The following is a 228,387-nucleotide window of genomic DNA, read 5'->3' as shown; positions in this document are numbered from 1 at the left end:
CAGGTCTCTAGGAAGAAGTCCCTGGATCAGGGCAAGAACCCAGAAGGGCTGCAAGAGATGAGGGGAAAGTCTCTGGGGACAGAAGCCCATGCTGGGCAGAGGAACTACTTTATTTTGAGATTATGCCTAAATTCTGTTTAACCAATACAGTGTGACCTGAGGCAAAGACCTGGAACAGAATCTGGCACGGCATCTTTTCCTTCTGGGCAGGGAGAGAGCCCACCAGCACACACTCAGCAAGATCCACTAAGGAACGGTTGTTGCTTCATATGTTGCTACTCTAATGAGAGCCCAACGTCTGCCCTGCAGGTGAGGCAGCATGTCTTTTTTTCTTCCTAGGATGCAGAAATGCTTTCTCCTCCTGACACCAGAAAAACCTGGATCCTTTCCCACTAGCGTGTCAGAGTCTGAAACCTGGCCACACTATTTACTGCATATTCTTGCTTGGGGGATGCGAACTTCATGATTTTTCTCCCCTATGCAAACAGCAGAAACTGTCGTATGTGCTAGCACTACCTTATGGGGAGCCTGTGAGTGCCTACTAGAGGCCAGGCTGGGTGTTACAATCATGGTGTTAATAATGAAATATTTCCCATGCGATGCCACTTCTGATGTTTGTGCTAGCCCGGTGGGGGTCCTAAGCAAGAATATTTTGGGCCCACCCAACACAACACATATTAGAAAAAGCAAATGAGGGCCTCAAACAATTGCTTAGTCTACTTATGCCTCGTGCTGGCTCTGCTGGTCTTGTATGTCATGAAGATTGTTCTTGGTGCATTGGTGCTATGCTCCTTAGTGAGAAAAAAACTGAAGACATTTTATAAAGGGTAGGAATCTGGGTGAGGACAAGGTAGGGCAAGAAGCGAAGACTATCATACCAAATTAAAGTTCAAGTTGAAATTGTGGGGAAGCAGATTGAAGACACGCAATTTGGCGTTTGGGCAGAATACCGAAGTGCCTTGGAATTGATAATGGCAAAAAATCAATATCAAGATTGACTAAAGCATATCTTCCAGAAAGGCATTCAAACACAGGTTATTGGGTTCAATACAATGGCAACTGGGTGAAATTCTCTGGCTTATGTTATACAGGAGTTGAGACTACATGATCCAATTGTCCCTTCTGGCTTTGAATATCTTTCATCTAATACATGGGGCCAGACCCTGAACTGGTGTAGCTTATTATATTTATACCAGCTAAAGATCTGGGCCCTGGTATAAATATCAGCACAGTATCTGCTAGCCATATGCAGCAGTACTGGTTCCGTATGAACTCAGTAGGAAGTATTTCACCTATCAAGTCACCAAGCCAAGTCCCTATATCACCCTAGAGGTTCTCAACCATAACTTATGAGACCTGATTATCACTGCCCATATGCTTTGTTTAAATCACATGAAGTGTGCACAAACAAGAGAAAAAAAAATACTTTGAGTTAACTTAGAGCCTATTAGTTTGCATAATCCCCAAAATGCATCAGATATGAATCTGGATTCATGAAAGGTAAACAGCAGATAAACTCCAAGGAAAGTCTATTGCAGCTTCTTTAAATATAGGATTTGTTATGATGGGGTGGCAGCATGTGGCCTAGCAGATAGTGCATTGGACTGTGACTCTGGAGAGCTGGTTCTATTTCTGGTTTTAAGGGTGACCTTAAGCATGTCACTTTTCTTCTCATTGCCTCTGTTTTCCCATATATAACATGGGGATAATGATATTGACCTCCTTCGCAAAGTGCTTTGGGATTTACTGATGAAAAGTGCTATATAAGAGCCATGTATTAGTAGTATATGGGTTTTGATATAATGAATTTGACTGAGCATTGCCAAGGCAATATACATCAATCAAAAAAGCTCCGGTCACAGACAGCAAATTGTAGGTGATTCAAATTTAACTTTTTAAAGCAGGATTTACAGCAAGAACAGAGATTAAATTACATATGAAAAGGGAAAATTGGCAAACAAAATATTCTCTGGCACCATTCTGCATTTGTCTTTGCAATTGTGGATGTACTGGCTGAATCAGGACTTCCTGCAATACGGGGTACATCTACACAGCCATAAAAGAACTGCGGCTGACCTCATGGGGCCTCAGAGCCTGGGTTTCTGCTTGAGTCCAAATGTTTATGCTTCAAGTTTATAGTTCTAAGCCCAAGTCAGCTGATCCGGGCCAACTGTGGCTGTGCTGTGTGTAGATGTACTGCAGACCATATTTTAAAGTACAACATGGGTGTATGTTTTTAAAAACCCTTAAAGAACAGATCTCCAGTTGATGAGACTATTCATTGTTAAGTGTGATGCCACCACACACAAGGATTAGCCAAAATTACAGGACCAGATACTCCGTTAGTGTAAAATTAAAATCAAAGGGACTACCTCATTTTGCACCAGCTGAGGATCTGACCTCTCATGTTCACCTTGTATTTCACAAGCATTTATAGTGTGGTTTATCAGTGATTTTTCTGTACTGTTATTGTATTTACTGTAATAGAGAAAGAGACAGACATGTTTCCAACTGCAGCCTATTACTCCTTCCCAGCAGGCGAAGTAAAGCTGAATGAAGGAGGAGGGGTGACAAAGCGATAGCAAATGTGTTCTCTTCCAGGGAGTATTTTGTAGAGGGGCATTTAGCAGAGCACTGAGTATGCAGTGCTCCTCCCAGGAGTAAGTTGTGTCCCAGAGGGGAAGGGGGTGTACATTCAGCAAAATGGTGGTACAATATAGTTCTCCTGAGTGTTACTGGAGAGACTCCAGAAGGGAAGAACAACGAATGCCAAGCCTCAGCAAAATTTGGTCCCAATGAAAGGACTTCACCAGGCAGAAGCAGGAGTCCCAGATCAGAGGAATTATATGCTGTTCTATTGTCACGTTTGGACCTCTTTGGGACTTTGACCCAAGAAGAGAGACCCTTCCCCAGCTGATGACAATAGGCCCTGACTCCAGAAGAGGATTCCTGGTCAATAGGACCTCACTGGTAAGGGACCTGTACATAACCTTAGTCCATCAACCCCACTTAACTCAGCCCCTTCCCCCTCCAGCGAGGAGGCTGGGGTAGAGGCCTATTTGTATAACCTTCTACCATTGGGTTAAATAAACTAGACCCCTGAAGGGGCACTGTTCAATATACATAGGCCTCTCTGGACTTATTGAATGCCACTCGGGGGAACCGATGCAGAGAATTAATTGCAGTGTTGCACTGGGCTGCCAGGAGGTGGGGGACCCCCATTACAGAATGCTGTGCCATAAATGTCCATTATGTGGGATTTGTGCACCTTCCTTACAAGCTTCTCTTACTGGCTACTTTTTTAGATTAAGATACCAGACTAAATGGCCCATGGGACTGAAATGGTCTGGGAATTTTATGTTTTTATGATGTATATTTCCTAAAAGCAGCCACAAAACAGTAACAAATCGATTACGGTATAGGTAACACCCATCCACCTGGGAAGCTGTCTACGTGAAATGCACAAATCGTCTCTAGCCTTAAGCTAAAGCAGAACTCCTCCAGGTGGTGATGGTACCATGTCCCACATCAGGGCAAAAAGTCAACGTCCTCCCCCCCTCCACAATTCAGACACACACAACCAGAACCAGCACATTAAAAACCAAGGAACAATATCCCTTTTCCCAGTCATCTCTCAGCACAAAGACGGTGCAGTCTGCCTTAAATTCCAGCTCCAGGTGCTTTTCACAGGACACGCATCATCCTAATGAAACAAATGGATCCATTTCATTTTTTTCCCCCCTTAAGTCGCTAGTGAGTTCAACTTTGGCACTTCAAACAGGAAAAAAAAAAACTGCACCAAAAAACGCTGCCAGCATTTACAGTACATTGGAAAGTGGGAAAATGGAAAGACATTTGTAAAGCAAATTTCACAGCGGTGACAAAATTATTAGGCTTTAACCCTGGATTGCATATTACATTTCAGATATATGTAGTTTAACACTATTTAATTCATCACATTCTGGGGGAAGAAGCCGGGAAAAGGCACAATAGATCAACTGTCCAAACTCTACATTCCCTGATTTTATTGCAATGATATTGCAATGTTAAAGTGTTTCAATATACATCTATCTATACATATATATATATATGCATGCACATACACACCCCTTTTTAACCAGACTTGTCTAAATTTTTCCAATACTTAATAAAAAGATTGGTTACTCAAGATGTTACTACTACCTTTCCCCTTCCACCCTAGGAACACTGAGTACTTCACAAATATGAAGAGCCATATGAAAGACAGTGGTTAGTAAGGGGTGTCATGTTCTGGTCCTAACTGGTTTAGCCTTACACTCCCCCTTCCCCGTGAGCTTAGTATTTACAAATGGAGCAACCAAGGCACAGAGAAATTACAGCCGAAGTTTTCAAAAGCAGACCCTTGATTTTGGGAGCCTCAGTACATTTCATAGCATTTCACAGTATTTGTTATTATGGGTAAGTCTATACTGCGTTTGTAAGGTGTGACTTCAGCAGGTGTAGGCAAACCGAAGTTAGTTTTGATCAAAGTAGCTCAGTAAAAACAGCAGTGAAGTCCTAGCAGCATGGCTGGCAGAATGCGCTAGCCACCTGAGTGCGTAACAAGGGCCCCAGGTAGGCTGGCGCTCAGACAGCTAGTTCGTGCTACTGCAGCTTTGCTGCTCTTTTTAGCATGCTAGCGAGGGCATGCCTACTTGTGCGGCAAACACACCTCCTAATTACAGGATCGGCATACCTTGAAAGAGAGGTGGCCAAGGACAGCTAAACAGCTGGCATATTGCATTAGAATTACACATTTAAAGGTGTATTGCATTCTGAACATTTAAAAATTGCTTCCTGCTCCCTCTGTTTGTGTTGCAGTAGCTTCTTTTCTGTCCCTCCCAGCTGTTGGTGAGAGAGCCTCCCCCTCTGCAGCTCCTGCCATCTGGAAGACCGTGCTAGTATAACCACCACATCTGTTCTCCATGTTGGTCTTTCCAGAGCTCCTCCATAAATCTTATCCCTTTCACCTGCCTCTTCATCCCTCTCTCTCTCTCTGCAGCTCGGGTTGCTTTTATTTTTTATTTTAAATTTCACCTGAATAATCTCCCATTCTTTATCCATCAAATACTTTTCTGTTCCCCTTCAAATCTGACTTCTTCCAGGAATATTTTTCCTTCCTCCTTCTCATCAATAATTCCCCACACCCTCTCTTTTCTGCTCAGCAACTGTCTTTGTTCGCCTCATCCATTTGAATTACAAGCTCCAAAGTATGCGTCTTGCTGTATGTGAAGTACCCTGTGAATTTAAAATTGACACATAAGAGCCCAGCCCTGCAAACACCTCTCTCTCTCTCTCTCTATTTACATGACCATAGTATCTGTGTGCCTTACTACTGAGTACAATGCTTGCTACTGTGACTAGTCCAGCTGATGATTTTTTAAACACATCTGTGTAGTTTCATACACCGCCTCATTCTGTTTTAGAACTAAAAGTAGACACCTGACTATTAATGGCTACAAAACAGGGGATAGAATGGTGGCCCTTCATTTGCTAGAAATGTAAATGCAGTGGAATAAATTCATATCTCAGTTACACAATGTAACCCCAATAAAGTTGCCCCAATGCAGAAGCAGTTTTGAAAATATGCTGTTTTTAGAAGTACATCATTTTTAAAAAGCCAGTGAGATTAACTCTGAATCTGGACTCTCCGTTGTTTAAACAACAATTAATTATTGCATTAACACAGTAAAAGCATCATTTATGGATACAATTCACAATACTAAATCTGTTCTTCTGCATCGTATTACTGAAAGGGAACTCTCTGATTGATGGAAAAATGCTCCACACTTGACTTATGAAAGACCTTGATGTGCTGTAAACAGACCTTTCACTAACAGCAGAAGAGAAATCACTATAGAAAACTTCAGATAGCTTGTAGCTGTTAGAATAGCATCTGTTCTTTTACCAATATGCAGGAGATTTATACAAGTAGCCTATTATCACTAATGGACTTACCCACTTAAATAACCTATGCATCAAAAAAGGAAAAGCCTACTATGCAAATTACTTTTTAAATATCAAAGACAAGGGCAATACATGTTGCACTAGAACTCTCTTTCAAGGATTCAGGAAGGTCTGATACTGTACACTTTAAGCCACCTTACTTGTATTACTGAACCACCAAAATGATGAAGGCTCAGTTGATCCATGGACATTCCTGGAAGACAGGACTGCTTCATAAATTATTTACTATTGTGCAGCAGTGTTTACACATCTAGAGAGGGCTTAAAGTGGGCTTCTAGCATCATGAACTCCAATGAAAGTTCACCCAGCAGGCGATAAAGGTAAAAGTAACTTTCAGAGAGAAAAAGTCTTTTTTCAAATATAGTTAATAAAAGCAGTCAGCCAGACTCTCAGCTGGTGTCAGAGGAGCTAAGCTGATTTACTGCAGCTGAGGATCTGTCCCAGCATTTTTAAAAACTATTTCCAAGTACTGTACATAGAGGGCCATGTTCTGCCCTCACTGACACTGATGACATCTCCTGTCCCTATCCTGAAAACATACGTGAGTAATCCCTTTGAGTTCAATGCGCTTGCACACATGTGGAAAGTGCATGCAGCTTTGCAAGATGCAGACCTTATTGGTGTTGCATCAATGTGACCGACATGCGAGTTCCACTACATCTACATTCCTATTCCCTGAAGGGCCACCCTTCTACTCCTTACTTTGAAGAGGTTCATAGGAACTTAAAACAGTATTTATTTTAGTCACTCATTCACTGAGATTTGCACTAATTATGTAAACAAGTGACCATGGCCAGTGCCCATAACAAGCTCTTAAAGATACAATTCACACATAACAGACAACAATTGACAGCCAAAAAATATTTTATACACACCAACAAACCAACACCAAAGTCCCACCTTCAACCTTCACTAGTAAGTGGGGATATATGAATCCACACAGAGTGCTTCAAAACCGCACACCCACAGTTGTATTTGTTGTTGTGAACTTAATATTCACGAAAGATCTGGGATTGACAGCCCTGTAGACTCTAGTCCTCTCTTTATCCAGGAAACAGCTACAGTATGCGGAAAGCAGCAATGCAAGATTCAAACACTTGGCAAAGATGCCTCCAGACTGGCTTTAAGGGACTGAGAGTACAGATCAGTCTTTGGGGTGATTTTATTATTATTTTTTGGTCTCCCTGTTGAGACTACCAACAAAGGTATCACTTGCAACGGTGCTTAAGAGCAATTATAACAACAATACTTGGCTCTTATATAGTGCTTTTCATCAGTAGATCTCAAAGGCCTTTATCAAGGAGGTCTGTATCATTTATGCCCATTGTGGATACTGCCCAATGGAAAGTGGACTGAGACACCAAACTCATTTCACATAGGCCACTGAAAGACAATCAGAAATAAGGACTTGGACCATACTTTGCCTTAGTAATAACTAGAGCTGGTTGGGAAAAAAAACCAGTGAAAAAATGGCTTTAAAGAATATAAAAATGTTCATGTTTGAAAATTTTTAGTTTTATGATGAAACAAGTGGAAATAAAAAAAAAATTCTTCTAGAATCAATTAATCAAAATGAAATTTTTTCAGTTTTGGACATGGGGTTTTCCTTTCTTTTTCTCACGGTTAAAAAGGAGGTGACGGGGGGCGACCAAAGGGAAAGAAAGAGTCAGAAAGAAAACAAAACAAGGAAAACTGAAATGTTTTCATTTTGATTCCATTCAGTTCCAAAAGAAAACACTGTGCATGTTTTGAATTGATTAAAAACAAGATGCTATATTATAGATCATTTCACGGGGGAAAGAAAATCTGAAAAATCCCTGAAAATTTTTGATTTTTAAAAATACAATTCTCATTTTTTGATCAGCTCTCTAAAGAACTTCTTAGATCCAAATCCCCCAGTCCACTTTGCAAGATTAATGCCCAGACGTGCCTGAGTAAGAATGGCATGATCTGAGTTTCTGACTGATTACAATATATTTTGCAGTTATGTCACACCTTCCATTTGAAGATCTCTGACTGCTCCACAAGCATTAGTTAACAAGGAGTGAAACCCTCATTATCTGTTTTACAAATTGGTAAAGTGAGGCCCAGAAGGACTGAGTGACTTGCCCAAGATCATGCAGTGAAATAAGTAGCAGAGCTGAGAACAGAACCCAGGTGTTCTGACACCCAATTCCCCACTCCAAACAAAACTTTGTCAGTTAGAAACAGACTCCAAGTTTTATCACTCTAAGTGGTCCAGTACATTAGGGTTAAGCACATCCACATAAAGAAGGGATATGATGGGGATGATCAGGAAGGCTTCCTCCTTACTGTTTCATTTTCTTTCTTTCTCGTTATGAAAAACAGAGGAACAGTTGCAGAACTCAGCTAAGCAGACCCAACTCTTGTTGTTTGATCAGCACTGTTCACTTACTAGTTGGAAGGAGACCCAAGTTTCAAGGGTCAGAACTCTTAAGTAATGCTGGCATTTCTAGCTCACTGTCTCATGAGATACACAAACACAATCCAGCAGGCTGAGGACATAATTTCCTTTGACTGTTTCTCCATTTCCAAATTACGAAGCAATACAAATGCCTCTAACAGCCATCTCCACGTGCTCCATGACTCTAAAAAGAATTCATAATAGTAACCCAAGCTCCTCTTAGCAATTTTCCCCCCAAACATTTGCAAGTTAAGAGATTAAGTATTTGATTATGGAGGACTAGATGCCTTGGCATCGGTAACGGCCTATAGTGCCTTTCACCTCTGAGTCAATGGTTCAAATCCAGCCTGAATCTGAAGTGGTTGCCATGGAAAACCATTAGCAGCAGGTGGCTGTTTGGTGTCTTAGGGAATGTTTACACTGAACACTACGCTAAGGCTCTGACTCAGGTTTGAGCTCAACCCCCTGCTTCTGACCACACACAAATCAGCCTGACTCAGGTCGGTAAGCACTCAGGATCTGGGCCCTAAGACCCTGCTAGGAGGGTGGATCAGAACGCAAGCACTGCTCTCCAAGCACTGTGAGTACCGCTTGAGCCACAGACCCCAGTCAGAAGGTCTGTGTCGTGCAGCATGGAGTCGTTAGCATGGCTGTGAGAGCCAGGGCCAGCAAAGGCAAGCCGAGGTTTACAATCCAGTGTGGATACTCAAGCGTGGGCTTGGACCCACCGAATCCACAAACCAGATCCCACAGACCCAGGTTTATAATGCAGTGTAGACATACCCGTAGCGGGTCTCAGTCCAGTTTCAAGTGAACAGATTGCCACTTGCCATGGCTTTTGTGTAGGACTTGGTGGCAATCCCCGCATAGAGGCCAAGGCTTGGAGAGTCATAGAGAGTGGATGACCCTTTCATCCACAGAATTCCCTCTTGGCTGCCAACGTGCTGGGGCTGTGTGCAAGGGGAAGTATGCTCTGCCTCCGGTATCTCTGCTCCTGGGATAAACAGAGGATGCTCACGCTGCCTATTATGTTTCCATATATAAAGAGTTAAATGATGAAAAGATGTCGCAATAGATGTTACCGAGCTCAGCAACATGCTAATCTTGATTATTTATTTTTTGTATTGAAATAACACTTAGGAGCCCCCGTCATGGCTCAGGGCTCCATTGTTCTAGGTGCTGTACGAACACACGACACAAAGATGGCCCCTGCCCCAAAGAGTTTAAAGTCTAAATACTCACTTCTGTAACATGCGCCTAACAGCTATTCATCATTAACTCTTTATAAGCCAATTTTAAATGGAAGCCGAATATAACATGTGATCCAGAGCACTTCATTCCTGGGGTGCCCATCCATCGCCTTTCACCAACACTAAATTCACATGGAAAATATAAAATAAAATAGGAGGGCTGGTTTTTAAAATATATCTAGTTGGACAATATTTTGGGATAGATTATTGTGCAGCCTAATATTCCAAATGGAAAAAAACACTAAAAAGTCCCCCTTCCTGATTTCTTCCAGGGTACAAATGTAAAAACAGCCTCTTGTTATATTTTAGTATTTCCATTTAAGGACAATATTAGAGAGCGGCTCGAACGAATACCCTGGATTTGAGACCCTCAAATGCTACAGTTCCCAACTTTTAGAAAAATTTCAGTCTAAGTGATTCCAAGTTGTTTTAATGTACAAATTCTTCTGACTCCCTCAAAGCGCAAGTTATATCACCATGTATGTGCTCTAAACTGCTTCAAACTTGGGCTTAGACTCACTTCCAGTTACCAATGGCTGATTTACAACCTTCAGTTATACATCACCTCTGAATCAGACCACTGAGTCTGCACTGGTATAACTAATAAGCCCATAAGCCAGAGGAAAGGAGTACATCAGGAAAAACTAAAGAAGGGTGCAAGAAAGTGCCAAGAGGACATATGTGGGTTCTAAGGAAGAGTACACATCAGGTCTGAATCTGAGCAATAAAATTGGATCTTCAGACACTTCCTGCTCCCCCAAATTTTGAAGAAGTTTGGGTATGGATCTGCACTTTGTTGTTCAGACCTATAGCCAGACAAGCCAAGGAGCACAGAAGTGCTTACAAAATGATTTACCCCTGTATCATCAGCAGGGTTTGAGCTTGGGACCTTCAACACCAAACCGGCCAGCTAAGGGAGTACCTCCATCAACTGGTGAACAATTGTAGGCTATTATCTTCTGTGTAGACCAGCCTGTAAGAGATCTGACACTTATTTTCAAGTGGGTAACACTTGCTTATTTAAAAAGAAATAAAAGTTAACCAAACTTTTTAAAATCTAAGAAAAGTTGCAGGTTCAAGGGTAATTTGAATTTTAGAGGAAAGTTCAATTCTGATTTTCTCCTAACAGATCTGAACCTAAAAGAGACCAGCAGTCATTTACAATAGCACTGCAGCAGACATTTAGACAGCTGACAATTTAACATGCTTAGGAATATGCAATCATCGCTTCAGCTTTTCAGGCAATAAACCATGATTTGCCTTGTCCTTCATCTGCAATAGCAATTTTAATCCACTTGACTCAGTTTAGTAAGTGTCCTTTAAAGAAGAGATCTGCAAACCCAGGTAATTAAGAAGAGTAGGGCTTGAACTTTCATTTCCGAGAGAAAGTAATTCATAAGTATTAAGACAATGTTATTCAAATATTAAACGTTTTCAAAGTACATATATTACAACACTGGAGAAAAGTAATATTATACCGATGTTCTAGGAACATTTCTACTCTCTCTCCACACACACACACACACACCTACACAGCAGCTGGCAGGTGTAATTCCCAGGTCAGGTAGAAGTACACACGCTAGCTCCACTCCAGCTAGCATGCTAAAAATAGCTGCCTGGCTGCTGTGGCCTGGCTGGGGGCTCAGGCTAGCTGCCTGAGTATATACCTAGGATCTCACTCAGGGCTGTACTTGTGCGGCTAGCCCGAGTTGCTGGTGCTGCGGCAGCCATGCTAGTATTTTTAGTGCCCTAGTTTGAACAGAGCTAGTGCACATATGTCTGGCTGAGCTGGGAATCACACCTCCCAGCTGTCGGGTCAATGTGCGCGCACACGCACACGTACCTATGTAACAAGATGATGAGATCAAGCCCTCAGAAAATCGAGGGATTCACAAAGTGAGAGTGGTTCCCACACTGCTAACTCAGCCATGTTGCTAATCCTTCCTAGTTTATATTATACACTAATGACAGGTGAATACGTTGAGGTTTGTGTGTCACAAAGGCAAGAGGAATGGAAAACACTATACATGTTCCACCTGGTTGACTTAATGCAGCAAGAATAACTTTACATTTAAATGAAATCCCCCCCCCCTTTTTTTGGGGGGGGGGGAGGGGAAGGCGAGTCAAAATTTGAGATTTCTATGAAATTTTTCAGAGAAATTCAAAACATTTTGACCAGCTCTAACAACTGTAGTGTGGAAGCCATGTGGAATTTGGGAGAGCCTGCCTAGTCTCTCCCCATAAACTAAATCAACTTTGGAGGATTTCACTGAGTTTCACATTGAGTTTTGAGGCTCATCCAACCCTGACATTTGAAGTCTCAAATACAAGCCACTCAGAACAAAAACAAACCTTTGCAGCCGGAAGAGCTGAGATTTCTGGAAAGACACCTTGATCCAGTCTCTCTCTGCTCTTCCTTAGCAATCTCCCCATATCTATTCTACCATCCCCGCCCCAATAATAGCAATAAACTCTGAATTCAAAGTAAGAGTTAAGAAAACCTGACTTCACTTGCAAAGGAGTCTTCAAAAGTAAATGCATTAGCTTCTGGTTAGAGCAGGCAATGAGGGGTGAAATCAACTCTAGGCTTCTGTTCTTAGCTCTGCCGCTGACCTGCTATGTAACCGTGAGCTCGGTGCCTCACTTTTCCCCATCTGAAAAATGAGGCTAAAATGAACATTGGTTAACTAACCTGACTGGTTTTAAATGGAAATAACACCACAGTATGTTGTGAGATCTAAGTAAAGTCTTTCAATCCATCTGAGACTCTCCGATGTAAATCCAAAGGATTATAATAACTCTGCTTTCTAAAGGGCATTTATTCTATATGTAGAATATGTCCTGATACGGTTAGGACTTGTCTGCATGGGATGTCACTGCACGGCAACTGACGGTATAAATCTACAGCACACTAGTTTGCTACACAGAAATGTCCTGTGTGGACATTGCTCCTGTGCGCTAAAATTTCCACAGTGCACTTTGATGTTCTCCTGTTTCCAAGAGAAGTATGTGAGAGCACTTTATGGAACATTTAGTGCACTGTAGCAGTGTCCATGTGGACGTTACTGCCTGGCAAGCTAGTGATCTGTCAATTCACACCCTAGGTTGCCGTTCAGTAATGTCCGATGTTGACAAGCTCTGAGTCTGTTGCAGGGACCACTGGTAAGGCATTATTTTAATTCCAAGTTTTTTGGAGCAGGGACCATATTTATATCTTGTGTTTGTACAACATCTAGGGGTCTTGGTCCATGGCAGAGTCTCCTAGGGCTACCACAGTACAAATAAATATTTATGGAAAATATATGTTGACAGTTTGGCATGTGCATATGTGTTGTTACCGTTTCTTGGTATTTGAGCTCTTCTACCTTCCCTTTCTCTTCAAAGAAGAGATGGAGCAAAGCTGCAAAACTCAGATCAATGGCCCTGATCCTCCAATCAAATCTCTATAGGCCACCATGTGGAGCCCCACTATTGCCATGGGCCTGTGCAGAGGGTCCACCCACATGGATCTGATTGTACGATCAGGACCTAGCTTTGGGTTTTGAACATCTCCCCAAGTCTGGTGATGTTTGGATCCAGAATTTTAGTCCAGGTCCAGCTCTAATAGTCAGGCATACGAACAGGACAGACAAACTAGACAAATGGACTGGCAGCCAGGAAAGGGAGAGTGGAATGTATAGTTCCAAAGTTCTAGAACGCTGCAGAAAAATAAATGCAGCTTATTGTAGCACCATCTTCTGCCATTCAAAACTTTCTAATAAAGCCCCCAAAGTTCACATGATGTCTTGCCATTGTTTCTTTAAAGAGGAATTCTCTCTCTTTCTCTTTCTTTGGGGCAGCACATGGCGCAATAAGAGCCCTTTCATGTTCAAGACTCAGAGTCGTTGCTGTGGTAACTCTCCCAACCTCACCGGGTATTCAAATAGTTAAAAATTTTAAAAAATAAAAATAAAAAAAATAAAAAAATCAGTGGACTTGGCTATAGCCAGATCTGTAATATGAAGGGTTAGAGATCCACACAGAATTGATGTTCAACAGGACAACGAAGAAATAAACATCTGCAAAGATTAGGCATCTTAAAGTGTTGATTATTTAAAACTAAGGAAATTTGTGCCACTTCAAGAAGTATTTGGCTGAAACAAGATGCACAAAGACATAGGAGACGCAATGCAGAATGCTAGTAGCTGGTGGCATAAAAATTCTGGTGACGGCATTTTAACCATTCACAGACAGATTTATCCACCCCCCACTCCTGCAGACCTCCTCCCTCAAATATAATAGAGCTTTGGGATAGACGAAGTATAAGAGGAGCTTTTGAAGGATTTTATGCAACAGTCAGTAAGTAGCATAATGTGTCATTAATTGCTACCTTGCAGGAAATGCTGCTACAAAGAGAAACTAATGCTTTCCTTTAAAAAGGGTCTTTTTCTTTTCTTTTCTCCCTCTACGTGATCAGACAATCCACTGCTTGAGGCCCCCAAGTATCTGCTATTATCAGTTGAGTCACGTCTAGTGCCAGGCAAAAGGTCATTTCAGGTCATTCTGGAGATGAAAGGAAGGGGTAATGTATGTGAGAATGCCTGCATTGGCAAGCAAAGAGAAAAAAAGAGAGAGACAGAGAGAAAGGGAAAGGATGAGAAGAGAGGGTTAGAAAGAGGGAGGGAGAGAAGATGAGGGGATGATATCACACTCTAATATGAATGTTATTATTGCCAAGAAACAAGTATAAGAGACCGAGATCACAGCAGCCCCGGCAACACATGATTTGAACTTGATTCCTTGTCCAATAGAAAGGCAGCCACATTTTCCAAGGTCATCAGTTTAATTCATTCCTTCACTGAATTTTTTTTAAAACCTGAAACAAACTGCTGAGAAAGGCAACTGCTTGAGGGGAAGGAGCTACTCATTGTCTGTGGTGTTTGCCTCAGATCCCTTTGTTTGCGAGCTTTAAAAGAAAGGTGCACGCGCCATATTTCTTGCCGTGTATCTCTTTAAAATCAATTTTGCATTTGGTGGTGGAAAATAAAATATAATGACACTGCAGCAGACATCCAACCTCTTTGCCCTCCTCTCCCGCCCCCCCTGGAAGGTTTCAGATGGGTAAAATTCTCAGTCAAGCCCATCAGTCATTCCTGAATCCACTCCAAGGTCTTCTGTACTCCTCCTCCTCCCCCCCCCCCACCCCCACCGCCTGCTCTCAACTCTTGCTATACTTGTCTAACAAATCATTTTTGTAGGACAAGCCACTAGCTCTTTCGGAGACAGGCACACTGACAAACTGTCAAGAGAGTGGGAGGTTCGGTGGCTACAGATTTTGCTCCTCAACTTGTAAGGACATTTGCACTGGAATGTTCTCCCTTCTCCCCCACCAGCCTTCTCCCCTCCACTACCCGAATCTCAAGCCCACTGCGCTGCATTGCGGAAAGTGAAAGCAGGATGCAGCGCGGTTTGCAACCCAACAGGTTAGACAACGTTAGGAACCTGTGCATAATATTATCGTCTTATAATGTATGGTGACATAGCGCGATCCCACCAGCGAGTGACAACCCTTCCCAGCCTGGGCCTGCTATATAGTTTATTCCCAACAACGGGCATCACTTGGTCCTGGCTATGTGTGCAAGAAGTCCAGCCATTCACCAGCTTCTCACCCCACTGTGAATACACAAAGTTTTAGCATTGCCATTCCCACTGGTTTCTTAAGGCTATGGGTGAGTTTCTCTGGAGAATGGCTAGAACTTCCTTTGTTAGCAGCAGGCTGCTCCGTTGATTGGATTGGGGATGGTGATGGTTAAGCTACCTGCCGCTTTTGTGGCTTGCTTAGAGTCTGCATTGAACACAGCCTACTCAGTGCTTGAGATGGGGCGCTTTCCAGCCTGCAATTGGACAATGAATTCACCAATCAGCTGTCTGAGACCCTCCTGCACCGGTTGTCAGTGCGAGGTCTCAGAACAATGGTGAGCTCTCATTGGTAGCAGGAATGATGATGAAAGACTTAGGAAAAATGCTGATTGGGCAAGCTGCTGGCAGCAGCCTGCCATGTACAGGAGAGAGCACAGCTATTCCAAACACCACTAAATTATTTAAAACCACAGGGCTGTATAGACTTACTAAATCGGAGCAATAACTAGCTGGACCCATTGGACAATGCTGACATGCAACAGAATGAGGAAGCAAACAAACATAATAAAAACATATAATCCAAGATGCCACAGAATAATGTGGGCTGGGGTTTTTCCACCCCCAACAGATTTGTTTAATTAATATAGTAAGTCATTACAACTAGAGATGAACCTGGGACACTAAGTTTAGATCCCGATTGGGATCCAGATCTGAATGCTGGAGGGGATTCACCCCTGGTGTTCTAGTTCAGACCCGCTCTATAATAATTAAATCATAATATTTGCGGGGTCTTTTGCATCTTCCATCTGAGCATCTCAAAGTGCTTTATACATTTGAATTAATCATGACATCCATTGAGTCCTAGGAGTTCTCGCACTGCAGCTTACAGTTTAACTCCCGATGGAAGTAGATTGAATCCTGAAACAGAAGAATAAGGCCCTCTGTGAAGTAGGTCAGTGTTGTTATCCCCATTTGAAGGATGGGAACACTGAGGAAGAGAGAAGTCAAGGTTTTTGTTTGTTTTTTTGCGAGCAGTATTGAGTTTACCGATTAGCCAAGGGGTAAACGGATAAGGTTATTGTAAACAACAACCACCAATTATTAAATTCTTAATTCCACCTTAACATTTAAAGGGCCCTGTCAGAATCATCTGCCTCATGAGCACCCCTTTCTTGGCCAGAGGTTGCTCTGCACGTGCCCTGCCTCAATTCCCCCACTTTTCAGGGATCTCTCAGTCAAACTACCAAAATCAAACTCTTCTCTGGGTTAACGTCACCCCCCCCCCCTTGGGGCTGGATTTATTAAAACAACAAAATCATTCCAAAAATAAAGTCCTCAAATCTCCATCAAGTGCAAACTCTCAGTCTTCCGCACACTGGGAGTCTCCCAGGCCTTCCCTTCCTGGAGCTTTCTTCCCCCTGAAGACTCAGGATTCCCTGCTGGAGCCTGCTTGCTACCAGCAGTCTGTGTAGTCGCTCTCAATTCCCCCCTGATAGCTCAGGGTTCCCTGCCTGAGTCTATGCGCTCCCAGGCATTCCCTACGTTGGCAGGCGTCTGCTGAAATCTCTCACACTAACTTTACACTGGTTGTCTCTCTCTCCCTCTCTCCACCTTTTGCTGCTCTTTACGGGGGAATTATCTCCTTTTTACCCAGCTGTTTCTGCTAAGGAACCTCCTAGCCCACCCCAGGTGTGGTGGGCAAGGCTATTGGACCAGGGCTGGCTGGCTCCGGGTCTCTGGCTCTTAAAGGAGCAGGCCACCCATTACAGGCCCTCTTCTCCTCTTCAATAACTAGGGTCAGCGTTAAAGTTTGGCGAACCGACCAGCTGTTTGAGTGGGAAAATTGCAAGACTTGACCAAGAGCAGCGATGCATAGCCTCACAGCGAAGCTGCTTATTTCTAAGTGGATTTGCTGCAGGTGGAAGTGGACAGCTGACAGCCTGTTCATCCATGGAATAGACCTCAGGATGGGCAGTAGCACCAACTTCCCCCAACAGTGCCTCCTTATTCTCGACTTCGAAGGGCCAATTCCAGGGGTGAATGGGAGATCTCCATGTCCCATTCAATCCTTGGTATTTATACAGAGATGTCAACAAGGGGCCAATAAATACCAGTTGTTGGTACTTTTATGATTAAATATTTGGGAGGAATCCACATGGTCCAGTGTCTGGAGCCATGTAAGGAGGGGGAGAGAGAGAGAGAGATTATGTCCACTAAGAACTTAAATGAGACCCAACGCCAGCTCGTTCCACATAGACACAAACTTCCACAGTGGCAGCTTTAGATCACTCATGACCTGTGCTGGCTTTGAACCAGCTGCCTTGAGATGAAAGTTTATGTCCCCTGAATTATACCAGCTCCTCAAAGTTATTAGTACAGAAGTGCATTCAGGTCCCACATGAATTTGTGCTAGGGATATATACATGGTAAGAGACAGCCCCTGTCACAAACAAATTGCTATCTAAACCAACAAGACAGACCAAAGGAGGAATATAGAAAGTATTATTATCCCCGTTTTATAGATAGGGAAAAGAGGACAGAAAGATCAAGTGATTTAGTCACGGTCACACAGAGAGTCTGTGCCAGAGACAGCAAACAAATCCAGTTTTCATGAGTCCCACTTCAGTGCCTTTACCAAAAGACCATACTTCCTCTCAAACCCAAACTCCATCATATTTAAATCCTGTAATGACAAGAGCTAAGTCACAGGAAAATTGGATAGTTGTAGATTATATATAATTTGTGGTCTATAGTTTTGTTGCTCTAGGGGTGATGGATGGATGGTCTGGGAAGCAGCACCTGTATAACACACTGGATGCAAACTAAATGGCCTAATTTCATTGCACTGCCCGGAGGGTGCAATGTATTTGGCAATGAAATAAAGTTCCTTTCATCTGCGACGATGATATTCCGCAGTCTTAGACATCCTCCTTGGGGAGCCCTCCAAAATATATTTTCTTTTAAATCACATGCTGCCCCATTTTCACATTTGCATAGCATTCTGATTCCTGTGCATTCTCTCTATCTTAACCATTGGAACAACTTACCAAGGTTGTGGTAGATTCTCCATCACTGACAAATTTCAATCAAGATTGGATATTTTTCTAAAAGATCTGTTCTAGGAATTATGTTGGGGAAGTTCTAAGTTGTCAGCCTAGATGATCACAAAAGTCCTTTCTGGCCTTTGAAACTATGAATCTAGCTGTGCTAATCAATCACTTCTGTTAACAGGAACAAAATCAAGTTCCATCAGCCCACTGTGCCAGAAATAAACATTGTGCTGGAATGTCAGAGTTTACAGTACACCCAGCCACCACTGGTTAGCTGGTCTGTGAATTAATATGCAATGACAAACAATCATCTCACCCTGCACACTCAGTTCCTGGAAGGCCTCATCTTCATCTGATAGCTATTCTCTCTGATATTGCATCTTTTACGTCAGGTGCAGGTTGGAGAATTAGAACACAATCTCTGAAGAATAGATAATCAACAATGATCCATGTCAGGTAATTCCAAAGCATGGCTAGGATACAATAACTGATCCACGGTTCTTTTTACTGTGTCCTCTAGTTCAAATCATAGATATATGCTTGGAAACTGTGCCCACTGTTTCCTCTGATGGCTCTCCACCAACAATAAATTATCTCTTGCTATTTCTCTGCCTTCTGCTTCCCTGCAGTTTAAATGGGACACAGTATTCTTTTCCATTCATTACTTTTATTACAGTAGCACCTAGAAGTTCCAGTCAAGGACCAAGGATCCATTGTGTTAAGCTGTTGTGTAAAGTTGCTGTGCATGGGTAAACAGCTGCTGTGTGTCACCTCGGAAGCAGCTGCAATTCTGAGGTGAATTCCTGCACATAGTTTGTGCATTCTGGGGTCCTTATTACAGCACTTTGGGACCCACAGAGCTATACTACAGATAAGATATTCTTCTCTGTCATCTCTGGTTTAGGGCTCTGCACGCTGAAGACTTCTGCTTGTACTGCCCCCACCATAAATAACTCTTTGCCAGTCAGACAGTGGAGTCACACCATATTTTGTGTAAGCATCAACCTATGAATTCTAGGGTTAGGACAAGAAGCTTCTAGGGAAGATGCAAGAATCCTATTTATAGCACAGCCTTCTGTAATGGCCGCCCACTGGCAGATTCAAATGCCTGTTTTTTCTTTTTAAAACAGGTTCTCAAAGACCTGTAGTCTATTTTGCATATATTTGTGATGGAATTTAAAGAAGACGTTTTGCAAATGCTGGGAGGCGCATTTTTCGTTTTCAACTGTTGCACAGTAGGTTGTGGTCCGTGTATTATAATGTACAAACAAAGGGTTAAAAGCAACAGCACACTTGTCGAAGAGTGAGAATGCTGCAGGTGTGGATGGTTAACAAGGTACTAATTGGGTAACTGAATGATAATGGAAGCAGGCAAAGAGGATCCTGGAGAGAGGCAGTGGAGCAGACAGAACAATTGCAAGTGCTGGGGCTCTGTGAATGAAAATAAAGACAAGATGAACTGTAAGGGCCTAATATTGCCCTCCATGCAGCATGTGGAACTCCCATCAACATCAGTGAGAGTTCTGCTGCAAATTGACATCCATTTTATAGAGCCTTAATTTGTTTGCCACCCAGTTCTTCTCAGACTTCACACAAGGTTTGCAAATCTTCCAATCCAGATGAGGTTACATGCTGCAAGATTAATACCGGAGATAAACCCGAACCAAATGTGAGCAAAAGGAAACTTTGTGGAGCAGGAGGGAGTTCATCTGACCTTTGCAGTCAAAGCCCAGGAAAAAATGCTGGCATGCAGGTCTGCTTCAAGGATCACAGCACAGCAACACAAAGTCTTTCCCCCAAGGAAGGGAAGATATGTATCATCACCCTGTACAAGTAGGTTGGCAGGGATGCCGACTGGGAAGAAACAAAAATAAAGCCGCAAGCTTTAGTTCCACTCAAGTTTCTGTCCTGAGGGCTGGTTTTATTAACACAGGGATCAAAAACACGAGCAGGGGAACTCAGAACATTTGATTAGAACCACTGGAGGCTTTTCCATCGTCCAGCAAGTTTGGGAGAGAAGAGGACACTTTACCAATCCCATTATCCACCACTACAACAACTTTCTCTTTGCTTTTTTAGCTCCAGCGGAGAACACCTATGTGATAGACAGGAAACCTGGGGATTTAAGGAGCTTTGGCAGTTTTCTAAGTTCTAGGATGAAAAGCCAATGAATTTTGAAGAGCATTTACCAAGGAACACCAACCACTACCCAACTGGCAACCACATGGGTGCCAATGCCTTTGGTGTTGCAATAAGCCAGTGATGGATGAAGACAGAACATGCAGCCAGACCTTCTGGAGGACCTAGCTAGAGATTGATACGTCCCTCTGGGATTTTCCATGATAATGATGGTCACACATCCCCATTTTACAGAAGAAGGAAAATTAGACACAGAAAGTTGAAGTCACTTGCATACAACCATGTAGTTAGCCAGTGATAGGAACAGAACCCAGTTCTCCTGATACCCCATCCCAGTACAAAATCATTGTTTATTTTCTTAGATCATTTTAACTTGAATGCATATTAGAGTTAAAGGAGCTACACTGATTTACAACCAGCAGTGGATCTAGCTTAGTTTTATTAGTTAATTATAAGTAATGCTGGGTGGAGTTTGTTTCAAGTAATAACAGCAGAGGATTTTTAATACAATTAGAAATGTAAATATATGTTTATGTTTAAACAATATTCAGATTTCCCCCAAACATTAGCGCGAAAGCCCCTGCAGCAAGGTTTCCAGTGTGTACACGCTCTGCTTCCTGCAACGTGACTGGAGATGTAACCCCTTAGCACCTGAATATTGCTTTGTTTTAGGGACCGGCCATATGTTTCCTATTTCAAAAATTACTTAATATCACAGGAAGCCACTTTTTATAGCAACAATAGTGGATATTCTAGTAACAGCATCGCCAATAGAAGAATGAAAAACAAAGACGAAATTGAAAGCGCTCAGTGACGCACCTCTGACAAAAAACCCAAGGGTAACTGATTATTTGATTCTTCATGTTCAATATATTTTACGCTATGGCTAACTTATTTGTCTAAAAGGTGTCACATTGGCAGCCTCTGAAGACTGAAAGACTTCAGAATAGGTATCTAGAGACATTGTCAGCTTCCTGTCAATGTGCCTCATACCTCAGCCTGAAAGAACAAGCTCTGAAGGAGAGAGGGGAGTTGTATTCTTTGGTCTGATACAACCTTGGCTGTTTCTGCAAAGATGCATGCCTCTCTATGGAGACAGCTAGAGATTAGCAACTCATTTGATACAGGACATGTGAAGACAGATGGCAGTATTCCAGATTACCCTCATTCTGGGTCATACGAACAAGTAACCTAAAGTATGTTGAATGTAGGGCTGGTTGAAATTTTTCTGTCAAGACTGTTTTTCAGTGAAAAATTGGGTTTTTGACTAAATGGAAAAAAAGTATTTTTTCTTTGTTCAAAGAGTTTGCATATTGTGGAAAATGTCAGTATTTTGTAAAAAAATGTGAATGTCCCAAACCTGCAATATTTCAGTTCAGATATGCTACTGCAGTGCCGCCTAGGTGTTCAGTCTCCTCATGGCCCCATTTTCCTCTGTGGCTCCCCACCTAGACTACATCTCCTATGTGATGCACCGCAGCCATGTGACTCCCATGATGCGCCATCTGCCCTAACCAAGAGGGAAGACCACGGCGCATCATGAAGGATGTATTCTGATCAGGGAACACTGTCTAAGGAGGAGAATGGGAGCATGAAGCACCTAAATTACAACTCCCATGAAGCACCACAGCAGCATTTTGGAAACTAAGTATTTTGGAGTCTAAATTTTCCCTGGGGGATAATTCTGACCATCCTGTTCCTCTTGCGCCACCTGGTCAGTCTATGAAAAAATATGGTATCACTATGCAGCAGTTGCTTGTGGATATTTATCCCCGCCCCCTACATACTAAGATTGATTTTCTCTTGACAAAAAAAAGTTTCCCAGGTAAAAACTATTCTTCATTTTTATAGAACATGAGCAAAGTTATGCCAAAGATGAAAGGATATATATTTTGAAATGTTCAACGTAATCTATGGGATTTAGATACATATCTTCTATTAAAACTGATGGAAGATGTATCTAAATCCCGTACATGGCTCTGAAAGTCTCAACCTTATTTCATTCAGCAAAACCATCCAATTTTGAATTTACTTAGTCACAGAATTTCCAGTCTCCCGCACAGAAGTACTAAAAGGCATCAGGGGTTCTTATCATAGAATTTAGCTCCCAGGTTGCCACAACATATGCTGGGTTTTGACTTTATCTCTCTCATTATACTTCTAAAAATGTGCAACAAACACTGCATCACTATGGTCATCAAGAGTTTCAGCTTTCACTCCACAGTTTTAAATTTCCTCCTCATGGAGTAAGGTACTACTCAAGGCAAGTATAAAAATCTGGCCCGAAATGTCCATTCAAAATGTATACAACTGTAATCAAAATGTGTTACTCTGGAAATCCTGCAACATCAGGCTCCCTTACAAGATTACCTATCTCTCCAGTGTTTGGCTGAGTCACAAGAGTCTCCTTCATGGTATTTTGGTAGTCCTGGACTAAACAATAAATCTCAAAGACCTGTGAAAATCTGCAATATTAGCAAATAAATGTTCATTTTAACCCCAAATTATATTCTGCTGAGAATAGGTTTTGGGCAAAAATTCAGGTCAGCTCCAGGCTTATCTGAAGTGGTTCAAGCAGCCATCTGCAACAGAGGCACGAACGAAACACGATAGCAGCACAGAGACAAGATTGCAAAGACAGCACTTTCCATTGTTTTTCAAGCTCCGTCTGCATCTGGCAGAAAGTTTGATCAACTTGGGGTAGCTAATCAGGCTGCTCCATGCCGCCAGCTGCAATTTCCGTCCTTTTCTTTCCCAGATTCCTCAGATCAAAGATTCAAGTCCTAGAATTATTATTCTCCAAACGCTGCTCCCTGATCTTAATGACCTCCAACCGAGGGACACCAAAGGCAAGACTAAACCGGTGATGATGCACTTCATTGAGTTTGGCCAATATGGCTAAAAACAAGAGGGTGGGATCCATAGTATGTAAAATCCCACTACAGAGATTTATATTTTAATCCAATTACAGCTCCTCTGTGTAGGCCTGAATGGCAAGGTGCCTCAGTTACTTTGCAATGGGAAGTCTTCTTCACTTGTTGCTTTCCCATATTAAAATGTTATGAAGGTAGAATTGGTCTTGTAGTCAATCATTTCTGAAGAACTTTCGCTTTTGGGAGAACAACAGTGGCTGTGAACACAAAAGCTTCCTTGAAGGGTACAGTTCAGGATTTTGAAATGCAAGTCAGCTTTTGCTAGGAGGCATAATTTCTGAAGCCAAATGATTCCATCTAAGATTAAGTTACAGGAGATCTTTTGCATGCAGAAACATTTCTTTGTTCTGTCACACACTGTCCACACCTTCTAGTCACAAACTGGGCCCTGTCAGAAAGGCAGCCAAGATTCTTGTGCATTATCAGGTCAGAATGTTCAGAGTCTAATTATATTAATAGTCATAAAAAAGTAGTAACAATGGTTCAGCGCACCAATGAGAACAGCATTCAGGGACTTAACAAGTCACTCACTCTAACATCTGGCATGCTCTTTGGAGAAGACTAAACACATGGCAATTCTTGCTGTAGAAGTCAATGGAATGGAATGATAATTGCTCATTAAAGTGCCTCCTCCACAGGTTATTTTTAACTCTCATGCTCTTTCTAATCATGGTGCATGCATCAGATGATACTGAAAGGGGTCAGTGCATAGATTTCTTCCCTCCAAAACCGCACTTATAACAAAGCCTTTTGATCAAGCCAGGGGCTTTGCAAAGCGCACGGATGGCACCTGCTCTTGGTTTTAAGTACCGACAGGGGCCTGAACCAAAACCCCTGATCCAAACATGCAACAAACTTTAGGAAGCTTTAGAGCCAGATGGAAACTTCAGTAGCAGATCTGTAAATAAAACCCAAAAGTTCAGACCCCCAGTGTCCTGCTTTAATCTCTGATGAAAACATCCCCCTTCCCCCCCTCCTTCAGGAATCAGAAAGCCATGTACTGCAAGCATCTAAGGTGTCTTATTGCAAATGCTGGAGGCGTTAGAAGACAGAGAAATTAAAACTACGTGCACCAGCATGGGTGGGGCTCAAACATTAAGACCTTCACTTCAGCAAAGTCATTAAGTGCCAAATGTGAGGCGTAGACAGGTATTAATCTACTTCTGAAGAGGCTATTTAGGGTCAGATTTTCACGGGCGCTTACCACCTTGCTTTCATTTGGGAGTTGTGCGTGCTCAGCATTTCTGGGATCAGTGGGTTACCACAAAGTTCACAACTCGTGGCAGTGTAGAGACAGTTCCCAAGGAGCTTGGTCACTGCATGACTCTTGAAGGAAGAACTGAGCGTACTCCCACCCTGCCTGGGCTGAGCTCTGCTAGCTAGTATGGAGTATGGGCCCGGGATCTGTACTGGAGTGGCTATCTTTACATGTGCTGTAGTCACAGCTCTGATTGCAGAGTAGACATGCCTAAGGGGTCTCAACACTGCCCTGGAAGAATCCCCTTTTGGGCTGAGTGGAGGGCTCAGTCACAGGGGCTGATTCAGTGCCTGGCCTCTCTAGTGAGACTGCCACTAAGTGGGCCACCTGTTCTGCGACAATGCATTTGGGGATGTAGACACCTGTCCACTAGAACTGAATGGAGTCTGCCAAACCATTTCACCTCTGAAACCAAACAGCTGTCAGATGCTATAAGTGAGAACTTGGGCCAACTACAAACCAGTGATCTAGAGGCAAAAGGCTTCAGATCCCATTACCAATTCACATCTGAGCCAGTCAGTGTCCCCGGAAAAAACAGCATATTAATGAAATCCAGACTGCACGGATTTGCCAGTATTTACTGCACTCCTGCTAGAATCAGAGTTGCCTCCAGGACTTCATTCCTCCTCATGAGCTCTGGGTTCCATTGGGCAAATATGTTTCATCTGTAGCATGTTTAGCAAGCCATGTCCTTCAGGCAAATGGTGTGGCAAACTGTCCTAGCGGGATTAACCTTCTTTTCAGAACTAAGTTGTATTACAAGGCCAACATGTTTTTGCAGCCATATATGTGGTGCAATAGTGACCTCCTGTGGCTGCTGTTCCATAGACATGATCTACAAGAGAAAATATGAGTCTTGTTTCTTATTTCCAAAGTAGATCACTGTTTAAGTGATATGGCAAAAGGTGATGCAGAAATATCTAGAGATAGATCCTCTCCGCCTTGTCTCCCACGTATATTTCATCACAGTGAAACCAAAGACAAACCTTTCTTTCTCCTGACTCCCCACCCACATTATTCATAAAAAGAAACCAACTCCTAGGAGATTAAATTCACCCCTGCGCAGCGTGACTGCACCATTCATATCTACAAAATAGGGTTTAAGTGGTATGTGGGTCTTATGCCGATCACCAGCAAAGGAGTCACTTTCACTTGATGGAGTATTTTGGAGGTTCCACTCTAAGGGATTTAGATCACTGTGGTTTCTTCCCAGCCACCCAAGATTAAATCTACATACAGAAATGGCATCATTTTCCAGAGATGCCCTCTTCAGAAGAAGGTACATTGAAATAAGCTGGGGCTAGACAGTCATTCCCATGGATGCTGCCTTCTGGAGATAATCCTTCCAGGTCCGTTGTTCTGAGTAGGAGAGTGGAAAGTCAGATTGCTGGGTATTTCTGCGGTAGTCATAGGTATCAGATATTAAAACAGTTAAACATCTTCAGCACCTTTGTTTCTCCTCTTCCTGTAGGCAACTCCCTCCACTGGAGGCGCACCAAGAAGGGAAATTCCTTTCAGAGAGATATTTTAAAATTCTCCATCAAGCCAACCTGTTCTGTAACTTATCATTCCTTGCAGCAAGGAATCCCCAGGCAAATGCAAGGACTTTTAGTCACTCACCTCAGCAGTGGTTTCCAAAATGCCAGCTATCCTTAGCAACCCTTGGGACACATTCTATATAACATTGTCTGGCTTTTTTCTGTGTGTAGATTTTATTCTGGTGAGGCTTGTTTGTGGTTGGTTGGAGCTCCAGTGCATCACACAATTATCCAATGCACCGAAGGTGTTTTTTTGTTATTGTTGTTCTTGCTTTGTCTCAAATAGTTGGGGATTTGTGGAGACTGCATGAGAACAGTAGGTGTAACCCCAGATAAACCCTACTGAAGGGATCCAGATTTCTGTGCACATACAGCAATTCACAAGGTGAAACTCACTCCTGTGGAGAGGGCTATGTATCATTTAAGGCCTCTAAACAGGGCTTAAGTGAGATGTAAGTGATGCACGAGCTTTGTGTTGGCCATCTGCCTGGGTTGAATTTCACCCATATGCATTAGGGGGAATTAAGAAATATATTCATTTAAACAACCATATCACTCCACTACGTCTCTTTTAGCAGATGCCAGACTTCTCAGTCACTTTTCAGAACAGTCTTTTGACAACCTATTCTGTGATGGCTGGAGGTGTCAGAACAACTATGACTCACAGTGGTGATGTGCTTTTGTTAGTTTGTCTGGACAACAGCTTTTGTCCGGTTAACACTCTTGCTCTCATTGCTGTACGCCATTCCTAGATTTGTAGGAACAAAGCACCACAGGTCAGATCAGATATTAAACTGGCACTACACCTGATCTTGAGCAAGCAGCCGCCATCTTCAAATTGCTTGCTTCCTAACATTTCGCAGTTCGGTCATCGCTAATAGTGGAAGACCCCAGTGTCAACAGACAGATTTAGATCCAAACTCTCCCACAGTACAGGAGCTGTGGTTACCACTTCGGCACCTTCTCTGCTAACTCCAAACTTAAAAAAAAAAAAAAAAAAGCAGATAAAATTGACTATGCCTTTTTAAAAGAAAAAATGTTTTTAATCTCCTGTATACCTACGTCATCATCAATATATGATTAATTACATGTGTGCTGTGAAACAGACACTGGCAATGGGAACGTGTGTCTAAAGACACATAAAAGTGAAGAGACATGCAGTGACATGCTATCATTAAAGAATCATAATTTCCTTCCTATATTCTACAACAGCTGTCACTAATGTCTTGAAGACAGACCATGTTCTAAAACACCATGTCAAACACCTTTTCAGACAAAAGAAAAGGAGGGCATGTTAAATGGGTGAACAGAAGGAAGAGTATTTTGACGGCTTGACTGTATTCAACCGCCCCATACAACACCCACATCCTTTGATATAACTTCACTTAGTAAAGATCTTCAGAGCTGCATGATTCTGACAAATGGGGAAAAGTAATAATTGCTACTATTAGGTAGCTACTAGAGGCTCCTACTGAGATCAGGGCCCCTTTGTACTTGGTGCTGTACATACACACACACCAATAATAAGACCAGGTCTACGCCTAAAACTTAGGTTGACCAAGCTACATTGATTAGGGCTGTGAAAAAACTTCATACCCTGTACTTCATAATTAGGTCAACCTAATCCCCACTATGGATACAGCCACTGCCTCTCAGAGAGGTGAATTAACTACATTGATAGGAAAACCTCTTCTGTCAATGTCACCGTAATGCAGACACCGCTGCTACAGCAGCACATCTTGTAGTACAGACATACTTTAAGACAGAGTCCATGTTTGAGAAGCTTAGAATCTAAGTAGGGAATAGAAGAAGGAATTATTATTGTCCCCATTTTACAGACGGGAAAGAGTGACTAAGGCTGGAATTTTCAAAAAGACCCTAAGGAAGTTAAACACCCAACTCTCATTGAAGTTCCCCTTTTAGGTCCCTTTGAAAATCCCAGTCTAAATGACTTGCACAAGGTGATACAGGAAATATGTGGCAGAGCCAGCTTTTTAACCTTATACAGAGTCTCACTGCCTTAGTCACGAGATTATCTATCCTCTCTCCTCATCTACCAATTCAGCTACTTCTCAGCCTACCCACCGTTGTTTGGTTGATATTGTACATGTAGTCAGTGGAAAGTGGGCCTGGAGGATGCATTTGAAGGAGGAGAGAATAGTTGGCTCATGGACGGCATTTCAAATATTGGGATTAGTTTTAACTCTAAATTTGCACACGTTTCCCATTGGGAAAATGGGACAGAGAGAGATGATGTGATTTGCTCAAGGTCAACAAGAAATCTGGGGCAGAACTAGGAACTGAACATAGATCTCCTGTCTCCTAGTTCAGTGTCTCAGTTACAAGACCATTCTTCCTCACCCAACTCCGAAGTTATATTTGCTATACAGAAGGTCAGACTAGATGATCATAATGGTTTCTTCTGGCCTTAGAATCTGTGTGCACAGAGAAAGGAAATCTAAGCCTTCAGAATGTCCTTTTGTTACAGTCGCTGGGTAATTAAGAGCCTGATCCTGAGAAGTGCTGAGCACCCACAAACCCCACTGAAGTCTTCAGGTCTGAGGTTTGGTTCAGTCTATTATAGAAAGAGGGAGCAGAGGCTCTGATCCAGACCCAAACATCTCCACAGTCCAGTGGTAACTGGGTCGAGTGTTTGGGTTCAGAGTCCTCTTTACTTTAAACTAGAGCTGGTTGAAACTTTTCAAGTCCCAACAAAAATTTTCATCACAAATTTGCTTTTGGCTATAAAATGTATGTGTGGGGGGGACATCATCAGAGCTTTCACTCATTTTATTTTCCAGCCTGCTTTTTTACCCACTATAGAGGAGGTTCATTATTTTCAAAGTTTTGACAAAAGGTAAAAGGCTCCTCTCTTAAAAATCTGGAAATGAATTCAATTGTACAAACATTAACGAGTCCACAAGTAGATTGAGTTTAGGTTCAATTGGAATTTTGAGGGAGGTTCATAGTGGCCAGACAGAGGGACGAAGGATAGGCTTGCTAATGCACTGAACTCAGGAGATCTGGTTCAATGCCAAGCTCTGCCACAGATTCTCTGTATGACCTCAGGCAAGTCACATCCCCTTTTCCGTGCTTCGGTTCTCCATCTACAAAATGGGGATAACAACAGAACCCATCATCATGCAACTTCAAGTTTAACTTGAGCTACTAAGCTAGAGTTGCCATGTCTTCACTGTTTATTTTAACCATCACTTTTATTTTACAGCGAATATATATGAGAAACCAGGATGATGGGGCTACGTAAGTACCTAGAAACATAAGCAGTATAGTCATCCTAACTTTCAATGCATTTTTTCAAATAATTTGTAGTGCTCATTGCTAAGCAGGTTACAATAATTCATCAGTTTAAAAAAAAAAAAAGACAATTAATCAGCACCAAAAGCCACTGAGCACAAAGCCTCGTTGAAACAAACCAAAAACAAAACAAAATCAGTGTAGAGCTGTTGGTACTTGTGAACTCCTCTTGATTAAACTTATTTTCACCTCCAGGTGCACATACAGGACGAGTTTTGTTAATTAAACCTGCCACTCGCCTTATTATGCATTCAATTAAAAAATGTGATGCCTTGATTTTATGCAGCTTGTGGGATGCGATGGTGACAGACTCACAGGCTTGTGTTGTTACAGTGCATAAGTTCTGATGGAACTGGGAGGAAGGGAAGCTTTAAAATATGGCTAAGTGAGATATATGCTAATTGGACACCCTCTTTGTATTTTTTTTAATTTAGAACTGATGGACATGTTTATCAGACACTTGGCATGTGCGATGCAAAGAGAAGGTGTATGTAAATGCGGGGGAGTGCATTTGTCTCATCTGGAAACCATATAGATCTTTGGAATATTCAGGGTCAACTCTGGCCCGGCTAAGGGATGGGGAGAATGGCCTCTAGATGCCATGGTGACGGATGCCATACCGATAGATTAAGCAGAGAGACAGAGGCACCAAGAACTATATAGACTCCAATTTTAATTTCATTGAAGAATAGTCTTGTTGTTAAGGCATCAAAGTGGAACTCAGCAGATCTGGGTTCAGTTCTTGGCTCTGCTAACAGATTCTTTCTTGTATGACCTTGGGAAAGTCGCTTAACGTCTCTATTCCTCTGTTGCCCATTTATACAATGGAGATTATACTTCCTTTCTCCCAGAGTTTTTGTTGACTATTTTGATTGCAAGCTCATTGGGGCTGAGGCTGTTTCTTCCTATGTATTTGTATAACACTTAACACAATGGGCTCCTATCTGAGTTGGGGTGCAAGAAATTATTATTTTTCTAATGTATGAAATTATTAACTGTTATTACTTCTACATGCACTGCACCTTTACATTTCTAAGTTGGCATGGCTGCAGAAGGCACTGGCATTTTGTGACGTAGTATGTTACAGGGGATGGACACACATTCTCTGCTCTCATATGGAGACTTTACTTCTGTTCTTTGTTGTTTTTGTCATTTCCCTTAATATAAAAGGCATTTGGTCTTAAAAATAAATAAATAAATCTACAGTAGCGCTTTGTATATGGAAAAAATAGTATTATTAAGTACCATTTTAAATCACATCCTACACTATTTCTCAGCATATGAAACAACTAAAGGATTTTTTGTTTCATTGTACGCTCTTTGGTACGTGAGCCACATCTGCTGCATGTGCTGTATAGCACTGAGCATGCTCCTTGGGCCAGATTTGCAAAGGTGCCTGAATATGCAAATAGTGCGATTTACAAAGTGCCTCTCGAAAGCAAATGAGAGTTAAATAATAATTGGTCCAAACCCACAAGACTCCAGCCAGATCGAGATCAGCTCTCAGTAAAATCTCTCCATTTCCCCACAAAGACTGAGGCACAACTGGTCATGTCCAGTGGATGATTAATCATGGACCTTCTGCAAATAAGGATCTGGGCCCATATGCAAGGAAGCTCTTTGTTTCCACTAATGAACACGGGCATTGTTGCCAGCCCACAGACCAGCTAACTGTGGCCCAGCTCTGTAACTGCTCTAATGGGCAGATCTTCAGCCTTGGAGGGGGTTAAGGTACTGTGTGATAATCTGGGGCCACACACGTTACAACTACAGCACTCTGCATTTGCATATAGCCCCTTTCATACAAGGATCTCAAAGCTCTTGTCAGTGTGAATTAATTTAGCTTCTCTGTGAAGTATCATTTCCCAGTTTTTCAGATGGGAAACCCAAGGCACAAACAGGGGATGTGATTTACCCAAGTTCACAGACTGAGTCAGTGGCAGAGAAGGGAATAGAATCCAGATGTCCTACATCTTATCCCATGAGACCATCTTTCCTCCACACCTGGGATGGCTTTTTGCACCACTCCTACCTATTGTACAAGGTACATGACTCCAGCCAGTGCTATCAGTTCTCCACTTTTATGCATCCTAAATTTACCCAGACAAATTAAAACAAGCAAACAATCGAGCTTTTACAAAACCAGTAATATATCAGTTCAGAACATGCACATGGAAATTAACTGTAGCAGATAGCAAGATTTTCTGGCATAATGCATAGAGACAACACCTTTTCACCACCCCTCTGGCAGCTAACTGTATGGACATCACTCTATCACGCCATCACACTACTCAGGGGGTGTCAGAAACATCTTGTTTCTTTTCATTGGGGCAGAAGGGCTCAGGGTTCACAATGGGTCCTTTATCAGACTGGCCTTATGTTTTCTGTGTCAAGCTCAGGCTGGGCTCCTAGGATTGAGAGAGCACTATGGATACATGTAATTAATGCAGGCACAGGCAGCCGGGGTGGGCAGATCACTGCTTGCTCGATTGAGACTTCCTGGTCTGAAGACAGTTAGCTAGAGTCCATTCGCCTCCCTAACATCCCCATGTTTCTGTTTATTCTGATAAAATGGCCATTCTGCAGTAAACTGGCTGCCAGGAGCTTTGTCGCATATTATTCTCTGACTCTGGAGAATATATACATAGGCTTGGAAGGATTAGATTTGTGCCAGGTAATGTCACAAAAAATATTTCCATCGATAATATTCATAATTTACAGACAGGCAAAATAAGAGAGATGCTGCCTGAGAATGTATTTGCGTTGGATTTCACACTCAAGTTTTGACATAGAATGTTGACAGTTTGTGTCTTAATGGCTGTGTCTTAAAGCTTTAACTTTTTTAATCTCAATGCTTACTGTCATTGCAATAATTTTGTATGACCCCCCACTACTGTCTGACCTTCCCCCTAATTTCCCACAATTGTGAAACATTTAAATCCATAGGAAAAAAATCTGGGTTTTAAGCAATTTTGTTTTTTGGCAATTGTGGACATTTAAATGGATACAAATTGAGAAAATGCTTACAAATGAACAACGATATTATCCATCGAAATTATAAAAATATAAAAATCAAATTCTGCCAAGCCTATATAATTGCTAAAACACCAATACCAATCAGTGTAGGCAGACTTGTGTGGTTCACAGTAGAAACAGATCAGACTGCAGGATTCTCAATCAATTATATATGAGAAAACAAGGAAACCATCTTTATGGAACAAGTCCTATAAGGTTTAGTAGGGATGAAACCAATAGGGGCTTCTACAGAAATTCAGGAATCACTGGGTCAGGATCTTTAACCTGTGTTATGCAAGAGGTCAGATTAGGTGATCACAGTGGTTCCATCTGGCCTTAATCTGTGAATCTATGAAAATGTAATAGGGTTCTATAGAAATTACTGTAGAATTTGAGAGAGACTTGTATTCTTTTTATAGTTTTTTAGAACCTCCCTACAGGAAGGATGGAATTTTCCATTAAAATCTATAAGGGGTTTTCCATAAGGGTGTGGTTGTTTCTTAAGCAATGAGAGCATTCTCCATGGACAGGCTATCTGCTGCTAATAGCCATAACTCCATTACCAAAATCCCCATTGCAATTGGTCGGTATGGTAGTTGGCTGTGGTTACTTGTTGGCTTTCTAAATATGAAACAATTTGAGACTCTAGGCACACGTGCAAACAATTTATAAACAAGGCACGCTAATGAACAAGGCCCACCATCCAGTTTTAAACTATCTTGATTCACCGACAGAAAATTCTCTTTCCTACCTCTACTCATTTCTAGAACAAGAGTAAGCCGGGAGAAATAGATGTGGCTTACATACATGCATTTGGGCTCTCCTACTGAAGAATGAAGTAAATTCCAGAGTTGAGGACATTTCATTGCAAACGCCATGGGCCGGATTCCACGCTGACTCTTGCAAGGTGCAACAAAGAAGGTGAAGGTAACTTTAAGCCACCTTTTTGCCTTCCAGATTCTGGGATTCTCCTGGGGTTGATATGCCCTCCACATAAACTAGCACAGACTAAGTTGCACAGTTTTGCAGGGTTGCCTATTGGTTGCTGTGCAGTCCAGAATAACCAGAGCACAAATACTCAGGCCATTCCCCTCCCTAGCACCAACAAATCTGCCTCCAGCCCAGTCGGTGCACACTGCAGCCCTGCGCTGCTCCTGCACTGAGGGAATTGCCAGGGGCTTTTACAGCCCTTTAACAGTACAAGAAGCTGCAGCTGTTTGACTTGGTGAGTTTACAAGTTCTGCAGTCTTCAGCCTGGGTCTATTCTGGGTAGCCTTTTAGCAGTGAGTGCACGGAGAGGATGGGAAAAAATTGCTTGGGATTTACAGGGACTTTGCAATGCAAACATTCCACTAGATAACAACAGCTCCTTTCCACAGCATCACAGCCTGGACATATTCAGCTCTCCTTGATAAAGAAGCAGGGGGTTCTTTTCTTTTGGGGCAGGATTCTAAGCGTTTGCCAGGAGGTTCTACAATGATGAACTTTTGCATTCATAGGAAGTTAGGATGTAAAAAAAACCATTAGGCCATCTACTCCATCCCTGTCTTTTGTTCACGCTTATGTTATTACCAGAGTGATTTGCTTGCCCGGATCAAAAGGCTAAACATCCATGCTAGCTCAAAGGGCATTTAAAGTTGAAATTTAAAAAAAAATGAAAATTTAAAAAAAACAGAGGAGGAGAAGAAGTTTGAAGGCCTTTGTTAATCCCTTTAGTGTAATTGCTAGTGTCCTCTATTCCCGTTTATTTGCAAGGATGAAATGAAAAGATAGAGAAAATTACTGGTCTATTGTAAGTAATTGCTTTCTTCCCCTGACCTAGAAAATAATAACAGTTTGCATTTCTATAGCTTCTTTCACCCAAGGATCTCAAAGCACTTTAATTATTGCTCTCAGCCCCATGTGAGGTTGCTACCTGAGGTGCAAAGTAAGTGATATGGCCAAAGTCATACAGAAGATTACTGTCACAGCCACAAATAAGTATGCAAGAGTCCTGGCTTACAGTTCCTTGCTCTAAAAACTAAACCTCCCTCTCTATCAGATGGAAGGGGCCTGATTCTCAGTTACTCCATTCTTCTGCTTGGGGCAGGAATGAGGGAACTTTGCACTTCTTGTAATCTGGAATTGTTCAGAGCTCTGTCCAGCCCCTGGTATAAGTTAGAGCAGCCTCAGGGTTGCTCTAATTTATGTTCTTCTTCTCAGGGCCCTAGAAAATGGAATAGTCATAGTGCAGTGCACTCCAGCTATACTCTCTCTGTGCCACGATGTCCCAGTTTCATCCCTATCTTGCCCTCCGACACTGGAAGCTGAGAAGCAGACTGCTCTAAAGCCCTTATGTCATTTGTACATGGGCTGGGGAGGCCCTTACCACCATCTTTACACTGCAACAGCTATTTAAATTGCCTTAGTGTAACTGAGAATCAAACCTAAGAACTTCTGTGGGAAGGGAACCCCTGGAAGTTTCTGAGTATGCTATTATGAATTACTCACGAGTCTTTGCATTTCCCCAAGATTCATCATTGTCATTTCATTCCCAATTACTTTAGGTAACACATTTTTAAAAAAATATATGCCCTTAGTGTCCTTATTTGATGCTGAATTAATCTTTCCAAAGGCAGAGAGGCAATCACTTAATTAGCAAGGAAAAATTACCATAATCAGAACAAATTCACAGTTACTGAACTTAACAGTAACAAGTCACTTAAAACTTCCTAACATCATTTCCTAGCCATTTCCTCCTTGATATACCTACTTCATTTACCCTTGTGATGCATCATGTTAAATACCAAAGCGGAGTAAGATCATGATTGGCACAGTTCTACCTCCTTTTAGCTTTCTTGTTACAGTAAAAGAAAAATTATACTAAGTCTTCACCCTCTGCTTTTTTCATCCAAGGATCCCAAAGCACTTTACATACATTAATTAAGCCTCAACATCCCTGCAAGATAAGAAAATATGATTATTCTTCCCACTTTACATGTGGGGAAACTGAGGCACAGAACAATTAAGTGACTTTCTCAAGGTCCCGCATGGAATCATTGGAGGAGCTGAGACTGGGGGGTAATTTTCAAAAGCATTTAAGTCCTATTTTTAATGGACTTAGGAGCTTAAATTTAATTTTTAATGAGACTTTTACTATTAACTCACAACTGAAAATGGAACTTAAATGATTTTGAAAATTTTACCCTGAACTCCAATGTCCTATCCCCTGTTTTAACCATTAGATCACACTCATATATAGCTTCATGCATTTTTTCTACAGGGAAAATAACGTGGCACACTGAAGTCCTTCAATCCAGCGAAACTCACACTGAAGCTGAAGGGCTTTTGTGTTTGAGTAAAACTTTAAGGATACAGACCATAAGAAGAAGTGAAACAAGCTTTGTTCCTGTAGCTCCTAGTATCAACAGAAGTTCTTGCAAGAAAAACTCCTCTTCTATTCTTTCTTGGATGCTATTGTTTGGGTATGCTGCCTTCTCTCCCTCTCCACCAGATGGCAAAGCTGTTCTATAATTGACATCCTGAAATACTGGTTGTATCCGTCATTTGCAGTCTTTAAATGAAGATACACTTTAGCCCAAATAGAAATTATGGTCTTGATGCAGAAGTTACTCAGTGAGGTTTTTTGGCCTGTGTTTTGTAGGAGGTCAGACTAGATGATCATAATGGTATCTTGTGATGGTACAATACAATCTGGCAGTAGATGGTACAGAGATGGGATCCATCTAAGTACCTATATACGATAGAACCTCAGAGTTACGGATACCTCAGGAACACAGGCTGTTCATAACTCTGAACAAAATGTTATGGTTGTTCTTTCAAAAGTTTACAACTGAACACTGACTTAATACAATTTTGAAACTTTACTATAGAAAAGAAGAATGATGCTTTTAACCATCTTAATTTAACTGAAATAAGCACAGGGACAGTTTCCTTACCCTGTTAAAAAAAATGTAAGCTTTCCCTTCTTTTTTTTTTGTAGTAGTTTATATTTAATCACAGTACTATGCTGTATTTGCTTATTTGTTTGTTTTTTTGGTCTCTGCTGCTGGTCCCAAATGAGTAGAGTGGTTGACCAGTCACTTCATAACTCAGGTGTTCATAGAATCATAGAATATTAGAGTTGGAAGGGACTTCAGGAGGTCATCTAGTCCAACCCCCTGCTCAAAGCAGGACTAACCTCAGCTAAATCATCCCAGCCAGGGCTTTGTCAAGCCGCATAACTCTGAGGTTCTACAGTACATTAGATAGGATAGGACAGGACGGACAGTCAGTATTAGCTCCAGCAAATGCCTTAAGTATTGTGTCACATTTCTCCAGGAAAGCCAGGTTCATTTTGTGCTGATGTTTTAGTATTTTGATGTTTGTCTAAGATGGTCTGGTTTCTTGTTCTTTTATTATACACTGTAAGAATTTGGGGGTGGGGGAGGGAGCATATTTGAATTTATGCAAATGACAAAAAGAGGGATCCTAATCAAATGCTTGAGTCACCCTTAAGATCATTTTAAATACACATCCTAAAAAATCCTTTGACATTAGATTGTAAACTCTCTGGGGCAGGGAATTATTTTTGTTCTGTGTTTGTACAGCACCTAGCACAGTGGCATCCTAGTCCATAATTCTCAGGCACTACAGTAATACAAATAATAAATAACAACAACAGAAATTTAGTGTAGCCCTCTGTGAGAGAGTGCTAGCTGCAGCACCCTGGTCATTTAGGCAATTCTGTAACAGAGAAGACTAAAGGCTTAATTGGAGGCCATTAACCTATTATGGCAGAGACTGTTGACACTTGGGGACAATGACTGAGCTAATAAGGTAATCAGTTCAATAAGGAAAGATATACAATTGGCAGGAACAGGAAGAGAGTGTGGGTGGAAGAGAGCAGCGAGAAGCTGTGTGGAAGTCTCCTCTGTCTGTATACTCGTGGTATGGTTTGTTCTGTGTTGAAACTGAAGGTTAAATACAGATGTGGTGAAAGGGAACCAGCCTGGGTGTTTTTGTGACTGAGAGACCACAAAAACAGGCTAGGCAGCACTGCTCGCTGAGGAGCTGAAGAAGCGCCCTGTGACACCCACTCACAGCAGACCAGGTGATTGAAGGGCTCAAGAAGTAGCAGATGTCTTTTTTAAAAGCAAACGATTACAAATAAAATATTGGAAGCGAAGAAGGCGGCTTTGAAATGCTGAGCAAAAGCCATTTTAAACTGATTTCTTGAGCGGATCAATTGATTTCAGGGCAGCAATATCGGATTGAAAGTTGTGGCCCAGGCTGCAGCCCCTCATTCTCATCTGTGAGCCATCAGTCACAGGAGCGGCTGCATTGACTCCTCAACAGTAAGATTTACTCTTGGGCTACGTGGCTCAAGGAGAGACTCTACCAGGTAAGATCAAATCCCAAATAGTCAAAATGACCCGTTAGAGGCCAATGCTCTTACCAGAGAGAATAGGCTCCAAGGCAATGTAAACATGATCCGTGGGTCCCCTCCAAAATGGCTTGGTAATAAAGTGAATGGCTCTTTTTCCTTTATTGATTGACAGGCATCACTAGTGACCCATCAGCTGCTGAGACAGGTCCATTGGCAACGCTCCTTTTGGACCACAATAGATTTGCTTCCCACTCATTAGCTAATAAAAGCAGACAGGGAAGCTCTAACTCTTCAGATTTTTCCCCTGACAAAACTCATTTATTGCCAAGAGAGAGATTGCCCTCTCCTCCTTTCTGACAGGCCAATTGCCTCCTGAAATATAATAAATGTTCCTTCAAGGGCTGACAGCTTTTTCTTATGGCAGTAAGTAAACAACATTATCATAACAGGCAGGACCTCGACAAACAGTAGGAGGATATATATACATTGGAGCATTACCCTGTTAGAAGAGGGCTAGATTGTACCCTTGTCTTAATCAGGCAGGGGATTTGAGTGGAAAAAGGCCCACCAACTCCCTGCTCAACTAAGTAAAACCTATATGGATCTGAGTCTGGTCTGGAACAAAGGTCTTTCTTCCCTGGATAGGAGCAAGGAGGGAATGGGGATTTGACTCTCTCTTTTGTATGCAATAGTCTATAATAATACCAAGGTCTTAAATGATGCTTTTTACCCATTGATCTCAGAGCACTTTACAACCAAAGTCAGTATCAATATCTCCACTTTACAGATGGAGAAACGGAGGCACAAGGAGATGAAGTGACTTGCCCAAGGTCACCCAACAGGCCAGTAGCAGAAATGGGTATAAAATCCAGGAATCCTGAATCCCAATCTAGTGCTCTACCAATAGGCCGCACTGCCTCAGCTGCCCCCTTTTCAGAGCTGCAATATTAGGGGCAAAACTGAGGTGCTTGTGAGGCATGACGACTCTGGCGCTACACAACATGTAGAATACATATAAACATGCAAGGCATGGTACAAAGTAAAATGCGGTCTCTGTCCTGGCAACTTTAAAATCTGAAAAATCTTATCAACAAAATAGTAAGTTAATATATTTTAAAAAATAATCAACTTTTCTCAAAACCAATACTTCTGTGGAAAATTTGTTTCTTTTGTAATTTTCTGGTTTTCACAGTAAAACCTTTTTATATATATAAATTCAGTTTTACATTTAAAAAAAGAAAATTTCTATTTAAAAAATTGCACAAAATGAATCTATATTTCTTTCAAAAATTTTCAACAGAAAGTATTTGACAGTTGCCAGCCAGCTATTTACAATCTAGGTAAATCAAGAAAAAGAGGGTAAAACACACCAGCAGTCATCACTTCCTCTACAATAACTAATGCTTGAAATATTTATTTCTCTGTGAGAACTAATTCTTTCTGTGTGCTTTTAGTGTGCACAAGTATTAGTCATAAATAACCTATGTGAAAAATGAACTTCCTAAGTGAATGGCTTGCATTTAAATGTGCTGAATGCTTAATTCCTCACAGAGACAAGGTAGATGAGGTAATAGCTTTTATTAGATCAACTTCTGTGGGAGAAAGAGACACGACCTGAAGAAGAGCTCTGTGGAATTCAAAAGCCTGTCTCTTTCTCCCACAGAAGTTGGTCCAATAAAAGATATTACCTCACCCACCTTGTGTCTCTCATATCCTAGGACCAACACAGCTGCTACAACCCTGCAGATTACTCACCGTTGCATTGTGATCATTGTAACAGAAATAGCTGTGCATGCGCTTTCTTAAAGAGCAAAATTAGATGCTGGTGAGGTTCTCTAGTTATATCTGCCCCAGCAGTTCCAGAGCCATGTTAGCTTCTGCAGCTCCAGGTGCTTCTAGAAAAACTGAGGGGATAGGGACTTCCTGTGGAATGGATGGAAAATAAAGCTGAGTGACTCCAAAAATGCAGATTCGGGTTAACTGAAATGGTAGGCAATTTTGTATTGACTGTGTGAAATAATTTCAGTTGGAAGAAAAAAAAAATTAAAAATTCCCCAAAAGTCAAAAGGTTTCATTTTGCCATTTTAAAAATGAAACACTTCGACTTTTCAATTTCAAAACAACTTTTCCTTTCAAATTGTTCTTCAGAGTTCTTCAAATTAGTTTAAAAAGGTTTAAAAAAAAACCCTCAAAAATGAAATTTTATTTTGGGTCAAATGACACTTTTCATTTGACCCGAAACAATTTGGAGGGGGGTCAGTTTGGCCACTGAACGGAAAAATCGGTTATTCGCACAACCCTACTTGGAAGTCAATGGGACTGAGGCTTCTAAATCACTTTAGCACTTTTGGAAATTTCACCTTACATGCCCAACCTAAGCCCCTCCCTCAGGGGCCAGGTATATGACTCCACTCCCCTACCCAGCTGCTACTGCTGGCGGTGTTGTTCGCTGTGGTGTTGTAGTGGAGTTGGTCCCAGGATGTGAGAGAGACGAGGTGGTATCTTTTACTGGACCAGCCTCCGTTGGTGAAAGGGACAAGCTTTTGAGCTTCATGGAGCTCTCCTATGAAGCTTGAATGCTTGTCCCTTCCACCGGCAGAAGTTGGTCCAATGCAAGATACTACCTCACCCACCTTGCCTGCTGGCAGCGGGCACCCTAAGGCGGAAGGCCGGGGAAGGCGGCCCTCTCAGATAGCCCATCAGGAACAGGGGATGGGTTCTTTCCTCATTGACTGGCAGCCAGTGATTCTGAATGACACAGAACCACCCCCTGGTTGTTTTTTGCCTCCTTTCTGTCAAACAGATTCCCCTATGCGTAGCCGTCTCATCACACACCTCTCTGGTCAGCATCTCCCATGGGCTCACTTAAACAGCTCCCCGCCGAGCGTGCTGGATTTGGTGAGTTGCCGTCTAAGATGCTCATAGCTCCCTTTTCATTGTACAGGAGCTTAGGTGCTTAACTCAGGCTTTGTAAATCACAGTGATTTTTTCCAGGTGCCTGAAAGTTAGGCGCCATAATGCTCAGTGTCACAGCACCCAACTCCTTTTGTTCATTCAGGCCCTGGTGCTTGAGCCTATCACTTCAGAGACAGTTGCAAACTCATAAATCTAAATTCATGGTTTAGCCTCCAGAGGAGCAAACAGTTATATTCTGTTAGTGTGGGCTCCTTCCTGTGTATCATATTTCACTACCTTCAATACAACGTTTCACAAGTCATGTATTGGCTATTTGGTAGTAAGATTTTCCAGCAATTGCCAGGGCCTGATCCTGCAGTCCTTTCTTCAGTAAACCATGTCCCCATTGTCAGTGGGAGCTGTGCCTATAGACTGCAGCGTGGGGCTCTATTGCTGATGGAATAAAGAGACGGGTATAGTCAGATTGTCTCCTGCATGCTCTGATGCCGGCTACCAGAGGATCACCAAAGCATAGCAGCATGAAAGAGAGCTGACATAACAGCTTCTGTGCCCTCTCTCTCCCTGCAACCCCAGGATCAGGGAGCGCAAATGCAGCTTAAAAACACCTTTGCAACCTCCGTCCTGAGAGCACAGGGTGCTTCTTTGCCAGAGCTAAGGATCAAGGCAAATCAAGTGGTTTTCTATCAGAAGCTTTCTCCTCACGTTGAATAGCCCTGTGCTGACCTACCATAACAAAGAAAATACCTAGCGTTCTGCTTCCCTCTCCTATTTGCACTGGATTTCCCTGAAGAGCAGACAGCAGCGTTCTTGGCTGTAGAATCTCAGTATTCATTTGGCACAGGCAGTCCTGGGAGTGATCCAAGTAATGGCCTAGTCAATTACTGCAGCAAGTGAAAAATCAGTCTGTGGGCGCCTTCAATCATGCAACAAGGTCTGGAGGGGGAATCATTTGCCAATGTGTCTCTCTCCACTCTTGATTTTTCCCAGCAAGCACAGACTAGAGAAGGAATCACAGAACAGCCTAAACCTCTGGCCACACACAGTCACACAGGGCAAATGGTTTGATTCTTTGCAATCAATTTAGTGCCAAGGGAAAAGTGCCAACATGCCAGCAGTGGAGACTGAAGGCCATGTTAATGCAGAAAACAGGTACAATGCAGGCAGCACAAGCTGCACCTCCTTCTCTTTGTTTGCCCAGACAACCTCATTAGGAGTGAGAGGGGAGTTTAGTGGTATAAAACTTGTCACCTCTACAGGCCAGGTCCTCAACTAGTATAAGTCAACATAGATCCATTGCCTTCAAACTGAGATGAAGATCCGTCTCAAAAGGTTTCTAATGGAAATCCAGCCCAGCCAACTGTTACAAGGCTAGTGGATGGTCGGTGGTTTCAGTGCAGTTTTCTGTGTACTGAGGTCCATGTTATGAAATAAAGCCTGATCCCTACTACCTACCCTCATTGATGGCTGTCTCAGCAAAGAGGCCCAGGATAGAATGGGTTATGAAGGCAGAATAACTTTCTCATCCTTAGAAGTCATCAGAGCGGAGGTAAATTGTTGGGAGAATGACTTGCATTGCCACGTTCCCCACTGTGCCTACTCTATGGATAAGAAGAGGACCAGAGTGTCCCGCTAGCACCTTGGAATACCAATGCCCACTGCAAGTTATGACTAACCCCCACTGAAGCCAATGGGTGATGCTTGTATGGAAGTTAATACAGATCTCACAGCAGGAGTATTAGCCCCTGGATGTTGCTTCTCTAAGGAAAGGCGTTTGCACAGAACACAAGTTGAAAAGGCCCCTAGAAAGCACAATGCTGCATTAGAATTAGTGCTCGCAATGAGATTAACGGCTGCAATCAAGAGTTAAAAAAACAAACAAACCTAAACTAGACTATTACTCAACGCCATTCCTTAGGCAAAGCTCAGCTATCGAGGGGGATGAGCGGGCATCTCCTGCTCTGTAGCCCCCACCATGAAAGAGAATGGAAGGGAAACTTGGTTGAACAAACATACTGATGACGCAGGGCTCACCTGATTGACAGCTCAGTGTGGTGTTAAACACCATGTGAACTCCAGGCAGATGCCGTGAACAGTCAGCTATGCAGATGCTGGGCATAAGGAGAGCTGGGACTTTTAACCCTTTGTCTGCCCACGCTCTCCCTTAGGCACGAACATTTGGCAGAAGAGCCTCTCTCAAAACATATGCTAGGGTTGGACAGTTGCCCCTGGTTTTAAACTCCTTTTCCTTTGGTCACGTGAGATCCATTTGTCCAGACAAGTGTTGATAGTAGGCTGTGTTCTCCACTCTGTTATACTGATGTAAGTCCATTCACTTCCACAGAATTACACCACCTGGAAACCGATGTAATGAAGTGCGGGGAATCAGGCCCTTTGTTGCATAAACAGTTATTTTGAAAAGAGTGGGGAGGGAGATACACCTGTAGCCTACATACAATAGGACTCTCACGTCAGGCAAATGGCAAAAGTCTTTTCTGAGAGCTGTGGGGGACAACACACATCCCTGGGTAATACAATGCCCCTGGCAGCAGTTTGAATTAAACCTGGATCCAAAAAACATTAGCCTCTATAGTCTGAGCTACCTCCCCCTCCCACAGCTTCCTTAGCTCATAAGCTGTAGCATATTCATAGACTACTATATATGGACTAGCCACTAGAGAGTCAGAGAGACACGCCACGTAAGTGTATGTTAGACCTGCATTGACACTAGTGCAGGGGAAGACAGGATGTGTTTTCACCTCCTTGCATTCAAGGGTTGCAGGAGCCAGTGCAATTTCCCACTATGGGCTAGGACATCTCTCTGGTAGCTACCCTAATTTTCTCCCCTGCTACAGTGTCCCCTGTAGAGTTCTGCAGGGGTGTGAAAGTGCTGGGGGGTAGGTCCAGCCTGGCCACATGCCTATCCAATCATGCCTCTCCTTCCACTTTGCCCTAGAAAGCCTCTTGCACACAGTGCTACTGCAGAACTGGTGCAGAGCTGACCCCACACCTGGGCACAGAAGCCCCCCGCACTGAAGCTATTTCACAGCAGGGTCTTACAGCTGATCTATCATGCAAAGGGGCACAGAGCAATAATGTGACAGGCCCTGGACGTCTACTGCTCCCTCTCAGACAGCATAAATAGCAGATGCATGCATCTAAGCCTGTACCTCAAGGTTATGGCACTATGGTAAAGCACATCCACAAGCACAGCTCCATTTCATAGTAGTCTACTAGCCTGACTTTTTGTGCAGAGACACTAACCCACTTCAGACATCACAGATGCACTGCCCGACACTAATACTCTCCATTCAGCCAAGATCAGGTTCACTGCTTTGAAAGATTGATCCAAGGCAAAAGTAATATTGGCAGCATACACGTGTTTACAACTAGACGGGGTGTTTTAATGATGTCAGGCTGAGAAGTAAAAGAACCAGCTCTGAGAATTACTTGTATCCAATATTATTTTGTTAATACTCTGCCTGAGTAGACAGGACTTCTTGGCCTATTATGCTTGGATTGTACTGAGATGGAGCAGCAAATGGTGATGGTGACAAACTAGGCATTTTCAAACCATGGCCATGAGTACATATGGTTTCATTACAGACCTGATCCAAAGCCCAGCTGAAGAGAATGAGAATTTTTCCACCGACTACATTGGGGTCTGGATCAGGCCCCATGTGGCTATCACCTGTGAACACACTGGGACAGCCACTTACTAGGAAGGCTACTATGAGCCAAATTGTAAAAATGCATGGAAAAGGAATTTTAAATGGAAGCTAGGCAGAAGTTTAGGATAATCAAATGAAATGGTCTGTTACAATGAAATTCCAAATTCTACAGGCCTGGGATACTAGTTCAGTTTGGTGTCAAAAGATCAATGCCCCTCCTCCGTGCAGATACACTCACCCCCTCTGTTTCCGCCTAGAAATTCCTGCCACAACAGGCAATTCCCTTTTCCTCTGTTGCACAAGAGGAAATTGACTCTCAGATCATATTCAACAATCTTGTTGCTTGCTAATGCTCCCACTATTCTGTCAGTCCCCTTCTGCTTTTATATGGTCCTCACCGGAGCTGGTCAAACATTTTCCAATGGAAAAATATTCTGTTGGAAAATGCAGTTTTGTCAAAATCAAAACTTTCTGTAGGAGCGTGTCGATTTTAACAAAGTTTCATTTTGACAAAAAAATGAAAGCAGCATTTCAGTAAGTTCAAAACATTCCATTATGACCTTGTCAGAACAAAATGTTTTGATTTTTTGTTTCTAAACAAATTTTTATTTCAACATTGTATTTGATATTATATGATAAATTATCAAACAATTTTAGGACAATTAAAAATCACACCAAAATGTGCCAACAGACAAAACAAGACATTTTTGAAAATTTTGTTTCATAGCAAACATCAAGTTTGGGGGATTTTGTTCCAATTCAAAAGAAACAAAAATCTGGAAACTGGAATTTCCTGTGGAACAGAAATTCTGAATTTTGAGCAATTAATATCACCATTCAATGCTCAGCAGTTCCATTTCACTGAGGGAAATCTGCCCTAACCCCAAAGCCTTTTTCTTCAGCCTTAATGAGATCCAGTTACAAAGAAACAAATAATTGCTACTTAAAAATAGCAGCAAACAAAAACCCTACCTTAGGTTAGAATCTATCCTAGTCTTCAAATGTGCAGCTCTGCTTCAGTCAAACCCTTTTAGCTCCCATTACAGAATTTCTTTGATTGCCTCTGTGCACCTTATTGGACCTTTCTCGTTACACTGCCTAAACACCTGTGAGGGATCTGATCAGGAAGTTAATACTTTGTTTACTGGAATCAGATCATGCACCCTATTGCAATCATGCATTGCTTCCCAGAGATTATTTGGAAATGACCACTTTACAGATAAGATCCTGATTCTAGGTACAGGAGTTTAAGCTTATGAGTAGACCCACTGAAATCACACTTGCACATCTCACTTTGTCACCCCTAAAATGCAGCCAGCCCTGGGCAGCAATGTGGTAGCTGTTTAACAGAGGTTAGGTTTGGGGATGGGAATTAAAGAATGATTATGCTTGAATTCAATGGGGCTAACTCATAGGCTGAAAGTTAAACCCCATGCTGAACTGGATGGGAATTTAGATGAATAAATAAAACTAATTCATTTGGCTTGTTTTGTCTGTGGATCAGATTGGCTTGGGGGTTATTTTTTCTATTCTGAAAATTGTATTTAATCTCAAGAGATTGAAATTGATTGCTAATAAACAGTGATCCATTATCCACCAGTAACAAAGCACCTTATAGTATTCAGAGATCAGGCTTTTGCCTCAAACTCCTATTCCAGCTAAATGGACTAATGCAGTCTCATTAATAGGTCCCACATCATGGCTGAAAACCCCATCTTCAGTCTCACACTTGGCCTGAGAGTACTGTATCTTGCTTCATCTTTTCTTCTCTGGTTTGTAATAAATAATTGGCAGGTTTCCAACTAGGAGAAAGTCAATGAAAACAAGCCATTTCAGTCCTCCATTCAAATCAAGTATCCTCTTCTCTCTTCACCTGACCTATTGTAAACATTTCCTTCAGCCCTTGTCAAAATCAATAGCCAAGAGTGCTAAAGTACTGGATAAATGGCACCAACTATTCCTGGTATGCTATAGGCAGAACGTCAGGTAAGGAAGAATCTAGAGAAAGCCCATTTTTAAAGCCACATGGTTAACCTTTGTTAAACAGCTACTATATTTCACCCCAGAGGAGGCTGCATTTCAGTAATGGTGATGAAGTGAGACGCAAGCTGACAGCCAGAGTGTATCTTAGTCTTTTCTGTCCCGTGGTACAGAAGAAAAAAAGAGTTGGGAATGCTCTCCCATAAAGCCATAAAAAAAGGAAAGCAATATGTACAGGGGCGGGATCTAAATCCCTGAATCCAAAAATCCAACACAACTTCAGGTTAATTGAAATTCAGACCCAGGTTTTTTTACTAGACCCCTCATCTTTAATATTATGTGCACAACTGGTTTATTTTTGCTATAAAAATATTTTCACTGAGAAGGCAAATTCACAAAATTACCTTTAGCATCTTTTTGTTTACTTTTAGTTTTTAATTCCAGTGATCATTAATAGCGCTAATACTAGTTTCTAATTCTAGTAATAGTCAAAAAGAGTGAATCATTCTAATTGTTTTAAGGATATCTGGTTGTGCGATACCTGCATTCTGAGCAATTTTGTGATATTAAAAAATGTTTTCTAAAAAGCTTTCAAATAATTTGCAAAAATGTACTGAAATCTTTGAATCCCCAAATCGTCCATGTTCTCTCACCCCTAGATCGTACCTTCAAAATCCCACTGCACAGGAGCCAGTGGATACAATTCTTCAACCTTTGGCAGAGAGCTTAGAAGCAGTAAAATGCAGTGCAATAAAGAGACTGGGATTTATTGAGGCGCAGTTGGTGTCAATTACATTTGAGGTTTGGATAACTGATAAAGCCCTGTTTGAAATACAGCATCCAGTTTTGTCACTGTCATAATAAAGATATGACAATTAAAGATGGTAGAGCTGGGAGCAAATAGAAGGATGGAGTGACTCCAGCATCGTAGTTACTGAAAGAAGCTGGAAAAATTAACTCTGTGTTCTCTGAACAAGAGAAGACTAAGGCTATGTCTACACTACAAGCATTACAGCAACACAACTCTTCTGTTGACTTAGCTGTGTCTACACTGGTGGTTAGGTCAAGCTAACTACAGCACTCAGGCCATGAAATTTTTCACAGCCCTGAGTGATATCGCTAGGTCATTCTAATATTTAAGTGTAGGTCAGGCCTGAGAGGGGACAGTTTTAGAGGCATACAAAATCCTGAAGGGAACAGGTAAGCTGGAGGAGCCTATTTCAAGTCCAGTCGAACAGGAGAACAAGGGAACACAAACTTGACCCAAGCAAGATACAGTCACTACAGGAACTCGGGATGGGTTTATTTTAATTTGTAGAGTGAACTCACAAGTTATGCAATAGGAGCAACTATAATAATTAGGGAATGGTGCCTTCCTTCCTTACCCTGGTGAGAAGTTATTCACACAAATAACTCCATTGCCTTCACAGTGGGGCTCACAGTCATAAGACCCTAAATTAGAGTTTTGAAAAATATATTCTGAAGTCCGACTCCTATTGGAAAAACCCAGTCCTTTTTTTTTTTATTTTTTACCCTCCTCAAATAGTTCAGGATTTTTTCAGAAACAAAAGAATTGGGATCAAAGACATCATCTTCGCTCATGTCATACTTTAATCGATCTGGAAATTGACTGATGGGCACTTGCTGCTTGAGGCTTATCCATACGCAGTGAATGCATAATTCCAATCACAAAGATGAAATATAATATTAACATCAAACACAAGAGGGAACTAGAGCACCAGAATATGGCATCGGTGGGAAAGCACACCAGACCATTAAAGCCTTGTTGAAAACCATCTGATCAATAACCAGACTTTTCAAATAATTTGATAGAATGGTATAAAATAAACTATGCCTTTCATTGTAGTCCTTTTGCCTCAGCTCCTTAGCACAGACCCCTGCATCCATAAGAAGTTCCACTAACTTCAATGTAACTCCACCTGGATACAGGGGTCCACCCTAACAGATTATATGTCAGAATCAGCCTGTGTGTGCAATATCCTGCTAGATATAGACCCGATTCAGGAAAGTACTTAAGCACATGCTTAACATTAAGCATGTATTTAAGTCCCATGGGACCAGAATCAGGAATCTATATGAAACATTTAGAAATGATCCAAATGTTTTTTTGTTTAAATGAAAATATTATTTATCGTATTTATTGACAAACTAGCTTTAAAGAGACAGTGTTAACACACCAGTGTAACTGGAATCAGAATCTGTCCTCTTATTTTGATGTCCTTAGTGCTCTCTGGATCGGTCCTGTAGGCATTTTTGTGGGTTATTTGGGAAAGCTCTGTTGGATTTTATGGGACTGCCCTCTAAATTTAATTAGAAGTTTTATCACTCCTATGAAATGCTATAGGATGATTCAAAAACCTTATTGCAAGTTTATCCTTCTCTATTAAATACTTTAAGGTTTAATGTAATTTCTATGGAATCCCATTACATTTCTGTAGAACCCTCTTGGTTGCCTCTCTCTTCCAAGTACAAAGGATTTTTCCATAAAAACCTGGACTGAAGGGCATTTAAGCAACTCTCCTCATGAGAAGTTCCTTATTGCTTTTCTCTGAGGCTCAGGGTCTCTCATGTTTCATTCCCATTGCTACTACCTTTATATGCAGTAGTAGCCAGAGGCTTCAGCTAGGGCCAGGCCCCATTCTGGAAGGCACTATACAAATGTATAATAATTGACAGGTCCCTGCTCCAAAGATCATCTTCATTATTAAACAGATGTTTGGGGCCTCATTTTAATTTCCCTGCCACTGCTATGAAACCAGCATAACTCTGTTGACTTTAGTGGGGCTAATGTTAATTTACAAAGGAGTAAGTGAGATCAGATCCCAGTTCAAAGGGAACAAAATGAAAGCATTAATCTCAGAGCTATGCTCTGTATTCTTCTCTAAATTGAGGAGTGAACAGAGCAGAAAACTTCTCTGGAGTCCAACAGAATGAGAAACAGATGGGAAATGGTTTGCAAACAGGAAATCAGGTTTGTTTTGTTTTGCTTATCACTCAAAATCCTAATCAGAAAATTAAAGAGAATAGCATAACTGCAAGTCACTTTGTAGGAAGAGCACTGTGCACATGAAGATACAAAGCGCTGACCAAGGAACACGTTTATTTCTCTGTTATGTGTTGAACCTGGCATTAAGTCTTACTTTAAGCCTAGATCTGACACACACATAGTCATGTGCTTAACTTTACTGCTTGCAACAATACGATTCCAAATAGTGAAGGTAAGCACATGCATCAGTTTTTGTAGAATCAGTGCCTTAGTTTGTGAATCTTAATAAAGCTTTTATGCAGCTGAAAAGTTTGTGCTGACTACTATTATTAAAGATTATTGCCCTGACCAGAGAGACAGAATGCGTTTTATTCAGTGTATTCCTTGGTCAGATTAAAGCAGTAGCAATTGAAATGGGCACATTTTACAGATTTAGGTTCTATGCGTTGTGAACACAAAATTTCATTAGAAGTAGGACTAAAATGCTGTGTGGGCCTGCTGCTGCCTGTCTGCACATGGGGGAATGTCATTCCCTGAGAGGAAAACAGACCAGTAAATCATTTTTAGCCTATAATACAATGTAGATTTAGATGATCCATTTAAATATTATCCGAACCTCAGTCACTGGTGGCTCAAGTAGAACTATTCTTTATATCACGTAATTCAGATCATATTTAAAAGGATTTAAAGCCGTATCTATATTTTCTTCCCCAATAATCCTAATTATAATTTTATGTCTGTGTACTTAAAGGGAAAGTCCTCTCTGTATACATAAATATACATACACATGCACAACATACCTACGCATTTTTAAGTAACCCTTCTTCTGTGCTACAAACATATGTCTTATTAATGCGTAGCTATCAAGCTAAAAATCACACTGTATCTTTAAAAACTGCTCACCTGTGTTACTAACCACTTCTGATGACTAAAACTGAAACATTTAAAAAATAAGAATTTGCATGGACCTTTCCCCATTATTGCTGTTTTGTTTTGCTTTTTTTTTTTTTTTTTCATTTAACTTAGGTTGCCCAGTGAAATTAGATTAGTCATTTTTGCTATTGTTTATAGTCACACTTTCACTTTCTGCTTCTCCTACATTCAGACAATGTTGTTATTGTATCCAAAACTGAAGAGGAAAATTTAAAGAAACTCTGAAAATAGGCCAACATTATCCCTGGTGTCACTCCACTAACTTCAGTTTATTACTAATCTCACTGAGGCTAGTACAACCCTACTGATTTCAATGGCGTCAACACCAGGCATATGTAATGTCCAATAATTCTAGTCCTGTAAGAGTTTGTTGTTGTTGTTTGTTGTTGTTTTTTTGTTTATCTTCCCTACTTTTGTTATTTTAAAATCAGCAAAACCTATTTTTCCTTTAAACAGTTCCTTCAAGCATTTATAAATGTGGCCAAACACATCAAAACAAAAATAATAAAATAGAAAGCTACGGTAAAAATAAAAGCCTTTGCAGAAATTCTGCAGACTTTGTATAATCTCCTGCTGATCAGCATATTGCTGTGTGTGTGGGAGGGGGGAAATCCCAGCAGCTTTGTATTGTATCTAGTTATTTCTTGGCTCACACCCAAGCCAATAAGACAGTAATAATTATAATAAAAAACTAGATTCATACACCTAATAACAGACATAAAAATATATGTATACAAAATGTTTTAGAATTCTGGTGCAAATTGTTTAACTGATTGCTGGACTGTCATTCTGCTAAAAGGAATGAAGATTTCAGAGCAAAGCATGATGGGACGTAGTTAGCCATGTGTCTCAACCCAGTGTAAGTGGATTTGATCCTGACATCCTAATTGTACAGGTGGCTTCAAGGAAAAGAGTTAGAGGGCCTGATCCTCTTTCAGTGGAAGTTTTGCCATAAGATTTCAGTGGGAGTAATATCAGGCCCACAAAAGCTAAAGAGTACACCTCCTAGCAAAGATATTATGCTCTGCAGAGGGTGGATGAAGAACATTCAGTTCCATGAGAATGCTACAGATACAAATGGCCAGAAATAGAGCAAACTCAGCACTATTTTAGCATGCTATTTCTATAGTTTGTCTTTAGGGCTTCCTTGGAGTAAGTTACAGTAATGAAGATCAAAATCATTTGGATTGGGACTTTTGCAGGAGGCACCCAACTCCTATGTGTCAATGATATTTGGGCACAGATCTCCTTTATTCCCCTTTGAAAATCACAGCTGTGTTTATTTACTCAACAGATACAGCATGGGCTTCCCGTCCACACTACCCAACCTCTCACCCTGACCAAGAGGGACCACCCCTTCAAGTCAGAAGTTCTTTCATTCTTTAGGACCCATTCAATCCTAGGTCTGTCTGCTATACCTGCCAAATACAGTTGCAAGCTGTTACCAAATGCACTAATTCTGCTCTCAGATATGCTGGTACAATTCCACTAACTCCAATGGAGCTATAGTCATGTAAATGAGAGGAGAAGTCAGCCCAAGAGGAACTAGACTCAAATCAGCAAATCATTTGATACAAACACACCAGAAAGGAAAGACTCCAGCTGTCCTGACTCAAACAGAAGTCTCCTTTGCCTTCAAGCCAAAAATAGCTCAACCTGTCTGCCTAAACATTTCATTAATTATTATAATTATTTATTAACCAGGAAGGGGGTGGAGTAGAAAGTTATGCAAGCTCAGAGCTGCATTAGATGGCAGGGAAGTTCAAAATGATCCTGTTCATCTCCTACCCTAAATATTCTGCACACGCCTCTTCACTGATCTTTCTTACTCTCATGTCAGTGTGTCTGAAGGGAATATTAGCTGTTTGACTCATAACTGACTTCCATGGTTAAATCTATGATTTTCTTCTTGACTGGCCTGCCCAGTCCTAGCCAGGATCTGTCTGTCTGTCTCTCTTGGGGGGCAAATGGAGGAATTTGGGATTTTATTTTTAATCAGGAAAATTTCTCCCCAACTTGTAGTATAGTCAGGCAAATATAATCAAGCTCTTTCTTATTTGTGGACTCTCTGGGCCAGATCCTCTGCTGATGTCAATTGAAGCCAATAGAACTATGACATCTGACACTAACAGAGAACCCCATGTATTCCTGTTGCAGTGTTTGGGGACATGGGGTCAGTGGCGCCAAATGATATGATTTGATCTTTAAAGACGAGTCCTGAGGACCTAATGAAACCTGAGTCTCAGGGCAAAAGCCTGTGGTTAGGCAGGTACAATCCTTCCAATACCTTCTGGAAAAAATATGGATTCCTGTTCTCCTATAGCAAATTAGAAGTTATTTTTATTTTTAAATACCATAGAGGGACTCAAATATTATGGTGATTGGGAAGAAGGGCATATAAATAGTTAGAGAGATGGATGTCAGGAAAAGGAAGAAAAATCTTGCAACTATGCAGAATTACCTATTCAACTACCATTCCAGCCCAGTTATAGGAACATAGAGAGGTATAAGATCTGGACAAAGATGTCTTAGGCTTTATGGCTAATGGGCTTCAGGAATGTCGTTCAGCTGCGTTCCCCAAACATCAATACTCGCTCTGACCTTGTCCAAGTGAGTGCGTAAACTGCTAGCAATGTGAGCCAGACAATGGCGCCCACAAAATAAAAGTCTGAGTTATGGAGGGACCTGGTTGAAATTGGTCAAATTTCTAATTTTTTGGCCAAAAAAACAATTAAAAAAAAAAGGTCAATTTTGACGAATTTTGTCACAATTTCTTTGATGCTTTTCAACTAGCTGATCCATTTTTTTTAATGTTGACAATTTTCCATTGAAATGTAATTTTGGTGGTAAAAACGCAAAAGAAGCTTTCGAGGACTTTTTTTGTTTGCATTTTTCAACCAGTTCCAGTTATTATGGGTGTGTATTTGTGTGCGCGTGCAATAGCTTGATCCTGCAAACATTTTAACAAATTGGTAACATAACATACACAAACACACAGAATCCACTGGAATATCTGTGTCAGTAACATTACTCCAGTGTGCAAGTGGTCGCAAGATCAGGCCTCCTACGAGGCTCCTACAAACTACGTGTCTTATTAAAATTGTTTAATTTACTATTTTTGGATCAGGTTTAGACTGCAGGCGTTGTGGACATCTTTTTGTTCTGTTTGTACAGTGCTTAGCACAGCAGGGTTCTGGTCCATGACTGGAGCTCTGAGGCACTGGAACAATGCAACTTAATAATAATAATTATTGGCTGCAGTCGCTTTACAGACTTACTGGCCCCAGGATATTAGAAAGGTGGGCGAGGTAATATCTTTTATTGGACCTACTTCTGTTGGTGAGAGAGACAAGCTCGAAAGTTGATCCAATATGTATGAGTTTTTTCTGAAAGTAAGGGGGCCTTTTTATGGAGGAGGAAGTTGTGAAGGAGGAAGACATCCCCCACCCTCCCCACTCCTGTCGCCTTTATGTCTCCTGCTCCTGCGGTGTTTATTTCACAATATACCTATTGTTAGTCAGTAAACCACTCTACTGGAGCAGGTAGCATCTAGCCAGAAAGAGGGGTAGTTTTGACCTAAATTCTTTAAACACATGACCTTGCTCCTATTGACATTTATAGCACAACTCTCATTGACTTCATGTGGTTAGTTCGGAGGACCTCCACCCAAAATAAATAAATATAAATGGTTTGGTAGCGTTTCTTTCACTATTGAAGGAAGTGATATAAATAGTTCCCCTTTAATGTGCTTTTCCTGGAGGGGGTAAATGGATATTATTTGTGATTCACCGAGGACCACTGCTGAAATATGGCACTAGAATAGCATTTTAGCCTGGGATATGCATATGCCGCTATTCTGCACAGGCATACATACATGCATTGTGAGTGGTAAATCAATAGCATTACTCTCAGTGTATAAGGTTAAGCAAGTGCATAAATCTTAGCAGAATTTGGGGTGACAGGTTTGTTTGAAGTGGGAGGAACAGGGAAGTTTGAGGGAATGTGGGGGGGGGGGGAATAAGGAGAAACTAGAGAGAAGGGAGACAAAGGAGAAGTGAGGGGAAGGAGGATTTGCATAGATAGTGGATCTCGAGAATAATCTCACTGGTTTCCCTCCCACACACCCTAAAGTGTGATATCCTGAACTGAAACACAATAGCACACAAACTTCAAAAATACTTGTCCCACCTCGTTAAAGACAAGAAAGGGTAGAGGGGGTTGGTAGAGGAGGAAAGAGTCCTACACAGGATCAGGCACTGAAGGAAAGAAGCAAACCCCCTCTGAACAGAGATGCCAACAGGCAATATTTGGCAAGTGAGGAACAGTGGGCTTGGCAGGATGATCCAAGGTCTACAAACAGGAGTTAAAGTAAGGGGATGGATCACCACACAATTGCCCTGTCCTGTTCGTTCCCCCTGAAGCATCTGGCCTTGGCTACTATCAGAAGACAAGATACTAGGCTAGATGGACGATTGGCCATGCTGGGTCAGACCATTCTTGTTTCTTATGTAAGGGGGACGCTTAGAAGGGTAAAGCTTCCCCATTCCCATTCTAAAGCCAAGGGGGTGCTCCCCTGCTGTCTCTGGCTTGGGTTAGCATCCTACTCCCTCCGCTCACTGGCTGGTGTGATGAGCTCCCCACTCTTGTTTCAATCTGCTTTCACCAGTGCCTACAAGTTGCCTACCATCCTGGCTACCACAGCAAAACCTCGCTCATCTGATAGCCTTAGGCGGAGCCCCAAAGGAGGCCGATAGTGACAAAACATGCATTCCTGTCCAACCTTATCCATTCTATGTATTTATGTGGAAGGTGATGGGCATTTCTGCCTCATTCATGTTCACACCATGCAGAATGTAGTAACTGTCCATGCATCTTACAATAAAATTATTATTAAAATCATCATTTTGATCAGGACCAGCGATCACTGGGTTTAATATGGTGATGAACTGCCTAGTTTGTATCTGGACCACTGCCCTCTCTCTGTTGGAATCAGAACTGCACAACTGTGTGTCATAGACTCTATTGTGTTGGGAGCACACAGACATTCAAACTGGAGCCAGAGGAGCTGAGGTCTGTCCACTGATGCTGGGAATTTCCTAATATGCAGCCTTAAAATGACAACAGCAAGCCAGAAAATGGCCACGGGTTTGCTACAGAAACAAGAAGTTAGTGCTGTAATTTAAATGTTCAGTTTTTCCAAACAAATATCCTACAACAAAACTTTATTTTTGCAATTTCGTGTTTAGATCTAACAGCACAAACAAGTACTGGGAGGTGACATGTTTGAATGTAGCTGTCCAATGCAAACAACGAACTATGTAGGGATATTTTGAGGAACTGGCTTTTTAGGTTCAGAGAAGCAGCCCCAATTATTGGGATCCTGGTTTTGGTTCAAAACAGCAGCTTGTTCACCAACCCACGCCGGTTACATGTCTACTGCTTGGTATAAAATCCACTGCAGCTTTAAGAGAGGGGAGGGTTTCCAGCAGAGGAAAAGGCAAAGCCTGCCCACAAAGGCTTCTATTGCCTTTCTGATCCATTCAGAAATTACTCATTGCAAATTCCCGACTTTTCAAGCAGAGGAAGTGCGATTGCATGGATTTCATTTACTGCACATGTGTGGCACAGAGTGGAAAAGGGACTTCTAAACTGGGGAGCTGGTCCAGCAAAACAGCAGCAGCGATGACTTTGTGAAAGCTGGGGAGGTTGCTTTACACCAGGAAGCTGTCTGTTTCCATGCTCAGCTGCTGAGACAGAGAGAGAGACACACACAGAGATCCAGCGGCAGCTTCTTGTCTTTCTCACTTGTGTGGATCAGCTCGCTCTCTCATTTTTCGGTGGGGTTGTTTTGTGTGTGTTGCGATGGCTGAATGATGGCCCAGTACAGTAACTCCACACAACACACCATGGCTGCCAAAGACGATCTCTACAGCAAAGTCACCCCCAGAAGAAACAGACAACACCGAACGGGGACAATCAAACACGGGTCGTCTCTGGATATCCTTTTATCAATGGGATTTCCCAAAGCCAGGGCGTAAGTTGGGACATGTTTACTTTCCCCTTCCCCTCCTCCTTTTTCTTTTTAAAAAGGCTCGCTGGTTAAAGGGGGGGGGGGGGGCATTTCTGGTTTGCATTTCGATCCGGGTTGAGAAGGCGCATGTATATCTGAACGGCGTGTGCAGTTGCATTGGGCACGAAGGATAAAGTGATGCACAGCTGGGGGGCGTGCATGTGGCTAGGGCAGGCCGGTGCGCCTGGGTCCCGGGCAGGCTGGAGCTCACCCCCTGGGCCGGTTTTATTTTTCGGGGGGGGGGGGGGGGGGTTTGGTTTCGGAATCGGTGGTTGCTTTCCAGGGCAGAGGCTCCGCTCCGAGCTGCAGGGGCACGGCAGCAACCATCCACTGCAGTGGTTTGCAGGCGGGGGTGTCAGTGGTGCGCGTGTGTGTGTCTCGCATATTCATTGACAGGGAAGTGAAGCGGGGCTGGAAGGATGTGATGTTCCAAGGGCTTTAAAGGCAGGTTAAGAAAACCAGCATGAATTACAGCAGCCGGGGCTGGTGCGTTGTTTCTTGCCGGCGAGGCGACTTCATTCATCCCGGCTCGTGATTTGGATGCCAGGAGCAGCAAACAAATCCCGGGGCTTGTTTGCTCCGCAATGTAAAATTCAGCTTATTCACAGGACCGGGCAAATATTGCAAGGCCTCACTGCTGAAGGAATCAGCCCAGATACACTGGCCTGGATCCCTGCCCTGGGGAGAAATGGCCTCAAAGGTGTGGATTTCCAGGTTGATCTGGCTAGGAGGGAAATTGAACTTCAGCTACATGCAATTCGAAGGCACATCCCCCATCCCTTAGTTTACAGTCGTTATTCCCCCACCGTTATTTTAGCTAAATTCACTAACCTGAGGTCATGGCTGTAACCTACACGCAGGTGAACTAAATGGAAGCGGTGCTCAAAAAACGCTGGTCATCCAAGACCCTGTGCTCTTCTTGCGTAATTTAGCAATAGCCTGGTGTAATTTTTCTCGGCTATTCTTAGAAGTTATTGGGCAGCAACCTAATTGTAATGCACTGCTGATTCTCTCCAACTCCCTTGTCAAAATCATGGCTACTGAGTGGGACACTTTAGCTTGTAAAATAAACCAGGGAAATCTAGATGATTGCTTGATCTGCTAAGGTTTTCCTTTTGTAGTTGATGAAATATCAGAATTCAGCTGGTTTTTTTCTGTCCAGTTTTTAAAGGTAGACAGATATACATGATTTTAAGGACAGACGTCATCTATGGATTCATATGACCACTATGGCTTTCACTAGCACATACACACACAATATCCAACGTGCGTTTCCCGTTGTCCTACTTATGCTCTATATGTGTGTCAATGATCTATAGCCATATATAGAAACTGGGATGTAGCATTTAAACTGGATGCTTGCAGATTGGCATACTGAGGAAGCAATGACTTAATGCACCCATATTGGATTGAAATGCACTAGCATATTACTCAGCCTAGATGGGGGAAAGAAATCCTTGATATAAAAGATAAAAACAATTATTACCTGTGTGATGCTGTATTCACAACTTGTATGTCAGTGATGTCTAGTTTGACAGCCAGTTATGGTCCTATTTCATCTTCGGCTGAGTAACTGGTTACCATGCAGTTCACATTCTTGCTTAACGAAAGCTTGCTTCATAGTTGCAGTACATAAAAAGGAAACCAAAGCCTAGATATACCAGCTGGGAGAGGTTAAATACAAGGAATGGGTGGCAAAAATACCCCCAAACTGAAAGGCTAATTATCATGAAGTATTTGGACTCTGGGGCAAGACCAGCTACATCTTTACATACAATAGGATCCCATAATAATATATTTAACAGATAAACTTTGTGCTGGGATTGGATGACTCCGTGCATAGCACAGCTCTTGGCACTGTATTCCAGTCTGCTGAAAATGCTGCAAATAAATGGTTATTAAAATATAAGTAAGAATCGAAACAAAAATAAAAGCAGACTGGTAAGTGCTGCTGCCAGTCCCGTGCTATTCTAGAATATAAGTGGTCAGGATCCCAAAAGTGCAGGGTGTATAGCCGCACAGAGCATGTTGTAAGGATGACTCCCACAAGATTGCTGCTTCCCAAGAGAAGCCTGTTATCCAAATGCCCATTTCTGTGCAAGTGTAAAGGGAGGAGACAGAGGCTGAGATTTCATATTCAAGTTTCTAGGGACTACCCGATTATAAATGACAAACAACACAACAAAAAGATGAAAGGCTGAATATAATTGCCATGCCTCTGGGTAGGTCTGTTGGATGAACCTGGGACCGCTGGCTCTAAAAGCACGAGCCAAAAAAAGCTGCCAAAGCCCAGGTCAGTTAGCCAAGGCTGTAGCAGGCTTATCAACCTCTATAGGTATGTCTGCACATCAAGATGGGCCTGCAGTTCCCAGCTCAATGAGACATAGCCACACTCGCTAGCTCTGATTGCGCTAACACCCTACTGAGTGTTGCTGTGGTGGTGCATGCGGCAGGTGGGATTAACCACCTTGAGTATGTGCCCATCTGAGATCATAGGCACATGCTCGGGGTGGCTGGCCCCTCTCACCCCACTGAGGCTTTTTAGGCTATTTTTAGGGCTCTAGTTTGATCAGAGCTAGCACAGGTATGTGCTCTTGAGCTGGGAATTACATCCCCCAGCTCTAAGCGTTGACAGATCCTGTATGGGGCTCAGCCACCATGGGAGAACACAGCAGGACGCTGAGTGGGGAGTGAGTTCTACAGGCGGCTGGGGTAGTCATGTAGTTCACAATGGACCCAGAGGCTTCCATCCCACTAGATCAACTCTGCCGCTTTCCCTACCCTACACGACCTCACGTTCCCATGGAGAACACCAGTTGAGCTCAGCACTGAACTACTCGGGGGCCAAGGAGGAGTCAACCTATGAAGCTAGACCACTTCCTGTCCCCCACCTCAGCAGAACCCAGATGGTTTTGCTTTGTTTTGGTCCTTGGTGGCTATGGATTACCAGCAGGAGTTAGAATATGGGTATTTACTACTCCACGGTGATGATCCTCCAAGTAGAGGGACTCAGTCCAATTTATACATAATGAAATCCTCTCCTGTGTTCCAAATGTGTTTTCTGTGCTGTTAAAACATGTTTGCCTAGTAACAGACATAGCAACACAGCACATTTCAGTACAGAAAGAGGCTGTGAAACATTCCTATCCCTCTAGGGTTTGCACTAGCACTAGGAGAATACTAAGAAAAGAATCACTGGAGTCTGAAAAAAATGCACTTCTCCCATGTCTGTGCCCCCATCGCGCTAGCTTTCTGCAAATAGTCTAGACTGAAATTCATCCTTGTCCACAGAAACGACACGTCAGTGCATCACTTAAGCTCTTTGGGCTTTAGTGGGATTTAAGGAAGACTTAAGTGGTGCTTTGAGCTTTATGTTGGGGCCTTCTGTGCAGGGATGAATTCCACCTCTAATGAACGTGTTTGTTGATGGGAAGTGAATTTCAAGCGTGTCAATCACGCTGGAGCCAATCACGTCCAGCCATAGAATAGAACAGACTGGTACCAGGCCTGTAAGCTATTTGGGGCAGGGACTTTGTTCGTTCAGCACCCAAGACGATGGCATCTCAATCCTAAATGTTGCCTCTGTGTGCTGTTGTAATACAAATATCCGTAGTACCACATGTCTAATCAAAACCACTTCCATTTCAAATACTGAATACTCAGAAACAAGCTGCAAACCAAGGATTATTTGGTCAACAATTTTAAATAGCAAATTTGTTGAAGATCACAATCTGTTCACTTGGTGAACAGTATTTAAAAAAAGAAAAAAGAGGCAGAATTAATTGAATAAGCAATCCCTTACAAATTATTCATCCAGATCCTCTTTTCTCTCTGCAATGCTTATTTTTTTCCCCTTTGAGTACTTATTTAACTCCTTTTTGGAAGTAATGAGACATACGGCTTTTTGCCTACTCTGGCTCTTAAGTGATAAAATTCTGCATCCTGGCTTGAGCAATAGCTTGAATAATGAAATGGTCTAGTTCATGTACTGCAGTTCCCAGGTTCAGCCCTGGGGCCTCTGAACGATTGTGTACATCTGTGTGGGAATGGATCCAAGAAGGAAGCATGGTGCGGTGCTCTGCTGTGCAATGGAACAGATACTGCAATTGAGTTAGCAGCTGTAAGGAACACTGGAGAAAGGTTTCAGCAAATATACACTTGGGGCCACATCCCACTGTCATTCCACATATGGAATCTTCATTGACTTCACTGCAAATTCTGCTCCAAGACTGAGGGGTTATTATTGTTTTATTCCTATTACAGTAGTTCCTAAAAGCCCCATTTTGTTAGGCATGGAATATACACATATTCAAAGACAGCCCCTACCTCAGAGATCTTTACCATCTGAATAGACTACAAACATTATCCCTATTTTATAGATGGGCAACTGAAGCTCAGAGAAATTAAGTTACTTGCCAAAGGTGTGTGATAGAGCTGGGAACTGAGCCCACATCACCTGAGGCTCAGTCCGGTATCTTAATCACAAGACCATTCTTCTTCTCTAAGAAAGAGAACATGTCTCTTTAGGAAATGAACCATGTCTTTGAATGCATTTCTTACTGTTTGCATCAGTGTTATAGCTGTGCTGGTCACAGGATATGAGAGAGACAAGGCAGGTGGAGTAATATCTTTTAGTGGACCAACTTCTGTTGGTCAGAGAGACAAGCTTTCGAGATCCACAAAGCTTCACCCACCTTGTCTCTCACATTTCTGACTTTTTTTTTTTAAATACCATTTGAAGGTAATGAAAAAAGGAGGAGAATGAAAAGGGAAATGGAGTAGTCTAGAGTGGGTGTAATACCCCATCTTTATATTTTTATATTGCTTCTAAAGCAAACTGTATTATGAAATGCATTACAGGTTTAATTAATGTGGTTACAATAATAATGAAATAATAAACAGAAGGAAATAAACAATCAGAGAAGGGAGGAAAGAAAATGTTCATGGTGAGCTGGAAATCTGGATGGTTGTCTGGGCAGAGAGTTACAGTCTTAGAGAAGGCACTTGCACCAAGCATGACAAGGGTGTATGATGGGACAAAGTCGATGTCAATGGATAGAAGAAATATTAAAAGACAAAAGAGTAAACATTTTCAAAAGTGCCTAAGTGACGTTGGAACCTACGTCCCATTTTCAAACATGATTGAGGAATTTAAGCTCATGAGGGCCAGATTTTCAAAAGAATTTAGGTGCCTAAAGATGCAGATGGGCACCTAGTGGGATTTTCAAAAGTGCTAAAGCAGGTTAGGTGCCTCACTCCCATTGATTTTAGTACCTGGAAAATCTGGCCCTAAGTGATTTTTGAAAATGGGACTTAGGATCTTACTCACTAAGCACTTTAGAAAATTTTGCCCAGGGTCTGTGAGCTCAAATTCAGAGAGGGTTTTAGAAAGCAAGGAGGAGAGTTTGTCCTGAAATGAATAGGGAGGCAAGGAAGTTGTTTGAAGATAGGGGATGATGACGTAGTCTTATTTCAACAGTCAAGGGATATTGGGGGAGGCTAAGAAAATGTTTGCTATAAGGATGGACAAGCAAAGAAAAACTTGTTTTCCAGAACTTACTTGACATAGTCTGCATTCAAGCCCAACACCAACACTTCTGAAGCGCTGCATAGCTGTTAGTGGGTTCACTGCTTACTCTTGGACAATGAAAGAAGGAAGCTGCACAGTACAGAAAACCCCAAATGATACCGCTATTAGTGCAGAAAGTCACTAAATATTACAGAGGAGTTTGAAAAAAAAAAAAAAAAAGATTTTACCCTCTATAGCCCTTTTTAGCCCATTCCAACTACCCGTGAAAGGCACCCACCTCTGGGGTAAAATGTGGCAGCTGTTTAACAGTGCACCCTAACGTTACACCAGCTTTTAGGAAAAGAAATGCAGGATACGATAGGAAGTTGAAATGGCAAAGAAATGTAGGAAGACAGATTACTGCAATCATCTGAGTTGCATTCTGGCTGGGACATTAGATAGTGACATCCCTATTCGTTTCTGAAGAGCGACAGTACCTTTATTAATTACAACTGTTCACCCTTTTCACATCTCATTCAAAAGGCAGTGACCCACCCCTCCCGCCCCCCCATGCTACCAGACACCATGCTGGGACACTATTTCAATACTGTGTTAGGTCTCAGTCCAGCAGCGAACTCCCTGAAGGCGTCCCGCCCCTGTACTCTGGGGCCCTGGATGCGTGGGCACAGGCATCTGTGGTGCAGAGCTCATTGCCATATCGAGGCCTTAGAGAGAAGAGTAACACCTCTTGAATTGCCATCACCAGTTCTTACAGTGCTTGCAAAAGAGACCATCTGATTCAAGTGCTGACCAAGCCTGTCCCCGTGATAAGATCACAACCTAAAGTGCTGTGGCTGCAACAAGATTGCATCGTTGCTTGGAGGTATTTTATACAGAAACCACAACTTGGCCTGTCTTCACAGTAATCCAGTTTCTTTGGGCGGTGGGAGGGGAGCCGAGAGAGGTGAAACAAAAAGAGATTTTGCGATATTGACAACCAGGACACTGGTGCCTTAGAGAGTGGGGAAATTGTTTAAGAACGGTGGATCCTTATGCAAAGATTGCTTATAACAACCATGCCAAGGTCAATGAGTCAATGAGTCACCTTGTTTGGCAGGTTTGGGGAGGGGGCATGGAGAAAGAGATATATTGCATCTTTGTGCAGTTTGCTCCCATTCCTAGGATTTAAATATACAAATTAAATATACAAATTACAAATATACAAAATATACAAAATATACAAAATATACAAAATACAAATATACAAATTTTTAATATACAAATTAAAAATACAAATTCCTGCATTTAAATATACAAATAGCATTATGTGATGAATTCCTGGTCTAGAGACAAGTCAGCAGGAGTACAATGATTCCTGTGGTCCTGCGTCTCAGAACGCTATATTGCAGGGCTGTCCAACCTTTACAGTATCGCAGGAGGCATTAGCAACTTGTCAGGGCTCTGTGAACCTTAGCCCGTTTTGATATCAAAAATAAATGCAGGCAACATAACATTTGCTTGTAATTGTCCCTCCCACTGTTGATTTTTCTTGGGGGCAAAGAACCCGATCTTGTTTCCATTGATTTCACCAGAAACTGGAGTAGCTTCAAAAGGTAAGTGGGGGCAGGGGGAGTGCCACGGCTCTATCTCAAACACACCAGCCACTAGGGTAAAAATCTAAAAAGGGAGCAATTGTAAACTGGATCCTGGAATGGGAGGGTGGAGAAGATGGTCAAATAGATTTTTTGTTATTTGTTTCCTCCCTGACTTTGTCAAATGTCTCTGGGACTGAGGAGTCTAGTGTGTTGAGATTCATGCCAAAATGAATATTGTGCAAGTCAATCCTTGTCAATGGGGGATCGTTACAGAAATACTGACAAAAGGTTAACTCTGTCGCTGAGCAAACCTATAGGCCTGGAGACAAGGTTGAAGATATGTAACTCTGATAAACAGCAAGACCTTTAGTAGCTTGACACTGAAAGAGGTTTTAACCATATTTCACTTACACTCTTCCTGTCACCATTACTACAAGCAATTTAAAGCAAATGTCATCTCTTCCTTTTACATATTATGAAGTAGGCACTTGCAGTTCATGATAGTTCAAAATTAATCATTTACTGATAGCGACTGCTAAATAACATCTGCCGGAAAGGGGGGAGTGCATTAGACATATTTTTCCTCTCTCGATTCTTCAAAGCACAAAACTTATTTTCTTCTCCACCCCCTCCCCAACAAAATGTAAAGAATTCTTTCTCCGCTAGGATCTGATCCAATTCCCATTAACACCCTGATTCAGCAAAGCACTTAAGCCCATCCTTAACTTTGAACATGAATAGTTGTTCAGAGCAAAGTGCTCTGTATTTTTCTCAATTATGGAATGATGTTTTCAGTGACATTTTTGGGGACATCTGTGACGCATAAAGCAGCACATTTATTTTCCTAAACTATACCTTGTTTTGCGGGGTGGGTGGGACTATTGCTCCCACATTCGATTTCTCCTGTTTTGCACTAATATAGAACATTATTATTTTATTTATTATTTATATTGCAGTAGCACTTAGGAGCCATAATCATGGACCAGGACCCCATTGTGCCAGGCGCTGTACAGACACCGAACAAAAAGAGGGTGCCTGCCTCAAAGAGTTTGCCATCTAAACAGTCAACAAGAGACAACAGGTAGATATAGACAGTCAGACACAGGGAGAGCCCAGGAAACAATGAGACCATGTTGATCAGCACAATAGGCATTAATCTCAGCATTGTCTCAAATAAGAGCTTTTATTCCCTATTCTTCTCATTAATAATATTTTGGTGAAATTTACCACCGTGTAAAGGGCTGGTGCAAAGGTCTAGGTACCACTATTTTGAGGAGTAAAGTGGAACTGAAGTGGCAGATACAGCCCTTTCCATCCTATATAAGTGTAATACTAGCTAATAGTTGGTGCTTTGCATCTTCATACGAAGTTAAAAAAAAATTAAGTGAGCTTCCCAGAGCCCACGTGAGGTAGGTGAGTGTTCTCCCCATTTTACAAATGGGGAAATTAAAGCCGAGAGGTGCATTGACTTGTTCGAAGCCCCAGAGGTAGACTTAATTAATGTTTGAATGAAGGCCACTGTAGGATTACACAGTATTATTTTGATTTCCCTAGCAAGAACCACGTTCCTCTCCATGTATGATTTTATTAGCTTATTCTCCACAAACAATATTTCCCTTCATTGCATCCTTGAAATGAGAGTGGTTGGTAATTAATAGTAAGCGTCAGGTCACAGTATATTATCAGTGGATAAACTGCAATCATTTCTCTGAGTGAGAATTCTGACAATTCTCAAACATGTGGGGGGTCCGATTCTCTTTATTCTATTTATACTGGCAGTGTACACGGAGCCTTAAAATGGGCCTAACTGTAAATTACATATACAACCAGTAGGTTACCTTCACACTCTCTGTAAGACTCCGTTATGGGGCTGGAATGGTGTGAAGTGGCGTTACTGTATATGAGTATCTGTCCAAAGGGCTAAATCCTTAGATGGATGGATTAGATAGATAATCAGGTGAGGAGTTTCCTCAGAAATAACGTGGTTCTCATTTACACCAAGACCCCTTTATGCCACTCTGCCAGTGGCTTCTTCTGCACCAATCCAGCAGTGCAAGATGGTTTTAGAGTCCGTAAGAAGCGGTTCCAAGTCTTTGGGAGAAAAGCTTCTGTATTCACCCCCCAATACATTTTTACACCAGTTATACCGTATCTTTGTAAACGGTGCCTCACCAGTTGGGTGCCTCACAGGCCCTTATCTACACACCTACAAGATGCTCATTACTGCCTTCAGTAAGAGCACCTGGGGCCTTAGGCACACTCCAAAGACTCACAACACGTAACAAAGACTGCAAGGCTGTTTCCCAGACAGTGGCTGTGCAGCTGGGCTCCCGCGTGCTCTGATCAATCTGCTCTGAAATGTCTCCGGGTAAGTTCAGCCAAATGCAGAGGGCTGTGAGCAGAGAGTGACTCAGGATGGCTCCCCAGACCTGAACCCTATGTCCTGAAGTAGGCCTGGAGCACAGAGCTCCTGTTCTGATGTCACAGTGCAGTGATATGGTGTTCCACTGCAGCAGAGCCAACTGGTGCCCTAATGTCACACGAATCCATGTCCGCACACCTTCCATCCTGTTTACCGATGCTTCCTTCTCATTGGTGGCACCTACAGGCCTATGCAACCTATAGCCACGATGTTGCAACTGTATCATCTGCAATGGCAGACTCCCATGCCAGTGTGAACCCCCCATGGAAGGCATTGGGGCTCCATACAGGCCCAAGATTCTTTTCATCTGTCGCCAGCTGCAGGTTTTACACTACAATGGGACCTGCCCTTCCAGGGTTTTTTGTGCTTCATTTTGATTTTTACAGAATTGGTCCAATTTTGCAAAACAAGCCCCAAAACACCTGAAGGATTTCCTGTTTTCTCCCAATGTCCTGCTCTCAAGAACACAACATTTAGGAATTTTCCATTTCAAAGCCAACCTTTGCTGCACTGATCCTTTGCAATGAGGCATGTTAGATATCTTCTCCAAGAGAAAAATGGAATTAGCTTCATGAAAGCCCTTGGCTTGTGGGGTCAATGCTCTTGGTTGATTTCAGGGGAGATTGCTGCTCAAAAGTTGATGATGCTAACCTGGATCAATGTATTTGAAATCCTTCCCACCATCCTGAAACGGACAATGATGTCTCAGAGCACTGCAAGTTGTTTTCATGTAACCAACATGTGAAAGTTGCCATACAGGGACACGGCTTTTAACTTGATTTGAAAGATTGTCAGTCAACCTTAACGGGGTCATGGGGGTTTCTTTGTCAGTTAGCATTGGACTCCTGCTGTTGTTGTTTTGTTCTCTCAGGAAACTCCTGTGACTGGCTGTTGATTTTTCTGCCTTGTGTTTGGTTTTTGGATGGGCCCTTCTGGTGCAAAGTGAGTTTTAAAAGAAGCAAGTCAGGGGGGCCAAAATAAGTGGGAAAATAGACTGGACAAACAAACTGGTCTTGAAGAGGTGTGTGGGGGAACTGGCTGATGAAATTAGCTTCACTGAACTGTGCTTTCCCAGTCTGCTTTTCCTGTTGTAGCTTTCCCTGTCTGTATGCACATAGTAGAAGCTGGTGTTGAAGCTCTCTTAGCACAAAGAGCGTGTGGCTGTTTTTACACTAGATGATTTGTCTTTAAATATTTCCCACCTCCAACAGGAGCACTAGCGCAGACCCCTCATTGCTGTTTTAACTATTTTGTGGTCTAACTCTGTATTAATAGAAGGCCTAGAGAACATCGTGGTTAAACGTTCCCACCACTGCTACTGCTCCACTGGTGATAACAACAGTGGGAACAAAAGTGTAAATGAGTTACTAGGGTTTTTAAATGATAAAAATGTCTCATGGAGGCCCAGCTTGTGATTCTACCACCACTGGTGGCACTAGGCTGTCCAATGGGCCTAAGATGATGGTAGGGCCAGAGCCTCACCCCTTTCCATGGACCTCAGCCAACATGGCCATTTGCCACACAGCCCCCTTCGTTAATTACATGAGGCCCATAGGGAGTGGAGAAGATGCAGTCATAGCAGGGGTTTCTGTTTTTAATTCTTTCTGACATTTAGAAGGTCAGTGGAAAAGCTTGTCAAATAAAACAGGAAGTTAGTCTGACATGTAAGCATTTGAGCACTGGATGAAAATCAGCCAAGACAGCCACAAGCCTTGGTCTCCGAGCATCAAGCTTTCACACACTAAGACCATATAGCACCTGAAGCGGCAAATCACCATTTGAAATATCTCCCGCAGATGATCATTTACTGTTTTTCATGGTTATGACTAACTTTTACTTCATTGACTAAAGGAAATTATCATCCCTGTGGACTTGAGACTTCTGAGCAGGTTTAGGGGGAAAACGGTCCCATGGCTAGACCTGGATACAATTCCCTGCTCCACCACAGACTTCTTTTCTGACCTTGGGCAAGTCACTTAATCTCTCTGTGCTTCAGTTGATCATCTGTAAAATGGGGGTAACAGCACTTCCCCACCTCACTGGGATGTGATGAAGATCAATATGCTAAAGATTGTGATGTGCTCAGATACTGTGGTGATGGGCAGTCATATAAGTATCATATATGAGGCACTAGCCTACACTTAAAATTTAGCTCAACCTATCTGTGTCACTCAGGGATGTGAAAAATGTACACATCCTGAGCACCGTAATTAAGTCAAACCTAATCCCTGGGATAGACACAGCCAGGTCAATGGAAGAACTGTTCTGTTGACCTAGCAATTGCCACTTGGGGAAGTGATTTACAAACATGGATGGGAAAATCCCATCTGTCAATATAGAAGGCATCTACTCTATGATGCTGCTGCTTTGCTACTGTAGCACCCATAATGTGGGCATGCCAAAGGTCAAATTCACAGTGGACCAGGTAAGGCCCATGCGTTCTTTGAGTGGGTCCCAGCACAGGGGTGAATTTCACCCTTGGTGAGAGGTTTGTTTCTTGTTGTTTTTTTTGAGAGTCAGAATTCATTAAATCCAGGACAAGATTTTCAGATGCTATTATCAGTGACTTGGGATGACCAGTCTGAGGTTCCGTACAAGGGCTTGGTTTCCAGAAATCGGCTGCTCAGCACTTTCTGAAAACCAGGCCCCTTCCTGAAAGTGAAAAGATTTTGCCCTCAGTGAGTTGCCCAATGCCATGCAGCAGGTCAGCTGCAGAGCGGGGTCTACACCTCAGCAGTCTGAAATCACAGCTAGGCTGAAAACAACACAAAAATGGCCTTTCAGGTGGCACTTCCCATACTAATCCAACCTTTGAACTCAGATGTGCAGAGGCAGTAGCAAAAATCAAAAGAAGTTTTGTTAACTGAACATTTCACAACTTTAAAATACGTTTGGTTTGAGTTTCCTTTTAGGAACGGACAAAGGATTTTTATGGTTTCGCAGGTTGGGTGTAACTGTGGTGAGGAAAGAATCTCATTTTTTCCAAGCCCATACTCTTGCCCTGGTATGTTACGAGTTAGTTTTGAATTTGTGTTGCATGCAGCTGGCTCTTCTACTGAACATCCTTCCAATATGTGAATATTTGAAACAACTGAACGATTAATCTGAGATCATGAAAGCGGGATTGAATGTTGTGACTAGATAATGATCCCCTTTGCTGCGAAGTAAATGTCAAAGCAGGAGACAATTTTTCAATCACAATATAAAATTCACAGGAAATTATTACTACTGTACCCTATTTTTCTTCTGTTGAAGAGACGAACATCAAGACTATGCTGTCCTCTGAAAAAATCCAGCAAACCCTGGCCAGGCCCATTCCAAAATCTACAAGGTCTGCATGAAGGTCATCTGTGTTCAGAGGGCTGGTGAATGGCAAATGCACCACATAAATTTCACTTAAGCTTTGAAGGTTTAAGAGGGACTAGAGTGGAGTGTTTAGAGCCTGGTGTGGATTTTCAGTAGAGGGTGAATTTCATCATACAAGCAAAGTGTTCTCCACAACTGCACAGCATTCCACAGCGATCCAACCCAGAGAAGGAAATTGCTATGAATTTAGGTGCCAGTCTGGCAAAAGCACCTAAGCACATGGCTTAACTTTAAACGTGTGAGTAGTCCCGTTGGCTTCAATTGGGACTATCATACGCTTAGATGCTTTGCTGGATCCGGGCCTTTCAAATACCTTTACTTTTAAATTCCATGGCTCAGTACAGAGTTTCTGCTGATTCTACATCACTGACATTGTTCCCATTAGCCAGCTCAGATCCAGTATTAGAATAGCTACATTCAGTTGTCTGGATTAGCATCTCTAATTCTATTTCCTCTTGGTTTTTTGTCAGCTAGATTTCTTTTTAATGTGTACTATGCATCCTGTTTGTTGTGACATTTTGCACAATTCGGTTATTTGGTTGTATTTGTAACTATCACTGTACGCAGGGACCATTCTGTTGCCTAAGCCTCTGACTCAATAGACATATAGATGCAAAGATTCACTCTTCTCTTTTAATTTCAAACATACATATTATGCGATAATAATTGCATGCACCTCTATAGTCAGTTGTAATTTGAGTTTTCCAAATGTCAGTCCTCACACTGCCATGAGGCACGGAACTATTAGCAGCCCCATTTCACAGATGAGGAAACTGCAGTACAGAAAGAAACCCTACATTTTCAAAAGTGACTGGGGCAGGGGGAGCCCCATTTTTAACATGTAGGACCTAATTTCTAGAGGTGCTGAGCCCCTAGAATTTCTATTCAGGCATTGGGAAGGGTGGGTGCTCAGCACCTGTGAAAATCAGGCCCCTTAGGTATCTAAAATTAAGGCACCCAAAGTTTGAGGCTGCTTTTGAAAAGCTGATCCTAACTTGTCCAGGGCCATGCAGCAGGTTAGTGTCAGAGATGGGTATAAAGCCCAGGGGTAAAGTTTTCAAAAATGCCTAAGGGTGGACTCTCCAAAGGGACTCACGTATTACAATGCCGAGTGACATGATGCCTAACTATTAGGTGCTGGGAAAATCACAAGAGCAGCAGCACTGTGATCCACAAAGCCAAATTAGGCACCTAGGCTCCGTACACAACGAATGGGGAGAGATTGGCCCCGAAGAACGTGATCCACAAACAAAAGCAGGTTGAGGAGGAGAGACACGATGAAAGCACACACTCCCCCCGCACTTGGAGATAGGCGCCTCGCTCTGCTCAGTGATCCACGAACGGGAACCTGCCACCTGGAGTCAGGTAGGCTTTGGTGCCTAAGTAAGGCTGCTAACAACCTTGCTCTAAGTGGCTTGCACAAGACCACACAGTGAGTCCACACTAGAGCCGAGACCCCTTAAACTCCTGGCTTCTTCAGGACCAGGCCGCCTGTCAACAGAAGGACAGCAAACACCACCCTGCACCAGCTCGAGAAGGGTTTAGAGACAAATGCACTGTGTTTTCTGGTTTTTAACAATTGCGTTGAATTTGGTCTCAGTAATTCTCCCAAGACCATGTCAATTTCCATCACACAACTGTAGATTATCATGGGGCAGATTCTGGAGTCACTCTACTGAAAGCCAGGGAGTTCCTCCAAATTCACATTGCTTTAACCAAGAGTAGAATTTAGTGTAGTATTTTATGTAATACAAAATGACCACAACAAGACTTGCTTTTGTAATATTAGGGCCTACAATCTTCTAACCATATTTCATGGAGGGGAGGGGCTGTAATAAGAAAATCTTTTTTAAACAGTAGATTGTATTGCAGAAAATGAGAAGCGATAGCCAGAGGAAGCTGTTCGTTCTTGTTATCAGTTCTAACTGCCCTCTCTTGCAATATGGCCCTTTCTAAATCCATCATTGTAACTCTCAGACTATGTTAGAAAAGGTCTGGTGGTTTTCTCCGTCTCCTCAGTGTAAGCCTCCCCAGCCCATAATTTCCTGCAGCAACACAAATTTGCAACAGATTTTGTCTTAGCCAAATCTTTCTCTCATTTGTAGGAAAGTATGAAATACCCCAAAGTGATGGCTCTGGCTGTTGATGTTAGTGTAACTGCATCGTTATTGCTTCTCATTTAAGGGTCTGATTCAATTCAAATGGGGACCTAAGCACAGACCTTTCTTCCCTACTTGCATGCTAATAATATCCATGTCATCTGTAAATTAGCTTCAGCTAGTGCAGTAAAGCTCAATAGCCCAATTGGCGTAACTGGCATCTGTGCTGAGCCCTAGCAATAGACAAGGACATGCAGGCGTTCACACCAATTCCTTAGAGGTGGGCACTGAAGCATCTGGATCAGTTGGAGTTATTCCTGGGTGTAGACGAGAGCATTTGGGGATGACTGCAGCACGTGTAGACAAGGCTGAGCTTGCTTTGGTCTTACTAAAAGTAGCAGCATAGCCATGGTGCCTGAGTATGTACCCCAGGTCACAACCAGGATCAGACTCAGGTAGCTAGTCCATGCCCTTACATTATTTTTAGCTGGGGTGCCTACAGGTGCTACCATTGCACCTCCTGATTGCAGTGTAGACATACCCACAGATTCTCATTCAGCAAAGCCCTGGCTACAGGCATGTCTGGCTACAGGCATGTGTGTAGGTCCCACTGACTGCAGTGAATAGGGATAGGACGTAAGCCCTTTGCTTTCCCTTACGAAGTCAGAATAGCAATGTTTTCCTCCCACTCTGCACAGCTGGAAGTGATTAAGCAAGATTCAAGGCAGTGGGGAAGCCGGCACAGTGTGTTTCATGAACTATGTGCCTTAAAATCTTATAAAGATGCTAGGTAACATTTTCAGAAGCACCTAAATGGCTTAGGCACCTAAATCCCATTGACTTCCAGTGATGCCTAAGTTACTGAAGCATTTTTGAAAATTTCACCTCTATGCTATTTTCACTTGGAACTTCGCCCTGCTTCACTGTGTGTGCCGGGCAGCAATTTTTATATATGGATTTGTCTTTAAAAGCAACCATTTGGGAAATCAGAATGGTGGAAATTTGGAAATGTCAGTGACCATTCTGACCCCAGCTGCATCAGTGCCCTTCCTCTCATTTGGACTAATTCTCGCCCCTCTGCCCCTGTTAGACCATTCAGTATCAATGTAATAGTACTGGGGAGACTTCTTAGGCTGTAGATTTACCTGTATTGCTGTGTATTTTTTCCCCTCCCTCCTCTCGATGAACCCTGTATTCCTAAAGTAGCTGAAGACAATGAAACAGTTGAATCCTATCCAGAAATGCAGTCCCTTATTTCCTTTTCCTCCCGTCCCTCTCCCAGACGTGTGTATCTGATCACAAGAGGCTGATAGACAGCAACGCTACTGACCTTGAGCTCAGAATATGTCTGTTCAGCGCAGGAAATGTGTAATAGAGCAGTGGCTAAGAAATGAACAAAGATCACAAACCCTCAGATGAATGGCTGTAAATCTACATAACTGATTAGCTGTATTTTTAAGCCTCTAACTATAGAATTAGGGCTTGACAATGGACATTGACACATCGAGGGTGTTTTCAGTGTAATTACATACCCATCATAGTGAAAGATGACTGCATAAGAAGTGCTAAAATATCAGCTTCTCGGTCTTTTCCCCTTCTTCATGATGTATTCACCCTCCTCTTCCCCTCTCCCCCCCACACCCACTGTGGTTTTTTTAAAAAGTTATTTTCTGATTATTTGGTTCAGCCCCCAAGACAAACCTAGACCAGCCCTGGAAGAAGCCATAACCTTGCACCTCTGCTTCAATAACCATTGCAGGGGGCACAAAGTACATAGGGCATAAGAAACACCCCATCCATATCTTCAACCCCTGATCCACCCCCTCCTCTGGGCTGCCAGCTGTGTTGAGATACTCCAGTAACCCCCTCTGCCGGGACTACTCCTGAAGGAAGGAGGCTTATGTCTAGTCTCCAGCCCCTTTGCATCGTCTAGCTGGCACAAAGGGACTATAGTCAGGCCCCTCAAGAGAAATTTGAGGGCTCAATACATCATGTTTGCTGCCCCCCCTCCCATTTCACCCCAGTTACAGACATATTGGAGGCCCCCCCAACCCGTGAGCTCCAGTACAATTGTCCTCCTGTTATGAGCCCAGACCGTAGGGCAACTATGTATCTACTAAACGCTAAATGATCTCAAGGATCCTGGGCATTATGTATATATATAGTTGCAATTAGACAGCAATCTGTGGTCTGTGTGTGGTTTTCTTTTCTTTTAAAAGCCTGCCTTGGTACAATATGGAATAAACCATCAGTGCTAGCAGTAGAAGCCAGAGAAGCTTATTAGCTCAGAGAGATGCTAGGAGAGACCCTTTATGAAAACTGAAATAGGGATTGTAACCAGATGGCTGAATTTCATGACAGACCTGTGGGGCGGAGTAACTGGTTCAGACCACAGGGTGAATATGCGGGAGAGCTATAATTGTACAAACACAACCTGATTTACAACATAGTAGGCCTGGTTAAGCTTTAATGCATCTTCCTGACCACAGATTATGAGGTACAGGTTGGTGGCCAATAATATCTTAGATTTATATAGTGCCTTTGGCCTAAAGAATTTTGCAAATTATAGACTGTGCGTGCAACAGCCACTTCTGGGGAGAAGCAATCAGTGCAAAGGACACAGTGCGGGGCAGGGGATAGGGGGAATGGTTTGGCTATGGACACCAGAACACCCGCATGCTTCTAATCTTACGTAAAGTTCTTTAAACTTAGTATCTGTGTATTGTCCACAGGACCTTTGATACTGTGGTTTCCTCTGAAAGAGTTGCACTTCTGCATGGTTGCACATAATTGGAAGGGCAAAGGGCTGAGCTGACCCTGGCAGGATATGAACAAGTGGTTTCAGGAAAAAGCTCGATTCTGATCACACTCGTACACCAGTGTGACTCAGAAGTGACTCCACTGCACTGCCTGGAATTCAGTGACATCTCTCCTGATCTACGCCAATGCGAGAGAAGTCAGTGAGTCCTTATATGTTTCAAACCCTGTGTTACTAAGCTATCCCGCCAGCACACACCCCAAATGAGCTCCAAGTGCTGTTGTGGGCCCGTTCCCGAATGTCTGCAACGCCTGCAGTCTAAAAACCTCTCTGTCTTGTGTGTTATTAGTGTACAATAGTTATTTCCTTCTACAGTCCCCTGGGGGTAAAGAAAATACACTGAGTGGCCCTGAAATAGAAAGGTTAACATGCTCCTTCCCCCCCGCCCCAAATCTACTCAAGTCCTTTCCTTCTGAGCCATTACTATGTGTGCTGCTGATGTATATTACAAATCAATGGATATTAGGAAAAGCTGCTGTGCATGGCATATGCTTGATTCTTTTAGATGTGGTTAGCAAATGTTATATATTATTTTAAGTATGTGATTTGACAGCACAAAATACATTGACCATTGTGTTCAACCCATTACAATCCGAGCCTTCAATAGATATTAACAGTTCAATTGTACATAGGGGGCCACATGCAGCCCTGATGTAATTCCATTAAAAGTGCTACACCAAGGATGGATCTGGCCCATGGCATTTCACAGACGTGACAAAGACAATACGGAAAGCCACATCAAAAATCAATGCAGTTATGGACTGTAATCACATCATAACCAACATAATTTAGAGGCGTCAGATCTTATTGATCTGAAAAGGAAATGGAGTGAATTTAAGGATGTAAGTTACTGTAGGAGTCCAGATTAATATAGATTTGTGTGAACAACAAAACAAGTAGAAGAAAATTATCTGTATGTTTTAGAACGCTATCTGCACGTGTGTGATAAACAACTGAAATGCTCAGCATCAGATTTTGACACGTAGAGAGTATGTTGCCAAATAGCTGCTGGTCGGGGGATCTATCCTCACTGGTCAATCTGTATCCAGAGGTGCCCTAATGTTCTGAAGCATGTCACTTAGGCCCAGTCTACATGACAGCCAGCCAGGGTTAGCAAGAATTGTCTAAACACGGTCCGTTACCAGCAAAGGGCTAATGCAGTTTCCTGTGGCCAATATCAACAGGGAAGGACTGGATTATAAATCAGTTTACAAAATTATTCAGTAGTTTGGGCAGTTGAAGGTACTAAGCCTCAGGCATCTAACTCCCTTGGGCTTATTTGAAAATACCAAACCTAATCTCTAGCTCAGCTCATTAGAACCTAGTCTGCAGTATTATGCTATAAAGTCCCTGATCCAAGATTTTTACAATCGGGGCAATATCCAGAAGGTTTTTTTATTCTACTCCCAGTTAGAACAGTGTAAATGCAGAATGAGGTCACTGGAGTTACTTTGGATTCATACATATGTAGATAAGTGCAGAAACTGGCTCGGAGTTTTATACACTGCTTAGTCAGGAAAAGCACCAGTGCAAGTGCTCAGGATTTGTCCTGGAGTTAATCTGTTCTAATCTACAGTTTAAGAGCCAGATCTTGAAATCAGTGAGTTTGGCCATTCAATTTTCCTTTGGACTATGATTCAGTCTCAAATGGAAAAACCATGATCTCTACAAAAATGAAATCGATTCATGCCAAATACACGAATGTGCAGGCCTTTGAAAGCACAAGACGGTATCATATTTGCAGTGTTGGTGGCAAAACGTCTCAATTCCACTGGATGGTTCTCTTACCTGGTTGTACTGCTCACCAGATGGCACTTGGAAGTGCCTCTCACATTTTATAATAGTTTCTGTTCTAAAAGCTGCAACTTGTCTTCTGAACAGATCCTCGGCTGGTGCAGAAATGCAATGCACCATTGAAGTCAATGGAACCACAACCATGATTTCAGCTGAAATACATCTATTTATATCAGCTGAGGATCTGGTCCTTTATGTCATAATGAAGATTTTTAATCATACCAGGGGTGTGAAAATGCTGTTTTTATATACTGTGCAAATGACTCCTAAGTACCGGTGTGACTTCTCACTCCTAAGTGACTTAGGAATGTAAGTACCACTAAAAAGTCAATGGGATGCTGCAGAGTGCCTAAGACACTTTTGAAAATTGGATTTAGGCTTCTAAATCACTTGGGGTACATTTTCAAAAGCACTTACATCTTTGAGTCCCAGTCCTACCTTTTGCGTTCATATATTGCATGACTACTGCACACAGCTTGAGTGAAACATAATTTGCCTGATAAACTAATACAGTGGTTATAGTGCATGCAGTTTTTACAGACAATTGGATTAACTATACAGTCTCCTGCAGATTTGATAATGGATTAATGCATGATTTTTTTTTCCTAGTACAAAACTGTTTCCAAGATTTTTTTGAAGGTTAGTCTCAGCTAAAGATGGGCCAAAAGCAGATCTTGAATCCCTTTTGAATTAGTGGAGGAAGATTCAGATTTGAATTCCCCAGAAGCAATTCTGCCCCTCTAGTTTTGATTCCAAACTTACAAAGCTGATAGTTTCCAGATCCAGGCAAAATTCCGGTGATCTCACGATATTTCTACCATTTGGTATGGTAGAAACCATCAGAAATGCAAGATTTCAATGATGTCTTAATCCATAAATGAATAGAAATCCTAAACATGATTCAACCTGGAACCTGATTCTTTTTCTGGATCCAGACACCATCTGTTTGACCTGCCCCTGGACAAAAGGAGGCATTGGTTTAAACTTAAGGTCCCGTGTGCGTATGTGTGTGGCAGGGGGAATTTCAGGGCAAGTGTGGAGAAAACACCGCCCTTGAGAGTTTTGGCACATGCCCCGTAACAGTGCAGAGGCAAATCTGTGTACATAGCATGAATGAACCTTTATTCTACCAACAAATGTGCACCAGATGCTGGGATTAAAACTAAAACCTCCCAGTGTCCTAGGAAGGCTGAATGGAATCTAAACATGGGCCACTTCAAAGCTCTTCAGTGCCTGAAGGCTACTTTTAAGTGATCTCGGGTGAATCTTCTCTTAGCAGGTGCAGCTGTTACATTCTACAGGAGACAAGTTCTGACAGCACGTGAACAGCCTCGCATAAATGGGTCACTTTTCAGTTTTGGGGCTAAGCTGGAAGTCATATGAACGACTAAGTATAATAAGGGCAATTTACAACCTCCCCTTCCACCTCCTGCAATCACACATCCTGTGCATACATCTTGCAATGTGTTTTGTTTTGTTTGTTTGTTTTAAAGATTACAGGAATAGAACCTGAGTAAATACTGTTAGCTTCTGGTGCACTGAATCACTAGAATTATAGATCAAAGACAAATATTCCATCCTGTTGAATGTTCATGTTGAGAGATAATAAATCTCTATACCCTCCATAAGAAAGACATCTGTGTATTGTGAATAGGAATGTTTTGCATTAATATAGCATCCTTTATTAAGGAGCTCAGAGCATTTTGTACTAAGAGGAATTAAGAAAAAACACTGACATTTGTGAGGAAAGTAACTAGTATTATCCTCATTTATCAATGAGGCAGCTTGTGCTGACAGGTGAAAAAAATGCAGCTTGCCAGAACTCACCCTTTCCCATGTCCAAATGGAAGCTGGGTTTCCAGAATTCCAAGTCCTTAGTCCTGCTCTAAACATGGAACCCACTGCTTCTAATTCTGAGAAAAACCCATTTTTAGTGTGCGCCCTTTCCCACAGGATGCTTCTCACTCCATACAATACAGGGAGTGACTGTAAAAATGCAAAGCAGCAGGGGAGACTTTAGGGTTTTCATATGTCTGTGCACCAGAGGCATGCTGGGAGTGAGATAGGAGTAGCACTTTGGAAGGCAATAAAGAAGGTTCTGTTCTACACCTCAAGCTCAGTTGATGGAGAACAGGATAATGGGTGACGGTGGTTTTAAGCCAGCTTTATGCCACCCAGATTCTGACGTGCGTGGGGGTACAGACACACAGTCAGCTCTGTATGATTTCATCTAGACAGGACTTCCTTCATTCTTAGCAAGATTGGACCTTTACTAAAACTTCCCTCTACTCCAGAGGGGTGAGAGTTCCTTCAATTGCAGCTGAACCCCAGATAACTGAGCAAGCAGAAATACTGCAAGACAGCAGAACAGCTCTGCTATCACAGTCCTTCTGTGGCACTTAATCCCCTGACTTAATATTTGCCTGATGCTTTGAAATCCTTGGTTGAAAGATGCTGGACAAGAGAGTTACCTTATCTAGATCAAAAACTTCACCACCCTAATACTCAGGGCCCTATCAGTCAGTGCCTGGAACTCCTTTTTCAGCCTGGTTGTCGGAATATTTGCAGCAATCAGTTACAGACTCTGCATCGCCCGTGTAAATGATGACAAATCATTATTTAAATACTGGATGACTTGGCAGGCAAGTGAAAACTCCAGTAGGTGGCCAAGGTCTGTGCAAGCAGTGCACGTGGGAAAGGAGACAAAGGAAGAAGTTGTATCTTAAGCTCAGTGCAGAAACAACACTGATTCATGGAAAAAAAAATCCTTTCAGAAAAATGTGGGCCTCAATCCTGACCTAAAAGTCACCTGTGCAACCCCTCGGACTCCTGAGCCAGGAGTCCCTGGGTGACCATGCGTTCCTGAAAATCAGGAATGTCCCCAGTTTTAAGGGCTTGTCCTGATCTCCGCGTCAGTTTGAAAGTGTTTTGTCTTGTTTTTTATGAACTATGCCGATTGGCTCTTGAAAGGAGCCGTAAGGCAGCTGGGGAACATGACAGCCACTTGTGCACCTCAACGACCAAGCCCTACGAGGCTCATCACAAGTTGACACCCCACCCCACCCACACTCCTTCCAAGGAGTCTGCCCCAGCTGCACAAGTTCTCTAGCCAACCCCACACCCCCATACACATATACAAACATGCAGAGCAGGGAGGTAGTGAGAGGAGCAAGTCCCCTTTCTCTTTCTTTCTTCCATGCACTCAGACCCATGCCTCACCACTCCCCTCTTTCCCCCTTGATAATTGGCTTTTCACTTGGAAAATCTGGTCAGCCCATCTTAGCCACATGGGACAATCTACTGGAACGGGTTTCCTCTCCAGCTGAGATAGGTCCAACCTGACACCGCAGATCTGCACTTTGAGGGTGTTCAGAAACCTGGACTTGCATCTGGATCCTAATTTTGCTACAGCCCACTACTGTTATAATGGGCTGAACCAGAAATCTCAGACCCAAATACCCCCCAAACTTTTTGGTGTTCAGAAGTCACACAGAAATTTTACATCTTGAGCCCTATCGTCAGCTCTAGAGGGGAAAGTTGGCCAATCTTGTGGTTAATACACTGGATTGGACCTCAGGAGATCTGGATTCAGTTTCTGGTTCCACCACATGGTCATTCTATGACCTTGGGCAAGTCACTATCTCTCTATGCCTCAGTTCCCCATCTGTAAATTGGAGATGATAATACTCCCATTCTGTCTCAAGTGTAAGCTTTTCAGGGCAGGGACTCTCTCTTACTGTAAGAACGTGAAGCGTGTAGCACATTGGGGCTCTGATATCAGTTGGTTGCTACCGTAATACAAATATATACAAATAAACACAAATATACTAATAATGCTGTTGGTCATATGTTTTATGAGCTGCAGATGGCATGATCCTTATTTCTATATAATAGTTAATCAAATTATGGTTTCTTGACTACTGGATTGTACTGCATTAAGCATTAGTGAGAATTTATGGTTTGTTCTATAAAAATAGACAAGCGTTCTAAGCAAAAACAAATTCACATCCTATTAGATATGATCAGATTAAAAAGCCATACTAAGCTACCATTTGGCACTTAAGACTGGAAATTCAAGCAACAGGCTTGAGGTCCAGAAAACTTTATGGGTGTGACTGCTCTCAGTTTATACCTTCCCACTAAGCAGAAATTTGTTCTGGTTAAACACGAGAAAAAAGAAGCGGAGTTCAAAGCATACATTAGGTATTTAGGCAATGCAAGATCCTTTACAAAACGTCTTGCGACTGAGCAGCAGTTGGGTTTGTTTGGGCGTTTATTTGTGTCATTGGTAAACTGTCAACTTTGGGGTCTATAATTACCCTCTGTGTACCATGTATTTATAAAGGGGAAAACAGTGTTTAAAAGATCATGCTTTTCCCATTGTTAACAAAATGATTATAGTAGATGCTGTCTGCTTTTGGTTGGCTCCCTTTGGTGACCTGTAGAATTGGTTCTGACTAACATGAAACAGGCTGCATGGTTCATATGAATCCAGACACCACACAGGAAGTTGTTCTCTTAGTATTTCCTAGCCAAGCAGAACAAGGAAGTACATACTATCTTTTGACAGAGATGATTCTTGCAAGATATCAAGCCTGAATTTCCAAACCAAATGAGGTTGGAAAAGTTATTTGTTTGTGGTTGTACTTGCAACGTGCTAAGCAGACATTCAAGAAAGAATTATCCCTGCTGCAAGATGCTCACCATCTAAGGATGGGGACAGACATGTAGACAGAGGTCAGGGGAAGAGTAACAACAAATAAGGAATTTTATACAAGTCAACTGGATTCATTGTAGGCTACAGAGTGGAAGAGAGTCTTTAGGAGGTATTTACTTGTGGTGAGTTATGGGAAGTTGTACAAAGCATAGGGGGCTGTGTAGAAGAAGGCATGGCAGCAACTGTATGAGAAGCTGGTAAACAGGTGGAGGAGGAAGGGACATAATTCATGGGACTCTTGGATGGAGCTAAAGAAAACTGTTGGATTCATTCATCATTCCCTGTTTCTGTTCCTAGAGGACTGTCCAACTGAGGACGAGCAACAGGAGGAGGTTGAAAGGTATCAGCATGGTGTTGCACTGTGATGCAATGGCATCTAGGTACAGCATCTCGGTGATGTCCCCATGGCATTGCAATGCAAGATGGGAACACAATGGCCTTGCGTCAGCCCAAGCTACTTTGAGAGGAGACCGAGACAGGGATAAAATGGTTCAAAAAACAACTATATCCTGAACCTTTTTCCATTCCTGGAGATAAATTCTCACCACGAAGCTTTCTGGTTCTGAAATGAGCAGACAAGTCCTTTCACTTCCATTTTACAGCTGGAGAGTGGGTGAAGGGATAGGGAGAGACAGAGCAAGCCAGAACTTGGTTTTACAAGCCTCCCAACCAAAGTTTTCAGAGTGAAAAGGATCGGATGATTCAGAAAAGCAGCTAGGCTTTTATGTGCTTTCCTGCACCAAACCAAATGAGCACAAATTCGTAGAGGCCAAATTTTCCACAGTGGCTACTGATTTTGAGTACCTAGCTTGGGACACAGCTTGGGCTTGATTTTCAGAAATGCTGAGCATCCACAATGCTACAGGTTGAGCACCCAGAAGACTGAGGCAGTGGCCACGCTGCGTAGCTCTCAAATGGACTGAAACTCATGTAAGGGAAAGACTAGAGCACAGCATACAAGGTCAGCCAGGTGCTATGCAAATGTCCTTTAGGCTTGATTTATATTTATGTGGTTACTCAGATGCTTTGTACATGGGTTCTAGAGTGTATGGGACCTCATCCCCAGTGCTGTAAACAGGTTTCAGAAGGTCATTGCCCTTTCTTTATGGGAGGGGCTCCCAAAACTTTTTTCTGCTGTAGCATAAGGATCCCTGCATGAAACAGTTGTGAATCATTTCCCTAGTGATTAATGTGGTATGGATACCTAGACACAACAGATAGAAACTTCTGCTTACCCTCTCCAGAGCAGAGACTGTCAGTTACTCAACTGCACGGTAGTTTTGTATTGGGAAGAAATGTAAAGTGGGGATTAAGATACAGCCACTGAATTCAATTCAATTATGAACTAAAACAGATTCAAATCCAAGTTTGCAGGAACTAGGCCGGACAAAGCCCTGGCTATTAACAAGATGATAGGAGTCACAAAAGCAGACAGATATTATACTGTGGTGAAGAGAATAAACCTCCATTGCCTGTAGAATGGATAACATGACCCAATAGGATTTTTCCATCTGTAATATAATTCTAAAGATGACATGCTAGCTCCTATGGTTACCTTCCTCTTCTTCCTCCAAATTGCCCTCCTGCCACCAACCCTCCTGTTTAACTATGTCTATCAAATACCAAATACATTATTTATCATATTGTGGTAAATCCTAGAGGCCCCAAGTAGATCAGTGTCTCATTATTGTACAGGCATGTATTAAAAGACAACAATCTCAGTTTAAGACAAGGCGTGGCAAGTGAGTGAAACACGTGGGTAGAAGGAGAACAGGGAGGAAGGAGTAACAGTAATAGCAGAGGGAAAATTTTCTAATGGTTATAGTGCAGGGCTAAGAATCAGAGCCAAAAAATGAGAGACACTGACTTACTGTGTGACCTTCGGTGAGTCACTAACCCTGTCATCGCCTCCATTACCCAGGGACAATAAATATCTCAGAAGGGCACTTTGAGGCATGATTGAGTAATTCCTTTGAAGCGCTCTGAAATTCTCAGATGAGAGGTGCAACCTAAAAGCAAACTATAATGAGTAATTTAAAACTAAGAAAAATTAAAATGTGTTCCTATTTGGAACATGTCCCCTTTAAGTCATTAAACACATAAGTGCAATATAGACACATTTAAATAAATTATTTAAAGTTATTTCCAGGTGTGTGTGGGAGGTAAGTGGGAGATGAAGTTGTTACTTAGTGGTTAGAGCAGCCTTAGCCTTTACGTTTCTCTCTGTTTTTTACACAAGTGTTTTTCTAGCTTTTAACTCTTCTGTCTAATACAGACTAATCAGCCAGCTTTGATTGAGCCTTTTTGAGCTTATTAGACCTTGCTCTAAATTTAGAAAATAGTGGACTGGTTCATGCACCTTGAAAATGTCAGTTTGCAACAACACAAAAGCAGTTCCATTCTTTTCTATCAGTGAAAAGAAAAAAAGGCTGCAAAAGGCTCATTTCTCTGGAGATGACTTCTGGGCTAATTGCTTTGTGCAGGTTTCAGTGGAAGGACTGAAATATCAATTTTCATGGGATTCTGGAGCTATTTCATAACACCTGCCCCACCTGTAACCACAGCACAAAAGTCGTTTTCCATGCCTTAAGCAGAGTCACATGAAAGTTCTTTAATGAATCCAAGATTCATAATCGATCTGCTTCTCCATCTATCATGCACTTAATCACTGTGGTATCTAGCACCAAAATTCCAGCTCCAGGAGACAGGGTGAATTCCCAAAACGTAACTATTGACTTTTCCCTTATATCATGTTTGTCTCCCATTTAGATACAAGGAGCCACATTCTCTGCTAGGGCAAATTCTCAACAGAGAATTTGGCCCATTATTTTGAAAGAGAATAAAGGCCAAATTCTGCACCCATTGTAGTCACTAGGAGTTTTGCCACACACACAAAATCCTGACATCTGAATACAGTTTCTCTAAATGGTTATTAATTTGCTTTCCCCTGTATTTGCTTAGGGAGCTCCACAAACGTGAGCATGTATTTGCCCATCATATGTTGCTCTTCTTGTTGGGGTTCACCTAAAAATACGTTATTGTGCTCCGACATAACATAATCATAGACAAAGTCTCTTTACACTTTAGACTAGAAGAGGCCCAAAAATGCAGGAAAAAATCGACAGAATTTTTCCAAATGTTTGCACAAAAACATTTCAGCAAAATTTTGAAAATGCTAAAATTTTTACCCAGCTCAGCGTTAGGCACAGCAAAGATAAAATAAATAAAAAACAAATGTAACCATTTGTCCTTTTGTATCTATCTTTCTCGCTGTCAGCTGGGATTTTCAAAGGAGCCTAAAGAAGTAAAACAGTCAAATTTCAATGGGATTCTTAAAATTTCAGTGGGATTTTGGCATCAAACTGCCAGGGGCTCCTTGTAAATCGTAGCCCATGGCAGCTGAGGATGCATGTTCATCTCAGGGAGAGTGAAAGTCCCACTTCATACAGCACTAGTGAGAAAGACTCAAAGATTTTGAACATAGAAAGATAAGCAGCAGAAAGATGTTGACAAATTCAAGGGAATTCAGAGAAGAGCAACTAAAATGATTGGATAAAAAGAACTGAATATGCTGATCTTGGCTAAAGGGGATATGAAAACCACCCTCAACTAGTTGTGAAATGTTAGTGACACACACTGGCAAGGTGGCTGGTCCACATAGAGAATAACAGCCTATTATTGCTACCAGTGAATGGAGGTGCTCCATTAGCTTAAGCAGTCTGTGGTATGGCTCTGAAGAACCAGGTTCAAGCCCTACTGATAGTCCATGCATCATGGCCTTTTATGAGTGCCAAGGAGGGGGATGCAGTTGTTTAAGGTTTATTTAGTAGCAATGGTATGACAATGAACAAAGGTAAATTATGTCTGAAGATTTGTTGGAAATACTTTCCCCTGGGAACTGCTGGAAGCCTCCTTCCTTGAACCTTTTAAAACTAGACTGGACAAAACAATTGAGAACATACTGTTGGGAACAGTCCCGTGCTGTATGGGAGTTGGATTGGATGAGTAATATGGAAAAGGCTTTTCTAAACATAATACACGTTTTTTTCCCCCAAACATTTTCAAAAAATCCAGCCACAGTATCTGGCTATTTATTTATTTTATAATTTCATGTCTATGAGAAATGAAATCTTTGTTGCAAAGCTGTTTTCCCTTTCTTCTTTGGAATGTTTTTACAGTATAGATTAAGTTAGGCTGGGCTAAACTGATTCAGGAAAAAATAAACATCTCTCCCATTCCCAAACTTTCAACCATTTCTAGAACCAATTTCAAACAAAATTTAACATTTTTGGCTCTTTTTTGGGTTCATTTTCAGATTTTGGCTGGGACTACAGCTGGAACTGCCAACATACTACACACACACACACACACACAAAAAGCTGTTCTCAATATTTCCAGCCAAGAAGAGCTAGAAATCTTGCCTGTTCTTGCTTGATTTCCAGCATGCTCCTGCAGATTCAAGAGTTTCTCATCGTTTAGTTAAGGGAAGTAGGGATTAAATCACAGATTAGGAGGCAGTCCCCTTGGTTCTATTTGCAGTTTTTTCACTCACTTACTGTGAACAAGTCACTTCAGGCTATATTCACAAAGGGATTTAGGCATCGCAACATCTAACTTTTAGGCACCTTGCCACCCAGTAGAATCCACAGCCCCAAGTTAGGTGCCTCGGCTGCTCATAAGATGTATAGGGAGAGTTAGGCGTCTAAGACTGGGGTGCACAAAAGCCAGCAAGCTGAGCAAGGCACCACCTAAAATAGCTAATAGGAAATGCTGAGTAGAGGGGTTTGGACTCAGCTCTGCCCCTCAAAAGGAGTTACGTGCCTAAATCCGAGATGGAAGACGGTGCCTCTCCGCACTTGGGATTCACAGCCGTGACCCCTTACCTGGCATTAGGAGTATAAGCCGTTTCTTGCAAGAAACCAGGAGTGGGAGAGGGTGGGGAGGAAGAGAGAGAGGAGGAGGCCTCCCTTATAAACGTTTCACCCAGTGATTAGAGAACTCACCTGGGATGTGGGAGGCCCAGATTTAATTACCCCTCTGGCCGATGTGGAGAAAGGATTTGAACCTCTCGGGAGAATGCTCCAGCCACTGGGCTATGGGATATTCTGGTGTGGGGTGCTCTCTCAACCTCCACTGGTGAAACTGTTTCTAATAAGTTATTAGAAAGTTATTAGCTGTTAGAAAGTGAGACATCAGGGACTTTAATGGTGGAAACTCAGGTGCCTAGAGACCTTAGGCACCCCCAGGATTAGGTGGCAGCTGAGCAGGAGTTTTGTGACACCTACATGCTGGATTTAGGTATTTGAAGTGGGAGTTAGGTGCCTAGGTCCTTTTTTGGATCTATCCCTTCTCTTCCCTGTGTCTCAGTTTCTCCATCTGTAAAATGGGGATAACTAATTTAAAATACTTCTCCACTTCTATAAAGTGCTCTGAGTTTCTTGTTAGCATTATGCATGTGGAAAACAGCATATTATTATCCAAACTGAACTGGTGCTTCAGACCCTTTGATATTCACCCCACCCTAAGAGGAGTCAGTACGGTGGACAAGAATACACATGTAGCTTTTAAGCTACTACACATCTGCCAAGCCACCTGTGGGTGTTTATCCTTTTGTAGTACATCTGAATATATATCACACACACAAAGGGGAAAATCATAAAATGGTGGTTAAATAAAGCTTGTGTAATTATCTACAATTTTCCACTATGAGTCACAGTAATTTACATGTAATCTAATACTGAGAAGTTCCAAGTTTATGTTACGTTCTATTATACTCAAGTAACTATATGACAGGAATTAGTTTATTGCACCACTGGCATGTGATCCCTGCTTAGGGGATGCATTCTGTGCATTGAAAGAGTTAACAGTTTGCTAAAATAATTGTCATCAGACAATTGGGCTATGAACGGCCAAAATACACGTTAGACTGCCGAGCACAAGAACAATGCGACTATTGTATTATAACCACAGAACTTGGCACATAGATAAGCTTGAAAGGGAATCATGTTTTGTTTATTATGGAAGTGATGATATCCACTGAAAGGTTATTGTTTGACTTTAGAAGCAAACTCCATCTCCTTTGTAGACGGTAGGTTGCAATCTTTGAATAACTTCTGCCCTCCCTCTTACCCAGTGTTACTATCTTTTGTCCACCAGGGATGTGCTTGAGGATAATGAAATCAAAACTGCCTCAAGATGAGCTACTATAAACCCCTTCCAAACTGTGATCTCTATCCATTTTCATGGAATACTAAAATCTTCAGGAAGAAGCTTTATAGATACAGCTGATTGGAAAATGGGATTTTTTGTCCTCAGTAAATTTTGAGTTTTCAGCAGAAAACCCAAAACCCACAACATTTTCATGTGAAACAAAAATTTGTGTCTCGTTTTGGCCAAAAAAAATTCAGCATTTTTCTGCCTTCTTTGGCTGAAAATGTTTGGGTTCTGGCTGAAAATGTTTGGGTTCCAGGCTTTTATGAAAAATTGAACATTTTAGAGGAAAGCAGACACTTTTCGTGACTACTTCTGTTTTGTTGAAAATCCAATTTTCCATTAAACAAACAAACAAACAAAAAAATCCAAAGAAAAATTTCAACCAAGTCTATAGCAGTGTTTAATGGATGGGAGAGGCACTTCATTATTTGATGGAGTCTCCAGGAACAACAGACTGCAGCCCGTGATGTCCCAGCACGATGCTGCATCTGTACAGCTCCATTAGCCAATATAATTCTGTCCCTCCTGGGTCGAGCCATACTGCTGACTGGAAATTACACCCAGCCTTGTTGCAAAGTCTGACAACTGCCTCTCCTCAGGGGGCAAAGTCTTCTTGGAAGAGGCAGGTGGGATACTCTGCAACTCTACCACTTGTGGAGAGAGATCCAAATGAGCAAGGTACTGCTCGCACTGATGTCTGGTGGGACTGCACCCGCTGTTTCCAGGGCTGAATTTGGCTCAGAGACTTCACTGACTACAATGGGCTACGAGTGGCAGTTGAGCTGGGAACAAGGAGGTGTAAGGAGGCATTTCAGGGTCTGGCTGTCCCTAGGGATTGGGCCCTGTTGAGGGGCATGTGTAACTTTTTTTAGAGGCTTAATAAAATGCACAGGGAGGGAGGGAGAAAGGAATAGGAGGAGGTTTTAAGGTGAGAAGATGCCATATGTTTCAGCCATTAAAGCAGTGCACATTGCTAGACAATATATGGGCCTGATCCAAAGCCCAGTGAAGTCAATGGAAAGAGTCCCCTTGATTTCAGAAGGCTTTGAATGAGGACTTGAGATACGGATTATCAAAAAAGCCTAGGAAATTTAGCACCCAACTCCTATCAAAGCTCAACGGGAGTTGGGCACGTACAGGCCCCTTCGAAAATCTCAGTTTAACAGCATAATTTTATCAACGATTGTTTCCTCCCCCTTCTGTTTATAACATCTTGTCTTAAGCTAGGTTGGTAAGCTTTTCATGGCAGGCACTGCGTCAGCTTGTGCCCTTGGTACTCTGCTTAATAGGACAGTTGCCATCTTGGCTGACACATTAAGGACTGAACCGTGACCTCTAAGCTGAAAGCAGGAGCTGCTACAGCGTGCCACGCCTGCCTAGGTGGCTCTGAAACAGACCTGCTTCCTCTGTGGATCCGCACAGATGGGGGACCTGAAACACAGCCGCACCAGTTGGGCTCTGCTCATGATCGTGACGAGTGCTACTGAAATACAAGTAATAATCACCACAGTCCAGATCACAGAGCCCTGCATAATTCTTCCCCTTTCTGAGCTCCTGCCATTCAGAGTTACGTCAAAGCTGGAACATCACAAGACTGTAATTGTATAGGGCTATAAATGCTTCATATTTATAAGGGGTAATAAAACTAGCTCTTAAATAGCACTTTTTAGCTTCAAAGAGTTTTACAAGTATTAACTCACTAAACCTCTCAGGGCTGGCTGAGTTTGATTAGTGTTTGCTCGGTTTAGATTTGTTGATCAGCTTGTGGGGATCCCATAGATAGGGACTAAGAGTTAGGAAACCTAGGTGAATGGAAGCGACGGGGAGGTTCTGGCCCTGAGAATGATTTGCAAATGGCTAGGGGTGTTTGGCGTAAATAGGGAGTGATGAATTGGGAGAGGGCTTCTCTTCATCTTTGCACTTTCAAATCCTTAAACAAGAGTCTGAGGAGGAAGGATGACCGTGTGACTGAGGGTATGTCTACACTGGACAAGCTACAGCATCACAGCTGCGTGCAGACACTTAATACAGCGATGGAAAGGGTTCTTCTGTCCCTGTACTCTCTGAGATACAGTAGCTAGGCCAATGAAAGAATTCTTCCGCCAACCTAGGAGTGTCTACATTGGGACTTAGATCTGCTTAACTCTGTCTCTCAGGAGAGCAAAATTTTTACAACCCCTGAGCAATGGAAGCTAGGTCAATCTAACCTGTAGTGGAGATCAGCCCAAACTCTTTGAACTGAGACTCAAAAAAACTGTGTATAATTCTGGCTCTGCTACAGACTCCCTGTGTGATCTTGGGCAAGTCACTTCGTCTCTCTATTCCTCAGTTCCCCATCTGTGAAATGGAGAGAATAATACTTCCTTTTTCCCTGCCTTGTCTATTTAGATGGTAAGTTCTTTGGTGCAGGGCCTGTCTCGTACTTGGCATATGTGCAGCTAGCCCAGTGAGCCCTGTTGGGGGCCGCTCATCACTACTGTATTACAAATAAAGAGTGTTGCGTATTTTATAATATTATGAAATTTAACAATGGATTGACAACCTCATCCATGTAAAACAATGTTTCTCTTCAACAAATACCAGCCCACCTTCCCCCTTTACACGCACCATGTATGGACGAATTCAAGGAGCTTTGATGTGGGGGAAAGAGAGGTAAAACAGTGATGGTATCTGTAATGCACCAAGTAGCTTTTAAAACAAATATTAGACTCTCCCCAATGTTTCCCCTTCTGCCTAACCAGTAACAGATTTGCAGGATATTGGGACATGCCGGCTAGCCACATCCCAACCACTAATCCTAGCGTATTTCCCACATTCCTGTGTGGAATTGCTACAGAACTCTGGGAGACTGAGAAGTTAGACCATGCCTAAGCATTCAGACATCACAAATCAGGAGCCAAAAACTCATGAGACTGACTTAAAGATCATGAGATTTAAAAATACAAACCAACAAATGGGGGTTCTTCCAATTTCCCTTCTGAGTTCTGAGCCTATAGGGTACACTCAGATCATCTTTTCAAGCTTTTCTGCCCAGCCACGAAAACTAGAAACTTACTTTTTCTAAATAATAATAAACACTGAGATTCTTATATAATCACTAGACTCCAAGAGCTGGGGCTTTAAGAAAACACAGGAAATATCACATGATTTGTGATGAAAGTCACAGGAGTTGGCAAGTTCGGAATTGCACATAAATGAGCTTTTAAAAATACTTTAAAGGATTTCACGTCCTTGACACATTGATGGTCATTTTTAATCCATAATTTCTTTTGAGAAACTCCCCCTATAAATTCTATGCTTAAAAAGTGGTTCACGTTGCCCGCAAAACTTTGAAAAAACATCCCATTTCAGAAGCAATTTTGATTTATTCTCCCCCTGTCCTCCCAGTCTTCAGTTCGAAGATATTTGCAGGCAAATGGGAATTTTTGTTTATTTCTTTGTTTGTTTCCTTGTGTGGAGTAACTTAATTACAACACGGCTATTGACCCAGCCCGGGTCTATCTTCTAATGCAGACATAACCACACCATGATTTTAACAGTGTCAGGGAACTGCTGTGTTGCAGGCAGTGCCCTTACCCTGACGTTTTTTGTAGTATAGACAGGCCCTATGATTCCATCTCTTCCTGCTGTTTATTCCTCAGCTGATGACATAATCTTCTCTTTGAATTCATTAGGGCTTGATTTTGCAGAGTGCTGAGCACCCTCCATGCAGGCTAAAGGCACTCTGGATGTCACAGGATTTCATCCATAATGCTTACGTCTTCAATTAGAAGCATCAAAGCCCAATGTTTTCAGACTTGGGTACGGAAGGTGAAGCAGCTAAATCCAAACAAAGGTGCCTAAATAAAATTTGCCTGGTTTTCAAAGATATACGGAACCTGCTGCTCCTGTTAGTGTCATGGGTTCTTGTCAGGACCTTTGAAGAACAGGCCACTTTTAATTAGGCTCCTGCTAATGAATGTGGGTGCCTGGCTTTCGTGACCCAAGTTTGAAAATTTCAGCCTAATTAATAAAATCTGTCAATGCCTGTGTAAGCCGTGGTGGGATATAAAGCTATCATCATCACACATACACATGGAGACACAGGCCCAGACCCCACATTGTGGCTACTTTGAACTGTACCACTAGTGAAAAAGAAGCCCTAAAAAGCCAGCATAACTGGCCCTGGGAGGATCACCTCAGTGTAAGTAGCTGATCTAAAGGCCTTTCAAGCCAATGAGAGTCTTTCCAGTGGCTTCAGTGGGCTTTGGAAAGAGGCCTTTAGTGACTAATAATAATCTCTCTCTCTTATATAGCACTTTTCATCAAGAGATCACAAAGCACTTTAACAAAGGAGGCAACGTCATTATCCCTGTTTTACAGATAGGAAAACTGAGGAACAAAGAAAGGAAATGAGTTGCCCGAAGTCCCCCAGCAGAAGAGCTGGGAACAGAACCCAGGTCTCTTGAGGCCCACTTCAGTGCACTATCTACTAGGCAACACTGCCTCCCCAAAGTCATCTTTGCACCCATCTCTCCCTGAATTATGCTTGGCTTTTTTTTATTTTAGCTGAGGATCTCAGTCACTGAATAACTATCAACTATCCCTTGCCCCACCTCTCTTCTTACTGCCTCTTATTGACAAACGGGACTAGAATTTCATGGGGAAAGGGAAGGATGTGCAATGGAAATTCAGGGGATTTCATGTGTGAGTGCATTCTTGAGCAACAAAGATCCTGCAGTCATGCAAATGTTGCTGGCAATAAACAAAACAGGATGCAAAATATGTTTATAATCAGAATAGTCTCCAAATAGAATAGTCTCTACAGTTTTCCATAAAGCATAAGCCCCTCTTTATGCACGTAATTTGTAAAGAAAGAGCCTAAAATCTAAATTATGCATTAAAAAAAAGGAGCAATATAACTTAAAGGTTATAATGCACTTCAAAATAACTTAAATTTATATTTCATAACAGCCTATGAGTGGGAATCGTTTTAATTGCTATTGCACATTCAGCAAAGGGAGCACAAGAGTACAGAGTATTCTTTTTGTAGGTCCTACATAAACATAAGTTATAATTATTTATTTAAGTTTATCCTCAAGAGAATTGTATGTGTGTGTATTTATCTATCTAAATAGAATGTATGTGTGTGTGTATATAGTGGTGTATAAAATCAAATTTTAAACTTCTAAATTCCATCTAGTGATGTCAAGTTAGATTACACAAAATAGGAAATGTCTCTGAACTCTGACTTAGTGATATAAACGTGAAGAGCAGATTGTCACTGACTATTTCAGAAGCACATTAAGAGAAACAAAACCACTTTGGGTCAGGGAGGTGCCTACGTATGATGTCACTTTAATATTAAACATTACTAGGTGTACAGTTTTACTATAAGGCACACTCACAAAGCGATAGCGTCCAACTTCTCCCAGCTTTGAACAATGTCATATAACAGGTCTCATGCAGTTCTGAGCCACATGGAACAGTAAGTTCTTTCAAAGAGCTATCTGAGGGTGTTGTCCTTCAGAAATGCTCCAACACACTAGAGAAGGAAGGATTATTGTCCACAGGTCAGCTGGCTTTACAACATTGTGCCTTTCTGATCCTGGACTGTGTATCTAAGGGGACTTGGCAAATTAATGATCTGGAAAAGAAAGTCATTTCAAAACAGAAAAGAAAAAAAATTCCTTGGGTTTTATGGAAAATTCCTGTAAGCCTGAATTGCGTATTATCGACAATGTTCTACAGAATTCTAGATTTCTAAAGAATTTAATGAAGGCTACGATCCTTTTGATTCATTTTTGAACTATTGTACAAAAATCTAGAGCATGGATATAATTTTCTACTAATTTCTATGGGGTGGTAGAAAAAAAACCCTGTAAACAGATGATCAATTATTTATATATTTGTTTGGTTTTTACTAGGCTTTTCTAGAAGGGCCATTTAGCAGAGTGTAAAGAAATTGTGAGTCATATGTAAAACGTTTGCATGGCTTGAACTTCCTCTTTAGCTCAGTTGATAGCTTGGAGCGCACATGATGTATAACTCACTTTTCGTTGATGACTTTTTCCTTTCTGTATTTATTAATGCACATGTATTGTTAGCATCATCATTACAGCTGTGCCAAGAGGCTGTACTGTGCCAGGTGCTGTACAAACACATGGTAAAAGAGCAGCTCTGCCATGAAGAGTTTATATTCTAAACATACAAGACAAAGGATGCGAGAAAGGGTCAGAACGTACCAGCAAAATATTGAGAACTGAGTCACAGAAACAGTAAGTGGCTTATCCATTGTCAGATCCAGGTACTAAGGGCCTGATCTAGATGCCTTTAAAGCCAGTGCAAAGGCTTCCATGGGAGCCGGATCAGGCTATAAATACAAGTCTGAGTCCCAAACCAGTTCCTTACCCATAACACCATTCTTCTCTTCCCCCTATGCCCTGACTACTTGGGAGACCAAGTAGAATCTGTTCCACCACAGATTTACTCTGTGACCTTGAGCAAGTCACTTCGTCTCTCTGTGCCTCAGTTCCCCATGTGTAAAATAGGGATACTAGCCATTCCCTACCATACGGGGGTGCTGTGAGGATAAATACAACAAAGATCATGAGATGCTCAGATATGGTGGTAATAGGAGCTATATAAGGACCTAAGATGGATAGATTTATTTATTTATTTTTTTAATATAAACCTTTTTGAGTTAATTTAGTGTTGGGTTGACAGCCCAAGAGATGAACGCTCCCAGTTAATCTCCAGAACAGGAACAGCCTAGGCAAGATTGCCTCAACACCATCCTGCCAGGCACTTCATCCTTGACCCCTCTGGGTTGAGAGGGCTCTCCATTCTATATGGCCCAATCACTGAGCACCCCACAATATGAGCAGTTAGTGCCAGTTGTGTTGGTTTACATGATGTGAACTAAATAAACTTCCATCAACCTCCCTTTGGGACATAAGTCATTAAGTAGTCTGGCCAGCACATTACATGAGCAATTCTTAACTGTGTCCAGATTGACTCTACTAAGGAATGGACTCTGCTTGAAATGTTACTGAAATATCTGATGCTGGGATGGAAGAAAGCCTGCCATAAAGCAATAAAGTGCCACCCAGAATGGGTTTTGATTTTCTCCTTCCCTGTTGTCCTTCTGCTTCATGCTAATTACAAGTACTGAAAATATCTGGCCTTTGGCACAGTTTCTGCTTCCTGTAACACAGATGGAGTTACTTTGGGTGTACATCAAAGTCAACAGAGTTACTGTGGATTTACACAGGTGTAAACAAAAGCAGAATCTGGCCCTTCTTCTCCAGCAGCTCTTCACACACAGTGCTGGTTTAGTATCACTTTAACCGGAAAATAAAACCCTAAAAGGTGTAGTCAGCAAGTGACAAAGTAAAGACATTGCCATGTATTTGTATCTGCCACTGCTCAGTGAGCTAAATACCTTAAACACACTTGATAGGTTGGGCTGGGAACATTGCTTCTTCTGGGGGTTGGGATCCTGTTGGAAAGCAGTGATTCAGCTAACATGCTCTTTTTTTCCTCCTGAAAAGCTGTAGACCAGATGGCCTTGGCCCTCTAAACTATTTGCCCTCAAGCTTTTAACTCTTGCCTGGCTAGGCTTATTTGTAAAATAAGGCCCTGATCCAGCAATCACATCCATGTGGATGAACTGTGACTCTTACGTTGAAGGCTTTGGGCCTCCCCCACACGACAGGAACTGCTCATACAGATCGGATCAGATTATATCAGGGGATACAATGCTCTTTTAAGGGGACACCTGATACTCACTGATAACAATAAGAGACAGTGGCAGGATTGCAAAACGTTGATCAAAGAAGTAAGGCAGCCTTTGATTCACTAATTAATTACACACTCCCTGACACTGTCGCTTAATCTGATTGCACTTCTGTATTTTTAAGTGAATACAACAAGATGAGGACTAGAGTGGGAGTTTTCCAAAGGCCAACGCTAGCCTCATTTTGCCCACATCAAAGCCAATGGGAGCAAAGTCAGGCTAATGCTGAGCACGTCTGCAAACTCCACCCTACCTATGCAATTTAGTACAGTCTTGCTATATTTGCTCATTTTTCTTGTGGGGGTGGGGCAACGTGTGTGCATCTGTCTGTCTGCACAGGAGTCAGTGCAGGATCAGGCCCATCGTTTACAAATACCCTAAAACCTGGTGTAAAAAGGGATAGCTATTACAGCTTTCTGTTGTGTCTCTTGTAAAGAGCCTACGTCCTGACTATGCCATGTATGTCAGCATCACTTCAGGCAATTTTAGTTGCATCTGGCACAGAAGCCATGTCCCCAAAAGCTTTGCAGAGTTAAATGATGCAATGAGAGAGTTAAATTTTAAACAGCAGGGGAGGAAAAAACAAAGAGGCTTAGGAAAGAGGGGAAAGGGGTTTGTTTTCAATTGCAATTTGAAATAAGAGCACACCAAGGATGCAGAGGAATACATGGAAGCTCTTTTCGATGGCAGGAGCTGCAGAGTTGAAAGCTCTTGCAAGTTTATGATTAACTTATTATATAAGCATCGTCATCTGAGGATCTCAGAGGGATGGGGAGAGAAGCAGAGGGGCAGTAAACTGCAGGAAATCCATGGATGTGACCCTAGATTCCTAAGAGAACAGGGAGGATTGAGGTTGAGGTGACATGTAGTGGGCGCTCTGAAGTCTGCAGATCTGGGGAGGCCATCAATAAAGGCAAGCATTGCCAGCTCTCATGATTTTATCACAAATATTGCAATATTTGGTGATTTTCTTAAAGCCCTAGTTCCTAGAGTCATGGGACTGCCTGAGAATCTGCTACCATTGCTGATGTGCAGTGCTTTATATCAGTGTAGTTTATGCACTTTTATATGAGCATTTTAATACCAATATACCTGCCATTACACTGACTAGGGGTTTTACCAGCACAAATCTGTCTGGGGGCAAAAAAATCACATCCCTAACTGACATACCTATGCCCATAAAACTTTTAAGTGTAGATCAAGCCTTCAGGAAAACATAAAAATAGGTTTCTAGCTCTCCTCGGGTGCAGAAAAAGAGCTTGAAAATGGGACACAGGTGCACCCTAGCAGCTGAAAAACCAGATGGCAAATAGAAAGAATTCAACCTTTTAAAAAAAAAAAAAAAATCTCATGCTCTTTAAAACAATCTCCTAATTTGGGTGGGGACTGAGTCAATTTTTGAGATGGTGTGTTTATTTGTAATATGATGGTAGCACCCAACTGAGGTCAGAGCCCCATTGTGCTAGGTGCTGTACAAACACATAAGAAACAGTCTGTGTCCTCAAGAGTTAGCAGTCTACACAAAGGAGGGAGAAACACAGACGCAGAGAGGTGAAATAATGTACCCAAAGTCACACAGTAAATCAGTGGTAGAGTTGGGATTAGAATCTATATCACCAGTCCAGCCCCTACTGACTGGACAACACAACCTCTCATAGTACAGCTCTTGTTTAGGGGGTGGGAAGTGGGTCATGGGGAAATAGATGCTTACAGGGAAAAACTGCATTGAGATGCCTCTGTATACTGTACATGGGGCGGGGGTTTGGTTGGTTATTTAAAAGTTATAACATAATTTTTAAATTTACAATAAAGAAATTCAACTCTAGCAAATACCCATTGATTTGGTACTTTATAGCACCAGTTCTAGAGGTCTTGATCCAATGTATACTTCTACTTTTTAGCCTAGCAAGCATTCCTTTTGAAGCCTTTAGAAGTTTAGAAGTTTTGCAGGAGTGAAGAATGAATAAAACCTGAGGCCGCGATTTGGGAAAACACTGAAGCATGTACTCCTGTCCATCCCTTTTCAACAAAGCACTTAAGGATGTGCTTAACTTTAAGATCACGCTTACATCGACACAATCAATGTGATTTAAGCACATGCCTGAAGTTAAATGCACGTAAGCACCCTTCTTGAATCCAGGCCTGGTTAAGGGCTTTCAAATGTGGCCGGTTTCTGCCTTGTAGTTTGCTATTTAAAGGCTCTGTCATGCAAATCCTTACTCCTATAGTAATCCCTCCTCGTCTGAGTCGTCCTCTTCAGGTCAATGAGATCACATATCTGAGTAAAGACTACTCACACTGAGACTTGGCAAGATCTTGTCCTACTTTATCTCTGGCTCTGAAAAAACCAAAATAGTATGTGGGGAAAATGTTCCCTGCATTTGTGAAAAGTTTCTCACTGTGTTTTGGGATCTTTCTTTATCTCAGTGTTTCTCACTATTGCTCTTTATCGCAATTTTCTATTTCCTGTTCCCTTTTAGACTTCATATATATATATATATATATATATATTATATGTTTCCCCTCCCCACTCCATCTTGTCTTAACTCCTTCCACAGTTAACTCTCAGACATCTAGGAAACAGAACCGAAATATGCCTTCAAACATGTAAATCTGAAATAACTTCATTGAACTCAGCAGACCCATTCCAGATTTACCCTGGTGAAACTGAAATTAAAATCTGGCCCCAATTTAAAATTTCTAGTTTGCAGACATATACAATGGAATTCATTTTTATTACAGTAAAATAATTGCACTTCTCTATATACTGTACCATCAAATGATTTTAAAGCAGGTGGTGTAGCGGGAGAAGAGACAAACATTGCTAGAGTAATTTTTCACTCAAATGTGGGTCTTCTACGTTATCATAAAGCTAAAGGGTGGGTTTTTAAAAATGACTCAGTGTTGCATAAATCTACTTCTGCTGGTATTCAAAGGGAGTAGAGTTAAGCCAATAGTAAGCCCCAGCCAAAATATTTTGATATGTCTGTGTTTTCCTGGTGCTTTCCTAACATCTCGGGTCTTCGGAATTAATCTGGATGCTCACAGGAACAAGCAAAGATACATAACTTCTGAAGACAGGATGTCATCAACACCATATCCCTTTAAAGCTACAGATGGAATTTAGGCAGACAGGATGTAGTCAGCTAAATTGAACTTTGGCCCAAATCCGGTTAGTTAACTCCCTTACTCTTCTGAAAATTTCCATGTGATTTTTAATTTTTTTTATTGAAGTGTATATATAAAAAATAAGAGGTCAAGACTTCTGTTCTATGTCTCAGCCAAAGGATGCAAATTCTAATACTAAAATGCTCCTAATCCCCAGCATTATGCAATGATTCAATACTGACTCAGAGGGAAGTGTGCATCACACTTTGAGTCACCCTGGGTTTTCCTTAGAGGTCTCCCTTTCAAGTATTGGCCTGGTTTGAACCTACATAGCTTGCAGGATCCCAACAAGATCACAGCCCAAGGAGGTGTTATTTAAAAAGAAGGAAGTGAAGTTCCTGAACAGAGTTCTCCAGAGCAGAGTTTTTGCTTTGGCATCTAAACCAACTACATTAACATCCCATTCTTCTTCCTTCCACCTTATTTAATTTCTTAGACTTCCTTCTCGTTACATTTTTGCTGTCCCCATTTTAGTTGTGAATTTGTGGTTAGCCTCCTTGTGGGGCATCTACTTCTCATTTTCCATCTTGTGGGTTTGCCTTTTCAGCAACGTTGCAAGTCCTTTTGTACACATCCCTCATAAGAAACTGATCTTTCCACAAGAAGTGAGATAGAACCACTTTGGGCCAAAATAAGAACTTGGTCTGCATGTACATAGGTTCTTTGCACTCCTCCACAGGTCAGCTGGACAGGGGAGGAGGGCAGGTCTTGTTTGCACAAGAAACACAGTATAACTGGGTTCAAAAAAGAATTGGATTAGTTCATGGAAAATAGTTTCATCAATGGCTACCAGCCAAGACAGTCAGGGCGACCCTAAACCTATGACTACCAAAAGACAGAGGTGGATCACTCCATAATTGTCATGCTCTGCACATTGCCCCTGAAGCTCTGGCATGGGCCACTGTTGGAGACAGAATACTGGGCAAGGCGGACCATGGTCTGACCCTGTAAGGCAGCATTTATGCTCTTATGATCAGGCCTACAGTCCATTTTTCAAACATATGCATCTTAATAATTTGTCCATGTCCTGCATTTAGATCCGCAATTATGTTCTCATTCAAGGTACCAATCTGAGCATCAAGAAACAAATTAGGATGGCCTATTTGAAAACGGGATCCATTGTCTCCAATGACTTTGTTTCTTGTTGGGTTTAAATCTACAGTGTAAACAAACATGCCCATCCCAGGGAGTGGGGAACTTTAATGTTATATTCTGTTGCTCGCATGTTTTGCAAACTTCCAGACAAGTTTGCGGAAACAAAACAAGGGCCAAAGACAGGGCAAATGTTTAAACATTTTCACTTGAGATGGGCTTGACCCAAAGACTTGGATTTAGACCTCCTTACTCCAATCTGTGCAGAAGTTTGGATCCAGATCAGAACTTTGTGCCACAGGGCTCATCTCGAACTTCAGATTCAAGATACAGTAGACTGACCTTTATCTTCAGCCTCTGACTAGTCACACTGATGCTGATCTCTTATCGCCATTGATTTCTTAGTTGGGCTGAGAAGATTTCTCCATTGCTGGTTTGCTAGTCTCTGTGGAATGAAGGTAAATTCTCAGTATGATACATGGAGGGGCAGGGGAAGTTAAACCACGTCTCCCACTGCTGCTGGTGGAAGTAGCACACCAAAACCTCCCTGCATCATTGAGAATTCACCCCAGGAAGTCACTAAGGCGTCAGCTTTTATTCTTGCAGTTCCTGGTGTAACTCTTTGCAACTGACTTCATAGAACAGCATCTGTCTGACAAATTGAGCAACTGTACCGCCCCAAGCTTCCTGTTTTGAAACCCTGAGATGCTGGAAAATGTTAACACCAACACTTTAAAATGCTACTTGTTGCATTTATTTTTTTCTCTGAAGGACCTCTGTGATACAAAATCTCCATTCAGAAAGAGAAGCTTGGGGCTACACTAGGAAACGGACATGGGGAATGAAAAGTGTCTCTCTCTCCCAGAACTCTTTGGGCGAGACTATAATCTCAGTCAGAATGTATTTAGCAAAATCTGCTCCTCTCTAGAATCTAGGGAACTCCTAGGGCCAGGCGTCAGGAGACTTCTCTCCTTCATTCTTCCTGGACTTGCTGTACGATTCTGGGCAAGTCACTACTTCTCTGAATCTTATTCTCCCCCACCCCCCATCTGTAAAATGAAGATCACATCAGGTGATACAACAGGAACATGCTGCATCATAGTTCTTATTGGTTTTGCTCGTGACCCCTATCGGATTAGGGCTGCATGGCGCTAGGCAATATACACACACCTAATGAAAAGATGATCTCTGGCCCAAAGAGCCTACAGTCGATGTATAAGATGGGAAACAGCAAATGAATGCAGAGATAGACTGAGAAGTGTGCAGCGTAAGAGAGAGACGACTACGGTTAGCATGTTAAAAAGCAGCTGCCACAGCCAGCCAGCCCACCCATCTCCTTGCTCTGAGAAGCTTCATAACAGATCTGTGATAAGCGGCAATGGGATCCTGCCCCAGCAATAAAAGGCCTTTGCTATAAGGATCAGAGATGGTGCAAATCTCTGTTCCGTTCCAGGTCATTTCTGTATGGGGGGACACAACAATGAGAGAGAAAGCATCACATTTGTCTTCAAACCATGTGAAGGAACTTTTTTATTTCCCATCAATATGACAACCGCTTCCTTTTCTGGCTATCACTGTCACTCCAGATGGTCCATTTCAGCACATTTAAACCTCTAACTTGGCTCCTTACAAAGACATTGTCTTCCTGGTTAGCTAAAAATGTATTATTAGTATTTGTGGAAAAACTCTTGATCTTCCTCACTGTTGAGAAAAAAATTGAACAACAAAAGCTTGCTCAAGTCTCGGCAGCTGTGCAAAATATTGGGTGGTGTTTAAAGCCACTATTATATCAAATAAAGTAAATGTAGTATGATGAGTTCAAATTCTACTGGCTACCCCCCCGCCCACAGAGGAATAATATTGGATTCACTCCATTGTTACAATCTGTACATCTGAAAGCACTTGTACTCTCAAATATAACAGCTTGATGATCCTTACTAAAATTCAGATTCCTGTAAATGAGTTAACAGAGGTAGGCGTTACCTAATTTCTCTTACAAAATACATTTCATGTCACTTACCAGTTTTAAACTATTGGTATATCTAGCATTCCTTTTCAATGCCCGCCTGAACCCAAATTCTTAACCTTCTGCAGTTCAGCTGCAACTAGTCAAAGTGTTGCCAATTTACAAGAGTCTTCATACATGGGGTGTTTCTTAAAGCTGCAACACCTGGAGTCATGTTATTTACAGAGAATTTCAGCTTTCATTAAAAAAAAGAAAAAAAGAAAAGTAGCAAGTAGAAGTAGTAGTAGTTGTTGTTATTGCTGGCCTCATGGTGGCAGCTTCAAAAAATGTAAACTCAAGAGGCTAAAAACCCAGAAAACAAAAAGAACCCAAAACTTAATATTCTTCAAAAACAACACTTGAGATTGCAATACTGTATTCTAAAGGTCCCTTATTGTAATGCATATGGTTTTAGCATTACAGTGCACCTCGAGGCCCCAACCGTGCTCAGAACTCTTGTGTGGTAGGTGCTGAGCAGTCTAGAGAGACTGGGAGAAATGAAGCATTGTTTCCTCCATTTTATAGGCACTGAGAGGAACAGAGGTACATAGAGATTTCAAAGGAGTTATGCCATTGTACAATAACTGAGAAACTGGCCCTAAATAACTTGTCCAAGGTCAAACAGTCTGTCTTAAAGCTGGATCTTCCGAGGTCTAGGCCCTTGCTTCCCCATGAGTCTATGCTGTCATTTTTGTTTTAAACAAGAGACATTTTTTAATGAATGTGTATCTCTTTAAAAACACAAAATGGCTGCTAGTATTTATCCAGAATACTTTAAAAAAAAAAAAAAAAGATTGCACTTCCCTCTTTTTGGTTTGATTTAATAAGCTAGCGAAGCAAATGATTGAGGGGATGTCTTGGTGCACATGTGTTAAAGCGGAAAAAAGATCCTGCAGCATATATACTGGGTCTTTTGCCTTCCAGAGGTTATGTAACAAAAAAAATAGAACGCGCATGCATGCACACACACACACACACACACACACACACACACACACAGTCCCCAATTCTTCGGCCCTTAAAAAAATAGTCACATGGCAGGATTGCATTTTGGGCAGCTGGATCATCCCCTCAAGAAAATATAATTAATTATTGCAACTATAAATTCACAACGTTGACAGTGTGCTTAGCAATCCTGTTTCTGGTTGGTTTTCCCACTTCCCTCTCTTTTCTATTAATTGGCTTTGGTATTAATGAGGACTGAGATATGGCAGCCACTGGCTCAGGGAAAAGGAAGGGGAAAAAAAACCCTGAATCTTATTGTGTTGTAGTGCACATTCTATAAATATTTATTTGACCTAGGGGATAAAATCTTGCAGTCGGTCTGCAGCCCATGCAATGGTACTCACTTGAAAGTTCCTGCATTTCAGAGAGTGAGGTGGGGGGGGAGGTCTTTGCATAGCCCTGATCTGTTTATAGTATTCGCTGACCTAAATTAGAGAGGTTTTCCCAAACTGTGTGTGTGTTTAAGTAGGTCTCATGATTTAGCAGCAGAAAATACACCCCAGCCTTGTGAATGCTATAGGTGCAACTAGAGTCATTTTGCCAAACACTAGGAAGGAGAGTGGGTCCCCCATTTTGTGTTAAAAGCAGCAGCACAGTAAGCTATGACAACATTTAAGGGACTGATTCAAAGCCCACTGAAGGGAGTGACATTTACTTGTCTGGCCAAAACAGTATGTTACAGCTACTTGTCTGCAATAACACCTATGTAGTTTAGTTCTTAAAATGTATTCAGAAGAGGAAAATCTAGCAGGAACTTAATCCTCTCCTCCTTCCTCTTCTTCCCCCCATAGGAACTGAATCTTTAGTGATTTCTGTATGCACTGAGCCTTTTTACAGAGGTTAGGTCATCCAAGCAGGCAACAGAAACAATAGGATGTGATTTAGGTACCAAATCACACTGAGCACATTCTGAATATTGAACACTCAAAGGATCAACCTCTTCAAACAGTTTGCAAAATCCCATCATGCCCAAATATGTCTGACAGAAAACTAAGATGTGGTTGATAAATTATTTGGGAATTTTAGCATTTTCCCCCATCAAATTATCAAGAAATTAGACTGTCTGAAAGAATCAGAGACAGATATTTATCTTTCAAAGTTGCTGTAAAAGAACAACTATTTATTGTATGCAGTAATTAATTAGACAAATGTATCCATTTTCCCACCATTACTCGTAAAAACTATTTGGTGAACAATTATGAACATTAATATTCATAAAACAATACCTGAAGGACAATTTGAAAACAGAAAAAGGCCCAAATCCAGCAAATTAATTGTTTGCAAAAGATACACACTGACTCTCGTTCACTCACGAGTCATCACCAGGGTTTGAACCCAGGGCCTTTTGCACCAAAACTAAGACCTCTGCTACTTAAACTAAGGAAATAATGCCATTAATTATCAGCAGTAGAAGGTGATTACAGCTCTTGGTGGATAAGCCACTAGGGAGGACACAGCATACACTTTACAAGCCTGCTCCACTGCTGAGCTTAATCTTGAACAGGTCTGTATCCTGTTATAAGCCCCATGAGCCAGCAACATCATTGTATTTTCTGTTCTTTTACCATAAACCACAGTAGGTTGGAAAGTTAAACTTTAAATATATATTTACAAGCAAAAATAAAAATATTTTATAACCACAACAAACACACTCCACTTCATAACGTTCTTCTTTTAAACAACCCCATTTGGCATAAATTATAACTCCAATTCTTCCCTGTCATGTCAGGCAGCTTCAAACCGAACCGAATGTTGAAAAGAGCAAGATTTTTCCATCATGTTTAATGCAGTTTCCAACCAATCCTTATTTATGCAACTAAATATTTTATGGACCAGAGATTTAGGGGCCACTGAAAATGCTGAATTCTTCCCTCTGAGGAGCTGTGTTCACAGATGAGAAGTTTGTACAGGCATAAAATAGGAGATTTCGTTTTTCCACTGTTCTGCCTCTAATGCTTGTGCTCATTCACAAATCTCTCAGTACTTGCGTAGGCTGGTGGCTTCATTGTAGCTGGCTCAGAGGGAAAGAATCTTGGTAGCATATTTGTGCTGGTGTCCATCGACACACACGGTGGACTAAGTTCTTTTTGACAAACATGTAGCAGCACATGGTATCACTGAAGGCAAAATTTGACCCTCTGCTTATATTACAATATTAGAAGAAGAGTGGATAGATATGGGGAAATTCTTGTAGCTCTATAGAACATCTAATGACGACAGTTTAATTATATCATAAGCATCAATTCTGGGCAAGCAATAAATTCTCTGAAACCGTAGGTTCAAATCCCATCAGGGCTGACTCAGCCATTCATCTTTCTAAGCTGTGCATTTTAATGGGTGTGAGGGGATATTCAGGAGGAGACATTAAGACAGGAAGGCTCCACTGCTCTGTAATACCTGAAAAGCTAGATTGGGGTGGAGGAGATGGGGTGTTTATTTAAATAAATTAACTGAGAAATTATAATGAAGTCAATGGGTTTAAGCATGTGCTGAAGTCCTTTGGTGGATCACAGCCTGCACCTTGCAGGACTGCCCACTAAATAGCCAAGACAGACAAAGGGTGGGAAATAGGGAAGATTATCCTCCCTATTTCACAGATGGGGAACTGAGATGCAGATATTAAGTAGCTACATGAAAGTCACAAAAGGTGTCTAACGTTGAGAAAGAAAATGAGCACAGATCTGCAGCCCAGTTTAGTGCCTTAACCACAACAGTCTCCTTCCTCTGGATCTGAACATCCCCCCCTCACCCTCATTTTGCATATTGTCCTCTTCTGGCTCAGGGAAATACAGTTACTTTTATTGTTCTATAAAATGCAAAGCAGGCAGAATTTTCTTCTCCATAGAGAAAGACATACTGCTGTCCCAAAAATAGCAGTTTCTCCTTTTTTTCCTTTTCCATTGTGCAATTTCATTCTGAATATGAAAAGGCCATTTCCACAAGTACATGTTAGCTGCTAATTTGTTACCCTGCAAGCTGCTGCACCATTGATAGCAAATTCATGCTCTCTTTTAAACGTGGCTCCAGAAAGAAAGCAAAGCAATTATTGAGAGGAGAAAAGATTTCTGTGCGCTGTTACTGAGACTGAAGTTTCTCTTTATGGTTAATGCATCATTCTCTTAAAGTCATTTCCCTTGAGGTAAATGGGTTTTGGCCATTATGCTTTATGTTTATTGACATATCTCCAAGCTGAATTGACATTTTCCCCCGTTACTGTTTTCTCCACTATGAAAATTACAGGAAGCCAAAATCCTTTTACAGTAATGAGTTAAGTTGTGTAGTACACAGGGCTATATGCTTTTCCATTAAACAGCTGTGGGTTGAAATGGGTCTTGTGTGCTGTTTACTTATTAACTACTGGGGTGTTATTCAGCTTTTCCTGTGCAGCAATACCATTTATGCTGTGGCTCTGCAACATCTCACAAGCTCAGGGTGGCGAGTTTGGCTGGGAGACTTCCTAGGAACATTTAGGTGCTGTTTTACTGGTTATTGAGAAGGGAGAGCTTTTCTTTTTGACTTGATGTTGAATCACTGCCTTAGCCAGGTTTTTAGGAACATGCTGATGTTGGAGAGCTTAAAGGTCTGTGATGGTTGAAGATCCCATGGCACTTTGAGAGGAGATGTTAGGGATTAACGAATTCCAGCTTGCCCCACTCTCAGTTCACCTCTGTAATGTCATTTGGATACGGTATCCTCAACGCTTCCTGCTCTAAACTGTTGTACTGTGTTGCTGTGCCCTTACTTCACCTCAGAAGTGGCTGCATTTGGTGGTGGATGAAGTGACTCCTTTTATTAAGTCTGTTAGAAGACACAAGGCTCAAAGGATTAATAATGTTCTGTGAAGCCTTTTCACTGGTAGGTGGTCTCCAGCCTAAATCCAGCTCCAGCTAGTAATGACATGAAATTACTATCTGTTCGGTGGTGTCAGAATTGAGGTGGGCTCAGTCTAGCACCTATCCTGAGGTGGCCATATCACGAAGCCACCCAATTGCAACCGGCTCCTACATCAGACACACCACAGCCAACAATTTCAACCTCATATGCCTTCGGGGTTAAGCCCCTAAATCCCTAGTCAGTCACCTCATTAAGTGATTTTCAGAAGGGATGGATACCATCCACCGGCTTCCATTGCAGGTGGTCAGTGGATGAAAAAAAAATCAGGTCATTTATTTAGGTGACTGCATATAAATGCACGTACCTAACTGTCAGCACCCAGCTCTGAAGACATCAGTCTGAGTGCTAATGGGATCATGGAGACCAAGCACCTTTAGGAATGGTCCCTTCCATGCCAAAGTTGATAGCTATTGAACACAGCATTTGGGGGAAATTCTTCACTGTCCCTGGTTTTGTGGCTACATAGTGGGCATCAGTCTAAAGCACAGTTACCTTTCCCCAGTGGCTACGTAGTATGAAAAGAAACAGTTTCTCGGTCTCAAATGCCACGATAAAAATATACATTTGCTTTTGTCTTTGTTGCACAGTATTTCCTTCCTTGCACTGAAAATTAAACTGGGCTGGGGGAGGGGCTGGAGGAATGCTCCCTGAAAGAACCAGAGGGGTGGGAAGGGAAACAGGCATTTACCTTTTGAAGTTGCTCATGAACAGCAGTGCATTTAGCCCAGACTAACATTTTTCTAATGCCCTTCGGGGTCCCTGGAGAACAAAAGGCACCAGAGAGAGAGCTGCCATCTATTCTAACAGAGCTTTATTGTACTACTCGTTCCAGGAAAACATGCCTCATTCTCATGATGAAAGAGGGGTGGATGGCAGCACCCTATGTCTTGATACGCAGTGCATGACTCCTCGAATGATCTGCTCTGGGGTCTGGAGAGAGTAAATCATGGGCCTCAGCCAGCCTGCCAGCCCGCCCTTTGCAATGGAGAAATGGCTCATTTCAAAGCAATGGGGCTTTGCAGGAAGTTAATGTTTAATGTAAATGGTGATTTGCTGTTGTGGATCAACAGGACTAGGTGCATTAGATGCCCAGCTCTATAGCATGAGAGTTAAGTTTTAACAGCATTTTAAAAGGTGTAAAGGGAGGAAAGGGAACTGTTTGGTTGGTCTGAAGCAGTCTGACAAAGTGAGTGGAAGAAACAGCTAAGAAAACTCAAGGGTCAGAAATGTAGCTGGTGTAAAGGGCAAAGCTCCACGGAAGTTAATGGGACTACAGCAGTTTACACCAGTTTAGGATTTGCACCTCTCAGGCTCTGCATCCGGAGGGTTTATAAGACTGTAGAATAGTCTTCCAAAGAAAGCAGTGGAAGCTTCAGTGTGTGACTCATTGAGAGGTATGCTAAACAAAGTGCATCCAAGACACGAGGGACCCTACGAAGCTATGCAGCCTAGTAGCAGGCACGTCCCAGCGTTCCACTGATTGCAGTGGAATGCTCGCAGACAGGGGCAGCGCAAACATTGAGGAGGAAGTCTTTTCATAATCACTCGTTTGCAACAGGGCCCTTTCTGCATCCGTAGCTTTTGCCTTCCTCTTATTTTCTCAAAAAGAGAGAACGTATGTATGGGGAGAAGCAACTGAATGGCTGGAATGGAGTGATTCCGTGGTTTTATTCTCTCTCATTCATGCATGTCCGTACTAGTGTCCAGGTAACACTTAGCACTTGTGCAGCTCTATTCCTGCACGGATATTAAAACATTAACTAGGGATAGACAGGGAAACTGAGGCATAGCAAATGTTGAAGGTGCCTTAGAAACTGAGGCAGTCTCTGCTGCATATTGTGCTTTTTGTAAGAGTTGCAGTTCTGTCCCAGTGCCCTGCGCCAAACTTTCTCCTTCCCCATGTGGTTCTAAAGCAGGGAGTGTGTTGGTTGGCTGATGTGCTGTGCAAACCAGACTGGATCAGACTAAGGGCCCATCGAGGTCTAGTATCCTGTCTCCAACAGTGGACTGCACTGGTTGCTTCAGAGAAAGACACCCTGCAGTAGGGAGTTATGAGATTACCTGATACCCAGGGAAGTTTCCTCCTGACCCCCAATTGTGAAAGGTCATCTAATGCCCTGAAACATGAGGTTTCTATCCTTTTCAAAGCTCTTGTTCATGTTTTAATATGCATAAATATATCCATATAAACATCGAATCCTTTTTGGAATCCTAATGAGTTCTTGACCTCATTGATGTACTGTGGCAGTTAGTTCCATAGCCTAATTGATCATCCCAGATACAATGCTTTTCAGTACATTATATCGATGGTTGGAGAAACATTTTTTGGGATAAACAGGTGCTATCTAATTGCAGTGTACTGGTTTCCTCCTGTATTTTCCTGACTGCTCAATAACAAGATGCTTTGGTGCATTTTTATTTAATCTTTGTTAGAACAACAGGGAATATGTATGCACGTAAAAGGGAAAAATCAGGACAGGAACGTGATCAATTTCACAGGAACTGCACACATTTAGCAGTTTATGTAGGTTATTCCAGGATGAAAATATTTGCTTTGTGCCCTCTGGTGGTGATTGCTTTTTACTGCTCTTCTTAAAGCTGCATGAGATATCCGTACTTTCATATCCATCCACTTTGACTTTCATGCTGATCAAGTGGACAATAAGTAGGTCATTTTAAAATCCTGGTAAATTAACACCTTTGTTTCAGATCCATTGCTATCATGAAGCACAGCAAGTGAAAGAGAAAGAAAACTGACATCAGTGTCTTGTGTGAATTGATCAAGCGACATATAATTGTATTGAGTCTCTAATAAGGGACATTTAGAATGGATTCAGATTGCATGTATGTTCACATTTAGATAAATCCAGCTCACAAATGGTGCTGATTTGACATGTGAAGTGCCATAGGGGCAGCCAAGAGATTGAGAAGGAAGTCATTTTTGTAAGCAGTGGGAAATCATATTCCCTGTGTTTATAAATAAAACACTGAAGCCCTTTCACAATGAAAACCCGAAAAGAGAATACACCTGCTAAACAGGGTATTCTATTCTTTCAGTGAGGCAATACACATGAATGCCATCTTGCCAAGCCCACATGTTCCAATATCATGAGTCAGGCCCCAGAAAGTCACAAGAAAGTTTTGAGCCAATTATTTTTTTAAAAGAGTCCATTTGGGGTTCTTTTTGTTCACCTACTGGTTTTTAAGCCTTTAGGGTGTGCTTGGGTCACTTTTGCAAGCTTTTCTCTGCAGTCATGAGTGCTAGAAACTTACTTTTCTTAAAATGAAAGCTGAAATTCTCACATAACCATGTGTCTCCAGAAGCTGGGGCTTTAAGTAGAACATTAAAAATCATGAGGCTGATGATGAAATTGGAAAAGCTGGCATTCCACACTGTGAATGGGTTTAGATGGTGACAGCATGACACGTTTCTGCCACTGCTCTGACCTTGCTGCCTTGCAGAGAAAGCAACTCCACCGCCCTCTGCCCGTTGACTTTTCTTGGTGCCGCAGTTGACATGAACCATGCCACACAGGTTAGCTAAAACCGGAGTCTCACTCACACCCTCATTCAAGCCCAGCAGCATCTCAGTGGCAACGGTGCCGTTGCTCCGAGAAGCTGAATTCTCCCTTATCTTGTAGGAATCCCGCTCACTTGATGAGAGGGAGTAGTGGTAGGACGGAGCAAAACTTCAGCCAGGGAGTGGTGGCTGGATCTGCACCAGACTGCTCACGTTTGGATGGCCCTTGCTGCCGCCACCTTGAACAGGGGTATGGTACAGTAGGTCGGGGCTTCAGTTCAGGGGGCATCTCTATGGCTCTGGAATACCTTAATCCACCTGTGCTTTACTCCACAAATAATCGTATGGATTTAAATTGGAGCACTCCTAGAGGAATGCATTATTCAATGGGAGTTCGGACATCAGACTCTGGCCTTAAGTTATTGCCTCTGTATGCAAATCCAGAGCCACAGTTACCAGGATTACTGATGCAGTGTCCAATTCAAGCAGCAGATGTTACTTTCCACTTTCTGTCTACCCCTGTTAATACTAACAGTGGAATATTCTTTTCCTCCCCCTCCTCAGACAAAAAGCACTGGCATCCACTGGCGGAAGAAGTGTCCAAGCAGCATGTGACTGGTTGGTATGAAGTAATAAATCATTTTTAAAAGTGGTTAAGATTTATTTAAAATATTTTACAAATTATGTTACTTGTGCAAGCTCCACATTATTGTTTGTTGATATCATGGGAGCACCTGGAGGACACTAGCAAGATCAAGGCCTCATTGTGCTAGGCACTGTAAGACATATCGTTCCTGCCCCAAAGTGCTCACAATCTCAACAGGCAAGGCAGACAAAGGTGAGAGAAAGGAGGCATTATGGCCCCCATTTCACAGTTATGGAACAGAGTGAGTTTGAGACCTAAATGTTCAAAGGTGAGGAATTATTGGGTGTCTCTCAGTTTTTGAGTGTCCAAACTGAGAACGAGATAAAGGGACTGATTTTCAGAGAGTACAGAACCTCTGCCTCCTGGAAAACAGGCCCCCTGACATTTTTCAAGTTGGATACCCAAAATTATGAAGCACTTTTGACACAAGGACACCCAGAGAACCTATAGCAGGACCAAAGACTGAACCCAGGTCTCCTGAGTCCCAGTCCAGGGTCTTATCTGAAAGAGCAGGCTTCCTCCCTACTTAATAATGGTAACTGGGCCACACTGGACTCATAGGCAGCTGTAGTGTACATTTCCATGCCTGGTCCCTGACAGACCAGTGCCCCCAAGGCTAGTGACATACGGGGAATGGGGAAGAACTCTGATTTTGGTTCTTTCTGCTACAAAAATATGGGTCTTTGTATTTAATATCTTACTGAAGGTTTCTGCCATTCTTGAATAGCCACCTCTTCCCTCCTCTCTCTCAGGTTGTTCTCTCATGTGGGAGACCCATTCCTTGATGATCCCCTGCCTCGGGAATATGTCCTCTACCTGCGCCCCACCGGTCCTTTGGCTCAGAAGCTTTCTGATTTCTGGCAGCAGTCGAAGCAGATCTGTGGGAAAAACAAGGCGCACAACATCTTCCCACACATCACTCTTTGCCAGTTCTTTATGGTGAGCCAGTGCTTCGCATTCAGTTGCCCTGGGCCTCTTGTTTGGCAGCAGCCATTGCCAGGTTCAGGCAGGTTAAGTTACATATTTCTCCAGTCATCGTAAAATACTTATTGCTTAGGGGAATTCAGGAAATATTATTACTGTGTTTGCTTGACACGCACCGTGGTGGGAAGCAAAATGGTTGCTAAACAAGTCAATTCCAAGTCACCATTGTCTCAACAGAATAATATCACTGGAGTCTACATCCCTGAAATACTCTGAAAAATATGTTTGATTAGGATTCTAGAAGATGGTGTCCTGTTGGAAGTCAATGATGCATTGCACTTGTATACAGTGTTTTATCCAGAGATCTTTTTAAGCATTAATTAAGTCTCCCAGTTCCCCCCTGTTAAAGCAAAGTATCATCACACTACACATGTTACAGATGGGGCAACTGAGGCACAGAAGGGTGACATGACTTGCCCATAGTCACACAGTAAATAACTGGCAGAGCTCGAAAGAGAACTCACAAGTCCCTTGTACTAAATTAGTGTCAGTCACAGACCAGCATCAGTGTGCTCTTAATGATCATCACATGCATTGCTAACATTGTCATCACCATAGCATCCACATGCCTCACTAGGTAGAAGATTCACAAATGCCCCTCCAGGAGTCCAGTGTTTGAGTCTTAAGGCAGCCATATCATGATCTTATTCTTTGCTCGGCTCGCCTTTCCCCAAAGAAAATCAAGTCCATAACCACTTCTACTCTCAACAACTCTCCTTCCATACCAATCTGGAATAACCCTCAATTTAAATGTGCTAATAGCTCAAAACTCATATCTGCCTGGCTAATCAAGGGCATATTAACCATAAAAGATATTATTGAATGGACTTCTTTAGCCTCCTTCACATATCTTCATGAAGAGCACCAGCTACCAATAAAGCAAGGTCCTTTCTACACTAAGCTTTGACTCAAAAGTATAAAGGAGCTGAGGAATTCTAGGCAGACCAGAAATAACAATCCACTTGAAGTACATCTTAAAAAGTATATTAGCCAAAAACATTTTGCAGGTAACACATGCAAATCGTTGAACTACTTGATTTATCCTACTGATTGTACCATAAAAGAAAAATGGGAGAAGATGCTAAACATCTCCATTTCCTCCGACAGGTGGAACAATATCTGGCCTAGGGTATGCAGAACATCCAGTTCTCTGTTTTTGCATTTATTTCAAAACAAAATTCTAAATAGATATGATTGACCTCCTGAGCTATTGCATAAAGCTGGACTCACCCTGCATAGAAAATGTTGGCATTGTAGCAGCTCCAATGCAAACCTGTCTCAGATAGTTTTGAATATCAAAGTATATCCATGTTTTGGAAGATCGCTGATGTAACTTAACTTTGGAAGGCTACTAAGGTGATGGGCATGTTGGAAACATGATCATCACTGGTGTAAGCTTGGCTTGATGTGTGTATTTGTACATGGGTGAGGCTTTATTTCTTGGGAGACAGGATTAGGGAGGTAAATGGATCAGCAGGCTGGAAACAGAATGTCTGTACTAGCTAAGATAAAAGGGGAACACCCAGGGAAATATTCACAATGGACAAGATAGCAATGGATAAGATAAGTCTGGAACATAAAATGAGGTAAAGAGTAATTTGTGTATAGACACATCATGCTGTCTGGGATTGGTCCCTACAAAGTGACCGAGCCAATCCCAAAATGTGTAATTCAGTGGATAGTAAATGCAACATAATATGTAAACGTATGTAAAGGAAGACGTTTGCTAAGTATCTTCAGACGTATGGTATGCCTATACCCACCCCCTACATCTGAGTTTAATCAATTCAGTGTAGCTTTGTTGTATGCCAAATAAAGGAACCCAAGTGACAAGACTGAAGTGGAGCTGAGTTCTTGGGGAATCAAGTGAAAGTGATCTTGGGGGAACTACAACAACTAGGCCACATGACAAATGCAACAGGAGAGCGACTACCTCTGAAGCTGGTTAGCTGAAACATTTGAATGCAAATCCATGGCATAGCTTTTGTTGCATTCACCCAGCTCTCATTCATTTCAGTTTGTTTGATGCATATGCTAGGTCTTTACATTCATTTGCTTTCACGGAAGTCCAAGGTGTAGAACCTTTCAGGGTCCATCACCCGAACCCTTCCTTCCTTTCTTCACTGAGTGCATTACAAAGCTGTACACTGTCCCAATGAATGAACTCCTGCAACCTGATCAACGTGTGTCCTGCTTCCCTTTGCAGTGCGAAGACAGCAAGGTGGATGCGCTCAGTGAAGCCTTGCAGGCCACCGTGATGCGATGGAAATGCAAATTCCCTGCCCCTCTGCCTTTGGAACTCTACACGTCTTCAAACTTCATTGGGCTTTTCGTCAAGGAGGACAGTGCGGAGGTCCTCAAGAAGTTTGCTGCAGACTTTGCTGCAGAAGCGGCTTCCAAAGTGGGTAAGTAAGTGCACAGGAAAGAAAGGTCAAAGACAGGCTGTAGGGACTCCAATCGGCGTAGCTTGACTAGTGCCAAATATTCCTGGTACGTCGTGGTAAAATGCACCGGCTGTCCTGCCAAACTCTTGCAAGCAGGCCCTGATAGAACCTTCTGAGGGGCAGTTTGGGAGTCAGACTCCAGTCCTTAAAAGCCCACACACACCGCAACTGGTCTCGTTGTGAGCAGCCTAGACTGAGGGACTGACAATGGGGTGGGGATGAGAGATGGGGCTATTTTCCCCCTCAACTGGTCTTTCCAAATCGGGGCTGAGGCACTTTTGTGGAGCAGTGTCACTCCCTGTACATCACCCCTTCTGTTGTAAATAATAAGGGCCAGTTTCTCAGATAGTGTAAATTGGCAAAACTCCATCAAAGTCTCCAACGGAAGATCCAGCCCTGTATAAATTCATTTGATTCCCAAAGGTGGCAAATTGGCACCTTTTCCTCAGACTAACTTCACCCTCCCCCAAAAATGCTCTTCTTACAATAGCATTCCCCTTCTGTCAAGATATTTCATATATGCTAAGGAAGAGGTTGATCATAAAGGATGCCCTTTAAGTAACCATTAAAATAAATAGCAGATTTTGTCCAGTGAATAACTGTAGTTTAATCCGAGATGCCAGTGACTATGACATACACTTTATTAAGCCTATCACTTATCCCATAATAGCTGTTTCAAAGGACAGCATTTTCATGGAAACACACTAAACGTCATCTTTGCTATGCCTGACATTTTACAGTGACAATTATTTATCTGGTATTTAAATTGATTTAAATTGAGTAAAAATACTAAATTAACAGAAGGCGCTCTGAGAAGGATGCTTTTTTAACTCTGTCTTAGAAAAGCAGTGACGCCTAGTGGCTAGAGCAGGAGTTGGGAGTCAGGACTCCTGAATTCTGTTCTTGCCTCTGAGGGGAGAGATGTATGAAATACTATCCCCAATACTGTAAGGTCATTAGCCCGCTGAAGTCAGTAGGGCTACTAGTGTCGTGTTTAAAGTTAGTCAGGTGCTCAAGTCCCTTGCTGAATCAGGAGCCTAGTCAGTGTCTGTTCCCAACCCTCTTTATACCCTCCATGCATTTGTATTGTCCAGTTTGGTGCATGGTCTGGGAAGGTGGGAATTTTGTCTTCTTTGACGTATTCAGCCCTGGCCACTGTCAGAGATAGGACGCCAGCCTAGACGGCCCATTGTTCTGCTCTGCTTTAGTGACTCCTATGTTCTTAGGCACTACAGAGAGCATTTTCAGATGCAAAAGTTTTGATGCCATTCAGAAATAAAAGGCTTTCATGTTCAGGGAAGTGAGGTGGGATTTTTAAAAAGGGCCCCAGGGCTAGGAACACAGGAGAGGAATACCCCACCAAGTGTTCTGGGGTTTCAGTGCCTCTTCTCTTCACAGAACCTACTGTCTTCAATTCAAAGAGCACATCACATTTGGTCTGAAGTGTTATCTCCTGAAAGGGAAGTTAACATTTCACAGTTCTTTAACCTTTCAAACAGCCACTTTGTCTGTGAGAAAAAACAACGAGAGTCCTGTAGCACTTTAAAGACTAACAAATTTAATTTCTGCAGGCATAAACTTTTGTGGGCTGCAACCCACTTCAAATGCAAATTCGCATCTGATGAAGTGGGTTGCAGCCCACGAAAGTTTATGCCTGCAGAAATTAAATTTGTTAGTCTTTAAAGTGCTACAGGACTCTCGTTGCTGTTGCTGTATACAGACTAACACGGCTACCCCTCTGGAACTTTTGTCTGTGAGGGTTAGCATTTCCTGCTCAGCTCACTACCTCAAGCTGAGCTGGCACAAGCCTCTCCTCCACCAATATCAGAAAGTGCATTTAGTTTCCTTACAGAATTTCTGCCTCCCAGAGACAAGCCCGGCTCTATGGGAAGATGTGTAAGATACCTCAACAACCAAAGGGAAACCCTTTTCAGCCTTTGAACGTCCAGAGGAAATTCACCACACCATGTTAGGGACCAGATTCTCTGGCCTGCTTACCATCACTTAGCCAATGCAAAGGGAGAGGGAACCTGCCCTAATTCCCTGCTAGAGCATCCCATGATATATGGGAGTGGCCAGCAGACACAGAACCAGCAAAACTGGCTCTGATGCCTGGTGCAGAGAGCGGGAATGGCCATGGCTCAGTGCGCCATAGCTATACCCAGCAGCTGTATAGCCCCGAGGGAACAGCCACAAGACTGAAGCAGAGCATCACAGTGTAATCAGTTCCCTGATATCCCCCTACCCCCTACACCCAGCGTAAACTGGACACAGGAAAATATGGTCCTCGATTTTCACAGGCTTACACCACTTGGGATAAAATGCATCAAAAGAGCAGTTCCATACATGGGAGCGGGGGTGGGATTAGATCTGACTCTCGGGAGTATGTTGTTGCTGGTCTGGTATTCCATCGTGGCAGGTAGGACAGCTGCATGCTCCCATCCAGAAATCAGAACAGCCAACGTTTAGGTGCCATAGTTAAAAACAAACAACAACAACAACAAAGTAGATACATTTTGCCTTGTAGAATGCAGGCTGTTCCGAGTCCCCAAGAGTTTCACCTGACAGTGACTTAGACACACTGTCACTTTCAGGAGTGGAAGGAAATGGCTGTAAGCTTTAAATGCTGCCTGTGGGGGGGGGAGGGAGATGGGAGAGGGGGTGCCCCAACACAACATGAAAAGCTGCTCTCACCACTTCCAGTCCAACCAGAAAAAGGAAGCACCACCAGTCTCAAGGCATCCTGTTCCCATTCGATTTATTCCCTCTTAGAACAAATACTTTTTATGATCTAATTTTTAAGGGTGCATTGGTCGCACACAGCTATGTCACATACCTACATTTGATTTCCCAGGCCCTTTTCAGAGATCACCCCAGTAATGTGTCCTTTTTGCTGAACAAAAGAGATTCAAAAGGGTTTGGACCCAACTCTGCAAATGTCCGAAAGTTTGTCTGTAATATTCCTAGTTTTTAGATTTGGTTGAATCAGGGAAAATAAGTTATTTGTAAAGAATTTATTCCATGATTTTCAGAGGCAGAAATGAGACTGCTCTTCACAACTGTTTGAAGAGTTTTCACCCACTTCTACCAGCCTATTTTTGGAGAGAACTTCAACCCCTTTAGCTGGAAAATGACATTTTTCAATCAAAACAGCCTTGCAAAACCAAAACAGTTTTAAAATGACAGGAATTCCCATCTCCCAATCAAAAAAATACCCGTTTTCTGAACCCAAAATTGAGATTTAAAAGTTTGACCTGTCATGACTAAGGATACAGTTCTGTCACGGAGGTCACGGAAGTCATAGGACCTCTGTGACTTCTTCTGGGGCAGGCCTGGAGCAGCTATCAGTCCCCACCTGCCAAAGCAGAGGCTGCCCTGGAAATGGGTAGCTGCAGCCAGGGCCCCTAACAGCTGATCTGTGAAGGCTGCAAGAGAGCCTAACAGCTGATCGCCTGGGGCCTCAAAAGCTGATGGGCAGCGGCAGCTGCTGCCTGGGTGCCCCATCAACGGGCCAGCCCCCAGAGCGGCTGGGTTAGGGGGTGGGGGGCTGGAGCAGCTGCAAACCTCAGCAGGGCTGTTTCTCCCCCATACCGCAGGCTATTTTTAGTAGAAGTCAGGGACAGGTCACGGCGTCTGTGAATTTTTATTGCTTGCGACTGGTCCCTGGCTTTTACTAAAAACACCCGTGACACAATCTTAACCTTAGTCATGACCATCCTCTTGGTCGCGACCAGAGAATGAACCACAGACCTCAGAACAGGAGCCTCTGTAGCCTGAGCCGAAGGACTGCTAAATCCTGGAGTGCAGGCTGCTGCAGATTCCTGTCCTCTATAGCTCAGGCATGCAGGTGGGGGCAACAGAACACAGACTGTAAAGGCAGTGCGTTATGCAAGATTTCATGAGGCCCCCCTGTCCTCATTGGGATCAACTGCTCCTGTAATCTAATTCCTACGGGTCAGACTTAGATCAATGGGTGCATTACTAGTGCGTAGCTCGATAGGTTTGATTTCCTCAGGGCCCTTTCGGAGACCAGACTGTAATTTGTCTCCCCTGTGCTCCCTGAAAAGTTTTGCTGAATGCTCCTGCACTGATGAGGGGGATTCTTTCATGCCTTTGAAAATGGGGCAGGAATCTGCTGTTCAACACGAGTCACTTGCTATTGATCAAATCTTTCCTGTTTCAGATGTGCACGTAGAGCCCCATAAGAAACAGCTGCACGTGACATTGGCCTACCATTTCCAAACCAGCCACTTGCCCACATTGGAGAAATTAGCACAGAACATCGACGTCAAGCTAGGGTGCGACTGGGTCGCCGCGATCTTCTCTCGAGATATAAGATTCGCTAATCACGAGGTAATTTTTGGAGTTCATCTGAGTTTTTTTAAAACAAGGAATCAAATATAATTGCAGTTGGCTGCTTTTTGTTTCTATCTCAGTAGGGCCGCCAAGCTCCCAACTGAGATCAGAGTCTCATTGTGCTAAACACGCATCCTAGGCCCTGCCCCAAGGTGTGTACAGAGATTAAACAAATTACCCAAGGAGCTTGTCCAGAGAGACTCTCAGGGTTTAAGACCAGAAGGGACTGCTAGAACGTCTAGTCTGACCTCTCGAATGTCACAGGCCACCAGCACCACCCCATCATCCGCACACTAATTCCAACAGCTGAAATTAGACCAAAGTATTACAGCCCACAGAAGACTAGATTTTTATGTGCCCCCGGGAGAGGACAGGCGGGACCATGGTGCACTAATGCCTGAGGCCCTAGCAGTGGCAGGGAACCGATTAAGTGAAACACCCAGATAATCCCAGCAAGTGACCTGAACTCCATGCTGCAGAGGAAGGTGAAACCACCCGAGGTCACTGACAATCTGATGGGGGAAATTCCTTCTTGAGCCCATATATGGTGATTAGCTGGATTCTGAGCATGTGAGCAAGAACCAGCCAGCCACACACCTGAGAGAGAGAATGCTCAGTGCCACATCAGAGCCCTGCCCCCCCCCCCCCCCACTTCCAGTGTCCCATATCCAGCCGTGGCCATCCCTGATGCTTCAGAGGAAGAAGAACCGCCTCAAAAACACCTCAAAAAAAAAAGAACACTTTTAGGGGGAAAAGCCCTTCTTGACTCTTTTCGGTGACTGGCTGACGCCCTGAAACATGAGCTGTAGGAACATAAGACAGAAACCAAAAGGGACCATCAGGCCTGCCTAGTCCTGTCCCCTCCCATACACAGTATTCCAGGTGAGGTTTTACCAATGCGTTCGACAATGGCATTAATACTTCTCTCTGGAAGTGCCTTACTTTATGCATTCTAGATCTCGAGTCCCAGGCCAATGGTTTAACCAGAAAACCATCCTTCCTCTCTGTGTTTTACACACATACTTGTAATAAGTATTGATAAGTGACACACAGCCCAGCCTTGAATCTGATCAAGCGAAAAATACTTAAGCAACACACATTACATCTGTATTTCTATATGGCCTATATGTCTATCTTTGTTATGTATACAGCCACTATTACTACAGTATCCAAGTCTCTCACAATTTTTTTAAATGTATTTACGCTCAGAACACCTCCACGAAGCAAGGACAGTATTATTATCCCCAGTTTACAGATGGGGAACTGAGGCACAGAGAGACTAAGTGACTTGCCCAAGGTGACATGGGAATCTGTGGCAGAGCAGGGAATATCTAATACTAGCCCAACATACAGATGCGTAAAATACACCGGGAAGTAAACTGATTGCCAAATCTTGATAAGGATCGACCCAATACCATGTACTACATTGTACATCTTGCCAGGACCAACACTGTCATACTTGAGTGCTTAATAGTAGAAGGTCGGCATCCATATTTAGGCACCTAAATGGGTGACTTGATTTTCAGAAGCTGTATATGCCCAGCATCATTATTGATTGCAGTGGGAGTTGGGAATGCTTGGCAACTATGAAAATCAGGCACTTTTATTAGGTGCGTGGCTTTAGGCACGCCCCAGCATGAAAGTTTTGGTGTAGGGGTATTAAGTGACAGGGACTAGTTTACACCCTCCTCTGAAGATGCTGGCCACTGCCAGAAACAGGACACTAGAATAAATGGGGCAACAGTTGGATCCAGGCATGATGAATCATATTTCCTTATGGAGCGTACAAGGCACATAAAAAGGACAGAGTCGCTCATAAGATGTTTGCTTTGCCATGAAAGTTGCTAGTGCATAAGTCAGATATGCCAGGGGAAAACAAGTCTTTTATTGAAGTGGAGGATGGCTGTGGATATTTACAAGGAAAGTTACTGATCAGCATTTGACTCCACTTCAGTTAGCAGAAAAGGCTAGTTGCCATTCTGTCTCATGGACTACAGTGAATGCTAGCTCCCAGCTGGCAGAAGGGAACAGCATAATCGCATTCAAAGCAATTTCCCCCTCCATCGCCTCGAAAGAGCACTTTTTGTTTCGGTTTTACAGGGGTTTTTGCCCTTTTGTAAACATGTAACAAAATAAAACAAAAACATTTTTAAATCCCGACCATATTTCTCTTGAACATTGCTGGTTATATTTGTACAACCACCTCCTTCACCACTGATACATGCATGTGTATGCACACCTAATACACACACTAGCATGAGCACCCAAAAATGGGATATATATTTTCATCGCATCACCGTGCAACAGACGGAAGTCAAATTCTAATTAATCACTATTTCTCTGCCTACCTTGAAACCTGATCCCATTCATCTTAAGAAATAATTGTAAAATGAGATGATCTGGGTAGTACATTGCTCATCACCTTCAATTTTGTTTTCTTACTGTTCTAGTGAACAATTCTGAGAGCAGAATATCACAAGTTCAAACGTATTAGCCCAGGGACAAAGGGTCACTGTCCCACATTCAAAGCCAACAAAGAATGGGGAAGAGGGTTGCTCTTTTAGTTAGAGCACAAGTAAATATATAGATGATGACCCTTGGGAACCTCATGTGTGTAGACACCAAGTCCTCCATACAACAGCGGACTGAAGCACACGTTTCACTTTTGGGCACATGAGTAGGCACATTGATGTCAACAGGAGGCTTCAAGATAAGCTTGTGCTTATATATTTTGCTCAATCAGAGAACAAGAAATGGGAGAAATTATTGAAGGGGGCACAAGGGGCAGCATGGCTTGGAGCAAAGGGATGAAAAGGGGAAGTGGAGACTGAAAACTTCCCGACAACACGGATTGAATACTTTCCCGATGGGACGCAGCAGGCAGCCCATTCTAAAGATGTTTTTATAGATAAGGCCAGAAGGGACCACTGTGATCATCTAGCCTGACTGCCTGTTAAACACTAGACCGGATAAAGCACTACGCAAGGCAATGTAGGGAACTGAGCCTGTAGTGGTTGGAGAGTGGGACCAGGTGATCTAATAAGGCTTTTCCATCTAATGGATACCATTCATTTCTATGTTCTCCTCTGCGCTTTCTTTTACCAGCCTAAGAACGGTTAATTGTCTAGTTGGGGAATGGTAGTGAATAGCAGGGGAGGGGCACATGCAGGATTATTCCTTCTGCCTTCTCGCATGGCCCAAGGATTGAGTATGCCCATCTCATGCACTCCCTCTTTCTCCCCCATCTCCCCAGACGCTGCAGGTGATCTACCCTTACATCCCGCAGAACGAAGACGAGCTTGAGCTGGTTCCAGGGGATTTTATTTTCATGTCCCCGGTGGAGCAAACCAGCACCAGCGAGGGCTGGATTTACGGCACTTCCCTGGCAACTGGCTGTTCTGGGCTGCTGCCCGAGAATTACATCACGAAGGCAGACGAGTGTGGGACCTGGGTATTTCATGGGTAAGCAACGCTCAGGCAGTTTGAAATTCGGCTAGTGGGAGTCACCTAGTGCAAATTACAGTAGGGGAAACTAGGCCTTTGTTTGTCACTGATGTTGGGAGGAACATACAGTCACAGAAACACGCACCTGAACAAAAGGAATAGCAGGCGCTATTCCTCTTTCTGGGACCAGCTACCATTATACAGCCAGAGCTAGGGGGCAGCGGCAAAGGCACAGCCTTGCAATAAGAGGGGTGGGGAATTAGGAAGTGTGCTGTCCCACAAACAATGTTCAGTGGCAAGACCAGGAGTATGACCCATAGTGGTCCTTGCTGCTCCCTTTGTAATGGAATGGGTGGTGGAATCTCCATCTTTAGAGGTTTTTAAACTGAGGCTTGACAAAGCCCTGGCTGGGATGATTTAGCTGAGGTTAGTCCTGCTTTGAGCAGGGGATGGGACGAGATGACCTCCTGAGGTCCCGTCCAACTCTAATATTCTATGATTCGATGAATGATACTGAGCACACGTTCCTGCAAGACCATCTCTTCAGGGAGGTTGGTGCACTTGTGTGTGATCCCTGAGCATAAAGACTGAGGACAGGGTTATATGTTCCAAGGTATTTAAGCACCTGATAACTGCCTAGTGAGATTTTCAGAAGCATTTAGGAACTAAACTCCCATTGAAATCAATGCCCATCTGTATCTGGAGGTGCCTAAATACCTCAGAAAATCTAGCCCTTTGTGACTAGCCTTTGCGTGGTGACACAAGATGAGGGAGTGTGAAAGAAAGAAAGCATCTTCCTCTTCCTGCCCACTGTCCTTCCAACACGGCTTTGCACTTGCGCAATTCTAGCTACAATCAAGCCTCCAACTTTTAAATTTTTGGTGGGGAAGTTACAAAAGCAAATGTAGGCACGTCTTATTTAAAACCCACAAGTATTCTGGGGAAAAGCGAGTGGAGTGGGACAGCAAACAATCCAGTGCTGGCCACTATGTTAGTGCAAGATAGCCAGATGCATGAAACTGACTAGGGGGGAAAAAAAATACCAAAGAAATCTCCAAGTTGAGTGAAATGCGCGAAACAAAACAACAGAAAGATTCAGGGTTTTGGGATTTTTTTTACCTTTTCAGTTTTAATCACATACAGTGCGGTTAGCAACAGATACGTTCAAGAGCTAGTTTCAGCTTGCAGCTTTGAACCCACGTGTCAATGCAAATGACTACTACCTCTTGCAAACAGGCACCGAATTCCCCAAAACCCAGAGGCCAGATTCACTAGGTGGGCACCAACACACAACTTCAGAACCAAAGGAGTGACATTTTGCAGGTGTCTGTCATGTTGTGGTAGTCTGTACTTTACCAAGCTCACCCCAAGAGACAAGAGCCACTGACATATGGTTTCCACATTTCAATCAGATGAGGCATACCTTTCTACACCTCTGTCTAGGTATTTATATGGTACCCCCATTCCTCTAATACCTCCACACTTCCCAAGTACTTATGGAGTCATCTTCACAATACCCCATGAGTGGAGGAAACATCCCTGGTAACCAAGGCACAGAGCGGTTAAGTGACTTCATCAAGGTTAATCAGAAAGTCTGTAGCTGAGGTGGGAATGTCCATCACAATCCGGCACTCTAACAACAAGCCCATCCTTTCTCCCCTAAACCCTCACCAACCGCAGTGGGTTTGTCATCTGTTTCTGCGTTCACACGCTGAAGTTAATCTATAGAAAGCTAGCCTATTTTATTCTGCAACTGACATTTTTCTGAAGGTTCCTGGAGGGGCTTTGGGCCTGGGCACCAATACATTAAAAATATTATTATTATTATTATTATTACAGTAACTAAAAGGGAAGCAAAGAATTTGGCAATTCCAGCAGCTCTTTGTCTCCAGGAAAGAGAAGAAAGGAAATGCCCCTTTCCCTGATTACCATTAAAGAACCTAAATAATGAAATGCATGTAAATATGTAGCATTTATCAGAAATACTATTACATACTCAGAAACAGACCGATTTTACATAACAGATTCCCACAGTGCATATTAGGTAATAAATTGCCATTTAGAAGAAAAAAAAAACCAAGGACAAGTTTAAACTCCACTCCCAAACTGCAGCCTAATGCAATCTAGTATTGCAGGCTGGATTTTCACGACAATTGGAAAGCCTCTATGCAGTAAGACCATCTTTTCAGGCACACAGTCCCTGGGTTTCTCGATTACCAATGAAAGTGAACAGATAGAAACACTCACTGCAACCCAGTTCACGGACTTCTGATCCATGCTTCATCCATTCAGAAGTGCTCAGGTTCCAGGGGGTGGGCTCATTTCCGTCTCTGTTTGAAATAGGGGGCATGTTGATGGCACTGGGAACACAGGGTAGCCCTGGAGTTGGATAAAAGTGATAACGACAGTGAATACTTTCCTGCTGATCATAATAAACATACTTCATGATCATATATATAGCATGTTTCATCCCACGTGAATGCCGAAGCACTTTTACAAATTACACATCATCACTGACATGCAGCCATCGCTGGGGTGATGGCCAGCATCCCAATAGATAGCGAGCTGCACCACACAGTGATCAGGAGAGAACAAATTTTAACTCAAGACATCTGAGCAAGCCCCATAATATACAACATAGCATCTTGAATGTCCAGGCATAACCCGGCTTTTGAAGGTTTCCTCTGAAAGGCCCCTCCCTCTTTTCCTCCCCTCCCTTGCTCTGCCAACATAGTAGACTACAAGCTTGAAGGAATTGATTCAGCTCTGTCGGACTTATATTAATTATTATTATTATTATTATTATTATGCATTTATTTATTTATATTGTGATAGTGCATGAGAGCCCCAGTGATGGACCAAGACCTCAATGTGCTAGGCGCTGTACACAGAACAAAAAGGAGGCCCCCTGACAGTTTTCTATAGAGTCCACTGCAGAGTTCTGTAGAACACTAGGTCACCACTTCTGACTAAGCACAGCAAGCCTGGCTAGTTTGCCTAACAAAGTGCAATGGATTGTGCTTAGAGAGGGCCAGCTGGGCTGTATAATGGGAGGCTCCATGGATGGAAGCGTCTCCACACCCTAAGGCTGCAGAACGACAGTGGAGCTGCTTCTCAGCTGCCAGGGCAGCAATTCCTGAGGAGTCTCAATGCCCTCACAACCCTGCAAAAATGTGGTATGTGGAACACAGGAATGTGAGATCCCTTGTGTGTGCTTTTCCCACCCCAGCTCCACAGCAACAAGGGGACCAGTCTGCCTGCTGGGCAGGTGGGGGGGGAGAGGAGTCTGGAAAAGAAGCAGTACTTCATCTCTATAGTGAGAATTATAGGGTGAAACAGAAAGAAAGTTTTAAATTGCTTCTATGTACACATTGCAGGCGAGAGCCTCCAACTAGTGTAAACCGTTACAGCTCTCTAAGCATGAGCAGCTCTTTATCGTGAGTCTCATGATATTTGGTGACAGTCTCTGCTTTTGATTTTAAAAAAAAAGTCAGTTTCTAGTCCTGGCTGTGGAAAAAAATCTTGAGAAAGTGAAACAAAGGCTCAGAACCCAGAAGACAAATAAAAAGAACCCAACATTTGGTATTTTTAAAATTTCAGTTTTCGCAGGTGTAGATTCATGATTTTTAAAATCATGGGGTTGGCAATATTACTTGGTTAACTTCAGTAACGGGGAAGAGGGGCATACAGCTGTCTGCTGAACTGGTTACTATCTTGAAGAAGCTACAGGCCTATATTAAACACAACGGAAGTTGCATCCTTCCATGCAGTGGGGACCTGATTTTTCTTCCACACCAGTTTTACACCAAAGTCACTTCAGTGACATCAAAGGGAGCTACTGCAAATTTTACACTAGCATAAAGGAGATGGTCAAGTAGTTAGGGTGCTATCCTGGGATTCAGGACACCCAGATTCAATGGCTTATTCTACTCATGTCCTATGTGACCCTGCGCAAATCACCTAGTCTTTCTGTGTCTCAGTTCCCCTATCTGTGCAATGCAGAGAATAGCACTTCCCTACCTCACAGGCATGTTATGAGGCTAACATACGGTATTAAAAATTTAGGAGGTGCTCAGATACTGTAACAAGGGAAGCCATAGAAGAACCAAAGAAATAACAGAATAGGGCTTTCTTCATTATGCTTTAATATGTTTTGCTGATGTTCCTCCCCAATGAAGGAATTTAGAAGAAAACTTGGAGTTTGCAATACATGTAACCTAATGGCTTTTCTGTTACTGACACCACAGCATGTTGGAATTATACAGAGGAGGAAAACATACATTTCGGAAATAAGGACCACAACCTCATGTGGAGTGAATTGGGTGGTAGAGTTGTATGGACCTTCAGTGAAACTATGCTGGTTTACACCAGTTCAGGAGTTGGCCATAAGTACTGTACTAACAAAGTGCTTCCCCCAGGCATTATTTAAAAGCTTAAGTCCTTTCCTTCTAACAGTGCTACTGTGCTGCAACATCTACCAATGACTCTAAGCCACACACCAACAAATAGCCCGTCCCAAGTCCTTCCTGGAAGAGAGTTGTCTGCATGCTAGTCCCTAAGCACCTATCGGTCGCTGTGAATTACTGCACTGCCTAGTCAGAGTGAGAAACTCCCTGCCAACAACAGCCTCCCAAGCCTGGAAGGGAAGTAGGAACCCCAGCAGTTCTAGTTCTCTGCAGCTTCCCCACAGGAGCCACAAAACCAGATGCTCAGCACTGTGGGTCTCTCTTGTACGTGAATTTAAAGGGACAGGACTGTAGAAAAACGCCCAGTGTTATTCTGTGGGCTCAGTCCAGCCAAGTGGAGGCTGCTGAAGCTGGAGGCTTTGATAGGTGTTTGAGCTGCTTGGCTGGAGAGGTTTATCTTGTTTGCCAAGGCAGAAGTGCTCTTCTCCCCTAGCCTCATGCTGCATTAGATAGTGGTTTCTATTTTCCAGTCACCAGCAGAGCAAGGGAGTCATCGGCAAGGTCAGATTTATGGCACTTCTCCAGCCAGAAGATATTGGAGATTACAGAGAAGTTTGCTTCTGCCTCATTGTAATTCTGACCCATTCCCAGCATCCATGAATGGATGCAACCATGTTGCATGAACTTTAAGGAGGGCTAGGTAGATAGCCTCTAAGATGCGATGGAGCAATTGCTCAGAGATAAAGGGAACAAAGGAAACTAAACAAGTCTCTTCCCATCCGCCTGGGTCAGCACGCTCCCAGAAGATAACATGACTGAGTCAGTGAGGTATAAATGCTTCTGCTGATGGCTGTCTTCAAGGGTTGAGACAGGACCAGGAATGTGCCAGCTGCACATTGCTGTCCATTCTCATGGAGCCTGGGCTGTGCCTTTTGTCAACAAGCACTAATGGCAAGAAGCTATGGTTTGACAGTCACTTTGAAGGGTAGCAGAGGTAGGCTCCAGCATACAGATTTCTCATACCAGGCAGTTTGGGGGATATTCATAGGACAGTTTCAAGGCAACTACAATTGTATTCCCGCTCTGTGGTCCACTCAGGACACCCCTTCTAGGCTTCTGGCTACCACCCATCACCTCTCTTGGGCAGAGACCCATGACTCTGACCAGGATGTTATGAAGGCTGCACAGTTCCCAGCCTACACTGTGATACTCCCAACAAGCCAGACTGCTGAAACAGACTCCACCCCAGAACTGCTCCCTAGCATCTGTTGCACAGGGCCTGCAGAGATGCCTTTCTGTGGGCTCTGGGGATGCTGTGATCAGGACAGATGACTATTCTATTGTCTATAGGTTCTTTCACCATGCTCACCATGTTAGTATCTGAGCACTTTCCAGTCCCGCATTGCACCGCACACTCCTCTTATGGGATTTCTGGGGGGCATGTAAGTGTCCTGCCTGAATGCAGTAACCCTATGCATAGTCCCATTGGTATGCCCAAATATTTATTTTTCTCACAAGATAAGGAGGCAGTGGGACAAATGACATAGTTTTTATTGTTTGCTGGCAGGGATGATATGACCCCCTGGCAGATCGCCTATTAGCAAACACAGATGACCTATTTTCTTTCACTGGTAGAGAGACCCCCCTTGGAGCAAGTCGAGAGTGTTCTCCTGACACATTAAAGGCAATTAATCTAAGTGCAAAGAGAAGGCGGCTATTTCTCTGTCAAAGCAAATGACGGCATACATTAGCCCACGAGTTATTTTTAACAACTAAGAAAATGCACATCACAGCAAGATCCACTGCAATCATTAGAGGGTTGGTTGGGCTTCTGTAATTGCCTGTTGTAATTTACGCCTGAGGATGTTGGCCCAGGTCCTTGAACATCTATCTGGGATGACTTTATTCGGAGCGTGCACCATTTGATTAGCATATTTAGTGAAAAGGAAAAAGAAAGTGATCTGTTTTGTCCCTGTGGCTGTTTAGCAGCAGGCACTGGCAGAAATAAGTAAACCCTATGGTGCCCACTGCAGATGGGACCACTGTGAATGACACTGAAAAGCGTGGGAATAACAGAATCAGTTTGAATATGTCGACATACCTAATAAGGCCCCGATCATACAGGTTGCTCTGTGTGCATCGATTCCTGCACCCATCTGGAGCAACATGTGAGATCACCGTCCAGGTTTGCATCGTATCTTTCTAAATAGGGAGAGAGACTCTCTTAAGGAGATGACAAAACCCACCCCTTTTCTCTTGCACCAGTTGTAAAACTGGTGTAAACTCTATTGACTTAAATGCAGTTACTCACAATTCACATTGGTATAATTCAGATGAGAATCATGTCTAAGATCTCAGCTGCTGTTGTTGTTTACCTGTTATCTAATATCTTGCAAGTATCAAAATTGGATGTTGCAGTGATATTTCTCGTATCCATCTGTAATAGCCCCTTAAAGGCAGCCTGATGGACTGCAAAGTTATCATCTCTATAAGAAGGTTCCAGGACTGTCACTCTGACTGTGTGCCTAGAACACTGAATCGGTTTGAAACAATGGAAACAGCTACAAGCCTGGCTGAGAGTTCTCTTTTTGTTTAGCATATAACCAGGTTTAGTCATCACTGGGAGTCGGATCTGTTACCATCCGCCATTTTGCCTTTATGAATTACGCTCGTGTTGTGTACAGCTACAGTAAGACATGTATCTATGCCAAGAGTCCTAAATCATTGTGATGTCAGCAGTAACTCAACCAATTACCACCATTACTCTACAGCTAATTTGCATGCAACAATTGTATTGCATGTCTGATGAAGACTGAACAAATGATAAATTACTTGGCCCAACTGCCACACCTGAGTAATGAGCAGCTGAAACGTAACCCGAGCTGTCAAACACAGTACACTGCAGTAGCACCTAGGGGTCATGACCAGGCTGGGCCCCACTGTGTTAGGCACTCCACAATCATAATAAACAGTCCATGCCCCAAAGTTGACTGAAGATTTCCTCCCCATCTATTTTTTTAAGTTGTTCTCTACTGCAGGGGTTCTCAACCTTTTTGGGCTCAGGACCCATTTGTAAACCTTGGTGCCTGTTGCGACCCAGTAAACAGCTTTAGTGGAAAAAAATCCGAGTTACTAAATATTTCTAACCCACGATGTATCACACACACATTAACATAATAAGTATTAAACAAGCGCACCAGGGCATATCATGTGGTGGTGGGTACAGCTCCTGTCCCATGGCGTGGCTGTGTACAGCTCCCACTCCAGGCATTGAGGTATCTGGGGTCACAGCACCAGTCGCTCAAATTTGCCCTGGCCAGCCACCTGTCATGACAGAGGGTCGGCTTGGTTAAATCTGAGTGGCGCCGTAACCCCATGCGCTAGGTCTCAATGCCGAGGGCAGGCAGCTGAGCCCAGCCAGCCCCATGGGACTGGAGCCATGGGAGCCGCTGCTGTTGGGGGAGTGTGAAACGGGCTCTGCCACACTCTCCCTCCCAGGGCCTCCAGCCATCTAGGGGACAGAACCCAACTCCCTCACTGAGCCTCCCACGCAACCAGTGGACACATTCTGTCTACCCAGTTTGGAGTGACTGACGACCCATGAGTCGAGAAACTTTTGCTCTAATGAACTGTAGAGTTCTTTGGGGCAGGAGCTGTCCCTTACTCTGTGTATGTACAGCACCTAGCACATACTGGAATATAAATAATAAACCACTTATTGCCCTGTCGCAGGCTCTGGGAACACCCTCGCACAACTCTGAGGACAATCAGTCAAAGAAACATTTTCTAAGCAAGTGTCTCTTTATTTGTGGCAGATCTTACTCGATTCTGAGCACCAGTTCTTCCCCATCCCCTCTAACCTTCAACGACGGAGCTCTGGAAAGAAGACAGCAAGAAGATCAAGGATTTGGGGACACAGGGCCACTCACTATCATCTGCCAGACAATGCAGGTAAGGATCCATGGCAATGTAAATAACACAGTTAAATACAACCAAGTTGTTGTAATATTAATTAGTAATATAATTAATATAAATACTAATTAGTAATTATTAGTAATTTGTTATATTAGTGATTTTTAATTAGGGCACCCAGACCCTGGTATAGACCTCTTTATATAATTAAAATGTAAAAATAGGTAACATCCCAATAATATTAGCTTTACCTCCCTTGTGACTGATCAGTTTCTGGCTCAATGCATGTTACGTACTAAGGCAGCAGTTCTCTCAAACTTTTCCATATTGTGTCTCTATTTAACAGCAGCAAATAGTTTCTGGACACAGACACTTTCCACCTAGCCCTACACAAGGGATGTTGGTCCTGCTCCTCAGACTTCTTTGCCACCCTGAGTTTGGGAACTCAGATTAAGGCAGGGTGGGACTGGAGGGGATTTGTATAGAAAACATGGCAAGGCAGGAATCATAGCCTACTTCAACATCTAGGTGGGACTCAGTGCTAAGGACTGGTAACAGACTAGGAGTCATTTGCTGCTATGCTGCCAGTTTGAATCCAGCCTAGTGCTGGAAAGCCCTTAAGAGCATGTCTACAAGAACCATTAGTGCACAGTTAGTCTACACTTCAGCTGAAAACCCGTGGCTGGCCCATGCCAGCTGATACAGGGCTCGCGCCGAAGGACTGTTTTAATGCAACGTAGACATTCAGACTTGGGCAGGAGCCCGGGCTCAAGGACCCCGTGAGGTTGGGGGGGGGGGGGTGTCCCAGAGCTCAGGCTGTAGCCCAAGTCTGAACATCTACACAACAAGTAAATAGCCTCTTGCCTGAGCCCAAGTCAGCTGGCCCGGGCCAGCTGCCAGTATTTAATGGCAAAGTGTGGACATAACCTTAGCGCGCCGCAGCAGTCTCCACACAGACAGCGTGCTGCAGTGCTATGCATTTATGCCCCAGCTTGCCGTGCACTCACCGTCTGTTTAGACGAGCTCTTAGAATCAGATGGCTGTTTGATGGCATATGTCAAATGAGTTCCTTTCAGCCCTGTTCCTAGTGCACAGGTTATACAGAGTTGCCACCTGTTTTTAATAGAGATGCCAAGAACCGAATGAGGGGCAGAAATTGAGGTGTGGAGGTGGGCAGAGATGAGACACACAGGGTAATGTGGGGGGTTGGGAGGGGAGCTTGCACTATCACTGTCTGTGCTAGACCTGTTCTGTGGAGGAAATACATGACTCTCCAAAGATGTCAATCCAGCACTAAGTTCATTTTAAAATATTCAGAAATGCTCCTGTCCCTAGTAGGTAAAGGGTCACCCTATCAAGACCATTGGGGCCTCAGTGCTATATCAACCAGCTTTGCAATTGGTTTGTAGTGTCCACATACAACATTGTGCCATCTTCCCACTGTGCCTGTCTGCTCTGTTTTTGGCAACAGAGTAATGAAACGTAAGAATCCTGAAACTTTCATTGTGCTAGTGAAACTCGCTCCCCACACTTGGAACTGGAATCTAGTCTCACTTGGGGTACATCAGACACTGTTCGAGTAAACGGTGTACACACATGAACAGGTTCTGCATGGTTTTAATGGCCAATCGCCAGCAGCTAGTTTCACACCAATAGCTCATTCTCTGCTATGATTCAACTGGTTTTACTAAAGAGCTCAGGTTACAATGCTCTGCTGGCTTTAAGGTGACATTACCGGACCACAAGCCCTGAAGATACATTTATCTCTAGAATATCTATGGAACAAGGATACATATGGCTTCATTCTTCTTTCATGTACACCACATTCACCCCAGTGTAAACTCATTTATTTCAGTGGAGTGACAAGAACCTCTTGTTTATACTAGGGTTAAGTGAAAAGTCAGGTCCTTACTCTTTAGTAAATTGGAACTAAAGCCATGGGAAAATTTCCTGTCACTTTGCTTTCAGCCCCTGAGAGTAACCAGCCAGCCAGGGCCTCAAAAACGATGCCTTTTTGTCTGCCGGCATGGGGAGAGAATGGATGTTGTGTTTGGAAAGTACTGGTTATCCCAGTGTTTTGATGCCAAAGGTGAGTCAGTTGCTGCAGGATCTGTTAATCCCTAGCTTGTGGGGTAGAGTGGGGGGAGGGAGGGGCAGGGAAGGGTAATAATTGCACAATAAAAGCTTAGGTTGATTGTATCCTGGGCAAACTCGGCTGGAATGTAACTCATAGGGAGAGGCTGATTGAAATACCATTTTAACAGCACTCTAAAGTATGCTTTTGATTAGGAAAGGGACACTGAAATACCAACAGATCTGCTCCTGTCCAGTCTTGGATTAGTCCTTTGATTAAAGAGGGTTGTAATATAGCGGGGTTTGACACAGTGGATCTAACCCAGCCACATCCCTATTGCAGTGGCTGCAGCCACAGATTAAAATACACAACTGGGATGGGATGTGGTGGATGACTACCATGCTTAACGATATTGGTCTGCCCTGCATGTGGGGTGGTCATCATCTGAATAAAAGATCTCACTGCAACAATAAAATGTCTCCATAATCATTCTAATTTGTAAGCGAAAACCTTTCCTATGCCCTGATTTTAGCCATTGGCAGCCCACCCTTTGAGGGCCAATGCAAACCCTTAGTGCAGACAGGCAAAGCCACTCTTTGCACTGGTAGCTCTTCACCCTAATTGAAACCAGCGTAAATGGCACCAGAGCAAATCACAGCTTAGAACAGCTTGCCATGTCTACACTACAATTTGCAGCAATGCCATTAGGTGGTGACTGATGGCTGAAATTGGGGAAACTCCCCAATATAAACAAAGTCTTCATATTCCTGACAGTAATAAATTAGCCACAGTAAATCCAGGCATAGTTAGTACTTGTGCTGATTGGAATTCTTTCAATTAATTTTTTTTTCCAAAGCAGAAAATGACAATTCATTGAAACCAATCCCATTTGCGGGAAGGGTCAGCTCCCCCTAATTTCCCCTTTTGAAAAAAAGTTTAGAAAAAATGTCAAAATCTCCCATTCCTGACAATTTTTAAACAACAACAAAAAAAAAGCCCAATTTTTTGGTTTTAAATTACTTTTAATTTAGAAAATTAAGCTAAGTATAGTTAAAAAACAAAATTTAAAAAGGTCCAAAATAAAATTAAATATTTTGAAATGATCAAAATGAAACATTTCCATTGGCCTGAACTGAAATTGTTCTTAGATGGCAGTTTTATGAAACTTTTCAGGATTTCCACATTTCCTCCTGATTCGGAACAGGAAAGTTTTTGAATTCTGAAAAGTGCTCCCATGATGTGAAAACACCTTTCCCGCCCAGTTCTGGTTAGCAACTGTTGTGTGCAAGCTGTTGTGAATGAAGTTTTGTAATGGGCATGATACGGAGTGCTTTTCTCAGTAATCCACTAATTCCAGCACCTGCTTCTAAATTTTCCCCTAACAGGAAGGTATATGCGTACAAATTTGAATATGCCTCACAGTTTACCTCAAAGGAGTGGTGGTTTCAGGGATTATGAAAAAGATGCACCAATCACCGTGTTTGGCTGCACACAAGCAAGACTTGTCGGTAAGCTCTCGTCGACAGAGATAATAGTTTGTACAAGAAGCATTTATATCTCCTCCCACACACACACGAAAAGAAAGAGCAAGTGCGATATGGAAAAATTCGATCAGCTGCCAGGAGCTAAAAGAGTTTAGACATGTCAAGAGCCTTCAAAAAGTTGTTTCAACTTAATTAGAAAAGAACTTCCTTTAAAGTCAGTCTAGCCCCATTCAGTTGCCATTGCGGCAGGAAGAACAATGCACAAAATCAAAGCAATTTGATGTGCAGCTGCATAGCACATAAAAGTGCCCTGTAAATTTGCCACAGTGTGGAAGATTGTTGATGATGATAGTAAAAGTACTACAGTTAACACAACACTTGCCATATGCAGAATATGTTCCTAACTTGATTTTTGACAAGTTTAATTTTTGCTTTATAGTTTGCAGCAGAAACATGGTTTCATCTCTCTAGTGGGTTTCATATTTACACTGCCAAGGGCAGCCCAGGTCAAGTCAGGCATCTCCCCCATTCTGTTCTTGGCCTGTTTCATCAAGGGAATACGCAGCGTTCTACTACTCTACTTTTATAGAGAGAGAAAGTTATTTGCCGAGTTCAGGAACAACCCCTGAAAATGTTAGATTTTGGTTTGCCCGACTTCAGACGTCTTTAAAGAGCTGATTTTCAGGGGGCAGGTGCTCAGCACTTCCTGAACATCAGGCCCCTTGAAGGTGTCTCACACTGGGCACTGAAAAATTGAGGCACCGGAGATTACTGCACACTCTGGAAAATGTAGGCCTTTTAAATAAATTAAAATGACCAGGATATAATAATAGGATCGACAGACTGCAGAGGCAGTTCCCAAGGAAAGTCAATAAAACCTGAAATCATAATATACATAACAGAAGGGCTAATCTGGGAGCAATGAGAACACTTCGCTGGCACCATTAATTAGGGTCTGTGTGTGTGAAATGTATACATGACCAACACCATCTTACATAAATCAGCTTGTTAGCATGGTTACAGCATGCCTGCCATCTACAGGTAAAAGATCTGTACTGCACAAATGCTAGCATGACCTTGAAGAATCCCAGAGCTATCATTTCAAACAGTCCTCTGACATGGTGAGTAAAACAGCAGCCCAGAATCAAGCGGTGAAAGATTTTCATACACACAGCTCTGTCAGCTTCACCTTCCACCTTCCCCAAAGTTTCTAAAGCTAGTTAAACATATGTACAGTTATAATTAAACATGTAAAAAGATTAATAACCCTTGGGTTTTTCCTTCCCTTTGTCTGTCCGGTTTATTTAAATTGTAAGCTTTTTATAGGGCAGGGACTCTCTCAATATGTGAATGTACAGCACCTTGCACAATGGATTCCCAATCTCATTTGGGTCCCTGAAGCACTACTGTAATAATCATAATGTTGGGCCTGATTCTCATCTCACTGGTTTTACACCAGGTTAACTAAATTAGACCATGGAGCCATTTACATGGCTGAGGCTCTGGCCTACTTAATTAAGTGGAGTTACTTCTGATTTACCTGAGTATAAATTAAACAAGACTCAGGCCTGTTATATTTTCCCCATGCACAAAGAGCAACCATATGCTTTCAGTGTCAGATGACAATCCAAAATAGAGAAATCTACAAGAACAAACAAGAATCGAGTCTTCAACAGAGAGCACGGTGTTGGTGTGCATGTCCTGAAACAGGCTACAGCCATTCTGAGAACAAAATGGCTGCAATCTCGCTGCAACACTGGCTGAATTCTTAGAAACTGGAAAGGACAGTACACAGAAAATGGTATCACAGTTTCACAGCTGTCTATGCCACAGCGTATAGTATACTGCTGAAATAAAAATGTGATGGATAAACAGGTCTATAAAAAAAATCACCTTTCTGCTATGTTACAAATACATTGAATCATGCATGCCGCCATTACTGTGATGTCTGCTATCACGTTTGTATCAGTGATGTTAAACCTTTGCTTGCAGGTGAAGCCTTGCTAGAAAGTCACACTGTTGTTGACTACGTCTACTGTTCTCCATCGCTGCGCTGCGTACAGACAGCACACAATATTCTGAAAGGTACAAAGGAGGCAAGGGGGAGAGTCTGGATTTTTCCTGCTTTCTGGGGAAGCCAGCAATGGAAAACCCATGTGTTTAATGAAAGGCCTCAAAAATAGCATGCCTCTTCCACGCACTACACAGGTTAAGTTACAAGGGACACTGATCATCATGCTTTTGGGGCATGAGGTCATTACCAGTTGAGACAGGGAATGGATTTTCTTTCCTTTCTCCATAGTATAGCATTGTACAACAGTCAGGCACCATATGAGGCTACTCCTGAAATCACGATAACAGCTAGATGGATCAATGGCCTCTTTTCATATGGCAGGTCCTATGTCCAAGCGTCCTGATTAACGTTACATTCTCAGTCCAGCAGATTCCAGTGCCCTAGAATCCTAGATCATGTGTGAGCTATTGAGTATAGAGTATTGCAAGGCATATTCCTGGGGGACAGGGGTCGTGGGCCACATTCATGGGTAGATGCTTTTCAGCTAAGCAAAGCCCCCTGCAAATAGTTGCCTTCCCTCGATTATACCCTTAGTAGGAATAGATTGTGCATGAGTGCTGTGGTAAGCCTGAGACGGGGGCATACTGCTTAGATTGTGAACGCTTCAGAGCAGGGTCTGTCTCTTTGTTCTGTGTTCCCACAAGTGCCTGCCACGCTGGGGTCCTGGTCTCTAGCTGCTACGAGAATATTAACACTGCCTCTGTACTTTAATGTGAGCCTGCAGAGAGGTGGGGGGTTATTACCCAGTTCCAGATGCCCAAACATATGATTTTTAAATCTTTTGTATGGTGCGCTGCGTATACGTTTGGTGTTCAACATAGCCTTTTTAACTTCAGGATCCCAGTGCAGACATCTTTGATGTAAGAAAAATGTGAACTCCCCCTGCTGGTTCTGCAGCAATTAACTAGTACGAATTTCTTTCGCCAGTCATCATGTAAATGTCATCAAGAATGAAGCCCGTGCACAGAGTGGGCAGGAAAGCAAAGGCTAACCTGTTAGCTCCCACGGCACTGGAAATGCTAGTGAAAGGTGTGCATGCAGCTGCCACCGCCTTCTCTTCAGCATCATCAGCATGCTCATTGCCTCTGAACGGTTCAACCGTTTGGAGTGTATAGTCCAAAAAGGACTCCACTCAAAATACAAAGCCAGGTGTAGATTAGTGGCATTTCTTTGATCACATCCCTGCAATTCATATATATGGTTAACTGGCTACATGCACAAGCAAATTCTGGAGTTGTGCACATCTGACTCTGACTCCCCACCCCAGCCAGCGGAAGAACTTGTTGATTTCTAATCAAAAGACTACAAACTTTAGCAAAAATAAAATAAATAAATAAATCTCAACCCTTCATCCTCTTGTCCCCAGCCCCACCCCCTGCTTCCAGGGATTGCCCATCTTTTTTTCTTTTTTCTTTCAGGTTTGCAACAAGAAAATAACCTGAAGGTTCGAGTAGAGCCAGGCTTATTTGAGTGGACAAAATGGGTCTCTGGTACCACGTTACCTGCCTGGATACCCCCAGTGGATTTAGCGGCAGCCAATCTGTGTGTTGATACAACCTACAGGTAGCAGAATTCAGCATGTCACTCTCACAGAGTTTCCTTAGCAAAGAATAATCTTAATGCAATTCCTGGGTGAGAAGGAACAAAACACCAGGGACCCAAACCTGCGGTCTGGCTGAGCTGTAGGCCACCTTTGTACTCCCCCAGTCCCTGGGGCTGCTGCGAGCTTTGGTTCCCAGCATAAATTAGAGCTGGCTCAGGTCTGCTCTACCTTGTATTAACTAGTAACGGCGCCCTAGAACCCAGTGCTCACCAGAGCATTGCTGCACTCAAGGTGTACCCTTGATAAACGGTGCCCCCTGTGCTGGGTTCCCCCATTCCTGTGGAATCCTCAGATGCCCCATTAGTACAGCTGAGACATGCAAAGTGGGGCATTTCATGGGCCAGGGTGTATCCCTGGATTTTTTTTTTCCACCCCCTTTCAAAACTTTGGGATTTGGGCTCTGGTTCTGAACTCTGGTTCTGAACTCTGCTGCCCAGGCTGCTCTCTGTTTCAGAAGATAATAAAAGAGCTAGCTGAGCTGACTCAGTTCTTTGTGGTGGACATTTATAGTCTGGGCTAACGCGTGACCTCAGTCACATCAGCATCCCCACTGATGCAAATCTTGGATATGAATTTGGGTAGCTGGTTGTATGGTTGGGGCCCTTAATTATACACTTGGCAACATGCTAAGGAACATGTAAGCATCCACCAAAATTCTGAGGCCTCCTTGCAATAGACCCTTGTCCTCTTCCCACCCCTAGTGCCATTATCATCTTCCCAACTCAGGTAGCCCAGCCTTATCCAGCTGACAACCAGCTAGCACCACACACTCACTGTTTCATCCTAGCCATCTCTCCACAGGATCTAGTGGTCCCAACACTCCTGCCTGTGCCTGCCTCAATGATCCCCCTATTTTAGGGCCAGATCCTCAGCTGGTTTAAATCAGCATAGCTCAAGGAGTTATACCAATTTACACCAGCAAAAGGTCTGGCCCTTAATGTTCAATTTTCCTCTGGGGCTTGTCCTTCCTTCTTATGCTACTATTTCATTGTGGCTGGGATGGCAGCCAAAGTCAACAAGAATTGTAAGCTAATGGTTAACCAACATGAGAAGCACCTGCAGTGGCACAACTGCTTTTTTTTCATGCCCACATGTGACATTGCCAGGTACAAAGTGTCTATATAAGCCTTCAGTTTCCCTTCTGAATAGCTCACATTCCCCAAAGCGAGTATTAAATGTCACTGGAATAAATGCAGAACACGCATGTTTTTTAAACTTTCAATATTATTGCAAATGAAACTCTTAATAGAGAAGGTCCTTTCCCGCCCCCCATAACCGTCTCCGGTAAATAACAGGAGATGAGGCCTTACAGCAACTCCAATTTCCTTTTTTTAAATCTGTACATGTACAAAATACAGCTGAGAGGTTAATGCTACTTTATAGTAAGCACTGATTATTGTGCCTTCCATCAGAGGATCTCAGATATTAATGGCTGAATCCTCGCAAACATTCCTCTGAGTGAAGTATTCTTCATGAGAGACGATCGGGGAATGAGAGGTGTATCTCCCCACCCAGTGAAAAATGTCAACAGAAAACATTTTTTTAATGGTTTTTGTTAGAATTTTTGAGATTTTCATCAAAACCCCTGACAACAAATATTTTTTCCACTTTTCAGCAACCAAACGCTGAAAATTTTCAGTTTAAAATGTGTCAGTTGACAGACTGAAAATATTTCAATCATGGGAAAAACTCCGAAATTACTGATGAAACCAGATATCTTTTCATAAATATTTTCATTTAATTGAAAAACTATTTCCCCACAAGTAAACATTTCGGTGGAAAGTTTCTGATCATTTCTAATCAGAGGAAACTGATATACTCTTTTTAAAAATTGTCACCACATTAGCTTTCTTCCAGTCTTCTGAACTTCCCCAGTGCTCCAAGACTTAGTGAAAAAATCAACATTAACAGTCCAGTGAGCTCCTCAACCAGCTCTTTTAAAACTCTAAAGTTCTTTAGTGCCAGCAGCTTCTGCTGTCAAATACCATTGTAGTTAGCCACTGCTGAGAACAGAGGCTAATCACAGCTTCAACTCACACCAAGAGAACTGCTGCTTGAAATGTAAGAATGCAGACACATGCACAGTACCTATCTGCGTTGTGAACAGCTGGAAGGTATACAGAGAGGCTAAATAAAATAGCTTGATAGGAATAGTCCCACATATGGCACAAGGAGTTAAGGAACAGGCAAGATGACCTGCCGGATCTTCCTGCTTCAAAATCTATGATTCATTTATGTTAAACAGCTTCTGAAAAATCCTATACGGCAATAGACGTTAGGGAAAGGTCAAGTGGTCCTGAGAATCACTGAGTCACTCACATTGGTGAAATCTCAGGATTATTGTGAATTCTCATCAACAGTAAACCATCTGTTTTAAAAAGAGAAGGGAAGAATATTAAATGCAAACTAAAAGGTCTCAGATAAAATCATTCCCACCTTATAAATAATGTAGCACAAGAAATTCCAACGCAAGGGAGTTTGGTGACAAATTGTTCTGCAGCTGCTTTTTGTGGCTTGTGATATCACCAGAAACTCTGGATCCTTCTATTACACCAGAGCTACTCTCTATTTTAGAATGACCAAGAAGAAATAAGCAACCAAAGCGAAAAAAAAACCACCTTTGAGTCCTTTCATGCCTAATTATACCATACAGCTGCTTATATTTTGTCCTCCCTGCCTACAAATTACCTTTCCGGGTCTATGAAAATATATAGTCATGGTGCATATTGCACCTAAATAGAAATACTTACACTGCACTTATTCCAAAAAGGGTATCACCACACTGCTAGCACTTAGCAAAGCAGTGGGACCACAGGATAATCTCCAGTTCAGGAAACAGAAAGCTTCTGGGAAGAATATAAAGTATATTCTGATAGCTAAAAAGGAAACCTGCTCTTGTGTGGTCTGATGGTTAAACTAGACAACTGGGAGAATGCCCGGAGTCCTAGTCTCCTGCTGTAGGAGATGAGTAATTCCCTCTGACACCAGTAGGAGTTTCCTCATGTTCTGGGATGGAATGGGGAGACAAAGCTTTCCCTTCTGTCCCATGGAGAATAGGACCTTCCGTTCCCCCACCACCACCCCACACTCTTCCAATGGCTTGGCCCCACTCCCATTTGAAGTAATTGGCCAAACTTCCACTCGGCAAGTCACTTAACCACTCTGGCCTTATTGCACTGAACTGGTCTTTAACATTTCCCACCAGTGCAATACTATACTTTTCCAAGGCAGCAGCATCCCCAGGTGTTTTTACCACCACTTCATCTGATCCTGCTCTCCGCAGATCTAGACAACACTGTGATTAATAACACCAGTGCCTCATCTATACTAGAGTTCCCCCCCCATTGCTAGCACTGGCAGAGCTGCACTGGTGGGAAATTTGAAGAAATAACTCAGTGAAGACAGTCTCTGTGTTTCATTTTACCCATCTATAAAACAGGGGCAATATCACTCACAAACTTCACATGGGTGCTGGGGAGTTTAATTAATTGCTTTGAGATTCTCTGATTAAAAGACCTATGGAAGCGCAAAGTGTTGTTATTATTACTATTACATCCAACGGCATGCGTAACATGCTTGTATAAGTAAGTTGCTTTCCACCTCTAGTGACTGGTCTACATAGAGGATAACAGCCTATTACTGCTGCCAGCTAATGGAATTACTCCTTTAGCTCAAGTGGTGGAGATCTGTACTTCGGTGCTTAAAGTCCAGAGATAGAAGCCCACCGATAACCTATGGAAGTGGTCGTTACACAAACAAAGAGGTGTAAGGGTTTGAGTTATTTAGAAGAATTAGAGAAACAACTGGTACCTCAAGCACGCTTTCAACCACAACGTGTACAGGGCCTAAGTAACTTGCATTTAAAATCTTTTCTCTTCCTCAAAACTTACTATGTTTGTTTTTCTGCCCACAGACCTCATATTCCAGTCAGCAAGTTAGTGGTTTCAGAGTCTTACGACACATACATAAGTAGAAGCTATCAAGTAACAAAAGAAATCATAAGTGAATGTAAAGGCAAAGGTAAGTGGTTCTACACCTTGCTACAAACGGTTCTAATGCCTTGACAGTGATCCAAAACAAGAGATAGGCACTCTGGAACTCAACAACACTGGCTTGTCTCTGTCAAAACCCCATGTCTGAATCCTCTCAGCCCACAAACACTGGGGATTCAAGATCCGGGTAGAATTGTGTAGTTCAGGCCCATTTCTAGGTAAAATATTCTTCTGTCTATTATTACTAGGTTTGTCCATAAGCACAAGCAGAACAAGTGGTCACATGAGCCCCTGTTGTTTTAGGAGCCCTACAACCTATGCACACCAGGGTGCGAATACTGGCATCTAAAGAGGCTGACCATTTGTGCATGCCCAACTTGTGACTTCGTAAAGGGCTTTCTGAAAATCAAGACCTTTTAAGATATGTCAAGTTGGACACTCACAAGGCACTCAGAATCACTAGTCACGTTTGAAAATCTTGGCCTTAACCTCCCTGCCTGTTTCTCCATCTGATAAATAAGGGTAATCCACGTCTCACATCGATATTTGAGGTATAATGAGCTAAAGTTTATAAAGCACTTAGAAGATAGAAAGAATTGGGTGTGATTCTCGGATTACTGCAGCTTTGTTTTCTTTCAATGTGTTCAATTCAGCAAAGTTATTCTATCAAAGAGACCTGGTGGAGCATTTTTGAAAGTCTGAAGTTTTGTTGGGGGAAAAAACAGCATGAAAATGTTTCTATCAGCTCCACTCCTGAATAGAATTCCCGAAAAGACAGGTGCATCCAAAACGATGTCTGTTCTTTTCAACATTTTTCAGTTGTTCTCATGAATTTCTTTGAGAATTGAACAACTCGCTGTATGTTGAGTTAAAAAAAATCATTACAAATTGAAATAAATTCTGACTAACGTTCAAGACCAGAAAAAACAAATGGTCAGCATTGCCACGGCCAAATTTGAATTTAGCGGGCAAAAAACCACCACAAACAAAAGCCCACTTTTAACGCTAAAGGCCTGATCCTCGAAGTGCTTTCAGTCAAATGCAGTATCATTGAAGTAATGGCATTGTTCAATGTAGCAACACTATGCTCAGTAGTAAGGATGTGCAGATTTGAGTCCCAGATTATATTCAGATTTGTAGATTTTAAAGCCAGAAGGGACCATTATGATCATCTCGTCTGATCTCCTGCATAACACAAACCGGAGAATTTCACTCTCTGATTCCTGCATCGAGTCTAATAACTTGTGATTAAACTGGTGCATATCTTTAAGAAAGTTGAGGACTTGTCTACACTTAACATGCTACAGCGGCACAGCTGCACTGCAGTAGCAGGGCAGTGTACTCACTGCCTATGCCAATGGGAGGGATTCTCCCATGAGCATAAATTACCCACCTCCCCAAGAGGCGGTAGCTAGGTCAACAGAAGAATTGTTCCATTGACCTAGTGCTGGCTACACAGGGATTTGGGTTTGTATAACTACGCCGCTCAGGGGTGTGGATTTTTCACATGATGTAGTTATGGCAACCTAATTTTCTAGACCAGGCCTGACTTCAAGTCACAGAGAATCAACCACATCCCTTAGTAAACTGTTCCAGTGGTTAGTTATCCTCACTTAAAAAAAACCCTGTACCTTATTTCCAGTTTGAATTAAGCACATAGGCCATAATAGTCAAACCTGGTTGCCTAAGGTTAGTTCCCAAATCCATACCCATCCATGTAAATAAAAATGGCTTGGTTTTCAGAAGTGTGCATATTGAAATCAATGGGGGTGTTAGCAGGAACTTTTATTTAGGCGATTAAATACATTTTAGCCAACCTGGCTTTGAAAACGTTGGCCAGAAGTAGGGCTGACTGGAAAAGGATAGGCATTTTCTGTGAAAAAATTCAAATGAAAAGAAACATTTTCTTTTAAATGAAAAAGCTTTTCCTGAGTTTTTCTTTCCCACAAAACAGATTGAAACAAAAATATCTGTTTCATCAAAAAGTCCAAAATTTCTAAGCAGGCAAAATCTTTTCACCAAAATTCTTGTCTTCTTCACAAAGCTATTTGTTGCCCAAAAAACAAAAAAGCGACACAGAATTTTTAAGGAGCTCTTGCCATAAGCACTTTGAAGATTAAAAAGTGCTAGGAGTGTTATTCATAAATAATATTTTCCACATACATAAACTGTGTTGTTCTGTATAAAATTAAGCCTCTCTAAGAGCCTCAAATTGATAGGATTTGCCTTGGACAGTTGTCACTATATAGAGCTTTTTTCCTTACATCCCAAACAATCTATATTTATTCATTTGGTTGCAGGAAATAATATTTTGATAGTGGCTCATGCATCGTCTCTTGAGGCCTGTACTTGCCAACTCCAGGGGCTCTCGCCTCAGAATTCCAAGGACTTTGTACAGATGGTCAGAAAGGTAATTAACATCAATGGGTAAAGCTCTTCGGATATTTAAAAAAAAAAAATTTAAATCTCCTTACAAGCCAGAGGAGACTTTGTTCTTCATGTCTGATAATTCAACCCATTGTTCAAGCTTTGCAGGCTTTAGAAATCATGTGAGTAGAGAAGATTGGTTTAAGAGGCTTATCTTACATGTCCCTTTTGTAACTGATAACAGGAGATCGAAAACTAGCATACCCTTTGTATGCTGCATGTCTCAACTACACTTCTATGCTTTTGGGATGGTGGCACCTTAGGGTCCCTTCTTATGCAGCTTTAAATTGCTTTTTGTATTGAAAAATGACATTGTGGGCATCCAGATTTATTCCTTTTCCTTGACTTCATGTCAGGAGACAGTGTTGTCTGTATGCATGCCCACAAACACAACCAGGCATCTGGAAATCCATCCGCACTCTTTCTGCCTATTATATCATCACCTTTTATTAAAAAAGCTGACCCTTGTGTTGATAAGTGAGCCAGAATGGAATCCAGGTCACTCTCCCATAGCTGTACTGACTCTTTACAATCAGCCAACAAGACCTAGGCATACATGCACTCAGCGCTATGTCCTGTACCTTATTTAGTGAAGATTGTAAGGTTGTAGTCTGGCCCCCAAATATTTTATATTCACAGTGGAGAGCTTTAAAAAGCATGTCTGAAATACTGATGAACCAGTAACTGATTTTTCGGTCTCGTGGTCCAGGTTAACTTGAAATGGAAATTTTTCAGTTTTCCTTCCCAAAATGAAAAACTGAAAAAATTTATTTTTATTTCTTTTCACGTTGCACAAAACATTTAGCTCAACTTGAAACAAAATAGCTTTTGGTATTTGTTTTGCGAATTATTTGTATCCTTTTTTAAATTTACTAAATTTCAAAATGAAACATTCTTTCAAAACAAAAAGTCAAAACATTGATGACTTTTTCCAAAAACACTTTCTTTTTTCTTTTTTTTTTGGCCAGAACTATTTGCTGCATTCTCCTCAAATCCATGCATCCTTTAGATTGATCCAACACTGCATTTTTCAGCAAATAAACTATTAAATCTGAAAAAATTCACCCAGCTCTAGTCTGAATGTTACTCTTGAATCCTGCTGAGCCTCAGCTTAAAAGTATTTTCTGAATTGGAGGTAGAATGTTCAAAAGAGCCCAAATAACTTAGGAACACAAGTCCCGTTGACTTTCAGTGGAACTCAGACTCTTGAAAACTTCACCCTTGCTCCAGATCTATTCCTTCTCATTGCTTTTCCGTATTTTAATATTTCCTGACACAGATTCCATACTTGGGGTTCTGTTCCTGTGAAGAATTGGGAGAGACTGGCATTTGGCAACTCACAGATCCCCCCATCCTCCCTCTCACACATGGACCAACCGGAGGCTTTAACTGGCGAGAAACCTTACTACAAGAATAGGCAAAACTCAACTTAGAAACAAAAAAATGGCCTTTCTAAGCATTGGAGAATGTCTCTTATTTCTTGTGTTTATTGACGGAAAAAAATATTCGTAACATTTTAGGTGAATCATTCACAAAAACGTTCTAGCATATCACCTATAGAGTCACATTCATGTAAAAAGTTATCATATATAAAACTAGGTGAATATAAGAAAGGGCTTAATTGATGGAAGAATATAACTATATGTCCAGGCTTCTACACTGCAGGAAATCTCTCTTATCTAAGGCAAAAAACAGCCTGGATATATTTTTCATCTTGAATTGAGCTCAGACAACCAATTTTCACTGCCTTCTGCACCATGTTAGGAACAACTAGGACTCTGTGAAAATAGTAAATTTGGGGTCTTTTTTGTTTGCAAAATTTTGCAGAACAAATATTTGCAATTTTTGTGTTTTGGCAGCTTCCCCATTTTTCCCAAATTTTGCTAAATAGTGGTTTCATGTTCCTCCAAAATACTTACACTCGAAGAGCTCCATAAGATACCGTATCACCTCCAGGAGGAAGCGAGTTCTCTATTCCAATTATAGACTAACATCAAACTATTCCTTTTCATTTCCGTATTAGATGCCTACATATTACACAGGTGGGCAGTTGCAGAGGCCTCAGATACACTGAAGCACATGACATTGATCTGCATCAGAACAGAATTTTGAACTTCCAAGCTGTCAGAGATGAAGTTCTCACATGAAAAATAGAATAATTTTTGAGTGAAGAACTGGAGCAATTTTGCTAAATGGAAATGAAAAGAGTTCTCCAAATTAGAAGGTTTTCTGATTTTCTTGGCTGAAACTCACCCGTGCAGAAGACCAGCATAAAATCATATGCATCTCTCAAATCTCGCTTTAGACCTCACAACAGGGTTTTGTAAGGGTTTTGTCTGTTTCTCTGCACAGATGTAAATTTCACCCCTCTGTGAGTATTTCACACAGCCCTGCTGATGTTCTACAGTAATCAGCCTTCATCAAAGATAATTATGAGGTCAAGAGGATATGCTAATAATTCAGATTTAAGGTAGGGGGTGGTTGTTTAGGTGGAGTTTATTGTTTTTTTCCCCTTCCTTTTCTTTACATTTTAAGTGCCATCTGTCAGGAATAGAAAGCAGAGCTGATAAACAATACATTGTGATGAAAGAAAGCAACACAATGGACCCATTAAGTTGTTACTTATGAGGTAGTTTGTTTCACATTGAACTAAAATCTTGATCCCACTGAAGTCATGAGGAACTGCTATAGTAGATCAGACCCAGTGGTCCTTTTAGTCCAGCATCCTGTCTTTGACAGTGGCCACTATCAGCTGCTTCAGAGAAAGGTGCAAGAAAGCCTGTAGTGGGGTGTTATAGGACAGTTATTACCTGCCTCCAGGAAAGTTCCTTCCTGACGCATGATAACATGAGATTGTTTTCTGCCCTGAAGCATGAGGGTTCCAAAATTATTTTGTAAAATATTTACTGTTTTAGGCCCCAATTCAGGAAAACACTTAAGCACATGCTTATATTGAAGTAAGTGGGAGTTAAGCACTGTCTTGAATAGAATGGTTTTCCTGGCCATAATTCAAAATATTCTTGTTATCCATATAAAGATCCAGGTTTCGGGGGTGAGAGGGTTTAATCATGTTAAATGCTAGGCCTGTCAATAGCAGAATTCCAATCAACTTCAGTGGAAGTGGGACTTGGCTTCATATTCCCTATATCACAGTGATCTAAAACAAAAGAGCCCATTCTTTCATTTGTGATGCAGATAAAAGGCCCACCAGCTTCAGTGGGAATTTTGCCCTGTGACAATAGCAAGATCAAATCTTAAAGGTTTTAGCTCAGCTTGTTCTAGAATAATTTTATCTAGTTTATGATGTGAACCTTGCCTAGGAATGTACAGCAGATTCTGTACAGAATTTAAGTCACCAAACAGCTCATCTTGTGCAATATGTATATTGTCATGAACCTAACAGTTGTCTATTATTTGTACATTTACAGTATATGTAATACATAGTAGGATATCCATAAATGCATTATTATACCAGGGATGTATACTGAAAAGTCAGGGAGATAACTTATGCGATGACAGAAAGAATTTGCATCAGTATTTGAACTGCATCAGTATCAATACAGTTCTATTGCTGTCACTTTTTTATTTTAATTATAATTTAAAGTATTTTTAGCTGTGTACAGACATTCTGAAGAGTGTTTACTGATTGTTTTCCTCCATGCTTACTTCTTACCACAAATTCACGAACGAGTTTATTTCATTAAATGAATAAACAGACAATCAAACCAAAAATAATTTGGGTTTCACTGTATATTTAAAGTCTGCTAACAACTTACTGTTTTGTGCTGCAGGTTTGCAAGAGGTTGGGTAACACACATGCAAAATGGTAAAAAGCTAGCCAGATTTGACCATTGTTAAGCAGTGTTACAGGAATTTGTTCAACAGTAGCATGTAATAGGTATGGAACAAAACCTGTATACGCAGACTGTTCAATATTGTAGGAATTGATCTTTGCATAGAGTATTTTAAAAAAGTGTTCTGTTTGAGAAGGGGAAAAATGTGAAAACATTCCCTTCTTATAAAAGTATATTTTTGGATGTTTGGGAAAGTATTTTGGCAATTGTTATCTGATCTCGCATTTGAGTTTCAGGTGTCAGGAATCTCAGAAAAAAAAAATCTTGTTTTCTTCCAGTATTTTGTTGTCTAATAAGGGTTTTGCGTTAAGGAAACTGAAGCCCATAAGGCTCTTTATTAAAAATGCATCCGACATTATTTAAATGCATCGCACTGGGAAAACCCTTGATATTTTTTAAATATTTTTAATTAGAATGTTAAGAAAAAAAAGAGCATCACTGCTTATATTTTGCTACGTTGCTACTCATTAATATGTATTTAATGTATCTTCAGTATCTTGTCCTAGGGAAATGTTGGCCTGATGCAGCTGAAATGAATGGAATTCCTTCCCTTGACTTCACTGCAATTATATCAGGCCTCACCAGTTCAGTCTAGATCCACAAGGAGTAACCTTAGATTCCCGTGCAACCCCTCAGTTAAGGAATAAGGCTGGAAATCTCACTAGAACAAATTGTTGAGAAATTCCTGGGTTGGACCTGGTCAGAAATACCATGAGAATTAGTGGCATGTGGCTGGGGTCTAGCACAGGAGTAGATAAGGGGTGCCACCCAGCAGCCACAAGAGGAAACAAAAAGGGTAGATTATTTTTATATCATTTTGCTATTTTCTATTTGATTTGATCGAGTGTTTCAGTAGGGCTCAACGGATGCCTCTCTGATTTCACAGGCCCTGAGTCCAATACATCTTTGCCTTTACCTGAAATGTTTTGCCTGTACTCCCTCCCTTAAATGGAACAGTTTGGGTTGCAACAGTCATAGACCATGATCCTCCAAGCTAGGGTAACCAGATGTCCTGATATTAGAGGCCTTGTCTTATATATGCAACTATACCCCTCCTTCCTCTCCCTCCTCCCCCCCTCCCAAAAATACTTGTTATCAGGTCACCCTACTGCAAACTCACACATGCAGGCATGCCCCTTGCCCTACACAGAGCCCACTGAAGTATATTAAACCTTACCTAGAATACTCTAGTCTCTGCCTGACAGAATGTGCACCGTTCCCAGTGATTTCAGCAATGTATCACTTTGTCCATTGTGCGTAGCAATAATCGGATGTTTTAATGCAAACATCAGGTACTACATTTTCATGAGTTTTCCTCATTATTAATGCACTGGGTAGCTATAGTAGATTGCTTATGTCTTACGAGTAGTTATCAGACCAAGTCCTCAGCCAGCATTAATAGATGTCGCTCCATTGAAATCCAAGGAACTATATCCATTTACATTAGTGGAAGATATGGCCCTTTATTTCTAGAATATGATGTTTTCCGTTACATGGAATCTGAGCAAATTTAGAATAAATGGCCAACTGATGGCTAGGAAGCATTTTTTCCCCCCTGTCGAGTTAGTTTCTTTTTTAATATTATTATTAAAGCGATCATCTATTATAACCAAAGAATGAGTTATTTTAAAATAGCTCTTTGTGAAAAACAAAACAAAACATTATAATTTTTCAAAACAAAAAACAACAAAAACAAAAGGGAAAATGATTCCAGAGTGGTATTATCCTAGTGTATCATTTTATGAACAGACCTGGCTCCTACAGGTTCTAATACCATAAAGGACTTAGATGTTGTAATCTGCTTAACTGTGCACTGTGTGCATCTATTTTAAAGAGGGTTTGAGGGTATAGTTGTGCATAGCATTATTATGAACAGCCTTTCCACTAAACTAGCTGTTAGTATTTCATTTCTATTGCATAGAATCATTAGGAGCTAAGGGCCTGATCCAAAGACTGCTGAAGCCACTGGAAAGACCTTCTAATGACTTCGGGACTTGGGCTCAAGGTACACAAGACCTGATCCTTCTAAGGGCTCTCAACTGCCTTTGAGTTGAGTGGAAGTTGAGGACACTTTACACCTGGCAGGATTGGCCTTTTGGCCCTGATTCAGGAAAACATTTAAGCATGTGTTTAATTCCTATTGACTTCAATGGACATTAAGCAGGTACTTAAAAACATTCCTGAATTGGAATGCTTTTCTGAATTGGGGCCTAAATGAAGATGAAGTTGGATAAATTCACGTCTGTCTTATTGCAGAAATCCTTCTTTGTGCAGTGAATTGAGGCATTTGCTCTGAGACCTACCTGCATTGCTACTTGAGTATATCATTTTAAAACAGTGATGAATTGCTTCTTTGAATTTACACTAAATAACGAACATACACAAATACAGATGAACTGCAGTTCATTTCAGCATCCTTTACAGCAGTGGCAAACTCTACACACACACACTCCTGTGAACTTTGGTAGCACCCAGAATTTGCATTTAAATTGCAGTCCTGTAGATGCATGCAGAGGATGGGAGGAAAATTTCAACAGCTCACATGTGGAGTATGGGGAAGATTTAACATCTGCTTAAGTTAACATACATTTTAACAAGAGAGATGTAGGCTATTTTAGTCAGACAGTTGCCAAATCATTTTCACATTTAAACGCAAGACTGCAAATTGATTTGCAGTACTTCAATATTTAAAACATATTGAAAGTCCATAGGAAAATTAATTATTACTCTGGAAAATCTAGTGGTGACAAATGTAAAGGAAATAATTTGATTCTTAAATACATATGAAATTATGCTAGGAGCAGACACATTTAAAATGATGTATGAGTGAATAATCAACTGTAAATGCAATTGACTGCATACACTCTAATATGCCACTTAGTTGTCATTGCTGCCGCCAATACCTGAACACATTTACTGATTGACTATTTATGAAATATACATGTAATAGAATGGAAAATATACAACCAGGTCCTTTTTATTAACTTGTTTCTTTGCCACGAAGAAAGTACTTTCTGAAGTTTCTCTGTGGACAGTTCTAAAAACTTGATGTTATCAATGGATGCATATTTTTTCCATTTTAAAGGTGTTGTATTGTTATGTTTACTATGTTTTCAGTGTGATCAGATTGTATTTATTTGAGAAAAACGTTTGACATCTAAAAAAACTGTATTGCCAAAAAATTCGCTATAATTACTTGTGACATCTATATTTGCTTTATTTTATTTTTTTAATCTTCTATTTCAAATGCTAACAACTGTTGAAACAACCATGCCATTTTAATTTGCTTGTTACATTAAATGGATTTCTCAAAAGTTAAACAAAATGGCTCACGGATGATTTAATAAAGAGGACATGCATCCAGAGTAAATCCTTCCTGTTTTACATTTTCCCTCTCAAATACATATATAGCCCAATCTGCAAGGAGTGAATCTCAAAGTGACTGTTCAGATAAAAAGAGTATGGGTGAAATGCACCCCGATGGAGAGAGCAGAGAACTTGGGTGGGATTTGCTGGTCCTCTGCCATGGGTCAACTGCACCCTGCATGAATAATCTAGGTCACTGTTTCTCAGATTTTTCAGGTTGGCAACTCCTTATTCTAAGGCAAAAATTTTCATGAGCCCCTTACCTTTACTATTAAAGGAAGAATAAAAAATGTATCAGTTTTAAGTCTAAATAAACACACACTGTTTGCTTGTTTTCAAAAGACTGAGAGAACCTTAAATGGTTAGGGCTTGCAAAGAGCTTTGTTTTAAATTGTAATCAAATTTTCAACCCCTCATGCCTCACCTGATTGCCTTTTGTGATCTGATCTTGACCTTACTTCCTTTGATTGCCTTGCCACTCAGGGAGAAGACAGTTTGTATGACAGTTATGTGCTTACTTCTGGGAGGAAGGGGAATTAACTCCTAGTTAAAATTTGTCACTTTCTTTTGTACAGGTGAAATTCATCCCCTGTGGAGAGAAATGGCACAAGTCTACATAAGTTCAGTGTTGACGGCCCACTGCACAGAGGTCATTTGGCATTCAGTATGGAGGGCTTCACGACTAGGGGTCCAATCCGACTTCCATTGGTTGCAGAGGGATTTGGATCAGGCACTGGGTCCCCTTTGCACCCACAGTTACATCAAGAGGAGATTTGGGTGTGCAGGATTGGAAGCACCAGTTCTAAACTAAAGAGATAACTTAATTCACAGGCTGCATCTTCTTCCTTTGTATGATTTTTTTCCCCCGTTAATTTTATCAAACACATCCAGTTTCATCCTTTGCTTCTCAACCAGCTAATTAGCATTATGGCCTAGCATTCCATTTTCTAGTAAAGCAGATTCTTTTATGATTGCATATAAAAGCCATGTGTTTTCATCAATTGGACATATGCTAATGGGGCAATATCTCTGCATGCAGTGTTCAGAAGCCTGAAAACCTAACAGGAAAGGTTCTAATAAATTGGGTGCTTAAGCAATGAAAATGCATAATGTATTTACAATTAATTGGTTCATCCTGTACATCCAAATGTGTTCCCTAGGAATGTGTGCAGTCTACTCTAATCAAACTAGTTGCCTTGTTAACAATCAGTTGTTTCTGACAGCATAAATCACAATTGCACTTAAACGTTTTGCTTCCACCCAGTATGCTCCTTTTGATGTCTTCTTGGAAATTAACACAATTCAGCTGTTATGCTAGCTCTGTAAAAATAATCCCAAACCAAAGGAGGCCAGATTTAAGCCTGGCTGTGTCACAAGATGGGGTATATATGGGGCACTATTGCGGGGCTGCTATGTCCCAGCGTGGGCATCGGGTCACATATACGGGGGGAGGAGGGGAAAAGGCCATGGGTTTACGCCTGCTCCATCCGGTCCTCTTCTGGGCCGGCAGCAGGGCGGTCCAAATTGGCAGGGTGGCCCTGTAATTAGGGTCATGCAGCCTAATAGTCAGCATCACTAAAGAGGCCTCCTCGTCGGGTAGTGTGACCTAATGGTTAGAGTCTGTAGGGCGACCACCTCGTCGGGACAGCATTCCTAATGGCTAGAGTCAATAATGCTGGCCCCCCCCTCGTTGGAGCAGCGTGACCGAAAGAGCAGCATCAGTTACGCGACCCCTTCATTGGAGCTGCGAGGCCTAATGGCCAGAGTCAATGGAGCAGCCCTGTGTCGGGATTGTGTGGCCTAACGGCCCGTTGGGGCAGTGGGGCACCGCCTGTGGGGGTGCGGCACCCAGGGTAGGGGGGCTCAGACCCACCTTGTTCCTCTGAGCCCCAGCCCAGGGCCCTGTCGGTGTCGGGGGTTTTGGTCACCATGGCAGCGGGCTCCACCTGAAACACGCTGACAGTGACTCTGTTGCTCCTCCTCTTACACCCCTTGGGCCCCCTGGGCTAATTCCTACCCTGTCGTCACAGGCAGCATTCCATGTGACCCGTCCATGTGACCCCCGACAGTTTGGTCCCTCTTTGGGGCTAGCTTAGCAGGCTGGGCTCCGGTTGGCGCTTGGTGGCATCTGGCTCTGCCCCTGGCATTGGCAGCAGTCGCCGGGAGAGAGCCGGTGGTGTGCTTCCTCCCTGGCCAGCCGTCTGCCCCGACTGAGCTGAGTGGCTGACTTTTATACCCCCCTTCCCGTCTAAGCATGCCCAGCAAAGGTTGGGGGGGCCTGGCTTCTTCAGCCAACAATGTGTCCTTAACCCTTGCTATCCTAGTGTGGGGCTCATACACTGTCACAGGCACCTAAAACTTTGCTGCATCTAGGACTGCTGTGGCAAATTTCAGCCATACTTCGGAGCCCTATCCTGAAAGGTGCAAAGCACCTGCAAGTCTAGCTCACTTCAACAGGAGCTGCAAGGTCATGCTTTTTCCATTAAAACCCACATGCAGACATATTTACTAGGGCTTGTATCTCCCATGATAACAGACATCGCTTGTTGGTTGAGTTCATCCGCAGTAAAAACAAACCCCACCGGGTATTCACACATTGCCCCTTCCACAGCAGTAGCTGACCTGGGGACTGAATGAATCTCAGCTTCCAAAGCACTCGAGAGGTGAAGCAATCTGCAGGATTGGGCCTCTGGCTCCTCAAGGTCCACACCACCTTATCAGAGTCTTTAATAAGTCTATCCTCACCAGGCCCCTGTGGGGCAGGGCAGGGCAGCGCTTGTATCACCATTGGACACATGGGCACAGAGACACTAAAGGGCAGATCTGGAAAGTTATTTAGGCACCTCAAGACTCAGAAAGGTGCCTATTGGGAGTTTCAGAAGCTCACCATTTTGAAAATCTTTGCGAGCTTTGGAAAAATCCCACTGGGCATCCACTAGCACCTTTAGGCACCTACACAGAGTTAAAAACCTGGCCCTAAATCCCAAGGTCACACAGGAAGCTTGTGATAGAAAAGGGAGTTGAAACCAGCCCTACTGAGGCCTAACCACCAGACCCTCCTTCCTTCACAAATGCCAGTCCTTTGCACCCCGACTCTCGGTGCAAAGCAGATTTAAACCTTGTGTAAACTGCCTCAGGAGGATTCTCTCAGCAGAGGCTCCTTGCTACCCCTAATGCTCCTCTCAGGGCTCTATATATCTTTTTTGTCATTATCTCCCTCTCCTGCTATGCACCTTTTCCCATGGAGCATACACGAGATGCAGCCCCTACATTTCAGACCAAGTGGGCCCAGAGTCATAGCATCTAGCTCCTGTCAACCCCCAGTTTAATAATTTTAGAACACACATAAGGTCACACAATTTTCTCACCGGGGTCATGGCAAAGGAAACAACACAGTGAGAAGGCATGAGGGTGGGTGAGAGCAGCAGAAAAAGAGAGGGAGGCAGTGACCACAGTGCTGATGAAATCATGGTAACTCTGCACCCCACCTCATTGAAAAGAAACGTACTGCAAGTCTGTGCTTCTAAAGCAAAGAGGAAGTTTGTGCAGCACAGCAGACGGACTACATTTACATCCCACAACATGACTGTCACCAACGTGCTCTACATATTGGCTTTGTTACCATTGCAAGGTAAGCAACATTGATTGCATTGTTTAATTGCCTGTTTTAAAAGATTTTAAATTGAATTTATTTTGTTTAAAGAACTTCACTGCCCGAGTGCTTCTATTATTAACTGCATCACCCAGCTTTTGAACAGGATCTCCTGTCTCATAAGGGCTACTAAATTCCAACTAACTGTTAAACCCAATTATAATCATTCGCCTATAAGCTTTGGAAACATGGTGTAGGGGACAGAATAGCTAGGAACCGCTGGATTCTCATCCTAGTTCTGACCCTGATTCCAAAAATGGCTTATGTGAATTCCATCTCCTTACCTCTGTTTGCCCACCTATAAAATAGGGAGAATGGCTGCTACCTTGCAGGTAGGCTGCAAGGATAACCTAGCTTTGTTAACTCTTTAGAGTGCTTTGAAAACAGAAAGCGCTATATAAACGCTCAGTATATACTCCAACTACAGGATATATCCCTGTTACATATCTTGCTAACCTGTGCCTTGTCACTCGCACACCTGTGGACATGTCAAATAATGACAAGATTTAAATAAAGGAACATGCACGTCAATAATCCGTATTTAAGGATGCTTACAGGTTCCATTCCTGATCCTTGCATCAACTTTGCACTGACTCCAATGTGAACCCCAAAAGGACAGATTCTCCCCACTTCTTGACAAAGATTTAAGAGCAGAAACTGCAGTAAGATCTCATTTACTGAGACTTTGGTAATAGTGCAAAATACACTACTGTACCTTTACGAGTGTATTATGAATCTGAGTCCAGACTAAACCAAATAGACAAAGTACACTTCACATTACACCATCCTTGGGGTGGGAGTTATTTTTGCTTGTGTTTGTTACCTAAGTGGTCACCCTTAAGAACTAGTCATTTTTATCTTAAATTAAATGGATATGATTATCTCAGTATTTGCATTGTTCCTGATACTTCTTCTAGGAATACTCCTGGAATACAGTGAATCCTGAGATCATAGTATTAAGTTACTATCTAAGGCAATTGACAAGCTTTTGGGGCCTACCACTGTACTCTAATTTGCAAAATCCAGTTGTGCATACAATAGGCTTCTCAGAGGTCAGTGTAAGTTAGCAAGGTTCTACTGTCTGATCAAACATATCTTAGGCAGCGCCCCATCTATTCCGCAGTTATTAAATTTGCCACAAAATTCACTCCTTGCTGCAGAATTATGCTCCAGAATCTCACCTTTCATTTCTTTGTAAATGATATTTCTGTCCCTTATGGTTGCAAAGATAACCCTGAACACATGAACTGAGTGTAAACCGTTGCCATGATTTCTGTCTGAGTCTGCGGGCAGTCTGAAACAATAGCTCTGAGAGGTGTTATTCATTCCAGTCCTGCTGCCTCTTGCTCTCCAGTTTTCCCCAGGAGGAGGAATGGATTTTATTACAGTGCACGTTCTTTGCAGTGTTCCATGAACCAGGCAATGGGGTGGTCATGGAGACAGAGATTGCAGCCAGGGAGATGGCAAAGGGATATAAACTGGGCTTCCCAAAGGGGCAGCTGCCAAGGTCCAGGTGGCTGAGGTGATAATCCACTGAAACTAGCTACCAGATTTGCCCCTTGCCAGGGAAAACCCATCCTCAGAAATAATCAACAAATTTGACATCAGTAAATATATGCAGTTCTGAGACACAGTTGTGTGTGTTTGTGTGCGGGTTGGGAGGGGGGATGGGGATGAAGGGCCTTTCATGGTGACTGAATAATTTCACATTACCATAGCACTGGGGTGGTTGTGAAATTTAGTCCCAGTGTGCCCATAGATTTTGCCTTAATCAGGCGACTTGATTCCCAACGCCTCTATGGAGGATGGCACATCTCTGGTGGCGTAGGGCTGGCAGGGGCTCCCCACCAGCCAGCACGTTAAGAGTGCCCAGCGGAAAAGAAGAGTTCAGCCATTCGTAAGGGGAAGCAACTCAGATAACACTGCCTCAGGCAGCATTAACACAGGCTGAGTTATTCCACAGGTTCAGCGAGTGGGGGAGGGTGACAGAACAATCTGCAGACACTACCATCCCTTTCCCCACTAGCCCTGCTTTCTCCTGCCTACAGATCCAAATCCCCATGGAGGAGTTTTCATGGGGCCCGGTGAAGGGAGAACAATGCTACAGAAACCATGCCAGTGGGGTTTCTGTCCTCCTCACCCCATTCATGGAGATGGAGGTGACACCATCTGGCCTGCAGTTATTCAAAGTAAACTCTGTTTAAAGATGGACCCAGTCCTTGTCTGTGGCTGAGGAACTCGAGGAAGGAAGCTACCATACCTGCACTCTTTCCTGCAATCCTGAGCTGGCTATGCACTGGGCTGCTCCCATGACATAATTCAGAGCAGCCCAGATGCTGCTCTAATTTCCTCCAGGTACCAATGGCTCAACGGGATCATTAGAGCAACTGGAGATCAATGGGGCATGGAGTTAACTCTGACTGCATCCCCTATACTGTCCATAGGTAGTGGGGCCACAGGAGCATCTCCCTATACTGGGATGACCTTTTTGTGGCCAGCTACAACGGCTTTAGGACCACTGTCCTGGAGGAACAGTGCAATGCTGCCCCCTCACAGCGAGGGAAATTTGGCCTATGAGTCATGGCTAGTGGACATCCCATAGTCTCATGTGGAAAGTTTGCGTGTGTTCAGTTCTGGGGTTTAGTCTTTTTTTTTTTTTTAAACATGCTTTTCTATTTAGAGTCTGGTTTCTCTCACCTCGAAGAGTGTGAGGTGACAGACCCCCACGCCGATGTTAGTGACAGGAAATAGTAAAAATGCAGAAAGGCCCTGTGGAAAACCACAGATGAGGCTACCTCAGCTACTCTAACAAGATGAAGCTGGTGACCCACTTTATAGATGGAACTACAGAAGACTCACAAAAGCAATGTTTTCCTTTGCCACTGGGCCTGTGGCAGTTGCCTCCAAGTGCCATGACAACTGAAAAACTAGCTTACTGTTCTTTACATCATATGTGGATCCTTTTCACTTCAAAAACAGTTTAATACTGGGATACGGAGATCATACCAAAAGTAAAACTCAAATATATGGCCGAGCCACTTAAATGGAACAAAGATGGCCAGCAAAGAGCCTTCAATGGGAGAAGCACCAACAGAATCAACTTCTTCCTCAATCATAATTTCATGCGTCACTTTCCTTGGCGTAATTTTGGTCTATCTGCCGGGCAGAGGTGTTAAAATGGCTGATGAAAAACACGACATATTCATGGTTTTCACTATTTGCGTGTCTCTACAAAGGCATCCATAAAATGGCCCTGGTCATTATAATTAGGGATGTAAATTCAGCAGCTGAAAATCACATCTGTTGAATGAAATGAATTGAATGATTTGCAGAGGTGTCATTATAGTGTTGAGTAATGGGTTCACAACATAATCAGGATGGGGATAACAACACTTCCCTACCTTACAGGGACGCTGAGAGATAAATACATTAATAATGGTGAGGTGCGCAGGTACCTATGACAGATGAAGACCATATAGGTACCTAAATTAGATAGAATGGCACATTCATGGGACAGGGAAGCATACCATTGTCCATCCTGTCCCTTTTCTGGGGATAGAGGAATTCAGTCCTTAGGTCTGTCGAACCAGCACGATTGGCATGAGATTCATTCTCAGGGCTCATCTATAGGGCAACATTTACCAGTATAACTCCCTGTGTGCGCACTTATTCCAGAAAGTGTCTACATGGGAAATTATACTGGTATAACTATAGCTGTACCATTATACCAGTATAGTTAAGCCAGTCAATTTCCCCTTGTAGACCAGCCTTTTTCAAAAAAGCAGCAGGCTGGCGTATTGCACCGTGGGAAACGCTCTCAGTTAGCCTCGTGTTGCATTTCACAACTGTTTTTCTCTGGCAGGGGATTTTCAAGAGGTTCACACTGAAAGGGTCACTGTGGAGGAGGGACAGGATTTAAACCTACCCTGTGTTGTTTCCGGAGACAACGAATCTGCCCTGCAGTGGTTAGACCCTCGGGGGTTTGTCATTTTTCTAAACACCCAGCGAGGTAAGTGTCAAAACCTGCACCCAGGTTACTTTGCATTTGGCAGGAGATAGGAAAGCCCATCTATGACTGACCCATCTCCCACCTACTGTAAGATCTGACTCACCTACAGGCCCACCATTTAGAGCTTGTACATCAGTCACTTTCCTACAGGAAGCTGATGACATGGAAACCCCACCAGAGTGGTTTGTAAATGGGGCCTCAGGCAGTAAACTGTATTTACCACTAACGATCATCCCAGCTCAAAAACCCACCACGGTCTGAAAAGACCTGTGAATGCTGTAGATTGTGTCTGATTTGGCTAAAATGGAAGGTTCAAAGTGTTCATTGCTTAGAGTGCACATTGGTTTTTAACTTATTAAAAAAAACCAAATGTTTTGATAAGAAGCTGGTGAATGCTATAACCATGGAAATGGCTAATTGATGCAAACATACCCATCTTTATGGTTACCTTGTCATCCTCCAGCCCACACTTGCCTGTCCCCCAGTTCCATCTTGTCACTCCTAGATTGAGAGCTCTGTGGGGCAGGGACTGTCTTTGTTGTACTTATTCGTACAGAGCCTAGCACTGTGGGCCCTGGTCACTCTTAGGGCTGCTAGGTGCACTTAATAATGACTGGGATTTTTCAAAAGGAAATCCAGCACCCAACTCCCACTGAAATTCAGCATGGACCGAGTACCAACTTTTATGGGTCCCTTTGAGAATTTCAGCTAAAATCAGCATCAACGTGATTGCTGGGTGGATAACTGCAAAATGTATGCAATAAATTATCTGACAAATTCATTTGCCAAATAATTTATTCAATAAATTTTGCTAATATTTCCAAATGGAATACATGGTGAACTTTTTAATATTATTATTATCATCATTATTTGCTCAGCACTGACTGTGAATGGGCTCTTAAATCACATATATGCTTTTGAAAATGTTGTCTAATTCAATTCACCAATCTGAAAGGAGAGTTATACTATTTAAGGACGGAAGATTACACCAAAAATCTGTAATCCCAGATCTTCAGCTGGTGTCAATCTGTATAACTCCATTGAAATCAGTCAAACTACATTGATTTTGCACCATCTGAGGATTTGGCACACAGTCTAGTCCTCTGCAAAGTCATGTGATAATCTCTTTATAGGGTGTATAATATTAAACTGATACTAAACATGAGGATTAGTGTTTGTAAAGTACTTGATACATCCAAAGTACCAGTATTTTTGCTTTTTTTCCCTATGTTAGTGGAGAAACAAAACTTTGCGCCAAATGTGGGCACTCGCATTCTCAATCTTATCACCATAAACCTCACTTCAAAGAAGCAATGTGACACACAGTTTAATGAATCATTTTCTTAATCCATATGGCAAAAAATTAAACGACTAACCACCTAGCCTACACACACACAACAGTGATTTGAAAATGAATTACTTTTTCCTATTTAATCCTTTCCAGAAATTAAAACACACCTTTGATTCCATGACTAACCTAAATATTTTTAAAGCCTTAAAAAGCCTCAGCTAAAAAAAAATTTAAAACAAGTTTCTGAGGTCCTTTAGTCTCCCTAATGGATGGCCCAGTTCCTCAATTTCAGTTCACTTTAAAGGCAGACGGTTACTTTCTGTGTTGTGATTGCGGTGAGAGCCGATATGACTTGTTCGACTCAACCCCAGGATTCCCCTGGGTCACATGGGGAAGAGTGAAGGAGTGTCTTGGAAGCCTAAAGAGATATTAATATGCTGAGAGATCTGGATATTCCAGGAAGGTGTCTTGTTAAAGGGTAACTAATTAGGCAAGATGAGGATCAAACACATTAATACTTCAAGGGTTATAGACGCAGAGTGTTATGTAATTCCACCCCTTTTACATTGGGAAATAGGCCCATCACAGTGAGGTGGGTGCATAAGGTCATACAGTGAGTCAGACTCAGAGGGGAACAGAATCCAATTCTCTGGAGTCTTAGCCCTATCCTATGTTCACTGGATCATGGTATAGCCCTTTCCATGCTGACTCTTCATAATCCTCCAAACATTTGCTGAAATGTATCTGCCCAGAGACTTCAAGAACCCAAATTACCACAGTGTCTGGAGAGAGACCCCACAAACAAACATCAATGAATTTAGTCTTACAACCCTTCCTGAAGCAGAGAAGTCTAAGAGGAGGCAGTGTGGTGTAGGGCAGTGGTTCTCAACCAGTGGTACACATACCCTTGGGGTTATACAGAGGTCTTCCAGTGGGTACATCAACTCATTAGATATTATTTGCCTAGTTTTACAACAAGCTACATACAAGCATTAGCAACTTGGGGGTACGCAAGACAAATCAGACTCCTGAAAGGGGTACAGTAGTCTGGAAAGGTTGACAGCTACTGGTTTAGAGAATGGTGCACTGAGTCTGGGTCTACTGTATTTCCAGTTCTGCCTGCTGCATGGCCTCAGGCAAAGGCATCTCCCTGTGCCTTTATTTACCCTTCCACCCTTTGTCTGTCTTGTCTCTTTAAACTTTAAACTCATTGGGGCAGAGACTGTCTCCTACTGCGTGTCTGTACAGCACCTAGTACAATAAGGCCCCAGTCTAGGTTCGGGTCTATAAACACTACTGCAATGTAAATAATTAACATTACCCCATTTGACGGATGGGAAACTGAAAGCAAAGAGATTTGCACAAGGTGACACAGGAAGTCTGTGGCAGAGCCAGTGACTGAACTCTAGTTTCCTGAGTGCAAGAAGAGTGTCTTGCTCACAAGACGCACCTGCCTCTCAAACCAAACTTCTTTCTGAACTTTGAAACTAGCAGAAAACATTGTGATCTCTTATCCCTCCTCCTCGCCCCCATGCACTATTTTAAATTTATTGGTCTCTCTCTATTTCCCAGATCCAGCTAGGAATGATTAGTACTGGAATTGTTCGTTAAACACTGAGAGTGAATGAATAAAAAAGAATCACTCACACCTGACAAACAAAACCAATCTCACCTGTTATTTTATTATCCATGTCGCTCGTATGCACTTAGTATGCCATTCTTTGCACCATGCACCAACACATTTAGTAACCCATTCTTTTTCACTTACAGGTTTAAAAGATCAGCGCTACAAGCTTATTCATTATTCAAAGGATGAATTATCCATCAGCCTGTCTAATGTAACAGTTCAAGATGAAGGCACATACATGTGCTTTTACTATGATGCACAAGTCAGAACCAAGAAAGTGATTGTTACTGTCTTAGGTGAGTTCCACTAGAGAAACTAAATTTGCATAGGTTTCTAATCAAATCCAAGCTCCTTCTAGCCTTATTGCTAAATGAAGACTATCCCATTTTACTTTGTTCTTTTGTAATGATATATTTAAGAGATCGTGTTGTAGTAACTAAGGCCCCAAAGTTATGAGTTATTACTATTTAAGAATTGCCTAGGCATCAAGAATTTTTAGAACGGATAGAAATGAGGCTAAGAGAATGAAAATCCAAGGTCTAACAACTAGATTTCTTCAACAGGCTGAGGAAACACAGAGTTCTGGCAACCTTTCGCAAGCGTATACTGCTGGTGCAGCTAAGGAAACCTCCCCTTTTCCGTGTCTGTGAATGAGTTAAAAATTAAATCAATATCAAGCGTTGATACTATATAATATGCCAAACAGAGTTGCAAAATAGGGAACTTGATGGAATCTACATAATGTAGAATGTACATTCAAATGTACATAAGAGGGAAGTGAATTACAAGTGATACAGTGTTGGGCAAAATATTGTAAACTTTAATGACAGGGAAGAAAGAGATTGAAAGAAATCAATATGAACACACTTTAAGTGATAAAGTCAGGCTAATGCTTGCAATCAAGCATGCTTATGCTACCAAATTAGTGAAATATGCTTGTGCTAAAAGAGGCAGTGAATAAAAGGACCTGAAATCAAATAGTGTATCTATAAGGACACTTACCCACAGAATGGAATAAACAGAAATGTAACTATTGGGTTCATAATTCAAAGACTCAGCTCAGCATACGTACCAAGGTTCCACCATAGGTATTAAAAAGAACAAAATCAGAAGATTTATACAGGTATTTCCAGCCTGCTGAAGCCCCACAGTTCTTGAAATGTCTTTGCATTCTATATTGGACAGTTAAAACGAGTTTGAAAAACATCAAAGGCAATGGAGGGACTTTGTATACATTATATGAACCTTAGCAGAATATTTCAGCAGCTGGCAGAGTGATGATAGAGAAAGTGCAACTGAGCAAGCATAACTGCAAAGTTGGCCAAGGAATACACCGCGAAGGGACCCATGAAAGTGACTTGGTTGCTAAATTGGTGGCTGGAGCAAACCAGTTGGTGCTCAAGGTGGTTGTACCAACAGTTATGGCCTAACTTGTCTTAGATAAGCTGGAGTGACAAAATGTATTGCACAAAGAGACTGGAAAATTCCTGTCCCAGTTGCAAGAACTCAAAAGCTGACATCTTATTCCTGATTGTGAGAGAGGACAACCCTCATTTTGGTTGGACATTTAGAATCTTGGGAAGTATGGGTCACCATCTAATTGATCCACAACAGAACCCCTAAGAAGAGGGACCAAGCTGGACCACCCAGCAGAAATAGAAATGGGAAAACGGCTTGTCTCCTTCAGCACATTGCTTCCTGAAAGCTGGAAGGAAGAAGATTGTGCTCCGGGGCTGGCCACCTGGGAGTTCTAGTGACAGCAAGTTCCTATCTCTTTCTATTTTCCATCAATTCAGGTTACCCACTAGCACACTAGGAAAAGACTGTAGTCATGTCCATCCTTCACTCCACCTATTTTTGCAGTGCCAACTCCTGAGCTGAAAGCTGATAGCCGAGCAAAGGTCAGGTGATAAGTAACACACAGACTTTCTTTTGGGTGAGGAGACAAATCAGTCACTTGACCACTTCCTGAAACTGGCGATATAATTAGTAAAGAAGTGTACATGCTTGTGTATGTGCTTTAAAGATGGTGACAGAGTGTGTCCTTGTTTTGTAATGCTGCAGAATGTGTCCTTGTTTTGTAATAGGTTCCAGTCAAGATTGATATAATTTAATTGTTAGATCTGAAACTGAACAAGCTACTGTTTACGAAGACTGCAGAGCAGTGCATATATGTCAGCCATAGTTAATGGTTTCATACTGCTTTTCAAGTTCTCGGCGTATACAGACGTAAAATGAAACCAAGTGTTCAAGCTTCTTGAACTGCACTCAGTCTATATAGTGTGTCATGAATGCAGGAGTTTATGTTAGTTAGGAGTGTTAGCCGGATCCTGGGGCTAATATAATTTGTGGACAATTGCTATAGATCCATTCATTGGGAAGGAGACCTTGGTGAACAGATACGTAAGTAATTAACCAAATTGCCTTGTTATCTAGCTTTGGATTGTTGTTCCTCGGTTGCGTTAGCAACACTGGAGCTGATAACCAATTGGCACAAGTGACACCCAGCCTATTCTAAGGGACTCAGTCAAAATCTAAACCAAGTCACCGTCCCAAGATAGTGATTTTTGAGTATGTTATTTTTTTATTGTGGCTGTGTAGTTTGATTCTGAAAACCTAAATGGTTATATCAACCCATTTTCTAGTTGGTTAGCCAAATCATAGTCCAACGCTATTTTTTGTCCTATACTATAGTTGCTGTTAAGTTACTAAAGCTCTATAAAACTAAATTCAATTCTTGAGAACTTTTCTTTAGTTAAGCGGCTGAATTTTTTTAAAAGATGATATGGGTAGTCAATTAAGCAGTTGCTTAAATAAGATTTGTTTTATACCCTATTCTTCCTTTTGAGGGCTCACAGATAACTGCATTACTTGGTTAGAAAAGATTGGTGCTTCCTAAGCTTTCTGAACCCTTGTACCAGCTTGCCAGAATGCCTTAGGCTTTCAAAAGACCAGGCCACTGATTTCTCCTACTTAATCCTGTGACTGATTGCAAAGCTGGCCTGTGGAGAAGCTTAAATTCTGTCATGTGCTAGAGCTTCAGAACTGAACGGGAAGCAGGTAATGACAGTGGACAACAGAGAAACTCATCAGTAAGATGGGGAACCTACAGTACCAGTCTTAGAGGTCTGAAGTACAGGCTTACACATACGTGTGTGTAAATAAAGTGCCCTAAATGCAGTTCAGGGGGCCAAATTTTCTGCCCCCCCCCCCCCCCCCCCCCGTCTTTGGGCAGCGCAGGATGGAATCTGGCCCTAGCTTTTTTGCTGGGGATGTCCTGGTGTGGAGGGGTTCCCAGTGAGTGCAGAGAGAGTGCAGACTCCCACACCACCTTCCCTCCAACACTTCACCCCCAGCACATGGGAAAAGCATATTTGGAGGAGAAAGAGGCCTAGTCAAATCACGCTGTGCTCTAGCTATGCTCAGCTGGTGAACATCCCTTGCAAACTGTTGCCAGCTGGTGCAAGTTAGGGCAGCCTCTCTGCTGCTCTAACCTGTGCTGGGCCCAGGGAAGGAATCAAGCAGGCCTGTCCAGTTCTTGGGTCACGGACTGCATTTTCATCTGCATTTGTATAGTGCCAAGCAAAATGGAGCCCTGATTCTGGGTGGGGCCTCTAGGTCCACCCTTCATTGAAATAAATAATATAAGGTGAGATATATGTAACCAATCATAAAACGGATTGCAAAAGATTGCTAGCCAAATCTCATCATGTATCTCTTTGTTACAGCTGCTCCTTCCAAGCCAGTGTTAGAAGTATCGGATATTAGAACGGATGGCAAAGAAGAAAAGATGGTACTGAGCTGCTTAACCCAGGGAGGCAAGCCCCCTCCCCAGATTACATGGCTGCTAGATAATGGGCTAGAAGTCTATGGTGAGTTTTAAATGGCCAGTGATTACAGGTTGGGTTTATTTTAAATAGTCTCACCAGCCATTAGTGTATTGTACTTGGAGAATTAAACAATCTTACCGCACAAATACCGCTCAACCCCCATTGGTCAAGTTTGGAAAGGTCACAGCGCCTGATGTTGGGAGGCCTGAGAACAGGGTACAAATGCTACATTCTGGGGAGACCTCTTTTTAAAGGGAGAGCATCGATGTGATTATTCACATGAGACTCAGGACAGGTAACAATGCTCGTAAGGCACATGTTTCACAGCACAGACATAGAATTAGTTCATCCTCAAACCACCTCTGTGGCTAATCCCATTTTATAGATGGGGCAAACAGAAGAACACAGAGGTTAAGGGCCAAATTTTGAATCTCTTATTCACTCTTAGTGCAACCTTCAGTAAGCAGTGGAACTACTGGCGTGGTCAGTGCTACTATCTGTCCTTAAGTGACTTGCTCACCGCCAAAGAGTGACTCAATATTAAAGCCAAGATTGGAATTCAGACCCCGATTCCTAGTTATGCATTCAACCCACCAGATAAGGATGCCCTCCAATGCCATCTAATGAAGATTCCTCTTCTGTGATAGAGCTCTGAGCACATACATTTAGAGAGATTACAGAGCTAGCTTGATTTTACTTGTGTGTGGTGTAAACAACTTTTCTAAATATTGTGATCCAGTAATAACTGCCTTACTAGCAAGAGCAGCAATGTACGTAAAGAGGAATAGAAGTCACTGTTAGCATGTGGGGGATAGATATGAAAGAATAGGTGTGAATGGTTTCCTCTCTTTCTTTACTTGCTATTTTGGAACATGAAATGAAGCTTGCTTCATGGTCCAAAATATAAATGCAAAGCTTGCAAGTCTTCACCTGTAATCTTGATAAAAGATAGTTTTAAAGCTCCGTATATTAAAGAGAGTTTTGGGGATTAGAAGTTGTTGAGTCTCTCTAGAAAGTAATAAAGACATGGATTATATGGACAATGTAAACCATGCAACCCAGAAAGGTCTTTTATATCTTGCATCACTGTTGTATTAATGTGCCCTGTCTAGTTGGTTAGTCTGATTATGCATTTGTTCATGCAACAGTGAGGCCTGTGAGAGAGTTTAAAAACTGCTACTTATCTATATGTTCTCTTTACAGTTTGGAGCTTTATCTAACAGGGGTGTGGTTACAAGCTGGGGCATTTTATACCTGATGTGATGTGTCCTTTGACCTTAAGTCACATGGGCATCTAGGAAATGTAGTTTAGTAACTAAAGATGGATATTGTTGCAGTCTTTCTTCTTTGATACATGAATAGAGTTTTATGATGCAGAATTTGATATTAAAGAGTAATGCTGAATTCTCTGCATGTGCTGCAAACTGACCAAAATAAATGAATTATAGTTTTGAATGGAAAAAAAATTGTGTTTGGTGATCAATTAAATCTGCTTCTTTAAAGGCGGTTATAAACTGAGTTGAAGAACCAAGGGATTGCTCTGATTGAAAAGTATAGGTATTAGCAGAAGTAATGGGGAAAGACTGGTTCTGGGAAGAAATTCTAGGCTAAAAGTATTAATGATCATTTTTATTATCAAGTGACAGATACTATTAATTCATTTCAAGACATTAATGCCTGCAGTAGAAAATGTCACCAGAGATTATTGTGCCACTATGAAAAATTTAAGGAAATAATTGCAAACGAACTGATTTAGCACGCACATTTAGCATTTAGTCATTTATTCCTTTACAGCATTAACGACATCCTTGTTTTTCCACATGGCATTGATAATAAAGAGGCACCATCATCTAATAGACTGAACAGTGAACTGGGGGTCAGGAATGCTTGTTCCTCAGTCTGGCTGTGCCACTAGTTTACTAGATGGCTTTAGGCAAGTCATTTAATCTCTCTGTGTCTCTTTCCTCTGCTGTAAAATAAGGAGGACAAAAGCTACATCACAGGGATGTGCAAATATTGGGCATGCATAGTATATATTTATTTGTAGATGTCACTGTTATGACAATGCTGCACTCAGATCTCCATGCCATGCTGACTGCAGAACTAAAACTCAGATCCTTGTACTGCTTCAAAGTTATAGGAGTAGGCCCCTCTCACTTGAGTTTAAAGCCCCTTAGCAGAATATGGCCATGACCCACAGTTGATTCCATTCAGGAGAGATCAGAAGTACTCAGAGATCAGAAGCACATGCCCTCACTATCCATTTCAGGATGTTGATACTAAGTGTATGGTCAGTGTAAATATGGTGGAACTTGTTTATAGTGAACTCTGATATAGTGAAGTAAAACAGAACTCCTATGTTTTTTTCAGTGCATAGTAGTGTCTAGATTGCAAGTAAACCACGCTGTCAAAAACATGAGTTTGTTCTCCAGTCTGCTCAGCATTCATGTGTTACTTTAGCAAACCAAACGTAAAGTAGTTCTGTGACTGGAAGCTTTTTCATTAAATTGCTTTTGACTGTTAAGCACATAAATGTTTTCTTTAAATGATTACTTAGGTGACACCAAACACAAGTTTGAACATGATAGAAAGAAATGCAACTCAACCAGCACTCTCATAGTCCATGCATACAAGCAGGATTCAACAGTTAGCTGTGTCATTCGTCATGAAACCCTACGAGGAGAAAAACTGACAGTATCTTTCCAGTTTGAACATTTCGGTAAGAACTGTATTTATTTAAGCACTGGTCGATCCGTGGTGATTCCTTTTAACATTTGAACTTGAAGAATAATACCTCTCTCTTATATAGTGCTTTTCATCAATAGATCTCAAAGCATGTTGCAACACGTCAGTATTATCATCCCCCTTTCACTGATGGGGAAACTGAGGCACAGAGTAACTTAACCAAAGTCACCAGTGACAGAGCTAGGACTCAGACCTAGGTCTCTTGAGTCTTAAGACACTGCCCTATCCACTAGGCCACACTGCATTACTCCATTATACACATACACATGTACAGGTGCATAGCTGAAGGTGTGGTCTACCATTCAGAAAACAAGGTCTCTTCAGTGTAAATTCTGGTTTTGGAAGACAGTAGTCTCCAGTGGTTAAAGAAGAAACTTGGAGCTGGATTCCTAGGTTCTTACACCATCTGTGCCTCTCACTCACTGTAAACCTGATCCTAAGCCCATTGAAGTAAGTGAGAGTTTTGGATCCCTGTGTTACACAGGAACATTAATTTCATCTCCTGTTTACCATCTGTAAAATGGGTCTAATACTTATTTACTTCCTATACATATCGTTAGATTCAGTTAATACTTGTAAAGTGCTTGGAGAGCTTCAGATAAAACAAACTAGAGAAATTCTAAGTATTATTATTGTTTTCCAGTTACTACTACAGGCTCCACTCCAAATGCATTAGAAATAAATACGAGGACCTCTAAGAATCCTCAGCATTATTTGGGTAAGTATAATCATGCAAAGCCATTGACGTTTTAAAAAAAATGATTTTTTGTTAATATCGTTTATCAAGGTTCTCTCTTTAATGCACTGGCTTTTCCCTTAGAATCCACAACAGCTACCACCGAATCTATAATACAGACATCATCCGCTAGCATCTCGCTAGAAACAAGTACCCAACAGGAAGTTTTCTCTTCTGAGACAACTGCTGGTAGGTTCCACATTTTCAAATCTTTTCACTGTTGTAAATTAAACCACATAAGCTGTAGAGCAGTGCTGAAGTAAGGCAATCTGGGGTTTAATGGGGAAAGGTTCAGTGTCATGGTCAAACTGCTTGGCCAGTGTTATTTTTAAAGGGCTTTTGCCCAGAATACAGGCTGCAAAAGAATACTTGCTGATAGTACTGAATATTGCTTGCATCGTGTTCAAAATTGTGTTCTTCTTTTCCAGTGTTTGCTACAGAGTCCAGTCCAAATAATAGCACAGTCTTTTCTCAAAATCCTCTGCACTCTACTGGTAAGAATTTTAAATGCACTTTTTCTGTATTTCAGATCTTTTTGGGAAAATGGATAGCTGGCCCCACATCAAAATCTAGAGCCAAGTATCTTTAGAGCTTGGGAAATTTCAGATCTGGATTCATACTTTCTGGGTTGGGTTTATTTCTAAAATATGTCTTCTGATTTTCATGTTGTATTTGGTGGATATTCCTTTAGGATCCAGCCAACCAAACTTTCCTACTATCGTACCTGAGACTCCATCTAGTACTAGCTTACCAGCAATACCTACCCAGCCGAGGGAACTAACAGCCAGTGCAACTATTTGTAAGTACAATTTTTTTTCTTAATGACATAAGGCAATTTGTTAAAATGTTACATGTAGAGAAGATAGAAATGCTGCTAAGAACAAATGTATATTCCAGATATTACAAAGATCCTTGAAACACAAAACACAATGATTGTTACGCACAGGTGAGCATTTTAGAGTTGCATCTCTCTCATTGTAGTGAAGACAAACATATGGAGATATATGGGGGCAGATCCTCAGGTGGTGTCAAATATCATAGCTTCATCGCAGGGTTATGATTTTATTAACACCTATCCCTATGGATGCACTAGGTGGCACTGTGCCACAGGCTGACAGAAAATAAGCATGGTCAACACATCTAAAGCGGTAAAGTTATTCAAGTCATAACAGCAGGATTGTCCCCAGATATAAGGAGGGAAAGCAGCATTACCAACATGTGTAAATTATAAATTGTCTGATAGTGAGAGACTTCCCACCTTTTAAAGGGGTCTCTCTTGCTATGCATAGCTATTTTATGGAGGAGATTTGGAAATGGAAATGTCAACTAACTTTTTCTTTTTACGCCAGTGCAATTTGGCTCAGATCCTCTATTAATTTCATGGGCATTAGGTATCTAAATAGCTCAGAGAATCTTGGCCTTTGTGCCTTTGAAAATCTCCCACTGTATATGTAAAGTTATAGATAGAGACAGCATATAAAGCAATTTTGTTTTACAAACACGAGTTTAATTTATATTCTGAATGTATATAGTTATCTCTGTGTCTAAGAAAGAGAAAACATTTCTCTTTTAATTTCTACAGGGCCAGAAGTAACACCAACTCCAACAGTAAATGAGGAATTTTCTAGTACAGAAGCACCAGCAACAAGTAGTGAACCAGCTACTCGGAATTCTAACAGCACCACTGGTACGCATGCTAATGAATATCCCTGTAAGCAGAGCAGCCATGTGCTTTAGTGAACAGTGCACAGGTTCAGAAGCAGGGACTCCACAGTTCTAATCCGGAGTCTACCACGGAGTTATTACATTACCTTGGGCGAGTCATTTAAAGGCTCCACTGAGATTTTTCAAAGGTGCCTCAGGAATTTTAATGTCGAGTTCCTAACAGGCATCCGAATCCTCTCATGATTTTGAAAACTTCAGCCTCTGATTCTAGTTCCCATATTGTAAAATGGGGAACATTAACATTCACCTGCCTACTGGGGACATTTGAGGCTCAGCTACAGTGAGTGTTGTTTTCTCCTTTCATTTTTACAGGGTCAGAAAGATCTTTGAACATCACAAAAAAACCATCCGTTACAGATGCACCAACAATTAGCAGTGAACAACCAACTCAAATCTCTAACATCACCACTGGTAAATTTCTTAATGATGGAATGTCATGGTAATCTAATGAATTGAACATGAGGTTGGGAGCCAGAAACTCATAAATTTTAAACCCACATGTAACACTGGATTACACTGTAAAGTTGGCCAACTCACTTAACTTTCTGTTTTCCAGTTTCCTCAATTGTAAAACAGAAATAACACTTGCAAATCTACGAGCAAATCTATCTATTTTGAGGCTTAATTGTTTGATCCTCCTATACTGCAGCAAGGATAGAAACCCCTAAGTTTTATAATTAATACCTCCTAAAGAATACAGAGCCAGATCTTCAACTCATGTAAATCAACACAGCTCCACAGACATCACTGTTGCTATCGCAATTTACAACAGCTGAAATCTGGGCCATATACATTCCTCCAAATCGTTAAATGTTGAATTAATACTGCAATGTATAGCTAGTCTAGGATGGGTGACTGTGATTGGGCTAGTCAGAGAAACTGTTTTCTTTTCATTGCTTCAGGATCAGAAATGACATTAAATGTGACAGTTGCAGAAGAAACCTCTGGGACAGAAGAACCATCACCAAGCCATGAAGAAACAACTCTGAATTCTAATGCCACCATCAGTAAGCTCTTGTTAATACTAAACATGAAAAGGGCCTTCCTAACATCAGCCCGGTTCCCAGCAGCCAAACGTCCATATCATCAAACCCCCCCCGAAGGCCACTATATGGCTGCCCTTGCTAAGAATCTCATGGGAGGCCCCATACAAACCAAACCCACTTTTAGCATCTAGAGGCGTTGGACTAAATTTTTTGCTGGTTCACTGACTTCAGTAGAGTTTTTCCCATTTATGCAAGCAGAAAATTTGTCCCGGCCCTTCCAGGTCAATGATGGGGAAGTTTACATTGCTGTTTTCTATGTATTTCTTCTTTAAAAGCCTGGTCCAAAGCCTGCTAACCTCAGTGAAAAATCTTCAGTGGATTTTGGCTTCAACCCTGAACCCAGTCTCCAGTACTGTCAATTTGCACCTTTTGTGACCACTATGTTCTCCACACAAACTTGAAGAACAATCTGATTATTAGGCTTAAAAATGATTATCTCACATTATCTACCTTGTCCACTCCTTTACTTCTGATAAACAGGCCTCAGCATTCCTATCATATCATCTGGCAATCTCTCCAATAGGCAGCCTTCATCTTAATTACCTAAAAATCACAAGTAGTAACTTCCTAACGATATTAAAACTATTTCTTTTATAGAAACAGATCTTAATTCTGAAGGAATCAGACAAAGAAAAACAAGTGTTTTGTTGCCAGTCCTGGTAGCTGTCCTCATTTTTGTGATGCTCATCATAGTCCTGCTCTTCATGAGGAAGCTGAAAAAAGCACATGGAGTCTGGAAGAGAGGTGAATGATCACACAATCTAAATCTCCAGGAATGATAGTGTTTGGGATGGGTGTGAGGGACTGGATGGTTGAGAGGTGGGTAACAGGATATGGATCCTTGCATGTCTAGTCTATGTCATTGGTTAAAATCAGGCCTGTGCCAATGGGGACTGCAAATTGTTACAAACAGTTGTTCGGGCTCCAATGTGAAATGACTGGTGGTCTCAGGCCAACCTTCAATGGACAAAAATCCTTATCACAAAAGCCACCACCAATGACTGACACTAATCAGCTTTTTGGCAGTTCAAGTACTGAATGGACATGAGGACTGAATTACCCTCTTAGTCTTCTAGTTCAGGATCTGGGCATGCAGAGATAGATGGCAGGGCAAATGTATGAAAAAAACCCAGCAACTTATTATTTGCATGTGTTATCTGCACAGAAAATGACACGTCAGAACAAACACTGGAGAGTTACAAGTCGAGGTCCAATGAAGACAATCAAGCCCTTGAGAAGAATGGACCATGTAAGCTACCACCAATGCCCCCAGCCATTGAAATCAATCAGACCTTTGCTACTGACTTCAGCCAGAGTAGGTTCAAGCCAACCTCATCCTATATTTTAGTTAAACCTTCTTAATACTCCAATACTCATTGCAGACACATGACCACTTTAACAATCTCTCTGCTTCACCCTAATTACTGGGAAACCCCTTACAGATTACATTTATGCTTAAATCTTTTGACTGTGGTTTTCAAAGGAGTCTAACATAGTTAGCTGTACAAATCCCATCGGAATACAATGTCTTTAAAAATCACAGCTTTTATTTGGTTTTTATTAGATGTTTTTGGTAGTTACATGTTCACAAACATTATAAATGACAAATAGGCATCTCTAAAACTCATTATTAGTCGTTTGGGGGTGATGAACTGTGAAAGATAGCAGAGGGCAAGGAGATAAGACCTTGCTTTTCCAAAACACTCTCAGTGGTAAAATGCTACAAAGCAGGGTCTACTCAAATTTTGGTACACCAAGAACTTCCGTGGTAACTTCCCATGAACCTAAGGGGCAAACATTCTCTAGGGAAGTGGTGGATACTCCATGACTTGCTGTCTTTAAGTCAAGACTGGGGTCTTTCTAAGAAAGTATGCTACAGTTCAAACAGAAGTCATGGGGTCAATGAAGAAATTATTGGGTAAGGTGCCTTGTCTTGTGTTATGCAGGAGGTGAGACTATATTGTAATGCTCCTCCTGGCATTAAGATCTATGGATATTTACAGAAATGTCATTATCAAAAATAAATACGCAAACGTGTAATATGTGGTGGGACTTGTCCCTCTGTTAGATGAACAGAAATTGCTTGTTGACTGATTTCATCAGCAAAACACACCTGCACTTCAACAGCTTTGTCCTCACTCTGTAGTTACAGGAAGAGGCAGCTGTGGGATGCATTTTAAAACTCTGTGGGATACCTTCCTGTAAAGTGTATTCCTACTGCACCATCATAATCTATATAAACACATGCAGCTTTATGATAAAAAGCAGGACTAGGCGAAAAAGGAAGGGAATTTTGCCAACGCTTTTGAAACAAAATAATTCATTTTTTAAAATAAAAAATGTCAATCTTCTTAAACTTGAAAAATTTTGATTAGCTCAATAATTGGTAGAAAATCGAGGGGGTGAATCAAACATTTTAGTCAAAAAACGGGGAAAAGATTTTATTTCAAAATTACAAGTATTTCAACTAGCTTTAGTAGAAAGAACCAATTATTCTCTTGACCACAATTAACTTACTTTGGATCATGTCTTCCTGCTCAATCCCTCTTAAAAATTGCCAGTGCTCCAGTCACTATACTAGACATCAACAAATATGCATTTATCTTCCAGTTGCCAATCAGAAGCTCGGTTTGCAATACGTAACTGAAGGATATGCAGGAGCAGTAAGGAAGAATTCAGAAGAAAGAGATGTTTCAGCATTTGAGAAACAGCTGACATTTGGAAAAGAAACTGATGTATAGCAGTCAGGACTTGTTGACAACATTGTACTATGTACAGAGTCAAGATGGTTTGTTCTCATATTTATAGTGTGACTGATCTGATGGTGTGTAAAACTGTCAATCTATGGCCTATCAACATCACAGCAAAATTTCAAATAGAGATGCCTGATAAAATGACTGGTCTTAACCTGGATTTGAATGTGGATCACAGTGTTAACATTAAAAAGTGGTAACTGGAACAGGTGCTCAGAGGAATCCATTAGCAATGCATGCTCTCAATTAGCTATTTAATCAGCAGATTTTATCAGCTCTTTAAATCAGCAGATTTAATTCAGGGGGTCATAAATAGATCAGAAATATACCAGATCAAGTAATTTCAGCAGTGAGGGGTCCTGATAATGGAATGCAAAACCAGTTCTCATAATGATGAGATACAAAATTACTGAGACTTCATGCAACAGTTCTGCAGCCTCCTGAGATGCATGATCTAAAAATGGCACTGGGAAGGAAGAATTCCTCAGAAGGTCACTTAAGGCTGATATTTTTGAACTTGGGTACCCAACCTTAGGCATCTAACCATGTTTATCCTGAATCCATATTTAGTTAATAAAATAAAAACATCTTGATTTTAGAGGAGCGGAGCCACCTACTGTTCCCATTGACTTCAAACATTTCTGCCTCAGTTCCCACCTGTAAAATTGGGATAATGCTTCCCTGCCACACAAGACAGTTGTGAGAATTAACTAGTTGTTTGTAAAGTGCTTGAGATGAAACCTACAGCTACTAGCCCTGCATCCACAATCTTTTCCCTTTCGAGAGCTTCCAGAAATGTTACTAAGGGCCAAAGGGGCTGAAACTAGAGGTGCTACTACACCCCCTGGCTTGAAGTGGATTCCATTATATACAGGGTTTAGTTTGGCTCAATGGCTCACAGTATCCCTACTATACAAATTGTTCCAGCTCCTCTGCTAAGGGCATGATCTGAAAACAATGGGGCGACATAGTTGTGACTGAGGGTACAATTTGGCCTTCAGATCTATATTAATGGTGAGGTTGTCAGGGCCCAGGATGAGTTTGTGGGTCTCACTGTTAGAAAAAACAATTTTTGCTTGCAGACTGAGCAAATCTGATATGAAAACCAGTGAGACACGATGGCTACAGAATGCCACAATGCCACTGTTAGTAACTTTTTAGCACAGAATCACATTTCAATGAGAATTGAGAATCTGAATTAAGTCCAGGTCATCCTTAAAAGAAAATTGCATCCATTTTGCTCATATCAGATCACAGGTAAAGAGTGAAAAACTTTTGACTAATTGTAGATGTTGCTGCCATTATTGTTAGCAGTAATCTGGTTTTAATGCTGGAAGATGACTTCACGTTTAACACAAGAGCTCAGCTGTGTGGACTCCAGTGTAAGAGAGTACCAGTTTCCAGCATGTTTTAATATTGGTTTAACAATAATACTTGAATTGTTTAATATTTAAACAAAACCATAAAGGAGTGTAAACAACCCTTGTTGTTTCTAAACTTGGTTTGTAAAATGCTCTGTAATGGTGAAGCCAGGTGTTTGTTTAAAAAATAAGTTTCATAACTAATAATAAAATTTCAAATCCTGATCTTCCAGTCCCATTGGCACATAGAACTATCTTTGAAGTTAAAGGGGTACTATGTGTGGAAAAGACTGCAAGATCAGACCATATTGATACTGAGGCCTTTGAACAACAGTCTATTTTATGTATTCTTAGTTCCTTTACCTGTTTGAAATTTCAAGTGAATGCACTTTAACTCTATATTGTTTGTCATGATTGTAAAAATGTATATGTCCCTTATTTAAAGTAGAGTAGCATTTTAGGCATTTATACACCACAGTTGTGATGGAGACTGTATAAAAGCCTAAATAGAGATGCACATTTCATGCTTCTGCCTAGGAAGATTAAGGATACTTTTAACTGAAGTTTTGTTTCTAGCTACAAAAGTCGGTGTATCAGTTTTGTACTTTTTCTCCTTGTTTGTAGCAGACATGCTTGTAGCATGCTCTGTAGCAGTGCTGAAATTCTGGCATTTTAATAGTTCAGGGTTTTCAATGGTGAACATTTTGGTTATTTCTCTTAAGATAACAGTTGGCTATTCAGAGTGACTTTTTTTTAAATAAACCAAACAAGTGTATTATAATGTATTTCTTCTTTTTTAAAGAATAGTTTGATAGTGCCTTAGGACATACATACACACATACCAATAAAACAGGTACAGTGATAAGTACACAGAAAAGAAAAAATTATTACAGAGTTAGTACTAGCGGGCACACTACCATACCACATCCTACAAAAAATAACCCACATCTCAAATCCATCAAGAAATATTGATTTTACACGATCCTAAAATGAAAAGTATATGATTTCTTCACACCTAACAAATCAGTGCCAAGTAACTATGTAACTGGCAAACAAGTCATTTTTAGCATTCATCAACTTTAAAATGACTAGGACATCACATCCTTCAATAATCCAATTGTTTAAGGAGGCAGGCTCTGGATTATATTCCATTATGTTGAAATAACCAAATAAGCAATCGATGTATTAATAAACAATGACATTTGAGCTTGCTTAAACTTTATCATATTTACTTGTTCTCCTACTTTCATTATTTTTAAGCACCAACACTGTACAAGACAAAAAGTCATGGTCCCTGACCCAAAAAGTTTTTTTAGGAAACACTCGTGCACATGAGTAACTTTATTCACATGAGACCTATTTACCTCAATGAAACCATTTACATAAGTAAAATTGAACATGTGTGCTAAAAAAACAATATTGCTTCAGTGCTGCTTCAGAGCCATTGTTGTTGTCTTTGTTATAAAGGGTGGGTTGTGTAGTAAAGTGACAAATAACAAAACTAAAGCTAGATCATTCATCAGAAAGCTTGACTCTAAATCACTTTGATAGCATCAATACCTTAGCTCTTCATAATACTATTAGATCCATGCAGTGAAAGTAAATTATAATATGCATATAGCACCCCATCATTCTAATTACATGCACTACTAAGTATCAGCAGATTTGAACTAATGGGCCCACTAATCTAAACCAACAACATAATCTCCTATTACAGATCACATCTGAAGTAAGGGTAATTTACCATATTCTTAATGGGATTTTGTTCTTGTTGAAATGTAATTCTATTTTTACAATACTTTACCATCTAAGAGATGAGCCTTTTCAACTATTTTCTGTATTCCATTCATGTGCAAATTTGCCATCATTAATCATTAGACCTGTTGATGGTGGGTTTTGGGGTTTTTTTTTTCACTCCATTTGAAAATAATAAACCTATACTCTGTAAAATCCAAGGCTGCAGAAGCATATATAGTCTGTTATGCTTTTAAGTCCTGCTACATATTTTATACACAAAGAATATTAACTTTAACCACTAATTATAATATTTCTGATAGTGCAGCATATGGTTGCTTGGATATAGGAAATGGTCTTGTTTTGCTTTGATACCAGAGGTTAAACTCAGACCAACAATGGAATACAATCCAACACATAATGCCACTGGGGACTGGAATGAATTGAACCACTTACCTTAGGGCTGTGTTTAGTCAATGATCTGAAACAGCTCTCCTTGGATGGGAAAAAAAGCTGGTTTGTTTGGGGACTATGGGCCTAGTAAAACTTTCATTAGAGATAAGGAGAGTCTTTCTACTGACTCCCAGGGAATTGGATCAGATCCTATGCACCTGATTCTGGTTGTGCAATAGTCACAATCCAGGAGTAACTCAGCTCAAACCAGGTGTGAGGCTTGACGGGCTTCTCCTATTCACTTGAAGAACATTGCAACCTCAGGACCCTCAACAAGAAAAATGGTCACCTTGACCCTAGGATGGGAGGTCTATTTCACTTCAGGTCACTTAATCATACCTGGCTTCTCTGTAGCACCTTGCATCCCACGGTCTCCAAGTGCTATACCAAGGAGCTCAGTTCCACTGTCTCCATTTTACAGAGGTAAGTTTGACCTAGAGGGAGCAGGGGAGAAGGGCAGAGAGGGGGTTACATTTTATATGGCCTTCTCCCCTTTTTTCTCTCCTCTCTTTCCTCCCTTCTCTTCCCTTTCTGCTTCCTTCGTCCTCCTCCCCCCAACAACTCCTCTTTTCCCCTTTCCTCCTCCTCCATGCCCCCCCCTGCACTAACAGCTACAGTGACCCCCACCTCATTCCCAGGAGTGCCCCCCACAGGACGGACGGTACCATGTTGGCTGGCGGGGGAAGTTTTAGGAGGGAATGTCCCATTCGCAAGGCCGGTGGGTAGGTGCAATTGCAGGCGGGGTTTGGCGTCTGTGTACCGTAGCCATGGTGACACGGCGGCCGCAGCGCCAGCCGGGGAGGCGGAGCGTGGCTTCGGGAATAGCATGTTGCGCCGCCGCTACGCTGCCCCGGGCTCTGCGGGGTCAGGTGAATGGGGGCCGGCGGGGAGGGGAACTGGGGAGGGACCGTGAGGGGAGAACAGGGCGGGGATCACCCCAGGGAGGGGCAAAGGGGCACAGAGGATTGGGCTGGGTGGGGGAGGGGGCAGAAAGGATTTTGGGGGGTGGGGTGAAAGGACTGGGAGAGAGGAGAGAACTGGGGGATGGGAGGGGGCATAAAGGGGGGGTGGGGTAAAGAACTGGGAGGGACAGAAAAGAGGGGGCATAAAGGATTGGGGGGGTGGGGTAAAGAACTGGGGGAGGGGCAGAAAGGAGGGGGCAGAAAGGATTTTGGGGGTGTGGGAACGAACTGGGAGAGAGGAAGAGAACTAGGGGATGAGAGGGGGCAGAAAGGATTTGGAGGGGTGGGGTGAAAGGACTGGGAGAAGGGGAAAGGAGGGGGCAGAGAGGATTTGGGGGAGGGAGCAGAGAGGATGGGGGGCTGAGAGGATGGGTGGGAGGAGGGAGCAGCAGAGTAATACATATCTACTGTTCAGTTTCTTGTTCTTTTCAGATTTGCTCCTCACAGCAGGTATTAAACCAGTAAGGAAAGGGTGGTGGGAACTGTCTTATAATGTCTTATAACCCTGCTGCCCTAGAGACTCTATCTGGGTGATGAGAAGGGGGGTTTAGGAAGGCTACAAATCCTTCTTAGAGGGGTTGCAAAACACCTTCCAACTAAATGGGTTTAAATTCACATCTTAGGATAAATCAGTGTCCTTTTTTCTGAGAATAACTCTAGTGTCTGCTTTTGCTGACCCTGGTAGATTTTTCCTTACAGATGCAGTAGATTGAAATTGACTTGATTTTGCTGCCCACAATGTTCCCAACAGATGCAGCAAAACTGACCAGATTTGTAAATTTCACTTTGCTGCTGCTTTGAGAAAATAGGTACAGCAAGAGAAACAATGGAAATGCCTGCCTGAAATCTATGGATGAAAAGGCTAATACTTAAAGTTTGGTCTCTTTGAGTATGCAATATGATTTACTGAGGTAAGTAAAAGCATAAGGTAGGTTAGTGTCACCCTCATATCACAGATGAAGTAACTGAGGCACAGATAGATGAAATAATTTGCCCAGTGACACACTGATTCAGTGACAGAACTAGCAGCAGAATCCAGGTCTTCTGGTAATTGCCATACAGTTTATGCATAATCTCCCAACATTGATTTGCTATTACATATAGTATTGATCAATGATAGAGAAAGGACAGTTATAGATATCCATCAGTATATTAATAAAAGGCCTGATGAAGAGCAACAATGTTATGCCATAAGAAGTGTTGCCTCTGGAAAATTAAAAACTGATGCATTTGTAAGGTTGTCTTCACAACCATAAGAGCTAGAAACTTTAAAAATGAATGCTTAGTTGTTGTAGAAATTGATAGGTTAAGTCCAGCAGTTCATCAAAGACAGTTTCTTACTCATCACTGAGTGGGTGAATGGATATTTCAAGCCCTGCTTTATGTTAAAACTGAAGCAAACTGAACTGAAGCAGTTTAAAAATCTATACACATTAGTTGATTCATTACTCCTTAGCCCCCAGTTTATGCATAATCTCCCAATATAGATCAGCTATTACATATAATATGATCCATGATAGAGAAATGACAGTTATACATATCCATCAGTGTATTAATAAAAGACCTGATAAAGAGCAACAATTTTATGCCATAAGTGTAGCCTCTGGACAATTAAAAATTGATGCAGTGACGTGCATGACGCATAGCTTCCTATACATACATTTAATTTTAATGTATGAGTTACATAAATGATCATATTTTAATACAAACAGCTTTTCTTCCTGTTGGATCAAGCAATCGCCAGCTGCTGTTGTCTGTTATGAAAGAAAATGGTACTAAAATGTGAAAGAAGGTTTCCTGTTTTCAAATGCTGACACTCTGTGTTTTTAACTCAGTCATTTGATTCCTTATGTATATAAAATGATTGCATATGGCTTGTCTGTTAACATACAAAAATATCTTGACAGGTTTTTTATATTTATAAGTAAATATTCTTTGTCCAAGGTTTATATCTAAAGGGATATAGCTATAGATATTCAAGAAGGTGTAAATGAGATCACTGATATAGAACATATGATAGAACACCATCCCTTGGAAGTTTGCAACTAAGATCTGTTGCCTTATCTTAATTTTATTTTCCTGATAATATATATAAACAGTTTTATTATTATAGGGTTAAGTGAAGTGCCACGGCCATTTTTTATAATGATTAACGGCTCTATTTGCCACCCTCACTCACGCTGAGTACTAATTTACTGCACAGTTATGCCTTAATCTTGTGAACACTTACACACATGCTTAACTTCACTACCATGAGTAGTCTCGTGATTTTAAATGAGACAATTAATGATAGTCAAGTTAACCATCTGTGTAAATGTTTGCAATATCAGGGCCTTGGTGTCATTGATTTCCCATTGAATGAAATACTACTGAGTGTGAGCAGCAGACACTGTCCCTGAAGCATTTATAAATAAAGTATTGCATCATCTTTACAAGATCAAATTCTGAGTCTGCCCACAATGCTACTGCGTGCTTAAATAATTTGATAGGACTCATCGAAAAGTTTAATAAACGTAACTATTGTTGACTTTTAGTGAACAAATTGTTTGTTTACATTTAATCTCCTATTTCCTAAATACAGGTCTGGTCCATACCACGGCACAAAATACTAAATGAAGTCTTCACATCTGAACCATATTTTTCCACTCTTTTCTTTCTACATATTTGCAACATGAATAATAGCTTATCTCAGAGAGTATTAATCCAGCCACACATTCATCATACTCTTTTAAAAGGGCCAGCTTTAAGTGAAGGAAACTGGCATCCAAGTCTGCATGACTCTCAGGAGTCTGATTCAGAAAGCCTTACTCAAGAGATCCACTATCAGTTAGAACTTCAAAAACGGATTTCTGAAAATGAAATACTGGTAGACCAATCTTCTGATGAGCTGGAGAATGACAGCTTAGATGAAGATAGTCTGGAGGAGAAAAGTCTGAATGAATCAGAAGGAGCAAATTATGGCAAAGTACAGTTTTCAAATGGAAAAGATTGTGGAGAACAGAACAATAATGAAAGGTAAGGAATATATTTTTTGTCTAAAGAGGTGATAGGCCTAACTATTCTTGTGCTAAGTCCTTTTTAGGCCATTCAGGTGGGCATAAATGTACTCACACCTATCTGATGAAATAGTTAAATTGGTACAAAGACTGTATTAGACCAGGCCTTAATGTCAATGTGAATTAAGGATGATGTGTTTTGAAATGTACTGTGCCGTACAACTTGCTTTTTTAGAAAAGTGGAAGAGCAACCATTCTTTGTTCATGTAGGGCTAGATTGTAGCTTGGACCACACTCCCACACAGGAACGTAAGGGGAAGTAAGAACCTTCCTTATACTGCTATATAGGCTACCTAAACACTGTCTGGGAGTGCAAAAGGAGGTGGGTATTTCAGACCCACTTACTTGTCCTCAAAGTAGGTGGACAGGGAGATGTGGGGGATGAGCAGAGCCTTGCCTCTGCTCACTGACAGTGCCAGCCAGTACAGCTGAGTTGACGTGAAGGGGTGATCTAATTTTATGCTGGTATAGGCCCAGTAAAAATAGATTTCCCTGCTTCTCTATGGGCTTTATCTAAAGTCCACTTAAGTCAGTGGAAGGAGTTCCATTGACTTGGGATGGCCTTTGAATCAAACCTTAAAGCACTTACTATAATGCACCGGGTACTTGTTCAGAACTGATAGTTGGTGACTTTTGTCCTTCTCTATGCACTTGATAGGATGGGGCATCTTTCTAAATAATTTAAGAAATGCGTGCATCTCTTTTACATTCATATAGTGATTTTTAATCACTTTGGTCTGCTGCATTTACATTAGAAAACTTGTTTTCAAAGAGTTTGAAAAACAAGAGGGTTGAAGAGATGCATTTTTATTCAGTAACTATATAAATGCGGAATTAAAAATTCCACGTGACTGTCATCCTCACACATTCTTACAAAAGCGTTAACTTTATACAGAAAATAAAATTGAATATGCTGTCATATGCAGAAAAGGTTTGATGCTGTATAAATTGGGAATAATTGTTGTGTTTAAGAGAATTAAATTAAACCTGAAGCAATAATAATGTGCCATTTCAAAATTTAATTGTCTACTTAAAACAAAGTGGCAAACAAATGAAGGCTAAATGATTAATAGCATGCTTTTATTCACCTCCTCAACAAGCAAAATGGCCAGTTACTGAACATTTTATTGCGAGTGCAAAGGATGTTAATTGTGCTAGAAACATGCTCTCATTTTAGTAATTTTTTGACTGAATACTATACTGAATATGAGGCTCTTCATTAAATGGAAATTTGATTTTATTTTGTTTGAAGTTATCACAGTAAGTACTCAAATGTAGTCCATTAACTGGAGCAAATATCATAGTCTATGCATATGAAACCCCTCTCTACATCCATTACTAACCTAGGAATTTGAAGAGGAAACCCTACATCTGTTGTCTGCTCATCAACAGAAGTGTTGAATACAGAGTCCATCTAACCTTTATATCAAATCAGGGGGAGTAATAAGAGGTGTGTGTTTTGTCTGCAGATGATTAGAGATGAAGGAGCTCTCCATGCTCATTTTATTCCAGTGTGGTGACCTGGACTACATAATACAATCAAGCTGCTGTGCACATATTTCAACACAATAGGCCTCTTTGGAATCACTGTTATTTAAGTGATTGTTTTTAGCAAAATATTACATATTTCTGTGCTTATGTTGTTTCAAAATAGTCATTTATTCTTGCATATGATTTAAATGTATGAATAATAATGATGGTTTAAGTCTCATGTTGCTACTTCATTGGTATAAATTGTCAGGAATTGAAACACTAATCTCAAGTACAAAGTATATCAGGTCACTGACACTTCTCTGATATGAAAAGCATTAATATGGAACTAGATTCTGTGTTATTTACGTCACACTTTATATTTAAAAAGCACATTTGTAACTAGTTTACAAAGTGTTAATAAATGTTTATTAGCTGTTTTAAAAGTTAACTGCTACAGATTTGTATTGAGTCCAACAGGTTACTTATAACCCTGGCTTGAAAGCCAGTAGACTTGGATGTTTGATTTTTTTTTTTTTTTTTTTTTTTTTTTTTAAGATCCCTTTGCAAAGCCCACACTGTTTACGGACAACTGTCCTGAAAGTGTGGTTTATATATGCTAGCTGAGATATTGTGAATCAATGGCTTGGATTATTCCCATCTCTTTAAATTCCTTTTCTGGTCTGGGGCTTTTTCACATGGGATCATGGCATAGTTCTGTTCCTCTTTCCTCTCAACTACATCTGTATTCTACACAGAAGACTTCTCTAAACCTTTTCAGGAAAGCTCTATTAAAAAAGCCAAGTAGATATCTTGATGTTGCATAGTAATTAATAGAGATAATATCATAAAATCTGTAGGTTATTCCCTCTTAGGTAACTAGTACTCTTGAGGTTTGAGGGACCAATCTTAATTGGAATACCACTTTTACCTTGGAGAGCAGAGTCTTTGGGGAGTGACTGGAATTTTTTTTGGAAGATAAATAATAATTATTGCCTCTTATAATTTATGCCCTTTTAAATGAAATTGAACTAGACAATGGAAAAGGTAGTTGCTGCACTTTTGTAACTGTATCATCTTAGTTTTCTTCCTCCTCTGCCCCCTGTAAGTGCCATGATGAATTTATATAACAAAAAAGTCGTATTTCTTGGCCAGATCTGATAGTTTTAAGCCTAATTAGCATTTAGTGCTAATTAAAATGAAAAAGGTGCTCTGTGTAGCTCTTTGGCTCAAGTTTAGTGTAACTGTTTAGGCCCTAATCCTAAAAATGGTCTCATACGTGAGAAACTTTACGTACAAGTAGTCTCATTAAACTCAATAAGACTGCTCACATGTGTAGGGGTTTACAAGTGTGGGCATAGACTGGAATTTTAAATTGGACTATAATTTTTTTTCAAAGTGCTGAATGATTTCTCTCTTTTAAATGTTAATATTTCTTTTCTGGTTTTCATAGCAAACAGCAACCTATGGACAGATATTGTAACCTAAGATACAATCCCAACTGGAAGAGCAATAATGAGGGAGCAGAATTTTCTCAAGTGCATAGAACACAGCAGGTAGCTGGAAAAATCCCACAGGGCTCCTCTCAGGACTCATCTTACCTCCCTTCCAAGGATGCCTTGGACAGAATCTTGGAGAAGAATAACCAGCTGGTAGAAAGACAAAATATATACTCTGATTTTGATACAGAATTGTTACGCCCTGATGGTCAACCTGCTATCCTAAGTAGTGGACCTTTTAGATTGCATACAAAAGGAAAGCTATCAGCAGATGTGTGTCAGTACAAAAACAGTTCCAGTACATATGTTGATGTTGTTTCTCCACGATCTGTAGAAGTTCAGCAACAGAGAGGAAAAAAAGACTTTGTGGAAAAAAACAAACTTACTTTGGGATTAGCCACACAAAAACAGGATTCTTATCTTCATCTGCACAGTAGAAAGCGAAGTGAAGTTCATCAAGGGCAGGTGGGTAAATGCATTTTATTTAGAAAATCTCCTGACAGTTATGAACTAAGTAGATAGGTCACATTGTTTGAAGGGGCACACCTACTAAATATCTTGGTTTTGCAGAATGATTCCTGGATTTCCTGTCAATCATATATTTGCATAGCACAACTAATGGAAGAAACCATCTCTTTCCTACGCTTGATAGAATGATAGTGCTCTGTGCTGTTCATATCCCAAGCTGTAGCCTTTCAATGGCCCCCAGTTGCACCATGCCTTCTAGGAGGCTGGCTGCTGTAGGTGCAGAAGACAAGCCTTCCTATTAGTAGTCAATTGAACACTAGGGTAGGACTACTGCTTGGCTATAATACAGTCTCAGTGAGAGGGAAGGAGGGAAAGAGGTTCCCCATGTCATCTTCCCCAAGCTCATCTATGCAACAGCAGGCAGGACTTGAATTTTAAAGGCATCCCAATGGAAGACTCAAATCTATGCCCTGATTTGTACAAAAGACTTTTGTGCCAATGCTCAATTAGGTACATTAGCTACAAGCTTGCATATCATGCTCTGAGGGTTACCAGACTCAGGGTTGTGTGTCTTAGGAGCAAGTTCCCAGTGGCAAGGGTGGTCCATTGAGAATGCCCTGCCGTCAGTCTTGAAAAGCAAGTTCCAAGGACCAGTGATAGTATTGCCCTAGCCCCTAGAAGATCTCAATTGCTCTGACAGGACGTAATACTGACTCTACTAATAATGTAGGCACTTGTCTCCTTTTGGGTGGTAAACAGCAGTGTTGCAGCATGAAAGAAAAATTGCTTCTAATGGTAGAACAGTGATAATACAATAGTTTTGAGAGAATCAAAAAACTAATCATGTTAATAAAGTATAAAAAGTTTGTATTTGCAACTTACCAGTTGCTCTGATCACAACAGAAAATACAATTTATATGGTATGCAGCTTGAAAAAAAAATCAGAGAAAATTATGTAGATCAGGTGCAGTCTGGGTGGATGCATTCACACATTAGTGACATTTAGGCCCACGTTTTTCAAGAGTAACCGCTAAATGTGGAAGGTTCCCATTTTACGTGTCCAAACTGAGACACCTCAAGCTTGATTTTAAGGTGTGCTGAGCATTTACAAATCTGTTTTAAATCAGTGGAAGCTGCTGGTAACTCTAATCCGTTGGAAATTAAGGGCTTGTTTGTTTTTTTTTTCAAGTTCTGTTCTCAAAAATCAAAACCACCAACATTAGGGCATACTTTTGAAAATGTGGGGTTAAATGTAGTGGACTGTAGTACAATACAGCACTGTCCATATGTTACATAATGTGATGATTAGAGAGACAAGGTGGGTGAAGTATTTTTTATTGGAACAACTTCTGTTTGAGAGAAGCTTGCAAGCGACACAGAGCCAATAAAATGTTACTTCACCCACCTGGTCTTTCTAATATCCTGGGACAGACACAGCTACAACTACACTGCATACAATAATGCAAAGATGGAAATTACAACATAAAAGTTACACTGTTGAGTTATACCATAGATGGCTCTAATTTACAAAGCTGGCTAGTAAGACCTTACATTGTAAATTATGTACCATTTTACAAGGTTAATGAACATCGGATGCAAACACTAGAGGGCACCTGCTGTATGTATTACAATCAGTGGAATAGTGGACAAGCTTTTTACTAGAAGAGATATTAAGAGCACTTGTTTTTCCATCTATAATTCAGTTGATGGCAAAAATCATTAATTTAGACTGAGGCAAATTAAAGTTTGTTATTTTATTTACCATTTGGGAATTCTGAAAATGTATTTTTAAGCTAGTCCTAGCATTACATATTAATGAGTAGTTTATTGATATTATTACAGTAGCACCTGTATCAGGGATTGGAACTTCATTGTGCTAGAGGCTGTACATTGACATAACAAGACAGAGTATAAATTCTTTGGTGTAGGGACTAACATTCTGATCCTGCAATAATGTGGGCACAGAGCCCGGTGTCTCAGCAGACTCCCTTTGCCTTGGAGCCCCTAAGTAACTGATTAGGGACAACAACAGGTCAAGCACAAAGTAAATAAGACAGTTGTGATTAGGCTAATGGGCAGCACTCATTCTTATATTTGTCGTCATCTTAGGCATTTTCTTTTGGGGATACATGGTCTAGAAAAAGGTGGAGGTAGTTAAAAATATCCACTTTTGGGAACAAGACATTCTGGGCCACACTGTCCACAATTAAACTGTGATTCAGTAGAATTACTCTGGCTTTACATGGCTGTGACAGTAGAATCTGGCATTTAGTGTGTATTAAAACATCACCGATACCCTAAAATGCTGGGAAAAAACATTAAACACAACAGAAAAAACCCTTCTGCAAAATACATCCACCTGAAAAATTAAAGGTCCAAAAGCGTCAAAGTAATTTAATCCCTGAGTTTATGGGGCCATGTTAGTTTAAGGAATGTGTTGGTTTTTATAGCAGTAATGCCCAAAATGTGCCTAGGGCTTTCCAAACTTCCCTTGCCCTGGGGAGTGTGCAACCTATACATTCCCCATAATAACCATCCAAGCAATGTGAGATGAAGAGAGTGGAGTATCATGAAAAGATAGACAGCTTTAGGTTGACCTATAGATTGCAAAGTACTGGATGAATATATTGATGCATCTGAAGAGAGTAACTGAGGTAATGATTAGAAAGTTCTCTCTTTGAACTGAATGACTGAAGTTTGTTTCAAGACTTCTTGTTTTAGTCTAGAATTAAAATTTAGAAAAATTAGATATCTACTCAGGTACTCTTGTGGCTTTAAGGACAAGGAGATTGATTTTCATTAGCTTAGATTTCAGAATAGGTGGAAGGAGAATTGCCCATTATGAATTAGTGATTCGCTAGCCAAGCTGGGAGGGCCATATCACTTTCTAGTGGATCCTCACAGGCTAAATAAATGAACGAGTCTGACATTCTTTCAAGGAGTGGCATCCAGCCATCCATACTGTACCGTGGAGCCTTCAAAGGGTTGAAAAATGGGAGGGAAACCCCTGGAAAGGAAGGGAAAAAACCCAATGGTTAGATTGTTGGCGTGAGTTAAGATCCATTTTTACAATGGAAGTAACAAAAAACCTGATTCTGTCTTCACTTACGCCAGTTTCACAACAGTTTGACTATACTGACTTCAGTGGAGTTATTCCTTATTTATTCTGGTGTACATTGGGCCTAAAGCCACAGAAGATAGAAGATCAGACTCTAACATAAAGTATCAATATTGTCTACAAGGAAAGACAACTAATTAGGCTAGGAAGCAGCAAGCAATCAAATTTAGTATAGTGCCTCTCTGAAACGTAAAGGTGCAACATGTCCTCAGGTGAGAATCATGTAAGACAGACCTGGGAAAACTATTTATGGCACATAAAGATAATTAATCTTACTGTTCATGAAACTGAATTGGACAGTCAAGGCAGGTAAGTTAACCAGTTGATCAGCTGAGGTGACTAAATCAGAATAGTAAGAAATGGATGACTGCCATTAGGGAATGAGGAGGAGTATGTAAAAATAGTATCTCCGACATCTGTGTCAGTATCCAGAACACAAGCTCTAGATGTCTTTATAAACTGGATTGTTTTCTGCTTTTCAACAAGTTAGAGCTGTCCTTTGTTAGGAACACAGTTGGCAGTGAAGTATAGTGGGTATAAAGAGTTGCATTAAAATAGAGCACTTTTCATGTAATTTTACTAAATCATCGCCACAAAAACTTAATATGAGAAAAGATATCTGAATATTTGATACTGAAGGATTCTTATTTCAAGTTACTGCAAGATTCACAGCCAATTATATCTGTGGGCTATATATACCCAAACATACTACAAAAGTGCGCTTATGGGTTGATGGGTATATGTTCACTAATTCATATAGCATTTTAGAAAGCATCAACTTTTTTGCAGCGCTGCCTGATTCTTTAAGAACCTGATGATGAGTTTCTTTGAGAGAGAGAGAGAGAGAGAGAGAGAGAAGTAGCTGCCCAATCTAGCTCAGCTGTACTCAATATGAGTTGCTTTCCTCCCTACAAACCCCTTACTTCAAAGCGAGGAACATAATGTACAGTTTTTAATGGCTCTAGACCAAGGCACTCAGACTCTGTGTGCACTGCGCCTTACCTCAGTGTAAACACCTAATCAAGATTGCCTGCGCTTCAACAATAGCGGCCAAATGCAATTCGAGAACCACAAGCCTTTGAAGTCCTCACTGCAAAGGCCGGTTTTCTAGTCTGGGATAATGACATGCCATGATTGCTGTCTTTGTTGTATCTTTTCAGTAGAGATGCAATTATGGGCCTCAATTTAACAGAATAGACATTACACAGCTTATGATGCTCAAAATGCAATTTCATTTGATCATTTTCTCAATTTGATTGGTATTAATAGAATAGTTCACAAAAAATACTGGCAGAGGTTGTGTCCTGTTCCTCTTTCAAAGAGATAATGTAGAAGTATGCTTTACCTGCCCAGTAAACTATCAAGACAGTGGGTTCCACCAAAAACGTCTTACCCAATGAAAAAGCTGTGTTTTTCTATCTGCTGTGGAGAAGGAAACCTATGAAGAGTCTTCTTAATTTAACTTCTTTCCTGAAAGGAGAGCTGATAGACTCTTTCATCACCATTTGGAGCAATCTAACTCACCTGAAATATCAGCAAAAAGAGGACCCCGGCTCCAGTATTCGTTCATTTCTGTTCAGACCAGCTGAAGCAGTTACCTGCATAGACTTGGCTACAGCAGACTACCTGTGTCTGTAGTTCTCATACTGTGATCTGTGGATCATTGGTGGGATACAAAGCACTTGCTGTTAGTCCAGAGAGAGGCTGGCCTGATGGCAATGAGTATTCAGTTCTTAAGAAACTGTAGCTTGACTCCTGCAGTTTCTCCAGGTGCTGAATGTCTGCTGTGCATTCCTCTGCAATCTGTGGGAACTACATCGGCTTTTAGAATAGCATCTGTGAGCGTGGTTGAGATCTAAGCTCAGAACTTGAGAACAGGCATTTCACTTGTACACCACACCCTGCTAGAACAGATATTTTACCTGAGAACACCATCCACATGAATGTTTGCTAATTTCAGGTGATTTACTCAATGTACCCAGTGTGTGGATACCCAGTACTTGCTTCATTGTGTGGATTGTTGGCCTTAGGCAGCTTCAGTGTAATCCACATGGCCCATACCAGATGGGCTCTGAACAAGTCGGGTTGAGTTGTCCCTTAACTATGCTGTTTGAATTGCTATGCTGCTATAGGCAGCCCAGCCACTATGGCTATCTATGCTTTTCTTCCAGCGAAGATGCCGATTGGTTGTGTGGAAAAGAGTAATTAATGATCTGAGCTCATGTTTGCAGTTAGTAGTTCCCCTGGTCACAGACACCTTCTCACTATGACCTATCCCAAATTAGCCATACCCACTCATCAGTAATGCTTAGTTATCCCTACTGCAGGCAATGGCCCAGTAGAGCAAACAGTGTTTGGACCGGCTAATTGACCACTTCTTTGGATACTGCAGAGTCATATTTACTTATGGATCATGGAAAAAGCATGCAGTGTAACAGCAAACCTGCACAATATCCAGCAATAAAGAGGCAGAAAGATAGATAATAGGAGATAGACAAGATAACTGTTTTTAATATGGTATGTGTTTTGTTCTGCCCCCTGGATTGCTCCCTATTCATAATCTGCTCCTTTTCTATATGATACTGCAATGGCATCTTGCTAGCACCTCACAATTACCTTGGTGTTGGCCCAGCATCTGTTCTGCTCTTATAGGAGACAGCAGTTAGAGCTGGTTGGAAAATTTTCATTGACAGTTTTCCGGTCAGAAAATTCTGTTTTGATGAAACCAAAATATTTTTTCAAAATGGTTTCCATTTTGATTAAATTTTAGGGGAAAAAAATTGAAACTTTAAAAACTGTTTAAACATCTCATTTCCTATTTTTGGCACCTTTAACAGCACCATGATGAGTGTGCTTTGGCATGCTCTATGTAGTTTGCCTGCTCTACCAGTTTTGTATCACATATTTGGCTGAGCCTGTTACTTGACTTGTAGTTCTGCAGTATTTATGGGGGTCTCACTTGCTTCAGCTGTCAATCTTGCTCTGATTCCTGTTGTGCTGTGTGCAGACAGGCAGGTCTATGTAGCTTCTTTTTCTCCACCTGTTGTCTGCTTCATATATTAGGCAGCTTAGTCATCTGTTAGCTTCTGCTATGAATAGGAGTCCCTGCTGTATGCATCTTGCAACTTTCCTTCTCTGTTCTCTTTGAAAGTGCTCAGAATGTCATCCCCAACCTTTCCTATTCATGTACATGCTACCGTGGTCTCTACTAATATTGAATTGTTTGTGTGCTCCCTTTGCATGTGTTCCTATTTGAGTCAGTCAGTCATTTTCCTGCCATGAATGGTGTAATGCTACATTTTACTGTTTACGTGCACTGGCCTGCAGCATGTTGCTTGGTCCCCCCCACCCGATCCATAGATCTTTTATGCTGTTCTTGGTCCCACTGTATTTCTGTAGTGTATGAAGTCTAGTGTGGCTCTTAAAGTATGTTTTTCTTCTCTAGGTTTCAGATGTTAATACTGCTGCTGAGAGGATTATTCAGAATGCCATTGAGTTTCAAAGCATGCCCATGGATCCTGAAGACAAATGGTTTCAGAGGTCACACCAACTAAAGGTTCCTTTTTGGATGGAATATGAATGTGGTTTTTGGAGTCTATGCATTCAGTCAAGTTCTTGGGTTTTTCCCCTTTAAACAACTTGGGGCAGATGTTACATTTTTTCACCTGAGGCTCTCAAAGCATTTTACAGGCATTGTTAATCATTTATACTGCACCTGAAGTGTGCTAAACTGCACATCCATTCTGCCGCAGACCTTTCTGAGAGGGTATTAATCATTTTACAGGTGGACAAAATGAAGTACAGAGAAATTAAGTAATTCGTCCAAGGCCACATAACGTGTTAGGAATCCTGGCTCCCGGTGCTACACTCTAACCCAGTGGCTCCCAACTTTTGGCTCAGGGGCCAAAAGTGGCCTGTGAGGGCTTTCAAAGTGACCCATGGCTCACCTCCTGCTGGCTGCAGCAGGGAGCCACTGCCTAAAGACCCAGGCAGAGCACGTTTCCTTGGGGCCAAAAGATTGATGCAGGCTCCTTGCTGCAGCCCAAGGAATGGGAGATCAGCGCTCCCCCTCCCCCTGGCTGTAGCAGGCAGCACGGCCTAGGTCCATAGGCGCTGTGGTCCCTGCTGGAGCCAGAGGAAAGGGAGATCAGCGCTCCTCCTTGCTGAACTCCTTCTATCTGGCTGCAGTGAGGGGGAAAGCTGCTGGCAGAGACTGGAGGCCCTTCAGGGTTGTAATAATTATATCTGTGACCCTCAAGCCAAAAAAGTTGGGAACCACTGCTCTAACCAATAGACCATACTTGTTGCAAGAGAAGTAGATAGAGAGTTATAATATAAGAAAACTACCTAAGACCATGTCAAAGGTAATTAGTAGTTGCCAAAGTAAAATAGGCTACAGAGAATACATCTAAATATTGTATTATTCCACAATTCTTTTACACTATTACACATTCTACACTATATATACACACACACTATTCTACCTCCTGAGGTCCCTTCCAGAACTACATTTCTATGATTAAGTAGGATCTAGAATCTGCTTTTATAACTATTTATCTTACTCTGTAAATCTCAAGACAACTTCTTTCCTGCTCTATAAATCCTTTAGCTACTTATCTAGCTGGAGAGTCAGTAAGTAATGAAAGCAAAAACTATGCTGTTTGATCCATATGATGGAGTCAATCCACCATAAACCTCCCAAGTCTCAGGAAGTCCTGGACTTAAAAGTGTCTCTCTTTAGGATTATATGATGCTACTGGCCCATAAAACTAATATATCCAGCACTCGTTTTTGGTGGGTTACCAGGGCTACAAATGAAGATTTTAATTAACATTGTTGCATTCCATGTTCTTTGGGGAGGGAGGGCTCTGATCTCTATCAAGGGGATATTTTAAGACAGAAAATGTTTACACATGGAGTAAGGTGCATGTTTGTCTGTCAAGCGATGTAGTTACCTAAATTGATAAATCTAGCAGATGACTGACTGCCTTTCACACTAATGCAGTGAAATAATTACCTCTTGGAATAATGCCAGCGTAGACCAGGTTTCATCACTAACAAAGACATAAGCACTTCAGTGGTATCTGAGAAAGTAGAATCCAGCTAGAATAGATGTGAAAACTATTTACAGTAGCATCAATAATTAATTTAGTTTGCTGCTCAAACAATAGTGGAGAAGGAGAGTGGGGCAATGTAAGGACTAAGATTCATTGGTTCCTTTGCTCTTACAATAAAAAGCAATGCAGCTGTAATGCAGAAGATTGTAAGTGGAGTACAGTATTTGCAAGATATGTAATTAGGCATAAATAAGGAATGGAGCAGGCAGTTTAAGATAATAATAAACAGATTATGCTCTGAATAAGACGAAAGTGGTCTCAAACAGATATAAGGTCAAGAGCACCTGATTCTCTATATCAGCAGAAAATTGTTCTCCTAAGGAAGAGAAACATTCAGTAAAAAGAAAGAAGAGTTAAGCAGTCCTAAAATAGAGTGAAAGAGGAAAGAAATCTGTCCCTAGTTAAGGGCTGGCATAAAATCACTTCCCTATTGGTGTAAGAGGGGAACCATGGCTCTCAAATCAGAATTCACTCCTTGGTTGGCTCCTGGGCCATCACACTCATGTCCTATTCCTTATCAGGGCAGACTGTATTGTTATAGTTTAGGCCATAAAAATAATAACTAGAATATAAGATAAGTGTTAGTTCATTGATAACTGTAGCTGAGCATTTCCATTTGTGCATGATTGAGTTCTAACACAATCTTGTTCTTTCCCAGTTTGTACAAGTGGGGAATAATTTAGCAATCTTAGTTTAGTTAATAAAGGTCTCTACTTGGGAATTTAGGAAAGTGCAAGGAGTGCTGCAGGCAAAACAATAGGGAAGGACCTTCCTGTGCAGGAATTTAGGCCATGGAACCTGACCACTTGTTATGTAGGTGGGACAAAATTGAGTTTGCAACAGTCTTATGGTATCTTGCGAAAGCCCTGCAGCCTGATTCTCCGTTCCATTGCATCAGTTTTGTGCCAGGCTTCATAGATTTTTAAGGCTTGAAGGGACCATTATATTATCTAGTCTGATCTTCTGCATAACACTGGCCACCCCCTTACTGAGTCCATCAACTTGTTTTTGACCGATGCCTGTTGTCCAGAAAGGGACCCAATCTCAACTTCAAGTCATTACGAGATGGAGAATTCACAGCTTCCCTTGATAGTTTGCTTCAATGGTTATTCACTTTCACTGTGAAATTGTGCCTGTTTCGCACTTGAATTTGTCTGGCTTTAACTCCCAGTCATTGTTTTTTGTTAATGCCTTTCTCTACTAAATTAAACCTGTAATCAAACCTATTACTGACCTTATAAAACCAAGATGTGCCAGGAACATGTTCACCCCCGATGCTCCATATGTGTTTTGTCAGATGCTGTGGGAAGTTCTGGCTTGAGACTAGAGCAAGGCAATGCCATGGCAAAGGGGGAGGGAAGGGCCTAGAGTTTTCCACAACTTGAAATCTTCAAGTTCAGACGGGCCATCATTCTGAAAGATCCGGTCCAGCTCAGCCAGTTGCCATTGGGCTGGATGCAGGAGGTACTGGGTGAAACTCCCCAGCCTGCCAGAGGCAGATCAAACTAAATGATCCCAACAGTCCCCTCTGGGGAGAGGTTTCCTGTGATACTATAAGAAAGCAGGGCTTTTCTCCATTCATTGCATGTTCCAGGCTGCAGCATTCCCCAGTGAGGAGCTTCCATCAGTCTGGAGAGGTATTCCCAAGCATTTCCCTGGCAGCGGGCACATGCCACCATACAGAGGCCCTGCACTAGCTCCAGCTCTGCTGAGCCAGCTGCTTAGTGTTGAAACCAGTATGAGAGGAAGTACTAAGTGCTAGACTATTGGACTGGCTCCCAGGATAGTGCTACTGAAGTCGACAGAGTTATGCTGGTGTAAAATTGATGCAACTGAGTGGAAAGTCTGGCTCTCCTGGGCTTCCCAGGTTCATTTCCACCAGTTCTTACGACCTTCAGGCTGTTTCTTTAAGATAGTTATAACATGGGTATGTCCCATCTGCACATGCAAGATCAAACAAACATTGTGCCAAGATGTCCTGATACAGCAGAAATTGCTCTGCAGATTCCTCCTAGTAGTGACCAACTAGGTCTATGTGAATATGAAGTGAGAGGTGTAAACTTGGGGGGGAGGGAAGACACAAGATAAATATACTTATTTTTCTTGCAAGCTTCTCTTCTGCTTCTTGTTTTAGTTCTTTCCTTCTCCCCAGACACTTCCCTCACACATGGGTGGCTATGAATCATAGGCTAAGCTCAGAATATTTTGTCTTCTCCTAAGGGATTCGGACACCCAGTTGCCATAAAATTAATGGGCATTTGGCATCCAAATTGCTTTGCCTCCTTGCAACAATCTCTGCCCTAGTTTTTGTATTAAGTTTATGCTGAAGTAGCTCCAGCAGATTGTTTGAATTTCCTGCTGTTCATTGGAGGCAAGAAGCTGTGCTCCTTAAGAGAGCAAACAGCACTTTATGCTGTTATTCATGATAAAAGATGTTCTGTAGATTTGAAATTTCTTCGTGAAGGAAGAATTTTACAATGCTACTTGATCCATCTAAGTGGGAAAGTACTGGCCCAGTCACAATTTGTCATTACTTCATGCTGAGACCATGGGACCCTTCCATAGGTGGCACCGTATGTAAAAGCACTAATCATTATGGAAGAGGTCTAGCTAACAAATTAGCATCTTGGCATCAGGAGTCAGGATTCCCCAGTGCTAAAGCTTTCACCAAAACATTCAGCTCTATATGTGGACTTAATACCTACCATTAAGCAGTTACTCTGAGTGCATATGCTATGTAGTGATTGCAAGCGTGGGTAACAAAAGAACCCTAGTGAGACTGGAGAATGAAATGGAGGATTTCACTTCTGATGAAGATTAAATGGACTGAGAATGGCTTTGTACATTACCTTTAAGGAAACCTGTATCTTGCCTCAAAAGGAACACCACCTGGTGTCTTAACTGGGAGGATGATAAAGCTTAAATAAACCCCAGATTTCAAGTATGTTCCTTTTGGATAGTGAGAGAAGTCCCACTGAATTTAAATTCCTGAATTGGTTGTTTGTTGTTGCTAGGATGACATGTTGCAGGATTTCATGTACATGAATACTTGGTTTAATGCTTCAAAACAATTTAAAAACTGTGTATATTGACTTGTTTCTTTGTCTACTGCAAACAACGTATTTTGAAAATGCATCCTTGGAGAAGCTTTTGTATAATCTAGGCGGTAACTAGTGCAGTGGGTATCAGCAATAAGTAAAGGATTGAATAACGAATTGAGAATATTACATGCAAACAAAAGCTGCAGGCAAAGCTCTTGCTTTAACGTGCAATTCCAGAGACATGTAAGACCATATTTATACTAACTACTTCTCACTAGGAAAATATTTAATCTATCAATAGGGAAAGCTTTTTACCAATAATTTGTCAGCAGAGGTCTGTCACTAACTTCTTTTACAGTATTTTAATTTTTACCATGTGGGAGGGGAAGATAAATAGCTGCCTATATTTTGATTTATTCATTTCTACTAAAATCCATAGGTTCCAGACATTTTGATATATAATTAAAATCACAAGCAGCCATAGCAAATCATTAGATAATTCTTTCTGTCTACCTCCCATCTCCAAAACTAGCAACAAAACCAGTAAATAGAGCCAAATTATCTGCTGTTTGTGAATTGGCACTCTTCTATTGAGGTCAATAGAAGTGTGTCAATTTACACCAGAAGAAAACCTGACTCCAAAACTTCTCCATTATACACTGGGCCAGATCCTCATTTGATATAAATTGAAGTAGCTCCAGTGAAGTTAACAGTTTTTGAACAATTTACATCAGCTGATGTACATGATCTGGCCTATTGTACATACAAATATAGAAAAGACAGTACTTCAGCTATGCTTAACCTTAAGCACATGTTCAAGTACTGACTTCAGTGGAACTTAAGTATATGCTTAAAGTGCTGTCCTGAATCGGGGCCTAAGGTTTGTGGATGTGGAGAAATCCTTGAATGAAAGGCGTTGGAGCAGCAAAAAATATGTGGAAGTTTAGTATGTTTGTCTCTTCAAGACATCATTTAATATACATCACTACCGTGTTTCACGACATCTTTAACTCATTTTAGGATCACCAAAATAAATGGCCCCAGGCAAACAGAACAAAATTTAATCGAGTGCTAAAAGAGAGATCTTTACCAGGGAATCCTGTTCAGCATCCACCAGGAAGACCAGCAGAACCAAGATCTCAGCATCACATACATTGCAGTGTATCAGAATTTGAGATCACACCTATAGATTCCAACTCTTCTGAAATGCTAGAACTTGAACAAGATGACAGTAGCTCACTGCATAGTTGGTTACAAACAAATCCCGTTGTTGATCCAATTACTCCTTCCATTAAGACTAGCTCAACAGCAAATTGGGACACTCACTTAAATACTTCACCAAATACAAATTATTTTGTAAACTGGAATCAGAAGCAAGTCTCCATGAACTTGGCTTCACCTCTGCACAATCCTGAACTAATATTGCATAAAAACGCTACTGGGTTGAATTTATCTCCAGCATATATTAGTGAAGAAAACAAGAAATATCAATACAGCCTTGGAAACAGACCTCTGTATAATCAGCAACATTTTCAAAATTGTTATGTTTTGGAGCCTCTTCCACCTGATGAGTATGCCAAGGGTCACACACTCCTAAACCAGAAAAACATTTCATCTACTTACAATGCTAATTTTCAAGAATCAGTAAAAGACCAAGTTTCAACTCAGAGTCATAGAAAGCAAATTTATACAGACAAGAGCCATCACAACTATGCTACCAATGGCTTGTGGTAAGGAAACAGATTTCAGAGTGTTATTGGCATAATGGTACATGATGCCCACAAAATCATATTAGAGAAGGCCAAGGAAGTGTTCAGAAAAATCTGATATACATTCAACTGCAGTAATTTATTCCTAGCTTCTAGTTTGTTCATTAGTGTTGATTTCATAAAGTTTCCTTTCTCTAACACTCTTTTTAAGCTTTCAATACTCCAGACACTCCTACATGTGAAATGTACATTGATCTTCATGTGTATCTGCATATAAAGACTGCAGGATCAAGCTTAAGAATGGTAACTGAAAATCTGGTATTAAAGAACAAAACAAAAAACATTTAGTTGCATCATCCATAAACTAAGTCTAGAGGAACCTGTTTTTAGTCAACTTGGTTATACCAAAACCCAGTTTGTGGCAAGGTGGAGTGAAAATCCCTGCTCCAGTGCAATTCAATGTGTTGCCACTCATGTTTCAACACTTGTCTATACAGGTTTGCTTCTTAAAAATCTTTCCCCATTGCAGGTCCACCAGTAGTAGCACTAGTGTATAAAAGGTTCAAGGAGCCAGCAGCATTTTTACCAATCCTGCAGTTGCTGTTTTTCAAAACCTTCAGAGTCAAAGGTTCTTACAAGAATAAAATCTGACGCTGCTAGTATGAAAAAGGCATGAGAGTTTAAAATTATTTATATAGAGCTTGTATGTAGATTGATGGTAATAAATGAAAATTCTACTTTAAATGAACACAAAGGGCCTGATTTTCATCTTACCTACTCGAAAGGTCTGCTCCAAAACCTACTGAAATGAATGGATGTCTTTACATTGACTTCAGTGAGCTTTGGATCAGGCCCAGAGTTTTCCCAAGTTGACTTAATAAAGTTATTCCTGATATACAAGGGTGTGAGAGTGAGATCAGAATTAGTCACACATTGTCAGGTTCACTACTGATGTTTTGAAGCTTTGTGTGGATAACTCAATGAGTTGTACCCAGCAAACAATATTTAAAGGTTTGATTAGCAATGACAATTTCAGTTTACAGATTGCTTATTGGGACTTTGCATCTACAGACCAGTAAATAATTTCCTTCTTTTGTTCTTGATTTTTTTTTTTTTTTTAATTTGAGGCCATCCCAGTCAGCTGCCCACAAGCCACTAGCAGGCCCTTCACCAACCACAAAGCTTATACAGACAATGGAGCAACATCATCAAGACCTCGCTCAACTAGAAGAAACTCGCCTTGCTGAAAGGCAGTTCTCTGGCTTGTTTCCACCTATAATCCCAAGGGTGGGGAGTGACTTGGAGCTTAACACAGAAAGATGTGAAGGAAACCAAGTGAAAATAAATCGCAGCAACTCGGAAGGGTACCTGCTGCAAATGGAAAAGCAAATGCAGCTGAAAGAAAAAGTGACTAGGAAGGTAAGAAAATATGGGTGAGTTAGAAAACAATTTTATATTGCTGTTTCCTCCTCTGATTAAACTAGTGCTTTGTGCTGGTCATCCAGAGATCGCAAAGCACTTTAAAAATGGGGATTATTCCCATTTTACAGAAAGGGAATTGATACTCCAAAGGTTAAGTGACTTGCCCAACATCAAACAAGTCAGTGGCAAAAGCAGATATGGAAAAAGAAAAAACGACTCATAGCTGATTTGACCAACTCACTCCCACACTTTTATATTCCAAGGAGTTGAGGCAATTCACCACTGCATCTTTCTAATCCACTTTTCAGAGATGGTCAGCTGTTAGAACACAGGGGAAGCTGTTGGTCCTTTAAGTTATACCATTGGTAAAATGATTTAGAAAGAAGCCATTTGTATAAGACAGCAGGTAGCCAGGCCTCAAGTCTAAGTAAGTTATTAGCCTTGTCATGCCCTTTTGCAAATCTCTTGGTTTCCAAGGGAATTCAAACTGAACACCACTAAAAGTTACAGGATTTGTGAAGCTAATGTCAAACATTATTCCAGGTCTGCTGACAACCCCATTGTGATCACTTATCAAAACTGAGCTCTGTGTCTTTCTGTGTGACCAAATTTCATACTACAACTATTTAACACTCATGCAATGGAACAGTATAAAGATATCCTTGTACACCCATGACAAATTAAATGTTTAAGAACTTAGCTGCATTTCTCAGTGCAGACAAGCTAAAATGGAATAATTACTCACGTGCTTCATCTAGAAGGCAGTTTGTGTATTGCTGCTTGACTGCCTCTGAGAAGGGTTAGCTGGATTAAGATAGTAATTGGAGGGCAGATTTCCTTCCTTTTCTATTCCCTGTGTTCAAGCCATTGTTTTTGTCCTTTTTTCCAGTAACTTTCTCACACTTATACCTCTGAAGAATTTTGTGGAGAATTGCCTTGTTTATGTCTCACAGTGAGACCCAGCTTCTCACATTAAACAGTCCATACAAATACACCGAAGTCAAATTTAATTGATACACATTTTGGCTTTGAAAATACATTGGAAATGACTACACCTGCTTGCGAAAACCCTGGCTTTATTACATATAGCTAAACGGTTAACTCCTTGTATTAGCTTCAGCTTAAAAAAACAAATATATAATTGTCCCGTAAAGGAGTTTGGATACTTGACTCAGAACAAAAGTCTAATACATTTCAGTCTAATATAATTTCTAATATAATATAGATTTCATTTGTTTGCCAGTTGGGATTGATTTAAAATATGTTCATCATTTCAAGAAATTACTTCCTCGCTGCTAGAAATTCTTTTGTCATTTCTGTAGCTACTCCATTATTGGCATTACTACAGTAGGTCAGAAAGATAAAACAAACCTGAGTCTAGATTATTAAGAACTTTCACTGCCAAACTTTTAAAATTTAGTCCAGCTATGAAAGTTAATTGAGTCTCCTTGGAACAGATGTGAAGAGATCCAGGAATGCCCAGCTCTCTCCAGACAAGCCAGAAAAGCACCTTATCCTGGAGTTAACATAATGGATGGTTAGAAATGGATTAAGATGAAATTCTGGTTCCCCACACAAACAACTAGTAAAAGGGTTTTGCATGGGGGATTAGCACGGAGCTGAAGAGAAGGAAAAGTGCTCTCAAGCAGGCAGCTGGGTGCAGTGCATTTGTGTGGGCGGGACTGAGGCCATTGCAACAAAAACATAATAGGTGATCCCAGTAGCCTTTCCTCTAGTTCACCCACTCCTGGTTCCAACACCTGTGACCCTCCACCTCCATCCCCCTACTCCCTGCACGCACATGCAGAGGGTCCCTGGGCCTAGCCTGCAAGGCACATAGGAAATTTCACACAACCTCTCCATGGCCTGTTTCTCAGGCCCCACCCCCCCATGCCTCCCACATCATGTGGGTATTGCATTTGGGGCCTTCTACAGCAACTAAGAGATCACATTTTTCCAGCTGTTAAGAACTGTAACCTTTCCCATATAGATGAAGTGAGTACAGTCAGAGGGCAGCCAGCATATAGCCCCAGGTCATGATTAGCAGCACACTTACTCTCCCAGCCAGTGCTTAATGCTGTGACTTCAACTCTGTAAATCTGAGTAATCAGCACTTTAAACATCCCCGTCAATTACTCGTGAGCATCTGACTAGTTCAAATATATATGTGTGAGTTGCTATCTTCTGCTTGCGCAAATGGCTGCGAAGATCTGAGCTTTAGAAGTTTTATCACCAGATGTCATTAGAAAGGGTTACTGGCACAGACTGTGGGCTGGGTACGGATAAGCAAGTCTCCCGGTCTCAGAAAATGCCCTTTGTGCAGAGGTTAGTGAATGATAGAAAGTTAAGCTGATTCGGGGCTTGGAATGCTATGTACTGGCAATGGCCTTCATTTTTGCCTGCTGCAGCCAATTCACTTGTAAAGGTTTTGTTCCATCCTACTACAGTTATTTTTTTTAACCTTTTCAAGTGAATGATTGCTTTCAATGAAAAAGGGGGAAAGGATGCTGCTCATAACACTGTCATGTGGCCAAATGAGGTTACAGATAGCAGTATTATTGGGGAAAAAGTAAACTTTGCAATCCCTAGTTATTAGGAACTGGGTTCAGAGTCAACCTAAGGTCCTCTCTTACTTGTGACATTTCTGAGAATGGATGTATAAGAAGAAATTGACTAACCTAATGGGAAAACAGTGTCTAATTGCCATGCATCACCAGTAGAAGCTTTTAAGGGAGAGTCATTTTAGAAAATATTCCACACGTCATTTTCATAAGATTAAGGGAATCTTTGACAACAAAGCACTTTGTTCAATGGATCTATGAGCTGTGGGTTGTTTTTGTTTTGTGGGGAGATTTTTTCCAATAAGTTTATTAATTTAAAGCTACCCTGGCCAGACTCTTCTGGTTTCATCAGTGTAAATTAGGAGCAATGCTGCTAATTTTAGGGTTAATCAAGAATAATTTAACTTGTGTAACTGAGATCAGAATTACACTCCGTCTATCCAAACCATTTACTATAGAACCTCTACCTTCATCCCCAGGTCTTCCTCCCTTCCACTTATTCTGGGTGAAACCTGACTCCACTAAAATCAGTGACAAGACTCCCATTCACTCTAGTGGAGTCAGGTTTTCACTTTCTGCCTTTTTTCCCCTCATATTACTGAATTTGCTATCCCAGGCACAAAGTCTTTAGTAGTTATGAGGAGAAGGATATTATTTATCTTCCTTTTATGAACAGCAAAAGCAGGACATTTTCTGTAGTTTTGCTACTAGGCTTTGTTCAAAAATTCTGTTAATGTTTAAACTGCAAATGCATCGTGATTTTAAGCTGTTCAATAGAATCCAGCTCATGAAATGTAAGACTAGCAAATTACAAAGTGGAGATATGCCTATTCATCATTCAAATATTCACATAATACAGAGAATTTCTAAAGGAATACTATCACATGAAACAAATGACATTAATTCAACTTTGTTTGCTCACTTAACTACTCATAAAACAAGTGCTGAAGTTAAGGTTGAGCATGCAGCCTGAATTCTGTCCCTTTTGTGCATATCCAATACACACAGTCTTTAATTATGTGATCATGTGCCGTAGTACAAGCTGAAATTATTCATGTGTGTTAAATGGTGGTGTAAATGCTTTACATTTCACTAAACTGTCTTCATTGTCAAACTTTTTTCTCGACTCCCTTGCAAAAACTGTCAAAAAGGCAAACCCATTTTTCTCCTGTTGTGTCATATGTAATTTATAGGAGGACATACCTGCTTAGGAGAAATACACCGTTGAGACTTTTGCCCTCCATGCCAACAGTTAAAGGAAAATCTATTTGATTCTGTTTTTAAGACTTCTAGGCCAAAGGACTACATGAACCTGGATGTGACGCTTGGAGGCCTTGGACCTGACTATGAAGCAGTCAGAGAGAAAGTAGGTGTCACAGATAGCATTTTGTCTGCTTTTTATGTTGCAGAGTTATGCCAAGTAAGCTGATGTATGGTGTAATGGAGATTGGAAGCACAGCTGATAAAGTAACTAAAGACTGCCTGGTAGGTTATGTCCTGAACTGAAGCTAGATATTAAATTCCAAAGGGGATGATCCTTCTGAGTATTGGGAAAGTATCTAGTCTCTCTCTATAAAGCATGTTAATCATTCTTGTGGCTCTTCTCTGAACCCTCTCCAATTTTTCAACATCCTTCTTGAATTGTTGACACCAGAACTGGACACAGTGTTCTAGTAACTGTTACACCAGTGCCAAATACAGAGGTCATGTAACCTCCATATTCCTACTCAATATGCCTCTGTTTTTACATCCAAGAACCAGGTTAGCCCTTTTAGCTACAGCATAGCATTGGGAGCTGATGTTCAGCTGACTAGCCATCATGACCCCCAAGTCTTTTTTCAGAGTCACCGCTTCAAGATAGAGTCCTCCATTCTGTAAATAGGACCCACATTCGTCATTCCCAGATATGAGCTTACAATTGGCCTTATTAATACATACATTGTTTGATTACACAAAGCCATCTGGATCACTTGCCAAGGTAGATAACAGCAACCCATCCTCTTTATTATTTACCACTCCCCCAATCTGTGTGTCATCCGAAAACAAAATCATTACTGGTAAAGTTTTCTTCCTAATCATTATAAAAATATTAATTAGCATAGAACCAAGAACAGATCACTGAGGGACCCCACTACAAGTCAACCAACTAATGATTCTCCATTTATAATTAGATTGAGACCTATTAGCTAACTAGTTTTTAATTCCATTAAAATAGGTGCCATATTGATTCCATATCATTCTAGTTTCTTAATCAAAATGTCATGTAGAACTAAGCCATCTAAATGTATTTATCAACACTATATTATAGTAGCACATCCTCACCTTATGGTAGCATCTTGTCTCTGGTAGCAGAGTTGCATGGGGTCCTTGTCCCTGTCTCCCCCACAAACTCTCATTTGGATTTACAGTCACCTTTCTCAGCCTGTCTCCTCTTCTTCTGACTCCCCCTCTTGGTGTTCTGTGACTTGTCCTCCAACTAAGTCACATGAAAGTCTGAACCCATCCAGGGCAACAAAAGCAAGTCCACACATCTTCAAACTAACAGCCCTTTCACACCTCTCAGACTTTACTGTAATTCACTTGTTGGCTTTACCTCAGGCTTCCCTGGTAGGAGCCTAACCTGGTCTGGTAGTTTCTTCCTCTGTTATTTCCTATCTATTAAACCCTCTCCCAGGGCTTTTCTGAATCAGAGACACTGATCTCCTAGGCAGTCTCTCTCCAACTGAGTGCTCTTATAAGTCTGCTTATAAAGCCCAGTTGTGCCTCCTCTGGCCAGAAGGCAATTAGTTAATCACCCCCACATGCACAGCATGACTCTTTGGGGTTTTTTTCCCAGACCTTGCAGATTATGGGAGTTAAGCCCCCATCACACACCTTTATCAACCAAACTTTATCAACCAAACTACTCTCATAAAAAAGATACCAAGTCAGTTTGAGAAACTCTTTTCCATAAACTCATGTTGAGTAGCATTAATTATATTATCCTCTTTAACTCTTTATTAGAGTCCCATATCAGCCATTGTCAAGGCTCTATCTGAGGCTGACAAGCCTATAATTACTGAAGTCATGTCATTTACCTTTTTTAAATATTGGCACCACCCAAGAGTTCTTCCAGTCCTCTGGATATTCCCCAATATTCCGAGACTTGTTCAATAACAACATCAATGGTCCAGATTTCTTTTGAGATCCTGGATATCTGCACAGAAATCTCATGCACACACCAAAAAAGGAAGAAGTATATAACAGAAGGAGAGGCAATTGTATTTTGATAGATTCATCACTCTAGTTTTGTAGTTCCCAGAAGCAGGTATCTATTAAAGGAATGTTTGATAGATAAGTATCCAACTGAAGATAAGTATAAACTGTTTTGTTCTCCCTCTGGTAGTTGAAGTGTAACATGACTTTAACATGACTGAACTGCACTGTCATTCATAGTGCAGAAGATAATCTTATTGAACCTTGGAAGAGAAAATGAAAGTAAATACAGTAGAGTAAGTGCAACAGGGAAGTAGCTGAATGCACATTACTTACTGTTAAGCAAACATCAGATGTTACTGTACCAAAGAGGAGATTGTCCGAGAAAGGGTCTGAATGAAAAATATCATTTGACCTTTTCACTGCCAGTGACTTTACAAGTCACATTTAGCAGATGTACATTTCAAATGCTGCAGAATGTATCCCATGTACTCTTGCACCCCACTAATAAGACAACAACTATTTATATTTATATAGCGTCCTTCACAGAAATGTTGCGGAGCATTATGCAGCTAAAATGATAAAATGATCAGACCTTTGGAGCAGTTTAAAAGCTATAGTGATTTCTTCAGCCTTGCAGTAAATGAGATAGATTGGTCATCTCAAATTGGCATAGGTAGAAAATTGCATTGCTACAAAACGTCCTTCCTCCAGATAGCGGAGGGCTATGTCCCTTTTTAATACTTTGGCAACACTTGTATAGCTTGTCATGCCAATAAAGTGTTATCGAATTGCAATGGGAAAAAAATTAAATGTTGACACCAGCTCTTAACTGAGGCAAACCAAAATACTTTGCTGAGTCTGAGAGTAATGAATGGTTGGAAACAGAGACAGAAAATTGGTTAAATAAATGGACCGGAGTCATTCAAGGCCTACTTAAATGCAGTAGAAGGACTTTAAAAATCAAAGCAAAACTGGGCAGATAGCTAGTGCAATACTTAGAATGGAAGTCATATGCTGAAACAGCTATGTGCCAATAAAGATGCAAACAGCTGCATTTTCAATGAGCTGCATCCTAGATAGAACAAAGGAAGAGCTCGTGAAAATAAAGAATTATAGTAATCTAACCTTGAAAAACAAGATTTTTAAGAAGATATTGCTGAGCAATTATCAGTGGCATATCTATTTCAAATAGCCTCAGAGGCGTAAATGTGAAAGTCCAGCAGTAAACAGGTTAATTAACTAGTCCATCAAAACTTTAAATAACCACAAACCTTTTTCTCTTGCCAGACAGAAAAGTTAAATAAGCAAAAGGAATATGCAAAGCAAGTTAAGGAGCACAACATGAAGAACGTTGCGACTGCGCAGAAACCGCCAGCAAAACCTCAGATGAAGTCATCATTATCAAGACATAAGGTTGGACTAGAAAGCATCTCATTAGAGGGACTAGAACTCCCATTAAAGTGAGAGGGAGAGGGCCTGAGAGACTGGATTCTGCATGTGTCCATGGGACACAGAGAACCATGAAAATTTAACTCCTAGAACCATGCCAGGTTAGGTGCCAAAAGATAAAGTTTTTATTGTCGCTTAAAACAATCCCAGACACACCTAATACAGAAAGCTCCTCAAGGTCAATTACCTATTAATTATTTTTGTACCATCCTCACCGTATTCTTTCTCTTCTCAAGAAATTTATCAGCCTTCAAACTAACCAGAAATGATATTTGCAAGGGACTCCATTGTCGTTAGTCTAAGCTTTGATTTTAAAGTCTTCGAGAGTATCTCCACGTCTTCTGTATCATTTTAGGCCTTTTGTAATGTAGTTTTGGAGGGAGGACAAAGAGGTCAATTATAGAACCAATCTCTATTTTCTGCAACTTGCCACATTTAGGCTATGGAACTCACTGCTACAAGGTATCATTGAGGCCAAGAGCTTAACAGAAATAAAAAAAAAGATTTGATATTTATAAGGCATGTGAGAATATCCAAATACTATTTTTGTTCTAAAAAGTTTTGGAAGAGATGTAAAACTGTATGTTTCAAGGCATAAGACAACCGCTAACTAATGAGGATCAGAAAGCAACTTTCCTTGGGGCAGATTATCTAATAACTGCAGTTTCTTGCACCTCCCTTTAAAGCAGTTGGTATTAATCACTATAAAATGTGGGATTAGACCATTAGTCTGATCTAGTATGGAAATGCTTATGTTCACCTGCCATTAAAAGTGTTGATCTGATTTTACTGTAAATTTCAAAATTCTTTCAATCTTAATATTTTTAGGCTCTGGAATATGCTAAGAAGATTCCTAAACCAAAAACTTTCTCAGCAAAACAATCAGATGAAGAACCAAAAGAGGAAAGCACTCTAGCACATACATTAAAAGGACAGAATTTACCTCAAATGTCATCCTTGAAAACTCTGCAAAACAGACATGAAATAGAGAAGCAAGCTGTGGCTGCTTTCAAAACCCTTCACATTTTATAACAAGTTTGAAATGATTAGGGAGCTGTACAAAGCAGACAGTATCTGCATTTAATTACTTATATGTTTCCCAGATACAGTATGTCAGGACTCTGTTACTTAAAGTAGAGTTTCTACCATCTCAAAACTGATCTGAAAACATTTCACCTTTTGCAATCAATCTCCCTTGTTTTAGTCCAATTTTATTATAACTACATTACATTTTTTTAAAGGTAAACAGTATTTGAAGAACTCTGGTTCTTTTTAGTCTATTGTTTCCTTCTTTGGAAAGTGCTGATTAAGCCATTGTTTCTTTCTGAGCAGTTTATCCAAAAAGTGTGGCAAGTGAATTTAGGTGCCTGCAGGATTCAGCAGGAGTATTGTGAATCACAGTGGAGTTTAAAGCTGGAACTAAGGTGCCTAAACCCTGATTTAGGTACCTAAGTACTTTTGTGAATCTAGATCTGTGAATCTAGATCCAAGATCTAGAGCCTTTCCCAAAACACTCACTCTTTTTCATGCTCTGAAATAAACCGTCAGAAACGTACTAAAACAGCTTTTTTATATTTACATAATGAACTTTTAAAAGTATTGCCATCACATTTAAAAACAGTTTGAGTGACTGTGTGTGTGGGTGGGAGGGGAACACTTGTTTTGTTTTAATATAACTTGAATTGAAATGAAAAGAGGAACTTTTCCATGATGCTTACTGAGCCATAGCCCAAAGAGACATGAATCAGTGATAAAATAGTTGAGTTCTGTCCCAGGTTTCCATAACCCAGTGGAGACAGGTATTCGAGATGTTATTAGCAGTATTTGGTTGAAGAGCACCTGATGTATATATGGTGCTTTTCAAACACACGGGGCATAGTCCCTGCTCCAAAGGGGCTCACAGCCAGTTATAGACAGACAAGTACAATACAATGGTAAAATAAGAGAGACCAAATATGGCAGAGGAAGATCTGCAGAGTAGGCTTCACATACAGAGAGAGGATTAAGGAGGAATCTGTAGAGAGAGCAGTGGGCATTGATACATCGGGGTCAGATCCAAAGCTCCCTGAAGTCAATGCAAAGACGCTCTCTGCCTTCATGGGCTTTCAGTCATGACCTAGGAATGGGAGACTATTCCAAGTATAGTGGCATCATGAATAAAGGCATAAAGCTGCAAGCAGGAGAAGGTGACAAAGGGAGCAATTGAGAAAATTTGCAGGATCACAGAGTGAGTAGGAGGAAAAAGAGTTGGAATGTGGACCAGGGCAAAACTGTGAAGACTTTGTAAGATGAGGACAGAGCTTGCGCTGTATGTGATACAAGAAAAGAAGCCAGATGCAGCATAGTCGCATGGACAAGGCACTGGAGTAGGACTTCTGACCGGATTTCTGTTTCCAGCTCTGCCCTGACTGCTGTATGACCTTGAACAAGTCACTTCAGCTCTCTATATATGGGTACAACCCCCTCTCCTCCCACCCAGATCCCCTGGGTATGTATTTGGGTGGCTAGCCCAAACTGCTGCCTGTTCCTAGCTATCCTGCTATTTTTAGCATGCTAGTTCAAGCAAAGCTAGAGTGTGTCTGTCTGTTCAAACACAGTCCTAGCTGCAGTGTAGATACACCTTAAATATATGTACAGCCCCTAGTACAACGGGGTCTGATCTCTTTGAGCTTTTAGATGCTACCATATACAAATAAACTACCTTGGAGATATAAGGAGGGAAAGATGTGGTCAGAATAACAGGAGAGGAAAACCTAATCAATTCCTGTAAGAGAAAACAGAGAATTCCGACCCAGTCCCAACAGTTAAGTTAAGCAAGAACTGATTCTCACATGTTTTATATAATGTAGTAATCTATCATTTTTAGACAGTCTTACACGTTTGGGTCCTTAACAGGTTTTAACCTGTACAAGTTGACCTTTAAATTAAATCTGGCACATCTTAAATTAAAATAGGGGGAGGGGAATCAACTACATTGTATTACCTTAATATCTGCAACATTTTCTTTCTTTAAAATGAAGAGGAAGCTGTTGACAGGTTATCCAGGAACAAAGCCAAACTAAAACACTCCCAATAACGAAGAAGTAAAACATGAACCAAACATAGGCTATCAATAGGGATATAATAATTAGTTATGCAATTGTTGTTTCATTATTGGTTAATGATTCATAGTCACAATATCACAGCAAGCCCAGGAGTTCAGAGCCTCATCTAGGGATTGAATATGCATACAAGTAATGGCTCTTCATCTAGACAATCTGTTATTAGCCAGGAGTAGTTTGAAGAAGCACTGAAAAACTGAGCATAACGTTAAGGTAATCAAGAACTACACTTTTGGTAGGAAACAGCCTTTAACAGCTTAAGTCTAAAATAAACACATGTGATCCTTGTGATAGTTCTGTTTCTTTAACTTGGTAAACAGAGAATTAGATCCACAGATGAAACATGATAAGAAGACACACAGCAAGGGAGTTTTGGAGAACACACACTAGAAATCTTTTTGAAAATAAGCAATTTCTGCAGGTTCATGTTGACTCTTTGGTTTGTTTTCATCATACTTTTTCCAGCAGAATGGATATGGAATCATGAGCCTGGCTCCATAGTTATGATTACAATCAGGTTCCATCGTAAACCCTATTTTTAGCCCTATCCCCCATATATTTAACCCTAAATATCTGGCATGAAAATTGCCTGATTTATTCTCAGGGCAAAGGAGAATTTTCCTAACAAATTTGAGAAGCAAAAATAAAACACACAAATTCCAAAATTTACCTGGATTTGAAATTTTGACCAGTATCTAAAGTTTCTTTGGAGCCGACTAGCCCCCAAATACCTAGTTACTACCTCTTCAAACTTTCTATACAGTTAAATCTCATTGGAAACAATTGTGCAGGTTTAAAAGACAAGTTGTCATTAAGGCAAGTCATTAACAATCACTGTAGCTAATCAAAATGGTTATACTGTATGGGCAAGGGTGGAGGTTCATGGAATCCTATTTGGCCAAAGCAAAGTTTTGCCTTGTTGAAGACGGTGGAAGGGTTAACTGGGAAATACAGAGGCGAGGGTGAGTTTGGAAAGCTTCAGTCTCTGGGGATGCACTGAGTTTTCTGTAAAAGGTAAACATGGAAATGAGTTCCAAGAAATATTTTTAGTCTTATAACAGGTTAATTCTGGACTTTTGAATAGTTGGATGCAAACTCCTCCTAAACTGCTTGAAGTTGAAGGTAATGTCACAAGTTATCAGGGAGATCATTTTGACTAAGAAGGGCAGGCCATTGAAAGAGTCCCCAGTTGCCTTCTGTGGGTTTTGAATCCCACTCTAAATTATTTAAATCAATCCATGATCTCAAACATTCAGAAACAAATAGCTCCTAGAATTGACAAGGGGCTAAGAGCCATGCCATATGTCATTGGAGAGGTTGCTTCCCCTAGATTTGAAATGAGGTCTTGATCACCTGAACCTCAATTCAGCAAAGCATTTAAGCACATGCTTAATGAATGATGACCTTACAGCAGTAAGACTTACAATCATTTTGGTCTCTTTACCATAAATATTATAGCATCACTGTGGGGAAACTTGCATGAGAAAGTTCTCTGCACAGAGGTTTGGTACAGGTTATGTGCAAAACATTTTGCACTTCAAAGAACAGCAGCAGGCAACTGTTTTGCAGCTTTCAGTGGATCCAAGATAAAACTGCCCCCTCCTTGAATTTTGGATTTGCTCCCTCTTACCTCTTGGACCTTCAGCTCTGTGTATCCTCAGGGTTCATGTTAGACAGACATTTCCATACCATGTCAGCTATAATTGCTGTTTTTAATTATATATTTTTTTAAATAAAATGGTAACACTTTGAAACATTTCTGATGAAGGACATAAACTTGTTGTCTCTGCTTAAAAGTGATAATCCTCCTTTAATTCAAACCTGAAGCACCTATTTTTAATGGAACTTTTAGATGAATATCAAAGAGCTATTTACACGTATCTAATATTTTAATTAGAGTATATTCTCAATTTAACCCATTAAACCCCCTTTGATGCGCCCCATGTTTAGTGTTTAGCCCCAGATGCTAGAGATAATGAATACTGGACCTTTTGATTTAATGAGAATTTCTGCCTTTCTAGCCTGACTCCCTTTGTATTCCGCTTTTTTCCCCTGAGCTATAGAATTCAGTTAATTGAAGGAGTCTCTCACCACCACACATTAAGGAGTCTAAATTAGCATCCCTTTTCTGATTAGAAAATGCAAGCAGACATTTTCCCTTTGATCTCAGCATTGAGTTGATGTAGGCAACAGCCCCCTGAAAATGAGCTGATGGCTTTATTATTAGGCGAAAATGCAGATGCGGCCATGTGTTGCAAAATGCTTAATGTCTTAATTGATCACCTTCCATACTGTTTGTCATCCTAGTACCTTTTATAGCTCCTGTAAATTAGGGTTTTGGGGTTTGTTTTTTTTTAAATAGTGACCTTTTAAGTAACACCACCAATTTCCCCTAACCCCCAATGTTAAAATTTTATCAATAAGCCCAGTCATTAATAGGATGCTTCCCTGTGGCAAATAAATAAAAAGCCCCATGAACATGATCACCTTGCAGACTGTTTGCAAAGGATTGTATTTTTCCCAAGGTGAAATTTGAAAAGATGTTATTTTCAGTATATGTGCAAAGGAAGTCTTTTGATCTGCTTTGATAGTAATGCAAATTTTTTTTTTTTTGCACTGAACAGATAACAGCGATACAAAAGGGTCTGCACAAGTAAATGATGAGCATCCATCTGCTTAAAAGCAAAGGCCAAAACTTAATGTAATTCAGATTAGAAAGACAAAGAATTTAATAAGAAATTGGCTTGAATTCTGCATTAAGCATTCAGGACCACATTCATGATGAGTAGACCCTTACTCTCATATAGTCCCATTGATTTCAATATGGCTATAAATACAGTAAAGTGTACTCAGCATGAGTATGGGTGGTAGAATCAGGCCCTCAACAATTAACCACCGTGCATACGAGACTGTGCCTCCTCTGGCGCTATAGTGTAATGGCGGAGAATATTGGAGCAACTTATCTTCTATGAAACTTTCTCCAGGCTACTTTCGTTCTAGAATATAGTATAAGATGGAGCCTTGCTCTACATGACAGAGCTGCTTTGAGTGAGTGCAATTGCCTAATAGTTTTAAAGTCAACAGTATGTGCTGAAAGAAGTTTGCATCTAGTTACAACTACTGGCCAAGTAGTAGGAGTCACCTGACTGAGGAAAGCGTATCTGAGTGATATTTACATTAAGGAGATCTACAGAATCTGACTGAGTCCCCCCCAGAAAAGTAAAATGTATCAAATCTATCTTTATTTCTGGAAGATATAATTGGTCTTACGCATACGTTATATGGACATAAATATCTGAGGTTCCTTTGTATGTAATGACACTTCCTACTGTTACCTTTTCTTCATTTCCTTCAAACCCCTCAGCACCTCTTTCTTTAGGTTTTTCCCCCCATTGGGTTTAATTTTTATAGGCAAAAAATATTGTGCTGTGAAGCTGAAAATGTGCCTGAAAAGTAAATCCACGTGCTGAAGATATTAGTCATCACTGAAGATCACTTATTTAATTGAAGGGACCATAAGTTTGCTCTATTTTCTAAAAACTTCCATCTATAGACCACATTCATTAATGGAGTTGTCAGATTGCCAGTGAAGTCAGTTGGAATTACAGCGAGTGAGCCCATGACTGGGGCTCTGAGGCTATATGATAATACAAATAATAATTTGGCCTAATCTTTATACTTATTCAGATCTGAAAATTGGCACACAGATCTAAATTGAATACGGCCTCCTTGCACAACTGTTGCACGTGATGTGAGACAAAAATACAGAAACCTCCGCAGAGTAGGAAAATTCATTTCACAGGGAAATAATGAAACATACAGGACCAAATACACGTCTGTCTTGAACGGAATTACACCAAGGATGGATCTGACTCAAACTGGAGTATTTTTAAGAAACAAAGTAAACTATTATCCCTTGAGTTTAGTAAGTAAATTCCAGTAGGGAGTGTAATGCCTTTAGTCTGTGGCTTCCGGCTTATTTCGGTGGTGTTACACCAGTGATAAACTTGGCCCACTACTTTACAAAGCTGTATTGATAGTGGATTATTATGAAAAAAGATTTTTCTGAGCTCTGGAGAAAGGCTTCCCTAGCGTACCTTCCCCAGCGTTAAGTAGTGAACAGGACTGAAGTATCCCAAACCCATAAAATTCCTACTCTAGGTTCTGATAGCGTAAGGTTCTAGACCTTACGCAACTCCATGTAATCTATATAATGTCAACAGTAGGCTCCAAAATGCTTGATTGAGAGAGATTGTTCCACCCTGTGAATTCCACAAACTTGGCAACCCTAGGGTCTTGCCCCACCATCGTAACAGTATTGTAGAATCTTTGTAGTTGAGGACTGGGAGGAAAAAATATAGCCATCATCTAGTACATCTATCCCCCACCGCTGAATAATTGTCTGTACAGTATATTTTCCAGTGCTTTGGCCAGTCTAATTTCACGTGTTTCAAGCAAAGCATCTTCCACCACTTCCCTTTGGTAACAAATTCGTCAATAGATGATATCACCATGGAGAAGTATTTCCTAATACTCAACCTAAATACTCCCTGCACAAAAATAAACGAGGCTGTGAAATAGAGGGCAAGATATAGTGGTTGATTTGGCTACAGACGAGGCATCTATGAACGTGGAGCGGTGTATAGGGACAGTAAATGCAGAGTGAAGCTCTACCGATGACAGCTGGCAAGGATAAGTTAAAGAAGCTTGCCTTACAGAAGAGGCCTGTTTTGAATGGAAGTGCTAGTGAGCCAAAAACATGGATACAGCGGATGCTAAAGAAGTATCCAACAGCTCAAGCTATCACTGATCATGAGCGCAGAGTGGGCAGCTGCAGGTAATGCCATATGGTTAGTTTTCCATGTATGACGGGGATCACTTAAATGAATTTGTCTTGCCTCAATGCCTATGGAAAAGCCAACATAATGCATTGCAATGGTGAATTCAGTCCTCTCTGCAGTATCAAAGCAACTGTTAAGTAGCCTTAGTGATAGCTAGGTCAAATAAAACACAGAGTTCAAGTGGCTTGCCCAGGGTCATACAGCAATACAAAGACATAGACCATAAAAACTATGAATCCTTCCAGATCCACCTCCATCTTAAGCAGGTAAAACCAGAACTGGTATTCACCCTTACGTTTTTTTTAAAATCCATTTGTATTAGTAATTTGAACGATTTCACTTGTGACTGTTCCGAGCACCATCCCAGCCAATTCAACTGGAGTCTCTCCTCCTTTAACTGCAGCACATATCTTTGTGTTTTCTCCTTTTCCCGTAGAATGAGAGTGTTCCCACTCAGGTATTTGTGTACAGTAATTAAATTCCTCCTTGACCTCCTGTTTTCAAAGCTGCACATGTTAAGCTTTTGAACCCGTTCCTCAGAGAAGGAAGTAAGGCCTGGGCTTTGTTAGGCACTACCTATTGATTTTCTGATCAACTACTTCTATTATGACTTTGTTGCTCCAGATTCTCTATTCTATTCTTTTGTATTCAGGTTCTTATATTGCACTCAACACTGGGGTTTCCAAGTGCCTTTTGAGGCTTCTGGACAAGATTTTTTGCTAGTGGCTTTGAAACTGTGCTGTTTCATGTGACATTTGTTGGCTGGGTATTTAAGATCAGAGCATCTGCACCAAGCAAAGGAAGAGTAGTTTGTTCTCTCATTTGTGCCTACAAATATAAAATAAACATTCTCATTGCAGTCAAAGGGGTTTTAGAACTCCTGTTAATTTGAGATCCTGTTTGACACATGTCTTTATCTAACTAAGTGTTTCAACCTTTTCCATGCCATAATCCCCATGTTAGCACAACTAAAAGCTTTGGGGATCCTTCCTTTTGTCATTAAAGACCAGGAGTGTGGTCATGATGCCCTGAAGCCTGTTTGTGCCCCTGATCAGCATGAAAACTCATGGTCTAGACAGACTCGCTCAATTCTTTGCCCTCAAACATAAACCTTCAGAGAAGTAAACCTTGAATAACTCTTCCCAAAAGACGACTTACTTTCCAGATCTTGGAGGCTCAGAGGACTGTGGGAACCATTTCTTTAGGGTCTGGGAGGGAGATGATTAGCTCAGGGCATTGCTAACAGGATACAAATTTATTGACCCCAATTTATGTCACTGGCTCAAATGAGATCCAAGTTGTTACCACTGAGGGCTTCAAATAACCTATCTAAAATAGGTTTCTGATGGAGCTGATGTTCTCAAATATTCTAAGTTGATCCCAACATAGTAGAATCAACAAATGAATCAGAGGTCAGTGGCAATATTTAGTTCTTTTTCTTGTGCAAGAATTAAAGTTATAGAAGAGGGTTGGCAGACATTAGTTAGAACCATAATTTTTACGGTCCATGATCAACGTGAGATGCTGGTGTGCGCCAGCAATGAGAACATCAGCTTTTGCCAAGACATTTGTCCAAGAACTGGGCGTGTACTAAGTGTAACAGAAGGGTACAGCAGAATAAGCTACCTCGCCAGGATGAAGAAGGATGTGTTTTGCATTATAATGATGTGGGAAGACGAAAAAGATTTGGCTTGGTACTCTAAGTATCCAGATTGAAGCCTCTAGGCTAAATTAAAGGATCTGCTTTCCCGGAAGTTATACTCTTCCTAGTGTGAATACTTCTTTCCCCTTGTTTGGTCTTGTTTCTTCTTCCACCCTACAATCAATACTCATTTGCCTTTGTTACCCCGCCTAACTTACTTAATAAGCTCTTCAAGGCATCATAAGCTCCACTTATTACATGCTTGTAATCCACCATGCACACTTATGCCACTGTGTACAAAATAGACTCTGTAGAGCCACAGGTTCATATCCCAGCAAGACTTTGCTAAGCCCTTCAGCCTTCCATGGTGCATAACAGCTCGTCTATTTTAGTGCAGCAGGAGAGGTTTGGGGGAAAGGATCTCAATGAGATTCTGTCTTTTCTGTATGGACAGGAAAGATTGTATGGCATGTGCACAAAAGTGAGGGGTTGCCCTAGGCTCTGTAGGTCTACATTTCCTCTACCGGTTCAGTCAATGCGCCTAACCCAAAGAGGGCTGAATTTCAATGGCCAGTGTGTGTAAATTGCTTCAGAGTCTTTCCAACTGAGAGGCACTCTATCAATGCAAAGTGGGGCCTCACATCCTATGAGAGATTGCTGGGTGGACCCAGTGTGTATTTCTAATCATTCTTTGCTGTAAGCCGCCTTTAGCTGCATTCTGTTCTGATGAGGCTGGATACAGATAACTGTAGCTTTTATCCCTCATGCCACTTCAATAACATTTAAAACAGAAATCTTGAATCACATTGTGGCATTTCATAACATTGCGCTTTGTAGCTATATTTAGACCGCAACTAGCTATTACCACCTGAGAGAGAGATCTTGGAGTCCTCATGGATAGTTCTCTGCTCTATGCACAGCCACAGTCAAAAAAGCTAACAATGTTAGGTGCCATTAGGAAAGGGATAGATAATAAGATCAAAAAAAATCATAATGCCACTGTATAAATCCATGGTATTCCCCCATCTTGAATACTGCGTGAAGTTCTGGTTGTCCCATCTCAAAAAATGTTATTAGAATTAAAAAAGGTACAGAGAAGGGCAACAAAATTAATTAGGGGTATAGAACAGCTTCTATACAAGGAGAGATTAAACAGACTGGGATTGTTCATTTTAGCAAAGAGATGACTAAGGGGGAATATGATAGAAGTGTATAAAATCATGAATGGTGCAGAGAAAGTAGGTAGGAAGTGTTATATACCTATTCATATAACCCAAAAAGCCTGGGGGTTGCCCAATGAAATTAATAGGCAGCAAATTAAAAATAAACATTGGGAAGTACTTCTTCACACAGTGCATAATCAACTTGTGGAACTCATTGCCAGGAGATGGGTGTAGTATAACTGTAGTATAACTGGGTTCAAAAAAGAATTAGATAAATTCATGGAGGATACATCCATCAATGGTTATTAGCCAAGATGGTCAGGGATGTAACCCTATGCTCTGAGCATCCCTAAACTTCTGACTGCCAGAAGCTGGGACTGGATGACAGGGGATGGATCACTCAATAATTGTCCTGTTCTGTTCATTCCCTCTGAAGCATCTGGCACCGGCCAGTGTTGGAAGACAGGATACTGGGCTAGATGGACCATTGGTCTGACCTAGTACGGACATTCTTACGTTCCTAAATTCTTATGTTCACCTGTAAGTCTTTGTAGATTTTTACACATGCCAGATGGACTTTTTAAAAGGCAAAATATCATTCTGCTACTGTCCCACCAAAACTCTTCTAGCCCATTCATTTCAGTAGAGGCAAGGTGTTCCTTTGGATCCAATCACTCCGCAAGAACTGAGCATTCCGAGATCAAGCCCGCTCAGAGAGCACACACTGTCCTCCAACAGCTTGTTATAGCTGCCAACCAGTGTACGATGGGACTAACTTAGCCCAGAACTGGGACCAGACCTTTAAACCCTGCCCACTGGATCGGATAATACAAGGGGCTTTGCCAAGCACTGCCCTTTCTTACAGGACCCTGCAGGTTAAGAGGAACGCTTCCTCCAGCTGTGAAGTTCTATAACCCTTTGGCACTCATTCTTCCCTCACCGAGAAAGAAGGTTATAAGAACTCTACGGAGTTGCCTGCCTTTCCCATTCAGATAAGCGATGAATCCTTCCAATCCGAAACACCGCTTTCCTTATGGAGGGTGACTAAGTGCTCGGAAGAGTAATGCTGCTTTAATCGGATAGCTCCCTGGAAGACCCCCTGTTCTGGAATAAGTCACTTTATTCCAAAATAATTAATACAGTCTCAAAGCACATTAATTATTCTGGAATAAAGTCACTTTATTCCAGGAAAGTGTCCACAGGGGGAGCTATTCCACAGTAGCTCTTCTGCTCAATTTCCCCCACGTAGACAAACCCAAAGTGGCTGAAACAATGTTATTTATACAGTCCTATAAACATACCTTGTGCTCTACAGCCACAGTCTCATGTCCCTATTGCCAGTCCACACTCTCCACGGTCATCTCCAATACTTCAGAAAGTTTCTTCTAGTGCTCGCAGCTGCACTGTGAACAGTATAGTCCTTAGCTACCCACAAAGTTAGCCGAGCTAGGGGAAGATAAGGAACAGGCTTAAGTCAAAATTAAAAATGAACCATTCTTCAAGCAAAATCGGAGCCTCTACTCAAGGAGTTGCACTGGTTTAATTGAACTGGTGCCAGCTTGTGTGGAGACAAGACCCAACAGAGCCTGCAATGCAAACTAGTAGATATCTCCTTTGGGTTACAGCAGCCTCAGTGCTCCTTAGTCATGTGCATCTGCCCTCCAATTAACACCTCGTTAGGGCACCCACCTGCAGAGACTTTACTTCAGCTTGCTGCATTGCAGCCACTAATTCTCTGTATTATAGTCATGAGCACATCAGGAAGGGCCTGGTGGTTTAAAAGACATTTCAAGCCATTATAGCTACCAGTAATGGTCAGTAGATTCAGCTGTCAGGACAAGGTCCAAACAGTCAGTGCAGTCTCAACGTCCCTCGCTCCTCTCCAGATAGTCCTGCCACGTCAGAGTTAAAGGCATGTGAGCAGAGGATGCTGTAAAAGACCCTTGTACTTACCTAGGATTTAGCTAGTTCACTTTCCAGAGCTGTCCAACTAGTGTCTTTCACCAACACTAAACAAAAACCTAGGGTCATGTTAGGGCTGAGTCCACAGAAGATTTGCACCACTGGCCCACAGTATTTGCAGTGTAATGGTGCTACAACTGGATGTTCATAGCAGGCTACAACCAAGAGGTGCCGTCTCCCAGCTGACACGTCAAATTACTTCCATCCAAACTGACCACAAAGCCGCTCAAACAAACATGGTTGGGGGGGGGGGAGGGGGAAGCCTTTGCCACAAATGTCCTTTTCTCCATTCGGGGAGGCAGTTTTCCCGATGTTCGTCCAATATGCAGTCAGAGTCAAGTCTCCTTCTCGCTAACCCAGGAAAGGATAGCAGGAAGGTCTCTTCCTACCACTGTCCCTATCCATTATAAGAGACAAGGTAGAGTATATGCTGCCCTCCTTCCCAGAACTTGTCCTGGTTGGATGAGAGAGGGGAACCCAGCCACACTCTGTAATACAGGCCGCCTACTCCCAGATGCTAAATAAACTGGTAAAACTAGAGTTTTTCCAGACACCAACTGTTACCCCAGACTATTTCCTCTCTCTCGCTCAGCATCTGCCTCTGTCATCCCTGGGGTCTCTGTCTGCCCCAAAACCTCTGGAGTTCTTCTCCCTCTGGCTTTGAAAGCCCAATAAACCGCATTACAGTGCCAACGCAAACTATAATTGGGGTTATAGTGGCTGTAGAAGCCTTTTTTGGTTTGTCAACTTATCTGGGAATGGACTGTTTCTGTCATGTGTTATACAGCACCATGAACACTGTTGGGGCTCAAACAAATATAAATACCACCTCATATTTTCAGCCTCCTCAGTATTGTCTTGCTACCCCCACACTACACAGGAAGACTAGACATACAGGCTTCTTGGAGTCAATGGAAGCTGCAGGAGCGTTGCACCTTTGTGAGTCAGACCCTAAAGCTTGGAGTTTGTATGGCAGAAGGGGGAACATTACTAGGTTTGAGTTTTGTCATGCTGGTTACATTTGGCTGGTGGACCTACAGTAGAAGCCGACTTGTCTTTTAATTTGATTCCAAAAATGAAATAATAATAATAAAAAGCAAAGGGGCATAGGGTTGAGGCTAGATGATGGTATTTTGTAAAGCACAGATGTGGTTTAAGGGTGAAATTCACCCCTAGCAAAGAGACACCACAAGACTTAGACATTGGTTAAATCCCATTTACACCCTATTGGGTGCGTTAATTGTTCCTGGCCCTTGTTCTGGGGTGACTTTCTTTCCGAGGTGACATGCTCATACAGAGTGAGATGACGTCGGAGGAAGACTGGGACCAAATTATTGCTATACACCCGAGTCGACTTCGACTTGTATAGTCTTGACTTGCTTCACAGGGTAGTGACTGCTTAACTCTAGTCATGCACCGTCATTAGCAGTGAAGTCCTGTGCATTGTATTGAACCTTTACCCTTGCTTTTTGCTGCAACAAGCCTGCCTAGTATTTTTGTGGCCTATTCTAGACCTGTGCTTTTCAACCTTTTTTCATTTGCAGACCCCTACAAAATTTTGAATGGAAATACAGACCCCTTTGGCAATCTTAGCCAGAGTTTGCGGCTCCCCTAGGGGGTCTGTGAATCACAGGTTGAAAACCCACTGTTTTAGCCCTTTGTGTATGAAGGGCCAAATTCTGGTATGTGCAGAAAAGTGGGTCTCAGGAGGTGGAACATTGTCTACCCCAATCCAAGGCTCCTACGTGAACAACAGCTGCTCCACTGGCCATCTGCAAGAGGCGCCATGGAGGGGCATGATGGGGTGAAGCATGTGTTTTGTATGTGGGGGTGTGTTTTGCATGTTTATGTGCACAGGTCCACTACCTCTGCTCACACCCAGAGATTATTCCTGCTGTGGGTAAAAATCATCTGCATATAGTGGCAGGGGCTGCTACCTGCAAGCATACGACTCACATAGACTCAGCTAGTGCAGTACAGATGTGCACTAGTTTTGGCGATGTTTGCCTTGATGAGCTTGAAAGTGGTCACACAGCACATGATAGTCCTCAAGTGTTTATTCAATGCCAGTCCCGGGGTGAGTAACATTGCACTCCTCTTAAAGGGGAATAGATGTTTTGCAAATGGCCAATATAAATATAATTCTTAATGCAATGTTGCCCTCAACTTCTGTGTTCCTTGCAACTTCTATGTTTCCTGTTGAATTCCCATAATGATCCACCCTGCACTTTTTCCTGACATTCACTCTGCGTATACTCCACATAAGAGCATTTACTACATGCCTTTGTTTCCAAGAATTGGAAAAAGATCATTAGGAAGTGTGTCATTTCTGTTCACACAGGAGCAAAAACAGTTCTCACTGCAAGAGAAAGAGCCATACCTACAAATGTTAGGAATTCAGAATTTTTTAATGTCACTCAGCATCATGTATATTTTATTTTTAAGTGACCACTTCTATGTATTTGCTTCTGAATGATCTCTTCTTTCTCTGTTTCATAAAACTCTTTGCTGCTAAATCATGCTACTCATAAATCATGAATATCTGAGTCTGACTGAAGAATACGGTGATTTTAAGAACAGCTGCAAATAAAGACTTTGGCATATGCTTTCTTTTAACTGATGACATTGTTTGTGATATCCGGTCCCTAATATACGCTTGTATACAGCATTTCTTAGGAGTTAATGCTATCACTAAAATGGTAATCAGAATCTTAATATTAAAACATCATGGCATAGCAGTAAGTTCCTTGTTAAGTATTAATTTTAATAACTAGGCTGTATGTTGTGGCTGTTTTACTCACACTTTTATTAAATGTTGGTGGTAAACACAAAGATATACCAACTAAAAAAATACTTCCACAGCCTACATGATACAAATATAACATAAGCACTCTAACAAATTAAATATTACATGTCCAAAAATTAGATAAATTAAATGTATTTTCTTTCTTAGTGCTTTGGTTTAGGTATTGCTGGAAGTCAGTGATCATAAATATATGATAAATGTTTCCATCTAGCTGAAATCTCATTGTATTGACACTATTCAATAGCTTTTGCTATAGCTAGAATGCATTTCTAGGTGATTGTCTACAGAACAATGATATATTCTTGATTTTACCCTTTGAACTATAATCTTTAAGAACCTGCATAATTTTGTAGCAAAATATTTTGACTGAAAGTCATTAAAGAAAATAGTTTTCTTTGAAGTGTTTGTAAACACAGCCCCTCCAAAAAACCCAGTCGTTGTCGGGATGTTTTTCACATGTGATCTTTATTATTCTAATTATACTGCAAACCACAAAGGGGAAGGAAATACACAAATTTAAATAATTTATATTTTGCACATGAATCCGGGACATTTTTATTTTTGCAACAAAACTGCATGTCCTACATTCCAAAAACCAAAAAAGTGCTAAGGACAGGCAACAACCAAATCAACTCTTAATTAAAAAAATAAATTAAAAACAATTACCAAAAAAAAAAAAAACCCCTGAAGAGACACTGAAATGGAATTTGGAGTGCTTGATCAGAAGTGGTTTGAAATCGAACATTGACGAAGACTTAAGAAATTAATCTTTCCTTATATTTCTTCGAGCAAAAGCCTTCATTCTATAGCAAATGTCCGTCAACCAGCATTTCGTCATTCCTTCTGGTCAGTACATTATACCAGAAAAGGTTTTATTTCGCTGGAAATCCGAGTTATTTCACTGCACTGTAAATAAATAAAAAGCAAGCCTGAGGCATCAGTAAATACTGTTATATACAACTCTGCAATGCAGAGATGGATTTGCAGTTCGATAGCGTGATATGTTTCAGGGTACCAGGTTTAAAACCGCTGGACAGTTGTAAACTGCGGGATGAAGGCATGCAGACAGCATGCACTCGCAATGAAACATGAGTCGGACTTTAAACTAGTTTATGAACATACTCAGTTAAAAACAAAAATATTCCAAAACGGATTCACATCAGGAAACGATTAATAAAATCATACTTCGGAGGCAGGTGAGCTGTTAAAATTATATAAAATCCATTTTACTAAATAAATTCGATTCAATTTTTCTGGGCGTCTTAAGAAGAATTCAGTTTATTAGCAATACTTTCTCTCCCAAGCCCCCCACCATAGAAAATGTGGTTTTCTTACCTGTTTCTTTAGAGAAACTTTATGCAATTCACTGTTTAAACAAATGCATTCGCTAGGGTGTGTCTGATTTTAAATGAAAATGTACACGAATATTAAGAGACATTGTCTGGATACACCGTTCATTGTCATGGCATTGTGACAGGTGTAGACCTGTTATTTAACTCTGGGCACCGATGCATTGAAATAATATAACGGGTATACACTGGATTTTAAAACGGGCAAAGCTTTACTGCTGGAGAAACGTTACCCAGGCATTTCAAATTGAAATAGAGGGCAGTGATTTTGCTATCTTTGTATTCAGCGTCCAGAACCAATGTCAAATGTGCGCTGCTTGTCTTCCAGTGGTGATGGTGTTTAAACTCTGCGACCAAAACAATCGAGTTGCACCGTGACTAGCGGACTGTGATGTCTTGCTCTCCGCTGATATCATCGTGTCAGCTAACTCGATTGTTCTGAAGTTGTCGTGCTTAAACACGAGCTCAGTTGTGCTTGCTCAAAAGGGGCCAGCGGTGCGAGCTGAATTAGACATAGCCAGAGCGGACAGACTCTCCTGGCAACCAATGCCATAAAAGGGACTGAACCCGTGTCTGTTTAGATCAGATCCGATCCGATCCCGCTCTCCCCCAGACTGTGTGACTAGCTCCTTTCCAGCCTGACCTGAAGATACTCCCTGGCTCCAGCCCTGGCCGGGTCGCTCAGGGATTGCTTTTTAATCGACGGGTCCTACCGAGATTACCTGGCCTTGGTTACTGGGCAGAGGAGTCCCGAGTCGTCACCCTTCGCGGGCAAAGCCAAGAGAGCTGTTGAGACCAGGGGCCCTCCAAAGTCAGCGGGGCGCTTCGCCGGCTGGGGAGGGGAAGGAGCGCGTCTACATGAGATGCGGGGCGGCGCAGAGATCCGCGTCCTCGATGATGTCCACCTCGTCCTCGTTCTCCTCCGCGAGGAAGGCGGGCTGCTGGCGGCGCTCGGCGCTGGCTTTGTCGGGCAGCTCAGCCTCGCTCGAGCTCTGCTCCAGGCTCTCCTCCCCGCTGGGGTTCTTGGGGTCGTCCTGGGTTTTCCTCAGCTGCTTTTTGTGCTTCATTCGTCGGTTCTGGAACCACGTTTTTACCTGGGCGAGAAAGGGGATGAAGGCGTTAGCAAGTGCCCCAGCTCCCGGGGGGGCTCCTCCCCCCCCCCCAGTGCACTGCATGCAGCACACGTGCAGTAGCATGTTACCAGCTCCCGGGGGGGCTCCTCCCCCCCCCCAGTGCACTGCATGCAGCACACGTGTCAGCAGCATGTTACCCAGCTCCCCGGGGGGGCTCCTCCCCCCCCCCAGTGCATTGCATGCAGCACGCGTGGCAGTAGCATGTTACCCAGCTCCCGGGGGGCTCCTCCCCCCCACTGCATGCAGCACACGTGCAGTAGCATGTTACCAGCTCCCCGGGGGGCAGAGCTGGAGGCAGGCCGAGGAGGGTGGCAGCTGCTCCCTGATTCTCCCCCAGCCCCTGGGGCCGTTGCCGAGAACGGGGAGCAATCTGGAGGTCGGGGGCAACCCCCGTGCCCCCTCCCGGGTGGGGTGCTCCATCCCGCTGGAGGGGGGTGTCCAGGCTCCCCCCGGCTGGCCGCGGGCGGGGTACCTGCGTCTCGGAGAGGCTGAGGGCGGTGGCCAGCTCCACGCGCTCCGGGGTGGACAGGTAGCGCTGCATCTCGAAGCGCTTCTCCAGGCCGGAGAGCTGCGAGTCGGAGAAGACGGTGCGGGCTTTGCGGCGGCGGCAGTGCTTGCCGGGCAGCTCGGCGTGCGGGTGGTGCGGGAAAAGGGCGGGCACGGGCATCCCTGCAAGCGCGGGGCACAGGTCAGAGCCTCCCCCACCCCACACACACCTGCCCCAGCCCCAGCCCCCACGCCTGCCCTTCCCCTTTCCCCACCCGCCCTGCCTGGGAACAACACCCGCCCCTAGGACCAGAGCATCCTCCCCCGCCGTCCCGGGACAGCGCCCCCCCCCCCCGCCCCAGGAACTGGATCCTCGCCCCCTCCCCACGCGGCAGCCCCCTGGAAGGGTCCTCCCCCCCCCCCCACGGCCCGGGCACCTTCCGTGCGCCCCAGGGTGAGCGCCCGCTGCCCCGCACCCCGCAGCCGTCTGCTCCCGGCCAGGTGTAAGTCGACGTGGCTCCGTCTGCCCCGGAGCCGGGAGACTCTAGAGTCTGGTCCTGCCAGCCGACAGCCTCTGACTGATTTCGTCCTGCGATGAGGGGCACAGTGGAGCCAGGGGCTGCCCCCTCCCTCCCGCCCCCAAAGAACAGACGGGGGGGCTGGGTAGAATCGGTACAGCTGCCCACCCGGCCCCTTCCTGTGCGTTAACCCACTCCACAGGCAATGCTCCTCTCTACCGCGGTTCGAGGCAACGGTGCCTTCTCCCTAGCCCGTTTTCACACACACACACACACACACACACACCACGAGCACCACAACAACCACCCCACTGCAAGATATTCTTCAGTTCACGCGCACGGTGAAGATTTACAAATTCGCTCTCCAGGTGGACTTCCCGCCCGGTTGCAGTTCGCAAGCCCGGAATAAATGCACGGATGATTCCGATAACCTAGAGTAAGGCACGTGCTATAATGCCACGGACATCGCTGCACAGCGCGACCGCGGGCAGGTGTGATGCACAATGACACACACCTCGAACGTGTGCAGTTGTGTTCATGTAAAGCAGAGGGGCCGGTTGTAGAGTGTCTCCGTCTGTCTACACACGTCTGTCCTCTCCACGCGTTTCATTGCAAATTGTTTCTAGTGACGGTAGCTAAAAATAAATCCAACTCTCGCTTCTCCGTTTGCTCATTCCGTTTCTGTGTGATTTAGTCCTCAGCTGCTCTGCGAGCTCTTTGGAATGGTCACCTGGTTTTAAGCCTAACGGAAGGACTTTATTTGTTTTATTGTACACGGTGGGTTCAGTTTCTTCTCCCTTTTCCATGCCGTTCTGTACTGGGTTGCTCTCTTTGCTTGGTGCCTATTTTAACCAGGCACCTTTCTGCAAATCTAAACTGACTACCAGCTACCGGGGAGGTAGGGAAAACGTTTACCACCTGTGCTGCGAAGAGCAGCAGAAAGCGACTAACGGATTGACTGCTCCAGTGGGATACGGAGAAGGTCAGATCGTAACATCATTTCACTTTTCTAAAAGAACAGACTATTTTTTAGCGTTCACGGCCGCGCTAAGAAATAAGAATAGAAATGAGAGAGAAATGAGGGATTTGACCTTAGGAAACTCCGCAGATAAATTCCTCTGAAGGTTTTGGCACTAAATAGTAAGTAATCGGATGCATTTATTGTAAACTAAAAAGGTGCAAAATCATTTGAAATGGCTTGGAAATCAGGGGTTTTATTTTCATATGCACGAAACTAGCAGAGTTTCCGCTCTTTTGAATTTGCAGGCCACAGAAGTAGGTCAGGGCCGCATGCACCAATCTGTGAATGCGGCCTCGATGGGATTTTTGTTTGCTTAATTTTGAAAGCATGAAACTTGGGCACCCTAGCACAAGATTTTCCCGAAGAAGAAGTGAATAAGCGAAGTGTTTTGCGTGGAGGTTAGACATCAGATTTCCAGGCTCTGACAGCGGGAGAATTGCAAAACGCCTATCATTTTTTGCTAGGATATTCAATATATTCCTACATTTATAGGCGACCGCTAAATCCACGGAGGCCATGGATCCAAGGGAGGGAAATAAAATAAACCAGGAGAGTCGGATTATTACAATCGTCCCCCAAAACTGTAGTACCGGCAGGCGCGTAAAATCTGCCTGGATGCATAACAGGTGCCATTACTTTAATGAAACGTGGCCCTGGCTAGGAGATGAACCCCCCCCCCCCCCCACGTCTGCAGCGACTGGCTTCGCCTGTAAACACACCCCCTTCCTCCACAGCCAAAACAGACCCCAGGAGGGCTGGACACCCGACTTACCCGAGGCGGTTAGGAAGTAGGGGTGGTGGTGGTCCGGCTTGTGGAGGGCATGGTGCGGGTGAGGCGCCAGGATGGTCGGGGTGGGCATCAGAGGGTATCCATAGTCCAGGAGAGGAACCCTGGAGGCTAAGGGGCTGGAGAAATGCTCTGGCGGGACTTCTCTCAAGGGTTTGGGCTTCTGGAGCAAAATGTCTTCGATGAAGAAGGAGGTGGGCCTGGGCGCCGAGATGGGGTGCACAGCCGAGGTGAAGTTGAGGTTCATTTCCGCCAGGCGGTGGGGACAGCGCTGGAATAAAGGGTGCGCGAGGACGAAGGAACGGCCTCCGGTTTCACCCCGGCTGGCTGAAAACCCGCAGACCGGAGGAGCCAGAAGAGAAGATCAAGGTGGATTTGGGCGGCGTGGAGGAGATTTGTGGAAAGGGGGCTCTCCGGCGAGCCAATGGCGAACTAGCAGGGCGGAGGGAAAAGTTCTCCCCCCCCCCTCCTTCCAATGTCACCCAAATTAATTGAGAGGTTGAAAGGAAGGGGGCGCTGGCCAAGGTACTGAATCGGTCCATCAAAGGGCCGTGGCAAGGCTGGTGCAAAGCCAGGGGGATGGTGAAGTACGCAAGAAGGGGTTATGGAAAACCCAGTCGGAGCTGATGGAGAGTCTGAAGCAGACAGAGCCCCAGTGTCTCCACAATAAAGAGAGATGGCCACCTTCAAAACTGTAGGTGCTTCAGCCTTCCAGCACTGGCTTATTAGATATAGGCCGGCACCTTTAACTGGCTCTGCCTCCGTTATTTTTGTGTATGTGTAAGCGAGAGGATGTGCTTGTGCATACAGCGCCGAGCACATGCAGCCATGAGCCCAGATTGGGGCTTCTGACCTCCCACCTCAATACAAACCAACGCTAATTTTTTTTTTTCCAAAGGGAAATAAAGGGCCAGATCCTCCGCAGGTGTAAACCACAGTTAACTTGAATGCACTGAGATCACTGGTGCGACATTAATTTACAGCTGCGGGAGGATCTAGCCGCAGGCCCCTGAGTAG

The 228,387-nt window shown here is 41.9% G+C and overlaps 4 protein-coding genes and 1 long non-coding RNA gene across 8 annotated transcripts; 3 read left to right on the top strand and 2 right to left on the bottom strand.

Annotated features, from left to right (window-relative positions):
- Positions 1–56,162: 56,162 nt before the first annotated feature.
- Positions 56,163–150,502, top strand: UBASH3B (ubiquitin associated and SH3 domain containing B). Its single transcript, XM_067564652.1, has 14 exons — positions 56,163–56,433; positions 110,028–110,081; positions 110,862–111,048; positions 113,300–113,498; positions 117,721–117,890; positions 121,147–121,355; positions 129,559–129,694; positions 131,624–131,744; positions 133,115–133,237; positions 135,206–135,298; positions 136,706–136,850; positions 140,804–140,910; positions 143,183–143,292; positions 144,589–150,502. The coding sequence occupies exons 1-14, from the start codon at positions 56,270–56,272 to the stop codon at positions 144,724–144,726; spliced, it is 1,956 nt and encodes a 651-aa protein (XP_067420753.1). The 5' UTR covers positions 56,163–56,269; the 3' UTR covers positions 144,727–150,502.
- LOC137164060 (uncharacterized) lies at positions 99,129–178,057 on the bottom strand. Of its 2 annotated transcripts, XR_010922917.1 has the most exons (4): positions 177,831–178,057; positions 177,495–177,533; positions 123,585–123,716; positions 99,129–99,484 (listed from the first exon to the last, which is right to left on the bottom strand). It is a non-coding gene; the product is annotated as an uncharacterized lncRNA (long non-coding RNA). The 2 variants fall into 2 exon arrangements; XR_010922910.1 differs by lacking the exon at positions 99,129–99,484 and having other exon boundaries at positions 122,440–123,716.
- CRTAM (cytotoxic and regulatory T cell molecule) lies at positions 154,112–173,931 on the top strand. The gene is made up of 14 exons (XM_067562718.1): positions 154,112–154,160; positions 158,044–158,190; positions 161,252–161,404; positions 164,837–164,980; positions 167,496–167,657; positions 168,327–168,401; positions 168,504–168,608; positions 169,111–169,218; positions 170,002–170,106; positions 170,457–170,555; positions 171,047–171,151; positions 171,788–171,934; positions 172,356–172,439; positions 173,801–173,931. The coding sequence occupies exons 1-14, from the start codon at positions 154,112–154,114 to the stop codon at positions 173,929–173,931; spliced, it is 1,614 nt and encodes a 537-aa protein (XP_067418819.1).
- A 206-nt stretch (positions 178,058–178,263) lies between the features above and the next one.
- On the top strand, positions 178,264–208,122 carry JHY (junctional cadherin complex regulator). 3 transcript variants are annotated; one of them, XM_067564638.1, is made up of 10 exons: positions 178,264–178,360; positions 179,205–179,364; positions 181,035–181,468; positions 184,433–184,943; positions 191,510–191,620; positions 197,243–197,952; positions 199,059–199,350; positions 203,200–203,280; positions 206,400–206,525; positions 207,390–208,122. In XM_067564638.1, the coding sequence occupies exons 3-10, from the start codon at positions 181,125–181,127 to the stop codon at positions 207,591–207,593; spliced, it is 2,379 nt and encodes a 792-aa protein (XP_067420739.1). In that variant the 5' UTR covers positions 178,264–178,360; positions 179,205–179,364; positions 181,035–181,124; the 3' UTR covers positions 207,594–208,122. The 3 variants fall into 3 exon arrangements, 2 of the variants coding, with proteins under 2 accessions (XP_067420739.1, XP_067420729.1); XM_067564628.1 differs by lacking the exon at positions 203,200–203,280 and adding an exon at positions 203,324–203,399 and having other exon boundaries at positions 199,059–199,364; XR_010922904.1 differs by lacking the exons at positions 203,200–203,280; positions 207,390–208,122 and adding an exon at positions 203,324–203,399 and having other exon boundaries at positions 206,400–206,447.
- Positions 208,123–224,279: 16,157 nt separating this feature from the next.
- BSX (brain specific homeobox) lies at positions 224,280–227,617 on the bottom strand. The gene is made up of 3 exons (XM_067562711.1): positions 227,356–227,617; positions 225,031–225,227; positions 224,280–224,519 (listed from the first exon to the last, which is right to left on the bottom strand). Exons 1-3 carry the CDS (start codon positions 227,615–227,617, stop codon positions 224,280–224,282), a joined length of 699 nt encoding a protein of 232 aa, XP_067418812.1.
- Positions 227,618–228,387: the final 770 nt, after the last annotated feature.

The sequence above is a fragment of the Emydura macquarii genome, unplaced genomic scaffold (genome assembly GCF_026122565.2).
Source record: "Emydura macquarii macquarii isolate MOO-44397 ecotype Brisbane River unplaced genomic scaffold, CSIRO-AGI_Emac_v2 contig_312, whole genome shotgun sequence".
NCBI lineage: Eukaryota > Metazoa > Chordata > Testudines > Chelidae > Emydura > Emydura macquarii.
The sequence above is the reverse complement of the archived record's forward strand: the minus strand, read 5'-3'. Positions and strand labels throughout refer to the sequence as shown.

Excerpts from the sequence above, each read along its gene's own strand:
- UBASH3B (XM_067564652.1), top strand. The coding sequence starts at position 56,270 with ATGATGGCCCAGTACAGTAACTCCACACAACACACCATGGCTGCCAAA. Across the intron at positions 110,082-110,861 it reads GTCCAAGCAGCATGTGACTG|GTTGTTCTCTCATGTGGGAG; the intron begins GTTGGTATGAAG and ends CCTCTCTCTCAG. Across the intron at positions 111,049-113,299 it reads CTCTTTGCCAGTTCTTTATG|TGCGAAGACAGCAAGGTGGA; the intron begins GTGAGCCAGTGC and ends TTCCCTTTGCAG.
- CRTAM (XM_067562718.1), top strand. The coding sequence starts at position 154,112 with ATGACTGTCACCAACGTGCTCTACATATTGGCTTTGTTACCATTGCAA. Across the intron at positions 161,405-164,836 it reads AGTGATTGTTACTGTCTTAG|CTGCTCCTTCCAAGCCAGTG; the intron begins GTGAGTTCCACT and ends TCTTTGTTACAG. Across the intron at positions 170,556-171,046 it reads AATCTCTAACATCACCACTG|GATCAGAAATGACATTAAAT; the intron begins GTAAATTTCTTA and ends TCATTGCTTCAG.
- JHY (XM_067564628.1), top strand. The coding sequence starts at position 181,125 with ATGAATAATAGCTTATCTCAGAGAGTATTAATCCAGCCACACATTCAT. Across the intron at positions 184,944-191,509 it reads GTGAAGTTCATCAAGGGCAG|GTTTCAGATGTTAATACTGC; the intron begins GTGGGTAAATGC and ends TTTCTTCTCTAG. Across the intron at positions 206,526-207,389 it reads CATCATTATCAAGACATAAG|GCTCTGGAATATGCTAAGAA; the intron begins GTTGGACTAGAA and ends TAATATTTTTAG.
- BSX (XM_067562711.1), bottom strand. The coding sequence starts at position 227,617 with ATGAACCTCAACTTCACCTCGGCTGTGCACCCCATCTCGGCGCCCAGG. Across the intron at positions 225,228-227,355 it reads CTACTTCCTAACCGCCTCGG|GGATGCCCGTGCCCGCCCTT; the intron begins GTAAGTCGGGTG and ends CCGCGCTTGCAG. Across the intron at positions 224,520-225,030 it reads TCAGCCTCTCCGAGACGCAG|GTAAAAACGTGGTTCCAGAA; the intron begins GTACCCCGCCCG and ends TTTCTCGCCCAG.